Source organism: Schistocerca nitens, chromosome 1, assembly GCF_023898315.1.
Source record: "Schistocerca nitens isolate TAMUIC-IGC-003100 chromosome 1, iqSchNite1.1, whole genome shotgun sequence".
NCBI lineage: Eukaryota > Metazoa > Arthropoda > Insecta > Orthoptera > Acrididae > Schistocerca > Schistocerca nitens.
Window position 1 is genome coordinate 1,121,734,789 of NC_064614.1, and position 210,156 is coordinate 1,121,944,944.

At 41.3% G+C, this 210,156-nt stretch overlaps 1 protein-coding gene and 1 pseudogene across 2 annotated transcripts; one reads left to right on the forward strand and one right to left on the reverse strand.

Annotated features, from left to right (window-relative positions):
* Positions 1–5,145: 5,145 nt before the first annotated feature.
* Positions 5,146–158,042, forward strand: LOC126199174 (lysosomal alpha-mannosidase-like). Of its 2 annotated transcripts, none has more exons than XM_049935946.1 (17): positions 5,146–5,415; positions 46,306–46,408; positions 67,718–67,799; positions 73,740–73,925; positions 74,453–74,658; positions 84,905–85,041; positions 91,925–92,058; positions 111,311–111,530; positions 111,657–111,856; positions 119,974–120,182; positions 120,292–120,503; positions 120,642–120,858; positions 131,284–131,401; positions 145,050–145,320; positions 147,224–147,475; positions 150,808–150,957; positions 157,548–158,042. In XM_049935946.1, the coding sequence occupies exons 1-17, from the start codon at positions 5,269–5,271 to the stop codon at positions 157,800–157,802; spliced, it is 3,099 nt and encodes a 1,032-aa protein (XP_049791903.1). In that variant the 5' UTR covers positions 5,146–5,268; the 3' UTR covers positions 157,803–158,042. The 2 variants fall into 2 exon arrangements, with proteins under 2 accessions (XP_049791903.1, XP_049791911.1); XM_049935954.1 differs by lacking the exon at positions 91,925–92,058 and adding an exon at positions 110,701–110,834.
* LOC126208520 (5S ribosomal RNA) lies at positions 144,516–144,633 on the reverse strand (annotated as a pseudogene).
* Positions 158,043–210,156: the final 52,114 nt, after the last annotated feature.

A 210,156-nucleotide genomic window follows, 5' to 3' on the forward strand; every position in this document is an offset into this window, starting at 1 on the left:
CGTCCAACAAGCAACCCATCACGTTGTCATTTTAAATTCTGCAGCAACTCTGCTGTTTCCCCTAAGGCGTGCATCATACGTGGAGTCCGACGAACGGCTTACCAAAGTCTTCACATAGGCATCGCAAATAATTTTTGTATGGACAGAAAAGAAATTCTTCCGATTTTTGTATGGCTCTGCTTGTGCATGACTTTCGGGAATCCACCAATTGACTAGAATACCCCTTTGTTACTTGATATATTCTCTTGGTTCTGTGGCATGGACACATTCAGTGGCTTTAAGGTAAGTAAACTGTTTATCATACTGTTGAAAGCACTTCCAGCAGTAGTACGATGGATGTTAATGAGATCCCCTGCTGCGATCTGATAAGTAGTTTTGCCTTATTTCCTCTTAAGTTAATAACGTATAATCGTCCTCACTGATGGTGCCCTCCTCCAGTTATAAAGTAAATAAATTTAGTTCGTGAGTAAATGAAAAATTTGCTCCTGTAGTAATTTATTCCGTTAATTCAGTACTCTTGACTAGACGTTGCCGATTTCCTTCTCTCATTAGTAACTTACTACTTTAGTTTCACTTACTCTTGGTTGATGCTCGCCACCCCTAGTTCTCCATTCAAGTAATACAGACACTAATGGTTTCATTGAACTACCGCCCAATAGCCTTCACCTCTAGTAGTTGAAAAATTCACGAGCACATTCTGAGTTTAAACGTAATGATTTACTCTCAAATCCAGAATGCATTGATAAAAATAACCAGTTGGATTCGGAATTTCGCTTGCCGGCAAAGGAGAAGTAAATCTTACATAGTTAATCCGTGACTGTGACGGGAAAACACAAGGTACCCTGCAAATACAAGCCTTCACTTATAGTGGCTCGCAAAGGACGTTTACATTCGGACATAGATGACGACGGTTTCAGCACGAATGTGTCCTGGGACAACATCAAATGAACGCCTCATCAGTGCCGACTGCAAGTTTTCTGGCGCACTAGGCAAGCTGTGTGTGTTCTCCTCCCCACCCCCTCACAACCCGCCCTCTCTCACGCCACAATTTATTACAGCTTAGCTGTATTGTAATTATATATTACATTCTTGAAATGAACAATACAATGATTATAATCCTTAATAAGAAAGTATAAAAATCTACAAGAACATCAGGACCACTGCAAATTGTTACCACACGGTTTTTATTTATTTATTTATTTTATCCACCAATGACAGTTTTGGCTGAGAAAACCACAGTCTTAAATTCTGACGAAGTAAATTTGAAGATGAAATCGTCGGTGAAGAAACAATACCGCGTAAGTAACAAAATAAGAATTTTACACGAGAGACAAAAAACTGTCTATAATGTCTAATACATTTCACAGCGGCGCTAAATTTGTATCATAGCACTACAAGGAAATATTGGATCAAATAAAAATGTGAAACAAAAAAATACACTTTATAATGCTTAATTGCGGCACATACGCGGAATTGTCTCGGTATTTGTGCCACGATCTGTTATTTGTCAGTCTCCCGGCACGACTTGACACATTTACGTTGGTATTTCGTGCTGAGAAAGCTAGTAAGAACACGTTTTGGACTATGAATCATTTTTTATTGAAACATTTCATAGAAACATTTTAAATAAATAATAAATCCTAAACGTCACTCAAAGCAGCAACAGAGAATTACACTGCGCTGATACTCGTCACACAGTTACCTCCGTGATAATTTTCATTCATAAGGAATGTTGTCATAATAACTATGACAATCTTTAGGAAGAACAGATTTAAGTTGTAAATGATCCCATTTGGATTTCTTGATTTTCAGTCTTTCCTTATATAGTTTCGGGAAGCAAACATCTCCAAGAATTTTCCTCGGACGTCTCGGGAATTTTTGCCACACCTCGTTGAAAGAGCACTTGTAGTAAATAATACCATTTGGGCATTACTGTAGCGCCCTCAGATCAGTAACTGTAGGCTCATATTTTACAGCTCTTCCAGGACCAATTGAGTTGTACAGCCGCAAACTTTTCTCTGCGTAGTTGATGAAAAAGGAATAATATAGGTAATGGACTTCGTATGGCTGTGGCTTTTTTCTCGATTCTTTAGATATCATAGCGTTTTAGCTAGGAAGTGTAACTTCACGTCCTTTAAGCTTGCACTCAGTGGAACTGTGAACTGAGTCACATTCCATTTGAGTATGGCCTTTCTCCAAAAACTTTTGTGTAATTAATACTCCAGTATCAATTGCTAATCTTAAAAGAGCATTTGATAGTATCACATTTCTGTTCTGGTATGTGTAGCCATCAGAATACAGAATGACTTGAACGGGATTTTCCTTAATCGTTCTGGATAGGGTGTCCACGATGCATGAGGCAAAACATGATGCAACCAAATCACCTTGCGTTTCATCGACTCAGTAACATACTGCATCACGACTTTCTAAACTATACATTGTAGCGTTATGAACAGCCAGCTTCGTTTTATAATAAACAGCACTTGCTCTTAAAAATGGAGCTACTTTCATGGCCTGTATGTCCAGGGAGTACACTGAGCAGAGCTTCTGCTGGACTTCTTTCTTGTCAACATCTTTTTGCATCCTTGTCTGCTCTTTCCATTCTGTGTGTTGCTTCCACATGTCTTCACTCAAGTTACCAAGCCTGTAACTACAAGTCGCACTGGTCTTTCTTGGGGGAAAATAAGCTAATATTACCATCTTCTAAAATCAAGTTAAAGGAAGCCAGACTTAATGGTGAAACCTTCTCCACATGACATTTTTCCACATAAAGTCCATACAGCTGTTGTTGGGATTATAGAACAGGCTCAAGGTTCAACTTCGAGGAGGATTTCCTGCAGTAATGCGACGGAAGTTTCGGAAGAGAGTCCAGGAATTCTTTCATGAAGATTCTCTCATCTTTCTTCTTCGTCTGTTTGATTCGAGGTCGTGACGATTCTGTATCAGGACTCATCCCATGTGTAGAATTATCTAGCCAATATCGGACAGTCCATTCTTTAATCCCAAGAGTATTGAGAAACATCTTTTTGCCTACTTTATGTTTCCCCAGCTCATTTTTCAAATGATAAATAAGCGTCCCTTTTCGCCTGGATTTACCAGTGTTCTGCCCTGGACGTTTGGTTGGAATTACGCCCACAAGGTTGATAACTTAAACCTTCCTCTGATTCCATGACATTTCCCAAAATGTGTTAAATACTGCCTGCCTATCATCAGCAGAAAACTGATGACACTTCCTTTGAACGGATTTCTGGCACATCTTCGAAGTACATGTTGGACCTAATTTTCATGCCTCTCTTGGAGTATCATGAGTGATTTTACCAATTCGACTTCTTTTGTATCCGATATACGTCTGTCCACGCATTCTCAGAATTTTATTGGCATTTTTCTTCCAATCTTCATGATGTGGTTTAGACTTACTTTTCTTGTCACTGCTTTCGTCACCATAAAATTCTTGGCCTTCACTGTCAGCATCATTATTGCTCCCGTGATCTCCCGATAATTTTATCCAGAATGTTTGGCAAACAATGAGCACCATCGCATAGCAATGAGTGTGAAGTGCTGTCATCTCTAGTGGAAACTGTGACTGTGGTTTCATTTTGAGCATTGTTGGATACAGCCACTGAAGTTTCTAGATGGAAAAATATTTATAAATTAGTTTAAGCAGACAAAGATGAAGCTCAAATTCATGTATTTATGAGAACGACTGCATCAGTAATAGTATTAACAATAATCCCAAGGAAATTTACCTGCGTCATTAGACGTTGCAGGAACAGTAACCGAGAACCCCATATACGAAATTAAATCGATAAATGTAACTTCAGCGTTACGAATTTTCTCGCCTGTTGTTTGTTCTGCATTTACGGGAGATCCTATAAGAAAGTGGACAGTATAGAAATCTTTGGCAGAAATGAATAAAGCACAGAACGAGTGAAGTGGGGGTGTTCTGATTTATATCACAATTAGACACTTGCAGTGCTACTAACATTCAAAGGTGAATAATAAAACAATTTTCTTACCGGTGTCAGTCACTCTCAGGAACGATTCTTCGCTTTCATAAGCTGATTTCAGCTGAGAAACAATTCCTTCTTCAGTAAAAAGATCGTCATCTATATCGCTGTCCATTATCACGAATGAAGGTACAAGCATGGAACCACTTTCGAGCACTGTTAAATACGTAATAAGGCTGTGGCTGCGCGCGCTTTTGTATTTACGCGGTATTGTTCACAGTATCCATAGGTTGTAGATATGCGGTATTTAATTCTCTACAGTTCCGCGGCATTGCCATCTATTTATTTGCCGTGTCACATACGCGGTATTGTTTTAGACAGTTTTTTCATGGTAAATAATTAAAAATTCGGACTTAATGGCGTTAAGAGCAGATGCGCATACGGTCAACGATATCATCGGACTGAAAAACGAAAAATCGGCAATTTGTCAGTTACGCGGTATTGTTTCTTCGTCGACGAAATGTGAAACCGGAACATGCAATCGTCTATTACCATAGGTGCAGTAAAAGAAACTGGAAGTTCTTTTTTTTAATGAAGCAAACGAGTTCTATCGACAGATTACAGATGCTTAAGCGATTTTCAGATGTTAAGTACATTCCTAGAAATAAGGACAATAAATGATAATTTTAACAGTAGTACAACACTTTTAATATTCACCTGGTGTTTTCTAACGTTCTGTTGAATATATTAACGATTTTGGTAGCACGTGAATGGTGCATGGCTACAAGAGTAACGCCTTATATTATGTTGTTCAGGAGCCAAAACCAAACAGTCCAAACAGAGAGAATATATAATTTGAACTGTTTTCTCGATTTACGTCCACGATTTGGTGGCCTATAAATTTCCGCGTATCGCCTATGCAGTAGAGCCGATTTTACTTCTTTAATAGCGGTCTTGGTATATGCTCTGAGTGTTTAGACTCTCATTTTTTCGTTGCCGGCTCTTATGGAACATTTGATAGATTACGTATTCCGTCGTATTTGGCGCGAAAGTCGTGACAGATATTTAAGTCAGATATTATATAGTGGTGAGAAGCGGCCGGCGAGAGTCGATTAGCGTAAGCAGTGTTGCCAACGGCAGACGGTTACCTAACCTGGTCAACGGACAGAAAACAGCTGACGCTAGCGACAGTTAAGCGTTGGGGGTACGTAGATACGGAGCTGTGGAGTTTAAAACAAGGAAGACTGTTAGATTCCGCGGCAGTAGTGCGTCGGCATTGCTGTAAGACGTATGAGTGTTGGACGTGACTGCTGCAAACATTATGTTGTTTGTTATAGGTGTGATCTTGTTTGTTACTAATCAAATATCATGTGTACCACGAATGCCTCCAGAACCCCTATATTATTCGAAGGGTTCTGCTTCGTTAAGGTATTTGGACACCGTGGATGAAAACGTTTGTGGATACAAGGTAAGGCATTACATCAATATCACGTTTAACATTCACTAATTGGACGACTGCTTATGTCTTTGTACAAGTATTGTAATGCATGTTTGTTGCCTTTTCTTAATCCTGTGTATGGAGGTTGTACTTCTACTAAAAAGGTTCGCGTTACCAACGCTTTACGCACATAGCAGCCGACAGTATTCGTCATCATTATCATCCAGTATTGTTCTACGGAGGTACCTGTCGAGTACTTCAAATCAATTACAATGTCCTTCTAACGTGTTTACTGTACCGGTACACTGTGGTGGCTGGACTTCTGTCAGATAAACTACTGCAACAATATTTGTTACTGCAGTCTGTGACACATTAAAGGAAGATGCGGTTTGTAAAAATTGTTTGTTTTGAATACTTATAGTTGCGTTGCTGGGGCTGACGGGAAGTAGCGTGTGCTAAGAGTGGTCACGTAATTGCTAGTGGAAATTGCTTAAAGATTGCCACACGTGCTATGAATGATTGAAGGATCGAACTTCAAGATAGTGACAATTTTTTTAAAATTATGCTCTGTATAATTATTTCAAGAACTTTGCTTAAGAAACCACTCCGTTGGTTTAAAGGTCCTTCAGACACCGAAAAAAAAAAATCCAGGAAGAATCAATTTTTTTTGTTTTGCGCTTAACAGATTGTACATTGAATCTTAAACAATCTAGGAGTTTTTTTTTTTTTGTTTTCAGGCAAAGAGTTATTATTTTACCTCGCAATTGTACACTGTAACAAATTGCTTATGTAGTTTCCTTCTTAATTGTTGTGTTTACTGCTGTGATTTGTGTGTTCAAATGGCTCTGAGCACTATGGGACTCAACTGCTGAGGTCATTAGTCCCCTAGAACTTAGAACTAGTTAAACCTAACTAACCTAAGGACATCACAAACATCCATGCCCGAGGCAGGATTCGAACCTGCGACCGTAGCGGTCTTGCGGTTCCAGGCTGCAGCGCCTTTAACCGCACGGCCACTTCGGCCGGCGATTTGTGTGTTGCAAATAATGATTCTGCCTAATTTTTTTCATGAATTATTAAGACAGTTATTGCAGTGTAAACGAAGAAGTAATTTACTTTTTAAACACTGCTACATCGCTGTAATAAACTGATAGATTTAAATTTTATTGTCGATCTTACGTGAATATAGCCACGAATCTTAATGTTTTGAGTGTATGCTCGAGTTGATGAGATGGGGTTTCTACTAATAGGTACTGCCTCGACCGCAATTTTCCGTAGGCGTACATTAATTAGTTATGCGCAAATACTGGACACTAAGACACGACACACGCTGGGTATTTTTCTGTTTGAGACCATCAGATTAACTCTGAGTTTACGAATACCGGATGAATCGTCACCAAAATCATGTTGAACTTTCTAAATAAAGTTTAGTGTTGTCAAGACAGGATTAAGAATTTTAATGATTGATTGTGAGACAGCGAATGCATGAAGGGCCTTGAATTACAAATGAAGTTATTGCTTAGCGTGAAGCGACGGAGCGTAAGCTCGGATTGGGAACGATCAGAAAGGAAATCGATCGTGCCCGTTTCACAGGAACTGAAACCTCAGAAACTTTAATTACAAAAGACATGAAGTTGCTGTAGAAACCCAACCAATTCTGCGATGATGAGGACCTTCGGTGCATCGGTTTTGACTATTCAGTCGGTTCATTGCAGAATCGTGTAGTGTAGGATGGGGTAGGTGATAAAAGCTTGGTTTGAGATCAGCTGTTTGACTACAAGCTTTGTTCCAAACCTACACGGTGTGCTCCCACGAAAACAACTTCAAAGCCTCTCCGCCGCGGAGAGTGGTTAACATTAATTTTATCTATCAGTTTGTTCAGTAATCAAAGCCAATTTACACCAAGCGAAACGTCCAAGAATGGTCTGCAAAAAAATTTAGCTATTAGCAGGACAACGCGCAGTTTCTCATTTCGATTATTGCAAATCGCCAACTGACACAATTGTGACTTTAATCTGTTTCTCCGTCTGAAAGGATGGCTTGGGGACAGAAATTATTTTCTAATCGAGATTCATTGTAAATGTGAACTCGTATTTGGCAGAATTCAGCGACTTTTCTTTTTTTTTCCCGAAATGGTTCGAAGAAAGCGCGCCGAAGTGTGCGATAATGGTAGGTTACCAAGTTAAAAATTAAAGTTATAGATTTGCAAAAAAAATATTTTTTTCTAATTTGTTACAATTTTATCCATCGGTATTCATGTACAAGGAACTGTTAAATGACAACGAGACAGATGGAAGAAAGTAAGCAAGCTGTTTCAGAAGTTATCACCATAACCGCTAATACTCTTATATTTATCCCACCGTGAGACAAGACGCCAATGCCTTCATGGAAAAGAATTTGCGGTTGCCTACAGAATTATGGTTGTATCCAGACGTGCAGCTCTTCGTGCGAAGCAAATCGACGATCGCGAACGTCTTCTCCAGGACTCCGAAAATGAAGAAACCGTATGGGGAGGGATCGGGACTTCCGATCAAATTTCTGCAGCATAGTAGACAACATGCGAGAACGTCCAAGTGTACGTTGCAGAAGCTTCGCTGGGATGCTCTTTAACATCTCTCTCCACGCGATTTCCATATTTTTGGAGATCTTAAGAAAGACATTGGTGGCTGTCAATTAGCTTCGGACGAAGAGATGTACGCCTGGGTACAATCGTGGTTCCGTAGGCAACCGCAAACATTTTTCTGTGGGGGTATTGACCGTCTTGTCTCCCTATGGGACAATTCTATTAACAATTATGACGATTACTTTTGAAATAATAAACAGTTTAGGCCTGCTTACTTTTCTGTTTGGCTTGTTTTAATTTGAGTGCCCTTTATACTTCGACATTTTCTCGGAAGTTCGTAGGCATGCAATTGATCAAATGTAGATGTTGAGGAGACTTTAATTAGGACACTATTGTTCTTATTCCTCCCTTAACATTTGGTTACTGTTCGACTATCTTCTGGTTACTAGAACGATGTACATTTACTTGAGAGAGACGGTTGCGACCAAGCTTTGAAAAGTAGCCTGAAAGTTACGTGAAGCGATTTATGGAAGCCATCCAATTGCATATACGTGGTCAGGGCTACAGGATTACGACTGAGATAGTCCAGGGAAAAGTCCATAGTACAACATCGTAATAACCGAGAAGGGTACACACTTCATATAGTTTCGTCTTCCCCGTCGAAGTCTGGCTATTCGAGTACTTTTTCTTGAAAGATTTTGGGGTGCTACTCATCCTCTACTTAGACACAAAGAAATGAGACTTAACATAGTACCAAAGAACTATTTCCCTTGCGCTTCAGTGTTTCGAGCTTTAACTTTGTCCTTACGCTGTGACAAGTTTCACCAAAACCAGTCAACTGAGTTTCAGTAGTCAAACAGTTTTTACTACAGACGTTTATCAATTTTGACACGAGAGCACCTACAAAACTGTGTACGCGCCAGATATGTTCAGAAGACGTTTGATACAACACGTGCCTGGAAACGTTTTTACTCATAGTATTTCTGAATGGCAGCTTCTGCAAAGCCGTTTTCGCCTTCCAGCGGAGCTTAAGAACCGATCAGTAGTAAGGGGCCTATGAGCGCATCAATTTTGATGAAATTTCATTAAACTAGTAAAAGAACACAGTTGAAGATCAATAAGCACTCATACCTAAAGGCTAACAGTCCTTTTTTTGAAACTTACTGGCAGATTAAAACTGTGTGCCCGACCGAGACTCGGTAGAGCACTCGCCCGCGTAAGGCAAAGGTCCCGAGTTCGAGTCTCGGTCGGGCACACAGTTTAAATCTGCCAGGAAGTTTCATATCAGCGCACACTCCGCTGCAGAGTGAAAATCTCATTCAGTCCTTTTTTTCTACATCACATATGCGGATCACAGAAGAACAACTAACGATCTGCCCTGAGAGTGAGTTCTGCCACCCGTCTTGGCGACAGATCTACATGGAACAACATGCTTCCTTGCCAAACTGCTACAATACGGAGATGACTTGCTTGTATATACGGCAAGTGCCACAGTGCAGAGGAATTTCAAAAGATATAGAACACGCACTAGAATGCGGAGAAATGTCTTATCCATAGGCCAGAGGACTGTCGATTCGGCACCCACTAAGGCCCAGGAACTGCTTCGTCTTTCGCTCTGACACAAACAGCCAGAACCCGAAATCTGCCAATGGCTAGGAATAGTCGTGAAGAGTGTAGCCTGCTGAGAGGAAATGCTAACCAGCTTCCCGAAGTCCTCCGACCCATACAGATTCTGTACTAGGGAGCCAAGACAAGTAGTGCGCGCACTGTAATCTTGGAACAACACTCTTAGAGATACTTTACAAAGGGTTTGTCAATTGTTTAGGAAAATCCCCGCAACAAGTAAGCTGTGTGTTATGCCAGGTGGGAATTGTGAGTTGTTATTCGAACATAGTTTGCCGGATTTTAGCGAAGTGTACAGATGTTCACAACCTACTGAAGTGGTCTCGAAGAACTATGAAGCCGGCTAAGTAATACGATCATTTAATCAGTAGTTTCTGGAGGAAATAGAGCTGCTCAAGCTCGCGCAAGTAGTGTTGCCAATCATATAAATGGGAGCTGTGCTTTCAGAGCAACTTAAAAATTTAGACTGATATTCAGAGCTGACCAACGCATAAATGAACCAAATAGTGTACGCTATGTTAAAGCTGACATCGACCTGAAGTTTGGTCTGAATACTGTAGAAAAAATCTGTTGGAGGTGTTACACCCTTGCGGGCAGGGGGTGGCCGAGCCGTTCTAGGCGCTACAGTGTGGAACCGCGCAACCGCTACGGTCGCCAGTTCGAATCTTCCTCAGGCATGGATGTGTGTGATGTCCTCAGGTTAGTTAGGTTTAAGTAGTTCTAAGTTCTAGGGGACTGATGACCTCCGAAGTTAAGTCCCATAGTGCTCAGAGCCATTTGAACCATTTGTTACACCCTTGTTTTCCTCTGATCCTTGAGCCGACTTACCCTGTCAGCTGAATGGGGACCACAGTTTGATGTGGTCTCCGAACGGTGCAACTTGGCATTTTTCAAAATAGAACCACGGACCTTTCAATATGTAGTCTCGCACTTACCCATAACTGTATTTGTTACAGCAGTGATGTTAACTGTTATCTAACGAAAACAACAGTTTAAAATTACATAATTTTAGCACTTCGAATGATGCTGCTCTGAAGTAATGTCTGACTTTAAAAATTGGTACATGCTACCACACATATTGTCATAACACGAGATTTCGCATATCTCTACGGTCCAGCCGCATTTACTATGACCACCGCGTACGTTCGACGTCAACGTGCATTATCAAAATGGTTCAAATGGCTCTAAGCACTATGGGACTTAACATCTGAGGTCATAAGTCTCCTAGACTTAGAACTACTTAAGACTAACAAACCTAAGGGCATCACACGCACCCATGCCGTGGCAGGATGCGAACCTGTGACCGTAGCAGCAGTGCGGTTCCGGACTGTAGCACCTAGAACCGCTCGACCACAACGTCCGTCACCCGCAGATAGAGGTGGCAGTACTAGCAGCGGAGAGTATTGAATCGTGGCGGCGAGACGCGGAAAACACAGTGAAGTCGTCGTCGTAATGCGGAGAAGGAACTACACTACTGGCCATTAAAATTTCTACACCAAGAAGAAATGCAGATGATAAACGGGTATCATTGGACAAACATATTATACTAGAACTGACATGTTGTTACATTTTCACACAATTTGGATGCATAGATCCTGATAAATGAGTACCCAGAACAACCACCTCTGGCCGTAATAACGGCCTTGATACGCCTTGGTATTGAGTCAAACAGAGCTTGGATGGCGTGTACAGGTACAGCTGCCCATGCCGCTTCAACACGATACCACAGTTCATCAAGAGTATTGATTGGCGTATTGTGAAGAGTCAGTTCCTCGGCCACCATTGACCAGACGTTTTCAATTGGTGAGAGATCTGGAGAATGTGCAGGCCAGGGTAGCAGTCGAACATTTTCTGTATCCAGAAAGGCCCGTACAGGACCTGCAACATGCGGTCGTGCATTGTCCTGCTGAAATGTATGGTTTCGCAGGGATCGAATGAAGGGTAGAACCACGGGTCGTAACACATCTGAAATGTAACGTCCACTGTTCAAAGTGCCGTCAGTGCGAACAAGAGGTGTCCGAGACGTGTAACCAATGGCACCCCATACCATCACGCCGGGTGATACGCCAGTATGGCGATGACGAATACACGCTTCCAATGTGCGTTCACCGCGATGTCGCCAAACACGGATGCGATCATCATGATGCTGTAAACAGAACCTGGATTCATCCGAAAAAATGACGTTTTGCCATTCGTGCACCCAGGTTCGTCGTTGAGTACACCATCGCAGGCGCTCCTGCCTGTGATGCAGCGTCAAGGGTAACAGCAGCCATGGTCTCCGAGCTGATAGTCCATGCTGCTGCAAACGTCGTCCAACTGTTCGTGCAGATGGTTTATGTCTTGCAAACGTCCTCATCTGTTGACTCAGGGATCGAGACGTGGATGCACGATCCGTTGCAGCCATGCGGATAAGATTCCTGTCATAGGACCGTTGCTATTCACAATATACACTCCTGGAAATGGAAAAAAGAACACATTGACACCGGTGTGTCAGACCCACCATACTTGCTCCGGACACTGCGAGAGGGCTGTACAAGCAATGATCACACGCAGGGCACATCGGACACACCTGGAACCGCGGTGTTGGCCGTCGAATGGCGCTACCTGCGCAGCATTTGTGCACCGCCGCCGTCAGTGTCAGCCAGTTTGCCGTGGCATACGGAGCTCCATCGCAGTCTTTAACACTGGTAGCATGCCGCGACAGCGTGGACGTGAACCGTATGTGCAGTTGACGGACTTTGAGCGAGGGCGTATAGTGGGCATGCGGGAGGCCGGGTGGACGTACCGCCGAATTGCTCAACACGTGGGGCGTGAGGTCTCCACAGTACATCGATGTTGTCGCCAGTGGTCGGCGGAAGGTGCACGTGCCCGTCGACCTGGGACCGGACCGCAGCGACGCACGGATGCACGCCAAGACCGTAGGATCCTACGCAGTGCCGTAGGGGACCGCACCGCCACTTCCCAGCAAATTAGGGACACTGTTGCTCCTGGGGTATCGGCGAGGACCATTCGCAACCGTCTCCATGAAGCTGGGCTACGGTCCCGCACACCGTTAGGCCGTCTTCCGCTCACGCCCCAACATCGTGCAGCCCGCCTCCAGTGGTGTCGCGACAGGCGTGAATGGAGGGACGAATGGAGACGTGTCGTCTTCAGCGATGAGAGTCGCTTCTGCCTTGGTGCCAATGATGGTCGTATGCGTGTTTGGCGCCGTGCAGGTGAGCGCCACAATCAGGACTGCATACGACCGAGGCACACAGGGCCAACACCCGGCATCATGGTGTGGGGAGCGATCTCCTACACTGGCCGTACACCACTGGTGATCGTCGAGGGGACACTGAATAGTGCACGGTACATCCAAACCGTCATCGAACCCATCGTTCTACCATTCCTAGACCGGCAAGGGAACTTGCTGTTCCAACAGGACAATGCACGTCCGCATGTATCCCGTGCCACCCAACGTGCTCTAGAAGGTGTAAGTCAACTACCCTGGCCAGCAAGATCTCCGGATCTGTCCCCCATTGAGCATGTTTGGGACTGGATGAAGCGTCGTCTCACGCGGTCTGCACGTCCGGCACGAACGCTGGTCCAACTGAGGCGCCAGGTGGAAATGGCATGGCAAGCCGTTCCACAGGACTACATCCAGCATCTCTACGATCGTCTCCATGGGAGAATAGCAGCCTGCATTGCTGCGAAAGGTGGATATACACTGTACTAGTGCCGACATTGTGCATGCTCTGTTGCCTGTGTCTATGTGCCTGTGGTTCTGTCAGTGTGATCATGTGATGTATCTGACCCCAGGAATGTGTCAATAAAGTTTCCCCTTCCTGGGACAATGAATTCACGGTGTTCTTATTTCAATTTCCAGGAGTGTACATAAATGACCTTGTGGATGACATCGGAAGTTCACTGAGGCTTTTTGCAGATGATGCTGTGGTGTATCGAGAGGTTGTAACAATGGAAAATTGTACTGAAATGCAGGAGGATCTGCAACGAATTGACGCATGGTGCAGGGAATGGCAATTGAATCTCAATGTAGACAAGTGTAATGTGCTGCGAATACATAGAAAGATAGATCCCTTATCATTTAGCTACAAAATAGCAGGTCAGCAACTGGAAGCAGTTATTTCCATAAATTATCTGGGAGTACGCATTAGGAGTGATTTAAAATGGAATAATCATATAAAGTTGATCGTCGGTAAAGCAGATGCCAGACAGATTCATTGGAAAAATCCTAAGGAAATGCAATCCGAAAACGAAGTAGGTTACAGCACGCTTGTTCGCCCACTGCTTGAATACTGCTCAGCAGTGTGGGATCCGTACCAGATAGGGTTGATAGAAGAGATAGAGAAGATCCAACGGAGAGCAGCGCTCTTCGTTACAGGATCATTTAGTAATCGCGAAAGCGTTACGGAGATGATAAACTCCAGTGGAAGACTCTGCAGGAGAGACGCTCAGTAGCTCGGTACGGGCTTTTGTTGAAGTTCCGAGAACGTACCTTCACCGAAGAGTCAAGCAGTATATTCCTCACGCAGAAGCATACCGAAGCATACCGACGATCCTCCTTTCCACGAACAATACGAGACTGGAATAGAAGGGAGAACCGATAGAGGCACTCCAGGGTACCCTCCGCCACACACCGTCAGGTGGCTTGCGGAGTAGGGATGTAGATGTAGATCTAGACTGCTAGTGATACGAGGCCGTTGGGATCCAGCCCGCCGTTCTGTATTACCGTCCTGAACCCACCGATTCTATATTCTGCTAACAAAAATGTCCAAATGTGTGTGAAATCTTATGGGACTTAACTGCTAAGGCCATCAGTCCCTAAGCTTACACACTACTTAACCTAAATTATCCTAAGGACAAACACACACGCCCATGCCCGAGTAGTGTGTAAGCTTAGGGACTGATGACCTTAGCAGTTGAGTCCCATAAGATTTCACACACATTTGAACATTTTTGAACGATTTGACTTATTTAACTGATTCTTCTGTAACAGTCGCATCTATACTTAACCATGCCCGTCTACACAGGTTGGCATTTATCCTCTTGCAAATCGTGCTTTGCCACTTTGTACTTCCTATCAGATTAATTGCCCGCATCTCGTGGTCGTGCGGTAGCGTTCTCGCTTCCCACGCCCGGGTTCCCGGGTTCGATTCCCGGCGGGGTCAGGGATTTTCTCTGCCTCGTGATGGCTGGGTGTTGTGTGCTGTCCTTAGGTTAGTTAGGTTTAAGTAGTTCTAAGTTCTAGGGGACTTATGACCACAGCAGTTGAGTCCCATAGTGCTCAGAGCCATTTGAACCATTTATCAGTTTAATTTTTTAGAAGTCTGCCTGCTTCACGAGTTGCATATTTGTACGCTGGTGTGCAAAACTTAAGGAAGAAAGTAACTTTCGAATGATGTCACTGCCAAGTAATGTAGCTCGATGAAACACGTATCATACATAGAAAGAACTGCTGTAGTATGGTACAGACAGTAGCTGAAAAAAAAATACACAATGAGGGGAAGATAAATTACACTTCTATTCAAAGACAATAATTACGCTGAAGTCACACTGCGTCTTTCCAACTCGGCCCACATATGCTGTATATGATTTAGGGCGGGAAAACCTGGAATGCCAATGCATTCGCCAATATCCTCAGTCAGCGCTGTGCGATGCGAACGCGCATTGTCATCCACAGAAATGCAGTCAGGGCCGAATGCACCCATGAAAAGACCCACGTAGGGAAGAAGTACAGTGGCACAATAACATTGACCGGTGGGTTCATCGTGTTCAGATTTGAAGGTCAGTACACCCACGCAACATTATGCCTCCCTACGCCGTAGGACCACCAAACGATCATATCCGACGATGTACCTGGGCGCATTACTTTTTCCCATCTCTCCCCATACGAGAGTAGGTAATGCACTCAGGAATATTGTGCGAACACGATTGTTTAGGTGGTCCAGTTGTCATGGTGTGTTGCGTGGGTGTACCAACAGCCAAATATTTGAACAGTACATTCACTAGTCAACGCTATTTCACACCATACCCCTCCCCCATGTGCGTCTTTTCATAGGTGCATTCGGCCCTGATTTCATTTTTGTGGATGACAATGCACGAACACACTGAACAGGGCAGGTGGAGAAGCTCAAGAAGGAGGGGGTATTCAGCGATTGGGCGGGGCCTGCCAGTTCCTCGCACTTAAATCCCATCGAGCACGTGAGGGTTGGGTTGGGGAGACACGTAGTAGCATGGCCATATGCATCAGCAACCATCCAGCACTGGTCACTGGTGAGTCGCGCTGGTGGACTGGAACGCCCTACAACAAGCAGTCCTACCAACTTTGGAGCCACATTGCAGAGCCTGCAGTGCCGTCGGCTGTGTTCACACACCACGACCTGCCGTTTGTAATTGTCGCGAATGGGTCGCGGATGTGAGTAGAAATGCATAAGATTGCATAAGATGAACGTGTAGGAAAGCAACCTAACGTCAGCCAGGGCGCTGGGAAGCAGGAGAGGTTGCGTTTTTGTAGCAAGGGACGCTGGAGCTACATGGCCAGCTACGACAGAATGTTCTGGAAGGACAACAGGATACGGGAGAGGCGCGTGTTCGCGGAGGATTGCATCAGATGAACCTATACAGGGTGTTACAAAAAGGTACGGCCAAACTTTCAGGAAACATTCCTCACACACAATCAAAGAAAAGATGTTATGTGCACATGTGTCCGGAAACGCTTAATTTCCATGTTAGAGCTCATTTTAGTTTCGTCAGTATGTACTGTACTTCCTCGATTCACCGCCAATTGGCCCAATTGAAGGAAGGTAATGTTGACTTCGGTGCTTGTGTTGACATGAGACTCATTGCTCTACAGTACTAGCATCAAGCACATCAATACGTAGCATCAACAGGTTAGTGTTCATCACGAACGTGGTTTTGCAGTCAGTGCAATGTTTACAAATGCGGAGTTGGCAGATGCCCATTTGCTGTATGGATTTGCACGGGCAATAGCCGTGGCGCGGTACGTTTGTATCGAGACAGATTTCCAGAACGAAGGTGTCCCGACAGGAAGACGTTCGAAGCAATTGATCATCGTCTTAGGGAGCACGGAACATTCCAGCCTATGACTCGCGACTGGGGAAGACCTAGAACGTCGAGGACACCTGCAATAGACGAGGCAATTCTTCGTGCAGTTGACGATAACCCTAATGTCAGCGTCAGAGAAGTTGCTGCTGTACAAGATAACGTTGACCACGTCGCTGTATGGAGAGTGCTACGGGAGAACCAGTTGTTTCCGTACCATGTACAGCGTGTGCAGGCACTATCAGCAGCTGATTGGCCTCCACGGGTACAGTTTTGCGAATGGTTCATCCAACAATGTGTCAATCCTCATTTCAGTGCAAATGTTCTCTTTACGGATGAGGCTTCATTCCAGCGTGATCAGATTGTAAATTTTCACAATCAACATGTGTGGGCTGACGAGAATCCGCACGCAATTGTGCGATCACGTCATCAACACAGATTTTCTGTGAACGTTAGGGCAGGCATAGTTGGTGATGTCTTGTTGGGCCCCATGTTCTTCCACCTACGTTCAATGGAGCACGTTATCATGATTTCATACGGAATACTCTATCTGTGCTGCTAGAACATGTGCCTTTACATGTACGACACAACATGTAGTTCATGCACGATGGAGCTCCTGCATATTTCAGTCGAAGTGTTCGTACGCTTCTCAACAACAGATTCGGTGACCGATGAATTGGTAGAGGCGGACCAATTCCGTGGCCTCCACGCTCTCCTGACCTCAACCGTCTTGACTTTCATTTATGGGGGCATTTGAAAGCTCTTGTCTACGCAACCGCGGTACCAAATGTAGAGACTCTTCGTGCTCGTATTGTGGACGGCTGTGATACAATACGCCATTCTCCAGGGCTGCATTAGCGCATCAGGGATTCCATGCGACGGAGGGTGGATGCATGTATCCTCGCTAACGGAGGACATTTTGAACATTTCATGTAACGAAGTGTTTGAAGTCACGCTGGTACGTTTTGTTGCTGTGTGTTTCCATCCCATGATTAATGTAATTTGAAGAGAAGTAATAAAATGAGCTCTAACATGGAAAGTAAGCGTTTCCGGACACATGTCCACATAACATATTTTCTTTCTTTGTGTGTGAGGAATGTTTCCTGAAAGTTTGGCAGTACCTTTTTGTAACACCCTGTATAAGCAGGGCCGCTGGCGCTGCTAGGGAGTTTCCTTAGGCAGTTGCCTCAGACGCTGGACCTGAGTTAATCTGCCCTCGGGACAGGACTTAGTTTCTCGTGGCACTTAGCTGCACTGGGTACATGCAGGATTGCCCAACTTAACATTTAATGTGTTGGTGCCTCTTAGGGTTCGACAGTGGTCTTATCCTATCTCGTGTTTCACCTCAGTTATTTCATCAGAAGTATTCGTCCTTTATTCCACCGAGTTCCCTTATCTGCAAAGAATTTCCAGCTTGTTTTCCAGCACCAGGACTTCGAGTTGGACGAGCCACCTCATTGCTGGATTTAGCGTCTAGCTCCCATCCTGATCCGCTCACAGGAAACTACAGACGCGACATAATGTTCAATGGAGCATCATGAATTGCGGTGACTTCAGTGTAATTATTGTCTTTAAATAAAAGTGTCATTTCAGTTCGTCTCATTGCGTACTTCTGTACTATACCGTAGCAGCACTTTCTACATGTGGTTCACGTTTCATCGATATATGTTACTTGGCTGTAGCACTTCATGCGAAAGTTGCTTTCATCCTTGATTTGCACACCAGTAGATTTTCCTCTTTAATCAACTAAAAGTCTCGCGTATTGTCCAAGGATTTCTGCTGTACATCGTCTTTTTGCCTAGTTTTCCCTCTGCTTCATCTCTATAAGCGAGCTACCCATTGTATTCTCCTCCCCTGTTTGTTTTCCGTTGCTTAAAGCACCTTTCGAAACACTCAGCGAACTCAGGTTGCTACAGCTTACCCTGGTCACATATTCTTAGTTCCCAGTTTTGCTGTGTCTTCAGCTCCAGTCTGCATTTCGTACCCGATAAATTGTGGTGAAAATCAGCATCTGCTCTTGGAAATGATTTGCAGTTTAAAACCTGGTTTCGAAGCATATTTACCTGAAGCCTCCATTTTGTCTTTCGCATGTAGCACCTTCTTTCATGAGGCAGAAACGAAATGTTGGCAATGATTAAAATGTTCTGAGCCAAACTCTGTCAGGTGACTTTACCTTTAATTTCTTTCCCCCATCCCGTGTTCTGCCGTTTTTCTTTGTCTTCTCACAATCAAATTCCAGTCCTCGATCAGAATTAAATTTTCTGTCGTTCAACGTACTGAATAACATAGGGTATATATTTCAATATTCATCCGTGGAGCTGTTAGGCATGTATATTTGAACTACTTTGGTGGGTCGTGACTTTGACATATATGTGATGAAATCTGGAAAACTATATGATGGTGTTACTAGTTTCAAAAATTAGTACGCGGTTAAAAGTATCTAGGAGACGCTGTGTAATATTTTATTTGTAAATACGAGTTTAATGGCAATGCGTGGCATCTACATGTACCTACAAGATGATTTAGCTTGCTGCATCCTGTTCTCTGACGTGTTACTGTAAATTACACATCCGGTGTCTCATTTCACTATAATGTGTTATTACTTTCTTTTTAGTTCTGAAAACCAATGAGTAGACGAAATTAGTGAAAAATTATAAAGAAACAAAATTATTATGTTAGTCAAATAAAATACAAAGTTTTGTTACTGACAGACGTCTCCATTGCGACAATATATCTCCGTTTGCCTCTTACATTAGTGCATCGTCTAGGTCTGTTATCGCGAGGGAGCTGCCACACAGAACTGATGACCTTCTTATCGGACGCTACTGTCCACGACCGCGGTTATCACATGCACAGCATTTTCCATTGGCAGTATCCTGACTGTAACACTGAGGTAGCAAATAACTGGGAAAATAACTTAGACAGTTAGAACTTCTGCAGTTTCCTTCTTTCCGGTCCGTACAGTGCCTGTGTTGAAGCTTAATTGATTTTCCAAGTGTCATAAATTTCTGGTTAAGCATTCACTGCGCATTTTATCTCTTTCTTTTTTGACACGTCCAACGATTTCAAAAGCTGCGTCAAACCCTTAATTCCGAATGTCCCGAATTCGCATCATATCAGTGCTGTGCTAACAAATTCTGTTAAGTGTTTCGGGTATCTCTAAAGCAGCACAATTTTTGATTTTTATCTTTTAATGGCAGTTTACTGTGTTAAAAACCCATGAAACGGTGGGCGAACAGAAGCGTACATTATGCGTTATGTTTCGTGCGTAGGACACTTTCGTATAATGGATCGGTGACATGTTTAATCGGTAGCAGTTATTTGCGATTTGAGTGGGTGTTTCTACACCCGCACAGCTTAACAGTTGCGTCCCATTCGCTTTTTTGTTTTATGCTGTAAATAAGCAAGGAACAAATGACAATGTAAGAGAGGAAGAAAAATGAGCACTGAACGTCCCAATGACGAAGTGTTCAAAGACTGAGCTCAAGCTCAGAATTTAGAATTAAATCGGCCGTGTCATTTTCAAAGAATTCTCCCGACGTTCGCCTTAAACGATTTGGGGAAAACTTAGAAAACCGAAATCTGAATGACCGGGCATGGATCTGAACCGGCGTCCTCTCAAACGAGATTACATTGTACTGACTCGTTCAGTTTAGTGACTAAAGTTAGTGACCAGTCCACAATGACCAGAATGCTTACCTAACATAAACGCCGAATCATCCTTCCCGCATCTTTAAGGAGTGTAGCTTCACTTTCTGTGCGAATCTATTCTTTGACGATTTCAGGGGAGGGCGTGGTGTGGCAGAAGCTTCAACCCAAACTGTATCCATTATTACGGAAACGGTTGGGTGGTCGGAGTACAGCGGCTGGTGTTTATACCTACCATGTAAACTGGACAAACCTGCCTCCTTTGCCGAGGTCGCTAATTCAAGTTTGCATTGCGGTAATAGGTTTAGATGTTGCCGCTTCCAATCCTGGCGGGGGAAGAAAAGCGTTAGTGTTTGGCGAACAAGGGGACGGGAGGTGTAGCGTACAGTATTTTTGATCACCACATTTTGCGCCAACGCCCTTTCTTAAAATCCAAATCTCTCCACCGTGTCTCGTGGAGTGAGGGTTTGTGACACTGTTGATGGTGATCGTCCATCAGGTGGGGATGTTAAGCAGGCTTTCTCTCCCTCTCCCTCTCCCTCTCCCTCTCCCTCTCCTCCCCTCCCCTCCCCCTCTCATAGTCATCAACAACACAAACACGACATTAAAATCTACACGCACTCAGTGTTGTCAGCTACTGTGGGAATCAGCACTGTCACAAACAAGGAAGGAGAGAAGTTGCGATGGCTAGTGGCAGGAATCCAAAATTATCTGTACATATCACGTGCCGATTAAGAGAGCACTTTATTTCTACATCTACGTGATTACTCTGCTATTCACAATAAAGTGCCCGGCAGAGGGTTCAATGAACCTCCTTCAAGCTGTCTCTCTACCGTTCCATTCTCGAACGGCACGCGGGAAAAACGAGCACTTAAATTTTTTTGTGCGAGCACTGATTTCTCTTATTTTATCGTAATGATCATTTCTCCCTATGTAGGTGGGTGCCAACAGAATGTTTTCGAAATCGGAGGAGAAAACTGGTGATTGAAATTTAATGAGAAGATCCTGTCGCAACGAAAAACGCCTTTGTTTTAATGATTGCCACTCCATTTCACGTATCATGTCTGTGACACTATCTCCCCTATTTCGCGATAATACAAAACGAGCTGCCCTTCTTTGTACTTTTTCGATCAGTTCCACCTGATGCGTATCCCACATCGCACAGCAATACTCCAGAATAGGGCGCACAAGCGTGGTGTAGGCAGTCTCTTTAGTAGACCTGTTGCACCTTCTAAGTGTTCTGCTAATGAATCGCAGTCTTTGATTTGCTCTACCCACAATATTATCTATGTGATCGTTCCTTGTCCGCATCTCGTGGTCGTGCGGTAGCGTTCTCGCTTCCCACGTCGGGGTTCCCGGGTTCGATTCCCGGCGGGGTCAGGGATTTTCTCTGCCTCGTGATGACTGCGTGTTGTGTGCTGTCCTTAGGTTAGTTAGGTTTACGTAGTTCTAAATTCTAGGGGACTGATGACCATAGATGTTTAGTCCCATAGTGCTCAGAGCCATTTGAACCATTTTGTGATCGTTCCAATTTAGGTTATTTGTAATTGTAATCCCTAAGTATTGTTCAATTTACAGCCTTCAGATTTGTGTGACTTTTCGCGTAATCGAAATTTCGCTGATTTCTTTTAGTACTCATGTGAATAACTTCACACTTTTCCTTATTCAGGTTCAAAAATGGCTCTGAGTGCTATGTGACGTAACTTCTGAGGTCATCAGTCGCCTAGAACTTAGAACTAATTAAACCCAACTAACCTAAGGACATCACACACATCCATGCCCGAGGCAGGATTCGAACCTGCGACCGTAGCGGTCGCTCGGTTCCAGACTGTAGCGCCTAGAACCGCACAGCCACCTCGGCCGGCCTATTCAGGTTCAATTGCCACTTTTCGCACCATACAGATATCTTATTTAAATCATTTTTCTAGTCGTTTTGCTCATCTGATGACTTTACAAGACGGTAAATGACAGCATCATCTGCTAACAATCTAAGACGGCTACTCAGATTGTCTCCTATGTCGTTAATATAGATCAGAAGCAATAGACGGCCTATAACATTTCCTTGGGGAACGCCGGATATTTCTTCTGTTTTACTCGATGAATTTCTAAAAAGAAAAGAAACATAACTTAATTTCTCATTATGATGTGGCTTGATGTGATTGATGTGCTTTCTGTCCTTGCTGTGTGCAGTTACTGCCCACTACTACTACTCGCGCTGCAGGCTAAGTAACGCCTTCCAGTTACTTACAAGGGAACGTCCCCATCGCACCCCCATCAGATTTACAGATTTAGTTATAAGTTGGCACAGTAGATAGGCCTTGAAAAACTGAACACAGATCAATCGAGAAAACAGGGAGAAGTTGTGTGGAACTATGAAAAAAATAAGCTAAATATACAAACTGAGTAGTCCATGCGCACGATAGGCAACATCAAGGAGAGCGTAAGCTGATGAGCGCCATGGTCCCGTGGTAGGCGTGAGCAGCTGAGGAACGAAAGGTCCTTGGTTCAAGTCTCCCGTCGGGTGAAAATTTTACATTCTTTATTTTCGCAAAGTTATGATCTGTCGATCTGTCCGTTCGTTCAGTGACGTCTCTGTTTACTGTAATAAGTTTAGTGTCTGTGTTTTGCGACCGTACCGCAAAACAGTGCGATTAGTAGACGAAAGGACGTGCCTCTCCAATGGGAACCGAAAACATTTGATCGCAAGGTCATAGGTCAGCCGATTCCTCCACAGGAAAACACGTCTGATATATTCTATACGACACTGGTGAGGACATGTGCGTCATATGACAGGAATATGTTGTCGACCCACCTAACTTGTACACTTGGCGAATGGGTAAAAAGATTCTTCTACCTTGCCCGATTTAGGTTTTCTTGTGGATGTGATAATCACTCCCAAAAAAGTTATGAAAACATAAGTGCGTGTCACATAAACTGCAACAAATGAATGCAACAGTTTCACAGTCACACAGTTTTCCCTGTGCTCTGTCGAAACATATGTTTTTAACGTTTTCACATTTTTCGGACGGACGGACGGACAGATAATAATTGTCTGAAAATAAAAATTTAAACTTTTCTCTCGAGGGAAGACTTGAACCAAGGACCTCTCGTTCCGCAGCTGCTCACGCTAACCACGGGACCATGGAGCTCCTAAGCTCACACTGCTCCTTGATGTTGCCTATCTTGTACATGGACTACTCAGTTTGTATATTTTTCTTATTTTTTTCATAGTTCCATACAACTTCTTCCTGTTTTCTCGATTGATCTGTGTTCAGTTTTTCAAGGCCTACCCACTGTGCCAACTTATAACTAAATCTGTGGGAGGTGCGATGGTGAGGTTCCCTTGTTAGTACTGATGCTCTCGAAGACTGCTACTGAACTCGCCCGACCAGCGATGGGCGGCTGGTTAAGTCAGCCTTGACAGGGGACGCTGAACTCTTTCAGGAGGTGTGGCGCTGCTCAATCTTTCTATTGGCCCGAGAGTCAGCGCCTTCTGATGCTGTTTTGCGGCGCTACACTGGTTGGTGTGCAGTCGATGCGAGGACTGCACACTCGGAACAGTTATCTATACTGGACAGATACACAGAAGACAGAACACTCACACTTCTCGAAGTTCAAATGGTTCTGAGCACTATGGGACTTAACTTCTGAGGTCATCAGTCCCCTGGAACTTAGAACTACTTAAACCTAACTAACCTAATGACATCACACACATCCATGCCCGAGGCAGGATTCGAACCTGCGACCGTAGCGGTCGCGCGGTTCCAGACTGTAGCGCCTAGAACCGCTCGGCCACCCCGGCCGGCACACTTCTCGAAGTAATGGTATCATTGTGCGCTGAGGAAACGCGTTCCCATTAAACCAGGCTTTATGCAGCTGAAAAAACCCCTCGGTGATCTGCCAGTGAAGAATTCCGTACTTAACGCGCCAAAAGCCACTCAAAGCCTTTGAAGAATCTGAGGCCCATTGCTTGCTTTATTTGGAAGGTGAAATGTAATACTCTAATATATCATTCACTCTTACGAATGGTACAACGCAGACAAAGCATCGACGGGAGCGCAGCGAAGTACTAAAGTAAGCTTAACATAAAAGTGCAACGCCATGAACTTTCAGCGCCTGTTTCGCACGACTTTGTTGAGCAAATTTGTCTATTCTTTTAGCGCCACTGGGCTATTATTCTCTGCAACTGTACAGAAGTTGATTCCGGGGATCAGTAGTAGGGAGTAACAACAAATATGTTATTCAAATACCCACTCCGTTTCTTCCGCTTTTTTTTCTCCAGAAATGTTGTAGAGAAATTAAAAAAAATGGCGTGGAACTTTGCAATAGAAATACTGATAATAGGGCCTCAGTAAGTTTCTTAACGTTAGTCTTAGGCTGTGGAATAAACTGCCCCCTCTCCTAGGCCAATAACAGGGATTTACCATTGTCTGCCGGCCGCGGTGGTCTAGCGGTTCTGGCGCTGCAGTCCGGAACCGCGGGACTGCTACGGTCGCAGGTTCGAATCCTGCCTCGGGCATGGGTGTGTGTGATGTCCTTAGGTTAGTTAGGTTTAAGTAGTTCTAAGTTCTAGGGGACTTATGACCTAAGATGTTGAGTCCCATAGTGCTCAGAGCCATTTTTGAACCATTGTCTACCACTCTCAAGAAACAGACTGATGTCTACAAGAAAAGGGGTGTCGGAATCAAAGCAGTACCGCGTTCATTTTTTACCGTCCTACCTGGAAGATCGTTTTCCGGACAATCAAGCTTAGCCAAGGTCGTCTTCTGTAACGCCAGTGCAGTGCTGCTTTTGATTTCCAGTGAGAGTTATCGCCATATTATCTGGTTCTTCCATTTGCAGATAACTTTATAGGGGATTTTTTGTGTAGATAATATTACAACGGGGATATGAAACTTCTGATCTTATCGATAACGTGGTGTAGTCATAACTGTTCAGCATCGGAGAAAAACTTGGCTGTACCTGTTTTTTTCCCTTGATATCAGACAACGAGAACCACAAGGTTCTTTCAAGGAAAAACTGAAGAATCAGACTTTTGACATGCTACCGTCTAAATGTAAATAGAAGTTGGAAACTGAATTAAGCAGAGGCAAACTTCCTCAGAGGATAATTTTTTTGCAAAAAAATTTAGGGCATAACTTCTTAATTTGCAAAAGTTTAAGCGTATACGGTTAACATTACAACTGAAAAGCCAGAATAATAACTAAAACAGGTCGTTGTGTTAATCTATATTGCTTTGATTGAAAGTATCTGTTTCTAAACTATGTCTGGAAGATTCTGTGAGGTGCATACTCGATACGTGTCGTGAGTGACAAACCACGTGGACTTACAGTATTTATGCCTAAAATGTATTTGTGAGTTTATTTTATAAACGTTTCCCCAATTCTTTCAGGAAGCATTCTGTACTTATAGTGTGTTTAAAACTTGTTACCGAGACGGGTGTTTGCGCAACTTCTATTGTATTAAAAGGAGTCGATTGACGGATGATTCGGTTTGATGAAATTAGGGTGGCACATAAAACTACAGTGCTGCTCAGCCAAGTTTGTCCAGATTTTCGAAGCATTACTTCGGCGCTGAATTATAGTTCTGACATACCCTAAACGTATGAAAAGTGATTAAAAAAGTTTTTCAACAGGTGGAGTAGGAATGTAACAGCGGCTTTCATGTAATATAAGCTAAGAGAAAACCTCACCTAGTCACTTCACGTTTTGTCTGTTGCTGATGCGAATAATGTCTGGTACTGAAGGCGTGTAACAAAGATAAAGGCATGAACTGTACATATTGCTGTGTTGGCTCAAGAGTTAAATATCTATTGATAATGGCGCCTTGCTAGGTCGTAGCAAATGACGTAGCTGAAGGCTATGCTAACTATCGTCTCGGCAAATGAGAGCGTATTTGTCAGTGTAGCATCGCTAGCAAAGTCTGCTGTACAACTGGGGCGAGTGCTGGGACGTCTCTCTAGACCTGCCGTGTGGTGGCGCTCGGTCTGCAATCACTGACAGTGGCGACACGCGGGTCCGACGTATACTAATCGACCGCGGCCGATTTAAAGGCTACCACCTAGCAAGTGTGGTGTCTGGCGGTGACACCACACATATAAAACACAGTTATGTTCATGCTCAATGCTTTTGGTGATGTGTTGACTAAACACAAACGCTCAGCGCTTTTATGCATTTCCTTTTGTCTACAGTGCAAAGTTATGTGTAATGTGTATTGTAACTTTGTAAACAACGGAACCGTATGATGATATGCCAAACTGTCTTGGAGGGGATACTAGGAGTAAATATAAAGTAACTGATAGCGATTTTAGTTTATTTTGGTTTTAACTGTCACAGAGTTTCGACGCGGAAAAAAATATGGTTCGTTGTCTCGGTAGGCGAAGAAGAGGGAAGAAAGGGCTACACCACTGAGGATGAGGATAGTGGCCTACAGATACCAGGCAGATGAAGAACCGTAATCATTCCAGTAATAAATCCAAATGTTTCTGATCTGTGGTTAAAGTCTGAGAATGGATCTGAAGAATATTATCCTGTGTATCGAAGATTCAAGCTGACCGGAAAACGACGTAGCTAACGAATGAAAGAGGTGGAGCAAGGTCCTAGCTTAGTGACATTCAGCTGTGGCTATATTTCGTTAAGGTGAAAGTGTCAGGTCCTTCTGTCTGTAAGCAATCGCTAGTTGCTGTCGTCTCCTCATTCTTCATTCTGTGATAGATGTCCTTTGCCATCCAAGAAAGTTTAATAGCAGCTTGGTCTTGTTGGGACGCATTTGGTATTAACGTCACCTTAGTTCACTTTTCCACACCAACGTACGCACATCGGAAAGACACGAATGCCACACTAATTCCTTGCCAACATCTCGATGCCTTCGCTTTGAGGGGTGATAGTATTAGTGATTCTGAACGAAAAACTTCAGATCGATGTATGCCCTATTCCGAATGGTTTCCGAGATAGAAAACATTTAATATAACTTTTATACGTTTTTCTTGAATAAAGCGAAAACCACACTCTCCAGCGAAAACGTGTCGCAATACAAAATTAAATTATATTAAATTTCGTACAAAAAAGGTCCTATTCATTTTTTTCTCTAGAACTAATGGTTTGTGCGAAGAGAGCGCGATAATGTTGAAAAAATGGTTCGATGCGCATGCGCTGTAGCATACGTAGCTTTCGTAGGACAGTTTGAGGTTTACATTGTACCACAGTAGCGTACAGCAAGTTGAGACGAACAGTTTGATACTGGACACTTGTGGTGTATCAAGTCGGGAAACTACCTCAAATTGGCCTACAAAAACTACGTAAACTACAGCGCATGCGCGTCGAACGAGTTTTTCAACATTCTCGCGCTCTCTTCGCACAAACCATTTGTTCTAGAGAAAAAAATGAATAGGACCTTTTTTTGTAGGAAATGTCATACAAAGCAATGTGACCAGTGATGAAAACAATAAGGATTAAAAAAGGAGCGTTAGCGGGACTCGTACCGTCATCTCATCCACGACCTTCCTGCAAAGCGCGAACGCTAATGACAACCGCAATGACTTCTTAGGCCAAAACCTTCGCACAAACAGATCAGGTACATAATACACGCGTAAAACTTCTCTTGCGATTTTCTCGGAATTGTCAGGATAGAGCACCTTACTACTTGCACATTATGTTGTTTTAATGGCCCACTAAAGATGTACAAAGCTTGAAGTAAATCCGTGATTCCGACGTCGTTGCTTCCCCTTGTACAATTGATGGAAAACGAAACCCTCAAAATATATTTCGAAATTGCTAACGGCAGAAAGCTGGATTGGAATGGGCACAAAAGGCAAGGGAAATGAGCTGAAGAGACTTGTAAAGGAGTTGTCTTAAGGAACTGAAACTGAGGGTAGCAAAGGAAAAGCAGAACTACTGAACTCTTTCTTTTCTTTTCAAAGGAAAATCGAGGAGTATTGCCCCAATTTTATTATCACACCGCTGCAAAGACGACATATTAGTGTCAGCGGTGTTGAGAAAATTGAACAAAGCTCGAAAGCTTCATGGAGTCGTTATCAGATTCTGTACCAAATTTGCGACTGAGTTAGCCTGTCTTTTAGCAAAATCTACCGTAGATCCATCGAACAAAAAACCGTGGCCTGTAGTTAGAAGAGAGCACAGGTGACACCCGTCTACAGGAGGAGTAGCAGAAGTGATCCACAAAACTATCGTCCAATATCATTGATATACATTTGCTGTGGAATCTTAGAAAATATTCTAAGATCATACGTTTTTCATACCAACCCAGTTCGCACTTATTTCACATGACATTCTGAAATCCATGGATCAAGGCGGTCGGGTAGATGCAGTATTTATTGACGTCCGAGAAGTTCACTCAGTACTACACTTGTGCTTGTTATCGAAGTACGGTCGTATTGGGGTAGCAAGCGAAATTTGTGACTCGATTGAGAATTTCCCCGTAGGGAGGACACAGCGTGTTATCTTGGGTGGAGAGTCATCCACAGATGTAGAAGTAACAAGTGTGTTGGGATCTTTGCTGTTAATACTGTGTATTTTTGACACTGCGGACAATATTAATAGTAACCGCATACGTTTTGCAGGTGATTTAGTTACCTATCGTGAAGTATTGCATGAAAAAAAGGCAGCCGGTTTTTGATAAGATTTCACATTGGTGCAAAGATGGGCAACCTGCTTTAAATATTCGGAAAAATATGTGGTGCCCTACGACTACAAAATCAAAAAGTCGTAGTTGGAATCGGTTAACTCTAACTAATACAGGGTGTCCACAATGAGACTCCAACATTTGAACTCATAAAATCTGAGAGGAAACACAATTTATTGACGAACAAATACAGGGAAATCATACAGCAGCTCATCAAGTTTTCATACACAGGTGGACGGTTCAGTACACTTGAACATGGGCGCCACGGGTAGCGCGAAGAACATGAAGTCTATAATCGATTTCGTGCCATGTGTTGCGGAGCATCTGTTCTGTGACAGAGTTGATGACAATTCTTATGCGCTGTTTCAAGTCTTGCAGGTCCTTTACTGGTGTAGCGTATACCCGGTCTTTCACATAACCCCACAACAAAAAATCGAGGGGGGTTATGTCGGGCGAACGTGGCGACCAAGGTATTGGACCTCTACGGCCAATCCATAGTTGCGGGAATGCGTCATTTAAAAATTTTCGGACATCAAGGCTCCAATGGTGTGGTGCACCGTCCTGTTGAAACATCGCATTTGGCTGCAGGTCTGTTATCTGTGGCAAGGCAAATTATTCCAACATCCACAGTCGGCTCCTGAAAGAAAAACGGCCCAACAATGCGATTTATCATCAAACCACACCACACATTAACTTTCGGGCTGTCGCGCATGTGTTCCCTAGGTGAACGTGGATTTTCGGACCCCCAGATGCGCACATTGTAACGATTGACAGTCCCTGACACGTGAAAGGTTGCCTCGTCAGTAAACATCGCGCGTGATAAAAATGTCTCGTGCGCGGGAATGCGATCTAACATGACACATGCAAATTCTTCTCGCTTTGGTCGATCATCAGGCTCGATTTCTTGCACAACCCGCACTTTATATGCGTACAAACGTAATCGCTGATGAAGCACTTTGTGCACTGTTGAACGTTTCATACGAAGTTCTCGTGCTGCCTGTCGCACTGACTTCTGTGGACTTTGTTCGAATGACCGCCGCACTTGTTCCACATGATGTTCGCTGATCCCAGGCTTACCACCATCATGCCCTTTCGCAACACTCCCAGTAGCCAAAAACTGATCACACCACTTCTTTATAGTCTTGAACGACGGGGGCGCTTTGTTGTAAACTCGACTTGGGTCGCACATTTTGTCTCTACATACCACCAGACCACTTGTGCACGCTCCTTCATATCCTCCATTTTGCTAAAACAATTGATTGCAGCTCCACTACGGCCACTTGGCGTATAAAATTTGCACACCACAAACTTGTTGAGTTGCTCTGTCTGCCCCTTCAGGATTCACAGGTCCACCATCTGAAATGAGAAAGATAAAGGATATTAAAATGTTGGAGTCTCATTGTGGACATCATGTACTTGGGCGTAACAATTTATTGGGCTAAGAAATCGAACGATCAAATAGATTCAATCGTAGGTAAAGCAGGTGATAGACTTCGATTTATTAGGGAAATGCAATCAGTCTGCAAAACTATCTCGAAAAAGCCTACTTAGAAAGTTCGAAGAACCAGCGTTAAATGATGAATCTAGGAATATACTGCAGTTCCCTACGTATTGCACCGCTCATGTGGGGATCGTGAAGACAATATTGGATTAATTGCAGCGCACACACAATGTTCAAATGTCATTCCTCCTGCGCTCCATACGTGAATGGAACGGGAAGAATCCGCTGGTACAATGGGAAGTACTTGGTTGATAGGACACATTCTGAGGCATCAAGGGATCAGCAGTTTAGTACTGGAGGGAGGCATGGGGGATAAAAGTAGTAGAAGGAGACCAAGAGATGAATACAGATTTAGAAGGATGTAGGTTGCAGCAGGTACTTGTAGATGAAGAGGCTTGCACAAGGTAGAGTAGCATGGAGAGCTGTATCAAACCAGATTTGGACTGAAGACAACAACAACAACAACAACTACTACTACTACTACTACTACTACTCCGCCATGAACTTCACCTTGGTTTCCAGAGTACGGATATAGATATACAACTCAATAAATTCGGAGCACCTCGTGCCCCTGAGGCGGTTGCCGCTATTCCTCCAAAGATGTCTCGCAGTGTGAAAGAAGACATGTTCACTGAGATATGATACATGGATTAAACGTCTAGCACAGTGATTAACAAAGAAACTTGACTTCCATTGCGTTAGTGTGAGTGAAGCATTAATTAGAGTTAGAAAACAACAAATAGTCAGAGTGGTCTTACGACACCCCGAGCTTTAGCAAGCCGTTGACAAATGACAAAGCATTCGGCTACAGAGACGGTAATATTATTAAGCTGTATGTAATATTATTAAGCTGTCATAGAATGGTTCGCCTTTAACTTTGTCAATAAAAAAGCACAACATGCGAACCAGGGTCGGTTCGAGAACATATTTCCACACAAGCAACCTCTCATTTGGCGCCGCAACCCCCCCTCCCCCCCATTTCCCTCGTACAACTTCACCTCTGTCAGTTTTCGCTACTAACTGTGATACGCACTGTATACAAATCCAGCGTTAGCGATAGTCGTCTGTTCAGTAGTAGTAGTTGTTGTCCATATTACGCTACTTAGAAGGAATGACATTGTGACCATAGACGGAAGATAGAAACCAGAGACAGTGTGACTCACGTACTTCTCCTGGTTAGTTCTTAAACCTTACAGTCTCTTTCTTTCCGCCATGTTTTGCGCCTCCTGTTAGTCTGCGCCCATGGCTGGCGCCTATGTCGCCATCCGCTTGGTACGACCCTTGTCGAAGACGAAACGTTAGGGAACAAGCATCTCGCCAGGAAGTTTCAACTGAAGATGTCTTGAGTAATGTTGATTACGTTTTCCTGATAATTATGGTTCTAAAGTGAAGGTGCATAGCATCTGTTAGTACCGGTACTTAAATTTACGAAATAAAATTTTGTTGTGTCTTACCTACAGATATTGTACGGAAGTAAAGTATTTTAAAAAGATTAGAACATATTGTAAATAGGGGCCGCGGAATTGTGTATCCCGAGCGATCTTAAACCAGTTGTTAGCAGAACAGCTCGTAGGACAGGCGTTTGCGGTCGAGTAGCTAGCAACCTTGAATTAGCTGCACGAGCTGTTTGCGTTGCAACAAGCACGTGGCCAGATAGCTGCCCGCTGCATGCACTGTGAGATGTAGTGGTCACACTCCGTAATGCGGATACAGTGAATAAATAGATTACCAGGCAAATATCAGACGTTTGAGCAGTGGATTGTGCGTGCTTGGAGAAACATATTGTACCACGACTACGTTCAACGGGCCTTCGAACTACAGTGCTGATCCAGGGAGCGACGAAGTTCGTGGCTGCAATTAGGCGTCGAATTGTTCTCGGAAGAGCCTTCACGCCTAGCTAAACTCCCTTTGTTACAGCTATCTGCCGAACAAACCTCATTTAGTTTCTAATCGTGGTTTAGTTTTCACCTTTGATACTTTTGTCTGTTCCCTGTCCAAGGAATATTTTTCCTTGTTCTCAAGTTACTGTGCGTGTTATTGGTAAAATGTTTGATGTGAAACCGCTGCAAGGAGGGGGGACAATCCAAACTCCGTGTCCTGTCCAGGGCACGTGTTGAGCAACAATCATTGCGGTTGACATTTCATGCTTTCCCGATAGGATCTGTTGCAAATACGCTTCTCTGGTTTGCCGCCGGTTCGTCTTGTGTAACTCGCACAATATTTCCTCGATGCAACTGCCCGACATCATCGGAATTTAAAGGTGTTGTCCACCACATGCTAGAGAAGTATGTGCCTAGCAAAAGTATAGGGGAGGGAAAGGACCCACCTTGGTACAACAAACATATTACGAACTTTCTGAGAAAGCATAGAATTTTGCACAGTCGCTTTAAACGTAGTCACTGCCCCACTGACAAACAGAAATTATGCGAAATGAAAGCAGTCGTCATAAGGACAATGAGAGACTCTTTTAACGAATTTGAAAGCAATATTTTATCTGCAGATTCTAAAAATAACCCCAAAAAACTTTGGTCGTACGTAAAATCTATGAACGCTACAAATAATTCAATACCTCCTCTTGCTGACAGTGCGGGTAATGTAACTGATGATGATAAACAGAAGGCCGAAATTCTAAATCTAGCTTTCAAAAACACGTTTGCGATAGAGGACTGCAGCACCATTCCCCCTTTCAATTATCGAATAAACGAAAGGATGGCTTACATAGTGTTTAGTGTATCTGGGATTGTAAAACAGGTATGATCCTTAGACGCCAGGAAGGCATCTGACCCAGACGGTCTCCCTGTAAGATTATGTGTTGACTATGCTACAAATATAGCACCATTCTTATCAATCATCTATCAGAGATCATTGGAACGGCGGAAAGTTCCATGGGACTGGAAGAAGGCCCAGGTCATAGCAATCTATAAAAAGGGTAGAAAACCGGGTGCACATAATTACCGGCCAATTTCACTGACATCGATTTGTTGTAGAATCATGGAACATATTTTGTGTTCAGACATAATGACCTTTCTTGACTCTGAGAAGCTCATTTGCAGAAATCAGCACGGTTTTAGGAAACAGCGGTCATGCGAGACACAGCTGGCCCTCTTTGTGCATGATATACAACAGGCTCTAGATACCGGCTCCCAGGTTGATGCCATATTTCTCGACTTTCGAAAGGCATTAGACTCAGTTCCGCACTGTCGCTTGCTACAAAAAGTGCGCGCTTACGGTCTATCGAACGACATATGCAGTTGGATAGTAAGTTTTCTAACAGACAGGGAGCAGTATGTCGTCCTGAATGGGGTAACTTCAACAGAAACAAGAGTAACTTCAGGTGTGCCCCAGGGCTGCGTAATAGGTCCTCTGCTTTTTTTATGCTGATGATGCTGTAGTCTACAGGAAAGTAGTATCACACGAAAGTTGTGAACAAATCAATGAGGATTTGCAGAAAATAAATGCGTGGTGTAATGACTGGCAGTTATCTCTCAATATTATTAAGTGTAACCTACTGCATATAAAAAGGAGAAAATCCCCATTAATGTATGAGTACAAAATAAATGATCAGTCTTTGGAAGCGGTAACATCAGTCAAGTATCTGGGTGTGACTATTCGAAATGATCTCAAATGGAATGGTCAGATTACACAAGTAACGGGTAAGGCGAACTCTAGATTGCGGTTTATTGGTAGAACCCTGAAGCGATTCAGTCCTTCAACAAAGGAAATTGCTTACAATACGTTAGTTCGTCCAGTCTTAGAGTATTGTTCGTCTGTGTGGGACCCTTACCAGTTGGGTCTGCTTCAAGAGATTGAAGGTCCAAAGAAGAGCGGCAAGATTCGTGACTGCTACATTTAGCGTTACAAATCTCATAGAAAGTCTGAAGTGGGACACACTTGCAGGTAGACGACGCGCTATCCAGAAGGGGCTGCTCACTAAATTCCAAAATCCGATCATCGCCTAGAATGTGGAGCATATACTATTACCACCGACTTTCAAATAGCGCAATAATCACGATTCAAAGATAAGGGAAATTAGAGCTCGTACTGAGGCGTTCAGACAATCGTTTTTCCCTCGCGCGGTCCGCGAGTGGAACAGAGGGGGGATATGACTTTGGCGCGAATTGTGCCACACACAGCTTGGTGGCTAGCGGAGTATATATGTAGATGTAGATGGTGGTAGCTGTTGCTGTCACTGCTGCAAGGCGCGACTGATGATAATCGCGCCACTGTGTCGGAATTTATCATTACGGGAGCAGGCAATACGCGTACGCCGGAAGACGTTCGTAGTCGGAGGAAAGCGGCGCACCTGGTGCCCCCTGCTGGGAGCCGCAGAAAGGCCATCTGTGCGTGCGCTATGGGCAATGACTGTGCCGCCGGACGCTCCCCGGTTAAAGTTTGAACTAAATCTCAGTTTCGCGTTGCGTCACTTGAGGAATCTGAAGTTCTTGTTGTCCCTGATTTTGATTTAATAGCAGCCAGTGTTGGGTTCCAGGCGGCGCTTAGTTGAAAACCTGCATCCCTGTTGATAAGATTGTCCGCCGTGCGGATATGTATGGCTTCCTTAACGACACAATCCCAGAAAGATGACGCTGGGGATAAAATTTCCGTCTGTTCGTAACGCTTACGCAATGCTCCGCTACCGCTGATTTATCAGGTTGTCCCAGGCGTGTATGACGATGGTGCTCGACGCAACGTTCTTGCACGGTTCGGCATGTCTGTCCAAATTAATATTTTCCACATTGCCATGGGATTTTATACACGCTACGTTTCCCAGGGCCAAGGTCGTCTTTGACCGAACACAATAAATTCCTCAATTTTGCTGGTGGGCGAAAACACACTCTTGACGTCGTGCGTTTTGAGGATTCTTTCTATTCTCGAAGACATGCCGCTAAAATAGGGCAAGAACGCTGTTGCAGTGGGTGCCTCCGCAATTTCCATCCCTGCTTCGAGTTTGCATGGAACAGAATGCATGGCGTATCTGGCTATCGGAATAGCCATTCTGTTGTAATACCGTTCTCAGGTGTTGTAGCTCACCAGGTAGACTGTCGGCATCTGAGACTACATGTGCTCTGTGCACCAAAGAGCATAGGACACTACCGCGTTGCTCAGGATGATGGCAACTTGTGGCCTGCAAATATAGCTCTGTATGAGTTGATTTACGATAGACGCTGTTTCCCAGCGTACCATCAGCTCTTCTTCTGACTAAGACGTCCAGGAATGGTAAGATGCCATCCTTTTCCACTTTCGTAGTGAACTGTATATTGGGATGGAGCAAGTTCAGATGTCGGAGAAACACGGGTAATGTCTCTACTCGTTGGGGCCACACCCGGATGGGTGTCGTCCGGATGAGCAGGTTAACGCATCACGATTAACGAGGAGAGCTGTTGGACGTGGTCTTTCGGTGGTTTCTTACGCCAGCAAACATGAGGAAGACTCTCTCACCCGAACATGAGATTTGCGCTGGACGCATACAGATGGGATACACAGATTGTTTCCCAGGTGGTGCATTGCGACAGAGGGGGAGGGGGGTGGAGAGGGATGCCTTCGTCAGGAAGGGTATTCATCGCAAACTGTTACTAACATTGCATCAACCATATAACAATTGCCGACCCCGTAGAGGACAGGAAAAGGCAGGGCGAATGAAGAAGGAGAAGGTCTGGGTAGAGGATTCCAAGCGCTTAACAACGATGTAATCAGCGTCTTTGCTGAATATGAACGTATGAATCCGGTAACACAAAGTTCGCTCCGTCGAGCAGTATTAGTGCTGAGTAGCCCTTGCGCGAAGGCGCAAACAACGGAAGTAATGTGCGAATCTTCTATCTGATGTGTCGGCAGCGGGGCCAACACCTTGTAGATCGAAGTGGCTGAAAGTGCACGCTAAACTAACGCAGACGGGCGTGAAGTACTGGAACATGAGACTTATTAATGAATAAGAAGAAAAGTACGTAGCTGGAATAATATACTTAACTTTATTCTCTTGTTGGAATACATCTCTTGAATAGTAGTAAGCTATAAGCACTGATACAAATGGCGCCTTGCTAGGTAGTAGCTATGGAATAAGCTGAAGGCTATTCTATCAGTCTCTCGGCAAATGAGAGGAAGACTTGGTAGGTCTGGTCGCAAGCTATGTCGTCCGTACAACTGGGGCGAGGTCATGTCCGTGTCTTGTGACCTGCCATGTGGTGGCGCTAGGATTGCGATTACACAGTGGCGACACGCGGGTCCGACATGTACTACAGGACCGCGGCCGATTTAAGTTACCACCTAGCAAGTGTGGTGTCTAGCGGTGACACCACACTATCTGCAGGAAACGTGTCAGCACCATGAAATGGTCCCGACGGCATGCGAAACGTTAGCGAAAGCATTCCGAGCAGATTGATCGCTGCAGAACAATTCAATAGTTAGACAAAATTCATTTTTTCTAGCAGCTGTGACAGCTTCTTTTAATTGGCGACATCTTCTGACGCGATGAGTGAATGCTATTTGAAGTTGGCCTTATTGTCGTTGAGCATGGGAGCGGCGTCATTCATGTCCAAGCACTGGTCAGCAAACCATATCAGAAAATAAACTAAGAGGGCGTGCTGAAAAGTAATGCCTCCGAATTTTTTTATATGAAACTTTTAAAGCTTTTAAGTAAAGCAAACTTTGTTAAAATTCTCTCAGCGAGAGACCATTTTGCCGGCCGGCGTGGCCGAGCGGTTCTAGGAGCTAGTCTGGAGCCACGCGACCGCTACGGTTGCAGGTTCGAATCCTGCCTCGGGCATGGATGTGTGTGATGTCCTTAGGTTAGTTAGGTTTAAGTAGTTCTAAGTTCTAGGGGACTGATGACCTCATCAGTAAGTCCCGTAGTGCTCAGAGCCATTTGAACCATGTTGGAGACCATTTTGTTGATAACGCCACTGTAGAATCTTTGAATTTGTTAATAGGGCCACAACCGCACCTCTGCTTCTAGCGCTTCATCACTGTCAAACTGAAGTCCTTGTAGATGTTCTTGAAACTTGGGAAACAGATGACACTCGGATGGGGCCAAATCGAGGCTGTATGGAGGAGCATCGATCAGATGTCGCAGCGCTCGAGTGTTGTCTGGGATTGTCATGTTGCAAGAAATGAATTTCAATAGGAGGCACGTCTTCTTCCATTAAAAACTCGATTACGGCAAGCTATTTCTCACTCACCGATATAGTTACATTACACACTGCCGTATTACACACTCCCATATTAGACACTGCAATTCGGGGCGCTCTAGCGGTAAAGGACAGCAAATATAGAGACATGAAGGATAACGATGTAGAATCTTATCGTTGCTTTTATTTAAAAAGCTGTAAGTAAAGATTCGAAGCATTACTTTTCAGCACATCCTCGCACAAGACCAATTTCATTAACCAGTAATAATAATAATAATAATAATAATAATAATAATAACAACACGTTCCCACATACAAGTATGCACTACAAAATGTACTGGAGAATGATGAATACAAATTATACTGGAACAGGACCATTATAACAGATAAAACAACACCACATAACTAACCTGACATCATACTCACCAATAAAAAGAAGAAATTAACACAACTAATCGAAATATCCATACCCAATACAACAAATATACAGAAGAAAATAGGAGGAAAAAAATTGAAAAATACATCCAACTGGCTGAGGAAGTCAAGGACATGTGGCATCAGGATAAAGTTGACATTATACCAATTATACTATCAACTACATGAGTCATACCACACAATATCCACCAGTACATCACGCAATACAGCTACAACGAAACGTATATATACAACTACAGAAATCTGTAATTATTGATACATGTTCAATTACCCGAAAGTTCCTGAATGCAATGTAACATATACCGTACAGTTAAAAGGAAGTCACGCTTGATCAAGGTCCGCGTCGACTTGCATTTTTAACCAGACATAACGTCTGAGAAAGGAAAGAAATAATAATAATATGCTAAAAGTGATGTATGTAAAGATCCAAAATGAAACAGTTAGTGGCTGACTGGTAAGTAAGTGTATAATGCATAAAGAGTACCATCGTGTCAGTTCTGTTGGGAACTGGGAAGACAGAGAAAAATTTAATAACTTTTCGACAGTTTTAAAGTCATTATCTAGAAAGAGAGAGAACGTTCCGCATGAACTCTGTACTGTCATACTAAGTACGTGCAAAATGAACTCCTTCTTGCAGACACCACGGACAGAAGTTTTTAACAACTTCACAAAAGTGACGCGTCTCTGCAGAAAAAAATGTGTATGGTTAAGAACAGTATCCCATGTGGAGGCACACAAGGAAAACAATACCTCGGCGTAGTGACTAGGCGGAAGTTTAGTCACATCCAGGTACTTGCCTTCACCAACCGTAGATTTTTCCCGCACTTCCAGCTATTCCACTCCCCTTGAGTTTTCTCTGAAGGATGAAGCTACTGGAATAGCGGACTGTGTCACTATATTTCTGAAGAATCTGCCGCAACGCTGCAAATGGAAAAATGACACTAAGCTAATAGTCACCAGTAGATGAGGTCGTTTGATATTCTGCGCGATATCAATGGAGATACTATCGAAGACAGTGCTGCCAAAGCAGCGTTACTAAACACAGCCTTCCGAAGTGCCTTCACAAAAGAAGACGAAGTAAATATTCCAGAATTCGAATTGAGAACAGCCGCCAATATGAGTAACGTAGAAGTAAATATCCTCGGAGTAGTGACGCAACTTAAATCACTTAATAAAAGCAAGTCTTCTGGTGCAGGCTGTGTACCAGTTAGATTCCTCTGAGTATGCTTCAATATCTCCATACTTAACAATCATATACAACCGTTCGATCGACGAAAGATCCGTACCAAAGACTGGAAAGTTGCACAGGTCACACCAATATTCAAGAAAGGTAGTAGGAGTAGTCCACTAAATTACAGGCCCATATCATTAACGTCGATGTGCAGCAGGATTTTGGAACATATATTCTGTTCGAACATTATGAACTACCTCGAAGAAAACGCTCTATTGACACACAGTCAACATGGGTATAGAAAACATCGATCTTGTGAAACATAACTAGCTCTTTATTCGCATGAAGTGTTGAGTGCTTTTGGCAAGGGATTTCAGATCGATTCTGTATTTCTGGATTTCCAGAAGGCTTTTGACGCTGTACCACACAAGCGGCTTGTAGTGAAACTGCGTGCTTATGGAATATCGTCTCAGTTATGTGATTGGATTTGTTATTTCCTGACAGAGAGGTCACAGTTCGCAGTAACTGACGGAAAGTCATCGAGTAAAACAGAAGTGATTTCTCGCGTTCCCCAAGGTGTGTTCTTAATTAGTTTTCAAAAACCGAACAAGAGAGCGATACAAAAATTGGACATGGGATGCTAGTTAGGACCGAATCCGAGCCAAAGGCTTAGCAGTCTCGTTCGCTACCATTTAGGCTATGAGAACAACTGACGTATTTTATCTGGCGGGCCGCTTGAATTTGCGCGCAACGCCAACGGCCTGACTGGCTAACTTCAATGCTAATAAACTCGGAAACGGCGCAAAATATCGATTTTTCTCTTAACAATTATTTCTCAGCACAACATACTCCGCGACACCCTTGCAAGCATTTCATACCGTTTCTGATCACCGTATATACCCAGATGAAGAGAGAACGAGTGTGGGCAAAAGAATGACATGCACTATCCAATAAAAGACTGATCATCATTAAGTGTAAGTAACTGTCTTAAAAAACTGAAGATCATTTACGTACCGATAAATGATTAGCGTGTTGCCATATTTTTCACTACTACTTGCCAGGACTAACCAGCAGCCACCACCTAATGATACCGAGCAATTGCGTCGAACAAATATTGTGACATTTACTGTACAAAACATGATCTAGCGGCTGACTCGAGGGCGTTATATTGAAATAACTAACAGGTGTAAAAAAAGGACAGAAACATACGTGAAGATAATAACCATAGATTGCTAACATTGTATTTGCACCTTTGTAAGATCTTCGGAAGAAAGAATTTGTCAGTCTTCCATGCTTGTGCTCAGCAACGAGAGTTCGTCCTTTCTCAAACGTTACTACGCCGATGCTGATTGATGGCCACTTATTTTTTAATCTTAACATTTCGCTGCAATTATCCAATGCACACCCACAGGGCGTCCTGACTATTTCTGTAAGGTAGCGCTCTAAGAAAACAGTTGCTGCGTGGTTTGAGGCGCCATGTCATGGACTGTGCGGCCCCTGCCCCCGGACGTTCGAGTCCTCCCTCGGGCGTGTGTGTGTGTGTGTGTGTGTGTTTTGTTCTTAGCATAAGCTAGTCTAAGTTAGTTTAAATTAGTTAGTCTAGGACCGATGACCTCAGCAGTTTGGTCCCTTAGGAATTCACACACATTTGAACATTTTTTGGACACAGTAATTACAGTCAATGTTAACAGCGGAGCAGATCCTTTCTTAATTGGATGAGATACGTAATAACTTGGGTGTCGTTGAAGATAACCCTGGATTACGACGCTTGTTTTATGTAATTTTTTTTATACGCAAATGAGGATCACATCCTCGTTTTCTCTTTGTTATTTTCCTACGTTTTCAATTTGCTTAATCATCTTCGTCGAGCTAGGTGGCGCAGTGGTTAGCAGATTGGACTCGCATTCGGGAGGTCGGCGGTTCAAACCCGCGTCCGGCCATTCTGATTGTGGTGTTCCGTGATTTCCCTAAATCGCTTCAGGCAAATGCTGGGATGGTTCCTTTGAAAGGGGACAGCCGGCTTCCTTCTCCATCCTTCCCTAGACCGATGGGACAGATGACCTCGCTTTTTGGTCTCCGCTCCCCAACCAACCATCATCTTCAAAAAAATCATCCAGAAAACTTCACATATTATGGGGTACCGTACATCATTTTCTTATAACTATTAGCCAGAGATATTCTCTCTCTCTCTCTCTCTCTCACACACACACACACACACATATAACAATTATTACTGCAGTGAAATAGGGAACTTAATTTTGACCTTACAGTTGCAGGAGATTTGTTTTGCGTGATATAAAAATTCAGGTGCTTCAATAGAAGCTGTGAGCTAATAAGAATATCATTAAGGTTTTATGAAACAGTGAACACAAGCTGCTTTTGTCTTGTATTGATGATTGCTGTAAATATGTGTTCCGCAATCCGTGGTTCCATAGTGCTGTCGACAGAAGATAGCAAGTTATTCCATATTACTTTCCATATGACTTTTGATAAAATTGCGAACCTATGGAGTATCGACTCAGTTATGTGAATGGCTTCGTGATGTCCCCCGAAAAGGTCACAGTTCGTAGTTATTGACAGGAAGTCATCTAGTAAAACGGAACTGATATCTGGGGTTCCTCAAGGAAGTATTATAGGTCCTCCACTTCTCTTATTCTACATAAACGATTTAGGAGACAATTTGAGCAGCTCTTAGATTGTTGCTGATGATGGTGTCGTTTACATCTACACCCTGCAAACCACCGTGAGGTGCATGGCAGAGGGTACGTCTCATTGTACCAGTTATAAAGGTTTCTTCCTGTTCGATTCACGTATGGAGTGCGGGAAGAATGATTGTTTGAATGTCTCTGTGCGTGCAGTAATGATTCTAATCTTATCTTCAGTCCCTAAGTGAGCGATACGTAGGATATTGTAGCATATTTCTATTCTTCTAAAGGCGGTTCCTGAAACTTAAACAGACTTTCTCAGTATAGTTTGTCTGTTGTCAAGAGTCTCCCAGATCAGTTCTTTCAGCATTCTGAGACACTCTCCCATGGATTAAACAAACCTGTGACCATTCGTGCTGCCGTTCTCAGCTTACATTCAGTATCCCTTTTAGGCGTATATGGTACGGGTCCCACACATATGAGCAATATTCTAGAATTCGTAAGCAATCTCCTTTGTAGAGTGATTGCACTTCTCCAGTATTCTACCAATAAACCGAAGCCTACCATCTGCTTTACCCACGACTGAACCTATGTGATCATTCCACCTCATATCCCTGCAAAGTGTTACACCCAGCTATTTGTGTGAGTTGGTCGATTCCAGTTGTGACTCAATTGATTTTAGTTATAGGATACTACATTTTTTCGTTTTATGAAATGCAAAATCTTAGTTCTTAACTTTTAAAGCCAGTTTCCAAGCTCTGTTCCACTTTGAAATTTTCTCAAGATCTGACAATATTTATGCAGATTCTTTCAGATAGTACTTGATTGTAAATAACTGCATCATCTGCAAAAAGCTAGATTATACTATTAATATTGTCTGAAAGATCATTAATACACAACATGAACAGCAAGGGTCCCAATACACTTCCCTGAGGCACACCCAAAGTTACTTCTATATCTGACATTCTCTCTTCATCCAAGATAACATGCTGCGTCCTCTCTACCAAAACCTCCTCAATCCAGTCACAAAAATCACTTGATACCTCCCTATGATCGTACTTTATACAATAAGCGTAGATGTGGTACTGAGTCAAATGCTTTTCGGACATCAAGAAACATTGCATCTATTCGGTTGCCTTGAGCCGAAGCTTTCAGTATGTCATGCGCGAAAAGTGCAAGTAGGGTTCCACATGATAGACATTTTCTAAATCCGTGCTGTTTGCCATACTTATGTTTGAGCTTAGAGTATGTTCTAAGATTCTACAACGAAAACATGTCAGGGATATTGGACAGTAGTTTTGTGGATCACTTCTAATACTTTTTTGTAGACTGGTGTGACCTGTGCCATTTTCCTCGAACTGGGAACGGTTTTGTGTTCGAGGGATCTATGATAGATTATAGTTTGAAGGGGGATTAACTCAGCCACAAATTCAGTGTAGACTGCGACAGCGACTTCCGTCGGGACATGAAGCGTACTTAATACTGTTATTAATACTTATTCCATTCTTCTTTGCAGTGGTATGGCGCTAGTCTCTTGTGTTTTCCTTTGTAAAGGAACATTTGAAAATGGAATTAAGCATTTGGGCAAATGCTTTACTACCCTCAATTTCAGTTCCTGTCTCATTAGTGACTGGACACTAATTTTGCTTCCACTAACAACTTTAACATACGATCAGAATTTCTTTGGGTTCTGTGGAAGATCACTTGACAATATTCTGCTATGGCAGTCACTGAAGTAATCATGCATTGCCCTCTTGACAGCCAAAAGCGTTCATTCAGCATCTCTCTATCTGTAGCCCTACTCTTTTGTTTTCCAACTATTATGCAACAGTCTCTGTGTTTATTTAGCAGTTTCTTTGCAGCGACAGTATACCATGGAGGTTACCTCCCATTAGGAACTTTCTACTGATTACATACACTATGTGATCAAAAGTATCCGGACACTTGGCTGACTTCAAAGTTCGTGGCACCCTTCATCGGTATTGCCACAATTCAATATGGTGTTGTCTCACCCTTAGCCCTGATGACAGCTTCCACTCTCGCAGGCATACGTTCAATCAGGTGCTGGAAGGTTTTTTGGGGAATGGCAGCCCGTTTTTCATGGAGTGCTGCACTGAGGCGAGATATCGATGTTGGTTGGTGAGGTCTGGCACGAATTCGGCGTTCAAAACATCCCAAAGGTGTTCTATAGGATCAGGTCAGGACTTTGTGCAGGCCAGTCCATTACAGGGATGTTATTGTCGTGTAACCACTCCACTACATGCCGTGCATTTTGAACAGGTGCTCAATCGTGTTGAAAGATGCAATCGGCATCCCCTAATTGCTCTTCAACAGTGTGAAGCAAGAAGGTGCTTGAAACATCAATGTAGGCCTGTGCTGTGATAGTGCCACGCAAAACAACAAGGCGTGCAAGCCTTCATGAAAAATACGCCCACACCATACCACCACCACCACCACCACCACCGTTGGCCCTACACACGCTGGCAGATGACGTTCACCGGGCATTCGCCATACCCACACCATGCCATCGGATCGCCACGTTGTGTACCATGATTCAGCACTCCAAACAACGTTTTCCACTGTTCAATCGTCCATTGTTTACGCTACTTACACCAAGCGAGGCATCATTTGGCATTTATCGGTGTGATGTGTGGCTTATGAGCAGCCGCTCGAACATGAAATCAAAGTTTTCTCATCTCCTGCCTAACTGTCATAGTACTTGCAGTGGATCCTGATACAGTTTGGAATTCCTGTGTGATGGTCTGAATAGGTGTCTGCCTATTACACATTAGGTGCCTCTTCAAATGTCGGCGGTCTCTGTCAGTCAACAGACGAGGTCGGCCTGTACGCTTTTGTGCTGTACGTGCCCCTTCACATTTCCACTTCACTATCACATCTGAAACAGTGGACCTAGAGATGTTTAGGAGTATGAAAATCTCGCGTAAAGACGTATAAACAAGTGACTCCCAAAAAATGGTTCAAATGGCTCTGAGCACTATGGGACTTAACTTCTGAGGTCATTAGACCCCTAGAACTTAGAACTACTTAAACCTAACTAATCTAAGGACATCACACACATCCTTGCTCGAGGCAGGATTCGAACCTGCGACCGTAGCGGTCGCGCGGTTCCAGACTGTAGCGCCTAGAACCGCTCGGCCTCTTTGGCCGGCTCAAGTGACACCCAATCACCTGACCACGTTCATAGTCTGTGAGTCCTGTGGAGCACCCCATTCTACTGTCTCACAATGTCTAATGACTACTGAGGTCGCTGATATGGAGTACCTGGCAGTAGATGGCAGCAAAATGCACATAATATGAAAAACATATTTTTGGACGTTTACGGATACTTTTGATCACATAGTGTATCTTTATACTCGTTTTAGTTGTCTTTTGTACTTTGGTTATCATTGTGGCCACAACCGCTTTGTGGCCTTAATTAGAGTGAAAAGCTTAAAAGATGTTGCAGTTTGTGAACAACATATAAATCTGAAGAGAGAGAGAGAGAGAGAGAGAGAGAGAGAGAGAGAGAGAACTGTACGAACCAAACATGCGAAACCACACACTCTAAGTAAGAAATGAATAAACCATGGAATGGAATACATTTTAGTTTACAAATTAGAAGGTAACATTTGTTAATTGCAAGCCAAGTTCATGTTGCAGGCTACAATTGTTGGTCAGCGTGACCACCATCTGCATCCAAGATAGCCTGGAATCACACTAGATGTTCCATTTCACAACTGTTCACTGCACTTTAGGAATGGTGGGCCATGGAATATTCAGCTGTCCTGACCCTGCTCATGTATTGCTTGAAGATGTCACATTGTGTCCAGCATTCTCATCCACGGGGCCAGTAACTTCTTCAACAGTTTGTGGCAAAAATAGCTGTTAGCCTGTTTCAGAAGCAATTCCCAAATCTCCAGTTAATTTGAGCACTCTTCATTTATTTAATTTGTCAGTACTAATGAAGAGCAGCAGCACTATGCTACATATTTTGATAAAACTGGTTTACAAGTAAAGTCCTGTTCACTTTGTTCAGACTTATGTTGACTGTCTACAACTTTAATGCACACGAAAGCTTGCTTCAACCCTATGTTGCCATACCTGTACTAGCACCTAACAACATGTCATGTTACTGACACCACTAACAATGCAAATCTACAGCCTCAACAGCATCCCTATAACTTTGGTTACCCACATGATAAATAACTTTCCTCCAACACTGTCTCATGTAGTGAAAGTGTAACTATAAACATCCTGCAAAGACTGTTAAATAGAAGACTTTTGAAAAAGAGCCTGCAAGAATCTGTATGTCGAGCAAGTTACATTGCCCTTGAAGTTCTTTTTCGAGACAAGAAGACGACTTGGACAGGTGTCATGTTGTAAAAGAAAGTAATTATGTATTGAATTATATTGTGGTATTGGAAAAAATAAATTCTTTAAATTGTAAAAAATTGTTTTATAGGAAAGTAAATGTGGGAACTGCTAAGTGATGTATTATTGTTTTGTTACAGGCATGTCCAAAGCCAAAACCTGGATATCTGAATGTGCACTTGGTGGCACACACACATGATGATGTTGGTTGGCTGAAAACAGTGGACCAGTATTACTATGGAAGTGAGTAAAATTTTAAAATGCGTTGAACATCTGACTATATATATGATTCAATTTTCACCCTTTGCTCCATCCCCCTACCCTACTTTCTATTCCCCATCTCATTTTTAAGGGAAAAGTAAGGAAAAAATAGAGTATTTTTCATTTTACATAAACTATGGTTGTTTTTTATATACTCATATTTGTCACCTTGTAATACGAGTCAGTTTGTCAATAAAAATGAATTAGTTAAGTAAGGTAAGATATTAAAGTACCAAGCCACGAATTTTACAAGAGAAGTTCAGGTCACAGATTTTATGAAAAATATGGTTTTGACACAGTATTGTAATTTAAAGACATTTATCAGTATTCAGTATCCAGTTAATGGCTTCACCTGTAGTTTCTGGGAAATCACTCAATTTCCCAGAGTATCTTCTCTTGGATCACAGTTAGACAATATGCACCACAGTCTGCTACGCTGTTCCACAGTTACATTGATATGCGATGATTGTTCATGAGATTATGATTCACAAATGAAATGTCTTAAGAACTTCCTTTGTGTCATTTTCCAGTTAATCTGTACCAGTGGTCTTGAAATTTTCCTGTTTACATTTTATGTACTTTTTGTCATTTCAGTGCTAATGATACTGATGAAAGTGTGTGTTCTTCATTATATGAAAAACTGAGTACCCTGCATATACTAGCATATTTTTTCATAAATTATATTAATAATTGTGTTCTCGGTTGACATCATTTTGACTGCGTAACTTTTTCTCCCAACCGTAGTTCACAATTTTTTTCAGGCCAAATGCTTTTTTTTCCGATCAGCAGAGTGTTTTCTTTCAGTATTTTCTATTCAGTCATTTCCTTTTGTGTGTTTCTGATTTTTACAGCCTGTCTTAAACTATTAAGCATTAATGATGTTGGCATTCTTGTTTCTTCTTTTAATTCTTAAATGACTGCTCTTTTATTTCCATTTTTCTTCCATAGCATAATGTGTTTACAAATCTAACATCGTACAGAATATGAGTTGCACTGTAATAGAGTTAGTAGATGTGTGTGCCAACTTCGTTGCACTTGTCATGTACTACAATTTGCTCCTGCAAGAGAATTCACAGAGCAGGGTCTTTAACTTAATAAAAAATGGAAACTCAAACTATGCAGGAGTTTTGCTGCCTCTGCTAGGAACACATGGAGGATGATGCCATTAGGAATATAATGTTCTCTGATAGTTTCATTTTAAATGTTGATAACAGGGTTACCTAGCTGTCAGTCATATGGAGACAAGCCTCCAGTAGCTATAGCAGCATGTAATTTGCAGTAGACACTCAAAGAGTTTTAGGAAGCAGAAGTCCGAGAGGAAAATTGAGGAGGACAGGATTCTGCAGTTAGGTAGCAGTCACGGCTGAGACTAGGTAACGAGTACCAGGTCATGATCATTTTTAAAACAATTGTTGGCCTCAGTAAGGTGAGGGAGGACTTAGTAAGGATTTTAATAAAGAGGATCATGGTTGGGAATAGTTTTGTTAGGGACTAGGCTTATGGTAGGACAGTGACTTGGATAGGATTGCTACTCACTCAGACCATTAATGTTAATTTTATACAGGTGCTCCAACATTACATTAACAGTGCTTTGCAGCATGTGTTGGACTTAAGAGGGTGCTGATGACTACTGACAAGGCGCACACACTTTGATGGTACCAGTTGAATGTATCCTTAGCTCCAGCTAGGCCAAATTCTGGGATAATGTGTAGAAGAGCTAGACCTTTTTTTAAAATGAAATCGAGTAGAAGGTGTCTCTCCTGAGGAAAGCTCCTTTCGCACTGGAATAGATTTCAGTAAATGGGGACTGCAAATCAGAGGGTACAGCAATATTATTTCAGCAAAATATTAATGGAATTAAAGGAAAAATCAGTGAATTGCTAATAAATCTTGACACTGACATTTCTAGTATCTCAGAGCATTATTTACTGGGTGAAGAAATACAAAGGCTTTCTTTGGAGGGATACATCTTATGATTTCTATACAGAGAGTTTGTTGCAGAAGAGAAGAGGAATCATTTAGGTCAAATGTAAGGACCCATTGAAAAGAACTTATATATAAAACATTGCACTGACAAAATATTTGAAGTGAGTCCAGGAGTGTTTAAATTTTCTTGGAAAAAACTTTTCCTTAGAGGCCTCTCAGATCTCTAGTTTAGACTATAGGGTTGTCCTCTCCAGACTGTGCTAGGCTGGATTCTTTAGAGGAACATGAGACTGATTTTATGTGGGGATTGCAATATAAACTCTCTGACTAATTCTCCAGAAAAATGAATGTTAATGGATTTATTTGAATCTTACAACCTGATACAGATAATGTACTTCCCAGCTGAAGTTCACGGGAACAGCAACATGATCATATTATTACCTATTTGATGGGCACAATGTGAGAAAAATTAGTAACAGTCAGATCATGATGCACAGATGGTAATACAGGGAAGAATCAAGGCAAGTCATATCCCAAAGTAGTAAACAAAAGATTGTAATGCGAACACTTAGTCAGTCTTGTGGGGCTAAGTTGGCAAGAAGTCTGCGCTGCAGAAGACCTGAATGATTAATATAATAAATTTATTCAGATCCTTATCACTTGTTTTAATAGTAGTTCCTCTTTTAAAAAAATTGCAGGCACATATGCAGTGCTAATAAGCAACCTCTTTGGATAACTAATGACATTAAAATAATAGGAAGAAATAAAAGCTTTATCATAATATGAAGAACATTCGGAGCTTGGTAACAGAATTTCAGTACAAATAATACTGAAAGGTGCTGAGTAATGTAATCAGTCAGGCTACATATTTACTTGTACAAATAAAAGTTTCATTTTACTTACCAATTATTGACTTGAAGCAAATGTTAAATATTTCGCACAATTCTGGTGGATCACTAATAACTTCATTCTCACACAAAGAAGGTGTAATACGATGAGCACCTATATTCATAAATGACCATATAGTTTTAATACCAGCCCATGAGCTTCCTATTCCTCTTGGCGTAATATATTGTTTTATATATTACGCCAAGAGAAATAGGAAGCTCATGGGCTGGTATTAAAACTATATGGTCATTTATGAATATAGGTGCTCATCGTATTATACCTTCTTTGTGTGAGAATGAAGTTATTAGTGATCCACCAGAATTGTGCGAAATATTTAACATTTGCTTCAAGTCAATAATTGGTAAGTAAAATGAAACTTTTATTTGTACAAGTAAATATGTAGAACTTTTGAAATCTGGTATTCTGACGCAACTAAATCACATACAGCTACAGGAAACAAACAAAGACAAAACTGAATTAGTCATTGCACCATTAAAGAGTAAAAACTCCCAAGGGTTTACCCCCAGGGGTCACAGATCTTTTTTCTGAGTATATTCTTGGCTACCATGGCACCCTGGCCCTTGCAGTGCTACTTACCTTTCCATGCTGCAAGTCTGTCCTACTGTTCTTTGTTCCCCTCTGCCTTTCCATTGGGTTTTTGGTGTCAGTCATGCTTCAATTTGATTTATTATTTTGGACACTCATTTTTCTCTCTTCCAGCACTTTCTACAGCTTTTCATCCTTCACTATATAGTCACCATTGTTGGGTTTGACCTACAATTCCTCTTCTAAGTTTTCCAGAGGTGTGGATCATGCATTAAAGGTTACAGACTGTGGTCTACATTCCATCTTTTGTGCCTTCCTATTTTTGCAACCTTCCTTTCTAGCAAAAGTATACACCAAAACCCAACATGGTAGCCATCCTCATGTGGGAGGGGGTGGGGGCACAGGCATATGGCTCGTATTTGGCCATTGATCTTTGCCTGGTTCTCTCCCCTCCATCCATTGGAGAGCCCATGTGACCTGTGTGACAGTGACTATTTTCTGGTCTCCCTCCCTCTGCATCACTTATTCAGGTGTCCATCCAGATGGGCTCTCAACAATGCTGACTGAGATGCCTTTGCCTCTGTCATTACCCTTAGCACAATACCACATGGAGGTATCAATATGGCTGTCCAGAGCACAACCACACACAACGCAACACGACACAACACAACACAAACACCTATCAGTCCATCGCCAATGCCACATCCTAGACACTTTTGACTGTATCTGAAGTGAGAGTGAGTAGCCATCGCAATGGGCAACAAAGCGTGTTTGCCCCGATACGAAAATGGGCAAACACCACACTGAGGTGAACATCTATCACCCATTAATCTCACTAATATTCAATTTGCTCAAATGTATGGTGAGTCAGCAGCTATGTTGATACCTTGAGGCCTGGGGTCTTTTGGTTCTGTCCCAAAGCAGTTTTTTTCCAAGACTATTCTACTGCAGACAGTTTAGTGTGTCTAGAGTCTGCCATGCAGACAGCTTTTGCCTGGTGTCAACATCTTATCTGTCTTCTATGACACTACATGGTGTCCTCACATACTCACCACATGGTGTCATCACATACTCATTACCTGACATTAGTGGAGTCTCCAGGCCCCACACCATGTTTTTGTCTGTAACTATCCTCTCTGGGTTCAGATTAGTGCTTCCTGCAGTATCTGTCATATACAAGAGAATAGAGCCCTGCAAGGCTCTTTATTGAGTGTTCTCCTTTTTCTAGTGGCTACCAACGGTCCATCTGCAGCTGTGGGATCTACAGTGTTATCTTCTCTGTATGCTGATGATTTTTGCATTCACTATGGTTTTTCCATTGTGGGTGTTGCTGAACACATGCTTCAGATTTTCAGCTGCCAAGATGTGCATCATGCACTTTCACCACCTTCATACTGTCCGTCCACAAGCAGAACTCTACCTCAGCAACCAGTTGCCCAGTGTGGAGGAGTGTTATCACTTTTTGGGACTGGTCTTCAATGTTCGGTTGACACACCTTCCCCATGTTTGTCAATTTAAGCAAATTTGTTGGCCACACCTTTATATTCTGCTGCCTCAGTAACACCACCTGTGGCATAGACCACTCTGCACATTTGCAAAAATTACTAGGCTCTTATCCTGTTCCATCTTGATTGTGGGAGTCTGGTATGTGGCCTGGCATCACCTTCAGGATTGCAAATGCTGTACCTGACACACCATTGTGGTGTCCAGTGTGTGATGGGTGCCTTATGAACCAGTGCTGTGAACAGTCTTCTCCCAGAGGCTGGGGTCCCTTGACAACAGATTAGATGGCAACCACTGCCCAACTATGTGATAAACATGTTCTGTGGCCTTGAGCATCCAAAACACAATGTCCTCTTTCTTGATAGGGAGATCTCTCTCTCACAACACAGGCTCTGATCTGAATTCTAACTTTCTCCACAGTTGGCTCAAGTCAGGGAGCAATCACATATACCCCCACAATGTGTACCCCTTTCAAATCTGTCATGACCTCTCGTTTGGACTGAAAATCTCTTTTAAGCTCATTGTTTTTTGACACCTGTTCCTGGCCACCCTTGATGCATTTCCAAGTTCAGAAGTAGTACACACTGATGGCTCTATGGTTGACAGATGAACTGGTTTTGACTACACACATACAAGATGCAGTGAACAATGTTACCTGCTGAAGGAATGCAGTGTATACACCGCAGAAATGATGGCCATCACTCAAGCCCTCAGTCATGTTGGTTCTTGCACCGAGAGGTGTCCTCAATCATCAGTGACTCCCTGAGTAACCTTCAGGCAAGTGGTCAGTGCTACCCTAGACACCTGTTGCTCATGACTATCCAGTATCTCCTTTCTGACCTCCATTGAGCTGAATGGTCGATCCCAAGGAATGAACATGCTGACATGTTGGTCAAATTGACTGCCAGGATGCTGACTTTGGATATGGGGTTACCAAAACTGGACCGTCGGTTGACTCAGCACTGTCAGTTGTTTGAGGCTTGGAACATGGATTGCTGTGCCCTCCTCTCTCCGAACAAACTGTGAGCAGTAAAGGGGACCCTGGCCATGTGGCAGTCTTCCCTTCCTGGCTCTCACAGGGAATCTGTTGCCACACTTGGCTGACCCCTAGCGATATCCTCCGAGAGGGCTTGCCACTCTTTGGCAGGTTCATGCTTGGCTACCACAGGGCCCTAGCCTTTGCAGCATTTTTTCCCTTCTGGGCTGTGTGTCTATCCTCTTGCTATTCTTTTTGCCCTCCATTGGGGAACACATCGGGGGTATTCTTGGGAATATTCTGCATTCTGTCGCTGACATGTAAATAGTCTCACCTTTGTTTTTTGCTCCCTTTTTCTTTCTTTGTTTTGCTTTACCTTTCTTTGTTCCCCTTCTCCTCTCGTTCCTCCGCTTTGGCGTTTGAGGATCCCCTTTTCTCTTCTTCTTCCCAGTGCACTCCTGAAGGCTGGCCCACTCATCTGATGCGTAACAGGTGAGTTGACAGGTAGGGTTTGCATGTACCCCCTGGTACAGGCCAGGCCCAAGGAGGGGTGATTACCTGAGATGTAGCCTTCCCAAACTGCTGATTGGTCCCTCCACCAGGTGTTCAGGAGGTGTGACCTGAGAGGTGAACAATCACCTAAGGCAGGTGTGCCCCCTTGTGAAGGGGGCCTCCAGTTGGAAGCAGTGTGCCATTGGAGATGCTGGCAATCATCGTCCCACTCAACTTCTACAAAACGTAAATGCAACGAGGCTAATGATTCAAAGACCCTATCCACTGCACCACGATTCCTCGTGGTCTCACTGAAGATGGTCAGTCCTTTGCCATGGTAAATCCGTTCATTATTCAGAAGTGTAGATGCAATTGCTGACCCTGTGAAACTCTGCTCTCGTTTACACAATGGCAGTTTGCTTTTGGAGACCACTTCTGATTCTCAAGCACAACAACTGCTTGCTGCCTCACTTCTCCACAGTTACCCAGTTTGTGTTGAGACCCACAGAACTTTGAATTCTTCCTGTGGTGTAATTTACACCAGGCTGCTCGACAGTCTAACCAAGGCTGAAATACAATCTTCCCTCTCAGATCAGGTCGTCATTGCTGTTCATCATGTAATGAAGAATGTAGATTCCTGCTTACTGCCCACACGCTCTCTTTCTCACATTTGAAAGAGTGGTGCTTCCATCCACGCTCAAAGCAGGCTATGAAATTATCACCGTCTGGCCATACATTCTGAACCCGATGCTCTGCTACCAGTGTCATCATTTTAATCACACTAGAACGTCTTGTTGACATCCAGTCAAATGTGTCACCTGTGGTAGGGATGCGCATGAGGGTGATTGTCCACCTCCTTTTTGCTGTATAAACTGCAATGGTGGACATGCTGCCTCATCTCGGGAATGCCCAGTGTATCTTGATGAGCAGGCTGTTAAAGAGACCCAGGTCAAAGAAATGTGCCTTATCCAATTGCTCGCAAGTTACTGGCTAATTGCAAACCCTATGTTCTCCCATCTAGTACCTATAGTTCTGCTCTTGTTATCCCTTGCTCCATGAAGGACACGGTCAACCTCCAATCAGCTCTGAGGTTGTGAAATCACCCAGTGTCAAGGTAGCATCCTCGTCCCCCCGTCCAGCTGTGCAACAAGCCGTCAAACTCTTGCCTCCAGGGGCGAAACCCCCACCTACACAAGCAGTAGGCCAGGAAGGAAAGTAGGAGTACCCGTGAAGACTTCCTCTGTCCCTCCAGCCAAACACCACCTGAGTCTTCATCTAACTGGAAAGGCTTGAAGAAGTCCTCCAAAGGCAAACAGTCCTCTCCTTCACCACCTCGAAGATCCTCTTCAATGGTGTTGGCATGTGATAACCTTAGTCCGGCCAGCCTCTGTGTTGCCGGTGTGCACCAACAACCATTTTTCGCTGTTGGACTTCACAGGCCAACCACACAAGCAAGCTGATGCTTCTGTGGACCCCATGGAGCAGGACCCTCCTGCTTCTGTGCCCTGTAGTAGCGCCTCTTCCCCAGCTGTCACTTGGCAGCCCACTAGGTGACACCTCCTCATCTTGACTCACCTCTAATGGAACGTTTGTGGTCTTTGGTCCCACAGAGAGGATTTACAGATGCTTTTAGCATTGCAGCACCCCCTTGTACTCTGCCTTCAGGAAACGAAATTGTGTCCTCACGACTACTTTGAGCTTCTACATTTCTTACTGATTCATTTTCACCTTTCCCCTTAGGTCGGCATTCCCTCTCATGGGGGCATCATGCTGCTCATATGGGATGACATTCATAGTCAACCTATCTCGCTGACTACCAATCTTAAAGCTGTGGCAGTTCACCTTTTCCTTCCCCACCTGACTTTTGCCCTGTGTAGTATATATGTCCCTCCATCATTCGCTGTCACTAGGGCAGGCTTCCTTCATCTTTGTTCTTTCTGACACCTACTCAAGCAACCATTTCCCGTGTGCTATCCATTTGCTGACCTCTACCCCACCCGCGTGCATGCCTAAATGGCAGCTTCCTAGTTCTGACTGGTAACTTTACTCCTCCATGGTGACCTTCGAAGAACCATATTTCCCCAGTTGTGATGACCAGGGTGAATATCTCACAACAGTTATCCTTACTGCTGCAGAACGTTCCATCCCCCACACTTCCTCTCTACCATGTCATGTCCCAGTCCCTTGGTGGACTGAGGCATGCCATGATGCAATTCGCTCACGTAGATGTGCTCTCCGCCTTTTTAACCGCCATCCTATGCTGGCAAACTGCATTCATTATAAACAGATGTGTGCAAAGTGTCGTCACATTCTTTGGGATAGCAAAATAGCTAGCTGGATTTCATTCACTAGTTCTTTTAACAGTTCCACACCTTCCTCGGTTGTATGGGCCAATCTCTGGTGGCCCTCTGGAACCAAGATCCATTGCCCAATTTCTGGCCTGACAGTCACTGACAATGTCAACTTGGACCCTATTGCTATCTCCAACACTTTGGGCTGTCATTTTGTGGAAGTTTCGAGCTCTTCCCACTATCACCCTGCCTTCATCCATCAGAAACGAGCAGAGGAGGCTCGGGCGATACCCTTCTCTTCTCCAAATCATGAGGGCTACAATGCCACCTTTACTATGAGGGAGCTAGATCGTGCTCTCAGTTCATCCCGATCCTCCGCCCCAGGGCCAGACGTCATCCACATTCAGATGTTGCAGCACCTTTCTCTTGTGGGCAAGCACTATCTGCTTAACATGTATAACTGCATCTGAGCAGAGGGCACATTTCCTGGATGCTGGCATGAAGCCACCGTCCTACCCATACCTAAGCCCGATAAGGACAAAAACCTTCCTTCTAGCTACCACCCCATCTTTCTTACCAGCAGTGTTTGCATGGTAATGGAACGTATGATTCAAGCCCTGCTGGTGTGGTGGCTCGAGTCTCGACATTTACTAACGAATGCACAGTGTGGATTTAGAGCAATGTGTTCTGCACTTGACCATCTCATTACTTTGTCCACACATGTCATGAATGGTTTTCTGTGGAAATCCCAGACTATGGCCATGTTTTTTGACTTGGAGAAGGCCTAAAACACCTGCTGGAGAACAGGTATCCTTTGTACTCGTTACACATGGGGCTTCTGTGGGCACCTGTCCTGTTTTCTTTGAGCATTTTTACAAGACCGAGTTTTCAAATGGTGTGCCTCAGGGTTCTGTCGTGAGCGTCATCTTCTTTGCTATCGCCATTAACCCTATAATGGCCTGTCTCCCACTGGGCATCTCTGGCTCTGTTTTTGTAGATTTTGCCATCTATTGTATTTGGACCTGTCTTACTGAGCAACGTCTGCAATGCTATCTTGATCATCTTTACTCCTGGAGCATTGACAATGGCTTTCGCTTTTCCCCTGACAAAACTGTCCGTATGAATTTCTGGTGGCGCACATGGTTTCTCCCAGCATATCTTCATCTTTGGCGGGTTTCCATTCATTGAAACTATGAGATTTCTGGTGCTCCTGCTCGATAGGAAACTCTCTTGGTCCTCCCATGTGTCTTACCAGGCAGCCCGCTGTATGCGGTCCCTCAGTCTCCTACATGTCTTCAATGGCACTACCTGGGGTGCTGATTGAGCCACTCTCCTCCATTTGTACCGGTCCCCTGTCTGTTCGAAACTAGACTATGGGTGCTTTGTTTATGTGTCTGCATGTCCATCCCTCTTATACGCTGTCTCAACACTATCCACCATCATGGCATCCATTTGGCTAGGGGTGCTTTTTACACCAGCACGGTTGAGAGTCTGTATGCTGAAGCGGCTGAACTACCACTGTCCTGCCTCCATTACTTTCTCCTCAGCAGGTGTGCATGCTGTTTGTCTTCCATGCATGGCCACCCCTCCTATGCCTCCATCTTTGATGATTCCTTTGACTGTCAGTATGGGCTTGTCCCTCTTCTGTTACGTCCTGGAGTCCGCTTTCACCACTTGCTATGATGGGTTAACTTCACACTACCTGCAACACTCCCAGTGTGTGTGAACCCTTCACCACCTCGGCATTGTGAAGCAGCCCATGTTAACCTTGGCCTTCATTCACTTCCTAAGGACACTACACCAGCCTCGGTCTATCATGTCCAGTTTCACGACCTTCGCGTGGAACTTCGCAATAGTACCTTTGTCTACACTGATGGCTTTCGGACTGACCGTGAGGTCGGGTGTGCCTTTGTCATTTGCACCCGTGTCTTTCGATATCAACTTCCGGCACACTCATCGGTATTTACAGCTGAGCTCTTCGCCTTGTATCAGGTCACGGAGTACATCCGGCAGTACAGTCTTTCCAGTTGTGTCCTCTGCTCAGACTGACTCACTGCCCTCCAGAGTCTATGTGCGCTGTACACAGCTCATCCCTTATTGCAGCGGGTCCAGGAAAACTGTCACTTGCTCACTCTTCATGGAGCCAGTGTCATGTTTCTGTGGGTCCCTGGTCATGTTTGTCCACCAGGAAACAAGGCTGCTGACACTGCTGCCAAGGCTGCAGTTCTCGTACCTCAGCCCGCGAGTACCTATATTCCATCCGATGATCTCTGCGTTGCCGTCTGTCAGGAGGTGGTGTCCCTTTGGCACTGCCAATGGTCCTCTCTTCACGGGAATAAGCTTCGGCTTATTAAGCCTCTCCCAGTGCCTTGGACGACCTCCTCTCGGCCCTCCCACTGGGAGGAGATTATTTTAACTCGTCTGCGTATTGGGCACTGCCTTTTTAGCCATTGTCATTTGCTAAGTGGTGCTACCCCACCACTTTGTACACATTGCGCCCAAATTTTAATGGTCTGCCACTTCCAACAATTTAAGTTCCAGCTTGGGTTTTCCATCTGTTTGATCAGCCGGTTTAGTGAATGGCGCGTGGGCTGTCGACCGCGTTTTACTTTTTATCCACCGGAGCAATATGGCACAGGCCATTTAATTTTTAGTTTTGGCCCTCCATTTCTGGAAGGTGTTTTTTTAGCCCTTTTTCGACATGCCGGTTTTTAGCTGTCTCCTATTCTGTCCATTGGGACTGATGTATAGTCGTTTAACTCCTCCTTTTGTTCGTGATCTATAGTTTGACTAGGGCGCGTATGACCCCAGTTGTTTTTTGCCCTAAAGCAAAACAAAATAAAAATCTTAGCAATATGTTATGATGTGAGGATCCATCCCACTGTCAGTGTGGTGTCTATCTAATGGTGGCCCACATCCTACAGGACAGCCCTAATTTGGCAACCTCTCAGTGAAACCTTAAGCTTGCTGGCACACTGCCTCTGGTGCTAGTGGACTACTGGACTACACCAATGCAGCTAATCTGGTTTAATGTTTTACCTTTGAAGGTGCTTTCTACTCCTCTTTGTGGGATAGGTCACATTGGCCTTGCCAACCATTTCAGGGATTGAAGGGGTCCATAGCCAGCTCCAAAACACAGTACCATTGGCTGCCCTTGCTTGATTGTCTGACCTGGCTCCTGCCCTTTCATCTTTTTAAATTATTCTTATTTTTTTATTTTGTCATTGGTTTACTGTCTCATCATCATTGATCTCTTTCCTGAGATTTTATCAGCTTGTCTGTGTTGCAAGTTTTTCTTGTGGTATTAGAGGGTGAGGAAAACTGGCAGGATGCAGAGGGTGCATCTACCGTTGCATTAACATGTCCTGGTGGCTTCGAGCTGCTTTCTGAATGGCAACTTACCCACCTTCACCTTCTTACACCCCTCTCTCACTTCTATACTTGCTTCTCTCTTTTGGTATAATTGATTCTTAGTTACATTCAGGTTTCTCAGGATTTGTCTTCTGTATCTTTCCTCTCCAATAGCTTTTCACAGCTTGAAGCATATAGGATGTAGAGGCTGAGACCTGGTAGTTTGGTCCTTTTAACGTTTCAGTTCAACCCAAAGGGAATGATAAAATTTCAGGTAGGATTATGAAGACTATGTAACATACATTAGTTCTGTACTGCTCACCTGTGCAAGGAGTCTTTCAGATGTGCTTCAGTTTTCTGACAAATTGGAATACTCGTTAGAAAAACCACATTATAAAAAAGGTGAAAGAGATAATGTAGAGAATTACTGGTCTTTTTTATTTGCTACCAGTGTTTTCAAAATCTTTTGAGAAACTAATGAATATGAGCACACCTCAGTACACATAATATGCTGCCAGAAACGTTTTTAGCATTTTTATGTAAGTTTAATAAACACGACAGAGGCACATAACAGAGACTCGTCAATAATATATTCTTCGTCATTATTTACAACAATCTGCTGATGCTTGGGATAACTTTCTGATTGTGCAACTGTAGAAGTCACATGGTTTTGAGGCGAAGAACTCCTCGAGCCATATTAGGAGTGTGTTTTCATCTCGAATGGAAATTCCTTGTAGGTTGTTCGATAGAGCGTGGGAAAGGTGAAAACCTGTGGGTGCAAGATCAGGTGAATAAGGTGGGTGTGGAATGACTTCCCAACTCAATACATGTGTAGTGCTTTTTGTTGGTTTAGCAGAAAGCGGGTGGGCATTATCGTGGAGTAGTATCACTTGACACGGTCGTCCTGGTCATTGTTCTTGGATTGCATCTGCAAGGCGTCTCAGTTTTGACACGGTCGTCCTGGTCATTGTTCTTGGATTGCATCTGCAAGGCGTCTCAGTTGCTAACAGTAAATATCAGCAGTGATGCATAGATTCATAACATTATTTTTTGTGGGTGTATGCAGGTCTCTGTATGGGGAGTTGTTGCTTTGTTTGGTCTCCCTTTCTTTCCTTATGTTAGCATAAAGACACAATTTCTTGTCACCAGTAATGATACAAGATAGGAATGGCTTGTGTTGTTCACAAGTCAATTGATGACAAGCAGAGATGCACATGTGGTTACGTGCTGACATTTGTGTTTTTGGCTCAGAGCATGTGGTACCTGTGCACCTGATTTTTGAACCTTTCTGATTGCATGCAAGTGTCGCACAATGGCAGAATGAACACAGTTCCACATTTGCCAGTCCTTGAGTACCCTGATGTGGATCATTGTGGATTAATGCATTTAAATATCTCCATCAAAGCCAGAAGGTCTTCCTGAACGAAGAGAGTCACTATGTCAAAACTGTGGTGTCACCGTCAGACACCACACTTGCTAGGTGGTAGCCTTTAAATCGGCCGCGGTCCGCTAGTATACGTCGGACCCGCGTGTCGCCACTGTCAGTGATTGCAGACCGAGCGCCACCACACGGCAGGTCTAGAGAGACTTCCTAGCACTCGCCCCTGTTGTACAGCCGACTTTGCTAGCGATGCTACACTGACAAATACGCTCTCATTTGCCGAGACAATAGTTAGCATAGCCTTCAGCTACGTCATTTGCTACGAGCTAGCAAGGCGCCATTACCAATTTATATTGAGCTTCTTATTACTGTACCATCAGACCGATGTTCTACAGTTATGGATTAAAGTTAAGTATTACATCAACTACGTACTTTATTTGCTACTAAAAATTCCCTTAACTGTTCCAGACCTCACGCCAGTCTGCGTGTAATTAAACGTGTGCATTTCGGCCTCCTCTAGCAACACGGTGTTGGCTCTTCTGCCAACACAGCAAAAACGATCCTCCTTAAAACAAGAAAACCATTTTCTTGCTGTGCTCCATCCAATGGCATTATCCCCGTATGTGGCACAAATGTTTCTGACTGCTTCCATTGCTATCACCCCTGAACTCGAATTGAAGAATGTGTCAGAAATGTTCAGATTTCTCCCCTTATATCCCATTTTCTAGTGTACACGGCTCCACTCAGTTTAAAGTTCAGTTTCTTGTGCAGAAATTGTCTCTCACAATTAACATAGAGGCTTGTCTACTTTGCTCACTTTCACTCTTATTATCATATGCAGCATTATATTTTTGGGCAACTCTGTGCTCACCTAGAATATTCGTAACCCAGAAATGGGCAATCAGTCTTATGTGAGGTGTGAGTTCATGAATTTTGTGTATGCTGTTGTTCCGGTATCTTGCAGTTATATATGTATGGGGACAGCAGAGGAAGAATTCCAACATTCATTCATTGAACACTAGGGGGAAAAACAATATGCACTTGAATCACGCTTCCTTAAGCACTGTATGGAAAAGTTTGTGCTGTTTCGCTGGTTTCATTTTCAACAGGCTTCCAGCAGAACTGAAAATACAGAGTGCTAAACCCCAAGTATTCAGATCCAAGTGGAAAGATTTCCTGTTGGCACACTTGTATACTGTACAAAAGTTCCTCTTGGTAGTTGAGAATTTTCTCTGCAATGCGTTCTTTATTCCTATACATTCATTCTTGTGTTTAATTAATTCTTTGTTCATAAATTTTGTAATCAACAAATAACTTTGGGTCACATAGTTCCAAGGAAACTGATAAATAAATAAATATAAAATGCACTGCAAGCAGCTATGGTATTACTCCCCACATTATAATTTATAATTATACCTGTATGCTGTTCACCAAGGCAGTTATGAAGCATTTTCATTGATCTCAAGGTAAAAGTGATTTTACATTTTGGAAAAAAAGGAAAAAAAAAGAAAAAAAATTGTCTAACTATTGGATTTTTTTGACATCGCTATTGACACCTGGCTGAAGGCATGCAGACAACTTAATTTACCTCATACGGAAAGACATATGACTTGTATTAATGAAAATTCTAGTAGACAACCTTCCTGTCTTGATAACATTGTTACCAATATTCAGCAAATCAGTAAGGTCTTAGGTTGTTTAGGATGTGTGTTAATTTTTTAAATCAGATTATAAGGGTATGAGGTTAAAAAAAGAAAAACTAAAATATCTGTATTGTAATGAAATGATGACACTGATAATTACAGGTCAGTTTAAGACGCTAGCATGGAATAGTGTCATTGAAAATGCCCTTCTTGAGGATGCACTCCCAGATATACCAAAAAAGTATTATTAAAAAAAAAAACTGCTGGAAAACATGATCTCACTCCTGTGCATAAATGTTCCACACCTGAACTACAGAGGCTCAGAACTCCAGTATATGTGTTCCAGAGAAAATGAGCTGCATAAGGCTCAAAAACAACTACAGAGCAGAAATAGACTATCCATCCAACAGCAAGACAAATACCCAAAACTAAAATTATTCCAACAGCTTCCTGAGTCGTTTTGAATACACATTTTCTACGTTTTGATAGAAAGAGATTATGTCATTATCATAGCTGTATCAAACTAAAATCACTCAAAACAAGAGGACATGAAATTTTATGGTCTCTCTCTCCAGTTTTGTGATTAAAAACAGTGAATATAATAGCACATCTGCTGTGCCTGATGATTATGTGGATAGTTAGAAGTGACTGTTTCCCTTCACCCTTAAAAATTAGAATTGCTATGCCTTTAAACCAAACAGATAATGTATCATATTGTAACAGGCGCTGCCCAGTCTCTTTTGTACAGATCCTTTGAAAAGTAGTAGAGTACTGCTTGCAGTTACAAATTTGTTAACATGTTTACAAATAAAATTCTATGTGATTTGTTGACATAGAAAATATTCTATCATGCACAATTCCTTTGCAGAAAATAGAATTATTTGAGATAAAAAATTAGCTGAATTTGTAGAGTAAACAGTAAAGAGGCACAGTCACACATATATCAAAAAACTAAAAATTGGCTACAAGCGAGTAGGATTTGCGCGCTGAGGGTTCTGTGCAAACTTATTTTTTGTGTATGTGTCATTGAGAACCTAGATTCACAGTATGGATGGGTTATATACAGAATCTCAGCATCTCAACTGTTTTTACCTGTTTTCAATGCAGAAATTGGCAATATATCTGTCCTGGGGAAATCGAAGACTTTGTCAGAATCTCTACTGTAGTTTCTCAGATTAGCCCGGACACATAGAGGGAGGAGAGGGGGGGGGGGGGAAGGGGGGTCTTTAGTTGTATATGTAGATGTTGAAGATTTAATAAAATATTTAATTAAATATTTTTTTTACTTACTGCAACATGAGTGTAATGCAGTAATGTTTGTCCATTATGCTTTTGACAAATGGTGAATGCATTAATTTTCTTATGGCAAAAAGATATTTTTTATGTGATGCATTTAAAATTTAACAATTTTCAGATTTTTGCTTCACTTGTACTGCGAAGCCTTGCTTCTTGCTATATTTTGTGATTCTAGGCCACTGGTTGAGTGTTTTCAAGTATCAAAATATGTAACATATATGGCCGTATCTTGTGATTTAACAGGCATATAAGCTTAAAATTTTTGCACAGCCAAGGGACCGTAGAGCTTAGTGACATAAATTTGAACTTGATACCTGTGCCTTTTCCTGGGAAAAAGGGTTTTCAGTAATCAGATAGATGGACAACAAAGTGTTTCTAAAAGGGTTCCATTTTTACAGAATTAGTCACAGAACCCAAAAAATTCCAACAGTTATATTCCTCTGTATTCTAAATTGCTTAATATGTTCTACAGAAAACTACTATGAGACCCATAAACTGCAGCAGACTATTCATCATGACAAATGCCAAAAACAGCTTATTGACACCGCAGCTATTGGATTTTAAAACTGCGCATGCGAGTGCCCCCCCCCCCCCCCCCCTCCCTCCATGCCACACACACACACACACACACACACACACACACTTTGATTTACTACTACGAGGGTTGGAACTTAAATAGTGGCAACACTGCTGTGGAGACAGTATCCAATCGAATCTTCTATTGTTGCTGTTTGCACACGTTGTTGACATACCTACCTTACCTCCGAACAAATGGACTCGCCCCTCCCACGTCACCAGCATGTGCACAATCGAGGGGAGCACAGTCAATTGTGAGTGAGCAGTCTAACATAATGGTGTCACTATGTATTCGAAACAGGAACAACAGAGTTGGATCAAGATTGAATGTGCCATAGGTCGTACAGCCCAACAGTGTCATCAAGGTCTCCAGGAGGCATGCGGGGAATCGGCATTGCCAAGTGGCACATTGGGTGAATGCCTTCAATGAAGGTCGGCAAACTGTGGTGGAAATGCAGCAGGCAGGTCATCGTAGTGTCTCTGAAGAAGAAGTGCATGCTGTTGCTGCATTAGTGGACTGTGATTGGCGCCATACAATTTGTGAGATCACCCACAAAACCAGATTAGCGCATACAACTGTACTTTGCATCGAGAAGGAACGCCTGGTCATGGAAAAATTGCATCACGATGTGTTCCGCATGACTTGACGGAGATGCAGAAATGGACGTGTTACGATGCTGCTCAGACGCACTTGGAGTGCTATGAACATGGAGGAGAGGCTTTCCTACACCGTATCGTAACACTGGATGAGACATGGGCCACATCGTACAAGCCAAAACTAAAACGCCAATCTAACAAATGGTGTCATTATGGATCGCTGCAAAAGTCGAAAGTGCATCAGAGCCCCAGTATGGTGAAAGTTATGGCGATTCTTGTGTACAAGTGTGATGGTGTTATCCTAGTGCGTTACATTCCTCCCCTGCAGACCATCAGTGCACAGTATTACTGTTCATTTTTGGAGCATCACCTGTGACCAGCTTTGCAAAAAAAGCGGTGACACTTTCTGTGCAACCACCCGTCATTTTGCATGACAATGTGCAGGCGCATAAGCACAAGCTGTGGCTGCTCTGTTCAGTCAATGGGACTGGGAAGTACTGTACCATCCACCATATTCCCCAGACTTAAGTCCTTGTGACTTTGATTTGATTCCGAAGATGACGGAACCACTTTGTGGCATTTGCTTCAGAACTGTTCCAGAGATTCAACAGGTAATAGACTGCTCCATTCGCACTATCAACAGAACAGGCTTTGCTAACAGTATACTACACCTTTTATGTCACTGATAACTGGTTCTACACAATGCTGGTGACTACTTTGAAGGACAGTAACAGGTGCAAACACGTAACTTTTTTGTATCGGTTGTGAATAAATAGTTGCCACTATTTAAGTTCCAACTCTCATATTTAACATTTTGACAGCTGTCACATGATGTATAAATGAGTACATTCAGAAACAGCACCTACTGAAAATGACTCGGAGGAAAGGCGTTGTATTTAGTAGAGAAATTCAGAAGGTGTCCTAAAGATCTACATCTACACTCTGTAAACACCATGAGGTGCATGGCAGAGGGTACATCCCAATGTACCAGTTATTAGGGTTTCACTATGTTCCATTCACATAAGGAGCGTGGGAAGAATGATTGTTTGAATGCCTCTGTGTGCGCAGTAATTATTCTGATCTTATCCTTGAAATACCTATGTGAGCAATATGTAGGGGTTGTTGTATATACATAGAGTACTCATTTAAAGATATTTCTTGAATGTTAATAGACCTTCTCGGGATATTTTACGTATGCTTTCAAGAGTCTGCCAATTCAGTTCCTTCAGCATCCCTCTGACACTCTTCCATGGATTAAACAAACTTGTGACCATTCATGCTGCCCTTCTCAGTATATGTGCAATATCCCCTGTTAATCCAATTTGGTACTTCAATATTCTAGGTTGGGTTGCATGACTGATTTGTAAGCAATCTCTTTTGTACATTGATTGCACTTCCCCAGTATTCTACCAATAAACCAAAGTCTATCACCTGGTTTAACCACAACTGAACCTATATGATCATTTCATTTCATATCCCTAAAAAGTGTTACCTCCAAGTATTTGTATGAGCTGGCCGACTCAGTAGTGACTCATTGATATTATAGGATACTACATTATTTCATTTCGTGAAGTGAAGTGCAAAATTTTACATTTTTGAACATGTAGAGCAAGTTGCCAATATTTTTACCACGTAGAAATCTCATCAAGACCTGATTGAACATTTATGCAGCTTTTCTCAGATAGTATTTCATTATAGGTAACTACATAATCTGCAAAAAGCCTCATGTTACTATTAATATTGTCTGCAAGGTCATTAATATACAACATGAACAGCAAGGGTCCCAACACACTTCCCTGGGCCACACCTGATAAGTACTCTCCATCCAAGATAACATGCTGTGTCCTCACTACCAAAAAGTCCTCAATCCAGTCACAAATTTCACTTGATACCCCCATGTGATCGTACTTCTGACAATAAGTGTAGGTGTGGTACTGACTCAAATGCTTTTCAGAAATCAAGAAACATTGCATCTATTCGGTTGCATTGAGTAAAAGCTTGTAGTATGTCATGTCAGAAAAGTGCGAGTTGGGTTTCACGTGATCGATGTTTTCAAAATTAATTTTGCAACAGATGTATGTCAAGGATATTGAACAGCAGTTTTGTGGATCACTTCTACTACATTTTTTGTAGACAGGTGTGACCTGTGCCTTTTATCCAAGAACTGGACACAGTTTTTTTCAAGGGATCTATGATCTATTATAAATAGAAGAAGGGCTAACTTGGCCGCAAATGCTGTATAGAATCTGACAGGAATTCAATCAGGCCCTGAAGCTTTTTTAATATTAATGATGCCAGCTGTTTCTCAACACCACTGACACTAATACGTATTCCATTCACCTTTACTGTGGTATGAGGATTAAATTGGGACAGTTGTCCCAGGTTTCCTTTTGTAAAGAAACATTTGAAAATGGAGTTACGCATTCCAGCTTTTGTTTTCCTACCCTCAATCTCAGTTCCTGTCTCATTCCCTAGGAACTGGGCACTAACTATGGTGCCACTAACAGCCTTTACATATAACCAGAATTTCTTTAGATTTTGTGAAATGTCATTTGACAATATTCTGCTATGATAGTCACTGAAGACATCACTCATTGCTCTCTCAACAGCCAAATGCATTTCATTCAGCATCTTTCTATCTGTAGCCCTACACTTTATATTACACTTCTTGTGCAGCAATCTCTGGTTTTTAGAAGTTTCTTTACAGTGACTGTATACCATGGAGGTTCCCTCCTATTATGAACTGTTCTACTGGGTACATATCAATCCAATGCGTGGTCATCTATTCTCTTAAAAGTTTATTTGACACTACCTTTAAACTTGAACAAGAGTTTCTCCACATGCTCCTGCCCTGTGGTGAAAGGTTCAAGTTCTTCATTGACATATGACACCACTGATTTTTTATCTCGATTGCTGAGTATATATATCTTTCTACTTGTTGAATTGACTTTCGTACTTTGGTAATCATTGTTGCCACAACCGCGTCATGGTCACTGATGCCAGTTTTGATGTGGGAATCCTTGAAGAGGTCAGATCTATTTGTTGCCATTAGATCAAATATATTTCCGTCATGGGTGGGGTTCCTAACTATGGTCTTCAGTACTAAATTTGTGTGTGTGTGTGTGTGTGTGTGTGTGATGAATATAAAGATGGATTATAAATAAATAAAATTGTTTCTTAGTGTAATTTTATTGAGGTAAATATTTTTAACGAAAATTATGGGACATAACTATACTTTTATTTCTCTGTGTGTGACATATTTGTGTAACAATAATGAAACTTCCTGGATGGAGCAATATGTAAAATAAGGGAAAGGTAACCATTCACTTATAGTGGATAATGTATGGAGCACAGAAACACTTAACTGAAATCAGCATTCACACTAGCTTCCAGACACTTGCTCTTTTTCTGGCAACAGTATACGTATTCACATACAAGACACAGAGACACCATAACACACACTCCTGTGGCAATGTGTGTACTATTGCTAGAAAAAGAGCTATTGCTGAAAGCTAGTGTGAATGCTGCTTTCTGTTACATATTTCTGTGCTCCACTCATTGATCCGCTAGAGGTAAGTGGTTGATTTTCCCTATTTTACCTATTGCACATTTGTGTATCATTTTTGAAAATAATTTTATTTTTTGTTTAATCTGCAAGGGCACATTTGATCTGCAGCCTGTTTTCTCTAAAACAGCCTTGTAGTTGAATGTAAAAGTGCGAAAGATGGCTCCTTAAAATGTTTGTTTATTGTATGTTGTATAAAATTATCATCCTTGTTATTGGCCTTGCAGTTCTTGTCTTACATAAACTGTTTTCTTCCATAGGCCGTTCTATGACACAGAAGGCTGGTGTTCAGTATATATTAGACTCGGTGATTCAGGCTCTGGCCCGTGATCCATCAAAAAAGTAAGTAATTATTGTTTCTGTGTGGAAATAAATTTAATTTTGTTGTATGGACATTGCAAAATTTGGCAAACAAGGTTTCAAAATGTGAGAGATGAGCTCATATCAAGAACAGAATTTCTAGGTATGCATGTATGCAATGTGAAGAGTAATGAGACCTAAGAACAGTGTGAATGATATGGCAATGCTGTATTGTTGTACTTTTATAGACTGGTGTGTTCGTCCCTTCCAGATGCTCAGTCTGAGTTTCACCTCCGTAAAGCCATCACGTGATTTGTGAAAGCTCCATCAGTGAAGTTTAGTTTTTGTTGTGTGTTACGAAAACGGAACAGCAGAGTTTAGAGTAGCATTATGTTCAACTTGGGTAAACTGTGAGAGTGACCTTTCAAAAGTTGAAGCAGCCCTATGGGGAACATTCGTTACCAAGAGGACAAGTATTTTTCTTGCGAGGCCAAGAACATGTTGAAGATGAACCTCACTCGGGGAGACCTTCACTTCAAAAACTGATGAAAACGTCAAATGTGTGCATGCTCTTGTGAGATCAGACTGACATCTAACAATAAGGATGTAGGGTGACCTGTTAAGCCCCAACACATGCGAAAGATTTGTGCCAAAATGGTGCCAAAACATCTCACAATTGATCAGAAGGACAATTGAAGAAATGTGCATTGTTCATTATGAGAGGATTGCCAATGACTACAAATGTTTGTCATGTGATCACAGGTGATGAATCATGGATTTTTTTAGTACAATCATGAGACAAAGCCGCATAGTAAGGAGTGTTATAGTGAGATATCTTCTTGACTGAAAAAAGCTCGAATGAGCAAATTGAAGATAAAAACAGTGCTGATTTCCTTTTTTGACAATAGGGGTATCATGCATAAAGAATTTGTTCCTCCAGGAGTAACTGTAAACCAAGTGGTTTACAAAGATGCCCTTGAGAGATTCAGGAAAAGGGGAATCGAGTGGGATCAGACATTGTGGACAAGTGGATGTGGCATCATGACAGTGCATGCCATATGGCCCCTTCCATTACAGAACGTTTGACCTCAAAAGGCATTCCTGTTGTTTCACTGCCCCCGTTCAACTGATCTGAGCCCTTGGGACTTTATTCTTTTCTTGAAATTGAAAAATGACTTAAAAGGAACATCATTTTGAGCCTCAGGAGAACATTCAGAAGAATGTGACTGACATGTTACAGGTCCTACCAGTTGAAGTCTTTCAGTGCTGCTACCAAGACTGAGAACGATGGCTCCTCAGGTATATAGCTGGTGAAAGGAACTTCTTTGAAGCGGACAATATTGTTGTTTGCAAAAAATAAAAAATTTGGTGGATAAAATATCAGTCTCATTACTTTTCTCACACCCCTCATAAATTCACAAGGAAGATAGACTAAGCATATTATTGCCTTTGAGAAGCGAATAGCTTCAGCATGCTGTGTGTTTAGAATAATAAATTCAGGGCATAGTAGCTCGTGCACTAGAACAACACATTTTGCTTAAGTTTATTTTTATGAATAGTTATGATATAACAATCTGGGGAACAAATGAGCCGAATATACAAACAACCTTTAAGCTAAAAAAATGGTTGGTGTGATTTATAATGAAAAGTGAATAGAGAACCCTCAGCACTAAGTTGTTTAAATACAAGAGGATTTTGGCTGTTCTATGTGAATAAATTATGTAAACAGTGATCCAGATGAAGAGACACTGACCAGCACCCATCAAACAGGTCCTCTACGTGAACGTGGAACCAGATGCAGACACCATTTATGTCTCAGTAGGAAAAACAGTACCAAACCCAAAATAGAGTGCTGTGTAATGAATTAAATTATACACAAGATCAAAGATAAAAGTGAAATGCATGCCTCTAGGAATTCTTTTTAAAATTATGTTACCAAACTGTTTTTATCCTGTCAAGGATTACCTGAAAGGATATGTAAATTATGTTGACAATTATGCTCATTATAACTGCTGTTATTAAGAGGCATTTTACAATACAATGCAACAGAATCGTGATGTACAACTATGAAACATAGTAAAGCACATAATGTGTATATAATTTAAATGGATAGATAAAAAAAATCTATTCACCAAGTGGCGGGAGGAGAACACACACATAAAAAACAGTTTTACGGAGGCAAGAGTTTGAATCCAGTGGTTGCTTCTTCTGGCAGAAGGGTTGAAAAAAAATAGCTTTTTTAAATACGTTTTTCCCATGTGGAATATTCGGGAGGACGACGGTTCAATCCCGCGTCCGGCCATCCTGATTTAGGTTTTCCGTGATTTCCCTAAATCGCTCCAGGCAAATGCCGGGATGGTTCCTTTCAAAGGGCACGGCCGACTTCCTTCACTGTCCTTCCCTAATCCGATGAGACCGATGACCTCGCTGTCTGGTCTCCTTCCCCAACACAACCAACCCATGTGGAATGTTTCTTTATATATATAAAATAGTGTCTGCTTGTGTCTGTGTATGTGTGGATGGACGTGTGTGTGTGTGTGCGCGAGTGTGTACCTGTCCTTTTTCCCCCCTAAGGTGGGTCTTTCCGCTCCCGGGATTGGAATGACTCCTTGTCCTCTCCCTTAAAACCCACATCCTTTCGTCTTTCCCTCTCCTTCCCCTCTTTCCTGGTGGGGCGGCAGTTTGTTGCGAAGGCTTGAATTTTGTGTGTGTGTTTGTGTTTGTTTGTGTGTCTATTGACCTGCCAGCGCTTTCGTTCGGTGAGTCGCATCATCTTTGTTTTTGGATGTGTTTTTCCCACGTGGAATGTTTCCCTCTATTATATTGATATCAGTAATTTGAACCAAACAATTACGTTTGTTATTGTCACTGTTGCATTTCGAAATCTTTTCTGTCACCTTATTTTCTCTTTCTGGTCTTTAAATATGTCTGCTTGTGTCTGTATATGTGTGGATGGATGTGTGTGTGTGTGTGTGTGTGTGCGAGCGAGTGAGTGTATACCCGTCCTTTTTTCCCCCGTAAGGTAAGTCTTTCCGCTCCCGGGATTGGAATGACTCCTTACCCTTCCCTTAAAACCCACATCCTTTCGTCTTTCCCTCTCCTTCCCTCTTTCCTGATGAGGCAACAGTTTGTTGCGAAAGCTTGAATTTTGTGTGTGTGTTTGTTTGTGTGTCTATCGACCTGCCAGCACTTTCGTTCGGTAAGTCACATCATCTTTATATTCCACGTGGGAAAAATATATTAAAAAAAGCTGTGACTTACCAAACGGGAAAGCACTGGTAGATAGACACAATAAAAAATACACAAACACACACACACACACACACACACACACACACAAATATCAAGCTTTCACAACCAAAGGTTGCTTCATCAGGAAAGAGGGAAGGAGAGGGGAAGACGAAAGGATGTGGTTTTTAAGGGAGAGGGTAAGGAGTCATTCCAATCCCGGGAGCAGAAAGACTTACCTTAGGGGGGAAAAAGGGACAGGTATACACTCGCGCGCACACCCACACACCCACACCCACCCACACACACACACACACACACACACACACATATATATCCATCCGCACATATACAGACACAAGCAGACATATGTAAAGGCAAAGAGTTTGGGCAGAGATGTCAGTCGAGCGGAAGTACAGAGGCAAGGATGTTGTTGAGTGACAAGTGATGTACGAGGGGCGGCAACTTGAAATTAGCGGAGGTTGAGGCCAGGTGGGTAACGGGAAGAGAGGATATATCGAAGGGCAAGTTCCCATCTCTGGAGTTCTGATAGGTTGGTGTCAGTGGGAAGTATCCAGATAACCCGGACGGTGTAACACTGTGCCAAGATGTGCTGGTCGTGCACCAAGCATGTTTAGCCACAGGGTGATCCTCATTACCAACAAACACTGTCTGCCTGTGTCCATTCATGCGAATGGACAGTTTGTTGCTGGTCATTCCCACATAGAAGGCTTCACAGTGTAGGTAGGTCAGTTGGTAAATCACGTGGGTGCTTTCACACGTGGTTCTGCCTTTGATCGTGTACACCTTCGAAATTACAGGACTGGAGTATGTGGTGGTGGGAGGGTGCATGGGACAGGTTTAACACCGGGGGCGGTTACAAGGGTAGGAGCCAGAGGGTGGGGAGGGTGGTTTGGGGATTTCATAGTGATGAACCAAGAGGTTACGAAGGTTAGGTGGACAGAGGAAATACACTCTTGGTGGAGTGGGGAGGATTTCATGAAGGATGGATCTCATTTCAGGGCAGGATTTGAGGAAGTCGTATCACTGCCTAGACTGTGAAGCTTTCAATGTGGGAATAACCAGCAACAAACTGTCCATTCGCATGAATGGACACAGGCAGACAGTGTTTGTTGGTAATGAGGATCTCCCTGTGGCTAAACATGCCTTAGTGCATGACCAGCACATCTTGGCACAGTTTTACACCGTCCGGGTTATCTGGATACTTCACACTAACACCAACCTATCGGAACTCCGGAGGTGGGAACTTGCCCTTCAATATATCCTCTCTTCTCGTTACCCACCTGGCCTCAACCTCCACTAATTTCAAGTTGCCACCCCTCGTACATCTCTAGTCACTCAACAACATCCTTGCCTCTGTACTTCCGCCTCGACTGACATCTCTGCCCAAACTCTTTGCCTTTACATGTGTCTGCTTGTGTCTGTATATGTGCGAATGGATATATCTGTGTGTGTGTGTGTGTGTGTGTGTGTGTGTGTGTGTGTGTGTGTGTTTGTGTGTGTGTGTGCGTGCGTGCGCGCGCCTGCGAGTGTATACCTGTCCCTGTTTCCCCCTAAGGTAAGTCTTTCTGCTCCCGGGATTGGAATGACTCCTTACCCTCTCCATTAAAACCCACATCCTTTCGTCTTTCCCTCTCCTTCCCTCTTTCGTGATGAAGCAACCTTTGGGTGCGAAACCTTGATATTTGTGTGTGTGTTTGTGTATTTTTTATTGTGTCTATCTACCAGTGCTTTCCCATTTGGTAAGTCACAGCTTTTTTGTCTCTGTAATTTCCTGTCAATGCTCGATGAATAAATTTTGTTCCAAACGATTACAATATATTGTCAACAATTGATTATTTTTGCTATTATAAATAAGGTAAGTATCTATTTCTGTACGTGTATTTGCATATATTTATATATTTCTATATTATGTACATTTATGTGCTGAAACCATCTGCACAGGTCAGAGTGTCTACTGGTTGATAAATAAATAAACAAAATGATAAATTAACGTTTATCACACTTAAAACTGAATTTACTTATTTTATTAGCTCTGTTGCAATGTACTCATTGTGATAAATGTAACATACATTACCTTCAATACACATTTTACCTTTTTGTAACTGTTATGTATTCTGCAAAAATAACAACATTGTTAATGATGTACATATAAATCTCTTATTTGCAATTTGTAAAAAAGTAAAGTTGTCACCAACTGGAAGGTTATTCAAGAATGTCATTTTTCATGGCAACAATCTTGAACAAATGTGTCACAGATTTCTTGCCTCATCAGGGTTGTGTTTGATCTCAAGTTGATGAAAGTTTTCTAAATGTTTGCAAACTGGGTAACTGAGATGGAATTTAACATGCATAACTATCCAGGCAGGTCTGATGATGGGTAAGGAATATGTTGTAGATATATATGTTGCAGATATCTGTTCATTTCATTTCATTTCTCTGTCATCATTGTTTTATTAGGTTTGGTTCTGTTTCCATGTGAAATAATATTATTTAATGGCTAGCTTATTATTTCATTCCATTTGTCGTGCATCATTGCATTTTGCTAGATTTGATTCTGTTTTCACTTGGAATAATACTTTGTAATAATCAAGATCGTCTGTTATCATTTTCTCTGTTTGAACATTTTATGCTATTATTCTGCTTTTTGTTGTTAAATACTTTCATTTTCTATGTATATTGTGTATTACACAAAATAACCATCAAAATACTCATCTTACCTTATATTTGCAGGTTTATTTATGTTGAAACAGCCTTTTTCTGGAAATGGTGGAGAGAACAACATGACTCTGTTCGCCACCAGGTAAAAAGGCTTGTTAGTTCTGGTAGACTGGAATTTACAGGAGGTGCATGGAGCATGAATGATGAGGCTGGGACACATTACCAGTCCACGATTGATCAGTTTACATGGGGATTGAGGTAAATGCCACATGCTGTATTCACATGTTTATATGTGTCACATAACTTACACAGTAAACACTAGTGGAAGAAAATAATCAGTAGGATCCTGTTATATGAGGGGCAGTCAAATGAAAACCTAACACTATGCAATTTTCACATTTTGGTTACCTAAAGAAAGATGTACACGGACGTCAGTTTCAGTCCGACTAGGATGTGAAAGAGTGGGTGCAGTCGTGGATCCTTCAGTGGTTTACCACATTTTACAAAACAGTAATTGATCGTATCATGTCCCAGTGGCATGAATGTGTTAACATGTGTGGTGAATACTTTTGAAAGGAACCTTTCCATGTTCCTTTTGTGGTAGTTGTTTGGTGTTATTTGACTGCTCCTTATTGTTTAAGAATCTAATTCTGCTACAAATATTGCAACCATAAAATAGCATTTGTGCATTTCCAACATAAATTTTATTTGAAATTTCGTATCCTCATGTTTAGCATGAATTTTTTGGCATTACAAACTGAGCATTGTTTGCCACATTGTTACAGGAAGCTCAATGACACTTTCGGGGAATGTGGAAGACCTCGAGCTGGATGGCAGATAGATCCATTTGGTCACTCACGTGAAATGGCTTCTATGTTCGCACAGATGGGATATGATGGTTTGCTGTTTGGTCGATTAGATTACCAAGATAAAGAGACAAGACTTAAGTCAAAGACAGCAGAAATGATCTGGCAAGCTAGTGCTAATTTAGGTGAGTGGGAAAGAAAAGTCAAATGTTGGAAGAGAAATTAAGCTTGCATCTACACAGATGAATTGAAGTTTGTCATAAACTGCGCTCAAAAAGAGAGCAAGGTCCATTGATTCCTCCTCTTTCCTTTTAAGCAAATTATGTGAAATAGTTCAGACAAACAGACAAGCAGGGTTGATCTAATATTACAAGAAATACGATTTAACTCCACTTTCCTGGAATCATAGAATACATAGAAGAAGTGATTCCAATACTGGATATATACAGCCCAGTCAAAGATGCTCCATGCTGTGGTAAAGAAATTAAGAATCTACACTGCTAGCCATTAAAATTAGAACAACATGAATGTGTGATGCAACAAGCATCAAGTGGCATGTACACTGAGGTGACTAGTCATCGGCTGTCTCCTAATATTGTGTCAGACCATCTTTTGCCTTGGGAACATGATGCCCATGAATGACTGAAAATGGTCTCCAAGTTGCCACGCATAACCATTTCTAGTCAGTCTAGTCATTTCAGTTGCACCAGAGCACCCAGTCCACTCCATGTAAACACAGCCCACACCATTATGGAGCCACCACCAGCTTGCACAGAGCCTTTTTGACAACTTGGGTCTATAGCTTCATTGGGTCTGCACCACACTTGGACCTTACCATCTGATCTTACCTACTGGGAACAGGATTCACCTGACCCAGCCACTGTTTCCCTGTCATAGAAGCTCCAAACCATAGTCATGAGCCTAGGAGAGGTGCTGCAGGTGTTGTGCTGTTACCAAAGGCACTCTTGGCAATCGTCTGTTGCCATAGCCAATGAATGCCATATTTTGCCTCACTGTCGTAACGGATACTTTCAGTGTACATCCTACGTCGATTTCTTTGGCTATTTCATGCTGTGTTGCTTGTCTGTTTGCACTGACAACTCTACGCAAATGTCACTGCTCGCAGTTATTAAGTGAAGGCCGTCAACCACTGCATTGTCCATGGTGGAGTTAATGCCCGAAACATGGTATTCTCGGCACACTCTTGACACTGTGGATCTTGGAATACTGAGTTTTCCAATTATTTTCTAAATGGATGTCCTATGCATCTAGCTCCAGCAACCATTCTGCATTCAAAGTTTGTTAATTATTGTGGTATGAGGTACCCTCCACCATGCACCATATGGTGGATTGCGAAGTATGTATGTAGATTTTTTAATTTTATATATATATATATATATATATATAAGATTTCCCTAGTTTCAAAGGATTCCAAACCGGCTCTTCCTGCATTATTACAAGCAACGAAAGCTACAGTTAGCCATCCGTTACCCAAACTGGAAGAAGAAGAAACTTTCATTACCGAAAAATTAAACCTCGCACCATGTTGCTTCAACGCAATTTGAATCGCGCGCCAAAATCATAACAACCAATCAGAGACTGTGCTCGACATTTATTGAGCATCCCAGAGGGGCCCAGAGAGCATCCCAGAGTGCCCCAGAGAGCTACAACACTAAGAAGAATCGCTTCTCGGCTTTTGGCAAGATCAAAGTTTGTAGTAATGATTATTAATAAATTAATTTAATCTATTGAGGTAAAAGATATCTACCCTAATGAAACAAATACCCTAAAAAGGAATTATTCTATATAATCATTGAAAGCAGTTGTCAATAAACGACCCTTTTAAGGGCCACAAATACTACAAACTTTGATCTTGCCAAAAGCCGAGAAGCGATTCTTCTTAGTGTTGTAGCTCTCTGGGGCACTCTGGGATGCTCTCTGGGCCCCTCTGGGATGCTCAATAGATGTCGAGCACAGTCTCTGATTGGTTGTTATGATTTTGGCGCGCGATTCAAATTGCGTTGAAGCAACACGGTCTCTAGTATTACTTAGACCTGTGTTGCTGGAAAACTCACTTCTGGTGCGATAGCGGGAGCTGATAAGAGTCCACATCCGCTGCGTGCGCCAGGACTGATGCTATAAATAGCACACTGTTCTGTCTAGCGCATTCACTCGGTTTGAGTGAATAGCCACTGAGGCACTGCTTCTTACAATGATGCGTAAACGTTGTTTTCGTCGTCGCCGGCGAATGCTGGTTTACAAATCACTTGTCAATGTGGACGGTACTCTTGGTGCTTTGACATCTTCTGCAAAGGGTAAAAAGAACGAAATAAGAGGAGTAGGTAAAACTACTCAATTTGTTCTTATTCATGGACCTACTTTATTTTGTGGTGCGAGGTTTAATTTTTCGTTAATGAAAGTTTCTTCTTCTTCCAGTTTGGGTAACGGATGGCTAACTGTAGCTTTCGTTGCTTGTAATAATGCAGGAAGAGCCGGTTTGGAATCCTTTCAAACTAGGGAAATCTTAGCTTACCGTACTGTACCTGTTTCTGAGATTATTATTGCTATATATATATATATAAAAACAAAGACGATGTGACTTACCGAATGACAGCGCTGGCAGGTCGTTAGACACACAAACACACACACAAAATTCAAGCTTTCGCAACAAACTGTTGCCTCATCAGTTCGGTAAGTCACATCATCTTTGTTTTTAGATATATTTTTCCCACGTGGAATGTTTCCCTCTATTATATATATATATATATATATATATATATATATATATATATATATATTATATATATATATATATATATATATATATATATATATATAGCGCTGGCACGTCGATAGACACACAAACATACACACAAAATTCTAGCTTTTGCAACCAACGGTTGCCTCGTCAGGAAAGAGGGAAGGAGAGGGAAAGACAAAAGGATTTGGGTTTTAAGGGAGAGGGTAAGGAGTCATTCCAATCCCGGGAGTGGAAAGACTTACCTTAGGGGGAAAAAAGGACGGGTATACACTCGCGCGCACACACACACATATCCATCCACACATATATAGACATATTTTTCCCACGAGGAATGTTTCCCTCTATATATAATCTGCTAAACACTCAAGTTATTAGATCATACAACAACAGTTTAATTTTAATTTTGAACGCGCCTCTGTAAAAGTAACTATTAATGTCTAATGTATTTTTAGATCGTAACACAACTTTTTTATTTTCATTTTCAACGACTTTGTGTAAAAGAACATATTAAAAGTGAATGTATAACAAAAATCTGTGGTCTCCTACACACTCTGCTGAATTTTTAGGCCATAAAAAAAGTTATTTTCCTTGTGTTCATTTCTGTTGTCTTTTGACAGAAGAATGTGTGAACAAAAAGGAGTTTTAATTTTGTTTTATCCTCTGCTGTACATCAAGTACAGTTCAGGAACCATATTACATTTTGATTGAGCGTGACTAGACCACTGATGCGTCCTTCAGAACAACGAATAGCAAAGTACGGAAACAGCTCACAACGCTCCCATCCAAAACGTCAACTGTGAAATGATCGGGTAATAGTTATTACTTAAAACATGTTTTTTTAAGTTCACCACTGGTCCTGACATCACAACCAATGTGAGCAGCAATATTGCCATACAACAAACCACAGTCCTGACAGGCTGTGGTCTTTGTTTGTTGAATTCTGACACGTGCTGGCAGACATCACTCATATGTTTGGTATTAATGCGTTAATCTATAGGAAAGTGTAAGAAATGAAAATGAAATAGAGATTTCGGTGCATGAACTGTGAACACACACAGAACTGAATTTGCTATTACATAATTTTACAGACTAGTGTGGAAAAATCAAATTTGTTTTATAATCTAATAGTTAATGTGTAAAGCATTAGGTTCTATGTAGCTAGATGCTGGATAATAATTGTACACAATACCTTTAATCCATGTGAGGGCTGAACAGTTTCGTATTGCAGCAACTGCTCTCACCATAGCTATTTCTAGCGGTATTGGCAAAGCTTTTACATATTTATTGACAAAACTGAACTACATTATTTATTAATACTTTTTCATGCGAGCCCGATAATGTATATTTCTGAGATAACTATACATTTCAGAAGACACCAAGAATATGCATCAGTTGTAATGTACTACAATATCAGTACGACTTGACTGTACAGTGCTGAGTGGCCTGGGTCATTCGGGTATTGTTTAGTATTGTTGGGCGCCTTCGGCCACGTGTGCACACAAACGAGGTTTAGTTCCGCATTCTGCCATCGGCAATTGTAAAATAAACAGGTAATACGTAGTTTGTAAATCCGATGAATGTGCTCTAAGTTATAATAAAAATCACATTATAATCTTAAATTTTTAAAACTAATATGAATAAACAAACAAACTCACCAATCAGCAAAGTTGGCATATGGCTTTGACGGCAGGAAACTCGTTGATAATATATTCACAGTTCAGACGGTTATCAGTTAGGATGTCAGCTTCGATGTGAAGAATGGACTAGGCATTCAATCTCTCCTCAGGCAATGTAGAATGTAGGTAAGATTTCAGTCTTTTAACCCTTTCATGCCGGCACTGTGGTTGTTGTGTTGTGCGCTGTGGATGTGTGCCACTCCCACCCACTTTACGGCACACTTTTCACGCTCCCTGTGGTGCTACTCTGTCCTGCTTTCACACTGGTAGTGTTATTGCAATTATTGGACTTTTTATACTATGTATTTATTTGCGAAAATGTTTATACAACTCACACATGTTTTTGATGTTGTGTATCATGTCTGTGCACAAATCAAAGTCTGGGGATGTCAATGGAACACCTGGAGTAGCACTTGTACCTGATATAGAAGCAGCTTCAAAAGGTGTTCCGTGTTCATTGTCAGACTCGGACAATGAGTCACTTTCATCTTCAAAGTCACCACCCAGTATGAGAGAAAGAGTTTCCTCCACAGTCTATTGCTTATCTGCCGTATCACTTCTAGTAGAAACTAATTGAGGTTAACAACACGTCACTTCAGTGACTCTGTTGTTAACTAAAGACATTGAACAAAGCCACAAGATAGTGCATAGGTCAGACTTCCACACAAGTCGAGCTTTGTGAAGTGGAGAAATAAGACGAGGCAGAACTGCTACAGCAGTCCACCGGCTGGGCGGCACATTCACTCCCAACTTCTGCAGAAGTTCACTGTAGCAAAAGGGTTAAGAGCTGAAAATGAGCATTCTGCTAAACAATTTGTAAGTGCTATAAATAGAAATATTCTAAGAGCAATGTCAACACTCAGAAACATGACTGTAACCTCTCTTTTCGTAAAAATTTACTCATTTTTACTGGTGTATCACTAATCTCAGAAGATTTCAAAAGTTCTGTGAAATTTACACATTCACTAGGGAAGGAAGGCTCTAAATCTGTGTCATATGACGCTTGAAGTATTGCTGCATGTTCAGCAATATCATCAGGTGAACTGTTCTTAAGGTTACTGAAAACGGTGAAGCAGTCCAACAGTGTTCTGTAGCTTTCCTTCCTCCTCATTAATTCGGCATACAAGTTGTTGAATACTGGGAGGAATGTTTCGACTCTAAATTTTTCCCTTCCAGTCAGAAGAACTTCTTCAGAGTACACTTCTTTATCATCATGAAGTTTTCGTTTTCATGATCTTTTATAGGTGCATTCATAATCTACATCAGTCACAATCTCCATGGATTTATTTTAATGATAGTCGAACATGCCACGAATAGATGCAATAAATCATACAAGTGATTCATATAATTCATGCACTATTTTAGTATCGATACCTACACTTTGCAATTTCAGATTTACACTATTAAACCTCTGTAGTATATCCTTCCAAACTGTCATCATGAATATTGTTTCTAGTCTGCTGAGCTCGTTCAATAAGGCTGAAGCCTCATTTCGCACAAGTGGTTTTTCAAATGTATTCTTAGCAATATGTGTGAGGGCATTGATAATGCCCTCCCAGCTTCCATATAGACTTACACATGCTTCCTCTCTTGCTGACAATGTTTTTGATAAACTTTTTACCGTTTTGCTTCCTGGTTTCATGAAAGAAAGAAGTTTATCCCAGCACTATGCAGAAGCAGAGAAAAAATTATTAAGGTTTTGCACTACATTGAAAAGTGAACATGCCTCCCGACAACAGCTTGCAGCACTAGTGCTGACTAAATTCAAAGAATGTGCTGCACAGGCACATAAAATGCATGCCTGCAAACCAGTGTAGGTTCCTAACATATTGCTTGCATTGTCATATGACTGGCCTCTACTGTCAGTAATATCAATGGAATTTGTAGATAGAACTTTAGTATGGCCTCAGCTAAGCTTTTGGACTTCTGTCCCAGGTTTCGTAAAAAAGAAGGAAACATTCAAGAGGTTCACCATTCTCATTCTCATACATTAATATGAAAGATAATTGATTAATATATGAAATGTCTGCAGTAGAATCTACTATTATATAGAAATATTTGGCAGTTTTATTTCCCTTTTGATAATTCTTTTTATTCGTTCAGAAAGAAGCTCTATTATTTCATTACAGATTGCTGAACAAAGATAACTTGTATGTCCCTGCCCTGGATTTCTATATTGCTCAATGTGCTCTGTGAGAAAAGGATCAAACTCGGCTATAATTTCAAGAGACATTATAAATTGACCATTATGGAATGAATAGAATCTTTCAATGTGTCCACTTAGGGGAAGTCCACGACTTGTTAGCTTCTTCACTACTGCAAACACTCTTTTCAACACACTGCGCCAGTACATTTTTTCTGTCTCAGCATATGACTCGAAATGGTTATCTATTGTTCCAAGTGACTTTTTTCTTCTTGAGAGTGATAACTCAGAATTTTTGTATTCAAGTGAATTCTCATGATGAGATAAAATATTAGAAAATTTTTTTCAATCTGCAATACCAGTAGTAGCAATTGTGGCCTTACTTCCGAACTATTTACATGGTGCACAAAAAACAGCACCGGTGCTACAGGAGTATACTAGAAAATCACACAGAGTTGATTCGCCATTTAAAAGTTTATGGTAAAATACATTTTTATTCAAATATCTGGTTTTATCACCTATTGATCTTCTTGAATTAGAAAAATCATCATTACAATTTTGATTAATGCCACATTGTAAGACAATGTTGATTGTTGATTCATTGACACACCATTCTGCAGGATCATCACTAATGAGGGTATTTCTTTTTGTAATGTGTGACTCGACACTTAGTTTTTTGTAAAACTCGAAATTGGGAACAGTTTGCTTTTCTTCATTTTTAACTTTTTACTTCTTTTACAACAGCTGCAGTGCCAGAAATATCATCCATACTACTTGATCTCGAAGTCGAACCTGCAACATTTTTTTGCAAAAAATTTATCTACTCTGCCAAGCCTTTTTAGAACATTGGTTTCTCGTTCTCAGCTTTCCTTCGATAATTTCCAAAATGCCGACCCACTTAATTTTGCATGTTTGCTTTTTTCACTGTTATTCATATTAAAGCACTTACAAAATTGTCAGCCAACAGTCAAAACAAAAGAAAAAAATGTAAAAGGAAAGAAAGGAAGAAAGAAAGATTGTAAGACTGTATCCAGTTCCAATCGTACTACACTGCATATGAGCACAAAGCCTTTTACTTTAAACACAGCACACGAGCACGAAGATTATTCCTATAGACATGGAGTGGTGCAATGACCAACTTGGATTACTCGACCTAACTGTGCTATGAAAGAACAACAACGCAGAATAATTTAATTTCATTGTCGCCTGTTTTTCTGCTCTCAGTGAACAGAAGCAGCACACCTGCCAGCTGGAACTCATCTTGTAAAGAAAATGGGACAGTCTCTTTTTTTGGCTTCTGTTTCCTGCGCTGCCAGAATTTTAGCTGGGACACAAATATGTTCTAAATATTCTTGACACTGTCTTTCTAATTAAAAAAGCAAGTCATTTTTGCAATTTCTTGCAGTGAGGTGTGCTGAATCAACTATTATCCCACTTATTCTTATAACATTTTTGTGGTTTCTGTGGGCAGAGAAGACAGACCACAAAGTTTAACTAGTCTTGTTGGCATTTTATGTGGTGTGTTGTCATTTGTGTGAACACTGCTGTTTCGTCTACACACAAATGCAGCTTTTGTTCCAACATAAAATAAAAATAACATTTCCTCAAAGAAAAACAGCGTAGTTAAGAACTTTAATATAAAATTTGCACTACAACATACTATACGATTGCACTGAGTGGGCACTTTGATATCGTGCAGGCTGCAGCACAATAAATGAGACGAATGAAAGTTTGTTTTTTCTTCTTTTTTTGCCAAAAGAGGTAACTAAGTAAATAAATAAATAAATTTTTAAACTGTTGTGAAGTGTATTTCACACATTATTAGATATTCTGCTTATGTTCTTTTTGTTTAAACATGTGTATAAAAATGTAAAACATTCCCAGTATCAACATGTTTTGTTAAACAGGTGTCATTTATGGTTCAAATGGCTCTGAGCACTATGGGACTTAACTTCTGATGAGGTCATCAGTCCCCTAGAACTTAGAACTACTTAAACCTAACTAACCTAAAGACACCACACACATCCATGCCTGAGGCAGAATTCGAACCTGTGACCGTAGCGGTTGTGCAGTTCCAGATTGTAGTACCTAGAACCACTCAGCCACCCCGACTGGCGGATGTCACTAAATCAAAGCTCAGAAACCGAAAACCACAGAACTTTCACATTAATTACATTAATAGAGGGTTGACTTGATACGTCCCCGTAATTTCTACAAGAAATTTAAATAGTCAGGTTTTACATACTGAGACCCACATGTGTTACAGTATTTAAGAAATTGCTGATTAGCTTATCACAGCTTTTTGGGGGGTTCTGGTATTTTCGTGGGCAAAATATGGTAGGTTTAAGTAGAAACTGACAACATTCTCAAAATAATAACGTTTAAAACATTGTATTGTGGATTGCCATCCTGACAGCTTACTTCAAATAATTTTGAACAACTATGAAGATGATACCAGCCACAAATCCAATGTTAAATTTCCATTCAGTCACCAAGTAAACTGTGTATATTTCTGAGCTTGTATTGTCAAATTTCGTTCTTAAGTCTTATTTAAACTAGCAAGTTGTTTATCAATATTAAAAATTTTCGTCACTTGTAAGTGCAGTTATTTTAAAACGTAAAAGGTTAAAATGAGTGTACACCCATGCCTAGTGGGCCTATATGTAAGTCTGCCACTAGTCAGGACTGTCATGCAGATATGAATCTGATGGATTCAGAAAGACCATACTCAACATGATAAGGATTGCAATGGACTCAAGTGACTAGAAGCTGGGAGAGCAATCATATTATTCTCACAACCGTGCAGGATTGTGCAGCCACATCAGGTATTAGTCATGTAATGGGCTCATTTGCCTTAAGGAAAGTATCCTCTCAGACAGTGTGAGAGTGACTGAGCGCCATGGATTGTCAACACAGCAACCATTGTTGTGGCTTTCTTTGACATGGCAGTAGAGAGAGGTTTGTCAAGTGGCATGCCCACAACAACACAGGGTATTGGAGTGGCATCACTTGTCTGAAAATACCCAATTTCATTGGAATTTGGAAGTAAACTGATAGAATGAAAGAATGGAAGATTTTGAAAGTTCATTAAGAATATACACAGATAAAACAAAGCTTACTGGAGTCTTGTGATACAGCATTCTGAGTGAGCTTTTTTCTCTGCATTCTGCTGTAACATTTTGAAATTCTGTTTATCATTCCAGTTCAAAGTAATGTCTCAGTGTTCGTAAGATATCTAATCTAATTTTGCTTAGTTCTATGAACCAGAAGCCATTCTATCTGTGTATTTCACTTATGTGTTAACATGAATGAAACACAGTTGTGGACATAGTAGTGAAGCTATTTCTTTTGCACAATGTGTCACAGTATGATACAAATGAACTTCATCCTGGACAGAATCAAATGCAATTCTGATTCCAAAATGACTGTGATTTACTATGTTTGTGAATGCTAGGTTGGTGTTTGCTTTAATTTTTATAACAGATTAACAGAGTTCGTAGACAAATTCTGTACTCAATAATTCAGCAAACTGCACAATCTTCAGCAAGACACAGCAAAACGTTTGCCCCCCCTCAGTTAAGACAGTTATTTTACATCCAGGCAAACATAGTGGACTTAATAATAATTACAAAATTTTTAGATTATGATAAATATTCTAGGTTTTTTTGTTACTGTAGAATATCACAGTTGTTTCTAGAAAGTATGTAATAGTTCTTTGTCACAAATGTAGGAGATAAATTAATGCTGGAAAAGAATTTCTCACATAATTGATTATTTTAGTACAATATTTTCTTTCTTCAGATCACTAATACAGCAATACGACAATAATGTCATCCTATTCTTTTCAACAGGAAAGGCAAGCGAGCTGTTTACCAGTGTTTTGTTCAACACTTATAGTCCGCCTCCAGGATTCTGCTTTGATGTTTTGTGTGCTGATGAACCAATCATAGATGACAAGGACAGTCCTGACTACAATGTTGATGAAAGGGTAAAGTGATTACTTGTTGCCATTTATCTCCATTCGTGAATGGTGAACCACGTGCATCCATTTCCATATCTTATTCTACTCCATATGTTTTCCTATTGAATACTCCCACTCCCCTTCCCGCCATCTTCTTCAAGTTGTACTTACGTTCTCATGAGTTAGGTTTTCTATCTTTATTTTATGATTTGTTGATTTTTTTTCACTCTCTCCATTAGTTCATAAAATTCCATTTTTGCATCCTCCACTGCTGTTTAAAAACTAGTCAGTGATTTAACTATGAATTCTTTTGTTATGCTTTGCTTTCTGCTGTTCCCCAACAAATTTTGTTGAAAGGTAATGCAGAATATTAAAAAATTTGCTACTTCTTATGCTTTTCATTGTTCTGGTTTGAGTTACAATTAAGTGTAGGAGGATGTACTGTTGCTACAGAATGCTTATATGCTACTCTGATCTAGAAGTTTTACAAGTCAGTTGTGAAAGAGCTATGTAAAACTCGTGTTAATAGCATGAGAAGTAACAATTCCAAACAACCTTATATTCATGCAGCTTGCATACAACTTGTGTTCTTTGCCAGATATCAGTATTGTCATGTAAATATGACCTGAATGAAAATAATAAATACTTGAAAATATAATGTCATTTGATGGATAATAAATCCACTCACAAAGTGGTGGCAGAAGAACACTCACATAAAGGTACTGAAATTTGCTAGCTTACAGATTCAGTGGCTGCTTCTGGTGGAAGGGTTGAAGGGAAAGGAAGGAGGGGGAGCGGGGGTGGGGGGGAGGGTGAAGGAAATGGACTGGTGAGGTTTAAGAAATGGGGAGAGTTTGGAAAAGTCGCCCAGAATCCTGGGTAAGGGGAGACTTATATGCAAGGTGGGAAGGAAAGATTGATTGTTGGGGACTGAGGTGAATGAGATTGGAAGACCTGAGAGCTTAAAGGTTGAAGATATAGTAATTTGCAAGACAGAAATCATTAACAAAACATTGTCCACAAGTTAATAAGAGTTGCATGTGATAGAATTGGGGGGAGGGGGGAATAGACAGATCAGAAAATGACATACAGAAAACTAAATGGAAATGAAAAAGGAATAGCTATTAAGATGTAATGCTGAGACTGAAGAAATGGGGTAAAGGTGTTGGTCCATATGGCAAAGATCTCGTCATTGTATCCAGACCAAATCAGGGGTTGGAGACGAATGAATCCCAGGAAAGCTCCCCTCCAACCAGTTCATAAAATAAAATAAATTTCTACAATACTTATGGCTTTTGGTAAATTATTGCATCAAGAAGTTCATGCCAGCCGTCGTCACATGATCCATAATGGATCAACGAAGATTCCATCAAAAGGTTGGTGTATGAAGTAGCCATCCTGGTTCCCATGGTCGTGCCCGTAATTGTTTGTACATCCACCCCTCAGAGGTAAATTAACAGGTCAGCCTCACCATGAATCCATATGTAGGTAAAGACATGGAAAATGAAATGATCACATTGTATTGATGGCTGTGAGTCCCCACCTAGGGAAGTTTGGCTGCCAAGTTGCAAGTCTATTCAGTTGATGCCCCAATGGGCAACTTGTGTGTCGATGATGATGACGACGACGACACGCCACCCAGTCCCCAAGCAGAGGAAATCTCCGATCTGGCCAGGAATTGAACCCAGGCCCACTGTATGGGACTGAGACATGCTGACCACACAGCTATGGGGGCAGATGGTAAAGGCACTAATTTAGCATAACAGAAACTGCAGCTTCCTTGGAAGTAACGCATTCTCTCTTAATTTTTTTGTTCATTTGTAGTACGTGTATAATCACAAATAGAATATAACAAATGAATTTAATTGTTAGTTAAGCTATGCAGATTAATTTTTGGCTGATGTAGCCCTGGATCTACAATATTTCTGAACCGGGGCAAAAACTTGATAGTGTTGCCCTCCCAACCCCCTCCAGCCTTTGAGATAGGATGTCAAAAAAAAAAAAAAAAAAAAAAAAAAAAAAAAAAAAAAAAAAAAAAAGTTGTAGATTTTTCAAAAATATGTTCATTTTATAGTGCAGATCTTCCTGGAGAGTGTTATATATGTGTTTGAGGAATGGTAAGTTGTGGTATTCAGTCTTAAGTGTGCCACAGTGCAGTGCCACCCCTTTTCACACAGCATTCTTATATAGCACGTCACTGTAATTCACTCTGTGGAATTTCAACATTTATATTTTGTAATGGAAGCCATCAAACCTGCATACAGGACAGTGGAAAGTAGTGTCTTGTGGCTCCTCTTGTGCTCCCAGTTTGTCAGTTTGACATCCTACACCCCTTTAAAAACTCCCAATTAATACTGGGTTGGATTGTTTGTGACTGGGAGGAAAAGAACTCTTCAAAAATTTTCACTCTTGTTGCCTTTTAGCTAAATACTTTCTCTCTTGTGTGACATATTATTAAATATAGGGAACATAAAACCAGGGAGACAAAATTCAAGCAAGACATACACATTTTTTCAGTCTTTAGCTCTCAGCATTTTTTTCTCTCTCATCTTGCTACAGCTTTACATGGTGTGCTTTCCTTTCTGCGAAAGAATCTATCACCTTATCAAAGTTTGTCAAATGTTTTGTTACATGAAAAATAAACATTTTGCTGTCCAATGCTGAAAAAGCTGTTAATGCAAATACCGTATTTACTCGAATCTAAGCCGCACTTTTTTTTCCAGTTATTGTAATCAAAAAAACTGCCTGCGGCTTAGAATCGAGTGCAAAGTAAGTGGAAGTTCTGAAAAATGTTGGTGGGTGCTGCCACAACTGACTTCTGCCGTCGAACATATGTAGTGCTACACAGGCATGCTTTGCAGGCACAAAGATAAATACTGGTGCCAAAACGTCTGCGTCAGTAAATAAATTTAAAAAAAAGGTGGAAGATGAGCTTTTTTTCTGTGCCCCGAGTTTTGACCACTGCATTTTCATACATTATCCAATGAAGTAAATACAAATTCCGTATTGTTCATCTTTGAATGTAGCAGCATTTCAATGTACTAAGAAAATCCAACTGGCAAAACTGTTTGGGATGTTTGTCAATATGGCCAACTCTACGTTCTGAATTTTTTCCTACCTGTGAGAAGAGATGGTTGGTAATAGGAAGTTTTATGAATTCTGAATCACATGCAGTATTCTCTTCACCATAAGAATAATACGAATATAAACATTTTGCCATGTATTCTTTTGTGTGTGCTGCTATCTCATTTGAATCCTGTCTGCCTAATAAACTATTAAACTAGAGTGAGACAACAGCAAACACAGAAGAATATACATATCATGTCATGTTTATATTCGTATTACTCTTATGCCTAATAGTAATACAGTCAGAAATGAAGCACGGCAATTGACTAGATTTTTAAATCTAGGATGACTCTAATTTCTGTGCAGAATGTAATGTACTAAAGAGACATCTGCGATTTTCAAATGGAGAAAAATTTTCGCTAGACTCTCGCTCAGAACATTTTCTATCATACGCAGTCTTTTCTTTTTTTTTTTTTTTAAATTGTAAGCGGCGGTAGTGTGCACAAAAGCAAGCCATGCCGTGAGCGGCGACAGGTCGTAAATGCTCATTATCAGAATGTGACAAACAATGCATGACACAGTACAGTAATGCATTTTCAGCTTAGAGTGACGTAAACACCTATAACAAAGAGAACGGCACTTATCAGACCAAAGAAAAATAAGCTATCAATTCAAACCAGACGAAGCACGTGAAACAGGAAGGGTACCCGTATAAATACGGGCGGAGCGCCTGACGCATAGCAATGGCTACTTGGTAAAGCTTAACTGCTAAGCTTACGACTCGAACCAAACTACTATAGCTGTATAGTCATTCATTCGACCTAAATTGTGTCTCATATTACAATGGACCAACTTTGTTTCGATTTGGAGGTGTGGCCAAAAACTTTTCTCTCCCCTTGAATTTCGAATCTCAAATTTCAGGTGCAGCTTAGATACGGGAAAATTTTTTTCCCATGATTTTGAGTCTCATTTTTCAGGTGCGGCTTAGATTCGAGTGCAGTTTAGATTCGAGTAAATATGGTAGTACCCAAGACAAATGTGGTTTCTCGATTTGATTATGTGTATTTTGTCACTGTCTGCTAGATAAAATGAAATAGGCCTTTCTAATATTGCAGCAATGTAACACATGCCAATTGAGCTAGGCTGTTTTGGCTTAAATGGTTATTTTTATGTACTTCATTTACATGAATAATAAGACAGAATATAATTCATGAAGTACCAGTATTGGATGCCTATTAGGTCTGCTACAAGCAAAAAGTTTTATGTTAGGAAATAGTTTCACATTTCATTCATACGCTCCAGTTTCGTAAGCATGAGATCGAAAAGTAGCAGTACAAAATTTTTATATAAATTTGAAATTGTCATATTCTTCCATATAATTTGTGATGTCCCTGTTTCTTCTTCTTCTTCTTCTTCTTCCTCGTTCTAACAAACAATCTTGTCATCACTAATTCTGTAACTATTTCTGCCAGTGTCAAAACTTCTCCTCCAGTTGACTTCACAAACTCTGCCAGAATCACCAGTTTAGTTGTTGTTGTGGTCTTCAGTCCTGAGACTGGTTTGATGCAGCTCTCCATGCTACTCTATCCTGTGCAAGCTTCTTCATCTCCCAGTACCTACTGCAACCTACATCCTTCTGAATCTGCTTTGTGTATTCATCTCTTGGTCTCCCTCTACGATTTTTACCCTCCACACTGCCCTCCAGTACTAAATTGGTGATCCCTTGATGCCTCAGAACATGTCCTACCAACCGATCCCTTCTTCTAGTCAAGTTGTGCCACAAACTCCTCTTCTCCCCAATCCTAGTTAGTTATCCAGCATTTATTCTCTTGTTGGACATTATTATGTCTTCATACTATGCATTTTCTGCACTATTTTTGAGAATAGACCTTGAAGGGGCTGCTAACCAGTGACTGTATAACTGGTAGTGTAGCAATCTAGCAAAAAATTTTGTGTCAAAATTTCATTTTCTTCGGTACACCAAGAAGATTGTATGTAATCTTTCTTACCTGTTATTCTTATTAGTCCTTTTTTTTTCTTACTGTAATCTGAACCTATGGATTTTGCTAATAATTTTAACAACCCTGATGATTTGCACACCCAATCAACCACATAAACAAACAGCGATTGGCATTCACCCGTTAGGATTTATTTGGTTCAGCTCGTGTGGCTCCATCCTGTTTTATCTCTGGGAAAGTTTTTTATTTCTAGACGTGACGGGAATCCCCTGGCAGAGACATAACAAACACTATGCATGCATTCAAAAATCAACTTATGGTTCATTCAGAAATGAACTTAGAATGTGTTCAAAAATATTAAAAAACCAATTGGGATGTGTTTCGAAATCATATGAATAATCAATAGACCAATGTGCACTGGATGCTAGGCGCTTTATGAAACAAGGTTTTTTTTTTTTTTCAAGAATGTGAATTTGGTGCCCCCTGAAATTGCTGCCTGGGGCAGATACCCCAATTTGCCCCACCTCTCCCCACCTGGATCCGAGCTTGCTCTGATGTATACCTTGTCTCATTTGCATCCCTGGAAGGGCAGCAGCTGGAACACTGCTCAAAGGGGTCATTGTAGTTGGAGGAAAAGGAGATAGGAATGGTAGAAAAATAGAATAAAAAGTACTAAAAATGAAAATAAAGTGAGTAATCTCGTCTTTGTACATTTTTTCTCAAGTATACGAGAGAGAACAGAAGAGAGAGAGAATGAAAGACAGGGAAGGAAAATTTGTTTTCATGAAGAACTCAGAATTGTCTCAGAAGATAAAATCATCTTAATACAGATACTATACTGAAAGGAAATAAATAAGTGAAACAAAATAGTCATTTAATGAGTGGGAAGGAAATTTAATGTGTAGTTTCATTTACACTGTCTAAAAATAATGCTGGTCATATTCTGAAAGTACAGTAGTCTGTGTTTTCAGAATTGTTGTCAACCTGTGAAATTTTACCAACAAATGTAGAAGATATTATTAGTTGTACTTAATTCTTTGTTGCACACATTTTTGACATATATTCTGAAAAGATACAATGATTTGTTATTGAGCATACAATTCACATGCTTCTTACATTTGGTGAATTAAATTTATTCTACGCCTTCAGTTTCTTGTATTTGATCATATTTTTGCCACATATTTAGTTATTGTTCACCTAGTTCAACCTTTACAAGATGTAGCACCTTATTCTTATTCTAACAAATGCAATTTCAATAACAGTTTCCATGCCTCTCCATCTCCTGTCACCCCCTGCCAGTTGAAGCCTTTATTTTCCACTGTTTCTTTATCCTAATAGTGATTTGCCTTGTGATTTTAATCTTTCTCTGAGATCACATCCTAGTACTGACTTTGTCCATCTTCCATCCTTTCGTTGTGTGATATGTCTTCCCACTCCAATTTTAGAGCCTTCACCATTTCCACAATGTCCTTTATTCTTGGTCGTTATTCTTATGTCTTCAATTTTTTGCCAGTCTTACTTAATGAGACCCTATGAGTGAGTGACCTTTGCATAGCTCTCAAAGCTGTTCATATTGGTGTACATGTCTTATTTTTCTTCTTTCTTCCATCAATATGTTCCCAGGGGTGGGAGGGACACACTTAAAAAGTTCGTATTTTCAGAAATCATTTAGTTTGCCGTTTTATATGACTGAATCTCAGAAGGGTTCACCTTCTTTTCTATGCACTGCTGCTAAATTTTGCAGATTTGTTGTCAGTTATGTCTCTTCTAATGATAAAAACATAATATATTTTTAGTATATAGTGTTTTAGTGCATATGATATGCCATACATAAAGTAAACATTTTACATATGTTCTGTAATTATAAACCATCTTCTTGTGAGCAGGTATCAGCTTTTATTAAGTATGCAGAGCTGCAATCTCAGTACTACAGTTCTAACAATATAGTGTTGACTATGGGAGGAGATTTCACATACCAAGATGCTCATATGTGGTATAAAAATATGGACAAAATGATAAGGTAATTTTAATTTTTAACAGTGCCCAGCATTATTCATTTACTGCTTGGAACAAAACACAAGTCTTCAAATTGTACTGAATTGAATTTTACAATTAACACTTGCTAATGTGAACCTCTAGAAATCAAATGTCTTGGTTAATTGAAATAGTTGTCCAGTCCCTTGATAAACCCCCAATCAATAAAATAAAAGAAAGTTGCAGCAGCCAGAGACTGTTTCTGAAAGCTCATTTTCTGACAGTCTTTTTGTTGTGCCTGTCTGCGATCGAGCTATCCGCTATATGGTGAGTACCAACTATTCTTTTCATAATATTGTTACATTCCATCTTGGATTTTCCATTGTTGGAAATATGTTTTTTGTACAGTACAAATCAAAATGATTGACATTGCAGACCACCTGCAAACACCATATTTTCAATCGGCAGCTATATAAGACTCAGGAATTCAAATTTTTTCAGTAATTGCTTCATCAGGCAACTTGCTGTGACATTCCTTTGTTTACTCAACAGTACATACATGTACAGTCTTAGACATAAAAATTGACCACCGGCCAGCCGCCACAGAGACTGAGTCCAGGTCGTTCACTTAAGATGGCCAATAAAACCGACCATCCCTGACAATACTAAGTCTGGCAATCTGCACAATTTGACAACACTGTAAGATGTGGAAGTGTCAGCAGGAAGTGTTGTCTACTTCCTATATGTTGTTGTATTGTGTGAGCCTGTGGTCTAGCAGCCATAGGCGTGCATTGTAAACATATAGTCACGTGTTCCGGTCCGACTGTATCACCTCTTTCTTTTAAAACCATATTTCGGCCCTTGTCTAAAGTTATGAGTCTGACTGAACATTGAAGATAATTCACTTCACATTCAACCCACCAGTAATAACAAATGCTTCCGGAAGCAATTCCACAGGACATCTCATGGATGCATCGCGATCAGAACAGATTATGCTCAAGCATTTCCTCGCACTGCAGCAGCTACCAGCCACCGGCCAGTCGCCACCTGCTGCCGCCGCCTGAAATTGGGCACTGCCCAGGTGAACATGGCGCGATGATATCAGTGTATGTATTAACTGTCATTTTCGAATTGAAGTTCTGGTTATCATCTGGCAGTTTAGCATTGGATTTTGCACACTTGAAAATCATGAACTATAGTTAGGCATTGCAAAATTGGGTCGCAGGCGGAAAATGGTGTAACACCTGCAACACAATATTTATTTTTGGTACAATAGAGGGGTGAATGCAGTTGAGGCAGCTTAAAGATTTTAACTGTGTGGAGCATGTGCTTTTGGGAAAAATGTCCCAGAAAAAGATATTCCTGTTTCAACAAAGATCATTCTGGCATGAATAATTTTCCACATTGAGGAAGTCTCAACTACTGATATAAGTTGTGGATTACCATTTAACCATCATCCTACATTTGCATTCAAGAGGCAAGGCTCAGAAGTCTGGAGTAGGAGTACTTCTTGCTCTAATTTGAAACAACAAAAATCAATGGAGTGACTATTATTGCAATTTTGGTTGAACATCATCAGGTCACTCATTGAACATTCCTATGCAATACAGTTACTGGTGATGTGTTATGATGCCTTTGTCGTTAACTTCCTAAGAAGAACTGAAAGGCTGAGCCCTACCAAAAGACGTAAACTGGAGTAAAGAGTAGTGTGAACGTAATATTTTCAATCTGATAGCTCCAAAAGTGTGTTTTGCACTATGAATATTTCCCCGAGGGTGCGTCCATCACAGCTATAATTTGTTGCCAACAACTGAGACACATTTCAGTTGCAGTGTAAGAAAATTGACCGATAAAACTACATCATGTGTGCTACTGTTTGATAATGCACTCTGTTAATCTGGGAAACAAAATTATCCAGGAGATTGATAGGGAAGTCAAATCTCAGGCACTTGTCCCTCTGACGTGTACTCGTAAATGTTTAACTTTCTCACTCTTGATCAGTCAACCATCAAGGCAATTCATTTCCAAATGAAAATGCTCTTCAAACTACACTAGTTTAATGACATCATTAGAACCAGCAGGTTTCTGCAGCCATGGAATTTGTAAACTACTTTAGCATTGTCAGATTGTTTTAGATATTGTGAAAGAATATACTGTTGCTGATTAACATCTCTTTGATGATAACTTTTTTGTCAAATAAACTATTGGAAAACATACTTTAAATATTCACTGTCCTAATACAAATTAAATTCAACTTACTACAGAAACATCATGACAGCAGTCTATCTTAATAAAGCATTAAGTGTCTGTAAGACGATGGTGCCCATTTTAAAATGAATTAGTAGGATATTACTGACTCTTGCCTTTGAAAATGTCTGTATTTATTTCATGTCCTGTGTCACACTCAGGTATTATGAAAATGTGGCAGTTCATAGATAAAACTGTGTATTCACAACGACAAAAAATATGTTGGCAGAAAACAAAAGTGTCATTATGAATTGTGCAGTGCCATAAAGTTTTCACTTTTAGACTAAGGCGTACTGAAAGTAGCAAGACAAATTTTGCTCGGGCATTGCCTTAGGATTTCCTTCGTGAGTTTCTATCTGCCTGCCTGCTTGTAGCTCTGCTACAAAAGAATTAAAAATATGGCTTTCAGCAAGTCTCGAAATGTGAGCAAAAGCAGCTTGCACCTGGTAGGCAAGCATGTTACCTCAGTGCTAGCAAAGAGGTGCAGCATATGTGTCTTACTTATTGGCCTTATTGGCCCAGTAGACACTATGACAGATTAATAACAACATAAGGTACGAGAGTAGTTGTATTCCCATGTTGGAATGATTTTCGTTGAGTCAAAATTATTAAATGATATCTTTATATCACATCTCAAGAGAAAATCACACACATTATTCAATTGAAGTGACATGATAATATCAAGTGAATTTAGCAGGATAGTTCTGTGCCATCAAGGAAGTAATTCATTGGTCACAGAGTTGCCAAACATATTCCGCATTGTTGCCAAGTTTCAGTTATACTAGCAGAAAGGATACCAGCTGATGTGTTCTGTGAGTGATGTTGGAAGTGACTATAGCTTCGTCTCACAGTTGTGGATAGCAAGGGCTGGAATATCCTCATTATATGTCTGAGTCTTATTCACATTTCTGTAACTAGATTTAGATGTTAGAGTGTAATTACTTGTAATACATCGACACACTGAGTGCAAACAAAACATCATAAATTAATAACTGTGACAATTATTTGTGTTTTATTGTCTTAATTGGACCGAAACCTTGAAAGCGTATTCATTAGATGTGATTCACAATTTTGTAGTTCCTCCAGTGGTTGAGTTGGCAACATATCTTTCTTATACAATATTATTATTGAGATCACTGTCATTGGCACACCTGCCGGAAGACAGCCATGACCTGACTTATTGTTGTCAGCTTTTCTGATGGATCTTCTGCCATTGCTCAAAACATGAAGACTTAAAGGTGAATTTGAATATTCCATATGGCGAAAATCTGATGTTTTTATTCTTCCATCTCTTAACATTCAAAAAATAATTACAATAAGTGGCAGAAAAGTGCCTGTGAACCAACATTTAATAATGCAGTCATAATTAGTGAAATCTGATGAACTCCATCTGTCATCTGATAATTGTGAAAAACTACTTTTTTCATCTGCATAGCACCACAGTATGAACTCAAGGGTTTCATAGGATTCGTATACTTAATTTCATTGTGATCGTTTTCAATGGCAGTAGAGTAAGAGCAAAACCATCTGACTTTAATATAATTTTCCAGCAGGACTTGAGTCTTTAGCTACAATTGCAGTAGCACATCCAGAGTGATATCAAGAATGTGAGCATTCACTTATTGCTGTAGTATAAGCTAGGGTAGAAGGAAGCGGGTTTCCCATGAAGTAAATGATGAGAGACACTGTAATTAACATATAAAGTAACCATGTGGCAAACATAAATTTTCCAAATCGCTATCACTTATTAAACATGAATTCTTCAGAAAATTATAACTATATCTAGTGATATGAGTAGGTTAATGCAGCTCCAGTCTGTCACTATCACTGAGTTGCCAAACATTTTCTGAATAGAAGGACAGATGTCCAGGCCGTTAAAATAAAACTATGGCGGCAGATGATGATTTGTGCCTGACCACGTTCGAACCTCATTCATGGTGTCTTTCCCTTCAGACATGTCTGAAGGAACAGACACCACACATATATGCATATACAGGGTGTTCCAGGAGGAATAGTAGACATTTTAGCAATTGGTAGTATAGATTAATTGCATAAAAATTCCATATAAATGTGTCCACTTTTTATTGAGTACAGAGGTACAGCTGTTAGTACGCAACCCTAACAAACTCAAAGCAAAGGCAAATTACTTTCAAAGTTAATTTTTAAAAATTCCCCCACCAACTTCCATGCACTTTGACTTCTCTTGATAACTCCATGTGTAGCTCTTCTAAGGTCGTCTTTGCATTCCTTGTTTGAGGGCTGCACTATTCATAATCCGAACGATCAAATCGGCTCATGGGTTTACTTTTTCTTTGTAGACTTCACCTTTGAACCCCCCCCCCCCCGCCCCCCCCCCCTAAAAAAATTCAAAGGGACGAAGTCTGGGAGCCTTGGTGGCCAAGAAAAGTGCCCACATTTACTGATCCATCTTCCTGGAAATGTTAGGTTTGGATGATGTCACCTGATGATTAGCCTGTGCAGGAGCCCCGTCATGCTGGAGGAACATATGCATTCTTGTAGCCAAAGGAACCTCTTCCAATAATGCTGGAAGCTCGTTTTCAAGGAAGCGTAGACGACGGGGTCCTTTAAAGACCAACAAATGAGACAAAAATGCATTGAATCCAACTTTATGTACTCAATAAAAATTGGACATGTTGTATGGAATTTTTTCTACGATTTGTATATACTACCATCTCCTAAAAAATTTACTATTCTTCCTGAAACATCCTGTATAATATTCAGGTCTCAAGAGGCCATGAAAAGTTTTCAATGCTAGACTCGTGTCATTGTCTGAACCCTCTTGGGGATACAGTGTAGCTGTGATCAAGTGGAATAATGGACAGGGGGATACCACGTATGTGGATGGAAATTTGCATCTGATGAGGAGTGTGTGTAGATAGGTCCTGCAGGGAAGTTGGCTGTCGTGTCTCGATAGTGCAATGGGGAGCGTGTCTGGCTAGTAAGCAGGAGGTCCAGGTTCAAACCCCGGTCGGGCACAAATTTTCATCTGCTGCTGTTGCTGTATTTCAAGGCTCTGTGATAGTGTGGATGTCTGTCACTCGATATTTAAGATGCAATTGTTTTTTGATGCAATACAGGTGATTTGTGAACATTTGTATTGTCATCAATATAATGGGACTTCAATGGCATCCATTCCTTAGTCGTTGCTTTGTGATTGCGCTAACCCATGTCATATACACGCAAAACAGATTATAGCACATATTTAGTCAAATAACGAATGGTCAGTATACAAATATTTACAAACAATAGAAGCAGGATTGCAGCAAGCTGATCACATAACTAAGCACAACATAAAGTACCTGTGTAGTGAGTCATTTCAGCTGCATAGCTGACGGTAATATTTGTCAAGCAATTCACGGCAGAATTAATTTAATACCCACATGATGATCTGTAGTCATACTGCATCATTAACAACTTGTGCATGGAATACTACGTTCGTTAAATAAGATTACTCAAGCTGATGCCAAATAAAGGGAAGTGACAATGCCACCACACTATCTTTACTTAGGTTGTCAGCGCTAGATTATGTGTGGCACCATTACTGTTACTGTAAGCAGTTTGACAGCATAACACCATCACATCCACTGACAACCTGTACCACTATCATCACACATTTGTTACTCATAGTGATTACAAGTTGCTGATGTTTGTCAAGAATAGCGGAAAGCATCTCATGAATGTGAAATTCCATTTGCATTACACCCAGGACAGAGAGAATCCTAAATAACAGTAAGAGGTTACCCACCAAAGGGAAGAGTCAATGTATTGTCTTGAGTTCTTGCAGTTTGATATTAATGTAGTTGCCAATGGTTTCCCACTAATGGGTCCTTTTGGCTATCGGAATACTCACATGGGAATTATTAAAGTGCACTTGCCAGAACACTCAACTACCTTAATAAAACCTCATTTTAGATTGAATATGACTCAGAAAGTGATGTTAATTTGACGTTTTTGTCCACCTCCTGATGACTTACTGAATGAAGTCTGAAGTGCACTCTCAGTTGTGTTGCCTGCAGCATGAGTTCTGTAAAGTGTTATGGCAGCTGGCAGTCATTGCTGATACAGACTTGTGCAAATATCTTCACTGCTCTAGGGGAACTTGTCTTTGTTGCATTTTTTCCATACCATAATTAGCACAATAACAAACAGCTCATTCTACTGAAGAACTTCGTGCCCACAAGTCCTTAAATAAGAATCTGTGAGTATGAAAGGAAACAGACTGTTGGACAAAATTATTGAGAGCTCCCTGCTTTTTATGTTTCCGATAGGTCCTATGATAAGAATCTGGTGCCATGTTATACTTCAGAACCCTAAACTGTTTATTTTTCACTTCAAACAAAACAAAAGCTCTGATATGAGAAGAGGAAATGACTTATATGTTTCTCAGAAACTTTAGTTTTTTGTGCTTATTTTCTCACTACATACTAAAACAAGGGCATTGATATGAGAGAAGGAAACGAAGTATATGCTTCCAAGACATAATATTACCTTGTGTGCTACTACTGCGAGCATGAAAGGTGTGCAGTTAATTTTTGTGTGTTGGATAAATTTTGATGTCGCCTCAAATTACTTTGTGAAAAGGTTCCTATTTCCTTGGGATTCTGACATGGTTAATATTCTGACATGATATCCATTCTAATCGCTCCATGGCACCTGTGAGTAGAGTCTCACATTGGTTATTATAAGAACATACAGGTAGTCATGTCCACTCACTGCAGTGATGAAGTGTCTGCTGCAGTGTCCATGCTCAACCAACATAAACAAATCGCAGCGGCATTGGGCACTGCTAATTGCCACACTTGTCGTGAGCCGCGACAAGAGCGCACTGTCTCTCCAAATGATATTATGAAGTTAATATATCTTACTTACTTAACGTAATATATAATAGAGGGAAACATTCCACACGGGAAAAATATATCTAAAAACAAAGATGATGTGACTTACCATACGAAAGCGATGGCAGGTCGATAGATACACAAACAAACACATACATACACACAAAATTCAAGCTTTCACAAACAATGGTTGCTTCGTCAGGAAAGAGGGAAGGAGAGGGAAAGATGAAAGGATGTGGGTTTTAAGGGAGAGGGTAAGGAGTCATTCCAATCCCGGGAGCGGAAAGACTTACCCTAGGGGGAAAAACGTACAGGTATACACTCGCGCGCACACACAGACACACACACACACACACACACACACACACACACACACACACAGACACACACACACACACACACACAAGCAGACATTTGTAAAGGCAAAGAGTTTGGGCAGAGATGTCAGTTGAGGCGGAAGTACGGAGGCAAAGATGTTGTTGAAAGACAGGTGAGGTATGAGCGGCGGCAACTTGAAATTAGCGGAGGTTGAGGCCTGGCGGATAACGAGAAGAGAGGATATACTGAAGGGCGCACACACAGACACACACACACACACACACACACACACACACACACACACACACACACACACACACACACAGACACACACACACACACACACACAAGCAGACATTTGTAAAGGCAAAGAGTTTGGGCAGAGATGTCAGTTGAGGCGGAAGTACGGAGGCAAAGATGTTGTTGAAAGACAGGTGAGGTATGAGCGGCGGCAACTTGAAATTAGCGGAGGTTGAGGCCTGGCGGATAACGAGAAGAGAGGATATACTGAAGGGCAAGTTCCCATCTCCGGAGTTCGGATAGGTTGATGTTAGTGGGAAGTATCCAGATAACCCGGACGGTGTAACACTGTGCCAAGATGTGCTGGCCGTGCACCAAGGCATGTTTAGCCACAGGGTGATCCTCATTACCAACAAACACTGTCTGCCTGTGTCCATTCATGCGAATGGACAGTTTGTTGCTGGTCATTCCCACATAGAAAGCTTCACAGTGTAGGCAGGTCAGTTGGTAAATCACGTGGGTGCTTTCACACGTGGCTCTGCCTTTGATCGTGTACACCTTCCGGGTTACAGGACTGTAGTAGGTGGTGGTGGGAGGGTGCATTGGACAGGTTCTACACCGGGGGCGGTTACAAGGGTAGGAGCCAGAGGGTAAGGAAGGTGGTTTGGGGATTTCATAGGGATGAACTAAGAGGTTACGAAGTTTAGGTGGATGGTGGAAAGGTTGTTGGTGTAATGGTTCAGGGATTCCGGACTGGAGCAGATTCGTTTGCCACGAAGACCTAGGCTGTAGGGAAGGGACCGTTTGATGTGGAATGGGTGGCAGCTGTCGTAATGGAGGTACTGTTGCTTGTTGGTGGGTTTGATGTGGACGGACGGACATATTGTCTTTGAATATGTCTGCTTGTGTCTGTATATATGTGGATGGATATGTGTGTGTGTGTGCGAGTGTATACCCGTCCTTTTTTCCCCCTAAGGTAAGTCTTTCCGCTCCCGGGATTGGAATGACTCCTTACCCTCTCCCTTAAAACCCATATCTTTTCGTCTTTCCCTCTCCTTCCCTCTTTCCTGACGAGGCAACCGTTGGTTGCAAAACCTAGAATTTTGTGTGTATGTTCGTTTGTTTGTGTGTCTATCGACCTGCCAGCACTTTTGTTTGGTAAGTCACATCATCTTTGTTTTTATATATATATATATATATATATATATATATATATATATATATATATATATATATATATATATATATGGTGTTACAAAACAATACGGCCAAACGTTCAGGAAACATTCCTCACACACAAATAAAGAAAGGATGTTATGTGGAAATGTGTCCGGAAACGCTTAATTTCCATGTTATAGCTCATTTTAGTTTCATCAGTATGTACTGTACTTCCTCGATTCACCGCCAGTTGGCCCAATTGAAGGAAGGTAATGTTGACTTCGGTGCTTGTGTTGACATGCGACTCATTGCTCTACAGTACTAGCACCAAGCACATCAGTACGTAGCATCAACAGGTTAGTGTTCATCACGAATGTGGTTTTGCAGTCAGTGCAATGTTTACAAGTGCTGAGTTGGCAGATGTCCATTTGATGTATGGATTAGCACAGGGCAATACCCGTGGTGTGGTATGTTTGTATCTAGACAGATTTCCAGAACGAAGGTGTCGCGACAGGAAGACGTTCGAAGCAATTGATCGGCGTCTTAGGGAGCACGGAACATTCCAGTCTATGACTCGCGACTGGGGAAGATCTAGAACGACGAGGACACCTGCAATGGACAAGGCAGTTCTTCATGCAGTTGCGATAATCCTAATGTCAACGTCAGAGAAGTTGCTGCTGTAGAAGGTAACGTTGACCATGTCACTGTATGGAGAGTGCTACGGGAGAACCAGTTGTTTCCGTACCATGTACAGCGTGTGCAGGCACTATCAGTAGCTGATTGGCGTCCACGGGTACACTTCTGCGAATGGGGGAGGAGACTTGGAAAATAACGATGTGATACTTTTGTGTGCAGTAAAAATCAGAAACCAAAACCTTTGTTGATAGTGAAAGCTGTTAACCCCAGCTGTTTGAAGAATATTATAACATTTTCTGTGTCTTATCACCCCAACAAAAGGGGTTTCGGAGAGTGGCTCGTGACCATGGACGAAGACATGAAACAACAGAAGTGGAAAATCTTGCTCTTTATGGACAATTATACTGTTTACCATAATCAATTGCTTCTAGATAATGTGGCACATTTCGCCCCACCCCCTCCCCCCAATTGAAACACCACATTAAAATTAAATCACTTGATCAGGGAATAATTCAAAATTTTAAAACATTGTACCACAAAGAAGTTGTGATGACATTGTGGATATCATCAAATATGATCTTTTGACAGTGATGGCGTGGAAGAATGTTACCCTGACAGTAGTTTTGAACTGTGGAGATGTGGATTCATCAAGGGAGATCAGAATGAAGTGGAGATCAGAGAAATTTACTTGGATTTCCACAACAAAAGGAGCACTCCTAATTTTGGAGAAAAAGTGATATTTGATGATTTTGTACATTTTTATAATAGTGGGGAAGCCTGCAGAGCACAAAAAAAAAAACCAAACAAACCCCACACAGTCGCTTCCATTTGTGGTTCCCGAAGTGGAAATGCCGTCCTTGTAAATGTTGCACCTGTGGAACAATATAATAGAAATAGATGATGATGATGCTTTGGTTGCAATAGAAAATATCCTTGACCAGGCATGCTGAAGGTCACTGAAGCAGTAAAATAATCACTGATTTCTCTACAAAATGTACAACGGGAATTTTTAAAGTAAGAATCAACAGGGCTTTGTGTCCACACATTGTGTCATGTGACGTCCGTTCATGGTCAGCCGCTCTCACTATGCCACCATTGCGTTTTATGTCTGTGCCGGTGTTGGTTGTGCGCCCAGTTATCCAGTTCTTACATGTAGAACAACTTCATCTTGCAGAAATTTGCTGGCAGATTGTTTAAGTTTATGGTGCGGGTGTAAATGAGTGATGGAAATGTGCATAAATGGTATAGGCTGTTTAATGGAGGAAGGACAAATGTTCATGATGAAGAATGATCTGGATGGTGTACTATTGTTGTTGTTGTTGTTGTTGTGGTCTTCAGTCCTGAGACTGGTTTGATGCAACTCTCCATGCTACTCTATCCTGTGCAAGCCTCTTCATCTCCCAGTACCTACTGCAGCCTACATCCTTCTGAATCTGCTTAGTGTATTCATCTCTTGGTCTCCCTCTACGATTTTTACCCTCCATGCTGCCCTCCAGTACTAAATTGGTAATCCCTTGATGCCTCAGAACATGTCCTACCAACCGATCCCTTCTTGTAGTCAAGTTGTGCCACAAACTCCTCTTCTCCCCAATCCTATTCAATACCTCCTCATTAGTTATGTGATCCACCCATCTAATCTTCAGCATTCTTCTGTAGCACCACATTTCGATAGCTTCTATTCTCTTCTTGTCTAAACTATTTATCGTCCATGTTTCACTTCCATACATGGCTACACTCCATACAAATACTTTCAGAAACGACTTCCTGACACTTAAATCAATACTCGATGTTAACAAATTTCTCTTCTTCAGAAACGCTTTCCTTGCCATTGCCAGTCTGCATTTTATATCCTCTCTACTTCGACCATCATCAGTTATTTTGCTCCCCAAATAGCAAAACTCCTTTACTACTTTAAGTGTCTCATTTCCTAATCTAATTCCCGCAGCATCACCCGACTTCATTCGACTACCTTCCATTATCCTCGTTTTGCTTTTGTTGATGTTCATCTTATACCCTCCTTTCAAGACACTGTCCATTTCGTTCAACTGCTCTTCCAAGTCCTTTGCTGTGTCTGACAGAATTACAATGTCATCAGCGAACCTCAAAGTTTTTATTTCTTCTCCAGGGATTTTAATACCTACTCTGAACTTTTCTTTTGTTTCCTTTACTGCTTGCTCAATATACAGATTGAATAGCATCGGGGAGAGGCTACAACCCTGTATCACTCCCTTCCCAACCACTGCTTCCCTTTCATGCCCCTCCACTCTTATAACTGCCATCTGCTTTCTTTACAAATTGTAAATAGCCTTTCACTCCCAGTATTTTACCCCTGCCACCTTCAGAATTTGAAAGAGCGTATTCCAGTCAGCATTGTCAAAAGCTTTATCCAAGTCTACAAATGCTAGAAATGTAGGTTTCCTTTTCCTTAATCTTTCTGCTAAGATAAGTCGTAGGGTCAGTATTGCCTCACGTGCTCCAACATTTCTACAGAATCCAAACTGATCTTCCCCGAGGTCAGCTTCTACCAGTTTTTCCATTCGTCTGTAAAGAATTTGCGTTAGTATTTTGCAGCTGTGACTTATTAAATTGATAGTTCGGTAATTTTCACATCTGTCAACACCTTCTTTCTTTGGGATTGGAATTATTATATTCTTCTTGAAGTCTAAGGGAATTTCGCCTGTCTCATACATCTTGCTCACCAGATCGTAGAGTTTTGTCAGAACTGGCTCTCCCAAGGCTGTCAGTAGTTCTAATGGAATGTTGTCCACTCCCGGGGCCTTGTTTCGACTTAGGTCTTTCAGTGCTCTGTCAAACTCTTCACACAGTATCATATCTCCCATTTCATCTTCATCTACCTCCTCTTCCATTTGCATAATATTGTCCTCAAGAACATGCCCGTGTATAGGCCCTCTATATACTCCTTCCACCTTTCTGCTTTCCCTTCTTTGCTTAGAACTGGGTTTCCATCTGAGCTCTTGATATTCATGCAAGTGGTTCTCTTTTCTCCAAAGGTCTCTTTAATTTTCCTGTAGGCAGTGTCTATCTTACCCCTCATGAGATAAGCCTCTACATCCTTACATTTGTCCTCTAGCCATCCCTGCTTAGCCATTCTGCACTTCCTGTCGATCTCATTTCTGAGACGTTTGTATTACTTTTTGCCTGCTTCACTTGCTGCATTTTTGTATTTTCTCCTTTCATCAATTAAATTCAGTATCTCTTCTGTTATCCAAGGATTTCTACTAGCCCTCGTCTTTTTACCTACTTGATTCTCTGCTGCCTTCACTACTTCATTCCTCAAAGCTACCCATTCTTCTTCTACTGTATTTCTTTCCCCCATTCCTGTCAATTGTTCCCTTATGCTCTCCCTGAAACTCTGTGCAACCTCTGGTTCTTTCAGTTTATCCGGGTCCCATCTCCTTAAATTCTCACCTTTTTGCAGTTTCTTCAGTTTTAATATACAGTTCGTAACCAATAGATTGTGATCAGAGTCCACATCTGCCCCTGGAAAAGTCTTGCATTTTAAAATCTGGTTCCTAAATCTCTGTCTTACCATTATATAATCTATCTGAAACCTTTTAGGCCTTTTTGAAACCCCTAGAAGGTTTGACACAAAAAGTTGTGGCAGTGCAGGTGCTTCACTATTAGACAACCTGCATCAGAAATTTCCTCAAGCTTCAAGATCAGTAGTTTTTCACATTGTTACTGACAAGTTTCACTAATTTCACTATAAAAAAATGTGTGTGAGATGGGTGCTGAAAATGTTGACAGAAGAACACAAAACAAAGCGAATTGCACATTCTTTGTCTGTTTTGGAGCTCTATCACAAGGGTGATAGAGCTATTGAGCCAAATTGTGACCGATGATGAAATGTGGATTGCACACTACACTCCAGAGAATAAACATCAAACCTGTGAGGGGCATCATTCAAACTTCTTGACGGAACCATGACAATTCAAGCAAGAATCTTCAGTATGGAAATATCATGGCCACTGTTTTTTGGGATCAGAAAGGCATTCTTTTGGTAGACTTATTGCCAAGAGGAATGACAGTAAATGCCAACAGTTACTGTGAAACATTATTAAAGCATAGGCGCACTGTTCAAAATCACCGGCGGGGTCTGCTCTCTAGCAGTATCATTCTGCTTCACAACATTGCTTGGCCTCACATTACAGCAAGAATGACGACATTGGGAATTACTTGTTTATCCACCACAGACTTTCATCTGTTACCAGAACTGAAGGATATTTGTAGTGGAAAGTACTTGGAAAATGACGACATGTTGAAAGAAACTGTTACTGACTGATTTAACAGTCAGGTATATATGTATTTTCAGAAATTTGTGTATTTGATTTAAAACATTACTATAAATAAGTACATGCAGACTTAACAAACCTTAACTCTTCAAATGCATGATTGTATGAAGACTCAGTCACCAGTGCTGAAATGCTTTGTAGTTCATTTATTGCTGAACAAGACCAGCCAATTTCTTGTGCAGATCATAATTCGCAGCAGTTCAAAAACATGTTTCCTGATTATCACATTGCTAAAAAATACAGTTGTGGAAGAACTAAAACAACATCTGGAACATACAATGATGTAGTAGAATACTTAAAAGAAAACACCTTTTCTATTGCAACTGATGATAGCACAGACATTAAAGATGTGAAACTATATCCAACTGTTGTTACTTACTTTTATGTTAAACAGGGAAAGATGTGTGCCACAATACTATCCTTGCTGGAATCAGATTTAAATACTGCCAAAGGAATTTTTAACCTCTTGAGTAGTGAGAGCTCCTAAGAAAACGAATTCCGTGGAAAAATTGCATTTCATTTGAATGTGATAATGCAAGTACAATGCTGCTTTTTTGAAGAAAGTTCAGCCACACATAAGAATTTAGTCTTGTTCCTGGCACCTGTTTCATTTAGCTGCAGAAAAAGGCATGAAAAGCCTACAATATTGTGATGCTGAAGAATTTGTAATGGATTTTCTACTCTCTCCAAAAAAGACAGTTTACTTTTAAACTTTGTCAAAATATATATGGCAATAAACCCCATAAAATGCTGAATTATGCTTGTTCAAGATAGCTCTCTGCTCCAGTCAATAGAAAAGAATAATTGAACAATGGGAACTTCTTGTAAATTTTTTCAGGAGGGAACTTCAAAAACTGTAAACAACTCTCACTTATCTAGAGTGCGCCCTATTGTAAAAGATACAGTAACTAAGCTATATCTTCTTTTCTCATGTAATACCTTTCATTATTTACCAAAGCAAATGTATTCCTTCTGAAAGAATAGCCAGTAATTCACAGACTTCATAGCATCCTAAATAACTTATTCACAGATTTGCTTGTAAGATTTGTCAATTCTTCTGTGGCACATATTTCTGATAGTCTGCTGAAATTGAAATTTCAAAAAAATAAATATAAGAAAGGGGATGAAGTTATTGTCATTGGTGTAGACACTATAAGCTACAATTATTATATCAAGCTTGAAAAATCTGTAGTTACAAACTTTTATGAAAATGTCAGAAGAATTTTTATCAACTTCTGTAGGGTAATCAAAGAAAAATTTTCACTACATGATGACTTATTAAAAAAACTTTAAAGTTATAGGATACTGGATCTAGGAAAACAAAATCTTCATCTGTTGTAAAGCTAAATGAGCTATTTTCTGACATCCTGAGTGATTGTGGGGGGAAAAAAAAAATTAGAGTTTGATGACTTTGTAATGGTGGAAGAAGAAAGAGCTGGTACTGCTTGGTACAAAATATCTGCTATGTGTGATGCATCAGGCATTAAAAAATACCCATTACTTAACCAGCTTATGTCTGCTTTACTGCTTATTCCTTATAGTAATGCTGCCTGTGAGAGAGTTTTTAGAAGTGATAGGGAAAACAGTGCTGAATTTTGGTCTAGTATGAATATGGGAACCTCGGATTCTTTGAGCATCAGTAAAATAAACCATTTATCTTCAGGAAGAGCATGTTACCAAAATAATTTTTCAAAGTTCAGATTCAGGCTGCGAAGAGTGCAAAAAGAGTATCACTCATGAGAAAATTGTCTTCAGTCACCAGTGAAGATACTGTATTATACAAGTAGAGGCAGATCCAAAAAGAAGAGGCAGATGAGAATACTTGTAAATATTTTTGTATAAAACACTGAAGACAGGCCTCTCATCTCATTATGTAAGTGGATTTTGTTCACATGGTTTACTTTCCTTTTAATTAATAATTTGAGATATATACGTTTTGATTTTGCAGTGTTTGTAAATCACAAATGTTTCTAAAGTATATTTGTTTAGCAAACTGATTTTTAGCTTTTTCCATTTTTAGCTTTAGCCATATTTCATTTACAATTGTTTTAATTGCTGGAAGATCTTCATTATTTGGGGCTAGAAAGTGTCTGAAATACAGTGTTTAAAGGCCTAACACACAACTCTAATTTTTAAAATTTTCCAACCGAATCACTCCAGGCAAATGAAAGGATGGTTCCCTTGAAAGGGTACGGCCGATTTCTGTCCCCATCCTTGACACAACCTGAGCTCCAGCTCCATCTCTAAATGACCTCGATGTCAATGGGTTGTTGAACTCTTAAGATCTAAGCTGCCCCCTCCCCCCCCCCCCCCCAAATTTTTCATGGGAGACCCCAACTTTCATATTTGCCATGTGATTACTGGCAGTCACTTCTCAATGTTGGCAGCTATGTGTGTCTATTGTAAGAATTATTTAAGTATGAAAGGTATCTGGCTGCAAGAGCTAAAAATTTGGAAAATATGCTTACACTTGTAAAGCAGTTAGTCTCTTGTTACGAATCACAACAGCAGTAAGTCCACAGTAACTGTTAAGCAGTGCCAGTGATAGTAATGCTTGTTAATGCAAACTAGACATCAGCAGAAAACTGTGGTGTGTTGACGCATTGGTTATTATTAATACCTCAACTGGGACTTGGGAGGAAATGTTCCAAATCCTGATGTGAGCGTTTTGATTTGGATGCTCTGTGGTTTCCCTAAATCACTGTAAATGAATATAGGGGTTAACAGGGCTTTAACTGCCCCCTTTTCCAGTTCTTCTTGAATGGAGCTACTGTAATAAGGCATTAAACTCTAAATTTGTTCTTAACAGTGCTTACAGTTTTGTTTCAGGGTTGTGCTGCTACTGTACTCATTTTAAAAGAATGTTTGGTTCCTCCAAAAGAAGCACAGTCAGTCTCTTTTATCATACCTGTCCATCTGATGTAATGCTCAGTATCTGAGCTCTTATTGATAAATAGTCTTAGATTATTGCCCACACTAATTGACCATCTCAGTACATAAGGAACCTGAACAGTTAATCACACTTGTCTGGTGTTATCTTTGTCTCTGAGGAGCACTCACAGCCAAGGACAACATATTGCATTACATTATTTAAAATGCCTTCAGGGCAGTCACATATTTGAGAACCCATTCCATATGCTTTTTGTTAATGGTCCAAAGTGTGATAACATCTTGAATGCTGTTAAGAAATTAGGAATGCAGAATCTGCTTTGTACCTGCAGGATTTACAGAATATTGTGTGTGAAAAAGGCAAGATGTGGCACTTTCTCAGTTCATGCTGACTTATATACAAGAAGCAAGAACTGGTATCATTTGTATAACAGCCACTCGTTTTTGTTTACAAAACGTTCCCACCACCACTTGCACACACTGATTTCTTTCAAGTTTAGTTCTTTGGACTACAGTTTTCTGACAACTTGTGAGGTCTACACTCATTGCATGGAAGTCTTAAAAAGCAATCTTCCATTTCTGAAATCAGCAACACCATGCACAAATATTTTATTGAGTTATCTTATTTCTTATACTGATTTGAAAAACTTTTAATATTCTACAAGATATTAAATTTCACCAACTTCCCCACCGTTAACATGAACATCATATTTATTTGAGATAACAGAAATTATGAGATGTTTACAAATTGAGCTCTTTAGTCTGACCAACCCAAGAAATCTTACGTAACAAGAGTATCACTCCTCCTGTAAGTTCTTTACACCAATTATATTGTGAAGTCACTACATGGAATTGTATGCAGCACCCATTTTTCCTTGATGATTTTTCAAAAGTTCCACCAAGTTAGCTGGCAGTGGCTGGTAACCACATCTGCACCTGCTACCCTGTTTTACCAGAGGTACAGTGCTGCGTCTGTGGTGTCACGTCATGCTTCAGAGGAAGATCTTAAACTCATCAAAACCCAAATCACTAACAATGCCCAGATATCATGGGGTGGGAACTGAATGCATGTGTAGCCAATTGTATAGAAAAATTGATGCTGGTGACTTGTTTCCCTACAAACCCATTAATAATTTTCTGCAATCTGACTCTCAGCTATTGATTTGTTAGTGCTTCTGAGACTCATCTCCTGACTCTGCCTCTGCCCTTCTCTCCAGCTCTCATACATCTTGCTCTTTTCATCTTGATTCTTACATTTCTCTTTTTCACAATAAATAAAAAATTTAAAAGTTCTTATATATATATATATATATATATATATATATATATATATATATATATATATATGTCTGGATGGATATGTGTGTGTGTGCGCGCGCGAGTGTATACCCGTCCTTTTTTCCCCCTAAGGTAAGTCTTTCCGCTCCCGGGACTGGAATGACTCCTTACCCTCTCCCTTAAAACCCACATCCTTTCGTCTTTCCCTCTCCTTCCCTCTTCCTGATGAGGCAACAGTTTGTTGCGAAAGCTTGAATTTTGTGTGTATGTTTGTGTTCGTTTGTGTGTCTGTCGACCTGCCAGCACTTTCATTTGGTAAGTCACATCATCTTTGTTTTTAGATATATTTTTCCCAAGTGGAATGTTTCCCTCTATTGAAATTCAAGCTTTCGCAACAAACTGTTGCCTCATTAGGAAAGGAGAGGGAAAGACGTCTCTCCCTCTCCTTCCCTCCTTCCTGATGAGACAACAGTTTGTTGCGAAAGCTTGAATTTTGTGTGTATTTTTGTGTTTGTTTGTGTGTCTATCGACCTGCCAGCGCTTTCGTTTGGTAAGTCACATCATCTTTGATTTTTGATATATATATATATATATCAGACTATGGTATCATTAGCTGCAGAACTATTGTGTTTGGATTATTGTGCTTTACCAGAGAATCCTATGTTATTTAGTATTGCGTGTGTGTTCCAAACAGTAATTGAAACTGATGCTGCTTGCTTCATAACTATAAAGTAAAAAAGTATTTATCTGCAGGTGAAACTTTTTACTAAATATGCAGAAAAACAAGCTGACTTTTACAATTCCAACAACGTATTAATCACAATGGGAGATGATTTTCACTATCAGGATGCTCATATGTGGTTTAAGAATCTGGATAAACTAATTTGGTAAGGAGTTCTCTTTTATATGCCAACCTGAATTTGAAGTGCAGTGGCATAGCCTATGCACAGAATACATTCAGTTTATAGTATCCATAGTCATCCATGAATTATTTCACTCTTGTTGTAGAATTCATAAGAAGAATTTATTCCTTTTAGAGACTTAGAAGTGTAACAATGATGCTGTGATTTGTTTTTGTGAGAAAGAAATTATAGTGAATTAAATGCTTTTCTTCATCAACAGCTAGTCACTTCTAACACTATTTATAAGACCTTTCTGTACAGCACAATGAGAATGCAAAGAAACAACATAGCAGAAGTAGCTCTTGTAGGAAAAGGCAAAATACCTGTACATTTTTGCAGCAATTATGTTCTTAATTGAAAGGAGATGCAATATTTTTTGTTTAGTTTGAATGATTATTTGATGGACTGCATAATAGTCTTTGTTTCCAATTTATTTTATTTGACCTTATTTTTATTGATAGGTATGTCAATGCAAACAAATCAAATGGAACCAAATTAAATGTGTTCTACTCAACACCTGCGTGCTATTTAAAGGCTCTTAATGATCAAGATCTGATGTGGCCTGTGAAAAATGATGACTTTTTCCCTTATGCAAGTGATCCACATTCCTACTGGACTGGTTATTTTACATCAAGGCCAACCATGAAAAGGTTTGAACGATTAGGGAATAATTTTTTGCAGGTGAGTGAATATTTAAATGGGTATTAGTTTCCTTCCCCCTTTTCATCCTGTATCTTTTAGAACCAGAAACTGTAATGCAATTTGAAGTGGAGTTTCATCTAGAACAAGCTTCTTTAATGTATACAGGTCTGCAAACAACTATATGCCCTGGCTAGTGTGGGACCAGAAGACTGGAAAGATCTGAACAGGATGAGAGAGGCAATGGGTGTCATGCAGCACCATGATGCTATAACAGGTACAGAGAAGGAGCATGTAGCAAAGGATTATGCCCGGATATTGTCAGATGGCTTTTCAGAATGCCTTGAAGCTATTGAGGCAGCTTTTAAGTAAGTTTGAAAACATGATTGCCACTCGTTCTATGTTGGGGATTCTTTGTAAAATAACTTATGTTGTGATTAATGTACAGTCTTAAGTAATATTCCATAAAAATGATCTTTTTCTGGGTGAAATTAAGGTCAAATGTCTGTACTCATCAATAAATATTGTAGACTTTGTGGTAATCCTATAAATAGTATAATTTATTTTTGGAAACCAATGGCAATTAAAGGATATGTTATGTTTGAAGTATATTAACAACACTCTGTACTCTGGAAATGTGTATGAGAAAATGTGGAAGCAATTAAAGTAAGATATTGTGCTTAAGTATAAAAGTCAAAGTTGAATACAGAGAGGTTAAAGGACATATAGGTGAGGGTAGAACACTTTACCGACAGGCATATTGGAGGAATAAAATTTTGATGTTTTTAGTAGTGATTATTTTGCTTTTTATTTTATGGTTACATTGCATACATTGAGTAGACATCTAATGCAGGGCAAGTCAAGAATATTAAGACATTCAATAAAACATATTTACTTGGAGCAACACTTTGACTTGTGTTGATAACACTATTAGTTTTATATAACATTACTTACAGATTTAGTTTATTAGGTAATCCTTAACAGTGTAATATTCCTTTTCTATTAAAGTGTCTTCCAGTTTGGGTGGGGATGGTCAAGGGGTTTTAGTGATCAACAAACTGTTTTACATTCTTAAGCAAAATATACAGATGTGTTTAACTATTTACGCACTATAAACATTCAACAGCTTGTGCTACACATGAATGTCAGAAGACTCAATTCAGTGGAGCACTTCATCAAATGTTTCATGTAGGCTCTAGATACCACCAAGAAAATTTCTGTCAGGCACTCATTTGCAATGTGGCTAACTACCTGAATCTTTGTCACATGTACTGTCAGTGCAAAAACCCCACTTGTGCGTATTTGCACATAACTTCTTCAGTCTTGAATCTATTGAGCTGTACCCACACCACTGTAAGATGATGAAAGCCTGGAACTTTTTAACAGTTGAATAAGCTCCTGGTCCTGGCTTTTCATACCTTCCACTCATTTTTCCATTTAGCACCCTGGCTGAATCAAGTGGAGAGCTTTTGGACTCCTTCTCATGTTAGTCTTCTGTCTTTGAGATGGTCTAACAGGCAGTGAGATTCAGTCTGTGATGAAGGATTGATTAAATTTTTCAATCTTGATGACAGAGTTTGCAAATAGCTGCCTTTCAATGAAGGTGAACTGGGCAGATGTTCATTAGTACTGGTAGTCAGCATGCAGGAGTTAATCTGACTCTGCTGCTAATGTTTCTCATAGCTTCGGTCAAATAAACGACAGCTTTCATCTAGTGAGCACTTTGTAGTGAGACTGATCTGCTGTGTTTTGCTGCAGAGTATAACACATGGGAAGCTCCACAGAGAACTAATGTATTTGCTCCCCATATACTATCAGCCTGTTTCTCACTAGGTGCACCCATGTTTATACTTTCTTACTTATGTTGGAAAGGCTTTTATGTATGTCAACATTCTGTCTAATGTGACACAAAGGTATCTTAGCTTACCATTATACTTGACTATGTCAAGGTGACCAAACCATGAACTGATCTTTGCTGATTATAGATGGTTAGAGAGGTGGAAAAGACAAATTGATTGTCCTTGATAAACGGGCAATTGTTGCAGTGGCTGTCGAGCTATGCCCCCACGTTAAGGTTGCAGAGGGGAGAGGATCGGTGAGGGGAAGGCAGTGCTGGCTGCTTGCAGCAGTGCTGCGCCACTAGCCGCTTTCTGTGCTTAACATGAAATCAGGGGTGACACTTGTAGAAATATTGCCTGCTTAAGTGGCACTTTCCTCAGATCAGAAATCATTTAATTTGTTGACATATTCAAGCCCGAGAGTTTTACCTACAACTTATGTATTCTTTATTTATCACAAATAGTGAAAAATGTAAGTAGATGAATGTAGAGCTTACGACACATCAAGTCGAAAGTCAAAAGTCAAAAACTGATTTTTTTTAATGTTTGCACATTGCATTTATTAAAAACAAGACAGTATGTGGTAATGTTCACAAAGTGTAATTAACTGTGCCTGAAAGTGATCAGTCATTTGTGTTTGATTCAAGATCATGGTAATCATTGCTCGAGGGTATGGAATTGACGATAACTTCATCGATGGCTATTTCCATTATTGCATCTCGTGCCCAATACTCTTAACTCCTGCTGCTACATACCTGCAGTAACCTTGCAAGTCATGTGGGTTACTGAAAGAAAAGCAACATTAATAAAATTCTGTACTCTTTCCTTTGACATGTCACCAGTGACATTGTTCTGCCTGAAATTGTATTTTACGTGGCCCCTGCCAGTTTTATTGGATGTAGATCGCAGTTGCAGGGTGGTAAATGGTCTGCTTTGTGGCCATTACTTTCAGTGATTTTGTTCATGATGTAAAATTTCATGGCTGGTTTTTTTCCTTTATTTTGGATAACAGTTCAGCCTTCGTCATGGAGACATTGCAGTTTATTTGCCTTTCTCACAACCATTCTGACATAATAATCATGAAATCATATTGCAAGTAAGGGGAAACAGTTTCTTGCATGAAACTTCCTGACAAATTGTAACTGTGTGCCAAACCGGATTCTCAGGTTTGACTCACGGTCTGACACACAGTTCTAATTTGTCAGGATGTTTCAAATTAGCATACACCCTGCTGCAGGCTGAAGATTTGTTCTAGTTTCTTGTATCGTGCTGCAAATACTTGCTGAATTTCTCATTTTGTGTAAGTTTTTCTCAAACTTACAAAAGCTGTGTGTGTTCAGTACTGGTGTGAAAATATCAGTGTTGAAAAGAAGAATGGCACAAAAACAAATGGGCCAAAACAAAGGTATCATAGGAACCCCTAAACACACATAACTGACACCATCAGGAAAACAAATATGAAATGAGTTTATCAATCAATGTGTTCCACCAGAAGGGGAAGCAAAGTGGCCGTACAGATGTCTTTTAAATTTTTGCTGGTTTTTAAAGTTACTATAAACATAAATGATATGAATATAATAGAGGGAAACATTCCACGTGGGAAAAATATATCTAAAAACACAGACGTTGTGACTTACCAAACGAAAGTGTTGGCAGGTCGATAGACACACAAACTAACACAAACATACACACAAAATTCAAGCTTTCGCAACCAACGGTTGCTTCGTCAGGCAAGAGGGAAGGAGAGGGGAAGATGAAAGGATGTAGGTTTTAAGGGAGAGGGTAAGGAGTCATTCCAAATACCTCACCTGTCTTTCAACAACATCTTTGCCTCTGTACTTCCACCTCGACTGACATCTCTGCCAAAACTCTTTGCCTTTACAAATGTCTGCTTTTGTCTGTGTATTTGCGGATGGATATGTGTGTGTGTGCGAGTGTATACCTGTCCTTTTTCCCCCCTAAGATAAGTCTTTCCGCTCCCGGGATTGGAATATAAACATAAATGCATACATTTGTGATGAAAGCCATAAATACTGTGTGCAAAAATGAGAGTAATTAAAAGACAGTCTCTTGGTGAGACACGGTGCCACATTTTTGTTTACTGTTATCGAATATTTGATTATACAAAATACAAGAGATGTTTGAAATTTACATATGATGTCCTCGAAGTCTTTAATCTGAGTGAAGACCTCTGATTTTAGTTAATTGAATAACATTTCTTAGTAACATCAATATGTACTCCTCTTAACATTTCTGTTTTTTTATTTTTTTATTTTAGTGCTTATTCACAATTTTTATTCATTAATAATAATGTAACAACAGTGGAGATCGCTCTGATTTTTAAGAGTAATGGCACTTGCGCAAAAAGTACTTGCAGCAAGTGCTTACAGAAATTACTTCAGGGACAGCTTGATGTTGGTTGCACACAGAGACAAATGAATAACTTTAAAATGGCACTGATTTTCTCCTCTTCTGGCAGCAGTACCACAGTCGTCAAGTTATCATGGGCAAACAGTACTTCCATTTCAGGAACATTAGGCCTAAGTTGCCATGTCTTAAGATAGTCATAAAATTTAATGAGGCTGTTTGTTAGGTGTTTTTCACATTCAGTATGAAATTGCAAGGTAAACTACATTCTGAAATTTCTTGCTGGTCAAGTTTGACAGAACTGTTGTGTAGAGGCTGAAATACACCAGAGCAAGAACATATCCTTGAGCCAAGCTGTCACCGAGTACACATCATTCACTCTCCTTCTTTACCTTAGCACACTTGAAACCATTGATTGCTCAGATTGCTTAAGAGGTTACGTACAGTCTTCCAAGGTACTGGTTTCAGAAATTTCAGTGTTAGAGCCTTGCACTACACCATGCCATAAGTTGTTGGCAGTTCAACAAAAACTTTCCTGGTCTTGAGTTTCTTCTGGCATGCAGTTTATATGTGAGAAATCAGAGTACCTGCTCACAGCAGCTTCTGTGAGGCCTGAATCCAACTGGTTTAAGTGGTACCACAGAATTAGTTTGTCCTATTATTTGGTCTGAGAAGATTCTTTTCACTAATTTGCAAGGGGAAGCTAAGTAAAGATATTGGGTGAAAGTGCTCTGCAGCTGTTCCTTCCTCCCGGTTTATGTAACTTTATCACTTACTGCTGATGTTCCTATCCAAAGCATTTCATTAAAAAGGGTAACTAGCTGCTTTCACTTTGTAGGACCACTGTACACAAAAAATTCAGAGTGTAGCCCATCTGTACCTATAGCTTTTCTACATTTTGTATGGCTAAGGGCTGTCTCAAGTTCAGTGATCATAAATGGAGAAGAGAATTCTGGGTTATATTGTAGAAATTTCTTGACCTCAGGAAGTTAAAGCAAATTTTTGGTGAGTAAAGAAAGTACTTAGTGAAGCCAAGGGATAGATGACTACGAGACAATGATTGTAAAACCAATAAAAGGGTAACATTCCTTGTGTTGAAGCACTCAGTGTAGAAGTCTCAGTGGAGTAGGGAAGCTACAAAATATGAAAAGAGAAATGGAAAGCTCTAATCTAAAAATAATAGGAAAGAAAATAACTCTATGATCAGACATATTTATATAATTTATCAGTAACAACAGAAATGGACATAATGGTGTAGGTGTAGTTATGAATAGGAAAGCAGAACAAAGAGTGAGTTACTATGAAAAGTACAGGGATTGAATTACTGTCTCAGAATTGATAATGAACCAATGACAACTACAATAGTTCAGGTATATATGCCAGTGTCAAAGGCAGAAGATAGAGGGGTAGAGAAAGTGCAGGAGTGTGTTGAATGGATAACTCTGCTCTAATACTCATGGGTGGTATGATAGGGAAACCTAATAAAGACAGAGTTACTGGAGAATATGGACTCAGTCGTAGGGATGAGAGAGGTGAAAGACTCTTTTGAGTACTGAAATTAATTTTCACTAGTAATAACAAATATACTGATCAGAAATCACAAGAGGAGGAGATATACCATTAAAAAGACCTCGATTACTTCATGATGTGAGAGAGATTCTGAAATCAGATGCTGGATTGTAAGGTATGCCCAGGTGCAGAATAGACTCATCCTACAATTTAGTAATGGTGAAGAATAGTTTAAAATTTAAGAAAATCATCAGAAAGAAGCAATGTGTAAAGAAGTGTAATACTGAAATATTAAGCACTGATATTGTGTATTCCAAGTCGTCTTAGGCTCTAAGTATTGTGATGGTCAATACTACACTAAGCAGTTCAGTTAAGACAAATGGAGATCCTTAAAAATGCCATTCACAGGAGTTGATACAAGGAAGGGAACTGTGAAAAGAAACATTGGATAACAAAAGAAAAAAATTAATTTGTCAACATAAGAAATAAATAAAGACATGCACAGGAAAATAAGGAAGTTGTACAGCAATACAAGTCACTTAGGAGTAAAATCAACAGGAACTGCAAAGAAGCTGAATTGAATTGGCTACAGAAAAAATGTGAATAAAGAAAAAAGGAAACAGCCATTCAAAGGAGACATGAAGCACATAGAAAGGTCAAAATAACATAGTGCATAATAAAAAGCAAAGCTGTCAACATTTAAAGTGCAAAAAATAGCTCCACTTTTAAATGCAGAAGAGAGAGCAAATAAGTGGAAATACTACATTGATTGTCTGTACAAGAGGGAGGAACTATTTGCTGATGTAATAGAAGAAAAGTGTCAGTGTGAAAGACATAGGTGACCTAGTTGTAGAGATTGTTTAACAGAGCTTTGGAAGACTTATGATGAAACAAAGCAAAAGGAATTGATAACATTGCCTTGGAATTTCTAAAATCATTTTGGGAAGAGCAACTAAACAATTATTCGAGCTAAGTGTTTAGAATCTGAGACTTGAGACATAACATCAGAATTTTGGAAGAATATTGTCCACACAATCTCAGTGATTCAAAGCCAGATAAATATTTTAACTCCTTGTGCAACTAAGCTGCTCACAAGAATAATTTACAGGGTGATGGAATAGAAAATTGAGGCGACATTAGATGACAATCAGTGTGACATTAGGAGAGGTGAAGGCACAAGAGAAGAGGTTCTGGCATTGTGCTTTCTAGTGGAGAGCTTGCTACTGGAAATAGACTTCGAAAAATACAAACCCTTTCATATGATTCTCCAATTAAAAAAAATCCAGCAATGCAAAATGGTGCAAATGTTTAAAAATCTCAGAAACACAAAAATAAGCTGCCAGGAAAGACAGATAATATATGAATACAATGTGTAAAAGAAGTAGGAGGGAGCAAGTAGAATCCAAGACCAAGAGAGAAGAGTAAACGTAAATAGCACTCGTGGATTAGGTCTTCAGGCCTGCTCTGACTGGCTGGCTGCTGCCTAAAAGGCAGTACGAAAAGCCATCTATGATATCACCAATCCCTCCAGCTATTATTGCCAGTAGATGAATCTTGACAATGCCACTGTTTCTTTATTTGAACAGCTCCTCCTTTGGACTCGTGAGGCTGAGTTGATCCTCTTCTGAACCTCCCTACATCAAGCAACACTAACCATTCAGCTACAGATGTGATCACAAGAGAGTAAAGTTCAGGTAAAAAAAAAATTATTGAGAGAGAGGTGCTATCACTCTCCCCTACATTTAAACCTGTACATTGAAGATGCAATGACAGAAATAAAAAAGAGATTCTGGAATGAAACTCGAACTTCAGGTGAAAAGGTATCAACAATAAGACTAGCAGTGACAACACTATGCTTAATGAAAGTGAGGAAAATTTACTTGACCTGTTGAATGGAATGCAGAGGCTAATGAGCAAAGAATTTGGATTTAGAGGAAACCAATGAAAGATAAGAACAATGAGTAGTAGCAGAAATGAGATAAGTGACAAACTTAAACGTAAAAATTTGTAATCCAGGCAGTATACGAAGTGAAGGGATTTTGCTACCGTAGAAGCAAAATCACATGTTACATACAAATCATGGAGGATAATAAGAAGTGAACTATCACAGACAAAGAGAACATTTTTCACTAAATGAGGTCGACTAGCATCAAACTTTGGTCTTAATTTGAAGAAGAAAGTTTTCACTATGCATCTGGAGCACAGCACTGAGTGGGAGTAAATCATGGATTGTGGGAACAGTGGAAAAGAAGAGATGATTACTTAGTAGAAGGTACAGGATGAGAAATCAAGTTGTAGAGCCCATAGAGAGCGAAAACAGATAGGAAAACGGACTTTTTGTTTAAGAAGTGAATAACTTTTTCATTTCCTGAATGTGAGCTGTACTGAACAAAATTTATTATGGAAGATAACAGATGGAGAATGCCATGTAGATTGTTGAAGTCACAATTAGTATAAAAATGGTGAAGAATATCTCTGATAATTGTGGAAAAAGAAAGGGTAGAAGGCAGTATTTTTGCACTCTAAAGATGTAAGACAGCAGTTACATCTTTCATATACATATGTTAATGGCAACTATGCAATAGGTGCATTGAAATAAAGCTGTTAGCTGAAAACATATTAAAAGTTTATAATCTGATAGCACATGTTCAAAGTAATTGCTGAACAGTTGTTATTTTGAGATTATTAGTGATCTTTCTATTACCCTTTTTTTTCACATTGGTTTCCGCAGTTATGGATTGTGATGGATAATTAATAAAATCTGTTTACAGGAAAATTATACCAAAGTCATCAGTGGTGAAAGATGAACTTTCAGAAATACCAATCAAGCCATGTTTGAAGCTCAATGTGAGTGAGTGCCAGGTATCAGAAGTGAATAATTCTTTTGTTGTTTTTGTATACAATCCATTGAGCTATCCTACATCTCACTATGTGAGACTTCCAGTGACTTCAACTTCATACAGCGTAAAAGACCCAAACGGTATGCACATTTGTGAAGCAAATTGTTATATGGAATTGATATTCTGTATGTTATTACGCCAAAGAATAATGAACATATGTTCATCTCATTTTTATGTTTGTTCAAAAAGGGAAGGAACAAATTACTCAGCTGGTCCCGATACCTGAGCCTGTCCTGACCGCACCTGGTAGAATGAGTGACGCTAAAAATGACCTCATATTCAAAGCCACAGACTTGCCGCCATTAGGGTTCCGAGCCTATTACGTTACCAAACTGAATAAAGAGCAACAGAAAGAACATACAAGTGAAAAACTTGATGAAGCACATGAAATAGGTCATAAGGTAAGCTCTATATTAAAAACGCTGTTTATCAACTGTAGACTCTAAACTCTTGCTCCTTTTTTATGCTTGAAATTAATTTACTGATTTTCCATTTAAGTATTAACTTTATAATTAATTAATACAAGTGTTCTTTTGTAGAAATTTAGTCTGAAGTTTGATGATGTTACTGGGAAAATAAAAAGTATTGTGAGCCAAGGACATGAGATAAAAGTTAAGCAGGATTTCTACTACTACAAAGGGTTCCTTGGAAATAATGAAGTATTTGAGAACAGATCTTCAGGTGCATATATTTTTAGACCTAATGGCTCTGAAGCAGTGCTTGCAAGTTCATCTGTAAAACAGAAAATTATCAAAGGTAAAGAAGCATTCATTTATAATGAAAGTAGTTATGTCCTACATGCATGCACACACACACACACACACACACACACACACACACACACACACACAGTATATCATCAAATTTACATGTACAAACATACAATGGGCCAGTGATAACAGCATAAGCAGGCAGCCTGCCTCCAAGAAACACAATGTTGTCTTACATGGCATTAGTACAGTATGATTCACCCATTGAAGTTCATGCATAACATCTAAAAAAATTTCTGGTCTTAGGTATACAGTCATTTCCTTTAAAGAAATCTATGAAAATAAGTTGTTAAAAGTGCTGGCCTGATGATGGAGCAGATTTAACATACTGTATGTAGTATTTTACATATTATTTTTTCACATATTATGTGATGCAGATCATAATGAATTTTTTTTCTCTCCATTGTAAAAGGACACAAAAGTTATGGTGCAACAATTATCCCTTTTTATTTTTATAAAATATGATGACTTCATTATTATTATTATAGTACATACCAAGTAATTAAAATTGAATGCTGGACATCGATTTTATTGCCATCTCTGCAGCTGTCATGATTACTTGGGGAGTTGATATAGGAGTCGTAGCTATATCTGCCATAATCAAGATGAAGTTATCATAATGGAACAAGATGGAGTTACAGTAACTAGGGAATATTTTGTTTTGAACAATTCTCTTTTTACTGTGATCCAAGTATATGATGGAAGGGTGTATTTCTGTGATGAAGAGAGATGTGTAACAGAAAGCAATAGCAGTACTATCAATACAGCATCATTGCTTAGCTCAGTTTATAGAAAGCATTTGTGATGTAAATATGAATTGAAAATCAGCCTTTGCTTACTAGAAGACAGTGCTAAAAGTTATCTGAAATTCATACACAGCAAATTGCCCATGACTAAGTAATTGACGTAAATACATGAGGTGAATAAGCTGTAATCCTCAGAGACTCATTGTGGGAAGAATAATAAATATGACTGGTTAAAGTAAGTTGTATTTTCAGTTGATACGAATAAATTCGACATTCAGGCCTAACCTAAAATGTTCACCTTTGAAAGCTAGAAAAAGCTATTGGCACTTGACTAGAATACATCTTTCGGGTTCTGGAATCATCACAAATAAAAATCAGGGGGCAAAAGCCTATTTACAACTTCTACAGAAGCCCAACTGCAGTTCTAAGAATTGAAGGGTGTGAAAGGAGTCGGTAGCTTGAAGAAGTTGATAAGTGAATGAGACAGGATTGTAGCTATCTCCCATGTTAATCAATCTGCACACTGAGCAAGCCATGAAGGAAACTTGAAAAGAAATTTGGAAAGAGAGTAAAAGTTCATGGTGAAGATATCAAAATTTGAAGGTTTGTTGAGAACATAGTGAGTCAAGGGTAGTCGAGGACTTCACAAATGAGCTGCAAGGAATGGATATTGTGTAGAAAATAGGTTGTAAGGTGAACATTAATAAAATTAAAACTAGGGGCAATAGAGTGTAAGGCAGATGATACTATAAGAGAGACTTGCATGTGTCTGTATTAGCAATTTATCTGTCAAAGTAGCACTATACAATGATCTGTCAACTAAATAATGGGAAATAGTTCTGTCAACTAAATAATGGGAAAACAGAAGTCATGTAGATACATGTGTGAATATACATATGTGTTTAATGAAGAGTGGACAAGATAGATTGTCTGAAATCAGTTAGGAAAACCTAGATCAGGATGCCCAGCCAGAGCAGAAACATGAATAGCAGGTGGATTTGCTATTTAGGGAGCAAAGGAACTAATGACAACAAAAGTAAAGATATAAAATGTAGACTGGCAATAGAAAGAAAAGCTTTTGTGGAAAAGAGCAATAGCTTTACATTGATAAAAAATTAGTGTTAGGGAGTCTTTGAAGAATTTATTTGGAGTGTAACCTTATAAGGAAGTCATATCTGGGCAAATAACAGTATTCACAAGAAGAGAATAGAAGCTTAAACTGGTAAGAACCAAGGAGTCTTCAGAAAATGGATATCATGTGCCGAGCAAATTTTGAATCTGAAACTGGTAATCATGTATCAAAAACAGAGGAAGCAAAAAGTTTGTGCTCACATTTACATTCTTCAAGAAATCTTAAGATTCAGTAGATAGATGAGCACTGTTCCAAATTTTAGAGTAGATGAGTTTGGATAGAAAATCCAGTGCACTGATTAAAAAGGCTTTAAGTGAAATAACAAATCGAAGGTCAGAGGAATGCTTTCTGTGGCTGTGATATTTATCAAAACAGGTGTGAAACAGAGAGATGGACTCTCCCCTTTGCCATTTAACTGTGTTCTTGATAAGGTGATCAGAAAGTGGCAATTAGAAAGGAAAGGAATGGGTGAAATATGACTGGTGTGCAAGAAAAAAAGAATACAAGTAGATAGTCTAGCATTCACAGATGATATTGTGATATTGTTGGAATCATTAGAAGAGATGGTTAGCCAAATGACAGAACTACAGGGACAAGCAACTAAAGCAAGCCTAAGATCTCTGTCAAGAATATGCAGTTCATAACAAAAATCAAGGCAGCTCCTAGATGGATGGCAGTATAAATTCAGAATGTGGAGAGATTTAAATTCCTGGGAAAATTGATAGGATATAAACTGGGCTGACAGGAAAGGAATCAGTGAGAACACACACACACACACACACACACACACACACACAAAATGAATTTAGCATACAAACTATGAACATCTACAATAATAATAATATTTTAATTAATGAAAAACTGAGACATTACCAGCCAGTGATCTGCCCTGAAGCTTTATATGCAGCAGAAACTCTTGACCTAGTAAGAGCAGGAGTACTTATGAGACTAGAGGTGGTGAAACAAAAGATTCTCAGGACAATATTCGGACCTAAAAGGACAGAAGATGGTGAATTTAGAAGAAGAGCAAACCAAGAACTGTGTACCAGATAGACTCTCAGACCTCATCAGGAAAAGGAGGAGCTTGTTTTTGGACACTTCCTTAGAATGAACCAGGGGAGGTTAGTGCATTTCGTACAGTTTCTGGTGAGCGAGAAAACCAAAGTACTTAAGATCCAAGAGGTACAGAGAGATCTGGAGGAAATTGGAATACAGGAACCAGAGATATACAACAAGGTGAACTTTAAATAGAAAACTAGGCTTTCACAGGTTTAAAAAACAGGACTAGACCCAGAAAAAAATTATCGTGGGAAGAAGAGTGAAGGAAGTTGCAAAGTATGAGAGTGGAAGAATATTGGACAAGGAGAAACATCAGAAGAAACAAAGCTGACATGAATTTATATGGTCCTCAGATGGCCAAAATGAGATGAAGATGAATAAGAAGAAGCTACTGTATTTATCAGAGTACAAGATGACATTGATTATAAGACAACCCCCTTTACCAATCCCCCCCCACCCCAACCCCCTCTCCCCCCCAAGAGACCTCTTGTGAAAAACTTATTTTCAACGTGTTCTGACTAGTCAAAATTACAAACTGTTGTATTGACGTAAAGTATCTGCCTAAAAAGATAACATTATACCTATCCTAAATTTATGCCATTTATTGGTCGTCTACATTTTGGTAATACAAGGAGAAATAAAATTAATGAAAAGAAATGCTTTACAATAATTTCCTTTTCCACATTTTTCACTTGCTGACACCTGTCCTCTGTGGTATCACTATTTTTAATCATCATACTCACTGCACAGCTGTGAAATTTGAATTTTCATTGTGTTTCTTCCGCATATGTTGTGATTTCTGAGGTTGTGTTTATATGGGACCTGAGAACACATTTGTTTTTATCCAAATACATATCGGGTTTCACTTCTATTCTGATGTGAAATGTTACAATGTTTCTTGCTTATACACATATCACCTGCCCGCCGCTCTCATTGGCTGCATAGAACCAGCAGTTGACATACCCCCTTTCATTCCTGTCATATGTCACGCTGAGCGTCGAGAACATTACAGTGCGAAATACATGTGTATGCCATTGGTCCCCATCTAGACTTTTACCATAAACTGCAGAAATGAATACTCTTGTTGAGTATTTGTCCAATTTTAAGGTCAGTTCAATTTCGAGTACAAATGGATTCAGGCAAACTGTAGTTTAAACATGGTACATGTTCTTGAAAAGCCAGGTATGCGGTATGCATTCCCATAGTTGGCAAAATGATGTAATTAGTGGTCTGCTCACTAGTTGCCTCCCTGCTTTCATAGTTCTCACTTCGCACCCAAGCTGGTATCACTGTTCCCCCTCCAACTCTTCTGTAGTGCTAAGCTTGAGTAGCTGTGAAACACGGACTACAATATATTCTAGGGTGCAAATCATATGTAACAATAGCAACTAATACATAAATAAAAGATCGCCATTACGATTCAGTCCAATTAGCATACTTGTGCTCATCCTGCCATCTACTGATTTCTGTTCATACTATCGCTGACCACAGGTCTTACCACTGTAATTTATTCTCCTGACAACAGTTGCAATCAGTTTATTTCATTTTTTAGACATTTCATTCTTGATAAATTTTCCTCCTTGTTTCATCTGAATCGTGTTCTAAAATTGATTAAAATCTGGTAACGTTTTTACCCAGTATTCTAGTACATGAACAGTGACTGAATTTCTCATTAGTAAATCATTACAGTCTCCCATAATCAGATAAAATATTGATCTGGTTTCAGAAACAAGCAATGTTTTTTTGAAGGACATTTTCGCAGTTGAATGCTACCCTCAGTAAAAAGTAGCATAACGTAAGTGTAGGCTTCTGCAGCCATTTTAATTCATGTTTTCACCAATGGCAAGAAATAATATAAACACCAGTCAAACCATTTTTTATCCACCAATGACTAGGAATAATATAAAGACCAATAAAGAATGCCTAATCCTCCTATCCTCAAGTATCCTATCAAATTACATAAACAGTTTTCTCTGCTATTATATAAGATCAAAAGTCTCTCTCATTCAGCAGTCAACTCAGCACAGCCCTGAGGAAGGCCACTTGCGATGGTGGCCAAAATGTCTGACAATTTTATATACTGACAATGTGATCAACAGCCCAGAAGAATTTTATTGGCAGCAAACAGCATAATGTTTGTGTATGGTATCCATACATGTATGAGAACTTTATTGCAAACCTGTTCAGATACAAGAAGAGTTTGTAAAATGATAAAATTTGGTGCTATTTCCTGCTGTGTTTCACAAAACTGTCAGATTTTAAGCAGACCAATAGACTTTTATACTGGCTGGTTTATAGTTTCTTGTGTATCCCATGCACGAGCACCATGTGAGTCAGATGTCACATAATTGTTCAAACTACGATGATACTGTATCGAGCACTTCATCGTACCACTCTGTGGGTCCGGGGGTTTGAATAGGCCCGAGGTATTCCTGCCTATCGTATGAGGCGACTAAAAGGAGTTTCAGATGTTTCAGCCTTTATGTGATGGTCCACTGTAGGGTTTGATCTCCACTCTTCAAAATTTTCCCGAAGAGCAAGCCAATTGGGGAAGGGGACCTTACAAGGTGCATTGTGTCCATCATGCATTGAGATTTTTAGCCCACTTTCTCATCGTCGCATTGCAGTCCTGCCCATTCTCCATCTCTTGGGCAAGGACACCTTCCTGGGTGCGTTTTCCAACATGCACTATGCAGTGTTGATTTCTGCGTTGGCGATGACCATGGACTTCTTTGCACCTGATATCCAGCATGGTAGCCAGTCCATTGTGGTGGGGCTGCCATTCACCCTGTTGGTTATAGCCCCCTGACCACACGTGGATCGCTCTGCTGATGCCTGCATCATTAACTCCCCACGTATGCCAAGGGATAGATGCCTATCCCCTTGGGGCATTGGGATGCCCAGCAATGGCCATCCTGCCATGTGGCCTTTGCTGCAGCTGGATGGCACCCTGGGGAGAGCCCCTGGTCGGAGTGAGTGGCATCAGGGCGGATGACACGCGATGAAGCTAGTCCATCATTTCTTGCAGGTGGTGAAACACCAGCAGTCCCTAAGCGATCATGAGCTCAATTCAACGCACAAAAGTACGACCCCAAATCGTTCCCTTCCTGGCCACACTGTGGGTGGAACGTCAGGCTAAGGATGGCAGTGGAGACTGTCTGGGGTGGCCGCCGCTGGCTATCTGGCACCAAGGTCCACTCCCCGATTTCTGGCCTGACTGTAGCGAATGAAGTCCTTGTGGATCCTGAGGATGTGTCAAATGCCTTCAGCCACTTTTTCGTATAGGTCTTGAGCTCTGCCCATTACCACCCTGCCTTCCTCCCCCATAAACAAGCAGAGGAGGCACGGCCACCTTCTTTCCAGTCTTTGAATCGTGAAAGTTACAGTGCCACCTTCACCGTGCGGGAACTCGAAATTGCACTCGTCCGGTCCTGATACTCTGCTCCGGGGCCCGATGGTATCCATATTCAGATGATGAAGAAACTTTCTCCTGCAGGCTTTCTTCGTCACGCCTATAATCGTATCTGGACTGAAGGTCATGTTCCCACACACTGGCATGAAGCAATTGTTGTTCCCATACCCAAACCAGGAAAGGACAAACACCTTCCTTCCAGTTATCACCCCATCTCCCTTACCAGTTGCGTCTACAAGGTGATGGAGTGCATGGTAAATTCTCGATTGGTTTGGCTCCTTGAATCTCGACGCCTCCTTACCAATGTCCAATGTGGCTTTTGTAGGCGCCGCTCTGCTGTTGACCTCCTAGTTACCTTGTCAACCTTCATTATGAACAACTTTTTGCATAAGCACCAGACTGTGGCTGTGTTCTTCGATTTGGAGAAGACTTACGAGACCTGTTGGAGGGCGGGCATTCTCCGCACCATGCACACTTGGGGCCTTCGCGGTTGCTTCCCTCTATTTATTAAATGGGTCGTATTTTCACGGTACGTGTGGGTTCTGTTTTGTCAGATGCCTTTCGCCAGTAGAATGGGGTGCCCCAGGGCTCCGTTTTGAGCGTGGCCCTTTTTGCCACAGCTATCAATCCAATAATGGATTGCCTTCCACCTGTTGTTTCAGGCTCCCTTTTCGTGGGCGACTTTACGATCTACTGCAGCGCTCAGAGAACATGTCTCCTGGAGCGCTGTCTTCAGCGTTGTCTAGACCATCTATATTCCTGGAGTGTCGCTAACGGTTTCGTTTTTCTGGTGAGAAAACAGTCTGTATGAACTTCTGGCATTACAAACAGTTTCTTCCACCATCCTTACATCTCGGTCCTGTTGCTCTCCCATTCGTGGAGACAACAAAATTTTTAGGTCTTACATTTGACAGGAAACTTTGCTGGTCTCCACATGTGTCTTACTTGGCTGCTCGTTGTACCCGTTCCGTAAATGTCCTCCGTGTTCTCAGCGGTACGTCATGGGGAGCAGATCGAATGGTCCTGCTTCGCTTATATCGGTCCATTGTCCGATCAAAGCTGGATTATGGGAGCTTTGTCTACTCTTCTGCCCAGCCACCCATCTTACGCCGTCCAAACTCTATCCATCATCGGGGGTTACGTCTGGCGACTGGAGCATTCTACACCAGCCCTGTTGAGAGTCTGTATGCCGAAGCTGCCACATTACCGCTAAACTACCGGCGCGATATGTTGCTTTGTCGGTACGCCTGCCAACTGATGTCAATGCCTGACCACCCGTCATATTTCTCCTTCTTTGACGACTCTCTTGACCACCAATACGGGCTGTATGTATCTGCCCTGTTACCTCCTGGAGTTCACTTTTGTCGCCTGCTTCAGCAACTTGATTTCACCCTCCCTACGACTTTTCGCGTGGGTGAGAGCCTGACGCCACCTTGGCTCCAGGCTCTGGTTCGCGTTCACCTTGAACCCAGCTCACTCCCAAAGGAGAGAACCGCGGATTCGATATACCACTCGAGGCTTGTCGAACTTCGTTCGAGGCTTGCTAATAATGTCTTTATTTACACAGAAGGCACTAAGACTACTGCTGGCGTCGGATGTGCCTTCATCTTTGGGGATGATACCTTTCAGTACCGGCTCCTTGACCAGTGTTCAAGCTTTACAGCTGAGCTTTTTGCTCTCTATCAGGCTGTTCAGTATATCCGCCACCATCGTCATTCTCCCTATGCCATCTGCTCTGATGCTTGGAGCGCCATTCAGAGTCTCCGTGACCCATATTCGGACCACCCTCTCGTGCAACGAATTCAACGGTCCCTTCAGTCGCTAGCGGATACTGGCACTCGTGTCCTTTTTTTGTGGATTCCTGGCCACGCTGGTGTACGTGAGGTGTACCTGGGAATGAAGCTGCTGATGCTGTGGCCAAGGCTGCTGTCCTCCTGCCTCGGACAGCTTCCTTTTGTGTCCCCTCAACTGATGTTACTGGGGTTCTTTGTCGGCGCGTTTCATCATTGTGGCATGAGACTTGGTCCTCTCTCCATGAAAATAAGCTTAGGGCCATCAAACAGATCCCGATGGCTTGGACGACCTCCTCCTGCCCTTCCCAGCGAGAGGAGGTCATTGTGGCCAGGTTGCGGATTGGGCAGTGCCGATTTAGCCACTGCTACCTGTTGTCCGGTGACCCCGCCCCGCAGTGCCCCTGTGGTCATCCATTGACGGTGCGCCATGTTTTATTGTCCTGTCCCCGTTTTATCCACTCTCGTGTTGTCCTGTGTGTGTCATCTACCTTACAGGAACTTTTAGCTGATGATGCTCGAGCAGCTGCTCATGTCCTTAATTTTATTACATTGATGGGCTTGTCCAAAGAGATCTAACTCTTTTATTTTGTGTATCTGCATCTTTTTAAGTACTTTCTGGTGTTGCCCCCCTTGCGTTTTTCTACACTATTAGTGTACTAACGTTTGTGATTGGGCACTAATGACCTTAGTAGTTGAGCGCCCTAAACACAATTAAAAAACTTCTGTTGTTTAGTGAGCCAAATACCTGCTGGCCTAGTACATTACCGGATTTGTGATTTGATTTTGAAAGTCCTTGCAGATAAAACTCTTCATTCATGATGCAACAAAGTTGGTAGATGTAAAGGTAATTTTGGCAATACCCCAAGAGAGTGTTACAAGGCCATCATTGTTTACATTTTGCATTAACAATCTAGAGGACAGTGTTGGAGGCTCTCTGAGGTTGCAGAAGACGGTAGTGAAATGCAAGGGGACTTGCAGGGGATTGTTGATTGGTGCAGTGTCTTTCAGGTGACCCTGAATGTAAATTAATGGAACACAGTACACATAAGTAGGTGGACAGGTCCTCTGCTCATTGAAAACGCTATTGGTGATGAATTACTGGAAAGAGTAACTACCATAAAATACTAAGGAATATCAACTGAAACTGTCCTAAATCAGAATTACAACTAATTGCATGAGCATTATGGAGATCCTTAACAAACCCCAGTGGTACACAATACAAGAAAGCCGTTATGTGTCAAGGAGATGTTTACTGTTGAAAATTTGAGTATGTGCACTCCAAGATGATATGGACAACATATTATTTCTTCCCACATATATCTTGTCGAATGGCCATGATGTGGAGGTCAGAGCTTGTACAGAGCCTTACTTCCCACTTGCTATTTGCGAATGGAACAGGAAATGGGGGAAAGATGGTGGAACTGAAGTGAGCTCCACCACATACTGTAAAGTGGATTATGGAGTATAGATGTAGATTTCTTCAGTACATGTCATGCTTTTCCTCTACTCGTGACTGTGTAGTCACAAACACCTTCATTTTAATTTCCTTGTAGTCTACTACTTGCACTGAAATAGCACATTTTGTGTAGTGCCTCTACAGCGCAGTTAATTAGTACTCCACTGTAACCACGATGCACTGGCTATTCTGTGTTTTCCAAGTCAAATCAGTTCTGAGTGAATTATGTCTTAACTAGTCATCTCTTTCATTTTTTCCCATTTGTCAGGAAGTCCTTTATTGTAACACATACCTAAATTGATTGACTTGATATTTAATATTTTATGAATATGGTAGTTGCTACTCATATGGTGGAGATGCCGAGTCACAGATAGACACAACAAAAAGACTGTCAAACAAAGCTACAGGCCTTCATCAGAATACACACACACACACACACACACACACACACACAAATGCAACTCACTCATACATGACCACAGTCTCCAGATTAAGCTTTGTTAGACAGTATTTTTGTTGTGCCTATCTGTGAGTCGACATCTTCACTAAATGGCGAGTAGCAACTATCCTTTTCATAATTTTGTTATTATTCCATGCTATATTTTCCATTGTTTGACTTCATATTCATTTGTCTTTGCCTGATTCAGAAATACAGTGTTCAAAAAACAATCCTTTCTTTTTTGTTTTAAATAAATCTGATTGCATTTGTGATCTAAAATTAATCATTCAAATTGTATATGTAAAATTGTAACACTCCAAAAAAGATATAAATGTGCACGGATCTATTTGTCATTGTTGTATGTGTTCCTTAAGGTCCACTTGTTGATGAAGTTCATCAAGTCTTCTCAGATTGGATTAGCCAAGTTGTTCGAGTTTACAAAGGAGAGAACCATGCAGAGCTAGAATGGATGGTTGGACCTATACCAATTGAGTAAGTGTAGTATTCATAGATCACATTTAAAAATTAGCAGTATTAAAATTGAGAAGTTAAAAGTTTGCCACTGAATTGTTGGTGATATGATATATCTTAACACTGCAGCTATATATAAAATGAACTACTTGTACATAATATTAAATAATGTTTCGTGATTTACTTACCAGTAACATTGCATGAAGTAAAGTAACAGATTTACATTCACAGAAGAAATTTTAAACTGTTATTTATTTCTGTATTATGTGCATTTTTCTAACCTGAAGTGAAATACATTACCATTAGGTTACACAGAAAACTGGTGGTTTACCCAAAACGGTAATAAGATTTTCCCTGAAACCAGGCTGCAGAGGTTTTAGAATTCAAAACACTCCTGGACTCTTGTGCATGTTGAAGCACCACTTCTGGTGTGCCTGATGGATTAACAACAAGGATTGGTGTGCCAGCCAGCCTGGATGTGGTTTTTAGGCAGTTTCCCACATCCCACTAAATGATTACTGGGCTGGTACCCAAGTCCCACCTCAGTTATACGCTTCACAATTTATAGAAAACTTTCACTCACTTTCACAACTAACACTACCACAGACAGTTGGGGTAGATACACCCTGTGATAACAGAACGGCCCTTGCCAACCTTTAAATTAACCATGCCAAATTTTTGAATAACAATGCTGAATCTGCGTATGTGGCAGACAAAACGGGGGGGGGGGGGGGGGTGGTTAAGTTTGAGAATTTGAGGATGCTTTGGGTTCATGTCAGCAACATTGAAAGGAGTCGCTGGACACATAAGCAATGCTGTTGGAGTCATCAGTCAGAAGAATTGTTTGAAGCAACTCTCATCACTAATCTATCCTGAGCATATCTTCTCATATTTGTGTAACTACCGTGTCCTTCATCCACTTAAACATGCTCAGTGTGCTCAGATGTTGAGCTTTTCATACAATTTTCATGCTCTGCATCCCCTGCCCCCCAAATCTCACACATTCCACCTACAATTTTTAACCTGCCCCCACAGTCGAAACTCCCCTTCATTACAAAAAAAAATAAGTATTCATTTATGCCCCAGGCTGTGTCTTATCAGTATATGGTTTCTTCAGTTGAACTTGGGTCATAGAGTTATTTTCTTTTCAATTTGATGTAGTACCTCCCCTTCAGTTACTCAGCCTACGTATCTAATCTTCAGTGTTCTTCTGTAACACCACATTTCAGAACCTTCTTTTCTCTTATTGTTTGTACTGTTTAGCAGCCACAGTAGTTTTACACTCCAGACAAGTACTTTAAGAAAAGACTTCCTAACATTTAAATTTTCTGTTTGATGTTAACATATTTCTCCTTTTCAGGAAGGCTTTTCTTTCTCATTTGTACCCTCCTTACTTCAGTCAACATCAGTTATTTTTCTGCACGAGTGTTATATTTAAAAAATTTAAAAGTAATAAATTATTTCAAAATATTATTGGTGTTAAGGCACTTGCAACGCACCAATTTTGAAACTGGAAATATTAGCAACATAGAAACCTGCTAATGACATGGAGTAATTGTGTAGTCACTTAGGCTAAATCTCTGGAAAAGTGAGAGTTCAGCCTAAACTTTTTCTAGTTTCCAGGTCTTGTTTCTGTTCTGGGGGGGGGGGGGGGGGGGGGGGGCAGGCGGGCGGGCGGGCGGCAGTTAATTATAATCTTCAATTCTCAAACAAATCAAAGTCGTGGTGATGTATTGATTTTGTAAATGAATGTTGCTCACTGAATTTCATTAGGCTTGAAAATGATACTCCTTGCTATTAAGTACTGTAACAGGTTTCATTTAAATCAAACTAGAAACACCAGTTAATATCAACAGGGACCATTAAATGCAGCACACCATGGACTTTATAATTTTAACTACATGTGCCAGAGTACCTTTCAAAGATATTTTTATTGCATTTTTACTCTTTTGTTTTCACTTTATCTGAATATTACAAAACACACTCATTAAACTGCATGAGTTTTTATTGTCTTCTTCAGATGTGCACACTACAGATGCAGACAGCCCCCCCAGGGGGTCCACAACTCTTTTGTGGACACGTGCGTAGCGAGCACGGGACCCCGAGCTAATGTGGCCCTCCTTCCTTTCCGGGCTGCATACCTTCCCTTTCCGCATCCTTCCCCCCCCCCCCCCCATCTTCGCCCCCCCCCCCTCACCTCTGGCTCTTTCCTTCCTTTTCTCCCCCTCTGGGAGTATAGTTTGTGCCTCCGTCCGGAGACGGACGCTCGAAACTGTTCCAAATTCCTTGCTTTCTACGCTTGCAAGTCCTCGTCCTTCCTCTGTCCTTCTCTTTTCCTTCCCTCTTCTCTTTGCCCTTTTCTCCGCTGCGGCGTTTGAGACCCCCTCTTCTTTCCTTTCCCTTTCTCTTTTTTCCTCCCTGTGCGTGTCTGAAGGCCAACCCACGCACTTCCATGCGTAGCCGGTGATGGGGTAACGCGTAATTCCCCGCCCCGGGTAGACAGGTAGGACACGTACGTACCCCCTGGTAATGGCCAGGCCCAGGGAGGGGTGATTACCCGAGCTGATACCTTCCGAAAGTGCCGATTGGTCCCTCCGTCCGTTTGTCGGGAGGTGTGACCTGAGGTGTGAACAATCACCTAAGGCGGGTGTGCCCTCAGTGAGGGCCCCCACAAGGGAGGAGCGCGCCATCGGAGACGCTGGTAATCATGGGGGATTCTTCCGCAATGGTTTCCTCACCTTCCACTATGTCTGCTCACAAACGTAAGTTCACTGAGTCTCAGCCACAGACGGTTCTTCCATCGTTGCCACAGTTCCTTGTTGTTTCTCGGTCTGACGAAGGTCACGACTTCTCCACGGTCAACCCTTTCATTATTCAGAAAGGTGTCGACGCAATTGCAGGTCCTGTAAAGTCTTGTTCCAGATTACGGAATGGCACCCTGTTGTTAGAAACACACAGTGCCCTCCAGGCACAAAAATTGTTGCGTACTTCTCTGCTCCACACCTTCCCTGTCCGGGAGGAACCGCACCGTACCTTAAATTCCTCGCGTGGAGTCGTTTATACACGCTCCCTCGATGGATTGTCTGACGAAGAAATTCAGCACTACCTGTCTGACCAGGGCGTAACGGCTGTTCATAGAGTTACGAAAAGGGTTGACACGAACATCATTCCAACCCGCACTGTCTTCTTGACATTTGACGAAGTTCAACTCCCATCGAAAATCAAAGCAGGCTATGAGATAATTTCCGTTCGCCCTTACGTCCCAAACCCTACGCATTGCTATCGATGTCAGCGGTTCAATCACACCAGCCAGTCCTGTTCCAATCCGGCCAAATGTGTTACGTGTGGCAAGGATGCCCATGAGGGTGCTTGTCCACCTCCATCCCCTCGCTGCATCAACTGTATGGGTGACCACGCTGCTTCCTCTCGAGATTGCCCCGTTTTTAAGGACGAAAAGCTCATCCAGGAAATAAGAGTGAAGGAAAAGGTGTCGACCTTTGCTGCTCGAAAATTATTTGCCAGTCGACAGCCCACCGTGCCTCAGACAGGAAAATACAGCACTGTCCTTGCTTCTCCTCGGCCAACAAAGGAGGCGGCCACGCAGACTTGCGACCTCACCTTTAGTACCACGGTCGTCAGATCGGCCAGCGCAAAGATCGCCTGTTCAACCTCACCACTTTCGCTTGCCCACTCTATGGCTCACCCTTCGTCGGGTTCTGCTAAATCTCGAGCCCAAAAGTCAGACGCCAAGTCTTCGAAAAAAGAGCATACTCGTGAAGAGTTTTTACGTACCGCAACTTCACAACCATCAGTTCCTCCTTCATCTAAACATCATACTTCCAAGAAGGCTACAAAGAAACACAGTTCCTCTCCTTCTCCGCCAAGGCGTGTCCCATCTACAGCACCACCTGGCGGAAATCGCCCTCGGCCGTCTTCTGTGTCGCCGAGGCGCACTCCTGGTGGTCGGTCAACCGGCCGATCGCTGGTGGCAGGAGCTGCTCCTGACCAACCTATGGATCAGGATCTTCTGCCTTCGGCTGAATGCCCTTCCATGCTATCGGTCGCAAGCTCTGAGCAGTCGTTGAGTTGACAGCACCCTTGGTCACATTCCTCCATTTTCTGTTCACCCTATGTCCATTATCCACTGAAATATCCGCAGCATTCGAGCCAATCGGGATGAATTGTCGATCCTCTTACGATCCTACTCGCCGGTCATCTTCTGTCTTCAGGAAACAAAGCTGCGTCCCCATGACCGCTTTGTTCTCCCTCATTTTCAGTCCGTCCGATATGACCTCCCGTCTGTTGAAGGCACTCCAGCCCATGGAGGACTCATGATTCTTCTCCATGATACTCTCCATTATCACCCAATCCCCTTAAACAGTTCCTTCCAAGCTGTCGCCGTCCGTCTTTCCCTTTCTGGATACACGTTCTCTCTTTGTACGGTATACATTCCATCGTCCACACCAATGGCACGAGCTGATCTCCTTCATCTTCTTGGTCAGCTTCCACCCCCCTATTTGCCGGTTGGGGACTTCAATGCCCACCACCTGCTTTGGGGATCTCCACATCCTTGTCCACGTGGCTCACTATTGCTAGACGTCTTCCACCAAGCGGATCTAGTTTGCCTCAACACTGGGGTCCCCACATTTTTGTCTGCCTCCACGACAAATTTATCTCATTTGGACCTTGCGGTCGGTACTGCTCCGCTAGCTCGGCGCTTCAAATGGTTCGCCCTTGACAATACACACTCGAGTGACCACTTTCCATGTGTCCTTAGACTGCAGCCTCAACTGCCATATATGCGCTCGCGACGCTTGAAGTTTGCCCAAGCCGATTGGACACTTTTTTCGTCCCTAGCGACATTCGATGACCGTCGCTTTCCCAGCGTCGACGATGAGGTCACACATATTACCGACGTTATTCTTACAGCTGCGGAACGTTCAATACCACGCACCTCCGAATTGCCCCGGCGCCCCCCAGTTCCTTGGTGGAACAAGGCATGCCGTGACGCAATACGTGAGCGGCGACGTGCTCTTCGCATTTTCCGTCACCATCCTACTTTGGCCAACTGTATCCGATATAAGCAGCTCCGTGCGCGATGCCGTCGCGTCATCCGCGATAGCAAGAAGGCAAGCTGGAAATTCTTTATTAGCTCATTTAACACCTTCACTCCCTCCTCGGAAGTTTGGAGTCGGCTTCGACGGTTCTCAGGCGCGCCTAGTTTCTCCCCGGTCTCTGGGCTCACTGTCGCGCATGACACATTAGTGGACCCCGTCGCAATTTCTAACTCGTTGGGTCAGCACTTTGCTGAGATTTCGAGCTCTTCAAATTACCCGCCAGCGTTTCTCCCGAAGAAACGTGCAGCGGAAGTGCGACATCTTGCTTTTTCCTCTCAAAATCACGAAAGCTACAATACTGTTTTCTCCATGCGGGAACTCCAACATGCCCTCTCTTCTTCTCGCTCCTCCGCCCCAGGACCGGATGGTATCCATGTCCAAATGTTGCTGCATTTATCAACCCATAGTCTGCGTTACCTCCTTCGCCTCTATAATCGAATTTGGACTGACAGTACCTTTCCCAGACGATGGCGGGAAGCTATTGTCGTTCCCGTTCCGCAACCTGGGAAGGACAAACATCTCCCCTCTAGCTATCACCCCATTTCTCTCACGAGTAGTGTCTGTAAGGTTTTGGAGCGTATGGTGAATTACCGTTTAGCTTGGTGGCTGGAATCCCACAGTCTTTTAACACCAGCCCAATGCGGGTTCCGAAAGCATCGTTCTGCAGTTGACCATCTTGTTGCTCTCTCCACTTATATCATGAACAATTTTCTCCGGAAACGCCAAACGGTAGCAATATTTTTTGATCTGGAGAGAGCATACAATACGTGTTGGAGGACAGGCATCCTCCGCACACTGTTTTCTTGGGGCTTTCGAGGCCGGCTGCCCCTTTTTCTTCACGAATTTATGGCAGAGCGCACATTCAGGGTGCGGGTGAACACTACTCTCTCCCGTACTTTCTCCCAAGAAAACGGGGTACCCCAGGGCTCCGTGCTGAGTGTTGTACTGTTTGCCATCGCCATAAATCCAATTATGGATTGTCTCCTTCCTGATGTCTCGGGCTCCCTCTTTGTGGACGATTTTGCGATCTACTACAGCTCTCAACGGACCAGCCTTCTTGAACGTCGTCTTCAAGGATGTCTCGATCGCCTCCACTCGTGGAGCATCGAAACCGGCTTCCATTTCTCACCCAGTAAGACCGTTTGTGTTAATTTTTGGCGATGTAAGGAGTTTCTTCCGCCCTCCTTACATCTAGGTCCTGTCAACCTTCCGTTTTCAGACGTCGCTAAATTCTTGGGTCTTATGTTTGACAGAAAACTGTGCTGGTCCTCCCACGTTTCTTATCTTTCGGCTCGCTGTCTGCGATCCCCTAACACCCTCCGTGTCCTGAATGGTACCTCCTGGGGAGCGGACCGAGTGGTCCTTCTCCGCCTCTATCGCGCCTTAGTGCGCTCGAAATTGGATTATGGAAGCATAGTCTACTCATCTGCTCGGCCGTCTATTCTTCGGCGTCTTGACTCTATCCACCACCGTGGATTACGTTTAGTGTCTGGAGCTTTTTACACTAGCCCTGTGGAAAGCCTTTATGCTGAGACTGCTGAACCTCCGCTGTCCAATCGGCGAGCAGTCCTTCTGAGTCGTTATGCTAGCCATCTGTCTTCCATGCCTGCTAATCCAGCCCATGACCTTTTTTTCGACGCCTCCTTTGATGTAGGGTATGCAGGGCGCTCCTCCTCCCTACTACCCCCGGGAGTCCGCTTCCGTCAACTGCTCCATTCTCTTTCCTTCCGCTTTCCTAAAACCTTCTTAACAACTTGGGGTACAGCACCGCCTTGGCTCCGTCCCCGGATCTGCCTGCTCCGTGACCTTTGTCAATTTCCCAAGGATGGTACCCCTACACTTGTTTATCGTCGGGCATTTGCTGCTCTATGTGCACAAATGACGGACGCCACATTTATTTACACCGACGGCTCGAAAACATCGTTAGGTGTAGGGAGTGCCTATATTGTTGGCGACACCCCAAATCACTTTCGGCTTCCCGACCAGTGTTCGGTTTATACTGCGGAACTTTACGCTGTTCTCCAGGCTGTCCACTACATCCGCCGCCATCAGCGGATACAGTACGTAATCTGCTCAGATTCTCTCAGCTCTCTCCTCAGTCTCCAAGCTCTTTACCCTGTGCACCCTCTGGTCCACCGGATTCAGGACTGTCTGCGCTTGCTCCACCTGGGGGGCGTCTCGGTGGCGTTCCTCTGGCTCCTGGGACACGCTGGTATCTGTGGGAATGAGGCGGCCGATATAGCGGCCAAGGCTGCAGTCTCTCTTCCTCGGCCAGCTATTCAGTCGCTTCCCTTCACCGATCTACGGAGCGGTTTATGTCGCCAAGTTGCTCATTTATGGCATGCGCATTGGTCAACACTTCCCCGTAATAAATTGCGGGAAGTGAAAGCCCTTCCTTGCGCTTGGACCTCTTCCTCCCGAACGCGTTGTCGGGAGGAGGTAATTTTAGCTAGACTCTGGATAGGGCACTGTCTTTTTAGCCATCGACATCTTTTAAGCGGCGATCCTCCCCCACTCTGTCCCCACTGCTCTCAGCTGTGGATGGTAAGACACCTTTTAATTGAATGCCCCTATTTTAATCCGTTACGCTCCCGTCTACAGCTATCGCCTGATCTATCGTCGATTTTAGCAGATGACACGCGCTCAGCCGACCGCGTTCTCCAGTTTATTAGTGACAGTGAAATGACGTCAGTCATTTGAAGCTGTTTTTGGGGACAACCACCCCTTTCTGTAGTGGATTTTTAAGCATTCCTTCTGCTTTTAGTTTCTCCAATTTTATGACTTTGTTCCCATTGCTGCTGGTTTTCAATTTCGGTTTTTTACTGTTTCCTAAGTCACGGGCTGGGCGCTAATGACCATAGAAGTTTTGCGCACTAAAAGAAAGAAAAAAAAAAAAAAAAAGAGAGAGAGAGAGATGCAGACAGCACACACTCTTGACAGCTCACATTCTGCTTCTTTTTATGGTTGCCAACCAAAGAAAACATACAGAAAATATTGCCAACTTTCCAACAGTTGTGCCAGTGATTGCAGTGCAATCTTCTGAGACCACCTCTTTGTCTTGTTGTAATATTTTTCTAAAATTTTCTTGACTGTTTATTCATCACAATCTATCTTGCAAGGAACCCCTCGAGTGCAAGTTTGCTGGTTCAAAGGCCTCCTCTTTGGGAGTTACAAACTGTGTAGGATGTTCAGGTAGGTTATCCAGTCTCAAAGAATGCTTATAGAATCGTATTGGTGTAATGGGATGATGAGAACTGGTGGAATTTGATGACATGCAATCGAATGCAAAACAGTTTGTCATGGAGTGTGTCGTGAAACTGGCTATCCTTTAAGGTGCAGGTGCAGACAATACAATAATGTGTATTAGCTGTGGAAAAAACAAACAGCCAGAGACTGAATTTGTCCATTGGTTCCAGGTGGCACGAATTGCAATGTCACACACTTTTCAGGAGGGATAGTTTGCTCTAAAGGAGTAAGATTTTGTATCCAGGCCAGGAATCAAGGAAAAGCAAGTTATTTTGAACAGCTGTTGGCCAAAAGCAGTAGTCATACCATAATTGTAGTTCTCTTACACCCATTTTCCCACTCACATAAATATTTTCTACTACCCTTGCAATATCATGCACGTGAGAAAGAATCATAGGAGGCAGAGCACCTCCAACTTCTCCCAGCACAATAAATAACTTTCCAGCAAGTCTACCATCCAGATTAACAGCCAACATAACTGTATACAAATGTATTAAGGCATTGATGTTAGTTGATCTTGATGCAATTCTTTTAATGCCATGAATTTCCAGGATTACTTTCAAACGCATTCCCTCTTCAAATCTCAATTGACCGGATTTGAAAACAAATTCATTACTGAATGATGGGATAAGTTTGTTTCTCTTGTCTCCAAATTTTCGGTCTGATTCCCCAGTTTATTTTGCATCATCAAGTTGACGCTTTGTTTAAAATTTTGTTATCTTACATCTTCCAATTCTGTTGCACTGTTTGAAGTTCTGCAGCTGTCCACTGCTTCCCTTGAAATCACTGTAATCTATGTTGTGTGCAATTGGATGTGCATAACCATAAGTCACTGTCATGCACATCCTATAAATTGTATCAAGCATCCTTGAAACATGCAAACACCAATTTTCATAAGTGTGCCTTGTTGTCCCTTGAATATCCACAATTTTTCTTATGCACTACATGGTCATAATGCTGCAGACTTACGTGAAATCTGTTCATAATTGTTTTTCTGCTACGCTGTGGATGATTTTCCATGTACATAATTATGCTTAGTGCCTACTCCGTGGCCAGTGATTGTCCTTTACTACATTTAACTAGAGACGGCCTTTTTGGCTCCCTGTCCAAGAAAGATAATGAACTGCATGGCTTGACACATGTTTCTGCATCACTCGCTTGCTAAACGGAGGTGGCGATCACTGTACTCCTCAAGCAATTGCCTGCAAGGTTGAACACATGACTCCACACATTCCACTCACTCAAACTGCTGAAACTTGAATATCTTATATGCCACTTCTTCCTCACTCTGGGAAATTCCATGGGTTCCATTATGACAAAATGTCAACTTCAACAACTGTTGTAGTACATATAATGCAACATTTGTCATTGTCATTGCTCTGCTTTGTATCAACACCACTTACACTGTAGTACCGTTGCCAGTTACTTGTCGACTAAGCATTTCAACTACGCTTTATAGCCTCATGCTGTGCTCACCACTATATACCTCCAGTCGCACCCTCTGTTGCCATTAGCAGCCAATATTGTAGTTTTCAAGTCAGACAATGTGTGGGCCATTGAATGCCTTCTTTAACATCATTGGCCTTTTGCAACCTTACACTCAAGGGGTTCATTGTCATTAACAATATCCTTCATACTTATCTGCATGTTACTATCTACAGACAATTTGTATTTGACCACCTTTTGACCTGTTTATGCAGATACATTGCAGTGTTACTAACAGATCAAGTTTGTCACCTTAAAAGAAAACCAGCTTTAATGGCTACATTTCAATTACGAAACTTGCTAACTCTTTTAGAGATGATTGACACGTGTCACTCTTCCTTTTATTATTGTTGTTGTTGTTGTTGTTGTTGTTGTTGTTATTATTATTATTATTATTATTATTGTTAGATATTCCACATAAAAATATCATCTGGGTTCAGTTGTAAATAATTTCAGGAAATTTGTGCCAAGTTCACTAGAAAATAATGTAATCAAAACATGCAAAATACTTTTAAAATATGTTATTGCATCAGAATGCAGATAAACCTGACATGGGGTCAGTGCTTAAAAATGGATGTGCTACAGACCCAGAAACTGAAGCAACTATTTCTGAAATGGTTTCTGTGTTAAAATATCACAGTTTTTATGCTCACGTCAAAAAATGTTTTTTACTGCCTTCTGAGGTGATTTCAATGACTTGGGGTGTGTGTGTATGTGTGTAAGAGAGAGAGAGAGAGAGAGAGAGAGAGAGAGAGAGAGAGAGATTTGCTGGAAAAGTGTTTGTACAAATTTGAATCTGGTAATCTAGCAAGATCTCGGGACAGTGGGCAGATGTTCTGTGAGAAGTGACTGGTTCCACCTGGAACAGGAGCCAAGTTGTCTGAATGAGCAAATAAAATAAATAAAAAAGCACAGTGATCATGAAGTGCTTTGTGTCATGTGTGATACTGTCTTAAATGTGGAAAAGAAAGGCTTTCAGGCTCTGAACCAAAATGCAGTGACATCAAGACACAAACAGTTATTTTGTATAAAAATGGCACCACCACAGCTTCCATATTAAATCTGCATTGTGGAGCTCAGCAACCTCTGTGAAAAGTGGCGGTTCATCACAGTCTTTTGAAACAGCAAAGTTACATAATGTCAAAGACAGCATCAGTATTGCTGTACTAATACTGTATGTGTTTAAAAAGCTTTTGTTCAAATTTTGAGCTGCTGCCTGTCAAGGCATTTGTGATCTTCTTGAGTCTGTTTCCTGAAGCTGTTCCACAAGGCCTCAGTTTGAATAGAACTAAATTCTAGCACATTCTGACTAAAGCCCTAGAATCGTATTTTAAGGAGCAGCTGCTTAATGACATTAATAATGTGTATTAATCACTGTTTTTTGGTGAAACAACAAAGAATGCTGGTACAGAGAAGTGAGAAATGGTGGTTCACTATTGGTCAGCATCTCAGAATAAAATTGTGAGCCATTATTTATTGACATTTTTCATTGGTAAAACAATATCTGAGGATATTGTTGGTAAACTTATAAGCACATTAGTTTCAGCAAACCTTTCATTGTATGAACTCTTAATATCTGGGAGTGATAGCCCCAATGTTAATAAAGTAATGAGACTGCTTAACGAACAAGTTTATCTTGTAAGAAAAAATATACTTAATGATGTAGGCTTGTAGTATTCACCTCAAATACAACGCACACATTTTTACCCAGTTCACTGGAGCATTTCGGAAATAGGAGCCATTGATACATTTGCTTCACAGTGAAATAAAGAGACTTGTTAAAGTGTTGCTAGGAAGACATTGTGAATCATTAGCATTGAAGACTTGTGAAATGTCAGATGATAATTCACAAGACTCCAATTTTCTGCCTCAACAAGACTGTTTTGTGATGATTTTGTTACAGCAGTTCACCATAAGCTATTTGAAAAGGATGGGCTTCAGTCCTAGATGCTTGTTAAGAAATATTGTACTGATGCATGTAAATATGTTCATCTTAAAGACAACACAGCAGGTTCAAGGAATGTGGAGCAGTTCCAGTGTCTTCAACCATGTAACAGAACTTGACCAGAAAGTTTCAATGATTTTGGAATCACTGCAAAATCATTACTGCTGAATATTGATTGTGGTCAGCCAGTAGGTGAATGGAAACTACTCCTGTTAGAAACCAGCAAAAATTCAAATACAACACAAACTGCAATTGACAGTTATTGGAACCAGTTTATTGGTAGGAAAAGTATGACGGGAGAATAAAAATGTCCACAGTCATGTAATGTGGTGAAAGCAGCTTTGGCTCTGTCTCGCAGGAATGCTGAGATTGAAAGGTTTCCTGCATCAACAAGATATCTTACAGATATTCTTGCTTTCTTTGGTGCACTGTTATAAGAAATGCCCCAACTGTCCAGAAGAAGAAAAAAGGAAGAAAAGAACAAACAAAATATGAAGAGGAACGAAGAGCTGGTCAGCAAGAAGTCATCAAAAACTTACATCTGAGAAAAAGGGGATTTCATCACTGGAAGAAATACTTAATCAAAAACAAAAAAGGCATTAATAGAAAAGAGTTATGGCACCTAATAAGTTGGCCAATGAAACTAATGAGACTTATGGTTGCCGTATATTAGAAAGACTTCTAAAAGGCAAGACTTTCCCAGGCTATGTTGACAGGTGCTCTGCAGGTCCAGAAAGTAGTTCAGAATCGGAAACAAGATTAAAGATGCTCTCTAGTGTAAAAGTGATGAAAGTAAAAGTGTTTGTATGACACCATTTTTAACAAAAAAATCAAAGAATTAAGTGTTAATTATTCCAATGTAATTTTCTGTGCAGTTACATGCTAATTTTTTAATCTTATCTTACTTTCAATACATGCATTATCATATTTATTAGTAATGTTAGAAAGTTTGTAAACTGTAGACAAATTATCTAATTACAGGAATCTCATGTCCAAAATCATTCATTTCCTATCAGTATCTATGTGGTGTATTGAATTTTTTTCTCTTTATACAAGAATAAAAAGGTAAAACACATTTGAAGCAAGTCAATTTTGACAGACATTAGAATAAAGGTTAAAGAAATAATTTTTTTCTTATATGCACTCCGTCTTCAGGCCACAAGTGGCCCATCGGGACCATCCGACCGCCGTGTCATCCTCAGCGGAGGATGCGGATAGGAGGGGCGTGTGGTCAGCACACCGCTCTCCCGGTCGTTATGATGGTTTTCTTTGACCGGAGCCGCTACTATTCGGTCGAGTAGCTCCTCAATTGGCATCACGAGGCTGAGTGCACCCCGAAAAATAGCAACAGCACATGGCGGCCCGGATGGTCACCCATCCAAGTGCCGGCCACGCCCGACAGCGCTTAACTTCGGTGATCTGACGGGAACCGGTGTATCCACTGCGGCAAGGCCGTTGCCTTTTTTCTTATATGCAAACAGTTAATTTTGTTTTTAAGTGTCCTTTTTTGGTAGAGTATTTTGTTTAAATCAATAATGTTGTTTTTGAAATAGATGTTGTCACATCCTTAATAAAGTTAGCCAATTTTTGTCAAATTTGTAACTTTTACCTACTTTTCCACATCCAAAAATTGTTGGTGGCCCTACGTAGTGTGTTTAGACTGTGATTGTTTTTCTCTTTAAATAATGAAAACTATTTGAATATCTGTGCAAGCTGAGACACTCTGTATACCTTTAATCTGCATAGAAAATCATTAAACTCTTTTTACACTCAGTTAAATTTTTGTGCCTACCATGCTTTTATCATTTTTATCTCCTGTAGGAAGTAAAATGGCTCATGCATATAAAATATTAAGTAGCACTTACCTTAATTTCAGGGATAATATTGGCAAAGAAGTAATTACTAAGTTTAGTTCCTCAATTCAAAATCGAGGAGTATTTTATACTGACTCAAATGGCAGAGAACTCCTATGGCGTAAGCGTAATTACCGACCCACTTGGAATCTCAGCAACTCTGAACCAGTTGCAGGAAATTACTACCCTGTGACAACAAGAATTCTCATACGGGACAAGGATGCAGAGTTGGCAGTCATACCTGACAGAGCTCAAGGAGGATCTAGTATAAAGGATGGAGAGATAGAACTAATGGTAATATGATTTATTCCTAAAAAGTTAATAATGTGTAAAGTATAACAGCTTGATGTCCATAAAAGTTAAGATGAGGTGAAGAATGATTAGACTACTCTGCTTTGGTATATAAATATTTTGAATAATTAAAATGACCTCCAGTGTTATATCTTTCTCACAAGAAATGAAACAATGGAAAATCCAGGATGGAATGTAACAATACTTTGAAGGATGTCATGTTTGGCAGCGTGCTCAGCAACAGGGTGGTCCACTTGTTTCTTGGGCCACAGTTTGTCAGTGGCCATCCATACGGACAGAGAGCTTGTTGGTTGTCATGCTCACATAAAATGCAACACAGTTGTTGCAGTTTAGCTTGTAGATCACATGACTGGTTGCACAGGTAGCCCTGCCTTTGATGGGATAGGTGATGTTTGTGACTGGATGGGAGTAGATAGTGTGGGAGGATGTATGGGACAGGTCTTACATCTAGGTCTATTACAGGTGTATAAGCCATGAGGTATGGGGTTGGAAGCAGGAGTTGTGTAGGGATGGATGAGTATATAGACCTGTATGTAAGACCAGCCCCACACATCCTCACACCACCACCTACTCCAATCCGGTCACAAGCATCACCTATCCCAACAAAGGCAGGGATACCTGTGAAACTACGCATGTGATTAGCAAGCTAAACCACTATGCTGCATTCTATGTGGACATGACAACCACATAAATAGCCACTGACAAACTGAGGCCAAGAAATAAGTGGAGCACCTTGTTGCTGAGCATACTGCCAAACATGACATCCTTCATTTCAATGACTGCTTCACAGCCTGTGCCATATGTTTCGGTCCCAACAACACCAGCTTTTCTGAATTACGCAGGTGGGAATTTTCCCTGCAATATATCCTTTGTTTCCATAACACTACTGGCCTCAACCTTCATTAGTCGTTGTCCTCACCCATCCAGCATCTCTGTTCCCATTCCAGCACTATCTGGCCCGCATTCCACCATTGCACCAGTATTTTTACTTCTCTCCTTTTCTGCTACCCCACCCTTCCCCACCTCTCCCCTGCCCACCATCTAACTTCCTGACTCCACATAGCTGCCCTACCCTCTATCCGCCTCGTCCCTGCGTGCTCCCCAGCAGCACTGCACTGTCTGCCACCCTTACCCTACTATCCTTCTCCATGCCCCAGCCTCCCCTTTACCACCACCCAGTTTCCACTCCTACCATGCATTGGTGCTCTTGCTCGCAGTGTGACTACAGTTGCCCGAGACTGCAGTCGTGTGTGTGAGATGCGTTTGGAAAAAAAAAAATTATATATATAAAAACAAAGATGCTGTAACTCACCAAATGAGAAAGATTGTTAGATAGACACAATAAAAAACACACACACAAATTTCAAGCTTTTGCAACCCAAGATTGCTTCATCAGGAAAGAGGGAAGGATAGGGAAAGACGAAAGAATGTGGATTTTAAGGGAGAGGGTAAGGAGTCATTCCAATCCCGGGAGCAGAAAGACTTACCTTAGGGGGGAAAAAATTACAGGTATACACACACACACACACACACACACACACACACACACACACATATACAGACTGTCCTTTCAGTGTACAGGCATTTTCATTTTACTGATATTGACTACTATCCTATTCATAATATTGAAAATAGTAAAGATTTTTATGTTTGTGTAGGTAAAATGCAGTATTTTTTCTCTTTATTCATGTATTTTTTTGTGTGTAAGATTATAATCTCTAACAGGTTAAAGCTAAAATTTTGTAAGTGTAATTGAACTTGATAATAATATCAGCAGAAAAACATGATATTGAAAATGTTGTGGTAAACCATTTTCATATTCTGACTGTAATACAATAGGTTTCAACTCATGGAAGAATAACTTTGTTATTTTTCTTTCCATTAGGTGCATCGTCGACTACTCCACGATGATGCATTTGGTGTGGGTGAAGCACTGAATGAAACTGCATATGGCAAAGGCCTCATTGCAAGAGGACAACACTACATTGTAGGAGGTGCCATAAAGACATTTAAGAACATTTCTTTGGCTGCTCAAGAGCGAATGCTAATCCAACAGAAAGTGTTAGCTCCCTGGATATTCCTTGCTCCAGCAGATGATATTTGTTTTGAGCAGTGGCGAGAGACATACAAGATGGAGGTACATCTACCTTATTTACATTTGAACATCTGTTTTAACATTTAAAGATTAGGACTGATTTATAACCAATCATAAATATTGGACAGTACTTTCTACTATCTAAATTTCATTTCTTCAGCTTGTTGACTTTCTTTATAGTTAATACTCATCCTAACATTATGGTTAGTTTTGATAATGACAAGGAAAAATGGGAAAGGGGAAGCGTAAAAAATAACTGAAATACTATGTGTGTCACTGCCATTCATTGATATAAGGGGACAGGACCATGATCTTTATATTGTTTTAAAAAAATCCATTGTCATGAACATCATAACCAGTTTGAGGTAGTCACTGTTTTTATTGCTTAGTGACATGTTTTGTAAATTAGACTGTGTTTTTACCATAATTTTCTGTACAACAGTTGTTCTCCTTCTGTTGGAGACAACAACAGAAATGGTGCAATTAGATTTTTAACCCTTAAACGTAACTTCTTTTTTTTTTCCTCTTTTTTTTCCAAATTTTGCATGTTGTTGTTATGGTCTTCAGTTCAAAGACTGATTTGCTGCAGCTCCCCATGCTACTGTATCCTGTGCAAGCCTCTTCATCTTCAAATAACTAGTGCAACCTACATCCTTCTGAATCTGCTTAGTGTATTCATCTGTTGGTCTTCCTCTATGATTTTTAACAGTGAACCAGTGATTCACTCTGAAAGAGATTCATGGTACTGCAGGTCAGAATCTTGATGCTCTTTGAAACATGCTACCCCAATTCTTACAACATACATTTATTAAAAGACAACAATCAAAATTTTTTTGAAAACAAAAAGAATTCTGCAAACAAGGACATCCTGGTGCAAGTAGATTTCGCAGAAAATTATACTGTTCAACTGCAGAATGAAGTCCAGAGCACCCATTGGTCAAAACCACAAATCATTTTGTTTACAGCATGTGTTTGGGACTCACAAAAAAATGGATATTCTTGTACTATTGTTAGTGATGAACTTGATCATAATAAATATTCAGTGCATGCTTTCCTAAGTAAGATTGTTGAGCACATTATATCCACGAACCCAGAGGTAGAATCTGTCACATTCATGAGTAATGGTGCAGCCAGTCAATTTAAGAAGCATTTCTTGTTTGCCGACTTGACATTTTTCAGAGAATGCTATGGAATAAATATTTCATGAGACTTCTGTGCCACATCACACGGCAAAGGTGTCTGATTTTTGTTGTAGAGTGTCCAAAGCTGCACACAGTAAAGACAATTTCTGGTGGCAACCACCTCAACCAAAACATGACAGTCAAGATAGTGTGCAGTCGGGATTATCTGCAAAGTTGGGAAACACATACTACCTGGTGCTGAGGACTTTGCAAAAATTGCATGTGAAAGATGTCAAGGCATAAACATTTTTTATATCTCTGCCTTGCAAATTGCAGAGAATAAGAAGGAATTGGATCAAATGTGGATTGGAATAGTTCCAGTAGAGCAGACCGAAACCATCTGTGCTGTTACACCTTCCGCTCCATATTCTATTGAGTACCAGCATTACTTGCTATCTCCCCAGAGGTTTGTACACAATTTCAAAAGCGATCTTCAGCCAAAGAAAATTCACAGGATCTGATCAATCAGACGGCCTTGCATCAAGGGGATTTTGCTCTGGTTTCCTCTGCTGGAAAAAACAGATAAAGATTTTTTGTGGGGTTGCTGATTTATGTTTAAGATAGTTACGAAATTTAATATCTTAGAAAGAATGATGCAAATGAAAAGATATTTACATTTCCCTCAAAGGAAGAGAAAAAGACCAAATTGTAGAGAAAGTAGCTGCACTAAGTACCATTTTCCCTACCCAATCAGCAGTGCATAATAAAACTGATAATTTTCAAGTGAAAGTGTCATTCCATTACTATTAAGTGTCATTCTGTTACCAGCATTTTTTTGTTAGTAAAATATTAGTTTAATGCATTTATCTTCTATACCATCTTGTTTCCCATTTATTCCTTTTCACAATAAAATTTTGGTGTTTCTTGTGGGGAATGGGTGAGGTGAATTATTGTTGCATTATAAATGAGAACAATATTAATGTCTTAATTATGTCATTCTGTTACCAAAAAGTTTTTTGTTGCATTAGGTGTCATTATATGAATGAAACTTAAACTATTAAATTAAATAAATTTTGTTCCTTTGCTTATGTAGAAAATACAGTATTAAATTTTTTGTCTTTTAGCATGACTCTTGATCTTTTCGATGCTTAAAGAGCAAAAACAATCACTGAGAGTCATTCAGTTACTCATGTAACTACCCAGTTATTACATTCTTTTTGATATCTGAAGCTGCTTTGCATGTCTCATACATCTTGCGCACCAGACGGAAGATTTTTGTTGTGGCTGGCTCTCCCAGTGCTATTGGTAGTTCTGATGCAATGTTGTCTACTTCTGGGACATATAAAGAAGGCTCTTGAAGCTCGACATAATGAATTAAAAATTTTTGAATATCACGAATAATAAAATCCCGAGTATACTCATACACTGGACTTTGACTAAAATATCATGGAACTTGAAGATATTTTTTAGTTTCAACATAGCCTATCCATGTATTTCACAAAGATTTCCTGTGAACATAACTCCTTGAGAGCTGGTTCAAGCACAGTGGATGTATTTATCTTGTAACACTGACGAGCACTTGTTGCTCAACTGATGAACTGTCACCAATGTCAGTCTCTAATGAAATAATATCACATTCTTCTTAATTTTCTAAGCTGTGAAATTCAGTGTCAAACTCAGAATCACTATAGCTATCTGTTTTTGAAAGTGTTGCCTATACAACAATGTAGGAGTGTGTCTGAAAGCCTGCTTTTTGTTGTCGAATGTCCAAAGCTGCACACAGTAAAGACAATTTCTGGTGGCAACCACCTCAACCAAAACTTGACAGTCAGGATACAAATGTAGTACCAGATGTTCTGTAGTGACTGTTACTGCTGAAGTGGATATAAGCGGAGTTTTAGTGTTTCAAAGGTCTCTTTTCAAGTTGCACAAGTATATATGGGATTTTAAATTTCTGTTGAAGTAACTAAAAACAAGATAACACAGGATTTTACATTAAGGTGTTAAATTTATTTAACTTCTTAAAAAATCAGATATTTTAGGTTTTAGCATAGCAACAACAGCAGAACAATCTATGCCTGTACAATGTCATGATGTTGTCCAAATGCGGTTAGAGGATGCCAAGTTGGCCCAAAGTGAGCCTGGGACCTAGAGTACCTTTGAATGAGGTCGCACCTTAATGACTGTTACTGTGGAATCAACTGTGGCATAATTTTACATTTTTAATCATCATCATCCTTAAATCTGTTTCAGTATTCTGGACTGAAGAAGAGCTTGCCACCAAACGTGCAAATACTTACACTGGAACAGTGGAAGGGTACAGCACTGCTTTTGCGTATTGAACACATTCTGGAAAAAACTGATGACCCTAATTTGTCAAAACCAGTTACCATCAATCTTAAGGTAATTTTATGAGGAAATTATGCAACCTGTTAGTTTTCGATGTGTTGTTGCTGAAATCAGTTTTCTGATGTATTTCTAATATTATTTCTTTGTGTGCACACTTTGAATGGCAAAGGATAGTACTAACATATAGCGGAGATGGTCAGTCGCAGATAGGCACAACAAAAATACTCAGACAATTAAAGCTTTCGGCCATTGGCCTTCATCAACAATAGCCACACATATACTCACACATGCACGCACACACACTCATATGCAAATGCAACTCACACACACAACTGCAGTCTCAGGCAGCTGAAAACACACTGCGAGCAGCAGCACGAGTGCATGATGAGAGTGGCGACAGGATGGGATAAGGAGGAGGCTGGGACGGGAACGGGGAGGGATAGTATGGTGGGGGTGGTGGACAGTGAAGTGCTGCAGGTTATATGGTTATATGAGAGCTGTATGGAGGGTGTGTGTGTGTGTGTGGGGGGGGGGGGGGGAGTAAGTAATGGAAAAGGAGAGAAATGAAAATACTGGGTATGGTGGTGGAATGGCGACTGTGTAGTGGTGGAATGGGAACAGGGAAGGGGCTGAATGGGTGAGGACAGTGACTAACAAAGGTTGAGGCCTGGAGGGTTATGGGAATGTAGGATGTATCACAGGGAAAGTACCCACCTGCACAGTTCAGAAAAGCTGGTGTTGGTGGGAAGGATCCATATGGCACAGGTTGTGAAGCCGTCATTGAAATTAAGGATATTTTGTTTCACAGCGTGTTCAAAAACAGAGTGGTCCACTTGTTTCTTGGCCACAGTTTGTCGGTGGCCATTCATGTGGATAAACAGCTTGTTGGTTGTCATGCCTACATAGAATGCAGCAGCACTGTGATTGCAGCCTAGCTTGTAGACTGTGACTGGTTTCACACGTAGTCCTGCCTTTGTTGGGATAGTTGATTATAGTGACTTGACTGGAGTAGATGGTGGTGGAAGGATGTATGGGACAGGTCTTACATCTAGGTCTATTACAGAGGTATGAGCAATGAGGTAAGGGATTGGGAGCAAGGGGGTGTGTAAGGATGGATGTGTGTATTGCGTAGGTTTGGTGGACGGCAGAATACCACTGTGGGAGGGGTGGGAAGGATAGTGAGCAGGACATTTCTCATTTCAGGACAAGACGAGAGGTAATCAAAATGCTGGCGGAGAATGTAATTCAGTTATATTTTAACTAAAGTTCAGTCTTGATCACAACACTTATGTCTCATTAACATAGGTGACCAGTTTCGGTTATATTTATATAACCATCTTCAGACCCATGGCTTCCTTGGAGGATGGTAGGTGGAGCTCTCCTCAACTGCTACGAAGTCAACTCCGCCTACCATCCTCCAAGGAAGCCATGGGTCTGAAGATGGTTATATAAATATAACCGAAACCGGTCACCTATGTTATTGAGACGTAAGTGTTGTGATCAAGATTGAACTTTAGTTAAAATATAATACTCTATTGATCACTGTTTCCAAAAATGTTTACCAAAATTGTAATTCAGTTGCTCCAGTCCTAGGTGGTTCTGAGTTATGAGGAGGATGCTCCTCTGTGGCTTTGGGAGGTTCTGGGAGACTGGAAAGATGAGGCAAGGGAGATTTGTTTTTGTAAAGGGTTGGGAGGATAATTATGGCCAGTGAAGGCTTCAGTGAGACCTTCGGTATATTTTGAGAGGGAGTACTCATCACAGCAGATGCAATGACCATGGATGGCTAGGCTGTACAGAAGGTATTTTTTGGTATGGAATGGCTGGCAGCTGTCGAAGGTGAGGTAGTGCTGGTGGTTCGTATGATATGGATGGAGGTATTGATGTAGCCATCTTTGAGGTGGAGGTCAACATCTTGGAAGGTGGCTTGGTGGGTTGAGTAGGACCAAGTGAAGCAAATGTGGGTGAAGTTGTTGAGGTTCTGGAGGAATGTGGACAGGGTGTTCTCACCTTCAATCCATAAAACAAAGATGTCATCAGTGAATCTGAACAATGTCAGGGGTTTAGGATTCTGGGTTTTTAGGAAGGATTCTTCTAGATGGCGCATGAATAGGTTGGCATGGAATGGCGCCGTGTGGGTGCCCATAGCCATACCCCAGATTTGTTTGTAGGTAATGCCTCTAAAGAAGAAATAATTGTGGTTGATGATGTGGTTGGTCATGGCAACTAGGAAGGAGGTTGTTGGTTTGGAATCCGTTGGGCGTTGCGAAATTTAGTGTTCAGTACCGGTAAGGCCATGGGCGTTAGGAATGTTAGTGTACAGGGAAGTGGTATCAGTAGTGACAAGCAGGGCACTGTGTGGTAAAGGAACGGGAACTGTGGAGAGTTACTGGAGGTGGTGTTACATTCCATCCTGGATTTTCCATTGTTTGGAAGGATAGTACTACATAGATTACTGAAAATGCAATGGGGCCATAAAAATTATCATAAGTTTTTTTCATACTATTAAATTTGCCCATATTGATCAACATTTATTTAAATTGCTTTTTGAAGCAGTTAACCTAAGGGAATCTAAATTATTAATCTAAAACTAATTAATATCAGTAGAATATACTTTTTTCTTACATCCAGTTTAAAGTGAGGTGACTTCAGTTGGTTTAATTAATGCTAATTGCAGTTACATCCCAGCCAAGTTTAATTTTTTTATTCTTATATGTTATTTAATATAGCATATTATTACGATTCTTGATGCATTGTTTACTCGTGCTTCTTGGTATAAAAAACATATCCAGTTCATTCCTAACTTTCTATTCAAATGTTAGCAAGAAGATTGATGTCATTTAGATAGATGTGTAATGATTTTTCGAGGTCTTAGTTTGAGAATACATTGCTATTTATGTTGTTTTGGTCATGAACTTTCATTGTTTCATTTTGCAATGATTCAGCTGTATCTGCATTTGATCATGTCACTGTTAACTTGGGACTGATCTCTACTTCGACAAAAACTGTTACTATTGTTCTTAAGCATCATCATTACATTAAGTTTGGGAAATGGATACTAATTTTAACTTAATTGCATTTCTATTATTCACACACCATATAAAGACAGCTCGGGGGGGAAAAAAGAAACACTGCAGCATTTGTCACATGATTTAGTGTGTTGTTTTATTCTTAACTACCTGCAAAATCAGTTTTGTAGATCATTGTAGAATTAATACAATACTTGGTACAGGAAGCTGACTCTTTATTAAATTTATAAGAAAAGTCAGTTGTGTGTGCAAATTTAAGTGTGTTAATTCTTTACTAACCTGTTGTTTTGCTCCTGGTGGCACCCAGCAGTCAATATGAAACAAAGCCATCCACATACACACACATGCACACTAACAAGTTTCTTTTGATTCATGATTTTAAAAAAAATACAATATTGATCAAGATTCATCATTAGTATGTTCCTGCAAAGTATGATACATCTCAGAATCTGTTAGGATGAAGTTCTGGATTTTGTGTGTGTGTGTCTTGCAGTAAAACAAAGTTTTCACCTGATCCGCTTGGTGCCAAGCAGTCACTTCATTCAACACAGTCTTCTCTCTTCTTGTTAGGGAAACAGTAACAAAGCGTTTCCAGCTTCTTAGCCATTCTTCAGTGTCTGTAAATGATAGATGACCACTTAGTTCTGGCATGCTCCTTCTAACTTTGGGAACAAGTATCTTAGTTAATTTTATTCATGTGCTGAAGGTGTGAACACTATTTTAACTACCTTGTTTTTTTGTCATTTATTATACAGTCTAAAATTGTTTACCAAAGGCACCTCAAGGAATCAGAAGAATGCTTTTCTCTACTGCTTCAGTGATGTTTAGACCAAACCTTAATGTTACATAGTAGTTGCTCTTTGTAATCTGCTTTTTGTTTATCAACATTGAGGCAAGCGCTCAGTCAGCACCGGTATCATATTTTGCTGTACTAATATGTAGAATATTACACGTATAGAACCTATCAATGAACATGTGGAAACATGAGCCGTATGAATTCTACAATAATTCATTGGACAAATTAAAAATTATTTGAGTTTTCAATTAAAGGTCTGGTCTCATCAGCACACTGGTGGTAGGGCTGCTGTAATGGTGTATTACCTGAGTCAGCTTAGCTAGAACATAAATACACATGCCCCATTTTGCTGGTTTTTATGGATTGTACTTTTTGAAGGTGATGCATCTGTGAGAACATACTGTGGTTTTGTCTGTGGTAATGCGGTGGCTCCGAGTAAAGTGTTACAAGAATGTTATCTTCAGGTGCAGTAAAGAATTTTGTACCTTACTCGGGCAACTTTGGAATATGTGAGTCTTTGATGGAGGGCTTACACATAACATACAAAACATTTGTATGAATCTATGAACTGAAAACACATCCAAATAATATACATTGTAATTAACTCAATAAATAGTTTACTGGTATAGGGGCTTTGAATCAACAGCCTTGGTCCCGAAAGTATTTTCAATTTGAAAAATGCCATGTTACCACCCTGAGCTGCTGAAAAAGTTTTTGATGATGACAGAACCAGTTTCAGTTGACTGACCATCCTCAGGTTCATAAAAATATCTGCTGCATCATGTTTGGCAAAATATAAAACCATTAATGTCAGATGATAAAACCTATAATCATACTGTAACATAAATTAAATAGTCAGTGTATAAAACTGTGCTAGGTAGTGCAGTCATTCGTGTTATAACTGTATTTGGTGGTAATGTTGTGAACAGATCCATATCACAACATTGATGGCAATTGCAATTATAGCGTTAACAAGTGCACTACCTACCACAATTTATTTATATTATAATAAATAATTTATATTTTAAGTTAATAGTGTCTAATCCATGGTTTTATCAATTTACAGAAATGATTTTTATATTTCACATAATATGATACTGCAAATACTTTTACGAACCTTAGGATAGTCAGTCAATTAACATGACATTTGTCAAATATTTATAAGCTGTGGGGCACCACCTCCTGAAAATATTTTCAATTCATTTACAGTCTCATTTCTTCAGTCATTCCTTATAGAATTCTTGTGTAATGTGCAAAAAGCAACTTTTGATACAATATGTGTATATGTTTTGTCTGCAATGGTCTGTAGAAGTTGACCACTTAAAATAGAAGGAAAAATTGCACTGTTTCTGGTGATTGGGTGCTTTGAATAGTTAACTATTTTTTCTGTAATGTTATTCTCACTAGGTAATGCACACTTCTCCAAACAACAGCACCCAATTTGCTATCGTGCACACCACTGCATTCACCAGCCAAATTGTAGTTTTGGGACAAACCGTCATCACTTGACCAACTGTCAAATTCTGCACAGATAATCACTTATATAATAGCTTGATTCATGACTCTTATTGAGAAATTTTTCAGTTTCACTGTCACTAGGATTTCAGAAGGAGATGAGTACTTGAACACAGTAAACAGATCCAGATAAATGTAGAGTGCAACAGTTATGCAGAGGTGAAAAGAGTTTGACAGGATAGTATGGAGAGTTGCATCAGTTCCATCTTAAGATTGATTTTGTCAACAGCAACAGCACTGCCTATATCATCAAGATGTACTATAAATTGCTGCTGGTATAATTACCAACTTGGATTTGGTTTTCACTCATTTTTGACAGCAATTGAGCTAAATTCTTAGCTTGTACATTTTTGTATCTCACTTGTACAAAGTATGAAACTTGAACAAAGACATGTGTAAGGGTGATAGTATGGTTCCCATACAGATTGCCAGTGTCACAGCCTACAATGTTTAACAGGAGAATTCAGTGCTACCCAGAAGAACACATCACTACCATTTCTTATGCATATTTGAATTTTTAATAGCTTTTATTGCAAAATTCCTGAATTATATATTTTGTTCCTGAAATATCTATTTTCTCCTCAAGCAAATGTTTGATATGTGATACTGTGTACCTTATAAGAGTCCATCAGTGCAGTTAAAAAAAAAAACATTTATCACATATTCTGGCTACCATATCATCAAGCGTTGTTCTGTACGAATGAAATGAAAAGTAAGTGAAATGAAAATGAAATGAAATACTTTGTAAAGAGTAAAATCCATCAGAAAGAGTGATTTTACGTTGTATATTTTCACACTTCTAATCATTGCAGCTTGTTTGCTCTTCATATGTTCTTTTTGTGTTTAGATATACTTGTCCTAAATGCAGTGAGTTATTGTCATTCTTGCACTAGTTGCTGATTTGAATATGCTTGTATAACCATTGTAGGATATTCCAGTGGATTCATTAACATTTGAGCTTCTTGATTCAGACTATCACATCCTATGCATTTGGTTATGATTAGAAGTTAATCATCAGAATGTCTAAAATGCCATGCAGAAAATGAAATGGGTGATCCGTGTATGTTTCCCCTGTTGTAATATTCTTAAACTAATTAAGTGATTGATGTGTGGTTTCTCATCCTCACCCACTCAAGCTGAACTTTTATAGTAAAGGAAATGTTTTTGTGTAAACTAAGCTTAATGTACTGCTGCTTTGAAACATATGTAGCAGGTTTTCCTCATTTTATAGTTTACTGTGTAAATTAATAAAACATGGAAGCAATAATTTGTTGTGCCTAATCTATGTGCTTGTTTCTCTGCAGGATGTCTTTGCTCCATTTTCGATTAAATCTGCTCGTGAAACAACTCTTGGAGCAAATCAATGGCTGTCTGATTCGAAACGTCTGAAATGGAGAGTAGAATCAAATGATATTCATCGTGATACTTACTCTCATCATTCATCCTCTTATTATTATTATGATGATGATGATCTCACCATTACACTCAATCCAATGCAAATTCGTACCTTCATTATTGAAGTGAAAGGGAAATTTTATGGTATCAAATCAAGAAGTTAACAACAAGGACAATAGTGTGTAATATGGAGGCAGATATTATTTATGGCACTGGTGTTTAAAATTTTAGTCCACAACAAAAGAAGTGCTCAATTATTGTGCTATTTGTGGTTTCCATTTTTAGATAAGGAGATATTATTAAGTTTTAGCGGACTGTTATGTTTGTGTAGTTGAAAAAGTGTTTTAAATTTCTCCGTTATACATTTTTGTAAATAAAGTGTTTTCTATCTTTTTGTAATCTCATTTTCTGTTTTGTGTGAAAGTGGTACATAGTCTGATTATTGTAAATTATATGCAGCTCATACTGCTTATTGCAAAACTTCATAAATCTGTCAGTGGCCCGCTTTTGTAGGATAGGAAAGTAAAAGTTCATAACTTTATATTAACTATAATAAATGACAGCTTGGGAACATTTTAAAAGCACTTTGCTGCCATATACTCATGTGACTAACACAAAAGAGATTTCCTGTCGTCTAGTATATTAGGGATATCCTTTATAGAGAGAAGAGATTTCTTGTCACCCATTGTATTACATATATCCTTAGAAACAGAGAGAGACAGTTAATCAACAGTGGTGCATTCTGTGACTTTGTATAACATCTACACAATGAGGCATCTTGGAGCAAGATTAACCTGATAGATTAAGTATTAAGGATATCATTTTAACTCTAGGAATTCTTCAGAGGCCTTAGACGTGATTTATACCATTCATCTGGTATCACATAAAAATCTTTCAAATATGATATGCATTGCAAGTTGTTTGCAAAGTGATAGATACCAAATTTATCATGCTTTTACCTGGTCATCTCACATTTATGTGAAACATATACCAATTCCAACATGCTTGAAATTGCTGATTTCGAAAATTTGAAAATGGGGTAAGGATTCATATGATATCATAACATTGGACACCTGGACTGTGTAAAGTTCTGGATGATAATTGCTACTTTCTGATGAGGGGAAACATCATATATATATTATAAATATTTTTCTTAAAAAACATTTTTTACATCTTTTTCCAGTATCAGTTTCAGATATCAATTGCAAATAAATTTTATTATCCTTTACTGGTTTTGACAAATTAATTTGTCATCTTCAGAAGCCTAGTTTAGAAGGTCCATGAAAAAAAAATGCCATGGTGATATGATTCAGTTATTCTAAATTGTCAAACAGTGTTAACAATTATCACATACATTGTATATTTCTGAGCATACCACAGCATTATCCTTCTATGAGGAAGATATTGACATCTGCTAAACTAAGCTTCTAAAGATGACTAATTGTCAAAACTGGTGAAGCTTAATAAAGTTTATTTGCTACTGATGACTAGAATTCATTGTGAAAAAAATACTACAGTTGCTGAAAATTACAGCAATGAATAAAATAATATTTGTTGCTGCGGAAATACACACCAGGATAACGTGCTTGATTTATATAAGGGCGTTAAAGAGAAACGTGCCAAAGGTATCATTACAGGAACCACCTGTATGTTAGAAGTATTGACCCTGTCTGTTGAGACACTTGTCCCACTGTGACACAAGGCGGTGAATGGCTGTCTCATAAAATTCTTGGGGCTGTGATGTTAACCAGTTCCACATGTACTGTTGGACATTGTCATCCAAAGTGAATCATTTGCCCCTCTAAGCCTTTTTAAGGGGACCAGAACTGGCGCAATCACAGGAAGAGAGGTCTGGACTGTATGGAGGGTGGCTGAGAACCTCCCATTTGAATTTCTTCAGGAGTGCCACGTTTGTGTTGGCCATTTGAGGCTTTGCATTGTCATGGAGCAGAATGAGCCCATGGGTGAGATTGCCTGGTTATTTTGATTTGATCGCTTCGCGAAGTTTACAAGTAATGCTGGGCATTCACTGTTGTCCCGTGCTGCAGGAAGTGAATCAGAAGGGGGCCATCTTGGTCAAAGAAGAATGTCAGCATAACCTTTCCTGCACTTGTTTGGATGGCCTTGGCTTTGTCGTTTTGATTCTGGTTTGAAGTGACGACACCATGACTCATCTCCAGCTACCAATCATGCCAGGAACTCATTCCCTTCCAGAACATAGCACTGCAGATGAGCAAGACAGTGGGCCATTCAACATGTTTCCTGGTGTGGTTCAAGATTGTGGGGCACCCATTTGGCACACACTTTGCACATTTGCAGTCATTCCTTCATGAGTGTGTGAACACTTCCAACGCTCAATCCAACCATGGTGGCTATGGCTTTCGCTGATACTTGGCAGTCCTGGGTAATGAGTGCATCCACCAGCTGGATGATGTCACTGGTAATGCAGTGTGGTGCTCCAGATCGTACATAATGGGCTAACGACAACCATCCTTCCCTGAAGTGCTTGTGCCATGCCTGGATCCGTGCAAGGGACGTGCAGTGTTCACCAGTGATATTCGTTGATGACTGTTCGTTCCTCCTACTCCTTCCGCTGTCAGAAAACGAACAGCATCTCTTTGCTCTTCTTTTGACGCCCCATGTCACTGTTTGCAATGCGCATGAGAGCATTGGTTGACTGATGCATACTGCTGCTAGCTCTGTGTAGTCACATGACGTGCACGCGTGTCGTCTAGCAATGGGCTGTGAACTTCCATGCTCTGGTAGGAACCACACCTTGTTACACATGCCACGATATTACCATCCTGTCACCAGTATGCGCATTCCAAGCTCCTGCTCTTTTCTTTTTGTACTCCCCTTATACTTCTGGAGGACCGTGCAGTTACCAGTATCTCTACATATGCTCGTTTTTCATTAGTCAATATATTGTGCAGCATATGTTCTTTGTTGTTTTTAGTGAAATTCTGAAGGATTTTAATGCAAATATTGCATAAATATCTCCACAGTGCCAGTGATAAAAATTTCATATATCCTTAATTAAAATAAAATTATTGTAGTTAGTGACATCAAAATAATCTCATTTATGATCAGTAACTAAAGGAAAAATCAGAAGGGTTATAATTAGTCATTCATAATAAACTAAAGCAATTCATTAGCATTAAGTTAAATGTTTCCACTGAATCCAATGCATTAGTAATAGAGTGGAACTTTGATTTCAAGTTCTCCAATTTTACGTTTGTCACAGTTAGGTACCATAAACTCATAGCCCCTGTGAAAGTCAATGCTCATTTTATGTTTCTTTCTGGAAAAGTTTATTCGATTCTACATTCTTATTTGACGTCTTGCTTGACTTTGTCCCGTTTTCTTCATGCTGACATTTGATGTGACTGAGTTATAAGTGGCACAAAATAGAGACGGTTTGCACTGTGAGTGGTGGCAGAGTTACAGGAATATTTTATGCCATTGCAGAGAAGGGAGACGTAAGAGAGTAAATGCTAATGTAATCCATGATTGGTGTTGCTAACACAGTTGCACAATGATGGGTCAAATAAGTTTCACACTACTTTTTGCAGGAACTGACATAATTGTGATGTGATGTTGCTTTGAGGGCGACTAGGGACAAGGCTATTGATTTGTCAAACATTATAGCACCAAGCTGATGTTTGTGGCTATTCCTGATATGCGGAGCGCGGCGATCATTAAATAACACACCAAAATACATGAAGACAACTTTATTATCCGTGAATATTTACAAAGTCATACACAGTCGGCGGCACAAAACAGAATGAAAAGCAATATGGCGGCGCACAATAGGTCTGAATGGGTCAGAGAGCCTGCTATGGCAAAGATATATCACTCGTAGAGTCGATAGTCACCACAAAGCCGCCCCCCCCCCCAACCACTTGCAGTGCGGAGCACGGTGGTGCGTCAAGTCTTGTGCCAGCCCGGTGGAGGTGGAACACTGGATGATCATAAAAGCACTTGTCCATGGTGAAATCACACGCACAACACTTGGCAGTAGGTGTAGCAAGCTCGACTGTAGCTAGGACCTAATCACTCTGCCAACAGGGTGGAACCACCAGTCGTCCGGCCCGTGATGTAGGATGCAAGGGGTGAGGAAGGGGGGGAGGGGTGGTGGGCCCATCCAAATCATGATAGGATTCCTGGCAAGGAGGGCAGGTGTCGCGTATGTCGGGGTCACTTGCAGAGTGCTCCTGCAAGGTCCACGCAGGTTTCACCCGGTGGAGTGAAACAGTTACTGGTTTGCCGTTGTTAAGTATCGACAATGTGGAAGGGCCTCAGGACAGGACTTTAAACGGACCGGTGTAGGGAGGCTGCAGGGTTGTCCATACTGTGTCATCACATAACATGATAAATTCACATGTGGCCAGTTCCTTATGCATGAACGCACGAGGCCTACAGTGGGCAGAGGGCAAGGGAGGTTTGATGAGCGCGATGTGCCCTTACACGCTCTCGACGAGTGCTGGGAGCTCGGAAAGCTTGGTGCAGCGTATCCTTGACAAATTTGGCTGGTAACACCAGGGGCTCCCCGTAAAGGATCTCGGCGAGGGAGGCTTGCAAGTCCTCTCTGTATGCGGTGCGGAGGCGTAGCAAAACCCAGGGGAGAGCGTCAGACCACTGGCCATCGTGGCACATAAGTGCGACTTTAAGCATGCGGTGCCAGCGCTTCACAAGTCCATTGGCCTGGGGGTGATAAGTGGTTGTGTGAAACTTAACGACGCCACAGTACGAACAGAGGGAGGCGAACAGCTGTGATTCAAACTACCTACCTTGGTCAGTGGTCAGTGAGGTAGGGCTTCCGAATCAGGAAATCCAAGTGGCAACGAAGGCCCGAGCCACAGACTCAGCCGAAATATCTTCCAAAGGGACTGCCTCGACCCATCTAGTGACTCTATCAATAACGGACAGCATATATCGAAAGCTCTTGGAGGGAGGGGGGGGGGGGACCTACGATATCAATACGGGCATGTCGTAAACGTCCTTTAGGTATGTCGAAGGTGCCTGGTGGAGGAAGTGTGTGGCGGCCCACTATAGCTCTCTGACACGGTACGCAGGCACGAGCCCACATCCTGCAAACACCGGGCCAGACATACCTTTCCGTGACCAATCTGGTGGAGGCTTTGATGCCTGGGTGAGTTAGGTTGTGGAGTGCATCAAAAACAGAGCAGCGGAGAGCTGCAGGTACAAGAGGGCGGGGGCTACCAGTGAAAACATCGCACCAGACGGGTTCTGTGGTGCCAGGGAAAGCACGTTGTTCTAGTTGGAGGGAAGAGGTTGTGTCTTGTTGCAAGGCACAAATATCGGGGTCTTCGGTTTGCCAGTGGGCCAGGTTGGTAAGGTTAAGTGGGGTAGGCGGGATGATGTTGACACGAGACAGGTAGTCAGCGACTACATTGTCAGTGCCTCGGATATATTGTGCATCAGTGGAATATTGGGATATGAAATCAATATGGCGGAAGCATCGTGGGGGGAGATCGCGTGAGGGGTTACGGATTGCATCTGCCAAGGGCTTGTGATCTGTATAAATCGTGAACAGGCGACCCTAGACATCAGCTCTGAAATATTTGACCGCCTCATACAGGGCGAGGAGTTCACGGTCGAAGGTGGACCATTTGGACTGGAATTTGGTTATTTTCTTGGAGAAGAAACTGAGGGGTTGTGGGGTATCCAATACATGTTCCTGAAGGACCGCACCAATTGCAGTGTCGCTTGCATCAGCTGTAATAGAAATGGGTGCGTCAGGAGCGAGTGTGACAGCTTTAGAGAGGGCGGTTTTGAGATTTTTGAATGAATTGGCCATATCCAGTGTCCAAACGAGTTTACGTTTGCCTTTGGTATCCTTACCCGCCAGAGCGTCGGTCAGAGGGATCTGGATCGATGCAGCATGGGGCAGGTGGCGCCTATAGAAGTTCACCATGCCTAGAAAATGGTGAAGTTCAGCGAAGTCCTCTGGGGCAGAGAGGCTGAGTATGAGTTCAACCCGAGAGGAAGTAGGGTGGACACCCTCAGCCGTGACTGTGTGACCTAAGAAGGTGACCTCAGGACTGCTAAGCTGAGACTTCTCGTGGCTGACCTCCACTCCATTAGCAGCGAGCAGTGCAAGCACTCTGGAAAGATGGAGAGTGTGATCCTCAGGTGAGGGAGAGAAAATCAGTATATCGTCTTAAGTAGGCATGGGTGAAAGGGAGGTCAAACAACAGTGAGTCAATGAAGCGTTGCCATGTCTGTGTAGCATTTTTGAGACCATATGGTATGGAACAGTACTTGAAGAGACCAAATGGAGTGATTATGGCTGTCTTGTGGATATCGTCGGGGAACATGGGAATCTGATGATATGCTTTGCCACAATCGAGAACGGAGAAGATCTGGGAACCATGCAACATCTGAGTGAAGTCTTGAATATGAGGGATAGGGTAGTTATTGATGGTAGTGCATGCATTAAGAGCACGGTAGTCACCACAGAGGTGGAAAGTACCGTCCTCCTTTGGCACGAGATGGTTGGCAATGACCAGTTACTATCAGATTGACGGAGAATGTTGGAATCCAAAAACTCTTTAACAATGTCTTTAGCATGGCGAAGTTTCTGCACGTTTAGGTGGCGCAACTTATGCTGCACAGGGGGTCCTTCAGTCATGTTTATTCTGTGGCACGTGCCATTGGCAATTGCATGCAAGAACGTGGGAGAAGCAGGAGGGGTAGGGGCAGGGGGGTTCGGGCAGGAGGGGTGGGGGCAGGGGGGTGGTAGAGGCAGTAGGGGTAGGGCCAGGGGGGGGCAGGGGCAGAGGCCGGCCGAACCGTTAATGGGGTCGCAGCTGCAGAACAATGTCCAGGCTGAGGAGGCGTGTCCATGATTGCAAGAGTGGGTGTGCAGAGTTGCAGAAGTTGCTGTTGTGTCTGCAACAGTTTTGCATAGACTTCGTCAATGCAAACACACAGGTCGACATTCTGAGTGCGCAACACAATGACGTCTGAACACTCGTGCAAGAAAGCTGAGAGAGCAGAGGAAAGGCTTGCAGCAAGTGACATACACTTTGAAAGGGCAGAGAGTGAACAGTCAGTAGAAACTTCGAGCTGAAGGGGGGAATGGTGTGACGCACCAGGAACACTCAAACTGGAGACGTGAGTCAGACAGCCGGCTTGCAGATTAGGGGAGAGGGCATAGTGATGAAGGAAATAGAGGCCCAGTACAGGTGCATGAACTTCCGTGACGTAAAATGTCCAGGGGAGAACCTGATCTGGGGCAAATTTGAGCAGGAGATGTGAGTAACCAAGCACCGGAATCAGGGAATTGTTAGTAGCTATCAGTGGCGGTGCAGATAAGGGATCTATGTTAGGGGCGAGGGAGGGTGGGATAACTCTAATGTCAGCTCCAGTGCCCACTAGAAAACGAAGTTGGTGTCCTCGACGAAGAGGCGCGAAGCAGATGACAGTGTAGCAGGCGTCGGACGAGATGCCGGCAGGTGCCGTGAGGCAGCGCGGCAGGACGTGGTGCCTAGACATGCCCGCCATAACTGTTTGGAAAAGCGCACGGGTGTTTGCAGTTGCAAGCCGCGTCACCAAAGTTAGCGTGGAACCAGCAATAAGGAAAGCCAGCTTGTGGTGCAGGAGCATGGCTGGGTAGTGAGGCAGCCAGCTGCACGGCTGGAGTGTACTCAGGTGCTCGCTCGGCCTTCTCCAGTGACCTTTGGCGTGGCAACGTAGAAGTAGGTACTGCAGTCGGGCGACCAGGGGGTGGCAGGGCTGTTGCTTGCACTGACAGTGAGGTGCGTGTGACGCCGCGGCCAGGGGTAGGCGTGGCTTGTTTTACTGCATAATGCGTGGGGGCGGTGGATGCCGGACTCGAATGCTGGAGGTACCGGTGTTGGATGATGCTATAGGCACGGTCGGTGATGCGCAGGCGTGCTTTGAGGGGCTCAGAGACATGGGACAGTAGCTGAAGTTGTAGCTCAGAAGGAAGTTTAAGTAGCCAAATTGTCCAAAGCGCAATGTCTGGTAGAAAGTCTGTGTCCACAAGGGCACTTAAGTGACACAACAGCTGTGATGGGGTACGGTCAACTCTCTTTGTGATTTTTCCCCTCACTAACATTTCTTACCCTTGCAACATCATTTGAATTATTTAGTGCAACCGTTTGCTTCCTGTTTATTAAGTATGATTCAAACCAGCTATTCATAAGGCCAACAATTCCACGACGCTGGCATACAGAATGCCTTTCACAAGAGGTGTGCTGTGGAAGTAGTATTGACCTCATTTGTCAACAAGTTTTGCAAGTGGGCTGGGCTTTGGGAAGATTGAGATGGATAGTGGAAGATATAGTCAGAGAGTGACGGCAGGGCGGAATGAATATGAAGCGAGCGGTGCAGGAGTGAATGGACAGAGAGAGAAGGGGAGGGAGGGAGGCACAGAGAGATGTTGAGGTGGAGATGGATAGAGAGAGAGAGACGAGAAGGAGGAGGTAGGTATTGGGGACAGGAGACCATAGTTGAGAGAAGGTGGTAGGAGGAGATGAGGAGAGAGAGAGACAGGGAGGAGGATGTGGATAGTGAGTGGAGAGTGGAAGGAGAATGATTGGGAGATGGGGACTGGAGGAGATGGAAAGACAGTTGGGGGCAAGAGGATATGGTCAGAGAAAGTGGAAGGAGAAGGTGAACAGAGTTAGGGAGAGGAGGAGATAAGCAGAAGGAGGGAGAAGGTGTGCACATGGACAGAGAGGCAAAAGAAGCGGAGAAAGAAGGTAGGAAGAGATGAACTGAGATAGGGAAGGAGGAAATGGTCAGGGAGGGGGAGGTGGAGATAGGCAGAGTGGGAAATGAGGGGGTGATGGCAAGAGAGGGAGGTGGTGGACAGAGAAAATAAGAAAATGGTTATGAATGGGGAGAGGGGAAGGAAGAGGAGGGGTGGATTAGATTAGATTAGATTAGATTAGTTTTCGTTCCATAGATCCGTGCTGAGGAGATCCTCGTGGATGTGGAACATGTCAATTTTGTTTTTTACTCACTTTATTTATTTTTTATTTTTTTAAAGCTGAAATAACAATACTAATAGTATGAATATATACAATATATCATTTGTTTCTATTAAAAAAATCGTCAATGGAGTAGAAGGAGTTGGCCACTAGTAAGTCTTTCAGGCTCCTTTTAAACTGATCTTTATTTGTAACTAAATTTTTTATGTTTACTGGCAAATTATTGAAGATGAGTGTTCCTGAGTAGTGGACCCCTTTTTGAACTAAAGTAAGTGCTTTTAAGTCCTTGTGCAGATCATTTTTGTTCCTGGTATTGTATTTATGAACTGAGCTGTTTGTCGGAAAAAGAGATATATTATTTAGGACAAATTTCATTAATGAGTAAATATACTGTGAGGCAGTAGTTAGTATACCCAGTTCTTTGAAGAGGTTTCTACAGGACGTCCGTGAATTTACTCCACAAATAATACGTATTACACGCTTTTGGACTCTGAAAACTTTTGTTTGACTTGAAGAGTTACCCCAAAATATTATACCATATGACATTATGGAATGAAAGTAGGCAAAGTATGCAAGCTTTTTCATTTTTATGTCGCCTATGTCTGCTAACACTCGAATTGCAAATACAGATTTTTTAAGGCGTTTCTGCATTTCTGTGGTGTGCTCTTCCCAAATGATTTTATTATCAAGTTGTAATCCCAGGAATTTAAGACTGTCAACCTCTTCTATCTGCTCTTCTTCGTATTTTATGCATATGTTGGGTGGAAACCTCTTACAGGTTCTGAATTGCATATAGTTAGTCTTTTCGAAGTTTAATGTCAGTGAGTTGGCTTTAAACCGTTTATTAATATCCATGAAAATATCATTAGCAGATCTTTCTAGAACTACACTTGACATACTATTTATTGCAATACTTGTGTCATCTGCAAACAAAACGAACTCTGCTTCTGGCAGTGTAACTGATGAGAGATCATTAATGTACACAAGAAAAAGCAATGGCGCTAAGATGGATCCTTGTGGGACACCACATGTAATTTCTTCCCATTCTGATGATGACTGATGACTTAATTCACTAGTCCCTTGCACTGACACCCTTTGTTTCCTGTTAGTGAGGTATGACTTGAACCATTATGCAGCACTGCCCGTGACACCATAGAATTCTAATTTACTTAAAAGGATGTTGTGGTTCACACAGTCAAATGCCTTTGACAAATCACAGAAAATACCTGCTGCTTGTAATTTGTTATTTAAGAAATTAAGTACATTTTCACTGTAGGTGTAAATAGCCTTCTCGATATCAAAACCCTTCAGAAATCCAAACTGTGTTCTTGATAATATGTTATTTGTGGTCAGATGGTTGAGCAGCTGCCTGTACATTACTTATTCTAAAATTTTTGAGAATGCAGGCAAAAGTGAAATCGGTCTGTAGTTTGATGGTATCTCTTTATCCCCTTTCTTGAATAGAGGCTTAACATCTGCATATTTTAGCCAGTCAGGAAATGTCCCAGTTATAATTGACTTGTTACACAAGTAACTTAGAATTGTACTAAACTCACAAGAACATGCCTTAATTAACTTTGTTGATATTTCATCGTACCCACTAGAATGCTTTGTTTTTAAAGATTTTATTATGGAAGTTATTTCTTTTGGTGAAGTGAGTGATATATTCATGTACTTGAAGCTATTTGTGAAGGCTAGTTTCAGATATTCAAGGGCATTATTTACTGATCCTGAAAGTCCCATTCTATCAGTAACGGATATAAAGTACTTGTTAAATAGATTTGCCACACTATGTCCATCAGTTACTAATGTGTCATCTACCCTTAGTGCTATTTGCTCTTGTTCCTTTCTGGGTCTACCAGTCTGCTCTTTCACTATATCCCATATTGTTTTTATTTTGTTCCCTGACATTGCTATCTTCTTCTCGTAGTGCATTTGTTTAGACGTCTGAATTACTTTTTTTAATGTTTTACAGTATTCCTTGTATTTAGCTAAATCATCAGCATTGGAGCTATTCTTCGTCGACAGATACATTTTCCTTTTTGTCTTACAGGAAATCTTTATTCCTTGTGTAATCCATGGTTTTATTATAGACTTCTGTTTAATTTGAGTAACTTTTAGAGGAAAACAGTTTTCAAACATGGTACTGACATTGTTCATGAATGTGTTATATTTTTCATTCATGTCATGAGCACTATAAACATCTTTCCAGTTCATATCTTTGAGCAGTTTTCTAAAACACTCAATTTTTGGTTGATTGACTACTCTCCTGTACTCAGATTTAGCAGTCTTGATAATCTGCTTAGAATTTACATCTAAAACAAGGAGCTGCATGTCATGATCTGATAGTCCATTTATAACAGGTTTTATGATATGATTTTGTTCCTTTGATTTGTCTATAAAAATGTTATCAATGGCTGTCCTTGAGGATTTAGTGATCCTAGTTGGAAAGTTTACAGTGTGAGTTAGTTTGAAAGACAACATTACTAACTGCAGTGAATGTTTACTGGAAGATTGCATTAGAAAATCTGTATTAAAGTCACCAGCAATCAAAATTTCTTTGTTTCTTCCTGTTAAATAACCCAAAAGAGTTTCTAGATGATCTAAGAATAGATTATAATTTCCTGCAGGTGCTTGGTAAATAGTTATCATTATATAGGATCTGTTATGGAACTCTACTTCTGTTGCACATGCTTCTAGATGCTGCTCTAAACAGAATTTATTAATGTCAATGTTCTTGAATTTATGGCAGTTTTTGATAAATGTGGCAACTCCTCCTCCATCCATATCTACTCTGCAGAAGTAGGAAGCTAGCTTAAATCCTGAAATGTCTAACATATCTATATCAGTGGTCACTTGATGTTCAGAGAGGCAGATTATGTCAATTTGGTTAGATGAATTCATTTCATCGATACAAATGAGTAGTTCATCAACTTTATTTCTAAGTCCCGGAATGTTCTGGTGTAATAAAGTAACTGATACTGCATACTAATGGGATTGTAACTGCTTTGGCGAAGATGAATTGGCAGTTTCTGATTACTTTCTGTTAAACACTGTTTAAATGGAGGCTGTATGATACAATCTGACTCCTGTTCATCTGTTTTCTCAAACTGAGTGTGTCTGCCAATCTCTCTTAAAACTCGTTTTCTTTCCCCCTTCCCTATCCTAAAAAAGGCATCCCTCTGACACCTGTGACCACTGGTATTTTACCACTTGTGCCAGTGTCCCCCCTTAAGTTTTCTGCAATCAACCCAGACAGTTTTCCCTTCCCTTTCCTATTGAGGTGAAGGCCATGCCTAGTGTAGTCCCACCTATCGACAGCATCCACATGAATCAAACCAATATGGGACCCTATATCCGTCCTAAGCAGCCACTCCAACTCCAAGTTCACCCTCCCTACGGAAGAGTTCAAATGAGGCCGATCATGGCGTCTCAACACAGACACAAATCCCACACCCGTATGCTTCGTTGCTGATGCTATCTTCACCAGGTCACTCTCTATGGAATATTCAGAGTCTCTGTCAATGCTATTTCCCGGACCACCCACTATAACCACGGCATCCTCCTTTGTGAAATCCTTGCATAAAGCGCCTACATCCTCTGTAACCTGACCCAGATCTGCACTAGGCTTGAAAAAGTTTGTGACCTGGTACTCTGGACCTAGATTTTCCTGCAGTAGTTGGCCAACACCTCTACTATAGGAACTACCTAACAACAGAACTTTCTTTCTCTTTACGAATTTACCTATCTTTTTCACGTCCTTGAAAGCTTGTGCCCTTTCTACAGCTTCAGCTACATGAGGCTCATCCGATTCTGACTGAGGCAACAGGTCAAATCTATTTTCAAGATTTATGACAAAGCTGTCTGATGCTCTCCTTTGCCTGTTCCCCCAATTACCTGTTGCCACTTCCCACCTCTGTTCACCCTTCTCCCTCTTTAACCTGTCCAGATCCTCCCTTGCCTTGTCTAGGTCAGCTTGAAGAGCTGCACTTTTCCCTTCCGTTCCAGTATTTTCCTATCTCTACTGCAGATCCTACAATACCACTGGTGAGCCTCATTTATGTCCCCATTTCCCACGCCACTACATTCGCCCCAATGAAAGAAACTGCAGCACCCATCACACCATACCCCGGAACTAACGATCCTACGGCATGTCACACACTTCTCACTCATGGTAAAAACAGAAATCGTATAAGCTGATTTAAGTAGTGACCAAAACGTAAACAAAGGACCCTAGAAACTATTCAGGAAGATATAAATAAATTGAAAGAGTACTGAATAAAAAACTGGTGATTACATATAACTCACTGTTTACTTACGATACGCGCGCGTGAAATTAAGCCTAAAATCCGTGCTATAGGCGCGAGAAGGAAAATACGCTTCTTACCCCGTTTAATCTTATTTTATACTTCACTAACACTTCCACTAATTCAACAACACTTATATTATATTTATAACACCTGTACACGTTTAAAAATAGCTTAATAACAACGCTTTTTATAATTATTTAGTGCAGCAAATACTCGAAGAGTCCGCGTCGGCGCAGTGTTGCCAACAGGTGGAGAAGATTGGCACATAGCAGGAGGAGAGGGACTAAGATTGGGGGGATGGAAGAGATGTGTAAACTACATGTGACATATACATTTATGGTTGAAGCCACAGGTATTCAGTTAGGATATATAAAGCAGACCACTTGTATGTGTGTATGGATGTATGTATGTGTGTACATCCAGGATCTCCTAAACCCCAGGATCGATTTAAGCTAAATTGGGAACACAAACAGCAACTTCACAAGTATCAGCAATGTGAGTTTTACAACCTCCTAGTTCCAACAGGAGCGCTGATACAAGTAAAAACGTGTTTTTTTTTTTTTCAGTCCCTGCCATATAGGCTGTCGAGCATGACATCTGTGTTGTGAGGGAATACTATTGGTCTGCCCAAACGATCTGTTTTGCAAGGTAGCCTACATGTCAGGGGCAACAAACGGTTTTACAGTCCCACACACGTAGGCTGTCCCGCATAACACATGTGGTGTGTTGGAGTAGTATCACTTGGCTTTATCAATCTTCTTTTTCATGGCACCCTTTATGTCGGGTAAAAATCGTTTCACCAGCCCCTGGTAGAATGCAAGATGAGAGTAGTGACCTTCTTTATTGACTTGTTTTACGGGTGGGGCAGTGGATGGGGTGGTTGGGCATGGTTGGGAAAAGGTTGAGGATGGGCAGAGAGTGGCAGATCAGAGGGTATGGACAGGGAGAGAGAGGTAGACAGAGAGAGAGAGAGAGAGAGAGAGGAGGAGGAGTTGAACAGGGAGAGGAGAGAGGGGGCAGAAGGAGATGATAGGGAGAGGAGGGCTGGAGGAGATGGAAAGAGAGAAGGGGACAGGAGGAGATGGACAGAGAGAGTGGGGAATAAGGGAAATGGATATGGAGAAAGGGGGAGGAGATGATGGACAGGGGAGATGGGGAGTAGGAGATAAACAATAAGAGAGTGGGGAAGGATAGAATGGACAGAGAGAGGGGTAGAAGCAGATGATCAAAGAGTGGGGCAGTGGGAGGTGGAGAGAGAGGGGGGGAGGAAGAGATGGTCAGAGAGTGAGAGTGAGAGGCAGAGAAGCAGGAGGTATGTGGAAAGTACAGAGGTGTAGTGAGCAGGTGAAAAAGGAACAGGGGTGAGACAGGTAGGGAGATTGCTGAGGAAGAGATGAATAGGGTGGGGAGGAGAAGATTGAGGGAAGAGGAGGTGGATAGGGAAAGGGGGCAGGAGAAAATGAACTTAGAGAAATGTAGAGAGAGAGATGTACAGAGAGAGAGGGAAAGAAGAGATGGGTAAAGATACTGGGAAGGAGGAGATGGACAGAGAAAGGAGGAGAAGGAGATGGACAGAAAGAGAGGGGTTGGAGACAACAGACAAAGAGAGAAGAGGGTAGGAGATGGGCAGAGAGATAGGGGAGTAGAACAGAGAGATTGGGGAGAAGGAACTGGATGGATGAGGAGAGGGGCAGAGAGGGGAGGGAATAGGGGATTGGCACAAAGAGAATGGATTAGGAAATAGATGGATAGAGAGATTGGAGAGGTGGGGATGGGCAGAAAGCAGGAGGGGCAGGTGATGGGCAGAGATGGGGGAAGTGGAGTTGGGCTGAGAAAGTGAGGAGGAAGAGATGGGCAGGGAGGGGGAGCAGGAGCTAGGCAAAGAGGGTGCCAGGAGAAACAGGAGGCAGTGAGCAGTACAGGAGATAAGGAGGAAATGCACAGAGAGGTGGCAGAAGGGTATGGATAGAAAGAGGGGGAGGAAAAGATGACCAGAAGAGAGGAGGAGGATGAGATGTGTGCCTTACATGTGACACACAGGTATGGGGCAAAGCCCTGAGGATCAGGCTAGTACGATTATAAAATAAAGTATCTTGTTTACTTATCATTAGCGCGTACAATATCAACTGCATGAATGGGGATTATGTGTGTGTGTCTCCATATTGCTGTGGTCGTTCCTTACTGATAGAAATTTCTGGTATTATGGCTGATATGGCAGTTTTACTGCATCAACAGCAAACATGTAGTAAGCAATAAACTTCTTTCTTTCATCATTTAATGGAGAGTGTCAGCAAGAAAAAGTTTCTAAAGGCAATGTGGCTATGAGAAACTGGATGTCCCTTCTACAATATTGCATAAACACTCAGCAGGAATGTAGTCACTGTACATGGTTACCGGTAGAATGTACAATTGCAAAAAGACTGCACTCTGGACAGCTTTGCAGCACTATTGAAAGGGAAGACCACTATGTTCAGTTTATGACTGTGTCTCATCATACTGCATCTCAGCAGCAAATTGAGAAATAGTTGGCACCAAAGTGACACAATGAACTGTTACAAATCAGCTGCTTCAAGACAGCTCCAAACCAGACACCCTGTGGTGTGCATTTCACTGACCCCAAAGCACCACCATTTGCGACATCAGTGGTGGCAACCGAGAGCTCATTGAAGGACTGGTTGGATATCTGCTGTGTTTCCTGATGAAAGCTGCTTCTGCCACGGTGCTTGTGATGGCTGTGTGTTGATTGGAAGGAGGCCAGTTGAGCACCTGCAACCAACTCGTCCGTGTGCTACACACATTGGATCTAAACCTGGAGTTATTTCTGAGATTTTCTGTACCACAAACAAACATTTACACACTTGAAAAAACATATGAAGAAGAATGAACATTTACACACTTGAGCAACACATCCTTCATTCAGAAATATCCTACACAAAGGCACAAGACCAAAAGGCAAAAATTACACATTTGTACTGCCAAATGCTGAATACAAAGAGACAGAGTTCAGTTATCAAATAAACCAAAATTGAAAAATACAACACTCTCCATTATTTAAGAACTTGCAGACCCAATATTATTACATAAACACTGAAATCTAATTGAAAACAATGCTTTCATTAATATATCAGCAAGTTGTCCTTCAGTGTCCACATTTAAGACTGTAACTTCACCAGCACTCACTAACTCATGAACAAAGAAATGTTTTATATGAATATGCTTCATTTATCAATGAAATTCAGGATTCTGGGCAAGCTAGATAGCATCTTTGTTATCCATCTGTAAATTTGGTGTTGCTTTCAACTGGCCTAATTCTGTGAAAAGCTTCTTCCTTCAGACTATCTCTCATACAGCTTTGCAAGGAGCTAAAATCTCAGCTTCAGTTGTGGATATGGCAACAGAAGATTGACGTTGACTAATCCAGGAGACAGGTGCCCCAAAATATAGAAAAAGATCACCTGATGTTCAGTGTCCCATGCCAATGTCACCAACAGCATCACTATAGCATTCTAAAATCCCCTTTTTAAGCTGTTTTTATAAAAAGCCCAAAACTTGTTGAACCCCTCAGGTATGTAGAATCATCTTCACTCTCACATCGTGATCTGTTGGTTTTTCCTGATTTCTAGATATCACACTGACAGCATAGGCAATATTAGACAGCTTTGGTAATATTAGGACGTGCCCCACACAACATTAGTGTTCCAACAGCTTGCCTGTACAGAATCTTGAGAGCTATGAGGACTTTCTTCTGCATCACAGTTTTTGGATGCACTCTAATATCTTATCTGCATAGCAAGACTGACTTACATGAACAGGTCCATCCTTTTGTTAACCAGTTTCCAGATCTAAGAAGAACTGCAGCTTTTGAAGTAATTTTGAACTCTTCTCTTAAATCACTAATAAATTCTCGAAGTTCCTGTTCACTGTGAGCTGCAATCAAACCATCATCAACATAAAGCACATGGAATTCTTAAAGCCCTTGTGTCTCATGAAAAGACAAGAATCAGCTTCACACCTCTGGAAATCAAATTTAGTGTGGTGTTTACTGAACTTTTCATTCAGTAATGAGGTGCCTGCTTCAGTCCATACAGACTTTTCTTCAAGTGACATACTCTCGCAGACCCATCATCATATCTTTCAGGTTGCTGTTTGTATATGATTTCTTTCAAACCATCATAAAGAAAAGCTGTTGAAATAATCAGTTTGTGCAAGTTTCATGTTCTCACATGCTGCAACACTTAGTAGTGCTTGAATGGTAGATAATCTAGCTACAGGACTTACGATTTGATTATTTTCCTCTCTGCTATGAATAACCCTTGATCACCAATCTTCCCTTGAATTAATTGATTGATCCATTAGCATTTGTTTTCAATTTGTACACCCATTTGTTGAGAATAGCCCTTTTTTTCGGTGAATAGACCCCCAAGTGGCTTCTCTGTATGTTTTTGGTTTATGTAACAATGTTGAGAGATGCATCACATAAATCCAAACAACGTCAAAGTCATCCACAATGAGCATTAACCATCCTTACATTGACGGAACAAGTGCAACAGGCGTGAAATTCCATCCCACAACTTGACATCTGGCACCTGTGCAACTCAGTGAACGCGCATTTCCATGCTTGCATTCAATATTCTGGCGGTTACACCAGTTATTAACGTACCGGCATTTACAATACGCTACTTTCATCTGTTAAAAATATGGTTCAGATTATTGTTATTCTGATTAATTATAATATTCAAATAGAATTTACGGTCAATATTCTCACAAAATATCTGTTATCTTTATGTAATTAAAGCTTAAAAATTATTAGTATCGAGATTTGGTCATGTTATCGAAAACTCTCTCTTATTGGCTGAAGGTCTGGTGGCTAAGCTGACACTATACGTTATAGAAATGTTAGCCGAAGTTATGGGGTTTTTACGTACTTTCTCTGAAAACAGTTTAGCTGTTTACTGATGGAAAATGCAATTACAGCTTTTAAGTAACACAAGAAAGGAATTTTGCGAACGCTGATAATGGAAACCTTGAAAAAGTTAATGCGTTATTGCTCCATCCATTTAGAGTGGCGATATGGACAATGGATGGGCATTCCTTTTCCTTCTCCTGAAACATCATTAAACTCGCTCAGAATTAAGTAACTGTAGAACTTTTGCAAACTGGTCGGTATATTCTAGATAGATTGTTGACTATCAGTCATGAGCTACGACACAAGGTACAATATAATTATTCTTGACAAACCTTAGATGTGATTTCCTCTCTAGAAGAAAATCAGCAGATATTCCGCAACAAGCAGGAGCTCTGTGCCGCAATGGGTAGAGCATCTGAGTGTGGCCACAGAAGTCACATATTTGAATCTTGGAAGTGTCATATATTTTTAAAGTTTCATATGAAACATGAAAATAGCGTTAGCAAAGATTTATTATAGCAGCTGTTTCGATGGTGGGATGTACTACATAAAGCTCCACATTAATCTTAGTCTGAAAAATGGGCACCAGAAGATAAACGCATTTACTGCACGAACAAACAAACCAATTTTTGGGGAAAGCATTGCTACGAGTGAAGATATCACCATACGCCCATTGTACAATGAGATGTAGGATGATGAGATTTTCTATACGGAGAGATATAAAGCAAGTACAACATGCGGGTAACACAAATGTAAGGGCTTGATGTTCGTGGGTGCAAACTAATGTCAGTGTTTGAAGCAGACTTACTTCATCTTTGTGTAAGGTGAGGAAACTTTAAAAGTTTAAAAATAAGAGTCCTAGGTGGACCATACGAAGAAAAAAAAAGTGTTTCTAGTAAAGTAAAAAGTGTGTTGTCACATTAACTAGTAAATATCTGTTGAAACGTAAAGTGAGTGAACGCTGATTGCAAATCTAAGCGCTTGTAAACACAATACCGTAACATACTGTTTCTGATCGGTGTGGTGACGTTCTGTGCATGTGATTTGGTTTTCGTATGAGATGATTGTCGAGTCCTTTTCCAAATAAGTTAAAATACTTTTTCGGGTAGGATTCGAACCAGTGATCTATTATCATCATCTTATTGAGTATGACAGTCTACCACTGTAGCATCTGCACTACTATGTGATTCATGTAGAGGTGGGTAAAACAATTTTCGCCAAGAGTCTAATTTCGTTGCATGACACTATCCCTCCATGTAATAGTGGGAAAGCATCTCGGAGGTAAATTAGTGTTAACTTCACAGTGTAACACATTTTTAAGCAAGTTAGTGAACTTGTGCGTCGACATGGCAGCAATTTGTCAGTAAAGTGCAACCGCAGTTTATGTACCTTTTCATTCTCTGAAACACTCAAAAACAGATTTTCGGAGTTTTTGTAGATGTATTTGTACAGCATAGTTCTATATACTATTTGTAACCCATGTTCTGAAACGTAAATTCCAAAACAAAGACATAACTGTGAATTAGCATTATGACAGTAGGAGCAGCGAGCTAGCCAGTGATGTCACAGGCATTATATGCCTCGAATGGAGCGTTTTAGCGGGATTTCAAATTATTTACATTTCATTTCTGTTTTTATAAAAGAATACTGAAATTATAAAAGAGGGAAAAAAGCATGTTACGAACGTAAAATGACATAATGAATCATTTAATATAATTTCCAAAAAACAGTCAAATACCCTATACAATGGCTTACGGTAGTCTGTGACCTTGCAATATATTAAATATGTTACCAAGACAAATGTATTCCTGAAATTTCATTTGATTTGATCTGATATGATTTTGACAGGGAAGCTGAAACAGCTTAGGTGTAACCCACCACTGCCCACAACGAAACTTAGTTTATTGTTCAGTATTGCTCCCCCTATATCTAGTAAAGTGAACCAATGCCCCCTTAAATAGTGCAAAGAGTCCCAGTTTTTTGTTAGACATAATTTCTTCAGGTTTAGCTGTCCTGGAGATTCTGTATCTTTTGCCCTCCAATGCCAAGCATTCAAAAATTAGGTGTGATGCAGTTTCTTCACCCTCATCACAGATCCTACATTTAGAGTCTTATTCCATCATACCCATTGTGTGTAGGTGTTTTTTGAAATTCCCGTGGCCGGTCATCAGTCCAGTCATGAGTCTGATCTCTTTCCTGTTCAATCTCAGGATTACAAAGCTCCTTTTGAAACATGGCTTGGGCATAATTTCCTCACCGTGTTTTTGTTTATTGACCTTGGTCCAATATTCTATGTGCTGTTTTCTGAGCCATTTCCGTAGTTCTCATTTGATCATAGCCTTGGTGATTGTCAGGACAAATTCCAGTCCAATAAATGGAGTCATTGCCCCCATCCTGGCCAATCTGTCAGCTTGTTCATTTCCACAGATACCAGAGTGGTCAGAGACCCACACTAGGTTTACCCTATTGCTCCCCCCTAGCTCCGCCAGAGCCCTGTGGCATACTGCAACAATCTTAGATCTTGTTGCAGGGGCTGCCAGTGATTTCGGGGCTGCCTGGCTGTCTGAATAGATGTAGATACTACAGTCATTGTAGCACCTATGCATATTCTTCTCCACACATGCCCTAATTGCAGTAATTTCAGCTTGGAATACAGAGGCCAGTTTTCCTAGGGAGATGATGACCTCCAGTCTTGTTATTCTTGAGTTTCTCCCGGCGTATTTGATAATCAAAATATCCACGGGTATGCTGCCGGTCTATAGTGTCCAACGGGCACAATATTTCGGCGATCATACATGTCGCCATCATCAGGTGAACTGACGGACTGAGCTCCTGTGAACGTGCCGGCACGGAGATCCGTACGCTATGGCTGCTCAGAGGGAACTGGGTTCGGTCGCGGCGGCGGCCGATTTAAATACCCTCCGCCCGCGGCGCGCTCCGTCCGCGCCCCGCGCCACGGTCGTGCGGTGGAACAGATTGCGACGGCGTCTGAGATGACGTCGGTGTGATGGCTCTGTCCGCCGTGGTCGTCACAACTATACGTTTGCTCGATTTACTCTTGATTAACCCAATCGCTGGTTCCCAAGCCTTGCTAAGATTATAGCCACAGTCACGGTTTATGAGATCGTCGTTGGTGCGAATTTCGATGGCCTCTCTAACAACGCTGTCCCAGTATCTCGTCTGTACCAGAATCATCGTGCGGTCATACTCCATAGCGTGATTTTCCGACAAACAATGTTCAGCGACCGCCGACTTGCTCGGATACATCAGTCGAGTGTGCCTCTGGTGTTCACGGCATCGATCCTCGACGGTACGCATCGTCTGACCGATATACGACTTGCCACATTGACACGGAATCTGGTACACGCCGGCCTTCCTCAAACCCAGGTCATCTTTGGCGCTCCCCACCAGTGCACGAGTTTTATTTGGAGGACAAAACACAGTTCCGACCCGGTGTTTCTTCAGAATGCGGGCGATTTTCCCCGAGAGTGCGCCTGTGTATGGAATAAATGCAGTGCCTACCTCCTCCCTCGTGACTTCATCCATCTCAACAGGTTGTGCTGGGGGACTGATGACCTTCGCTGTTTAGTCCCCCTTAAACATCCCAACAACCACCACCACCACCACAGGTTGTGCTGCAGTGGTTGGGCGGAGAGCACGTTGAATCTGCCACTCTGAGTACCCATTTTTTCGAAATACAGTTCTCAGATGTTCCAATTCCTGGGGTAGACTCTCTGCATCAGAGATAGTGCGCGCCCTATGTACTAGAGTTTTAAGTACCCCATTCCTCTGTGAAGGGTGGTGGCAGCTGTCTGTGTGCAAATACAGATCAGTGTGCGTAGTCTTCCGATACACCCCATGACCTAGGGTGCCGTCAGCCCTTCTCTTGACCAAGACGTCAAGGAAAGGTAATTTACCCTCCGTTTCAGTTTCCAAATTTTGCTAAGGTTATGCATCACATCGATTCTGCAGCAGCTAAGAGAATCAAGAAACGAGCCAGCCTCGCATTGGTACGTGAGAGAGTGCAATTCACCCGCCGGAGCCTTGAGTTTATCTCACAGGAATTACTCAAACTACATTTGCAACTGGTTAGTAAGTTCACTTCTTGTTCCTGGGATTGGATTGATGGTGTCACCTGGGTGTCAGCTGATTCCGCCCATAAGAAGGCTACGGGACGTCAAACAGCTAAGTTCTCACGTCTCCTTGACAAACCATCTCTGCAGGTTCCGTGCAAGACTGTCATCAATTTGAGTGGCATGGTGTTGAGTGATGATGCGGTCTCGGTTTTGCAGAAAGGTCTCAACTTCGCTCCCACCCCCAAGTTCACTCCGGTCGCAGAAATTGTTAGTGCTGTTGAACAGGTTGCAGCTCGACGTCCGCCAGAATCAGCCGAGGAAATACGTCGTGAAACTTGTCGCGCGTTGACGAAATCCAAGCTGATGAAGTCAAATATCAGCAGTAAAGAGAGGGCGGCCATTCGTGATCTGAGGGAGCGCTCTGAAATTGTTGTCTTACCGGCTGACAAAGGCAATGCTACAGTTGTTGTCTCCCATAAGGACTACACTGATAAGATGCAGAGCCTGCTAAATGATGATTCCTACCGGAAGATCAGCGTTGACCCTACAAAGAAGGTGGAGAACAAGACTAGGGCGCTTCTCAAGGACGCAGATTTACCGGAGGGTGACGCTAAGAAATTGTTACCCCAAGGTCCGGTACCGCCTAGACTATATGGACTCCCGAAGGTTCACAAAGAGGGGGTACCATTACGCCCCATTGTCAGCAACATCAGGGCACCTACATATTTGTTGGCCAAATACCTGACGGGAATATTAAGTCCTTATGTGGGTAAATGCCCTCATCACATCCGTAATTCCGTGGTTTTTGTTAAACGCCTTGATAGCTTCAGGTTGGATGAGTCAGATATCATGGTGAGTTTTGACGTCGTTTCCTTGTTTACGAGGGTACCCCTGCGAGAGTCACTAGAATTGTTAGTCAGAAGTTTGACTAGAAGACCACTGAACTTTTTAGGCATGTCTTGACTTCCACGTATTTTCTTTTTAATGGAGAATACTACGAACAAACGGAGGGAGTCGCCATGGGTAGCCCACTCTCACCGGTGGTAGCGAATTTGTACATGGAGAACTTCGAGGAGGAAGTCCTGTCGTCATCCGTATGGAAACCTACTTGCTTTTTCCGTTACGTGGACGACACGTTCGTCATCTGGCCACATGGTATGGATAAACTCCTTGACTTCCTTACACATCTAAACTCCATACACCCCAACATCAAATTCACTATGGAGACTGAAACGGAGGGTAAAGTACCTTTCCTTGACATCTTGGTCAAGAGAAGGGCTGACGGCACCCTAGGTCATGGGATGTATCGGAAGACTACGCACACTGATCTGTATTTGCACGCAGACGGCTGCCACCACCCTTCACAGAGGAATGGGGTACTTAAAACTCTAGTACATAGGGCGCGCACTATCTCTGACGCAGAGAGTCTACCCCAGGAATTGGAACATCTGAGAACTGTATTTCGAAAAAATGGGTACTCAGAGTGGCAGATTCAACGTGCTCTCCGCCCAACCACTGCAGCACAACCTGTTGAGATGGATGAAGTCACGAGGGAGGAGGTAGGCACTGCATTTATTCCATACACAGGCGCACTCTCGGGGAAAATCGCCCGCATTCTGAAGAAACACCGGGTCGGAACTGTGTTTTGTCCTCCAAATAAAACTCGTGCACTGGTGGGGAGCGCCAAAGATGACCTGGGCTTGTTCAAATGGCTCTGAGCACTATGGGACTTAACATCTATGGTCATCAGTCCCCTAGAACTTAGAACTACTTAAACCTAACTAACCTAAGGACATCACACAACACCCAGCCATCACGAGGTAGAGAAAATCTCTGACCCCGCCGGGAATCGAACCCGGGAACCCGGGCGTGGGAAGCGAGAACGCTACCGCACGACCACGAGATGTGGGCTGACCTGGGTTTGAGGAAGGCCGATGTGTACCAGATTCCGTGTCAGTGTGGCAAGTCGTATATTGGTCAGACGATGCGTACCGTCGAGGATCGATGCCGTGAACACCAGAGGCACACTCGACTGATGTATCCGAGTAAGTCGGCGGTCGCTGAACATTGTTTGTCGGAAAATCACGCTATGGAGTATGACCGCACGATGATTCTGGTACAGACGAGATACTGGGACAGCGTTGTTAGAGAGGCCATCGAAATTCGCACCAACGACGATCTCATAAACCGTGACTGTGGCTATAATCTTAGCAAGGCTTGGGAACCAGCGATTGGGTTAATCAAGAGTAAATCGAGCAAACGTATAGTTGTGACGACCACGGCGGACAGAGCCATCACACCGACGTCATCTCAGACGCCGTCGCAATCTGTTCCACCGCACGACCGTGGCGCGGGGCGCGGACGGAGCGCGCCGCGGGCGGAGGGTATTTAAATCGGCCGCCGCCGCGACCGAACCCAGTTCCCTCTGAGCAGCCATAGCGTACGGATCTCCGTGCCGGCACGTTCACAGGAGCTCAGTCCGTCAGTTCACCTGATGATGGCGACATGTATGATCGCCGAAATATTGTGCCCGTTGGACACTATAGACCGGCAGCATACCCGTGGATATTTTGATTACCTCCAGTCTTGGTTGAACCCCGTACACCCCTGCCCCAATGCCTTGGTCTGATTTCGACCCATCGGTGAACCAAACAATGTCCCCTGTAGGGTGTCAAACTGTGTTTCCCACTGGTTCCTGTTTCCAAGTATTATATTGTAAGGCTTTTTGAAGCAGCTGGGATTTATTATATAGTCAGAAGGCATTTCCACAGACATTCCTATGTTTACCTCACTGACTATATTAGTGTGTGATTCTGTAAATCCTGATGAGATCCAGTTTTTGCCAGTTTTAAGACTGAATGCCCCAGCTGCTGCCTCCATCTTGACCCAGAGGTGTAGTGGAGGCATGTCCAGCATGGCCCCCATCCCAACGGTTGGTGTGCTGCTAATTCCGCCTGTTATGGCTAAGCAGGCCAATCTCTGCACCTTAACAAGCTCCTTAGCGGCAACCCGCTGTTCTACCTTCTTCCACCACACTGCGGCCCCATAGGAAATCCTAGGTCTAACTGCTGTGGTCTACATTCAGTAAATACCTCTGGGGCTTAGGCCCCAGTTTTTACCACAAGTCCTTCTGGTACCCACTAGAATAATTTTGCCTTGGAGCAGATATTCTTAATCTGAGGGGTTTACATTAGTTTCTCATATAAGGTTACCCGTAGATATTGCACTATCCCCTTCACAGGTTGAGTTTCATCGAAGAGCTTAAGATTCCAACTTGAGTGCTGGATATGCTTCTTCATAAATGGCACGACAATAGTCTTCTTAGGATTAACCCTCAGATGTTTAATGCAACACTTTTGCACACTGTCCTATCCTCCTTGTGTGATGTTTCTGTGTCAGTAAATTTGCCACGTATTACTATGACAAGGACATCTGTGTATCCTTGGCAGAAGCATTGCCTGGAATTTAGTTCCTCAATGAGTTCGTTCACCACTAGATTCCACAATAAAGGTGACAACTCCTCCTTGTGGGCAGCCTCTAGTGGTGTTAATTACCATCTTTTCATTCATCATGGTAGCCTCTACCTTCCTTCCACTAAGCATGACCCTGGTCCACCTACATATAATGGTCCCTAGGTCGTGCACCTCTGCTGCCCTCACCATGGAATGGGAGGTCATGTTATTGAAGGCCCCCTCGATATCCAGGAAGATGCAGAGGGCTATTTCTTGGAAGTGAAGTGCTTTCTCTACCCTCCCAATGAGTTGTTGGAGAGCTGTCTCACATGATTTATCTGGTTCATATGCGTGTTGGTTTGAATGTAGAGGGGCTCCAATTAGTCTCCTCTCCCTAAAGTATACAGTATCCAGTTTTTACAATGTTTTGAGAATGGAGGAGGACAGACTGATTGGTCTCATATCCTTGGCCTTGGTGTGATCAGTTCTCCCTGGTTTTGGAATGAAGACAACCTTTACTGCCCTCCAAGCATTGGGAATGATTCCTACTGCTAGGCTAACCCTGAATAACCTGTATAGGACTCATATGAGATTCTCTCCTGCCTGTTGCAGAAGAGCTGGATAAATTACATCTGGGCCAGGTGACTGGAATGGTTGGAATGTTCCAACCGCCCACTGGATTTTATTAAAGTCCACACATTCCTTGGCCGATTCCCAGTCCTCTCTTAGATTGCCTGAGAACCATTGTCTCGTAAGGATCACATTCTGGTCTGTGTTGTCCGGCAGAGCATATTGGGGAAAGTGAATTTTGAGGAGCAGTTCCAGCGTCTCATGTGCTGTCTTTGTATATTCCCCATCCTCCTTCCTCAACGTACCTCCTGGATTGATTGGTACTCTAGTGAGGATTCTATGAAGTCTGGCTTGAGCAGCCTTGCTCTCCACTTCCTCACGGAATGCCTTCCATGATGTCTTCTTCGCTTGTCTGATTGCAAGGTTGTAGTTGACAAGGGCCTCATTATATTTAGCCCATTGTCCTTTACATCTCACAATGTTAAACAGTCTTCGTACCTGTTTTCTTTTAATTTCCAAGTTATTATTCCACCAAGACACACTTCTATTTACGCACTTTTCGGTGATCGTGAAGTTGTCCTGATATGGGGTCACTATGGCAGAGTTAACATTCTCTGCTACTTCCTCAAACTCTACTGGATTCCTTATTGAGGTTTTAATTTCCGATAAGCCAAAGTCAAGGTCCCTCCTATATGTCTCCCAGTCTGTTTTCCTGGGATTCCTATAGGTCATAGTCTTTCTGATTCCCATTTCAACCTTGAATTTAATGTACATGTGGTCCGATGAGGATGGCTCTAACACCACATGCCATTGTTTGACATAGCTGCCCATCATCACGGAACCAAAAGTTATGTCAATTACTTCTTCCCTTCTCCTATTCCTGAATGTAGGTTCATTACCCTCATCCAGGACCTCCAAGTTTTTAGCTAAATGAAATTCAAGAAGGTACTCACCTCTACTGTTGGTGTCCTTGCTGCCCCACACTAGGTTGTGGACACTGGCGTTGTGTGCCACCAGCAGTTGGTCACCTCGCCGATGGCAACCCTCCACCAGTCTCCTCACCTCCAAAGGAGGAGGAGAGCTGTCTTCATAAGGAAGGTATGCTGAGGCCAAAATAATTTCCCTCGTGATACCTTCCTCATAACGCTGAATTTTAATGTTCACTAGGTCCTTGGAGTAGAAATCCATCATTGGCATGAAAGAAATTCCTTTTCTTACATAGATGCATGTTCTGGAGTTTCTTAGATTTCTAGCATTACCTCCAGTGCCACCAAGGCCCTTTATATAAGTAGGGTTCTTGTATCAGAGCCATGTTCACTTCCTACCTCCCCAGGCAGTGGCTCAGGGCAGCAGAGGCCCCTTTACTGTGCTGCCGATTAATCTGCAGCACCTCCAGTCTCCGTCTTGCTGCCATCATTGCCTTTGAGGTCTTTGAGAACCCTGACGGTGACCTGCGAGAACCCTAAGAACAATTTCAGGTCCTGCTATTGCATCGTCTTCAGGGACTTCTCTCCGACCTCCACCACGGGGGTTCGTCCTTCCGGTACAACCTCCCGGTTGATCACTATCTAGTCTTCTGTCGATATTTTTGGGTTCTGAGCCCCTATTTTATTGAACAGTCTTAGGAGAGACATCCTTAAGAATCTGTGGTACCCATATTGATACCTTTGCGGTATTAAGAAGTTCTGCTGCCGTCTTGACCAGCAGTTTCGCATCCTTCCGCGGGGATATCATGAGCACCTTGTCCTTGAACCATTCCACCGTGTGCACCCCCTCACAGACACAAATGAGGGCACCACGATCTGGATAGGCCCTCCTGAAGTTGGGTCGTGGACCAGTATTCCCCACCATCTTTTCAAAGAGGGTCATCTGTATAGATTAATCCTGCTATGAGGTGATAGCCACCAGCGGATAGCCTTCCTGGATAACTGTCATCTTAAAAACCGAGACAGCAGTACTATAGGTCCGTTTCCCTATTTCTTGCCACGGTTTTTTCTGGGCTCACTTATCCAGGGAGGAGGGAGTCTTAGGTTCCTCCCTTAGCCTCTTGCTGCCTGTCTTTGATGTTGTGGGGGTCTGTGTATTCCCTTCAACCTGAGACAGTTTTTCTTTGGGGGTCTTAGGTTCAAGTCCCTTTAATTCCCTCCACTTGTCTTTAGGAAGCCATTCTTTCCCTTCCATTTTCCTCTGTTTCCTGAGTAGTTTCCTCCTACCTTTTTCATTACTCTTTGTTATTTATTTTTTGGTTTTGCGATTTTTTTCCCTGCCAGTGTATGGTGTAGGTTCAAAAAATGGCTCTGAGCACTATGGGACTTAACTTCCGAGGTCATCAGTCCCCTAGAACTTAGAACTACTTAAACCTAACTAACCTAAGGACATCACACACATCCATGCCCGAGGCAGGATTCGAACCCGCAACCGTAGCAGTCACGCGGTTCCAGACTGTGGCGCCTAGAACCGCATGGCCCCACCGGCCGGCTATGGTGTAGGTCATCTGTCACACAGGTCTACTGAAGGAATTCATGAACAGAGCATAAATCCTTTACTTTTCTGCTATTCCGCAATACTGGTTTTAAATTAATTTGCCATGTGGAGTGGCTGTGTGGTTTGAGGCGACGTGTCACGGATTGCACAGCCCCTCCCACCGGAGGTTCAAGTCCTCCCTCGGGCATAGATGCGTGTATTGTTCTTAGCCTGAGCTAGTTCACATAGTGTGTAAGTCTAGGGACCAATGACCTCAGCAGTTTGGTCGCTAAGGAGTTCACACAAATTTGAAATTTAAATTAATTTTTGCATTCCTTAAGTTGCAAATTTTTCAAGTAACATTTGGAGAGTGTCAGTATCGTGAGAACAAAGAATTTCGAAAAATACAAGAAATTGTAAAAAGAAAATTACAAGTTTCGTTTCATTGTAAGACAGTGCTCATTTGATTTGCTGAAGGTTGGCCCGTGTTTGTTAGTCTGTGGTCTAGTGGCTGCTTTCCAGGCAAGAACAGGTGGCCATTCACAGGCTAACCATATATGCTGCCGATAACAAATCAAACATGGGCCGGAAGTCCACAGCCCATGGAGGGACTCGACAAACAGAATGTAGCTGAGGAAAGGCAACGCAGAAGGGGGAAAGTGTTCCACGAAGAAAATGCGACAGAAGGACTGACCTTCATGAATTTAGGAGGAAATGACCAAAAAAAAAAAAAATGGTTCAAATGGCTCTGAGCACTATGGGACATAACAGCTATGGTCATCAGTCCCCTAGAACTTAGAACTACTTAAACCTAACTAACCTAAGGACAGCACACAACACCCAGCCATCACGAGGCAGAGAAAATCCCTGACCCCGCCGGGAATCGAACCCGGGAACCCGGGCGTGAGAAGCGAGAACGCTACCGCACGACCACGAGATGCGGGCAAGAGGAAATGACAGAACGACACAGTATTCCCCGCAGTTATATGCTCGCATAGCCTTAGTCCATAGATCTGTGTTCACAATAAGTGAAATAAGGCCATAAGGCCATGAGTGCACACTTTGATTTTGCACTGTAAAAATTATGGCATTGCCAGCTATGCAAAAATCTGTTGCCTTTATACTCTGCCAGAAAAAAATTGGTACTCCTGGAAAGACGACGTCGATTTTGATCCAATGATAGCATATGACACCTGGGGGATACTAGATGTACTGATAACAGATTCAACTCGTCCGCCAACAGATAGCTTAGTGGCATAGCTACCAGAGCGTCATCTGTGTTTACCTTTTAACAGGGTATTCTCACAGCCAAAAGGCTCACTGTGGTACAGATGTGCGAAGCAAGCAGGCAACCATGCCACAGAGACGCACTCGTGCTTCCTACAGTCAAATGAGCGAGTTTGAAAGGGGTGACATTGTGGTCTACCGAGTCGCAGGATATGGTTCTTTGGTAGAGTTGCCACACACATTGGACGTGCTGCATCAGTTGTGGAATGACGCTGGTATCAGTGGTCACGTGATCATTCTCATACCTGTAGACGAGATTCTGGATGTCCACGCAGCACAGACACCCGCCAGGATCGTCATATTGTAAAGGCAGCATTGGCAGATTGTACAGCTACCATACCATATATAAGAGTGCTTGTGAGTCCAGACGTGTCAACACAAACTGTTGCGACCCAGTTGTTAGCAGTGGGACTAAGGGCACACACACTTCTAGCCCAACTGTCACTCATGCCACAGCATCGACGTGGTCTGCTCAACTGGTGCTGTAACAGGATCACTTGGAAGGTGGAGTGCCACGCATGGTCTTCATCAATGAAAGCAAATACTGCCTGCACACAGGTGATGGTAGTTTGCACATACGACATAGACTTTGTGAACACTCTGTCGTAGAGTGCATTCATCGAAGACACCTCACCCCAACCTGTCCTTACAGTCTGGTTTGCTATAAGCTACAACGCTTGTTCACCTTTGGTGTTTCTGGTGGGGACATTAACCAGCACTCGGTAGATGCGGAATGTTGTTAGACTCATTCTTTTGCTATTCTTGCAACAGTGAAGTGATGTGTTGTTGCAACAGGATAATGCTTGCCCACCTACTGCCCTCAAAACTCAACATGCTCTCCATATTCACAGTTACTACAATAAATCTTCAGTGATTTGGAAACATCTAAAGGTTTGTAATAATTTTTCTTCTGGCGCTGTTGTTCTTAAAACAACCGTGTAACACAGGTACTTATCAAATTTTTGGACAGATACTCTCCAGATTTTTGTTTATATGAATTGCAATACCTTGGAAATTTGCTGGTCTATATAAAAAGAGCTGATGTAAACAATTTATGAGCATACAGAATGCTATAACATGATAACAATATATTGTTATTGATTTTAAAGGTTTAGGAGCCCGTGGCTCGTTAAAAATTATGATGACGACGAGTTATATTTAGGGGGCTGGAGGGGAGGACGGGCAGTGTCAAATTGTACCCCCACTCCAAGGACCTCGCCTTAGATCCGAGACTGTATGGGAAAACGTTCATTCAAGAGAGAGAGAGGAAGAGAGGAATATGTTGAAGGTTCTCCACCTTTGCAATTTGTGTATTGTGTGTTAGAGCTCTCATAAGAATTTAATCACTCTCCCATGCAATTTCAAATTCTGTCGCTGTCCTCCAAATACATCCCTGAAATTATTATCTAATATTTCAAAGCTATTTGTTGAACAGTCCTCTTCAACCTTATGGCAACAGATATTATATTACATAGAAAACAATGACGGTGACTGTTACACTTTATACACACTGCTAGAAAAAACTGCAACACCCTCAAGGACAAGATCATCTTATTGTCAAGTGAGGTGACACATAGTTCATCTTTCTAGAAGAATTCAGACCAAATGAAACATATGTCACAGAAGTTGTGCCCAACAGTTGCTTCACTTCACTGGGTAAATCCTGCCCCACTCTGGTGGCAATGCAGACGTGTAACTCCCATGGAAGCGTTCGGAAAGGTGTCGAATGGCATCCTATGATAGATCGTCCTAAGTGTCTTGCATATTTTGTTACAGTTCAACATTGGTTCTTGTAGACCCTGAGGAAGAGTAAGTTCCTGATACGTGTTCAATTAGCGAGAGATCTGGTAATGTTGCTGGCTATGGCAATCAAATTTGGCTGAAGTTGCTCTATCAACCCAGTCTCATGATACAGGAGAAAGATGTTCTGCAATCTTCAGATGTAAGTGAAACAGTTCTGTAATGGCGTCCAACCTTCATCTCGTATAACAAATTCTCTTCTTCACAATAGCATGACTCACCTTCTCCGTTACCTTCCGTGCAGTGGGGCCTTAATAAAATGTGTCACTCTGGCAAATTTTGGTATTATGCCATAGTCCCGACATCTCATTAAAAAACTTGAAGAACTTAAAAGTTTTGCTCTCTTATCACACAGTTCGTCGAAACTTCTTACATATGAGGCCATCTCCCTACAAAGGCGCTAGATGTGAAGGACTCAATTTTGCACCTACACCAAGCGCAGTTCCGTGAGTGGTGTTGAAGAAGCTGTACGGCGCCTTCCTATGGACGCTGCCGAAGAAATTAGAAGCGAAACTTGCAGCGCTCTCTTGAAAGTTCTCAGCACAGTAATACCAGGGTAATCCCAAAAGTAAGGTCTCCTATTTTTTTATAAGTACAGAACTCTATTTCAGTGGCAGTCGGTCACACTGTTATGAAGAGTGCTTCACGCGTGTGTAAACACGCACACGCCGCACTGAGGCGCTGTCTTGGCTTGACAGCCGTTGAGAATGGAGCTCCCGTTGGATGTTACCGCCAAGTGTGAATTGCGCGCAGTTATTCGGTTTTTAAACGCAAAGGGCACTGCGCCGATTGAAATCCATGGCCAATTGACGGAAATCTATGGAGAGTCGTGCATGGATGCCAAAAATGTTCGTAAGTGGTGTAGAGAGTTCGCAGCTGGTCGGACCGAAATTCACGACGAACAAAGGAGCGGAAGCCCGTCAATTTCTGAGGAAACAGTGTTGAAGGTTGAACAAAGCATGCGTGAAGATCGGTGGATCACCCTGGATAATCTCTGCACGTTGGTTCCTGAGGTTTCCCGGAGCACCGCTCGCAGAATTTTAACGGAAACATTGAACTACCGGAAGGTGTGCGCAAGATGGGTGCCACGAATGCTGACTGAGGATCACTTACGGCAACGAGTAGATGCTTCTCGCGCATTTTTCACCGTCTTGCAGCCGAACAGGACAACTTTCTGGACTCAGTTGTCACAGGTGACGAAACCTGGGCATACCACTTTACACCTTGAGACCAAACAACAATCATGCCAGTGGCGGCATCCTTCTTCGCCAACGCCACGGAAATTCAAACAAACACAGTCTGCCGGTAGTCCTGACAATCGTTTTTTTGGAATCGGAAAGGGGTATTGTTGGTCGACTTTATGCCCACTGGGACCACAATTAACGCCGACAGGTACTTTGAGACTCTGAAAAAAACTCAAACGGGCAATTCAGAACCAGAGAAGAGGAATGTTGAGCAAGGGCGTACACATTCTCCATGACACCACTCGCCCACACATCGCTCGGCAAACCGTTGCTCTCCTGCAACAGTTTCAGTGGAACGTAATTACCCACCCACCCTGTAGTCCTGACTTGGCGCGCAGTGTCTATCACCTGTTCTCTAAGTTAAAAGAACATTTGGCCGGAAAGCGATTCAGCTCCGACGACGAGGTGAAGGAAGAGGTTCATAACTTTCTGAACAGCATGGCGGCGAGCTGGTATGACATGGGCATACAAAAACTGCCACAGGGTCTACAAAAATGCATCGACAGAAATGGTGATTATTTCGAAAAACAGTTAATTGTTCAAGCTGTAAACTGATGTAAACCATTGTAGAAATAAACAGATTTATGTACTTATAAAAAAATAGGAGACCTTACTTTTGGACCGAGCGAGGTGGCGCAGTGGTTAGACACTGGACTCGCATTCGGGAGGACGACGGTTCAATCCCGCGTCCGGCCATCCTGATTTAGGTTTTCCGTGATTTCCCTAAATCGCTCCAGGCAAATGCCGGGATGGTTCCTTTCAAAGGGTACGGCCGAATTCCTTCCCCGTCCTTCCTTAATCCGAAAAGACCGATGACCTCGATGTCTGGTCTCCTTCCCCAAAACAACCAACCAACCTTACTTTTGGGATTACCCTCGTACAACCTCTGGAGAAAGTACTGCACTACGAAATCTCCGAGAGGATCCGGACATAGTGGTGCTGAAGGCTCATAAAGGTAACTCATCTGTTCTCTTACCTCACAGTTTGTGTTTGGAGAAGATGTATGGTCTACTTAGTGATACTATGTACAGGAAGATTGATCATGACCCTACAGCACGTATGCAACGAAAGATGTGTACAGTCCTGAATTCTTCCTCATTACCTCCAGAGACCATCAAGCAGTTAAGACCACATGGCAGCGTACCACCAAGACTGTATGGTCTTCCTAAAGTGCACAAAGAAGAGCTTCCTTTACAGCCTGTAGTAAGTAATATTGATGGCCCCACATATGATTTAGCCAAACATCTTGCTTTCTTGCTGAGACCATTGGTTGGCAAATGTCCACGTCATATACGGAACTCTGCCGATTTTATCAACAGAATGGGGGTTTCTCCACCTAAGTAGTCCGGATCTGCTAGTGAGTTTTGATGTAGTATATCTTTTTACAAAGGTACCTCTTGCTGATTTCTTGGCGCTAATTGGTAAACAGTTTCAGTCGGACATCACTGCTTTGTTTCGACACGCTCTTTCCTCAACCTATTTTATATTTAACCAAGAATATTTTGAATAGACTTACGGCGTCGCTGTGAGCAGCCCCTTGTCTCCTCTAGTAGCTAATTTTTTTGTGGGGAATTTCGAGCAAAGAGGAATCATCGGTTTCTAAACCAACTGTTTTTTTGAGATACGTGGATGATACTTTTGTAATGTGGCTGTACGGAGAAGATAAGTTAATGGAGTTTTTACATAATCTTAAATCCATTCACGAGAACGTTTGATTTACTATGAAATTAGAGAAAAATGGTTGTCTCCCATTCCTGGATGTTTTGGTTAGACAGAAGAGTGACGGCTCTGTGGGACATTCTGTTTGCTGTAAGCCTACTCACACTGATTTGTACTTGTAATCTTCAAATTGCCATCACCCATCCCAAACTATGAGTGTGCTTAAAACTCTTGTACACAGGGCCTATACAGTGTCAGATGCAGATAGTTTACCTAAAGAGCTTGCAAATTTAAGGACAGTGTTCAAAGACATTGGATACTCGACTTGACAAATTAACAGGGAGTTCTCAGCTGAAACCAAGAACTTGGATGTGGATAAAGAGGAGAACGTACCAGCAAAGTCCTTAGCTTTTCTTCCCTTGGAAATACTTCCTTCAAAATAGCAAGAATCCTTAATAACTTTCAGGTGAAAGTGATTTTCCGCCCACCGTCTAAGAATTCGGACCTTCTGGGATCAGAAATGGATAATTTGTTACTGTGGAAGGCGGGAATTTACAAAATACCTTGCAAGTGCGGTATGGCCCAGACAGGATAAACAAAACACAAAGTGGAAGAACGTTGCACAGAACATAAACGTTTCACTCGCCTTTAGCAACCCAGGAAGTCTGCAGTTGTGGAACGTTGTATTTCCAACGGTCATTCAATGGAGTATGACAAAGCATTAATTTTGGCCAAAGCAATGTCTTTTTGGGACTCCATTATAAAAGAATCCGTTTAAATATGTATCGTGGAAAATATAATGAATCGTGACAGCGGCTACCAGTTGCATAATGCGTGGAATCCCGTCATCTCCGAGATTTTCTCCAAACGAAGATGCCAGAATACTTCGATAACTGTGGCACAGACAAAGATATGTTACTCTGTGACTGTGGCGAGCGGCAACGCGGAAGACAGCTGATCCTTGCAGTTCCACCAGCGAGGGCGCTGCCGCCGGGCGGTGTGGTCCGTCTGTCACCGTGACTTGATTCATGCGCGGAAATACTATCAGCGTGCTACATAAGGCGGAGCGGAGAACATCTTCGTCAGTCTTTGATGGCTCACCTGAAGATGTCTGGCTGGTGACGAATTGAAATATCGTGGAATGAAGTTTACGACGAGCGGCTGCAATCCCGAAATCTCTTCGAACATTTAATTCACGGGGAATTTTTAAATTTCACAGTACTACATATTCTTTGCTGAGGCATGGTTGCACTCTGGAATTAGTGTTACAAACCTGTTCACGTCTTAAACGCAGCGCCGTTACTGTCTGCAGAGTGAAACTAGAGGCTCGACAGACGGGCCTCCAGACCTCCACCTGATCGCCCATGACTGTGGCAAATGAATCACCAACACTACAAACCTTTAGTGTGGTGTCATTCATTCACAATGGAACCACAAGGAAACATAGTCGTTGCCAGAAGCAATGACGAATGAGTGATGGAGGCATAGACACACGCAGAAGAGTTTCCATACCCCACCACATCAGCTCACTTACTTACACATCTAAGGGCAGTGCTGCTCAGTCCAGTCTGCAATCATCGCCAAAAACGACAACATTGTTTCTCTACCGAGCCAGCAGCGCGATGATTCTGTTAGACTGAACTCTGCATAAATGTTGATAGTCAGTTGTAATCTGTGAGAAGAGAATAGTATCTTGTCTGTATTGAGGTATACATTAATGTTCAGTGACATTAAGAAATTACATGTGAAATTCCTGTAGACATGGATTGTAACAAAGTTATGTATTTCATCCTGTTCAAGTTCTAATATATTTTTTATATTTTCTATTTTGCAGTATCATCTCAGCGCCTCAAGGAGAAAAGGTAAGAACCCACCATTGTACTGGCGAGTGGTATTTGATCCAGTGCAACACTAAAGATGGACATACAAGGTGTGATTGGAAAGTTTTAAGAATGGATCCGCTACTGCTTACTGGCTTGGCAGGTAGGTACACGGAGGCTGGGGAGTGAGTCATTGCCTTGTCCTTGAACGCCCTCTGACAGGAAACTGCGTTTCCTTTATTCAGTTTGTTGTGGCAGCTGGTTGAGTGGGGGGTCTGTTGGGGCTAGTTGCCAGATTCTGTCTGCATGAAAATGGACGTAAAAACACAGCAACGAGTTTGCGTGAAATTTTGGTTTGAAACCCTGAAATCAGCTTCTGAGACATACTAACTATTAAAAACAGCTTTTGGAGATAATTGTATGAGCCAGTCAAATGCTTTTATCTGGTTCAACAAATTTAAAAATGGCTGCGAATCATGTGAAGATGAACCATGGTCCGGTCGTCCTTCCACCTCAAAAACGAATGAAAATGTTGTGAAAATTCGCTACTTAGTGCTCTCTGATCGTAGACTTACAATTACGAAGATGGCTGATGAACTTAATTTAAGTTTCTATGCAGTTCAGTCAATTTTAACTGAAGATCTGAAGATGTGTCGAGTGTCCGCAAAATTAATTCCAGAAGTGTTATCAAGTGACCAGAGAGAATACCAAAGTGTGCCATGAACTGATTAATCGGACTAAAAATGACCCAGATTTGTTAAATAGGGTAATTAAAGGTGACGAATCGTGGATATATGGATATGATCCTGAAACCAAATTGCAGTGTTGGCAATGGAAGACTCCAGGTTCACCACAACTGAAAAAAGCACGACAATGTTGGTCGAAGGTGAAGACAATGTTAGTGATTTTTTTCGATTCTGCCGGTATTGCGCATCATGAATTTACCCCTGGTGGGGCAGATAATTAACCAGGAATATTACAAATGTGTCCTTGAGTGTTTGCACGAAAGGGTGCGGAAGAAAAGGCCTGCATTGTGGAGAGACAGGAGTTGGGTGCTACACCATGACAATGCTCCGGCTCATTGTCCATTGTTGAATTTTTGACCAAATTCTTGTGCTTCCGCAACCGCCATATTCCCATGAATTAGCCCTTGAGGACTTCTATTTGTTTCCTGAACTGAAATTTTCACTGAAAGGGAAGTGATTTGACTCGATTGAAGACACCCAGGCAAATATGGAGAGCATCCTTAATACACTTCAGGAAAAAAATTTCCTGGAATATTTCCAAAAGTGTTCAGTCAGAAGGAGACTATTTTGAAGGAGATGCATCACAGTAGCACGTAAGTACCACCATCGTACAATTACAAGCCCATTCTTAAAACTTTCCAATCACACCTTGTATATAATCTTGATGTCACTGAATATAGTCCTTGAGGGTGCCGCATTTTTTTCTGGCAGTGTACAAGTAGTACAAACAAAAGTTACCTCATTATCTCTTGAATACAAAGATATCTGTGGGACATGGTCTTTGGTGTCTAAATTGCCATAGCTTCCACTCACAGACAGCAGATGGCAGCACTAGCAGTGGAGGGTATATGAAGCATGTTGTGGGTAGGGGTGGGACGCATAAAACAGTGCAATCATTGTCACAGTGCGGAAACGTAGCGATTTATCTGATGTCCGAAAGGGCATGATCATTGGCTTTCAGGCTAAGGGTGGAAGTATTTCCTAAATGGCTCCGTGGTTAAAGTAACCAAGCATGGCGAAACTTCGCTATCCAACACAGGCGCCGACGCGATGTGGTGCACCATGGGCCATAGATAACAGGAGTGAATGATGACTGCAGAGTTGTGTTCGGGTGAAAAGACATATAATTGCTGAGCAACCGAGCACATAGATGGACCAAGGGACTATCAACAGTGTCTCTTCAATGACTATTCAGCGAACATTGCTGCTTTTGGGCCACTGTAGCAGGCGCCTGATTCACGCACTTATACCAACTGTTCTTCATCAGCATCGTAATCTGCACACCAATGCTGGAACTGGATGTCCACTGAGCGGTGACAGGTGGCCTTTTCAGATGAATCAATTTCATGCTCCTTCGGACAGATGGCTGTCAACATGTACTGAGTGAAACGTCTGGAAGCAAACACCCTGCAACAGTCATCGGAAGAGTCTGGAATGGAGGAATGAGTGTTATGGTCTGCAGAATATTTTCTTGGTATTCTCTAGGCGATCTCGCCATTCTCGAAGGCACAATGAATCAACACAGGTATGCATCTATCCTGGTGTATGGACAGTTACTCTTGTTAAAATACCATATAACTACAGCCACAGACGTAAAAAGCTTCATACACAGCCTCTACATCTACATGGATACTCTTCAAATCACATTTAAGTGCCTGGCAGAGGGCTCACCGAACCACCTTCACAATTCTCTATTATTCCAATCTCGTATAGTACATGGAAAAAATGAACACCTATATCTTTCCGTACGAGCTCTGATTTCCCTTATTTTATCGTGGTGATCGTTCCTCCCTATGTAGGTCGGTGTCAACAAAATATTTTCGCATTCGGAGAAGAAAGCTGGTGATTGCAATTTTGTGAGAAGGTTCTGTCGCAACGAAAAACACCTTTCTTTTAATGATTTCCAACCCAGATCCTGTATCATTTCTGTGAGACTCCCTCCCATATTTTGCGATAATACAAAACGTGCTGCCTTTGTTAGAACTTTTTCTATGTACTCGGTCAGTCCTATCTGGTAAGGATCCCACACCGCGCAGCAGTATTCTAAAAGAGGACGGACAAGCGTAGTGTAAGGAGTCTCCTTAGTAGGTCTGTTACATTTCTAAGTACCCTGCCAATAAAACTTGGTCTTTGGTTAGCCTTCCCCACAACATTTTGTATGTGTTCTTTCCAATTTAAGTTGTTCATAATTATAATACCTAGGTATTTAGTTGAATTTACGACTCTTAGATTAGACTGACTTATCATGTAACCGAAGTTGAACGAGTTCCGTTTAGCACTCATGTGAATGACCTCACACTTTTCGTTATTTAGGGTCAACTGCCACTTTTCGCACCATTCAGATATCGAGTATATCCGTCCACACTGTCGTCATTCGATCACAGTATTAATAAAACAGCAGATGGCATTCAGATGGTTAGTTGATCGCGGAAATGACAGGATGGGTCAGCCCCCAAAAACATATTAAAACAGTAGTCCAAAAAGTCGGGCAGAGGTCCTGACGCCACACAAAATGTCAACAGTTTCGATATTACTGTTTTGTCCTCACCTAAAATTAAGGGAGAGTCTCTCGGTACACCAGAGATATCCCTCCTATCGGTATAAAAAACCACAGGACGTTAAAACATGATGCACCATGAGTGTGAAACCGCAAACATTGCATTCTGGTGCTCTTTATGCTGCAAGACATAAGCGTGTGCCACTGGGCAGTGTCCCCACGTGGGAACCATTTCGTCCCTTCTTGGAGTTTGAAAGGAAGTGCTCTATGGTTGAATAGTTGGTTTGACCGACTGCAACTTGTTGTTGGCCACTTTCAGCCACTGCCTTTCTCTCTCAGCCAACTCTCTTTGTCACCCATGACACGACAGCCTGTTGGGGGATGTTAAGTCGACCTATGATATTTTCCTGGCAGACTGATTTTGCTGCTCTGTCAGCTTCCTCATTCCCCTACAGTCCCTCGTGTTCAGGGACCTAGCGAAAGCCATCTCTTTCTTCTATCTGTGCAGGAAGTGTATAGTCTCCTGGACTGCCCTATCTGATGGGAAATACGCTGAATAGCTGCAGAGCACTAAGAGCGTCTGTACAGATAAGAAACTTCCCTCCATCAAGAAGTCTCGTGTGATTAGGCACGTTCTTGAACACCCACAGCTCTGCATACAACACAGAGAAGTTGTCTGGCAGGCGGATTTTAAAGATAACAGAGCACTCAAACTCTCCTCTTGCTTTGATCCGTATTTGACAGCCACCAGGTTCACGATACTTCGATAAAATGCTGTTAAAAACCCTTTTTAAGACTATAGACAGAGTGCTGATCTTGTTGCATTCCATCATGTCCAAGATAAGAGTGGGCCCATGAACGATCCAAGGAGACTATTTGCTCGATTCGTGTTTAGGAACTGGTATGCCTGCTACACGAAGTTGCTCTAATAGTCCATCACACAGAGAGATAAAGGGCTATTGGCCCAGCGACTGACAAACCTTCCTTGGATGGATTGTTCATCCCTTATACCAATAACAGGACTTTGGAGATAGGCGTCACTTAGAAGACATGTCACACCATGAGGAGATCTCACAGGATGGTAAAAGGTGACTCATCAACATCTGCACAGAAGCTAGGAATAGCACTGCTTCGGTAGGCCCCTGTGCCCAGTCTATTGTTTGCACAGTTCATAGAATCCTGTTTCTATAAATAGGGAGCCGGCCGGGGTGGCCGAGCGGTTCTAGGCGCTACAGTCTGGAACCGCCCGACCGCTACGGTTGCGGGCTCGAATCCTGCCTCGGGCATGGATGTGTGTGATGTCCTTAGGTTAGTTAGGTTTAAGTAGTTCTAAGTTCTAGGGGAAGTTAAGTCCCATAGCGCTCAGAGCCATTTATTTATTTATTTATTTTTTTTTAAATAGGGAGGTCTAGCTGAACCATACACAGTGCTGTCATAGTCAAGTCGCTTGTGGACATGTGAGCAGACTAAACCGATCTGCTCCCAAATTCTCACAGCTTAAACGTTAATTTCGAATCAATGTGTATTCCTAGTAGTTTAACAGATGACAACTCAGTGTTACTGTATGATAGACTGAAGATTATCTTGACAGTTTTTTCATGGTTCATACATAACTCATTACCTTTAAACAGATATTAGATATTTTGAGACATTCTTCACTTTCCTCCTTCAGTTTGTTTATATCCTTTCCCGATTTAGCTAATGTCGTGTAATCAGCAGAGAGGTTAGATTTAGAGGGTAAATTACTCGGAAATACAAATAGTACAAAAAATAATACAAAATCGGAAATACAAAAAATATAAATAATTAAGGGGCAAGCACTGAGCCCTGAGGAACACCTCGTTTTATACTTAGAGTCTGTGACTTATGGCCATTATGCTTTACATTTTGTTTTCTATTGCTGAGATATGATTCAGTTAGTGAGTTCCAAGTGTTTGATTCGGTAGCAACACAGTTTATCTAATAATAATTTGTGGTTAACTGAGTCAATTAAAATAGCTTCAGCAGATAATTCTGACTCAAATGAGCTAAGTAGAAAAGAGATAAGGTTTTCAACTGCTTTGACTGTTGATAAGTTTGATCTAAATCCATTCTGAGAATCATTTAATATATTATTGTCTGATAGGTGTCTGCTTATTTGCTGCTGTATGCAATATTCTACTATTTTTGAGAGAATAGGCAGAAGTGAAATTGGTCTATAATTATTGATACAGCACTTGTGATCCTTTTTGTAAAATGGTATGACAACTGTCTTTTTGAGACATTCTGGAAAGTGTTCACTAGAGAGCACCCAGTTTACCAGTATGCAAAGAGGATATGAGATCTACAATTTTTTTAATCAAAAAGTTTGACAGGCCATAAACATCTTCAGATCTGGAGTACCCTAATTTAGAGGTTGCTTTAATTGTATCAATTACTTGTGGTTCTCTCAATTTACAGGCTGACACTATGTTTGTAATGTTTTGTTGAAAATTTCTGTCAGATGTGGGGTGAGAAATAGCTGCATGTGTAGAATTGGAATTCTGGTTGCCCTGAGTTGAGAGGCTAAGTTTGGCAGAGTTGGCAAAAAAGTGACTGAAATCATTAGCAGTGATATTAGCAGCATTTGTGTTGTCTTTATAGTTTATATCCATATCTAGCTCTGCTTTTATTACTTTCCATGCAGCCTTACATTTATTGTGTGATTTTTTAATGAAATCACCATTTGCCTTACACTTGGCTATTGTAATTTCAGATCTATAATTTCTTTTCAAGTTTTTGTAAGTTTCTTTATCTACTGCTCCCGTTTTGAACTTATTGTGACAAGTAATTACCAATAGCCCAGTTTTTGTAATTGAAGTGAAAATCTGTTTTGTAAAGTTGAGTGGCTAGGTTTTCTGACTTTTTTTGGTTTTTTTATTTTTTAACCAGTCGACAGAATGTATGGAAGATTTACAAAATGATTTTGAGGAAGGTGCTAAAGGCTTCATCAACATTTCTGGAGGAATGTATAACAATATTCCAATCTATAGACTTATGTTCTTCTCTATACTTGCTAATATTTCTACCTGTAAATAGTCTCACACACTGTAATAAGTTTCACCCATATACGTCTACAGTCTGACAGGTAATCAACGTTAAATAAGCCTAGCTCAAAATCACATATGTATACATCTATACTTGGTATCTATACAAATGTCTATCTATACAAACATCTGCTTGTGTCTGTGTATGTGCGGATGGATATGTGTGTGTGTGCGCGAGTGTATACCTGTCCTTTTTTCCCCCTAAGGTAAGTCTTTCCACTCCCGGGATTGGAATGACTCCTTACCCTCTCCCTTAAAACCCGCATCCTTTCGTCTTTCCCTCTCCTTGCCTCTTTTCTGATGAAGCAACCGTCTGTTGCGAAAGCTTGAATTTCGTGTGTATGTTTGTGTGTCTATCGACCTGCCAGCACTTTCGTTCGGTAAGTCACATCATCTTTGTTTTTAGATACATCTATTATTAGATTGTCAAGACAGGATAAATGCCTTGTAGGACTTTCATTAGCACAAAAGAGATTATAGGATCTTAACATATTCACAAAATTAACATTTCTGGCTGTCATTTTCCTAATGTCTATGTTTAGATACCCAAAAATTAATATTTTGTATTTAGTATACTTTTGTATACTGATTGGAAGTTTTCTAAACATTCTATAAATTGTTCTACATTACTTTCAGGAGTGTGATATAAAGATACAATTATGAGCTGTATACTAGGTATAATCAAAGCAGCTGCTTCAAATACACCTTTAATACATAACTCACTAACTTCAAGAACAGAAAACTTTAAGTCTAGATCATTGCTAACATATACGGAAGAACCACCATAAGATTCACCGGGTCTGCTGTAGTATGTAGCTAGAATGAGATTTTCATTCTGCAGCAGAGTGTGCGCTGATATGAAACTTCCTGGCAGATTAAAACTGTGTGCCAGACCGAGATTCGAACTCGGGACCTTTGCCTTTCGCGGGCAAGTGCTCTACCAAATGAGCTACCCAAGCACAACTCACGCCTCATCCTCACAGCTTTACTTCTGCCAGTACCCCGTCTCCTACCTTCCACACTTTGCAGAAGCTCTCCTGCGAACCTTGCAGAACTAGCACTCCTGAAAGAAAGGATATTGCGGAGACATGGCTTAGCCACAGCCTGGGAGATGTTTCCAGAATGAGATTTTCACTATGCAGTGGAGTGTGCACTGATATGAAACTTCCTGGCAGGTTAAAACTGTGTGCCGGACCGAGACTCGAACTCGGGACCCTTGCCTTTCGCGGGCAAGTGCAGGAGAGCTTCTGCAAAGATTGGAAGGTAGGAGACGAGGTACTGGCAGAAGTAAAGCTGTGAGGATGGGGCGTGAGTCATGCTTGGGTTGCTCAGTTGGTAGAGCACTTGCCCGCGAAAGGCAAAGGTCCAGAGTTTGAGTCTCGGTCCGGCACACAGTTTAAAACTGCCAGGAAGTTTCAGTATGTAGCTAATTTGAAACCTGATGGTACATACAGTTTTATATCTTCTTCCTTTAACAAATGTTCATTTATACATAAAATCATTCTTTTGTTACTTTTTAATAGTATACCAAGTTCGTCAGCTTTATTTTTCAGAGACCTGACATTTAAGTGCAGAAATAAGATAGAGTTTTTGTCACATGAGGGGAGCAGTACTGTTTTTTGGGGCAATGGAGAACATTTAATTGTTTTTCCAGTCCTGGAATCTATGTTAGGTGATGGTTGGACTTGCTTGGAATAATCCGTAAAAAATCTTCATTTCTCTTTGGTAATTTTTTGGGTCTGCTTGAAACATGGTTGGAAGTTTCTTTCACTTCACTGTCAACAAGTTTTACAGGAACATGTTCTTCCAAATCATTTGGTGCCACTTCATCATGAGGCATAGATGATATTTTACTTACTGTGGCTGATCTATTCTTTTCTTCTACATGTGAAGATGATGGAGGAGGAGCTGGTTCTGTTTCTGCTGGTGGAGAAGTAGTTTCTGTGAGGCATAGCGCCTTGCATTGCTCCTGTCACTTGTTAGGGCGATATTGTTATAGGCATGAGTCATTGACAGATGTCATCAGCTGACATGGGCCTGAGTTACAGAGCTGCACGAAGTTGTACTAGTAGGCAGCAGAGGTCAGCAGTTGACGGACAGTGCTAGCAGTTGTAGTCAAAACAATGTTGTAATGTTATGTTTGATTAATATTTAATGTATTTCCATAATTAGAATTGTTTTATATGTGTAGTAATTAGCAGTGTGAGTGTTGTATGAGTGAAGAAGAGCAGAAGTAGATGAAAATTATTTCGTTTATTCATGAAGCACCAGTTAATCTATGCAGGGGATTTACTATAATTAAATGTGCAGTCAGTTTATGGTACTAATAAATCATGAGTAGAACACAAATTAATCGGTAATTTCGGAATGAGTAATTTTATATTTGATACTTTCCTAAATTTATTTATTTACCAATTGCCATAGAAAGAAATGTCTTACTATGATTGGTCACTGAAGTAAAGTGTGGGTTAGCGCGGGATAATACTGCAACCTGATTTGCTGTTTGTGATATCAGCCAATCAGAAAAATGCAGGCTCACGCCAATCTATCCTGGGAACAAGGCCTTTGGTGTGATCTAGGGTGGTCGGGGCTGAGAGTTCGAACTAGTAACATCTCATTGAAAGCAGCTCCAACAAAAGTACTGTAAAATCATGCAAAAATGCTAATTACGAGTTCGTGAAGTAGTACAAGGTGTATTTAAGTGAATTGTATAGTGGAAGTCGTGTGGAGTTTTGGATGGAATATCAAAATTAATGCTTTTGACTGTTAGTTAAAACCACATGGCGTGTTGTGCGACCTAAGACTGGAACAGGTTTTACGTGTAGAACAGAGTGCACAACATTTGAGTGAGCATTTTCATAACTAAACGATCTGGTGAACTCTATTAACTCCAGTAACGGGTGTAAATACCATAAACTGGCTATGTGTGTGATTGTGGTGTGCGTGTGAACTTTACATTGTGTTGCCACTTAGAACAGACTTGGCAGTATTAACTGTGATCTTTATCATAAAAATACACCTGAAAATTTACATTGCCAAGTTAAAACTTTTATTTCAGTAGCTAGCCACATCCCGTTTACTGGACAATTCTATGTATGTTGCGACCTGCAGTAGACAGTAGTGGTCTAGTATTTTCTACTACTGCTTTTAGCTAGACAAATGAACATTGCTGGACACTGGCAGGGCAGTAAAAAGTATCGTGCCGCGCCGCATCTGCTATTACTGGTAAAGGAGTTGGTTCTGCTACTGTTGGTGTGGGAGATGGTTCTGGTGCTGTAGGAACTGATTCTACTGCTGGAGGAGTTGCTTCTGATGTTGCTGATGGTGTTTCTTCTGCTATTGCTGGTGAAGGAATTTGTTCTGCTACTGCTGGTGAAGGAGATGGTGTTGCTGCTGTAGAACTGGTTCTAATGCTGGAGGAGTTACTTCTGCTGTTAATGATGGTGGTTCTTCTGACGCTGCTGTTGATTCTACTGCTATTAGTATTGCTGCATTAGGTACTTCTGCGGCATTTTCTGTAACTGTATCTGATTCTGCATTAGTCATTCCTGGAAATACTTTCTGTGGTGATGATACAGGTACCCCTGATGATGTTGTTGGTAAGTGTTGCAATCTATTAATAATTTCCATTAGCTTTAATGTAAGAAGTTGCTTTCCAAGGCCATTTAAGTGCAGTCCATGAGCAGTGTGGAATCTGCGTCCAATGGTATTAATATTAACAATAAAAACATTTCTATATTGCTTGCATATACTGTATAAAGTTCATTGAAAGCACTAATTTCCTTGTTTACACACGACAAGGGCATACCTTTGTGGTATGTTTATGAGGATAACATTTGTATGACATACTTCAGATAAACACTTCTTTAATTCACAGCTGGCTTTAGATGTATTATTCTGGTAAATGTCATTAGATCCACCAAAGAGGACTACAAAATCTTTCGAAGACAGCCTTTTTATTTCTTCAAAAAAAAAAAAAAAAAAAAAATAGGGAGAGAGAGAGAAGAAGAAGAAGAAGAAGAAGAAGAAGAAGAAAGAAAGAGAGAGAGAGAGAAAGAAAGTTGTTTTCTTATTTCTGAGAGGGATGCCCCAGGCTTTACAAAGCTCATTGATTTCACATCTAAACTTTTATTTATGCATGAGACAATACCGTGGCTGTGGCTATCACCTAAAATGTAAAGTTTTGGAACATGGTCAGGAGTTTTAGACTGATGTTTTGTTTTGCACTTGTGAAAAGTTACACCACTGTTTGCATTTTTCCCGCACTTTCTACAAACACAAACAACAAAACTTTCACAAGGTTTCCATTATCAGCATTCGTAGAATTCCTTTCTATTGTTTCTTAAAAGCTGTAATTGCGTTTTCTATCAGTAAACAGCTAAACTGTTTTCAGAAAAAATACATTTCTATAACACACTTATAGCATCGGATTACTCCTAGTCTGTGAAGCCACCAGACCTTCAGCCAATAAGAGACCGTTTTCGATCACATGACCAAATCTTGATACTAATGATTTTTTAGCTTTAATTACATAAAGATAACAGATATTTTGTGAGAATATTGACTGTAAATCCTATCTGAATAATACAGTCATTCATAGTAACAATAATCCGAACCATATTTTTAACAGAGAAAATAGCATATTGTAAATTCTGGTACATTAATAACTGGTGTAACCACCAGAATATTGAATGCAAGCACTGAAATGTGCATACACTGAGTTGTACAGGTGCCAGATGTCAATTTGTGGGATGGAGTTCCATGACTGTTGTACGGTTAATGCTCATTGTGGATGACTTTGACGTTGATGGCTGATGTCCCGTATGTGCTCGATTGGAGACAGAACAGGCCAAGGCAAAATGTTAACATATTGAAGAGCATGCTGGGTTACATCAGTGGTTTGTGGGCGAGCGTTATCTGTTGGAAAACACCTCCTGGAATGCTGTTCATGAATGGTAGCACAACAGGTCAAATCACCGGACTGACACAAATTTGCAGTCAGGATGCGTGGGGTAAACCAGGAGGATGCTCCTGCTCTCATATGAAATGGCACCCCAGACCATAACTGTTGACGATTTTCTTCATATTTGGAATATTTAGGGCACAAGAAATGAAATTCCCTAGAGGTGTTAAAGGTTGCACAAGAGAAGACAGGCTAAGAAATCGAGATATTAGAGAAGGACTGCATATCTTTAGCCTCAATGATAAAATTAGAGATTACAGAAGAAAATGGATTGAAAATCTACAAAGAATGGAGAGCGAGAGACTTGCCTTAAAGGCAAGTCATGGGAGAAGAGACAGAGGAAGGCCCAGACAGAGATAGGTACCGTAACAGGAAATTCCTGAAGAGAAGATAAAGATGATGATTATTTAGTATGGTACTGTAACTGGACTCTGTTTCATATTTTTCATATCTTTCATATCATTATTTATTAGCCATTCAGCATGTTTACCATGCAGTTAGCTTCATCAAAAGACATTTTACATATTTCATAAGAGTATAGTTGTTACTAATTTTTACATTATACATTATTCATACATAGACATACATCTTTTTAGTAGTTAGTAATTTGTACATTTTACTCACATCATTTTACATTTACATAAATACATAAGAATACATAAACTTGTTACTAATCAGACAATTTCAGCAATAAACATTATACATTCAAGAATTAATTATAGGGTTTTACACATTTAGTTAATGATAGTTACATTATTTCATTGTTTATATGTTCCTTTCAAATTACTTCCAAGATATTCTTCAATTGAGTAATACGCTTTATTTTTGAGCTATGTGTCTAGTACCTCCTTAAATTTAAAGTGGGTGACGGTTTTGATGGATTGTAGAAGTTTATTATAGAACTTTAGACTTAGGTGTTTGTGGCTGTTGTGTGTCAGTGGCAGCCTAGAATACAGTATATCAAGCATGCAGCTGTTTCGAGTGCTGTGCAAATGTAAATTCATTCTCTGTCTAAATTTTTGTATATTTTCTTTTACGTATATTAAGCAGTTATACATATAGAGGCTTGGGTGTTTCATTACGTTTAATTTACTGAAGCACTCTTTACAGCTTTCTCTTGGAGCCAATCCTTGTAAACATCTAATTGTTTTTTTTGCCATTTGAATACACAGTTTGTGCCTGGTGAATTACCCCATAACATAATCCCATATTGTCGCTGTGACTGAAAGAATGCATAACGTAGTAGCAAAGCATCAATAAACTTTTACTGACAGAATATCTTAGTTTATATAGCAGAAATATTACGCGTGCAAGTTCGCCTGTCAGATAACTTATATCGCCATCCCATCAGAGCCTTTGGTCTATTTTTAGTTCCAGTAGCTTTACAGTGTGATTCTCTGCTTTCCATACCTTCAGATTAAAATAAATTTCCTCTGTTTCTGTGTTGTTTATACATAACTCATTAGCAATACATCACACCCTACATTTTTCAATAAGTTCATTATTTTTGTTTACCTCCTCTTGCATACTCTCACTCATGGAGATCATCAGCATATAAAACAATTTTGTAGGCTATATAGTTTGAGAAGTCATTAATATAGATAATAAAGAGGAAGGGTCCAAGAACGGAGCCCTGTGGAATTCCTCTCTTAATTTTCATTAGTTCTGACCTTTCATTGTTCACATATACTGACTGTTGCCTGTTATTTAGGTATGATTTAATCAAATTAAGTGGTCTGTCTGCAATACCATAATATTCTAATTTTTTAACAATTATCTCATGTGATACTTAATCAAATATTTGCTTAAGTCTATGAGTGTTGCACAGGTGGTCAGTTTCCTTTCAAAAGCGTTGTGGATTTCAGTGATCAGGTTTTCAATAGCTTTTATGGTTGACAAATTAGTTCTAAATCGAAACTGGCTGTCATTAAGTAATTTATTGCTCTCAAAATACATGTAAATCTGTGCGTGTGAGCAGCTCACTATGATTTGGCGAGTATAGGGACAATTGATATTGGTCTATAGTTATTTCCCTGTCACCGTTTTTGTATATGGTGAGTGTAACTGTAATTTTAAGGCAATCAGGGAAAACGCCATCATCAAGGATTTTATTTGCAAGGTAAAGTAGAGGGGTTCTAATTTCCTTAATTATAGCCTTTACTACAAAGTTACTGAATCCATAATAGTCTTCTGTTCTAGAGTTGTTCAACTTGTTTACAGAGTTATTTATACCTGTAGCAGTTATTCTATTCCAGTTAAATCTTTTTTCTGTTTTATTCTGTGATTGTGAAAGAAAAGCTTCCACATCAGTTAAATCATCACTTTTTGGTACCTGGGTATTTACTGAATTTATTAAGTGTTTGTTGAGAGTGTTGCAATTAATTGGGTTACTGATTTCTTCTTTCCCCATGTTTATCTCACTTTTAACTATGTTCCAGGCAGCTTTACATTTGTTTTTAGAATTTAAAATATACTAGTCATTTGCTTTCATTTTTGCCGCTTTAATTTCAGATTTGTATATTTTTCTGAAGTTTATATATCTATTCTTGTTTTCTTGATTGCCTTCAATTTTGTCCTTCAGCATGAGTAGAAGGGTTCCAATTTTATTGAGGTGCAGGGTGTACCACTCTTTTGTTTGTTGCAGTTTATGCATATTGACACGGTTACATCTCTTAGTAATAAGAGTGTAGTTATTGTCTAATATATTTTTATATTGGGTATGAATGCAGAAAAGCTTTCATTTATATCTTTGTCAATGGTTAGTATTCTAGCCCATTCTATTCTACTCAGTTCATTTCTCATTACCTCAATGTTCTCATCCTTGAAAGGTCTACATGTAGTTAGCATCCCGGTATCATCAAGTGTCAGATTTCCAATTTTGAGCCCTATGCCATCATGGACAGATAGTCCTAATTTGATGGTATCCGATTCTGCTTGATTCCTACACACATTGCTAATTATATTGTCAAGACATGCCTCCATTCTAGTTGGTCTTTCATTTAAGCAGTAATAATTCACTGATCATAAGACATTTAGGATGTATACAACAGTTTTTCTCTTCGTTTACGATGTATACAACATTTTTTCTCTTTACCCTTACATCTGTATTAATGTCTCCTGTGATAAATGTTTTATACTGCTTGTATTTGGTAGTCATTAAGATTAATTCAGAGAGTTTTTCTGTGAATATCTCCTCATCAGAAGGTGGTGGTCGGTAAACTGTTGCAGTTATAAGTTTCTGAGTGTGTATAACCAAGGCAGATGTTTCGAATAGTCCTTCAATGGACAAGCTTGTGAGGTCTATGATTGAATATTTTAGATTCAAGTTTTTGTTGATATAAAAGGACACTCCACCATGAGCATTCTTTGGTCTACAGTAGCTTGTTGCCAGTGCGTAGCCAAATGGTACAAATAGGCTTATTTCCTCACTTTTAATCCAATGTTCATTTGCACAGAGAATGCCTCACTGAATTTCCTCATGCCAGTACTGTAGTTCACTGACTTTTGTTTCTTAGGGACTGTACATTTATATGTAACAAAAGTAACTCATTTTTGCTGCAAGGTGGTACATTGCTTATTTGTGCTTAGTTTGAATATTTACTTTAAGTGTGTTTTTTGTATTATGATCTAAAGCTCTTTGTTTTGACCAAGTCTGACACATTTCAGGTTTGATCACCCTTATAGGTTTCCCTGATCTGGTTCTGAGACATATGTTCCAAATTGTTGATGCAAGATAATTTGTTATATATCATACTAAGTATTTTTTGGGCCAGCAGTGTCTTTGCTAAACCACTCAGGCCTTGACCATGTCTTGTATGACAAGTTCTTGAGCAGTTTCAATTGTCAGAGGGTTGATGGTTACAACTTATACATTCCTTAATATCTAAAAGCATTACATTTTTAAACTATTTGCAAATTATTTCAATATACTTGTTAGCTTTGGTTATTTCTCTGTTTACACATGATGTTTCAATTAAATCATAACGATGAGGTATTTTAAATAAAATAACATTTGTGTTTGTTAACTTGCCCAGTGTTGTCTTCAGTGCTGTTGTTGCTGCAGCTGTTTCATTATGGTATACATCATTGGAACCACCTGTAAGAACTACAAAGTCACTCCTTGTCAAATTACTGGAATCTTTAGTGTTGGTGAGTATCTGGTTGAATCTTGCTCCAAGTTTCACTATGCGTTCAATTTTAATTTTTTAATTTGAGTATCTTCGTATTCAGCATTTGGCAGTACAAGTTTGTAATTTTTTGCCTTTTGGTCGTGTGCCTTTGTGTGACGTGTTTTTGAATAATGCATGTGTTGCTGAAGTGTGTAAATGTTTGTTTTTCTTCATGTGTTTTTTCAAGTGTGTAAATGTTCATTTTTCTTCATGTGTTTTTTCAAGTTTAAAAATGTTCATTTGTAATACAGTAAATCTCAGTAGATTGCGGGCCCTTGTGTGTGTTAGAAGTACACTTGCTCTAAAATCAAAACATAATGCTGTGCTACAAGTATTTTTAAAGTTATCTCCATGAAGCTTATTCTTTTATTCATGAGGCTATTGATTCCACGCAACGAATGATGGATCCTACAAGAATTATCAACATCACACTTCTGGAAGGAAAAACGAACTGGAATAGTTGGAAATACAAAATAAGTATTTATCTATCAGAAATTCCTGGTGCAC

Excerpts from the sequence above, each read along its gene's own strand:
- LOC126199174 (XM_049935946.1), top strand. The coding sequence starts at position 5,269 with ATGTTGTTTGTTATAGGTGTGATCTTGTTTGTTACTAATCAAATATCA. Across the intron at positions 67,800-73,739 it reads GCCCGTGATCCATCAAAAAA|GTTTATTTATGTTGAAACAG; the intron begins GTAAGTAATTAT and ends TTATATTTGCAG. Across the intron at positions 150,958-157,547 it reads CAGTTACCATCAATCTTAAG|GATGTCTTTGCTCCATTTTC; the intron begins GTAATTTTATGA and ends GTTTCTCTGCAG.